At 39.0% G+C, this 288358-nt stretch overlaps 8 protein-coding genes across 15 annotated transcripts; 6 read left to right on the forward strand and 2 right to left on the reverse strand.

Annotated features, from left to right (window-relative positions):
* Positions 1-53439: 53439 nt before the first annotated feature.
* On the forward strand, positions 53440-56632 carry pou3f3b (POU class 3 homeobox 3b). 2 transcript variants are annotated; one of them, XM_084427002.1, is made up of 2 exons: positions 53440-55279; positions 55593-56632. In XM_084427002.1, exons 1-2 carry the CDS (start codon positions 54059-54061, stop codon positions 55704-55706), a joined length of 1335 nt encoding a protein of 444 aa, XP_084283128.1. In that variant the 5' UTR covers positions 53440-54058; the 3' UTR covers positions 55707-56632. The 2 variants fall into 2 exon arrangements, with proteins under 2 accessions (XP_084283128.1, XP_084283129.1); XM_084427003.1 differs by having other exon boundaries at positions 53442-55270; positions 55593-56628.
* A 17444-nt stretch (positions 56633-74076) lies between these two features.
* mrps9 (mitochondrial ribosomal protein S9) lies at positions 74077-100119 on the forward strand. The gene is made up of 11 exons (XM_084425580.1): positions 74077-74235; positions 75487-75669; positions 87882-87944; positions 88042-88072; positions 88165-88244; positions 95976-96061; positions 96251-96326; positions 96413-96581; positions 97966-98074; positions 98665-98834; positions 99735-100119. The coding sequence occupies exons 1-11, from the start codon at positions 74137-74139 to the stop codon at positions 99824-99826; spliced, it is 1158 nt and encodes a 385-aa protein (XP_084281706.1). The 5' UTR covers positions 74077-74136; the 3' UTR covers positions 99827-100119.
* Positions 100120-103174: 3055 nt separating this feature from the next.
* tgfbrap1 (transforming growth factor, beta receptor associated protein 1) lies at positions 103175-124763 on the reverse strand. 3 transcript variants are annotated; one of them, XM_084426699.1, is made up of 13 exons: positions 124618-124725; positions 124274-124338; positions 122675-123376; positions 119826-120020; positions 113387-113541; positions 113209-113291; positions 111433-111774; positions 111074-111131; positions 108738-108881; positions 108469-108615; positions 107800-107959; positions 106529-106965; positions 103175-105175 (listed from the first exon to the last, which is right to left on the reverse strand). In XM_084426699.1, exons 3-13 carry the CDS (start codon positions 123360-123362, stop codon positions 104984-104986), a joined length of 2601 nt encoding a protein of 866 aa, XP_084282825.1. In that variant the 5' UTR covers positions 123363-123376; positions 124274-124338; positions 124618-124725; the 3' UTR covers positions 103175-104983. The 3 variants fall into 3 exon arrangements, with proteins under 3 accessions (XP_084282825.1, XP_084282826.1, XP_084282824.1); XM_084426700.1 differs by having other exon boundaries at positions 124453-124720; XM_084426698.1 differs by lacking the exon at positions 124274-124338 and having other exon boundaries at positions 124618-124763.
* A 536-nt stretch (positions 124764-125299) lies between these two features.
* Positions 125300-137040, reverse strand: fhl2b (four and a half LIM domains 2b). Of its 2 annotated transcripts, none has more exons than XM_084426582.1 (7): positions 136863-137040; positions 135362-135453; positions 132705-132878; positions 130066-130240; positions 128350-128519; positions 128079-128265; positions 125300-126025 (listed from the first exon to the last, which is right to left on the reverse strand). In XM_084426582.1, exons 3-7 carry the CDS (start codon positions 132858-132860, stop codon positions 125874-125876), a joined length of 840 nt encoding a protein of 279 aa, XP_084282708.1. In that variant the 5' UTR covers positions 132861-132878; positions 135362-135453; positions 136863-137040; the 3' UTR covers positions 125300-125873. The 2 variants fall into 2 exon arrangements, with proteins under 2 accessions (XP_084282708.1, XP_084282707.1); XM_084426581.1 differs by having other exon boundaries at positions 135362-135475; positions 136863-136996.
* Positions 137041-145921: 8881 nt separating this feature from the next.
* On the forward strand, positions 145922-152101 carry dph3 (diphthamide biosynthesis 3). The gene is made up of 3 exons (XM_084426963.1): positions 145922-146155; positions 146488-146562; positions 150281-152101. Exons 1-3 carry the CDS (start codon positions 146048-146050, stop codon positions 150353-150355), a joined length of 258 nt encoding a protein of 85 aa, XP_084283089.1. The 5' UTR covers positions 145922-146047; the 3' UTR covers positions 150356-152101.
* Positions 152102-161257: 9156 nt separating this feature from the next.
* nck2b (NCK adaptor protein 2b) lies at positions 161258-209347 on the forward strand. Of its 3 annotated transcripts, none has more exons than XM_084425772.1 (4): positions 161258-161561; positions 191136-191377; positions 205172-205896; positions 208170-209347. In XM_084425772.1, the coding sequence occupies exons 2-4, from the start codon at positions 191152-191154 to the stop codon at positions 208362-208364; spliced, it is 1146 nt and encodes a 381-aa protein (XP_084281898.1). In that variant the 5' UTR covers positions 161258-161561; positions 191136-191151; the 3' UTR covers positions 208365-209347. The 3 variants fall into 3 exon arrangements, with proteins under 3 accessions (XP_084281898.1, XP_084281900.1, XP_084281899.1); XM_084425774.1 differs by lacking the exon at positions 161258-161561 and adding an exon at positions 185494-185655; XM_084425773.1 differs by lacking the exon at positions 161258-161561 and having other exon boundaries at positions 190757-191377.
* Positions 209348-210808: 1461 nt separating this feature from the next.
* Positions 210809-214230, forward strand: otos2 (otospiralin 2). 2 transcript variants are annotated; one of them, XM_084425445.1, is made up of 4 exons: positions 210809-210862; positions 211002-211071; positions 213143-213160; positions 213931-214230. In XM_084425445.1, exons 1-4 carry the CDS (start codon positions 210827-210829, stop codon positions 214113-214115), a joined length of 309 nt encoding a protein of 102 aa, XP_084281571.1. In that variant the 5' UTR covers positions 210809-210826; the 3' UTR covers positions 214116-214230. The 2 variants fall into 2 exon arrangements, with proteins under 2 accessions (XP_084281571.1, XP_084281572.1); XM_084425446.1 differs by having other exon boundaries at positions 210840-210888.
* A 4194-nt stretch (positions 214231-218424) lies between these two features.
* ecrg4b (ECRG4 augurin precursor b) lies at positions 218425-224317 on the forward strand. Its single transcript, XM_084426706.1, has 4 exons — positions 218425-218577; positions 220061-220108; positions 223336-223502; positions 223828-224317. Exons 1-4 carry the CDS (start codon positions 218508-218510, stop codon positions 223975-223977), a joined length of 435 nt encoding a protein of 144 aa, XP_084282832.1. The 5' UTR covers positions 218425-218507; the 3' UTR covers positions 223978-224317.
* Positions 224318-288358: the final 64041 nt, after the last annotated feature.

Below are 288358 nucleotides of genomic sequence, written 5' to 3' on the forward strand. Positions count from 1 at the left end.
GCTCTAATCTCTTTCTCTCTCTCTCTCTCTCTCTCTCTTTCGTTCCCTCTCTCTCCCTTCTCTCTTTCCCAGTGTGATATGTAATTCCTACAGCCAGCCTCAGATTGTACAAGTGTGTGTGTGTGTGTGTGTGTGTGTGTGTGTGTGTGTGTGTGTGTGTGTGTGTGTGTGTGTGTGTGTGTGTTTGTTGGTGTAAGGGTAATAGAACACAATAGGACTCCATGGGGGGAAGGGGCTCTGTGTGTGTGTGTGTGTGTGTGTGTGTGTGTGTGTGTGTGTGTGTGTGTGTGTGTGTGTGTGTGTGTGTGCCACGGTGGAGGTCTTCTCCATTCATTGTCTAGCTGTACAATGATTTGCTTCACAAGTGAACAGCCATTAATAAGGCAGCGATATGTGTAATAGCACTCTCCAGTAATTGTTCTACGCAGAGAAAAGGAACGAGAGAGAGACAGGCCTCATCCCCACACCCCCATGCCCCCCACTGGGACTCCCTCGTCATATCTCTGACACTAGGAACATGTTAACTAATAGCTAATTAAAACACATTATTAATGAATAGCCAGTGCAATGAGATATGGGAAGCAGGCTGAATTAAAACATATCCTGCCGTCCTTGACAACAGCAACCTGAGGAATTCATCAGGGCCCACTGAGCCAGGCGTACCTTCAGTCCGAGTAGGCCCAAATTATTCGATGGTTGTCGGTTAAAGCCCAAGGCAGTGCACCGATAGAGGTTGAATTGGGTTTGGAGGATTGGTGGTCCCTGTGTTCATGTTCTCCATCGCTTAATACTGGCATTGTGCTTTTGTTGAGCTATGGTTTCCATGTCACAACTTTCTTAAAATGAATAAGCATTAAAGGTTTTACACTGTTTTTCTGTTGTTTTGACTTATTTATATTCGAAAGATTTGTCAGTCACATATACTGTTCAAAAGTTTTTGGCCATTTTTTTTTTTTTATTCAGTAAGGAAACATTAAATTGATCAAAAGTGACAGAAAACACTTTTTATTTTGTTACAAAAAGCTTTTTATTTCAAATAAATGCTGTTCTTTTGAACAGTTTCATTTAAATAATCCACCAAATCTATCATAGTTTCCACAAAAAAATAAATAAAACAATGTATAAATAAGAATTACAACTGTTTTCAACAAGAATAATATTAATGTTACTTGAGCACGAAATCAGCATTAGAATCATTTCTGAAGTTTAATAGGATCATGTGATTAAATCATATGAATAAATTCTGAAGTAATCAGAATAAATTACATTTTAAAATACATTACAATAGAACAGTTATTTTTATTTAAATGATAAAAATATGTCACAAAGTACTGATTGTAAAAAAAAAAAAAATCTTATTGACCACAAACAGCCTGTGTTTGTGTGTGTGTGTGTGTGTGTTTGTAGTTGACCATTGAAGCCTGTCTGTGATGAAGTACCGGCCTGTGGCACTGAGACGTGTTAGAGTCAGGGTAGAGAGGAAGATGAGGTCAAGACTGGGGGTCAGGATCAGCCATTAAAATCCAACTTTAAAGTCAGACATAGAGTCCAGGAAATAGAATTACAGGCTGCTTCCTGTGAGTTAGTGTGTGCACCTCTGAGTATTGGGGGTCAGTGCAGGTCATTCACGCCCTACTGAATGCCCACTGAGGCCTGTCTGTTTTAAAATGCTCCTGTGGTCTAACAGTTTGGTACATTCACACAGGCATGTTTCACTTTTCATTTCACAGCTCGAGTCCTGCTCATGATGTTTAATACATAGTAATAGCACAGTAATAACATTGTAATAACTACATTTGTGCTTTGATTTGCAGACTTTTTTGTAAGTTAATGGAAGTAAAGCCTCTCTCTGCTAAAGTGTCTGTTATTTTACTCTCCTTGTTGATACAATGCTCTTTTTTTGCTTCGAATAGGATACCAGTAAGTATTTGAATTACCAACTGTTAACCAGGGGTGCGTTTCCCGAACAACGACCTAACTCGCTGCTTAACTACCATAGTATGATGCATCGTTAAAGAAATCAACAAGCTAGTCACAACTGTTTTCCCGAAACCGTATTGTCGCAAAGTGGTTGTTCAACCACGTTGGTTGATGACGTCACGCCTGTGGTGGAGTAATAACTTCTTTTAATGAAACTGTTTGAGATCGAATTAACGCTAGATGTTTTGCTATAAATTACAGACATGGCATCTGAGGACTATTTCTCATTTTTCTCAGTTATTTTGCTTTATTTCCAGATTCAATCATAAGCTCGTTCTTACATAGTCGAGCACGTTCGCACATGTGCACAACTAAAAGACGTAAATGACATTTGTATGTATTCTAAATAAAAGACAGGTTGTACTGAATGTCAGCTTGCTTATTTTGCTCAAGATAAGGATTTATTAAGTCTTCATGTCATGCAAATTAGAAACTATGCTTCTAACCACAGGTCGAGAGCTGTAAATCCAACCACACAACTTTGCGATGCTGTTTGCGAATGTTCATTAGAACAATGGTTTTGTGAAACACTGACTCGTTGAACTATGCTGATAACGACGGAACTTGCGAACATAGTTAGCTAACGATGCTTTTGGGAAACGCACCAAAAAGTTTGGGGTCAGTGATTTTTTGAAAGAAATTATTACTTTAATTCAGCAACAATGCATTAAATTCATCAAAAGTCACAGTAAAGATTTTTGCATTGCTTTAAAAAAAAAAAAAATCAAAGAAATGCTGCCTTTTCAACTTTATTTTCATCAAATAATCCTTTAAAGAAATTATTCAGCACAACCATTTTCAATTGTGATATTAATAAGAAATGTTACTTGAGCACCAAATCAGCATATTAGAATGATTTCTGAGTGATTTGACACTGAAGACTGGAGTAATGATACTGAAAATGATGTTTTTTACTGCATTTTTGATCAAATAAATATCCTTAGTAAGCATAAGAGACTCTTTCAAAAACATTTAAAAGAAAAGGTACTGTTCCCAAACTTTTGAACCGTATACAGACAGGATTTGATTTCTCAGAGTTATTCACCTTAAGTTATCTAAAAACAATAGGAAATGTACACTGTAATTTTTACTGAGCTTGTTTGAGAAAAACACTTACTTGTTCAAATCGGATGTGAAACACAAATTTAACAGGGGAACAGAAACAATTCAATTCAGTTTTCTATTGTTTGGGAGCTGAATAATTCATTCAGGTATCCAGCATTTCTTCAGAATTTGGCTGCAGAGTAGAAGAACTTGTTTTTTAATATGTTTGGTCAATCAGACTTTTTCCAGAAGAGGCTGTAAGATTTCTTTAGCATAAACATTTCGTCCATAGCGCTTCTGACTTACAGACCTTTATGCTCTTTTTGGTTGCGAATAACATGTAAGCCCTTCTAACCAGATCTGTTCAGCAGGTTGTCAGGGTGAAAACATGGCAAAGTGCTTTAAGAAGACATTCAGGTTAATGTCAGGAGAAAAAAAAAAATACAGGACACAGCAGAAGGAGAGCAAACGTTCAGTGACTGCTTTAACACTGCCACTCTGACCTGCTCTGTGCATATATTACAGACCGTCTTTAATGATGGGGTTAAAAGCATGACAGCCGAGAGATGCCGCATAATGACGACTCAGCACTTCCAGAGGACACCTCTGCAATCCTTCTTAGCCTGCCTGTCCCATGCCAAAACCACACACACGTACACACACCGCTAAACAAGCACAGATATTTATCATTCTTGGATGGTGTTAGATTATAGAGATGTTCATGTAGAGACAGACTGGCAAAGTGAGAGGAAGAAAGATGGAAGGGGCAAGGGAGAGAGAAAGTAAATGATGGATGTCTCAAAGTCCTGGAAAATCCATCTTGGAAATACTGTGCAACAACAAGGACATAAGCAATAAGGTAAAAATCGTTTGGACACAGGTTAAGCTGAGCTGTTGACTTTAAGACGATGTGATTAAACTTCTTGGCCTGTTTACAAATGGTTTTAACAGGCGTCTTAAATGCATCTCTGGTGACCACTGATCAGTCTCAGATTTCATGACTACATTCATCACTTAAGGGAGAGCAGGGATACTTATGACTCTCAATAAATGAAATTTGTTCCAAAAATAGCAGTCAGTTTGAGAAACAATCGACACAGTTATTATTAAAAATCCTGTTTTGATTAAAACAAGATTGGATCTCATTTCGCTACTTCTGGAGTTGATTCTGAAATGGAGTATTTAATATTCTTTGCCTGTTCTGTTATAAATAATATAACAATAAAAATGTGTAAATGTGTAAAGCAGCCTATACCTGTTCAGGCAGGTCTGTTGGCTTGTTTTAGTGTTTTTTGGAAACTTTTCAATTTATATAATATACTTTTCAATATATATATATATAATGTTAGTAGCAGCTACTAGCGTAAAGGCTACGGTGATCGTTTGTAGTTATTAAAAGTAGTAGATAGGGCCGTAGTACTCGAGTCCGGTCTTGGACTCGAGACCGTTTTTCTATGGTCTCGGACTTGTCTCGGACTCGCTGGCATTCGGACTCGGACTTGTCCCGGTCTCAGCCACTGGTCTTGCCAAATATGGCTTTTGGTCTCGACCGAGTCCAGGTGTCTTTATTATGTTCCCAGTAAGCACACATACATCGCCGCGATATTAAAATAAAATATTATTGGAGGGGAAAGTGAAACAATAACTTACGTTGCGATGGGCATTTCGGCTCTTTTTCGTGAGCCGGTGTTTCGACGATTTGTGCTGCGTTGTCGAAAAATGCTACCGTAGCGCGAATCGATCACAGAGATTGTCATTTATTCTTTATTGTTTCCATAATGGTGTAAATCTCACAATATTATGACATCGTTATTTCATTTAAAACAGGGTAAGTGTATGGGGTGCATATTTTGATATTTTAAACAAACTAGCAATTATCACATTTGATATAACAAGTAAAAATGTAATTATTTTATATTATATGAAATACAATTATAATAAAATTCTAAGTTATGACTCGAGTATACTGTATACTGTATTTTTAAAATGATGTGAAAAGTAAACATTTCGGCTCGTTTGACTCAGCTCACTGAAAAGAGTCGGTTCTTTTGACTCACAAATTGCTCTTTAAAAAATAAATCTTTAAATAAATTCACTGAAAGTCCACCGCTAGTGCAACGTGAATATTCACATTTTTAATTGTCCATAACAACCCGAAAACTTGCCTGCTTGCCTTGCACATCTAATTAATGGGCAAAGTTTTCCGACTTTTTTTCTTATGCTTCAGTTTTAACGCAGCTAAGTTAACCACTCTAAACGTTTACTTTATTGAATGTATCTGGGGGGGTGGTGGTGGCGCAATGGATAAGACACATGCCTTTGGTGTGAGAGACCCGGGTTCGAATCCACTGTGAGACACCAATGTGTCCCTGAGCAAGACACTTAACCCCTAGTTGCTCCAGAGGCGTGCGACCTCTGACATATATAGCAATTGTAAGTCGCTTTGGATAAAAGCGTCAGCTAAATGAAAAAAATGTAAATGTAAATGATATGGAACCGGACATGGGCATTATCTCCTTCTTATCTTATGCTCAAAACACTCAGTTTCTAAAAAGTTTGAAATCTTTTTTGAATTGTTAAAACAACCAACAACAGCACATGAGGAGCTTGAACTCATTCTCTCGCTGCTAGTACAGGTCAAGCGCTACGAACCGGAAGTAGGCAACCGGAGTCGTCGTTATGGCAGCGCGCATTGTTTAGAGCAGAATAAGGTGGATAGGATAACACACCGTTGCCATAAAAAACAGAGCGTTGCTATGGACGCAGGATTCTAACGTAGAGACAGAACGGACTATTTTCTTTAGCGGAAGCAATACAATCGTTTTTACATCAATAAACTCCTCTTTAAAATCAATATTTTGTGTCAAATTATTGATTTATTTGGTAGGTAGCCATGTAATAAGCGGGATAATGTAGAGCGAGGCGGTGGTTATAGCGAATACAAACCCTTCAGGCTTATTCAAGTCCCCCCCTGATCAGCCTGTAGGGGTTGTATTCGCTATAACAACCGCCTCGCTCTACATTATCCCTTACATAGCCTATATACTGTCACTGTAAAATAAAGTGGCTGCCTTCAATTTATAAGTACAATCAACTTGGATGTTTATGTCATTTCAACTTAAATTGCATTAAAAAATGAGCTGAAAATTGCTTAACTTATTTTGATGAGTTAAAGCAATGTAGAAACATATGTTTTCATAACTTATTGATCATATAATTTTTTTACAGAATGGGCAGAGGGCAACATTTCATCTAAAACTTAGGTTATGAAACTTAATTTCAAATTATGTTGGAGTCAGTCATACTGAAAATGTTGTGGTCTTGTTTATTTATTTATTTAAATCTTTTGTTTTTGACAGTGATTTCATGTTTTGTAAGTAGGAGGACTTAAGATGAATGGGTGACAGGATGAATCGAGACACGCTGAACATTTACACTGCAAATAGATATGGCCACATGTATCCTTTACCACCTCCAGTAATTCAGTGCGTCTCGAGCACTTTGTACCTCATTAACAGTTGTATTTAGTGCAGTCCACTTGTTATCGGATCAGACAGATGTTAGTTCCAGGTGTAAATGAGGTCCTAGGGTCTGACATCATCACACACAGACACACAAAAAACACCCAGAAATCAGGCATTAGATTTCACATCCATGAACAAGCAGACAAGAACACCACACTTGTCTCACACATACACCAACACATGCAGACTGTAGGCAGATTGATGTGGGTGTTGATCAGTAAATCCATTCCTCCCTCACTTGGATCCATACAGCTCTGCTCAGCACTATACACGGTAATGCCTGCTCCATGGGGTCAAAAGTCACGCTGTCTGTCCGCCGTCCTCATGGTAATCTCTCCCTCCCCGGGCGCTGCCGCCACAACTATATTAAATCACATCTGACACACCTGAAGCTCCATCTCTTCATCCATATTTCATCTCTCTCCATTTTAATAGCACAGCACTTTTATCTTGATGTATTTATTAACTGCTCCCTGGGAAAAAAAGGAACTTTGGTGTGCAGAAGAGAGGGTGGAATGAGGAAGGTTTGACAAGTTTATGGAGTAAGAACAATGCCCATTCATTTCATAGTGTGTGTGTGTGTGTGCGGCACTTGGCAGGGTTTTTTGGATTGGTGTCGGTGTTGGTGTGGACCTCTTCTAGTCGATAAGCTCTTGAGCACCTATAACTTCAGCTCTGGACAGTGACAGACTGCAAAGTGGGAAATGTAGGTAATGGAAAGCTAAATAATTTGAATGTACGGGTCAATGACAAATAACTCTGTCCATGATAGAGAAAAGGAAAAATCTTTTACAATGTAATAAAATGTTTTCTGTACACATTGAATGAATGTAAATTTACTCAATCATCTTAATATTAAAAAATGTTTTATTTATTTTTCAAGGTAATTTTATATATAAATTATTCATTCATAAATATTTGGGTAGTTGGACCACATTCTACAATTTGAAATCTTGCATTTAAATAAAAACAAAGTGTTCAGTTCACTTACTTAAAATGATTTAATAAACCGTTGCCTTAAAATTATTAAGTAAATAAAAGTAATGCTTAACTGAGAAAAATAAGTTATGTGAACTTGACAATTCTACATTACTTAATTTTTTCGATTAAGCATGACGTTTATTTACTTAATAGTTATAAGGCAAGGGGTTTCCTTTTTTAAGTTAAGTCAACGGATCACTTTTTTTTACAGTGAATGTATGATTCTTTTTTTAATGTCTCTGCTTGTTGCACCACAAGACTTAGAATCTTTTCTTTTTTTTTTTTTTTATCAAATGGAAGGAAACAGTGAAGCGAAAAATAATTAATAAAAAAGGTATTTCATAAATTTTCTGGTAAGGAATTCCATTCTTTCAATGAGGCTTTTTCTTAACATAAAGATAGTGAAATGATTACGTTCGTTCTATCTGAACCTGTTCTTGTTTGTCCTAATTAGTTTAATCTTCCTCCACCTGTGCCTGTGCCTGAATGTCATGCTTGTCTGCATGTTTTTCACCAGTAAACTCTTTGTGAACTATATTCAGTCTTCAGTATCTTCCTTCGTCGGCGATCGAAGTGACAGATAGTTCCATCATATATATATATATATTTTTATGTAGTTTTAATTCTAGTCTTAATTAATAGAGGTACACCACCATTTGAGGTCACCAAGACTGCATTTATCGAAAAAAAAAAAAAAAAACTGTAATATTGTGAAATATCATTACACTTTAAAATAACTGTTTTCTATTGTAATATTTTAAAATGTTATTTATTCCTGTGATGCAAAGCTGAATTATCAGCAGCTAGTCTTCACTCCATCGTTCAGTCTTCAGTGTCACATGATCCTTCAGAAATCATTCTGATTCAATTCAATCATTATAATGTGCTTATTTGGTGCTTAAGAAACATTTCTTATTATTATTATAAATGTTGAATACAGTTGTGCTGCTTCATATAAAAATAATATATATAAAAAAAACTACTGACTCCAAACTTTTGAATGGTAGAGTATATTCAAGTAATTGTTGGTGTGAATTGGATTTTTAATGGATTTTAATAAATTATTAGGTATAAAAAAAATAAAATAAAAAAAAAAGCCATGTCATTGACCCATGTACTAGATGAGGTTTCCTGTCATAATTTTTGGAGACATATTTTGCTGCTTGACTCGGATGTTGACATTATTGTATTTTGGTTACCTGAGAATAACTGTGCTATTGTTTTGGCATTCCATTCATGAAAGGTTATTTACTCGATTGTAAAGTAAAACCGATGTATAAACTGAATGGCTTTGCAAAATTTGCAACAAATAATTTCCAAGATTTTAAACAAAACCAGTTAATTGTCTAGTAAGAGACTGCACTATAGTTCTACCTAATTCATAATTGACATGCATGAAAGTGCCTGATTTTTTTGACAGCTATCCCCCAAAAAAAAAAAAAAAAAAAAATGAAACCTGAATATTTTGTTAGGATCAACAGAGCTGACTTGTCCTTCTCGGCATAACTCTATTCATCTGCCTTCCTCTCTTTATTTTTAGATTTCTTTCTTTTTCCTGCCAGCAGTATTCTATTCAGGAGTTATGACTGAAGATGTGTGTGTTTTGAAAGAGAGTAACAGGGAGTCAGAGTGATTTTTTTCAGTGACTGAGCGAGTACATCAGCAATAGAACAGCATTGAATGGATCTTTGTATCTTGTCTTTAACAGGAACCCATAAATTGGTCTATAAATTAAAAGTTGTCCAGCAGTGTAGCAAAGCCAAGGTCTAAACCAAGCAGTATTATCCAGTACCATGGACCAAAACACAAATCCAGACAGTGAAGTCTGACACGTCTTCATTATGTTGTTTTAAAGACAGCTTCATCTATTTCTTATCAGAGCCTTATATGTTTTTATAGCTTAGAGCATTTTAAAATATGGTCATGATAAACATTGTGTTTTACTGGAGATGTATGATGGTGGCAGCACAGACCTGTGAAGTGAGCGTTACAGTTGGAGACAGATCGCCAGATCTTCTGTGACATTCCAGTCGGTACTGATTGATTGATTGGATTAAGCGCTAAGGATTTTAATCACTGATCAATTTCCATTTGCCACAATCAAAGGCCTAATAGAATCCTAATGGAATGCATTCGATGTACGTAATCTGTAAGAAATCCATGTGATCGAGAGTGTGTAGGTGTGTATATGTAATGACTGGTGAAAAAAAAAAAAAAAAACGAGGGGAAGCTGGGTCCATATGCAGTTATTTTATTAACAAAACATAATCAAATCAAACACAAAAACCAGTGAACCAGGAACAGAATGTTGGGTTTTAAATACACAAGGGGTAATTGGCAAACAAGACATGTCTGGGAAAAATCAAAGAACTAATCAACAAGGTACAGAACAGGAAATAACATAAAAGTCCACACAAGACCAGTGGAGCACAGGCTGACAGTATATTTGTACTTTTTTTGTTGTTGTTGTTAATGAGGCTGCAGTAGTAGTCGTTTTATTATTATTATTAGCATTAATGTAATTAGCATTATTGTTGTTGTGCGATGAGTCCTGAGTTTATATTGAGTTCCATGAAAACAAAAATAGCATTGGTAGATGATGGCAGAATATTTAGTTTAAAACAATTCCTTTAATGCAGTACCATTCATCTCTGAAATTTGAATGTGAAATTAAAGAAACATTTCCATAAAAGGATAAACCAGACTTTTTGAAATATATCAACCCAATCTCACGGCAATTCGTATGTATTTTGCGAGGTGGCCAATTCGTACGAATTCATCAGGGAACTATATAGGATTACAGTCGCAACATGAGACGTTTCGTGCGGTTGCATTACAAAAGTCTAACAGGAAGTAAATGCAATCGAGGACATAGGAAACTCCTTTAAAATAATAATTGCAGATTAAAACAATATTACTAAAACAACATTTAATTTGAAACATTTTGATTAGAGAAAGGAATTACAGAATAAAACAACAACAACAAACACAACATTTCTTAACAAACTGACAGTTTTTCATGTCAGAGGTTGAGTGGCATGGCACCATCTGCTCAAAGTGGTAAATTCAGCCATATTGTGGCAAAAGAAGACAAAAATGAATATGTCCAGTATGTTAAGACACACACTGTATGATAGGTACATAAATATGAACTGTGGAATGACCCAAACGACTCAGTTAGACTGAACAAAATTTAAACTTGTAGATTATACTGGATTATCCAGTCATTATACTGGATGTTTGGAAGTTTCATTCAAAATCCACATGGCTCAGCAGTCTGAGTGGGCATGTGTCAGTTTGTGACGACATGATGCTGCATATGTTTGTGCTAGCGTGCATTATACTTTTGGTCTGCATCACAGTCGCGCACCCTATTGCTCTCGTTACCTCTTTTCATCAACTCTGACAGACAGTTCTGTCCGCTGTGCTATTTTCTCACTCTCCTCTCATCCTGTCATCTTCCCGCTTTCTCTCTCTTCCTCGCCCGCTCTGTCTCTATGATCACTCTGTTGCTCTCTGCTGTTGTCAAAAACAGTCAGCAGGGGGTTCTGGGAAGAAGCAGGCTCCTGCTGGCTCTGTGACTCACCGGTGAAGAGAGGTCGTCCAGACAAGTCGTGTATGGATATGTGGAATGGATATGAATGTGTGCAGTGGAGATGATCAGAGGAAAAGAGTGGGCCGACCCACTGTGGCTAATACTCAAAAACAATCATCATAACGCTGCCCAAAATGGGCACACACAGGCACATATTTGTTTTTCTTCCAAAGTGGGGACTTTCCATTGACTTCTATTCTTTTTCTACTGAGCTAAATACATTTTCTATTGTTTGGTCCTTAGCGTGACAGTGTAACATCTCAAGGGGTTCCAATGAAGAAGACAAAGGTAAGCGAAGTACAAAATAACAAAGGTTTAATTTCCAACAAGCATTACAATCCAACATACGAAACAGTGTGCTAGTGCACAAACAATAACCATAGACAAGTGAACAGGGAAACTTAAATACACAGAAGATAATGACAAGACAACAGGTGAAGGAGATGATGATGAGTGAACACAGGTGCTGAGGATGATGATGACGATGTGCAGGTGAAGGTGATGATGACGGAGGATTCTGGGAAGTGTAGTGCTGAGAATACAGACGAAGACAGACGGAGAATGTGACAGACAGTGTATCTTTTTTTTTTTTTAAGTCTGAGCTGAAGGAATAATAAAATTCACAGCGTAATGGTCATCACCCGTTTTTTTTTTTTTTTTTAAGTCTAATTTAGTTTAGTGAAATGGTTAATTTAGATGGTTAATGCCAATAAAAAGATAAAATAATTATATTTTTATTTAATATAACTGATATAATAACTGATTTGAGTCCATGTAGTCTACTGAGTACAACATCTTTAACTAGGTGTTTTAGATGTTTTTAGTAAAAAAAAAAAATAATAATCCTGTTTAGGTTTGATACTGTAACCCTAATTGAGTTTTTTTTTATTATTATTATTCAGAACCCCAGCGCTTTTATATCTATTATTAAATTATAACAGCCTGTATATTTGGCTAGTTTTATTTATATATATATAAAAAAAAAATTATAATTATAAAACTGACATTGCACAGACAGATATAGCACAGATATAACACAGAAAAAATGAAAAATCAACTAATACTAATACTAATATTTTATAAGTGTCTCTTTCTTGGATATTAATGTGATACAGATCCTCAGTTGTTCACCCCTGTCCTTGCCATAGACTCAGCGTCTCTCATCAACCATTTCTCTACATGAAATCAGAAAGACATTTCTTCTATTACTGAAGATTTCAATTTTCTAACACTTTGGTAAAAGTAAATAAATCTATCTTGACACTTAGTAAACAAGGCATTGATACATAAATTTGTCTGATTAATGTAAATGTAAGTAGAAAAGAAGCACCCTGCTGTATGTGTGTGTGCATACATGTCATTCCCTCATTCTGTGCATCTCACGCTGTGAGGGTTTGTGGAATGCAGCCATATTTATCTTCATACAGTCATCAAGGCTTGATGAACTTTTTTAGAAGAATGGAAAATGTATGGGAAAAAAATCATAGTTAAAAATTAAATGACAGTTGGAGAGAAAAACATTCATATTTCATAACGCATTGTCTCTAAATATACAAATAATCTCACTCTATTGTATTTCGTTATGTGATGATCGTTTAACTCAGTCAAATGCATGCACTGCTTATTTTGTAATATCATGTTCTGGTTTAAGAAGTATGGAAGTCCATTTCCACCGCAAAAAAAAGTCATGCTTTGGTAAATGATAATTACATAATTATATGTGTGTGTGTGTGTGTGTCTGTCTGTCTGTCTTTTTTTTGGGGCAAAGATGGCCTAGATTAATCAATAAAGTAATCTCACTAAATAAACAAGTGAAGAATAATAGTAGTAAAACAGATGCTTTAAGTAACTTCCAAAACATGAAAGGTTAATGTGGTGAAGTAAAAAGTGAATAGAGTGAATATAATGCCTAAGTAAAATGAACTGCAGTATTGGCTCACATAAGAAAAGCAGACCTGTGAAGTACGACTCATGTTTTACGAGGCAGTTAATCATACGTTAGGCTTCCCCTTCATTGCTCATTACAGTTGGTTGCAAATCATCAGCTTTGTAAAGGCTTATTATTCTAATTATGGCCTTATATACCCTGTTATTGAATACCTATATTACAGAAGACACGCTGAGCTTTTATAGATGACTCTTTATTTGTGCTACAGTGTCCTCAGTATGTCAGGCAGCACTGCTCTACATTCCAGCTGCCAAACACAGTGGTACAGTGCTACTAATCTTTCCCGGAGCAAGCCATGAAATATAATCTGGTGTGTAGCACTGGACTGGACCACTCAGTCGTTTGCTGCTTGGAAGGGTGTGTGTGTGTGTGTGTGTACAGGGGTTTCCTCGAAGACTCTGACAGCAGAGAGCATTACAGTCAGACTGAATGAGGTCTCTGTGTTCAGTAGGGGCTGTTGAAATAGAGGAGGTAGAGCTGGAATGGAACAAGAGCGAAAGTGTGTGCACACAAATACTCATTTACGGTCTTCACGCAAACACTTAAAACACACATATATGCGGTCGATATGGTATGAGTCAATGGCTTTGGTCATTAGCTAATTGGAATTTTACTACTTACAATATTCAGGCACAGCGGGGCATATCCCAAAGGAGAAGAATGTTTATTTTCCAAACACAAGGGAGAGAGAGAGAGAGAGAAAGTAAGACATAAAAAAAAGTGTCTGAAATATTTTGGCTTTAAATGCGACTGAGGGGCTTGGAAAGTTTCTCTGCACTGATAAAACAGGCCTGCATAGATAAAATGCCTGCACGCAAGTGCACTTTGTACTGTTTCCTCTTCGAACGCCGGGGGCTCGGACCCTTAGCCCCTCATTCTCCAGCCTTTATGTCTCAGGACACCCCCCTCCACCAAAGGCATCTCTCTCTTTCACTCATCTTTTCTCTCCCTCTCTTCTTCTGTGGCGAGTCTCATGAAAGCGAAGTGGTGTGTTGTCGGTGTGGTCGGCTCCCCCGGTGAGCAGGAGGAATGGCTGCGGTATTGATCGGCCGGCTCCCTGGAGCTCCCCTTTGGGGGGTGGAGGGGTGGGGGGACAAAAGGCACTGCCACACGCGGCCACCCCTCAACACAAACAGCATCCCCACGGTGACGCATACAGAGGGCCATCTTTGTTCCACGCGTCAAGCGTTGGCTTTTATTTACCTTCATCTTCTCTCTCACAGGCTCTTCTCATGGATTTCCAAAGATTGTTTTCATTCCATTGTCTCTTTGAATTGCTGATGCAGAAGTGCAGTGCTGATAGCCCGGCGGCGAAGGGGAGATTGGGGGGGTGGGGGTGGGGGGGGTGGGGGGGTGACACAGAGACAGGGAGAGAGAAAGATGGAGTTTTTTGGAGAGGGAAAAGTCAGGGCTTGCCCTTTCATTCCTCCCTAGACCTGAAGGAGACCATCTGGGTCACCTAACTTCTCTGAGCCCCTCTCAGTGGGGCAGCACTCGACCAATCGCACAACATGGGCATGGGACCTGCGACCGGTCGGGTCAGCAGAAGCTCTCAGACAGCTCCGTGCCCGCAGGCAGGCTGAGCTTCTTACGCCCCGCCGCCAGAGCTGTTAAAACAACCCGAGTGATTTACATGCCGGCTTGGATGTGAGCAGCACTTTCATTGATTTCCATCTGCCTGCGCCCCAGTGTGGAGATCATGGCAGCAGGCGTGATGTCATGCAGATGAAGCTCAGATAAACAGCAGCTGAAGGTCACGCTCTCGCTTTTCTCGGGAAACCTGTGAGTGTCCGCTAGACTGGGTGAGCTTTTATCTCTGCAGGGAAGCCGTGGAATCAAGCAGGGAGTTGGCTCACATGGGTTGGTGTCAGGACTATAGTATTTGTAGGGTCAGTTGATGTATTTGAGTCCACTAAAGGAATCTTCATATGAGTACTTGGTTCCAAAATCTAATGAATTGCCCATCGATGTAGCATTTCAAGGCATTACATGCCACTGTTGGGGAGTAACTAACTAAAATCAGCAACACTACAAACTTTACTACATTAGCATCACAGTTCAGCTGTTTTCTATTAACTACTTTATTGAGTAGCGGTGTTGTGCAACCAAATGCTGCATCGGCACATTGTAAAAAAGATACGTAAAATAGATTCAGTTGAAAATACACCTCTGACCATCATTGGTTCAGTTATATTCATTAAATTTCATGCAAGATGCCTGACGAAGCAATAGAATATTAATTTATAAATATATTAATATTGAGATATTGAAAATCGACAATAAATAGCTTAATTAAAAATACTTTTTATTATATTGTTAGCTTAACAACATGCTAACATAAACTCTGTCTGTGCAAAGAGCTACAGAGTAGTTCAAGCTTAGATGACAAAAAGTTTTCAGTGTAAGATACTTTACATTTCAGCGTGGAAACATCATTACATGACATCAGAATTCAGTTGGCTTGCCAACTTTGGCCTAAAGAAGAACTCATGCTGTGTTCCTGTCCGGTCACCGTGATTTTGCCAAGTAAGACGTATTTTGTTGATCCTGGAACAACATTCCTGTCCGAAACTTTTATCCTAACCCTAACCCTAACCCTACCCATAACATCCTTAAAATCAAAGGGAAATGATAGTGTAGAAGCACCTAACCCTGGTTGTAAGCCTAAACTTGACATAAGCTGTAAACTTGTATGTCAAATCTGATTGGTTGATTGGAATGTTGTACAGGACAAAGTTCAGATTATTTCAGATGGTGAAATAACCTTCATCGTTCCAGTCCACAGAATGCTTTCACTCCTCAATTTGGATCAGAAGTGTCACAGGCTGTTGTGACTGGCTTCAGATTTTGGTGTATCCTACAAAAAATAACATTTTGTAACCCAGCCCATTTTACAGGCGCACATCCCCTCCCTAGTACATTGAGTATGTCTGTATTAACAAAACTGGCAGTAAAATCTCACAGTTCTCTTCCATCCAGCCAGGGGGGTCAATCCCCTCTGCATACACAAGAGCAAAAGAAACCAGGGCAAATGAATTAATGAAAGCACTAACCCTGTTTTTTCTTTCCTTCTATCTCTCCTCCCAGCAGCACAGGGAAGCTGGGAAAATTTTAAAAGACCAGAGATGAATTGTTTGTGTTGAGGGGGCAAGATATTGAGCGAGAAGGTTGAGGAGGTGAGGGCAAAGGACTATGCGAGTGGAGAAAATTGAAAGACTGCTGGAAATGCAAGGATGCAAATAGCCACAAAACCTGAGAGAGCACTTCCACCTTTGCGTATATATATACAGGGACCTTCAGAAGGAAAGGGGGGGATGGGTGGCGTGTTTGCGAGCTAGAGGGTAAGACAGTAAAGGCTGTGAGGATGTTGAAGGGGGGAGGTTATTAATTTTCAGTGTGCAGTAGAATCCAGCTGGTAGCTGCGACTTGCTTTCTGGTGTAATGAAAATGGCCAGAGTGGAAGATAAATGGCTCGTAAAGAGGGACCATTTAAATGCAGTGGGGCCCAATCTGGATGGTGACTAATCTCAGTAACCCCCCTCTTTTTTTTCTCTCCAACTCGTTTATGCATTGCCCCACCAATGGACTCTCTCTCTCTTCTCCCTCTCTCCTTTCTTTTCTTCCTATCCTCATTCCCTCTTTTCCTCCCTTCTGCCACGGCTGCTGCTGCTGACGTCCCCATGAATTGTGGTAAGGTCAGAGTTCAAGGCTTGCAGAGAATTATCTTGATTTATGCGGGCGCAGGGCCGGTAGCAGAGCGAGCGTGCCATCCGCCGCCGGGGCTGGGCGCCTGTTTTACGGCTCCCCAGCGGCAGGGCTGCGGCAGCTCCGTGCACGGCTGAAGAAATGGGCTGCCGCTGCACCTGCCGTTTTTCATCCTTTGCGGGTCGAAGGTGTATGAAATATCTCTAAAGCGCCTAATAAGTTTCTGAAAAACGTGTTTTTAAAACAAATTGATTTTGATGCTTTATGAGGCCCAGGACCTGCTGCAGTTCTGTGAGAGTGACCGAGCGTGTCCATGCGTGTGAAGGAAAGAGAAAGTAAGATATGGATTTTCTCCACAGTGTATTGGGTCATGTGACAGCAAAGAACACTACAGTTTATCACCTGTGGAATGACAGCTATTCACAAGCTGTGATATTTCAAACCATTTTAGCCCTACTTATTCATGTACAGTATATTACTACTCATACAAATAATACCACATCCCACAGTGCCGTCATGCTGGTCTGAGGGGCCATTGGCGTATACTGTTCATCAGGGTTGTGCTCCAATCAGAAATTAATTGGGACTTCATGAATTTCTATCTTTAATATCACTTTTGATCAGTTGAATGCATCCTAGATGAAAAAAGGTATTATATTTTTTTTCATAGAAAAAAACTTTGCCTGTATTGATTTTTGTTTTTGTTTTTAGCAAACATTTGGTATGCACTGATCTGCCTGGTATAACACTGGGTCCAAACAGAATGCGTATGTTCGAGTGGGTAATGGAGAATGGGGGTTGGGGTTACAAAGTCTTACGCAAGCAGGTGTCAGCTGTCACTCTGAGTCTTTCCAGGAGGTTGGAACCCGCAGGATCAGATCATCATGATGAATTCAGATGAAATCACAGCAGAGAGGAGGCCAAAACCCATCTCAACAGCCACTTTATAACGCTACGATGTGCTTTGAGCCTCAACTCCCACTGTGATCCTCCATTACATTTCCCCTCGTGGCCATGTATGACTGTGTTTATGTCGCATGTAAAGATGAGAGTTCTCATGTCAGATTTATCATTCATAGAGTGCTCGGTGAGAGGCCCATTGCCGTTTATGAGTCCTGCAGCAATGTGCTGTCAGGGACATCCAGCCACAGATGTGTGTTTTGGCCAATGTGGTGACAGCATGACATGAAAATGGATTTGTTCTGTGCTGTAGAGGTACAGGGGAGGGGGCTCAGTCAGCCAGCTTTGGTGTAAATGCTCCCAGAATGGGGTGCCTTCCCAGCATGCCCCACCTGGCCCTGTGCACCTTTGGTGTCTGTTCTGCCTCTAACTCTCCAGCCCACATAGCCAACCAGACGGTGGAGGGGTCAGAGGTCACGTTGAGCGGTGCGCTTCTTATTTTTCCTCGCTCACTAGTCTTGACAGGAATCTGTTTACCTATCCCTACGGCAGCACTTCCTGTCTGACACGTTTGGGAGGAAAGGAGCTGAAGAAAAGGGGAAAATAAAGACAGAGACAGGTGGGGGGAGAAAGACAGAGAGCTCCCTGCTTCTATTTAGAAGTGTGTTCGAACCGAAGACTTCTGAGGACCTTATGAAGTGCGCTGTCTCTGTGCGAGAGCAATAACAGGCAAAGTGAATCACGCTGACTCAGCTCCTGCGTTTGGATTTTCATTTCTTCTTCCTACTCGGCAAACACGTCAGCGCCTCCCCTCTTCTGGCCGATACCAGCCCACCCGCCTGAACGAGCACAAGCCCCTGCCGAAATGAAGTTGCCTCTACGCAAACCTAATTTTCCCTCCAGAAATTTATGAAAAGCATTACATTTTCCTCGCTGCATAAAATCCATGGGATAGGGTCTCTAAAGGAATCAGAGCCGGGAAACAAAAGACAAATTGGATTTGCGTATGTGGACTCTGACCTGGGGACGGGAGGGAGAAAAAAAAAACCTTCCATGCCTTCTAGTCCTCCTGCATCCTATTGCCAGTGTTCTTTGGGGAGTGTTTGATACAATTGTACAAAGCTTGGTGGTCTGTCTCTTTCTCTCTCTCTCTTCCCTCTGTCTCCATGATCTACAGGACACAAAGGCAATGGATGGCCATGAGTGGTCCACTAGTAGTGCAGCCTGAGACTTCAGACCAATTACTCAGTCCCGAAACAAGCTATTCATATCCAGGCTAAAACTGTGCGATAAGGCATTGTGTGATACAGTAGTTGGAGGCCAGTGATTGAATTACGGGGCATCCCCTGTGACTAAGCGGCTGTAATTAAACTGTAATTTAAGATTACATTATTAAACGGAGGCTTTATTACCACGCATCCCCTGTAACCTCACCTCTACTGCTATATCCTTATCAAAACCAAAATGATTAAGAAAGTGAAAGCGTTCTCATTGTCCGGCTGTAACAGTCTGCTGGAATACGATCCGGACTAATGAGACATAATCTAATTGAGCTTTTATCTATTGTAACAGACCGACAGAGGTGGTTATCGACGCCGATCATTCCCAGCGGCAGGTGGAATTCCGTTGGACTCGAACTGAGATTCCACAATACACTACATTATAATGCAGTTTGGCTCGGTTTTGAACTTTTGAGCTCTAAAGTGGTCATGTGTTAAAGGGATAGTTCACCCTAAAATATCAATTCTCTCAGCACCCTCATGTCGTTCCAAATCCCTTTGACTTTCTTTTTTTCAGCGGGACAGAAAACAAGAGGTTTTGAAAATGTGTTGGTTGTTCATTTCCAATTACAGTTAATGGGGACCGGAGCTCTAAAGGTAGGCGTATTCACCCAATAATGAAAATTCTTTTATCATTAACTCACTCTAATCTCGTTCCAAACCCATAAGACTTTGGTTAATCAGCAAAACACAAGTGAGATTTTTTTGTCCTTCCATTGAAAGCCCAGGTAACCAAAACTTCTAAGACCCCCCCCCCCCAAAAAAAGGTCATTAAGACATTGTAAAATGAAATAATATGAATCCAATGGTTTAATCCTAGTTTAGTTTAATCATATTTAGTTTATGCTTTTATAAATAATCGCACATACATAAGAGTCTATCACATGGTAAATGTGGAAGCTTGTGCGTCAGGCGCTAGAACAAGCCGCAATAGGTCTCTCGATACATTTATGACCTTTTTGGATCTTATAAGTTTTGGATATCTGAGCTTTCAAGGGAGGGACAGAAACCTCTTTGGTTTCATTAAAAATATCTTAATTTGTGTTAGAAGATTAACCAAACTTATGGTGAGTATATGACAGAGTTTTCGTTTCGTTTTTACATGTACCATATGCATACAGTGCACTTGCCATACATTTTGGGTTCAGTAGTTCGCATGTACCCCGATTTACTCTGTACACTTTGGTCACACATGCGCCTTGAATTTTATTGATTAATTAAGGTAAAAGTATACTTCGAATTTCATCACCAGATGAGTAGGCGTCGGTTTTTTGTAACCGCGTGTGCTTTGTACGCTCAGGTCGCACATGCACATTAAATTGCAATAATTAGTTTATCCACAATGTGGCAACCGTGCCCTGGGGGCATCAATTCACAAGGTAGTCGAAGAAAAATTGCATAAACAGAACAGACCGGAACGCATTCAAGCTACAGCTACAATGGAGGTCTAGATGAGAGATTGTGCGAAGAGGTTAGAAAGTACCCTCATTTGTACATGGCATGTAAGAATACAAAGATATTTACATGGGTTGTAAGTAACCAGTGGGGATAGATTGCTCAAAACTGCGCATGCGTCGAACACATGTGTACGCGTACCAGTCAAAAGAAGTATACAAAAGAACTGTTCGACTGTGCAAAGTATACTTTCAGCTTTAGTTGGTGCGCAAGGTGGACACACTGGCCTATCTTTTTGTTTCACAGACGAAAAAGAAACCGAAGAGACGGATTAACAATAATTGATGCCCATGTTGACAAGCTTTTGTGTGAAGGGGTTATGCTCTATCCATCTACATAGACATGACAGTGACAAAGTTTATAGTGTGCATGTGTCAAACAGCTGTTTTCACACACACTATCAAATGGAGTATACTTTGAAAGGATTTTCATTCTGCGCTACACATGTGCGCTAAGCTTTCAAGCCAAAACTTGAGTGTGCTTTGGGCTTTACACCTCAAAAAGAAAGCAAAAGCTCAATATAATAACTTTTGACTCATTCTCTGTATTCCATTCCATGATAGCTTTGTGTGGTAAACGAACCAAAATTTAAGTCATTATTCACTGATAAGTGCTAACTGTAGCAGCGAGTTGATTTCAGATCATTTTTGTGATAGATCAACCAATTCATTGAAAAGATCCAACTCAGAGCAATTCATTACAACTTAGACATCATTCCTTCCTCATTAACACTTAAATGAGAGCTAGGGTGGATATCAAAATTTCAGTGCAGAACAACTTTCGGTGTGGCACTTTTATCATTTTAGACATTGACAGCACCAGTCCTCATTCACTTTCATTATATTCACTTTCAAAATCGTGGCCATGGCATTCTTCAAAAATACACTTTTGGTGTTCCACATACAAAAGAGAGTGATATGAGTTTGGAACTAACTGTTCCTTTAGAGATGTTCCAGCCACAATCTCAGAAGTTGTGTAGTATACGTCTGTGTATACTGTTTGTGCAGTGACTCTTTGGCACCGTGGGTAGTTGGTGCTAGCTCATAAATGGCTCTGTTGAACCTATTTAAGCATCTCCAGTGAAACAAGGAGGAAGACTCAGTGCACTGTTATGCAATTAGCAATTACACGTCCACACGTTATTGTTTTTTCGCCATATGGTTTTATTTATAAATGCCAGCCTTTCCTCCCACAGTCCCCTGCTGGGAGAGAGGGAGAGAGGGAGAGAGGGAGAGAGGCAGTGGCACATGGCCAGAGGAGGATGTTTGCGGTATCGCTCTCTATATCTCTTAGTTTGTCTGTCTCGATCTCTCTTCCTTTCTACCTTCCCTCTCTCCTTTCTCCATCTTTACTGTTTCTCTCTTTTTTTCTCCCAGATAAAACTTTGATAAATTGGCAAAACATTTATGCTTGCAGCACGGCTCAGAGGAAGCAGTAAGAAAAAAAAAAAAATCAATATTGCTCCACCGAGCATGTGTAATACCTCAAATGAAAGAATTCCTGAATTCTCTTTCATAGATGGAGCACAGTCACTGCCCCGGGCCTGGGTTATCATCAACTGCAGGACTGTGCCCAGCTGTCTCTACGCTCCACAGTTGCGGGTCAGTATTTGGCGAGAGAGCACAGCCTCTTTCAGGGCAGATAGGCTAAAGATCAAATCTGTGACCTTTGCCATTAGCCTCTCAAATCATCGTTCTGACCTAAACCTCTGAAACAAGAAAGGAGGAAGAAGATGCGTGTTAGAAAAACATCGGGAGAGGACGAGAGGCGGTCACCCGTGTTATGTCAATAGCGCTCTGGTGGCAGAGTTGTGTAAATTGATCTTTTACAGTTTGTGGAGGTGACGGTGCCTGTAGGAAGGCAGATAAATCAGGCAACCTGGGGCTTAGAACATTGATCGCCAGGACCTGGGACAGAGCGAAGGAGAAAGAGAGAGACGGAGAGAAAAAGAGGCTTCCAGCTCAGGCCCTGTGGGACGGTTGGGCTTGAACAGGAGCTTACATGTTACACCACAGAGGGGGAGAGATGAACTCATGGGGCTACTCGAGCGTTAAACAGAAGACAGTCCTGGTTTATTTTTGTGTATGTTCATTTGTTTTGTGTGTGTGTGTGCTGAAAAGGCATGGATATATTTTCTGAAGTATGATTGTACTGCTTTGGTGTTTTCAAGAATAAACGAGGAGGAGCTGGAAGCATCAAATTCAACATGACATCAAAATATACCCTTTTGTACCCTTGTAAAGCCTACTGAAGCATATTTGATATTTGATGGCCTCTGAATTATCAACATCAAAACATATCTGATAAACCTGTTGCACACAATCTTCTACATACCTTCTGTTATCTTATTGATAGTTTATACTTTTTAGCAAGTAAAAGGCCTATTAGTATTGTAGAAATGTCCACCTTCAGGTCATAGTGCACATGTCTTTTTGCTTTTTTTTATCTTTAATGATTTCTACTAAGTAAACGTAAGAATAACTTTTATTTTTTTAGGAATATTTCAAGACGAACATGCACTTACTGGACTGAATTATGATACATCAGGCTTTTGAGGAATGTTTATCTCTCGATATTATTGTATCGCATAATACTTTTCGCACAATAAATACTAGAGATCTTTGGTCATAAAACTAAGCATTTCAATATCATCTTACTGGGAGATATATTGGGAGATATAAAGTGCCAACTGATATTTAAGGATCTCATTTATTTACATTGCAAGCTATCAGAATTTTATCAAATCCCTCCCTATACATAGTGAACATTGCTTTATTTTTATTTTTTATATATATTTTTTTTTATGCATCAAATTTGTGTTTTATAGAGAATTTTAAATGTCACAATTTGTCTTTTTTTATCTTCAACAAGTATTTACATCAATAGTTTTATTGACAAGATTATTGACCAATTCACATGGGGTCACATTGCGGAAGTCAAACAGGTTGCGAATGCAGTCCATGTTGACTGTGACGTGTGTGTGCGAGCACTGCGAGTGAACATAATCAGATGAGTATGTTCATCTGCTTCCGAGTCTCATAAAAATACACACACACACAATTACAGTCTGTAAAATCCCAGTGAAAGCATCAGAGCTTCAGGCATCAACACCTTAAAAATATGAATGATATTTTTAGTATTAAAACGATAATGGTTCAAATTCCTCTCCTTGCATTCCTTCCTCTCAATCTCTCTCTCTTTCCATTACTGTCCTCTCCTCGCTATGAAGAACAGACTCTCTCTCTCTTTCCTCCACTCTTCTGTGTTTGTGTGTGTTGAAGTGTGTGTGTGGGTGGGTGTATATCTTATATATTCAGTTTTACAGTTATCCGCCGGTGCAGAAAGAGCGTGCCTGCGTGTGATAACAGTGTGGTTGTCTAAGGCTTTGTTTGTGTCTGTTTGTTTGCCTGTCCGTGCAAGTTTCATTTCAGCTGAAAACTAACTCATTTACGAGGTTGCGGTAACACCACAGCAAAATGCCTAATTGTTACTCAAATTGTCTTTACAACAATTTGTAAGGATTGTACATCCCCTACACGGTGACTCACACACACACACACACACACACACACACACTACATCTCTCGCTCTCTCAGGGCCTGGCTCTGTAAACATTACCTCATAGCTCCCCGGCGCTCCTGTGGGAACCAAGCCCTCATCTAATAGAGAAATAAAGGGACATCCACCCCGGCCCTGCCCTCAGCCAACCACCATACAATCCACAACAAAGGGGTCGGGGGGTCCTAATTCCCTGGCAACGATATAAATTGTGCCACTTCTGGGAGCCGTGAAGGAAACGAATAGCACCCCCCCTCCCCCCCACCTCCCCCCCATACCCCAATCCACCCCCACGAAAGAGAAAAAAAATCAAATAATCGAATAGGAGAAAAATGGCAAAAAAGTCATGAAAGGGCCGGCTGGGTGCAGAGCGTGGAAGGGCCAGAGGTCTTTTGTTTGCGCAAGCCGAGGGAAAAGGGTGAGAGAACACAAAGGCCAGGTCAGACTCTGAGTTTGGGGTCAGCTTATCCTGAATTGGAGGCTGCACTTGGGCCGCACTCTTTCAGAAGGGAAACTCACTCAAGTCAGAGCTGTCAGACAGATGGGTGCTTTCACACTCGCTCTGAATCTACCCCTGAGTGCTCTCGTGTGAAGGTGCGAACACAGTTGTTTAGATGCGGATGTGGACGCCACTCCATTATTCTTTTTATAAATACGGTTTGCGCGTTAAGCTTGTGCTATTGTGGACTGGAGGTGAACTGTCGCAGTCGAAGCTTTGCAGATAATTTGATTGAGAGAGCCAGCAGTCCTCGATTGCTGATCTTAAACTGTGTGTGTGTGTGTGTGTGCGTGTGTGTGTGTGTGTGTGTGTGTGTGTGTATGTGTGTGTGTGTGTGTCGGGACAGAGAAAGGGAGAGTGTGCGGATAATTGGACTGCTGTCTTATCTAGTGGCTCTGACACAGTGGAGAGAGGGTCACTAGCAGGGGAGCGAGGGAGAGAACAGTGGCTCAACAGTTACCAATCATTTCAAACCCCACTAAAAGAGAAGCGCAGAAGAAAAGCATTGTGGGCCGGCTTTCTCTAAAGGTTCAGCCCTGCCGAGGTTCAAAGGGCCGATGGCCCCACAGGCATGACCTGCTGCCATAGGATGGAATAATAGAGCTCAGAGGCCATGGCCCAGCACAATTAGAGCTATTTCACTCTCCCACACACACACGCACACGTTCACACATGCAACATAACGTCATGCCCCACGATAACCGCTTTACAAACTATGCGAGAATGTCACGCACTGAAGATTTGAGAGTGTTTTGGGGCTTTTACATTGTTTTTGCATTCAAACTTACATTGATTTAATCCTCATTAACATGTCTTCAACAAGTATTTTCGTCAATAATTGTATTCCCCCATGACGTTATTTTTTCACCCTTTGCTCACATTTTAATATATATATATATATATATTTTTTTTTTTTTACTTCTCTCTAACTGGCACGTCCTGATTTCGCCAAGTTAGATGCGTTCCTGGGTCAACATATTTTGTTTATCCTGGAACAACATTCCTGTCCGAGAATTTAATCCTAACCATGTCCCATAAGTTATCCCTAAAATCAGAGGGAAATGATAGGTGAAATAACACTGATGTAGAAGCACTTAACCCTGGTTGTAAGACTAAACTGTAAACTTGTCCCTCAAATCTGATTGGTTGATTGGAATGTTGCTCCAGGATCAACAAAGATGCTGATCCAGGAACATGTTGCAGTTGGTGAAATCAGGTTCTGCCTCTAACTGTCTGACTCCTTCAAGTTCCGACCACCATATTTTTCTCATTGAAAACGTTTCATTCACTTTGCATCACATTGCGGATGCAATCCATGTTGACTTTCACATATGTTTGCGAGAGCTGTGTGAATGAACGTGATCAGAGGAGTATGTTCATTCGCTATTTTAGAACATTCACACGTGAAATTCTTGCATAATTTTAAGCGTGCTTTGTATTAAACATATCTTTACTCCAGCCTCGCAGTGTCACGCTGCCCTTTTTTCTCTTCCCTCAGTAAAAAGGATGTTTCCCTCTCAGCAGCAGTTGTGGTCCCAGATTCTGTGGAATGCAATTAGGAAGCTTAAATGAACTGGTAATGGAGAACCTGGTCTCCAAATCACGGTTGCTGTGGCAACAGCTGCACACAACACCGCCTCCAGTAGTTTTGTCACTTTATCTGCAAAATGCACAATTGAGCCCTAAACCAGCACTCTGCTGGGAAGAAACAGCTGTGTCTCTCTCTCTCTCTCTTTTCTCTGTCTCTCACACTCGCTCGCTCTCTTTTATTGAAGACAATCATCAAACACATCTACGCTCCCCCTCAGTTATGCCGGGATGAGTGGGGGTCGCACGTGATGCCTTTAAACCTAGTATAAGATTATCTGTATGTGTATATCGCTTTGGTCGGATTTGAACCTTCAGTCTGGGAGAAAAGGATTCATCGGAGTTGGTAGCCCCTGTGCTCTTAGAACACGATTGGTGCTGCTACTACACAGAAGTTCTGGTAAAAAATATGGAACGTGCATATGGTGACGTGATATGCATTTTTGGAAAAATGTTATTCTTAAAAAGATAGCCTTTGGTATAGTACTGGTATAATATTAATAACACAGAACCTGATTTCAAAAAGTGCAACATGTTCCTAGATCAACATCTTTGTTGATCCTGAAACAACATTCCAATCAACCAATCAGATTTGAGGGACAAGTTTACAGTTTATATCAAGTTTAGGCTTACAAACAGGCTCATGTGCTTCTACATCAGTCACCTATTATTTCCCTATGATTTTAGGGATAACTTATGGGTAGGGATATGTTTAGGGTAAAGATATTGTTAGCATAAAATTTTCGGACAGGAATGTTGTTCCAGGATCAACAAAATAAGGACGTGCCCTGCAGACCCTCATGACTGTGTACCTATGTCAAGAACTCTTTTAAATTAGATACTTTGACCTTTTTATGACACGGCACAGCTGTGGTATGACTCAAAAACAAATAATTAACAAAATCTTGATTTTGAAAACTTTATAGAATTCTATTTATGAATTAATAATTCATGTTAATTAATAATCATATATAAAATAAAATCATTTTACCCTAATATAACATATATATTTCAATATAATTCTTTAGTAACGCTTTAGGTTAGGGTCCAATTCTCATGATTAACTAGTTGCTTATTGGCATGCATATTAGGATATTGGTTGTTTATTAGTACTTATATTGTTAATGCCTTATTCTGCATGACCGTTTTCTACATCCCTTAACAATACCTAAACTTAACTACTACCTTACTAACTATTAATAAGCAGTAATTAGGAGTTTATTGAGGCAAAATTCATAGTTAATTGTTAGTCAATAATGAAAATTGGAACCTAATCTAAAGTGTGACCAATTCATTTTGTACATTTATTTCTTTTTCACATGTATTTGAGATGTAAGGAAAATACGTTATGGATCCTTTTCGCATTTCCAGTGTCCTCAGAAGTGGAAGTCGTCATAGTTGGGTAAACTTCAATAGTGGTAAATTTAATTTAATTGCATTCTCATGTTGGTCAGAATAGAGAAAAATGTCACATGTGCTGTCAGTCTCTCAGCAGTTGTGTTAAAAACACTCATGCATCCGTAGTATCTTGATTTCAAGTAATGGTTAGTCGGAACAACCTCAGTATCCTAGGATTTCCAATTTAAAGCAGCTTGCCCAACACAAAGTTACAGTCATGACCTCACACACTAGATCACACTGCTGGAACTAGTCTCCGAAGAGCTTAGACCATATAACGCCACCTTGGCTTCAGCATGTTACAGATGATTCTGTAAAACATTGTTTGGAGCTTAATCAGAGAGCAGTAAAGTAAAACATATCTGCATTTCCTGTTCTGGAGTAATGTGCTCACTGAATTGTGGTATATTGTGGGTTGAATGGGGCCTCTTGGCAGGCACCACTTTTGAATCTGGCTGTTGCCGTGGTAATGAAGCAGTTCAATGCACACTCTCTCTCTCTCTCTCTCTCTCTCTCTCTAAACCAGCTCAGTCTGACAGAATACCTTGGCAGGCAACCCTGGCTCCACCAGAGCCTGCCGTGAGAACCTGTTTTCTGTCTCTTTTTTTCTGCAGGCAGGTAGGCAGCCACCTGCTGCAGGAGCTAGCTCCAGTCTTAGAGCCAGGGACCCCGGCCAAGTCTCAGGCACCAGCCTGGCTGCCTTATCCCTCCTCTGGGTGTGCTTACCGCTCTCTCTTCCCGTTAAACGAGCCCCCGTGCAGACGACCTGTGTTGGACGCCATTAGGGGGGTTAGTCCAAGCACCGACTGGTAGGAGTAAAAGATTTAGTGAGGATCGAATTCAGGAACGTGGTTGCTGCGAGCAGGACTGAAATCAAGCACGTTTCTTTTCTCCAGCTCTGGCAGCTTCTGTCAGTCAACAGGAACTTGGCGCTCAACTCGCTCTCGCACCAATAACAGGTGTTGTTTTCACATCATATGTTTTTTCCTCTGCTTTAACTATTTGAGAGCTCAGCCCAGTTAAGAGCGTGAAATGTTGCACATTCTCTACCCCCACCCCTTCTCTCCTGTCCTCTCTTGCCAGACATGGACAGAAATCTGTTAGCTGACACCTGAGGAGGTCCAGGTGATAGCGGGGAGATGTATTTGTCTCATTGTGTGCCATATAAAAGCTTCATATACAGTAGGATCTTTGTGAGTGTCAAACAGATGTATCTTTCCCCACCTGAGGTGCGTTTCCCAAAAGCATTGTTAGTCAAATATGGTCACAAGTTCTGATGTTCTGTCAAGTTCAACGATTCTGAGTCAAGTCAAGTCATCTTTATTTATATAGCGCTTTTTACAATACAGATTGTTTCAAAGTAGCTTTACAATGATAACAGGAAAATAAGACAGCAAAGTTTGTTTCTGCTGCACAGCAGATCTAGAAGAAAATATCGTCATAGTCCAGCTTAAGTAAGTTCAGTGATGGTTCATTTTTGTTGTAAAAAAAAGTTATTAATTTAGTTAATTTATATATAGAGGCTCTGGAGAAAACAGTGATGTCATCATCCAGCTCAGTTCAGTTCTCATATAATGGTGTCAATGCAGGCAGATCAATAATATTGTTGAATATTAAGTGTCGATGAGGCCTAGTTGACACTATCTCTGCTGACACTTCAGGGATGCCTTGTGGTCGTGTCTAGGTGCAGACATGACCACAGGTCCGTTATCTGATCTGGATACGGCCTGGATCCGGCTGTGGATCTGGGTCCTGGACTACACCATGCATTGTGGTCTTGTCTAGTCGCAGGTCCACCATCTGATCTGGATACGGACTGGATCCGGCTGAATACAGTAAACCTCCGAATAAACAGAAAGACTAACATTAGCGTAGATGCATCATTAGCATATGATGTAACGAGTATATCGGGTGTTATAGGAAGTGTTTCCGGGTGACCTAGTTTATGCAGCCTAACAATGTCAGTGTCTTTCATAGTTCAAATGAACATTTGTAAACACTAAACAGCATCGCAAACTTGCGTAGTTGGAACTACGACTTTGTGAGTGTTAAACACATGTATTTTTCCCCACCTGGGGTGCGTTTCCCAAAAGTATCATTAGCTAACTATGGTCTCAAATTCCGATGTAACCAACACAGTTCAGCGATTCTGTGTTTTCTGAAACCATAGTGTGGCAAGCAGGGTGGGGCATAGACCCGTGGGAATGGAGTGAGGCCGATGGCGCGAGTGCTAATGAGCATCACCTGCGCACCACAACGGTTTCGAGTCTCACGGAGGTGCTCCGGGAGGATAACATCATGAGTGACGACAGTGCAAGAAGAGAGAGGACCAGGCCTGGACTTTTCGTTGTGTTCTGTTTCTGTTTGTACAGCAGTCCTCTGTGAGAGGCTGCCGCTTTACTTTCGCTTTTGTTGATTGTTTATTTTATGGTGGTCACCGGTTCCCGCTTTTTTATTCCCCGAACCTTGCTACACATACTTAAAATGAACATTCGCAAACAGCATTGTAAACTTGGGTAGTTGGAACTAAAGCTCTCGATCGGTGGCTAGAAGCATTGTTTCTTGCTAGTATGACATGTGGACTTAAATATATTCTGCTCTTGGGAACAATAAGGGAACTCAGGAGTATGACGTAAGAGGGAACAAAATACTGTAGTAATCAGGCGCCATGTTCGTTACAGCATCATCTCAGAGAGATTATGTTGTGGAGAAAACTGCTGATTGAATAAACACATATGTTAGTAAAGTGTGCACCAATTACATACTGCATAATGAATGGTTTTCTTTTGTTCATGTAAATGAACTATAATTTCTGACATTAATTGTCAATGTACTCTACCACCTGCGCGTGACGTCATTACAACAATCCCATACTGCTGAACCAACGTGGTTCAAACGACAGAGGTGCGACTATGTTAATACAATTTCGGGAAACTGACGTGACCAGTTGGTTAGTTCCTGGTTAGTTACGTAATTGTACGACAAACGCACCCCAGATTGTTCTCTATAGTCCTGCATGCCATGTTTTTTTCCTCTCTCGATCTCTTTTCTTAAGCAATTTACAAAAGAATCATTTCAGTCTCACATGTGCATTGTATTAGGTATACTTAACTCTTTTCCCTGTAGTCAAAGGGCATTTTTAGAGGAAAGCTGTTCTGTCCCTGAGTCACGCAGGGCTTCTATTAAATAGCAAATCTGAGCAAACATATGTGGACCATACGCACATATGCTGGATACCTGATCATATCTTGGCAGTGATACAGTTTTGGGTTCACTCGCCACCTGCGTTCAAAACTGATTCTTGCGTGTGTGCATTTGCGATGTCGTACGTGTGTGAGCGGCTGTAAATGTGTGTGTTTGTTTACGCGAATATATATGCGGCCATACATAGTGCACCTGGATGAAACAGACGGTGCTCACGCAGCTGCAGGTCAGCGGTGAGGCCCGTGTGGGCTCTCCTGACAGTGGAAAGAGGGGATAAGTGCTCGGCCCACACAGAGCCGCCAATACCTGCACGCAGCATGTCAGCAGGTCAAACCAATCCCGCCTGCTTGCAGCCTACAGCTATCTGTCTCTATTCTGTTCATTTACACCTCATGTGATTGTGTGTGTGTGTGTGTGTGTGTCGAAGAAGGAGGTGGTATGTTGAAGATTGTTTGTACATCATAAACTGCTTGGAGCAGAGGCACAGCTGATGCTGTTTAAATGCAATGAGCTGGCAGATATAAATAAAATTAAACATCAAATTCACGGTTTCAGTGCTACTGCAGTGATTTGAAATTATATTGGAGGGTTCAGGATCTTTGAGATATTTCTTCTGAAGGAGTTAGAGTTTGAATTTGTGCTGTTAACATTCCAACTGGCAAATGAGTCAATGACACACATTCCATAATAAAGAAAAGGGAAAAAGTCTAGTGCCGAATCACATTGTTCAAGTTCTTAGAAATGTATTCTTTGTATATGTTGGTTTCATATGGTTTTGAAAAACATTTATAAAATGTTTAAGACAAGTTTCAATGACATGAACATGTCATATCTTGTGATGTATCATGACCCCTTCACAGACTTTAATGTGTTTCCATTGTTCTTAACATTGTAAATCTAGCAAATATATATATATATAACTCAAAAGGACAAAGTACTTATTAACCATTACTTGGAATGTCAGTGTTTGGATTCATAATTGCATTAATTGAACTTCTTTGGCTTGAAAATCCAAAAACAACATGATTAGAGGCGAATAATACCCAAAATTCCCTTGCGCTTGAATTTAATTGCATGCTTGGTCAAAACATAGGAATTTATGGAGGCATTTAAATAGTTAGATTTCATAGATGTTTTAGCTTTTTTGAATTATTGATGCTGTTTTGTTGTAAATAGTTGCTTCGTGTGATTTGTTTTCCCTTTGGTGATCTTGGACCGTTTTCAAAGCATTCCATTTCTTTTGCCAAATGAAGGTGCATAACACTTCTGCCTTTAATTTCTATTTTTATAATCTTTTTATGCTTTATGATTGTTTTAGAAATTTGGAACAAATACATTTAAAATTGGTTAGTAGAAAAACATTTTAATTGCAAAGCAGAGTTACGGGTTCTTACAACTAGTTAACATAAATGGTTGAGTTCACTTAGATTTTAGGGAACACGTTAGCACAGCTGAGTAGAACACGTACTTTATAGTTGTTATCTTTATTTTTAGTACGTTTACAGAGAAGCTATTTAAATATAATTTGAAGGAGTTTAAGGAGGTGAGGTGATATTCTAATGGAGTTCAGACAAAATGCTCCCTTGTCTGTGCTTCTATTTGCTCTATTAATGAGTCATACGACTGAAAAATATCTGGATATATGAAAAAAATATGGGTATCCATATTATCCCTGAAGATGTACTCCAATGATCCACCATTCATATTTAGATAGTCCCACAAGTTTTTTTTGTTTGTTTTTTTATAGCATTACCGAGTTTGATGTCACCTTTGTCACATTCAAGAACATTTTGTACTGTAAATAGCTGACAAATTAACATCACTACAAACACACAGTGTCTTGGCCTCATCAAAATGTGAAATATAGATGTTCGTCACTCCTACATTCTAACACAAACCCAGTGACAGTATAAACAGACAGCTGCCCACCACACTATCTCTGTCTATATCATACTCTTTTTTTAATTTATCCAGACTTCACACTTATAGCTTCATATCAAGGTTGCTGGGCCATTCCTGTAATGCAGAAATGAAACATTTCAATGTTTTTTTTTATATATATATATATATATTTTATATGAGTTTGCCTACGAAATAAAGAGCTTAAGGTAGCCATTAAATCAACAAGGAATTGAAATTTAGCTTACATGAGTGTCAACTTCATTCAAATATGTGTACATGTATCTAAGAGGGTGGCATGTTTAAAGTGAGACAAAACAAATAATACCACAAAACATCACAGAATTAATCAAATCCCATTCCATTTTGTACTGATGTTTGTGTTGTCGTTTTCATGATAAAAAAAAAAAAAAAAAGGATTTCCTGAAAGATTATGTCAAACTGGTCGTTGTCAAAGGAAAATTACAAAATGGTATTTATGAAAGGGGATCTTACATGATAGACAATGGAATTAAGGACAACCTTTATTAGTTAAAAAATATTCCCAATATTCCCAAGGAAACATGTTTTGTTTAAAACGTTTTGATTAGAGAAAGAATGAAGAAACAACTCTGTATTATCTCTTAAAACAATTTTATTTATTTATTTATTTATTTATTTATTTAGATGTTGGTGTATAGCAGAGAGGCAAAATGGCAAAACTGTTAATACATTATTTAAAATTCCCTCATCTGTTAATTTAATTGTGTTAATAGAAAACAAATCAATTACATTTCCATCTTTAAAAATGTGAGTTTATTAGGCCTATTATATCAAGACATATTTCCAGACAAGTTGTGTCCATATCCGTAAACGTTCTTCTCTGTTTTTTTCCCCTCCAAGTTAATGAGAGTGATTGGAATGATTTGGCCATGCTGAGAGCCATAATTACCTTGTACTCATAACTTTCACCATCCACGATGTAAAGCGGGAAGTGGAGATGGGAGAGAAGAGGGTAGGAGTCACAGGGAGACAGAAACAGAGAGAGAGGGAGAGAGTGAGAGATCAGGCACTCTCCACCGTGGCCAGGGGCTGGTAAATAATGAATGTGTGGCAGACACAGTGCCAGTTTGAAATGTAAATGTGACGTGTGTGTGTGTGTGTGTGTGTGTGTGTGTGTGTGTGTGTGTGTGTGTGTGTGTGTGTGTGTGTGTGTGTGTGTGTGTGTGTGTGTGTGTGTGTGTGTGTGTGCCACGGTTGTAACTGAAATGAAGATGGCTGTAGGGTCAAGAGACTATTTGGAGGAGATATGAAAAGTGTAAGACCAGAGATACGGAGAGTGGGAGAGAGAAATGGGAAAATAGAGGTATGGATGAGAAAGAGCAAAGAAAATGTTCACCTTTGCTTCAACATAGCATTTATATATGGTATGCCACCCTAACTTATAAATTGCAGTCTCTTCAAGCCAAATAGTTCCTCTGTGTGTCTATGAGGTCCAGATTAATGATGCCCCCATGGAGATGTTTCTGAAGGACAGTGTGTGTGAGGGGACGTCTGATCTTCTCTGCACCCTCACCATGAGACCAGGTCCAACGGATCTACTGGCCCGCAGGGTGGACCAGACAGCCACAGCGACAGCGTTCCCACTCTGTATCCAGGATAATTTCATAAAAGACAGAATATATTCCCACAGAAAGCACTGTAGGTCACACTGATCAAGGACACAAAAGAGTCTTATTATAGAGAGTGTAAGAATGATAGAATTAGGAGGGAGAAACAGGAGAGAGTATTCAGAAGAGACTTAAGAAACAAGACAGTGGTTGGTTCAAATATAAAACCTTTTTATCTTTTTATGTTTGGGCACAGTAGTTTGTCCCATGTTTTTACAAATAAAATGTACACATGAGTAGCTAATGTACCATATGAAGTGAATATCCATTTTTATTTTTATTTAAAATAGTTTTTTTTTATGGATTGATAGATAAAGTTGTACAGTGATACTCCCACATAAACAACTTGGTGGTTCAACAAACATCAATCAATTAAAAACAATTTTTAAAAAAAGTTTAAATATCATGCTTTAACTATTCCTCTTCCATGATGAACACGCTAATTTCTGTAGGCTATTAAAATTCATTTTGGTATTTTTATAAAGAGCAAACGGTCAGGGTGATACAAGTGTTTTGATATATTGAAGAAAAAGTCTCATTAAAACAATACTTACAATTATTTTATTATTATTTCTTAGAAAATAATGTATGAACAAAACTTTATTGCTTATTACTGGTATTATTCATTTGGGAGTCACACTGCTGTTGTTTCCTTAAAATCAATGTAATATATTTTTGTTCAATAATAATTTTTATTTTATATTTTGAGAGAATTTTATATTACTTTATGCTTTTTTGCTGCATTTACAGATTGTACCCGCAAAAAAAATTGCTCTCTTTTTTCATATTTTTTGTATTTCCCATTCATTTCCCACAACGGTCATTTTTTGACGCCGAACAAAAAAAAAATGGACTATTTTTTAACAACTATTTAGCCTTTTAGAATCAAATCAAATCATTTTTTTTTTTTTTTTTTTTACATAGGGATGGCTCCAAAAGTCACCATAAAGTGGCCAAACAACACCAGAGGGGTTATTATTTGAAAAGCTACTTTTCAACAAATCAAGTAGTGGTCCAACCAACATACAGGGGGAAAAACTTTAAAACATTAAATACATAAAAAAATAAAATAAAATGCTTGGTTGTATCGTGTACAAAAAAAAAACAAAAATTCTAACCCAACTGAGCAAACATTCGACTGGTAATTACTATAGCTAGTGCCTTATCAAACAAATAATTTTCTAGGCAAATGTAAGGTCACGTAATTAATATTCATGTCATGAGCAAAGCTGATATATTTAATTTTGTGGTCCTCCTTTTTCAGAACATTAATGCCCCTGATTTTAAAGAACTAGGTATGTCCTGAAATCACCCAGAATTAGTTTAAAAAAAACTAATGAGAATGCTAAATTTGAGCAAATTATTAAATAATTATCATAAAAGACATTTTTGGTGCTTCCGCTTTTGATTCATTTTAAGAGATAACTGTGACAGCCCAGTTTCAGTTGGCTTGTTCACACTGAAAGAAATACTTTAAAACCATACCATGTTTTCATGCCTATTCCAAGTGTGTGTGTGTGTGTGTGCCCGGTCTCAAAGCCAATCCCTGAGTAGGGCAAAGGGGTGGGGGGTTAACAGGTGACAGTGGGGGGCAGAAGGCGGGCCAGGAGAGAACATGCTGGCAGCACAGTTTGAGCTCCAGAGAAATTTTGTCACTCTTGTCACTCTCTCCAAAAACCCTTGAATCAAGTTTACCCCCCTCCCTGCGTCCATCTGGACCCCTGCAGGAGACCAGCCGCGCCCTGAGCTGCGCCTGTATCCCTTCGTGCACGCACACACATGCACACTTGCTGACCACACCCACACACCAGTCATACACGCAGCTGTCTTCCCCTTCCTCCTGGCAGGTTACCCCCTAGCAGAGTGTCAGTCCACTGTGTTCTCTTCCCCAGCCAGCTGGCAGCTCGTCAGGGGCAGGGCGGCTCTCCGCTCCCTGCTCTCATCACTCGGCAGTGGGGAGGACAGGCTGACTGGCTGGCATATGCTGGATTCGACCTCCACATGCCACTGTGGTGCTCTCCGTCTCTCAGCCCGGCTCAGTGTCCATCAGTCTTCGCAGAGATCACACAATTTACCTCCGCTGCGATTGTGAAACTAGGGTAGCTGTCGATCAAAACACCCTTTTTAAAAGTTGACGACGGAGTGTAAAAAGGTAGTTGTTTCTGATCTTGCAATGCTTTCTTATGATTTTAGAAATGGATGTTTTACATTAGCACTGGCAGGCATCCAGATGTCAAACAGAATGCTTCGTATTACCCCCTTTTCCTGGATAAGAGTCAGAAGTCAAAAGGATTGATTCCCCCCTCCCCGCGAGTGTTGGTATTTGTAGGGCAGAGTTGTGTACGTATTGCAATGCTATAGACTTCCAGAGGGCAGAGTTGTGTACGTAATGCAATGCTATGGACAGTCCAGGTGTGTGGTATTAGAGCAGATTATCACCCCACGCTTGGCGCTGTTTGCACAGCATACCCACCATGTAAAAGCCAGTTTCGGCATGGTCACGGTAGACCTTTCATCTGCATGACTGGCAGCCATATTCCACCACAGTTGGGCCTGAGTGAGATATCCAGGTGTAGCCAGGGGAGACTTTCCCTAAATGAAGCCCACAGTGGGGGGATCCCTCGCAGGTGTCTCCCTGGTTAGTAGAAGGCCTGTTTGGCGATGCTGAATGCCCCAAGCACTGCCAGGCTATTTACATCCTCTGTGCATGTCCAATCGGTCTGGGATTCCAGGGAAACACGTTTTGCATCCAGCCTGGTGCTCAGTAGGCAATGCTCTCTGACTGATGTAATTCTCCCAGAGCTTTGCCAGCGAGGAACACACACAAACACTATCAGTGCAAGTACTACCAGTGCAATTAAACATAATCATTTCATTTGGAAGGTTTCCAGTCACTGTTATCTGTCTTTATAAACTATAAGCAGTTGATAAACAGGAAAGAGTTGCTTAAAGGAATAGTTCAACCTAACACTGTTATGTAGCTCTGACAAGGCTGCTGTTTTCATATAAAGAAAGTGGACAGTGATTTATACTGCAGAGATCCAAAAAAAAGACAAAAAAATAAAGCACCAGAAAAGTGTTCTGAATGGTTCATAATATATATGATAGCTTTGTGTGAGAAACAGACAAAAAATAAACCCCTTTTTTACTGATAATCTCCTTCATCCTTTGTATGAAATTCTAGAATGGCTCCTTTTAGATATAGCATACCAGGTTTGACGTCATAAATGACAAACAGCGTTGTTGTTTTTGTGTGTTTCACATGAACAAGCTCTGAATATATGTGACCCCAATGAGTTTTTGTTTCTACAGAACATTTTATATTATTGCCTGATTTAAGAACTTAAAGTTATGTTCCTCGCACAGACCTATCATATATATCGTTATATTCATAAGACAGCACACAATTCATATGGACTACCTTCATGGTGCTTTTTTTTAGAACTCACCATCTATTTGCCCTCAATGGAAAACAGCAACTTGGACATTGTACCTAACATCATCTTTTGTGATTCATGCAAGAAAGAAATGACTACATTGTTAGAATGACTTGAAGGTGAGTATATGATAACATGAAGTTGTTCATTTTGGGGTAAAATATTACTTTAAGAGAACTTCACAAAAACGAAAACACACACAAACATTGTCATGGCAAACACTATGTACAATCTCTCCTGTGCAGCCGTGGTCGACAGGCTTCTAACACTCAAAGGATTAGGTCTGCTTTTACTGTTCAGTGTGGCATAGTAATTATCCCTTCTGTATTTGTGTCTCTCAGAACAGAACACTGATCTAAGAACCCATGCTGTTGCTCCACCACTGCAGGACCCTACTGATCCAGAAGAGGAAGGAAAGAAAGAGAGAGAGAGGTGGATTGAGCCTCAGCCGCCTTGTCAGGATGGATTAAAGGAAAGACTTTGAGGATTTTTTCAGAAATGCTGAAACTGAGCTTCCTGCTCTCCACAGTTCTTTCACTCCTGGCTCTCGCTTTTATCCTTCATTTTATCTCAAGCCATTCATTAATAGTCCCTGAAATTAACGAGCACGTCATACATCCATGAACACCTTCAATAAACCATCAGGGAGGCCTCAGAATGACAGATGACATCCGTCCGTCTTTGTACGGGGAAGCTCGGCCTGACAGGCTGAAAAAAAGATGTCACTCATATAATGAAATGCTTTAGCCCCGCCCACTTCAGTGAGCAATAAACAAGTAAACGTGCAAAGAAACCTTCTGGGCCTCTGAGTTTAAGACCTGACCATCTCGCTCACACACACTCCCAAAACACAGCCATGGGTAATTAAGTTCTCCATTGTGAAGGCAGGGTTTGATAACACACTTCTCTTTATTCAGCAATATTTATGTCTCATCTCTGCATAGCGCAGGGTGTATAGTGCACTTGAAAAGAGTCATCAAGAGCTTCAATCACACACATGACACACACACGCATGCAAACACAACCCGCAAACGCAATCACACTCATCTCCTCAAGAGGACATTATTGGAAACACCCTGCAGAAAACATTACTTCAGGCCTGAGGAATAAGTGAGGATGGTTTGGCAGATGGCTGCTGGTAACCTGCACGACTTATTTTTACCCCCTCATTACAACAACCTTTGGTCCTTGTTTCCAGGCAATAAAAACATATTTTACTGAGTGCTACCTGTCCAAAAAAATTTAATAAAATGAAAACAAGAAACTCGTTCAGAGGTTCTCCTAATCCCCTCTCTCTCCCAGTCTGATTGATGTTCTGAGGAGGCATTAACACTTCTCTCCATGCCTGTACTGAAGTTAATGCATGGGAAAGATGGATTACGCTATGTAATGGCGATGGCTTCCAGAAAGATGGCTCAGGAATCAATAATGAGTTTGTCCTCCCCTCTTTCTTCTCCGTGCTCGTTGCTTGCTTCGCTGCAATTAAATAAAACCACATTTGCATATGGAAAAATAATTAAAACAAACAAACCGCTAGGACTGCACCCTCTCTCCCACAGGAGAGAACGCCAGAGATGAGGAGGACCCAAAAATGAAAAATGCCCCTCACTGAAGGGTGTAATTGCACTGCTCAGCTCCTCGTCCATTAATCCTGTCAATTCAGCTCTTCACCAGTTATTCCTGCTCTCCTTTACAGCTTCAGCACCGTCATGAAGCATGAATGCACAGATGATCTGGGTCTTGATGAACAAGTTTAACGAGTGAAACTACAGACCAACTTTACTTTACTCATTAGGACAAATGTGAGTGATCCATTAAGTCTTGTTTGTAATATGCGCTAATGTTGAAGCATATATGTGGAAGGCTATTGAGGACTTCAATCATAAAGACACTAACTTGTGCGCACACACATAATCTCCCTCAGAGAACTCGGGAGTAAACTTTCTCTTTTCCCAAATGTGCATGAAAGTTATTCGTAGAGTGTCGTCTGCCTGCAGACTCCTGTGTGTCTAGGAGCTAAAAAGAGTGTGTGTGTGTGTGTGTGTGTGTGTGTGTGTGTGTGTGTGTGTGTGTGTGTGTGTGTGTGTGTGTGTGTGTGTGTGTCTTTTTGCATACATGCGTTCTTGCATTTGCAGTGTTGGAGTCTTTGAAAGGACTCCCTGCTGATGCTGCAGGCAAGGAGCCATTGCTCGAGAGTCATGCAAGCAAGAGAGAGAAACCGGCTAAAAACTCAATTTCAACTTCATTTGAAGCCTGGGGATAAAAGATAGACAATCTCCCAGCATTCCCGCAGCCTCACTGAGGCCCTATCAGTGCACAGACGCATGATCCCTGGCACGGTCTGCGCGGTATTGGGCAGGGTACCAGCCACAGAAACACATGTTTGTCCAGAGAGAATACCACCTCCTGGAGAGCCTCTGCCGTGCCGTGAAAGAGCTGGCCAGGTTGGCAGCTCATGGCAAAGGCACACAGTCCAAAGCGGGCAACTTGGTTGTAATCCTCCATAGTCATGGTATGCCGCGCCATGCCTCGCTCCTCGAGTGCTGACTGTGCAGATGCCAATGGTTCTTTTGGAACCTCTGAATAGGAAAATGTGTACCTAAGTTCAGGTTAAGTTCATAAATTAATGAATAAATTAGCATGATTAAATTTTCAATTTAAAGGTGAGGGAAAACATCATCTAGGTTATTTTAAAAGCTCTTCGATTATATTTTCCCTCAAACGAGAGTAAAAGTAACACTTCATGTCCGAGCTTGTATATTATGTAGAGGTTCCCACATCAGACACCCGCTCCTAAAGGGGCAACTGTGCTTCCAAGCCCCATCAAGATGTCTGCGAGATACACAAGGTACATTTGCATTCATCGAGGCCTGCCATGTTTTCTCTTCCTCCCCTGAAAGAGCTCAACATGATCCAGTGGGCTGTAGCCCCAGGCTAGAACAACACTGCTTAAAAACGCATGCTTTCTGACGAGGAAACGCTACCAGGATTGCAAAGCTTGCTCTGATCTGCCCATCCTCTGTGCTGTCTGTAGACACTGCCTCATCTCCAATGTTTGAAGACTCTCTCAGCTTTCAAAGAAGAAGGCTGTAGGTTGAGTTGTAACACTGAGTAGGATTGCAATATAACAGATTTTCACTTTTACATTTTTGTGACAATCAAAGTTTATTGTGCATCAGGCATGTTTGGAAACATTGTTTAATTAAATTACCAGAAATTAGACAAGCGTTCCTGTAGCTCAAACAGCCATGGTCATGGGTTCAATGCTCAGGGAATGCATAACTGGTGGAATGTATGTTTTGAATGCAATGCAAGTTGCATACTGATAAAAGCGTCTACATGTAAATTAATTGAAAATGTTCAATTAAAAAAAAAAATCTAATTAGGAAAGAAAACTGATCCCACAAGAACTGTTCAGTGTCTCAGAATAACTGTCAGATCAGCTTAAGTTGTGCTTGCTGTGTTTCACATCTTGAGCATCTGTGGTTAAATTAACTGAAACTCAGCACTTGGTTCTAATATGAATGTTTAAAGTGGATGAGACCTTAAGCATAGAAGACATTGACCAGTGGCTCCCCTGATGCCCATGCCCACTTGGTACAAAAAGCATAAGCACAGAAAAGTTATGCATGCACATCAGACCTTTGTCATAAGAAAAAGAAAAAAAAATGATCGCGTTACATAATGGGTGGATTCGGACTCATCTTTGAAAGCAGATGGGGTGTGTGAGGCATAGCGGCTCCCCTGCAGTAAATAACTTGTTGACTGCTTTGACCTCCCTTTGTGATGTTCTGGATGAGTGGACCTGCGGTGAACATGTGCTTGGGAGAGTAAAAGAACAGCGAAGGAGGGGGAAGAGGTTGTTGAGAGGGCATATGGCAGAAGCCTCTTCTTCAGAACTCAACGTAGTCTGCTCTGACACCCCCATCTTCCCCCCACCACTCCTCGACCAAGGCTGTCCTCGTCCCGGGCTGCAGATTGCTTATGACAGCCGCACTATTTCAAGTGTAGATTTGAGCTAAATTGAAATGAGCAGTACCACCTGTGCCGGTGGGGGCCTGTGCTGGAGTCTCCAGCAGTGGTGCAGGGAAAAACCTGCTACCTACAACCTTCAAAGCCACCGCCTTCTCCTGCAATCTGCTTCCGCTCCCCCCCCTCCCCCCCACCCCCCACCCCCCATTCCTTCAGCTGCCCCACAAGGATCCTTTCCCTGGAGCTCAACTCTCGAGCAGCCGGCTTTCAGATATTTCTCACGCTGCTAGACTCATATGGTGTTCGTTAGCATGTATCAGACCCATATTCTTTAGGAAACTACGGATGAAACCTGAAGGAAAGAAAACAAAACTGGCGAAATCGTAATATGACACTTCAAACGCAGAATCCGTCGCCCGTTTATAGTCAGACGTACTATTGTTGAAGGCGAGGTAATGACAGACGGGAAGTGACTCGTTGCGGGCAGGATGTAGCCGTGTCAGTCAGCCATGAGAGTGGTGAGGGTGGTGTGAGGACAGACATGGGGTCAAACACTCACCGCCTCATCGAGTTCATTTCCACACTGTCCTCTGCAGGGTGCTTCCCCTCTGAGAGACTCACCAGAGAAACGCTTCATTCACTCACTGATCAGTGGCCTTTTTCTCCTCCTCCTCCTCCAACCCTCTCCCTGCCTCCCCCTCCTTTCTCACTGTCTCTTTCTCACACACACACATACTGGGGTGGTGCGAGGCTCTGAACTGGAAGCCGTGCTTTCTAATAGCGCAACAGGAGGTGAGCAGTGTCACTCGCAGACTTTCAGCAGTGGGTGTCGGACTAGTGTAAACTGTATCATCAGCGAGATTGTACTGGCAGACACACCTGCCAACTGTTCTGCATACGGACATCTGCTAAACCATCAGATATGAGTTACATTTCCTCATAAAAAATCCATGTCAGACCCTTTCCGCAATTGCACAAGCCCAGCGGATCCATAGCAGTCGATGAAACAGCTCACAGCTGGGTGTAGTTTTCTTAACGCTGCTGGCCTGCAGTGACTATTATGGGTCAATGAGAAGGTCTGGTCACTCGATGGCTGTTCGTTAGAGGGGTCAGATGTTTCACGTTGGAGTTAACAGTGTTTGCGGCTATGTTGCCACTCAGCTGGTCACTCCTAATGATTAGACAATCGATAGGGCCTGCAGTTCTCTGTGACCAAGCTGTCAAAAGAACAAACACACACCACACACACACTTAGCGTGAGGCGGTATGGAGCAGTCAAGCACAGTGATCTCAGATGATTATCTGTGAGAGACTAGTCGGTGGGAGTTAATGCTACTGTTGAAAAAGACATTGGAAATCTTGTCTGGAACAATTAGGCATAAACGGCTGACAAAATATTAAAAAGTAGATGAGGCAATATGCTTAGATTTTTAACTCCCTATGCGAGATATGAAAGGAATTAAGAAATGTTAGCATGTAATTTTGATTAAAAACAACAGTCTTCAAAAACATGTATAGCTTGGCACTGTCACTGTCTTTGATCATAATGCCTAAATAATGTTGATTCTGATCATTCTTCAGAAATTTAATTTTTAGCTTAATTCTCTTGTAGCCTATCAGAATTTTGTCTATTCCACCCAGAGAATGATTGAAGAAACAGACTTTGTGTTTGTAGCCAAACCCAGAGATTCGGATTTGTCCTTCCATGGTTAGGGAATGGCAATGCTCAGTACCTGTCTGGCATCATTCTCAGTATGTGTGTGTGCTGTCTCATGGTTAAGTGCACAGGAAGGCTCATTGTAGTCCACTGGGCTGGCAGATAAAAGCGGATTCATTCTCTGTGTCTGGCGACACAAGAAGTTCCTCCGAGTGGCTGGCTGGCCCGCCCCATCTGCTGTCCACACTGAAAGGCCCGTTTGTTGGCTGCTCTTCAGAGACTGGGCCACTCGGAACCCAAGGGTTCTGGAAGTGATCCAGAGAAGACTGTACCAAGCGGTTAGTCTGCGAGAGGCGCTGAGTGGCACCGTAAACAGGAGGCAGAGAGGGGACTTGCTGTCACACACACTTTATTGTTTCACATCAGCACCAGTGCGGTACCACAAAAAAGTAAATACACTGACAAAAGCAAAACTTTCAATTAAATGACCATACAACATGAAAGGAATGGGTGGAGAACAGGTTCAAGATGGCAGCCTGTTAACATAGGCTATTTACACATGTTGACATGCTAACAGTGTGTGCATATGTGCATGACAAAATATATATTTTAAATTCTATGGTATAACTTGGATACTTACATAATAAAATGACTAATAATACTGTTGTTGTTTTCTTCTGAGCTATTGTGTTTTCTTATAGTGTTAGCAAAACACTGAGCTAAATGTAAATGGCCGTCTGTCTTCAGGGCTAATGGAGCCAATGATGGACATTTGTTACAATGCTGTCTAGCAGTTACGCACAGCAGAGCACATAATTATATAAAAATATAAGAGTTTGTTGACTTCAACAAAGCACTTTCTGCTCGCTCTCCTTCGCATCCTTTCTTTTTCCCCTGCTTCTTATGGTTTCTTTGTAAAGGATTTAGAAGATCATGGCAGTTAATGTAATACATTTCACATGTTGAATACAATTGAAAATATTAAATATAATATTATTCTATGGCTATCCGCTTTTTAAAACATATTGCAAGGAGTTTTTAATTCGCAATTTTTTCCTTCATCTCCCTGATGCCGATAATTAATATCTACCTGTACATTTTTCGCTAATCTCCTCGGTTATATCGGTGTGGTTAAGTCTGAAAACTCTAATCCCATATTTACTTTCCAGCCGTTTTCTGTCCCCTGATAATCTGTTTATGCGTGAGTGTGGCGTTGCGTTCTGCCGGGTGCTTGAGGGGTGTGAGCTGTGTTGTACGGAGGGCTCTGTGCGATTACAGGGGCTCAGTCTTGGCGGGCACTCAGAGTTGTCAAAGCCTTTGATCTGAACTGTCTTCATAATCACTTCAAAAAGTGTTTGCTGCACCGTGAGGGGTTTACAAATTCGCCCTGTACTTTTTCTGCACTCTTAAAGCGGTTGATGCTCTGCGTTTAAGGCCTGTCCGCCATGATGAGAGGTAGGCCTAGAGATAATGAAGGAGAGCATTTTAAATTCACTCTCTCTCTCTGCAGCAACATATAACTGGCATGAGTAAAGCAGGATTTTATATATATATATATATATATATATTTGCCTATCTATGTGGTCATTTCAAACATGTCTATGGTGTGTCTGTCACTGTCGCACTCCTTTAATTCTTTCTGCCTTTCTATAAACAAAGTGAGGGACAAAAGTGAAATCCTTCCGCCTTTTGCTCTGCAGACTCACAAGGGCGCAAACAGGGAAAAAAAACCTTGACTGTTCTCTTTAACAACAGCATTTGCATATTTTTATAGTCTCTCAAAGAAAAATAGCCGGCAGGCTAACAGCTCCAGCAGCAGTGTATGCTGAAAACGGAAGCAATGAGATCTCTGTGTGTGTGTGTGTGCGTGTGTGTGTGTGTGTGTGTGTGTGTGTGTGCGCGCGCTCACAGCGTGTCCACTCTGTCCCTCTGCAGCAGATTGAGTCTGGGTCCAACGTGGAAAAAGGCCCCATTCCCGAGAAGGGAGGGAAGGTTGGAGAGTCGAAGCTCTTCTTCTACAAGAGAAATAACATAACATTAGAATCCGTTAGAACTGCATCTTGAACATTCTTTCTATGGCACGTAATACACATTTTGTCTCCAGGCGTCTTTTTTTTTTCTCCAGGTGTCCAGATGTTAACCATCTTTGCTGCTAAAGTTTGTGTTGATTTCTGATCACATCCTTTTCAACTTATTTATTGAGGGCAGTGACTACATCCTTTTCAACTTATTTATTGAGGGCAGTGACTGATCCTTGAATTGAGAGGAAATGTACTTTTCTGTGTAGTCTAGCCAATAGATAGATAGATAGATAGATATATAGATAGATAGATAGATAGATAGATAGATAGATAGATAGATAGATAGATAGATAGATAGATAGATAGATAGATAGATAGATAGATAGATAGATAGATAGATAGATAGATAGATAGATAGACTGTAAAAGTGTTCAGTTCACTTACTTAAAATTTAGTAAACCCTTTGCCTTAAAATTATTAAGTAAATAAACGTAATACTTAATTGAAAAAAAATTAAGTCATGTGAACCTGACAATTCCACATTGCTTAATTTTAAGGTGACGGGTTTCCTCAATTTTTTAAGTTAAGTCAGCTAATCACTATTTACAGTGTAGATAGATAGATAGATAGATAGATAGATAGATAGATAGATAGATAGATAGATAGATAGATAGATAGATAGATAGATAGATAGATAGATAGATAGATAGATAGATAGAATAAGATTACTGAGCCTATTTTAGTGAAGTTTTGACACCTTACGACCCACTATATGTGTATGCAAACACTACAATAACAGTCCGTAATTGTTAACACACGTGGTTTACTGTGTGTCCTCTCGCATGGCTATATGTCCACCATTATAAATTGTTATACTTCAGAATTTCTTCAGCGTACGCTATAGCAGCTCATTCGCATGTATAACATGAGGTTTGGATAAAAATATCCAGCTCTATCACTGTATAGGCATTATCGTGCATACCAGAAATTAGACTCATTGACCTTTCCACCTTAAACATGAGACACATATGTTTCCTTAGCTTAACCATTATTCAGCCTCTAAGCAGTGCAGTGCACCATTAGCAAGCAGATTCTAGTAAAAGTGAGTGAGAGCAAACTGGAGGAGTTTAGAATGATACATTGCATGTTGCCTGAGTTAAGGGCAGCATTTTAGCTGTGGGGCTGTCCGTGTGCCCGGCCTGAGTAATGAGTAATGTGTGGTAGGCAGTTTGGCAGAAGGTCAAGCCACTTCTAGCAAGCTGGTGAACGTTGCTTTTTTGACCCTGCGGGATGTATGCGTGAGTGGACCAAGAGGGAGAGAATTAGAGGAGGAGACAAAGAGAGGTAGAAATGGTTGAGACAGAGAGTGAGGAAAGGCCCGGAGGTTTGAGAGAACATATAGGATGCAAAAATAAGGATGCAGATGTATGTAAACCCATTTTTCCTGCTGTGGGTGGGAACGTAATTAAGATGACACACACAAACGATTTTCTGACAACCAAGTGTGCCCACACATTTAAAAACAGAAGATTTTATGTAGCTGCTAACACGTTTACACTGTCATTTGTCAGTCATACATCCAGTTGAGCCACAGATTTCTCTCAATTTTACAGCTCAAAATAGAGACTTTTTATACCACCTTTTAAAACTGCGGCTTATATAGGCTACTATGACTTGTATACTTCAAAAACAAAAGTATCTACAGCAAAAATGCTGCTGTTTCCATCACCTCTTCAGCAGAGTTAACGTTCCCGTCTGGTAACCCTCTCCAGGACAGGCTCCATCATTTATCCCTGATCGGGCTGAAAGCAGCAGAGCTAAATTTGTGTTTCGACGTGCTGCACTGCCATAAACAGCCTCACATGTTCTTCCCATTTTCACCATGAATCTCAAACGGCGCACGCCAGTTATATTAAAACAACGTATGAGGAAAATCACAGCTGTATTATTTTATTTGCAATACCTGTAATAGGCCTCGTATTGCAAGCAGTATTTATTGAGCTGCACGGCTTTGCCGTGGATTTATGGTGTTGACAGTTTTGCACTCTGTCGTTTTGCATAACTTGAGTATGAAAAAACATCATTTCATCTGCATATTATATTCTTTTTTAATACTAAGGGGCGAGACAGTTCTCAAGCAGTGGGTTTGTTTAACCTAACAGACTGCTCTTTCTGCAACCAACAGCAAATCCTTAAATCCGTAGATATACTCTGATATAAGATTTCCATGTGCTATGGTTCTCACAGCCATCATAACACCCTCAACTATCGAAACTCTTCTGTGTCGCAAAGACAGACACTTTTGCTTTTGTGATTGAAGCTGAAATATCAGGAGACCTGTTTTCACACAAAACAAGCAACAGAAAAAAGAAGAGAGGTCACTTCCAATGCGTGGTTCCTCTGTTATTCAATTTGATTGGGATTTTGGGTGATTTGTGTTGTGCATCTCTGGGGAAATAAATGCTTTGATTAATGTAATCCTGAGCAGGGAGGTACCACAAACCGCACTCCTCAGGGAACGGTGCTGTTTGACAAACAAAAACACGCAGGGCACCACTTCAGTCCGCACACAATGGATACATTTTAAATGGTAGAGGGCACGTCACAGAGCTCGTGCAACTTTTTCATCAGATTAATATGTTGATGTATAATTACGATGGAATATCAGATAATCCTAGCATGTATATATAAGCAAGTGTTTCATGAAAGTGCCCCTGACCCGTAATGGGACAGTAGGAGTTAGATTATTGCTGTGGCCTGCAGCAGTAATCAGTGCAGTGTCTGTTATAGGATGTCCAAGAGATGTTGTTAGTCCACATGGGACAGTTAAGAGGGAACTGTCAGTTACACACACACACACATACACACAGAGAGCGAAAACTAGCATCCATCTCACGAAACAGACAGCTGCGTGTCACATCACACATATCTTGAGATGGATGAAATTTGAGGCTGGGGTCCTGACTGATTTCTAAGGGGATAACATGTCTGATGTGATTTATGTATTTACTAGTGATTATTTTGTATTTTAATGATTTGAGTTTGTATTTTAATGAGTTGAGTTTATTTACGTGTGTGTTTATTCTACATATATATATATAATGTTGCATCCACATATCATTTAAAGCACATTATGATATTTGCATTGATTTCCAATGGGAGAGAGCACAATCAATAAGGGGCTGGCTGGAATGTTTCCGAATAATGAAGCTCGGATAATCTTCGTGTAAGACACAGAGCTCTGAAACATTTTTTCGCCATTTCGGTCATGAGCTGCGCGCCTCCTGGGCCGGTGCTACGGGAAATGATGCACTGGGGAGCAGTGGAATAAACAAGGCGGAACGACGTGACGCACTCTATGGGCTTTCATGTATAGAACAAGGATATAAAATAATGTCATTCCTAGTCACAAATTATGAAATAACATCGGCCAGTCGATTAGTCTACTCTTCTTCTCTGAACGACTATCACTAAAGATTTTAGATTGATCTTATATATAGTTTTATTCCTTTTTTTTTTTTTTTTTTTTTTTTTTTTTGGTGGAAAGAAAAATAATTATATAAATGCAATACTGTGTTTTGTTGTCATTTCGATTATTATAATTATTCACAATAACTGTAGATTGTTTTCAAATTATTTCGCATTTCAAACTGTATATTAAAATTTGGCAACTGAAAGCCCAAAACGGTCTGCATTGGAGGATTACAGCTATAGTGACATATGTCCAATCCCTTCTTTTCCTTTCGATAAAGAAAGTGATACTTTCATGACAGCAGTTAAACGAATAAAAAAATAAAAATAAAAATAAAAAACCTTTAAAAATAAAATAAATATAGCCTATTATTCTAAAATAATAATTAGCCTATAATTAGTCTATAATGTTTTATTTCTTATTTTAGCAATAACATAATACACATGTACCATTTAGTTATGACATTTTATCTTCCAGAATTAAGAGAAAATAAGGCACATCGCTTTTTTCCCCTTTTTTTGGGAAGAAGCCAGAGCTCTGGCCTGCAATTTCACGCTGTCAGACATGAGCTTAGCGCTTTGAATGTTTGTTTCTCTAATTAATGACAATTCAGCAGTATGTGTCTGTTACATATATTCAATATAGGCTATTATATTGTCTTTCTTCAAAATGAGCAGATATTTCATTTCATCATAATACATAATTTTTTTCTATGAAATAATTTCTCTTTTAATATTCACAATTCTCATTAATTTTATTCAATTAAATTATATCGTATTCTGTGTTTTATTTTTTCGTGATGTTAAAATCCCCGAATTATTCAAATATTTAACTGGGTGATCAAACATGCGCGCACTTTTTTTTTTCTTTTTTTTTTATAATGATGTATCAGTTAGAAATGTCATTTTGTTTTATTTTTTTGTTGAATACAATTCTCCTTAATGATAACGTGTTGAGTCATAATGATAAGGTTTTGAATATTTAAATAGGCTACTGTCGTTATATCAGCATTATTACACAACAACATTAACTGCCAAGTATAATTATAAATTATCTGTTTAAAACGTTTTGCGTTTTATTTTTAAACTTCCTTTAACGAAACCTTTTAATAAACTAAATAAAGCTGCAACTTACGTCTACGTTGTAAGTCAGAATTGGGAGGGCTTACAAAGTAGGGTGAAAATCAGTTTGAAGACTAGCCTACACTGAATCTTTTTAAGCATGTATCGTTAATAGCAGGGTCTACATTGTTTATTTCAGCAAAAAAAAATTTAATTAATGTTTTGTGAATAAATTAATTGTACGGAGGTGATTTTTCGCATTATAATTTCAACAGGTATCAGGTTACGATATCAGTACCCTATGCTTCTCCTAAAAAAAATAAGAATAAATCAATAATCAAGGACAATAGCCCAATTACTCACCATTAGCCCTTTTACCATACTGACTAAGCGCGACACCTGCTGGTGACAAAACACTCCCCCATACGTCACTGTCAAGCGTGTAAGTGTGGGATCTAATCTTTATGGTTGTGCTGATTCCAGTTATTTTATGTATAGCCTACATATTTTGTAGACGCTTGTATTTCTATACACATATACGAATTTGAGATGTGCGTTTGGCGCAATGGTAGATGTTCTTGGCTTGACTGTGGCTCTTTCATCTCGACTCCAGTGCACAAACATATAGCTTAATGCGACCAGTGTTCCCTCTTTTATTCCACTCACCATAGCAACCGAGAGGAAGGCTTCAGAAATGCTTTGCCCATGAATGAAACAAACGGTCTTAGTGGGGCTGCGAGAAAGAGAGATGGCATCTTCGACCGGGAGGGCACGCAAAGTTAACCCAAGAAATATCGCGGGGAGAGGTTTTCGTTTTGTTACATATTTTAATATATTAATCTTAAGCATTTTACAATTTAATTCTAATTCGATCTGAATTTAGTTTTTGTAACTGCCTGCGCATTTTAGTCTCCTCAGATGTTTATAATTTAATCTGCTCCAGTCTCGTTTAATTTAGCCTATAATCATACCTTGTGCCGATCATTTATTTTCGCATATTTTCATTGCCATTGGTCACGATCAGCTAGTGTCTGCTCAGTTGCCACTCGTGTGTTGTGTTGTCCTTTCACAGTCGTTCGGTAACAACTAAAATCGTTTGCTTTGCATTCATTCACACGCCGTCTCGCGTTAAGCATCGCGCGCTCCAAAACAAGGCAGTGCTGCTGACCAAGTTTCATCAAACTTTGGCACAGAAGTAAAAGATCGATTTATGTAAACGACCTGATATCCACTTGTACCCGACTCCACCGAGAATTCCACCGAGGGTCTCCTGTTTGAATTTGATTGATTGCACATTCTCCACTGGACATTCACTACAAAACAGCAGCTTAACCGTCTGCTCGCTATTTATAAAGCTAAACAGTCTTATTGATTTTTACACGAAAAAAAAAAGGTCTTCGCAACCACACAGACGTAGGCTACATATATATATATATATATATATATATATATATATATATATATATATATATATATATATATATATATATATATATAGCCTATATATATATATGGGGTAGGAATAAGTTGCCTAGATATTGTTCAGGTAGTATGCCTTGTAATAGGCTACAGTTTTATAATCTCGCCGAATACTGATTTATTTTCACTTACCGTAAGATTCCATGATAACTGGAAAAAATGTCTCAAATACTGCATTGTTCGTCCATCACTGACCGACTCTCTCCCTCCGTGTTTGGTCCTTCCTAAGATTTTCTTCCCTCTGACTCAACTGAGCGGAGCTCTCCTCTGCACCGCTATTATTTTCACTAAAATATATGAAAATTTATGCAAATGAAAATCAGCACTAACTGTTCGTCTCTTGTTATACTTGGGGATTTTTCCCTCTCTACTTGCACGGAAAACAAATGATCTCCCCAGCAGGGAACACTGGGACCTTGTTACATAAACAAATAAATAATAAACAGCCTACTTCTTAGATAAAAAAAAACATTAAACTTCAAAAAAGTTGAAGGCTTGAACATTTGAAATTGCTTTGACTCCTTAGAATGAGTGAATCTCTTTCCTTAGACTGGCTATCACGTTTCTTATGGCCGCACGAGACGTCCTTTGAAAGCGAGCAGTATGAAATGCATAACAGTAATTTAGACCAAAATCTGCTGGAAATTAATGAATAGACAGTCCCGTGGCGGTGGCCCTACTTTGCCATTCAATGTAAACAAATCCACGAGGTTCTCGGTTTTTGAGCCTGATCCAAATGAAATCTTCTGGGAAGGGGAGTGCGTAGTCCTCTCTTGGGTTTTCTACAAAACCCGATTCAGTGTTATTCTAGCCAATACAACAATACTTAATGAAATAAGATTAGCTTTTCTGTCAAAGTTGTTGTAAAATGGTGCATTGGTTTACATGTGTTTACATGTGACTTTTTATGCACCTGATACTTATTATTCTAGCTGTAGTTCATAAACAAGTAGATCCAGTTTGACACCCAGTGTCACATCTCTCTTGTTTACTGAAGCTGGGGGGGGGGGGGGGGCATATACGTCAATCACTCTAAATTTTCTTTGGACTTGCACTTTTATTTATAGGCTACCATTGGGTGAATCCATATGTTGTAGGGGTCTGATGGTAGCCTATGTCTAAACGATTCAGCGCGAGATTTGAAAAGGAATGTTGTATTTGGCCTATCGCTAGTTGATCTTGGTAGTTAAATTAGAAGACATTTCTTGCAGATCCCTCCAAAGGATTGCTCAGTTTGCATTCGTTTTGGTTGCCACTTTCTCCCCATGCCTTTCTTGTGTTTAGCTGCATTGCACTCTCTGTTTCCGCGTGGAAGCATCGCATAGTCATCTCGTTAACTCTTGAGAGGCCGAGGTCTCAGAAAAATGTAGTCAATGTGATGCAATTAGGTTATTACGTCGATATATTTATTTTATCGTGCTTGGTTGAGTTCAAAAATTGTAACAGACAAGCTGGAAGAGAAATTATATTTTAGGACTCATATTGTCAATAAGAGTGAGATCTTCGCGAACAGAGATTCCATGGAGCCAGTGTTTTCAGAGCATTTCAAAATACCTATTTCGAATTTTTTCGAAAAAGAAAAGAAAAAAAAGATCAATTGTATTTGTTAGATTTGTTCATCACTCTTAACTAAATTCAACATACGGCTAATAGAACGGTTTTTGTGTTTGTTTTGTTTTTGTTTTGTTTTTTATTTATTACCCTGAAAAATAGCCCAGTCACGCTGTCTTGTCAATAATTCACCTAAATAATTCACCAAAACTATGGGAAACTTAAATTAGGATTTATTAATATATTCCCGCATTCTTTTGAGTTTTCAGTCATTTATCTTGATTTATTTATTTAAATTCAAAGGCAACCAATTGGAATAGCCGGAAGGGGGGTCTAAGTGCCTGAAGCGAGTTCTCTAGACCTGTCAATCTTGCCAGTACTATCCAATCAACGAGAGCCGTACACCCGACTTCCTTGCATTTGGGGAAAAGACGTGGACGATGTACGCAGCACAGGGTAAACACTCGTGTGTCCTAGAGCTCTGAGGGAGGGACGGAGCTAACTGTCAGAGAGAGAGAGAGAGAGAGAGAGAGGGGAGAGAACAAGCGAATGAGAAAGAAGGCATGCAACACTGCTTTGCACTGTAATACTGGATTGTACTTCAACTGGAGCGGTTTGGCAGGTTTAAACACATCAAAACAGAACAAAGAGACAGACTTTACAGCACCATAAAAGAATCTGCAAAAGAAAAGAAATAAAGGAACGGAGCAAGTGAAATCGCTGCGGCTAAATAACAAAAGAATTGAGGAAGAACCACGTTTAATATTTTCCACTCGGAAACGGAACATACGATTGGACTTATTATTTTTAAGGGTACATTACAACTTCTTCAAGCGCCAGAACTTTTTTTTTTTTTTTTTTGGGACAAAGTTTTTGAAACAATTTTTCATTTTTTTTCTTTGTTTTTAAATAGAAAATACTACAGATTGAAGGGACTGTTTGACTTCCGAGGGGGTTTTCAACGCTGACATACAACTGGAATGTATCGTTTTAATCATTCATATGTTCGAAATATATGAATGCGCAAAATATCCAAGAGACGGATTTCGTCTTTCTTTTTGCTTTTTGTTGATGGTGTTTGCCAAAACACAAGCCAGACTTTTAAAGTTTGAATAATTCATGAGATATAATTTGCCTGCATTAAAAAAGTTTCTGCAAAAAGGGAGGGGGTGATCGGCAAACATATTCATAAGGTTAGCGGAATGGCCACAGCGGCATCCAACCCTTATCTAGCCAGCAGTAGTTTATTATCGTCCGGCTCGATCGTGCACTCGGACTCCGGGGGTGGGATGCAGCAGGGCAGTGCTGCGGTAACCTCAGTGTCCGGTGGGTACAGAGGAGACCCAACGGTGAAAATGGTACAAAGTGATTTTATGCAGGGCGCAATGGCAGCGAGCAACGGGGGACATATGCTAAGCCACGCTCACCAGTGGGTGACGTCCTTGCCTCACGCGGCAGCGGCGGCTGCGGCTGCCGCAGTTGCCGCAGCTGAAGCCGGATCGCCATGGTCGTCTAGTCCCGTTGGAATGACAGGCAGCCCGCAACAGCAGCAGGACGTGAAAAATAACTCGGGGAGAGACGATTTGCACTCTGGGACTGCGCTGCATCACAGGCCCCCACATTTAGGTCCCCACCAGACTCACGCGGGTGCCTGGGGTAGCACAACCGCTGCCCACATCCCGTCTCTAACCGGGAGCCAGCAGCAGCAGCAGTCCCTCATATACTCGCAGCCTGGTGGTTTCACGGTAAACGGCATGCTCAGTCCGCCGGGCAGCCAAAGCCTAGTACACCCGGGTCTGGTGCGTGGCGACACCCCGGAGCTCGATCACAACAGCCACCACCACCACCATCACCACCAGCATCAACATCACCAGCAAGCACACCACGGAGTGAACAGCCACGACCCGCACTCCGACGAGGACACGCCGACGTCGGACGACTTAGAGCACTTTGCCAAGCAGTTCAAACAACGCCGGATCAAACTGGGCTTCACGCAAGCGGACGTGGGCTTGGCGTTGGGCACTCTGTACGGGAACGTCTTCTCGCAGACCACAATCTGTCGCTTCGAAGCTCTCCAGCTCAGCTTTAAGAACATGTGCAAGCTGAAGCCGTTGCTGAACAAATGGCTGGAGGAAGCAGACTCTTCCACGGGCAGTCCCACCAGCATCGACAAGATAGCGGCTCAGGGCAGGAAGCGCAAGAAGCGGACCTCCATCGAAGTGAGCGTCAAAGGTGCGTTGGAAAGCCACTTCTTGAAATGCCCCAAGCCTTCGGCCCAAGAGATAACCAGTCTAGCGGACAACCTTCAGCTGGAGAAAGAGGTGGTGAGAGTTTGGTTTTGCAATCGGAGACAGAAGGAGAAAAGGATGACGCCCCCGGGAGTGCCGCAGACGCCGGAGGATGTATATTCTCAGGTCGGCAATGTGAGTGCAGATACACCGCCCCCCTCCATGGACTGCAAACGAATGTTCAGTGAGACATAGAACAGCATACAAGACAAAAAAAATATTTTATATAAATGACTAATCTGATAAAACACAGACTATCATGAAGATAGCAAAGCATTTTGATACTGTGATTGTGAGGGAATATTGAGACTGCAGATGTGTTATATATTTTTTTCACAAGAAAAAAAAAATCACCCCTCTTCCTTCCCAAACCCTAAACCGCCCGCTAATCTTCTTCCAGGCCCTTAAATGTCTTTACCTAAAAGGTTGTGTCTGCTCTTTCTTTCAGGGACATTTTTTAGTAGATTACTTAAAAGATGCAAGTTTAACTGGGCCGAGCGAACCGGGCGACCAGAGGGTGACAACTACAAGTTCTTTCCACCAGGTAATTTTGGCGCATTAACTTCAACTGAAAAATATGAGAGATTAGAAATGAACATCAAAAATCTTTGCCCCCCCCCCCCACCCTGTTACACCAATGTCTTGTTTGAGAGGCAAAAGACGCAGGCAATTGTGTATGTTGTTATGGGACATTAAACCTCAAACAAAGGGATGAAATTCAACTGAAACAATGCGAAGAACAGTGGCATCCACGAAGCTTCCATCCAACTTGGCAGAGAAGACTGCATGGTTTTGTTATTATCCAAAAATATGGAATGGAATTTTTTTCTGGCCTTCCAATCCTTACAAAAACAACAAAAGACTGCCCTCAGTTTTTGATCTGCAAGATCACGTCTTTTTTGATTTTTTTTTTTTTTTTTTTTTATGTAAAGAACTGAATCTTACGTGGATTTTTGAGGACAAAATGAAATCAAAGATGACTTTTGAAAAGACTGATTATTCCGCAGCTGCACCTCTTTGAAAATCTTCTTTGCGAACATCCGTTGCCAAGTGGGCCAGAGCTGGTGCTGTGGATGTTTTCATGTGCTGCCATTTCCAAGCAGTATTCTTTGGTAGGTTTTAATAAACAAGACTATGTAAATCCGGCAATATAGATTCATTAGATCAGATGCTGATCGGAATTATTTACTTAATATTTTTCATTAAAATGCTTTGTTTTAATATTTTATTCGGGATACATACGAACTATTCCAAACAGTTATTTATTTCCCCCAGACTTGTGTAAAATGTTTTTTCCCCCTGTTTTCGTTGTTGACCTTATTTGTTTTGTTTAATTTTGTATTCTCATTTTTAAAAGAGCACAAATCTACACGAGCTGACTTTGACAGTAGGAAATAAGGGTATATTTTGATGTGATGATTTGATTGTAATTTAATTTCAGTAGTGATTCCGTAAGAGATGATCGAGAACAATAAATTTGTTAGAATGAAACAAGATTGTGTGTTGTGCCTAAAATCGTAGTTGTTTGTATTTTTTTAGGATGCTCTCAGAGCAGTATTTAGCCAAATGCATTTTAAAATGATGACTGCTGAATATGAATAGCCTTATGTTCTGACCTACAGACTAGAAATAACAAAACAAAACCTTTTTATTTGTATTGCAACAAAATAGAGATGTTTGCTTAAAATACAACCGTCCTATATATATTTTACATTTAAAAAAAAAAAAAAAAAGAAAGAAAGAAAAAAAACACAGGTCAGTGTAACGTATAGTTTAGGCCTCGATGGGAAGCATTACGCATGAACTTTTAGCATTTCTATGTAACATTCTCCTCTTTGACAAACCAGCAAAAGTGTAACCGCTGGTGAATTATACTTCAGTGTAGGCTGCAACCATTTTGTTAGCAGGATGAAATGTGTCGCTGTGGCAAGTAGAGATAGCAACGTTCTGTAAATCTCACGAGAGAAAGCCCAGAAAAGTTGACCGCTTTTGGAGGTGGAGTGTTTACATGTCACGCGCTTTTTTTGTGTACCTGCTTATCAACCCTATCATCGTGGTTTTTTGGGGGTTTTTTTTGTTGACATTTTTATTAAGTGTTACATGGTCTGCTTTTTGCATCTATCTATCTATCTATCTATCTATCTATCTATCTATCTATCTATCTATCTATCTATCTATCTATCTATCTATCTATCTATCTATCTATCTTAGGCCTATATATTACTAAAACAAATCTAATATTACACTGTATCCCCGTATATATCCTTGTAAGCTAAAACACGTGTTTACAGACATCCACAGCTATGCATATCTTTTTTTATCGTAGGCCTATTTTTAGCATTCGATCAGTCGCTGTGTTTAGGAATAGCTGAATTGTATAACATTTATTTTATAAAGTTCTCAGCAATTGAATTTATAATCAATTCCGCGTTTGCTGCATGCATTGTGTGATGACCTATATGGAATTTTATTAGGCTATTATTTTTATTATTATTATTATTTCCCGATTGTCGCAAACACCATCTTATATGCTACAGATTCTCTGTTTTGCTTGTTAAAATAAACCAGAATAGGCCTACCTAATTTCAGATTGATATAAAACAGATTGCATATGCCCTCCAGACTTACAAATAGGCCTGTAATATAAGTCATGTCGTAAACTTTAGCCGGTATAAACTTGTCATAAACTGACTTCATGTTATATACCAAACATTATTCATGTAAGCCAAATATTGGAGATGAAATTATCCTGAGCTAGGCCTCATAAATAAAACGGACAAAGTGTATCGTAAGCGGGCGAAAACGACAGTGTGATCGCTTCAACTTTTTCTTAGGATGTCTATTCAGCAAAACTCGCAATTCCCTCTCTCTCTCTCCAAGATTTAAATTTCGCGGATGAATTCCCATACACTAGTTGCTTAGCAACTAAATTCAATCAATGTTATAGAAGTATGCATCCCTTCTCTTTGTCCCCAAATAATAAGGGTGCTAGTCTGACATTCAGACTGATTTTTTATGACCCGAGTTAAAGAAATGCTGTCATTGAGAAGTATAGGTTAAATTTAATCATAATTAAAATTTAGAGGGGAAAATGTTGTGGGGGGAAATCAGCTCATGTGTATGATTGGTGTGTAAAGATTGAAATATCGAGTTGTTTCCAGTATTGTTAATTAAACAGATTTGGAAGGAATAGGCCTATGTCAAAAAAAAAAAAAAAAAAAAAATTCTTTGTTTTTTTTTTATGTCCGATGACCCTGTTTTTAGTGAGCAGCATGGCATAGTATTTTAGCCTAACTAATATATATATATCATTATACATTTTAAGAAACAACAGATATTTCTGTAGTATAGGCTATAGGGAGGCCTGGAATATGTTCAGCAAGCAGATGACAAACTGCACTAAACTCCAAAGTCTATATGTCACATGACTTACGACCCACGTGCTCAGATCTCTCCCTTGCTGATAAAATACTAGCAAGAACTGCTATGAATATGTATTTTATTTTATTTTTTTACTTAAAGTATTTGGATTTTAATTGCAGCTCAATTTATTGTCAGCCTTTTAGTTTTGTAGCAATAATGGTGGCCCTTCATAAATAATCGATCAGTGCTCGTACACGTGCAGGCTGCAGCCACATTTTAAATATTTTCTACCCCCACGTTTTAGCCCAAATAACATTTATTTTATTGCATTTATTCTTTCTTTCCAAACCTTGTAGAAAAACTACAATGTGTCACTGCCTACACCAATAGGTAACCAATAACTCTTAAATTGAATTAAGTAGCCTAAAACTAATATAGTTTTTTTGTATTTGTAACAGTAATATAGCCTATAACTTTTGATAAGAAGCTTCATGCGTTAACTTGACCAGTGTCTAAAAAAAGTCTTGAGAAATTCAGAATATAGTGGCCTACCTCGATAATACCAAACGCTAACGTGTCACACGCCATAAACTTTTCAAGAACTCACAACGAAAACAGCTACATCAGTGAGTTAATAAATAAATAATAGTCTATATATAATCTATTAATAATAATAGTGGATGGCATAGCACAGGGAATTATGTTTGCAGTGTACTATCATAAAGAATTGCTATAGTTTTCTAAATAGGCTACTAGCTATTCATAAATGTAGGCTAATTTAGGGCCATTATAACTTGTCAATTGATTTTTAACGCTAAGTCATTTTTAACAGGATATCGAAATTCCAGTTTGAACATCGCAAAGAATATCCCAGCCAACAGGATAAATATGAACAACGTGGCCAACCGAACGAACGAACACACACACTTATTTTGATTAGTGTTCAAAAAGTGAATGTCCATGTAATCGATGAGGTTTTCGCACTTGATAGTTTACAATCTATCTTTATGCGAACATATCAGACTTTTCGAGTTTAATTGTGTGTTGTTGTTAATTGTCGGTTTAAGGTTTTTTTTTTTTTTTTTTTTTTTACCCCCTTAACCCCTCGTGCTGTGCGCATGCATAATGCTCTTACATGGGACATTTCTCAGTGGGGAGACGTCCTCCACACCGCCTTTGTTAGTCCATGTTCTATTGTCATATTGCTAATAAGCAGCATTGTTGTATCTTTTAAACATCTGTATTGCTCTAATCCAAAATCACAGCATTTTGCTCATCTTGGTATAATTCTTTGTTTTTAAATAAGTAATTTGTAATTTGCTACAAATTGTATCGAATTACAAAATTATTCTTTCTCTGTGAAATGTTTTTGCTCCTTGAGGCGTATATTGATTATCTTATTTGGACTATTATTAGTGGTTAAAAAAAGAAGTACTTTTCTAAATAGCCGGTCACTTAACTTTGAACGAGGAAAAGTTAGGAGCGCGCATGTGGTCTTTCACGGATTTAGGAATTCTGCGTAGTAAAGTATTTCTTATTGTTGTAATTTACATATATCTATTTAGCACACTGCTTACACAGGGGAAGTTGTATTAAGGCAGAACATTTTAACGATAATAATGATGATAATAATAATAATAATAATAATAATAATAATTATTATTATTATTATAAGCCAGCTTGGTTATTCCAAGGTAACAGCTGTATTTGCTTAAACTGTCTTCGAATTAAAACGTATAAATAGTTTATTTAAAATGGTTATCAGAGCACACAGGCTCAACTCAGCCACCGTACAGTAATGCAGTTTAGACTAACTCAGAACTCTATGGAAGTCCCCAGTTGTGCTGTCTGGAGGACCAGCACTCCCAGTCACTCTCTCCCTCTGGAGACGCACTGTAAACGCCGTTCATGTTCAGCGGGCGCAGGTGCTACTCCCCGCAAACCAGTGGTTACATTTCCATCAAATGCCTCCTGAAGTCATGTGAAACAATATCCAGACAAATTTACTCAATGCTCAAGCCACACTAGGCCACGCATGTAGTGTCTTTAGTGTTAAGTTGCTGAAAAGATATGTGTTTAGTTTACTATATATTTTAAGTACACATAATATATATATATATACACTTAATTTTATTATCAGTGCATTTTATTCTATTGGCGTTATTCTGTGTATTAGATCAATTTAATATTATTAAGAAGCAGTAGGCCCTATTTTCCCCTCCTTGCTGTATAGTAACGATTTGCATTAGGCTTACTTGTATGACGTCTCATTGAGATCCCAGTCTGTTTAGACAGAGAATATTGTGCAGACTTAGCTGCTGTCACTTGGGTCCCTGGTGGTGTCTAATGAGTTCTTACGTGCTGAGTGCTATGCCGTAAATTAATGATAATCCAACACAAATACGTAAATAATGATGTATATGCTCTATTCATAAATAGCACTGAGGGCAACATTCAAAAATCGTGGTAAGACTGGACCATCCGGACCACTGGTGAAACTGATCGCTCCGGATCATATGCCCAAGCGGTATGCAGTGCGCGCTGGGCACCGCGTGCCCAAGAGCGCGAGAATAGAGCTTAATGAAATATGTATGCAGAGTGACGTGACGTGTGGGGTTTCCTTTCTATAGAATGAGAAGTTCAAGGCGCTGTGCTTTGAGGGACAGACAAGAAGACGGACAGGTGAGGGAAAGGGCCACTGAACTAGGGTTGAGTGTAGGCTAGTTGAATTACTTAAAATAACCTCCAACCAGTTCATAAATTGTTTGGCGACAACTAACAGGAAGACCCTAAAAGGTTTCTAATACATAGTACATACGAATATATTTAATAACAACAAAGCACCTTTAATAATAATAATAATAATAATGTAAATAATAATAATAATAATGTAATCTAGATACATTTATTTGCAAATAAACAATAATAATTATTATTTTATTATTATTATTATTTATTTGCAAATAAATGTAGCCTATCTAGATTACATTAATATATATATATATATATATATATATATATATATATATATATATATATATATATATATATATATATATATATATATATATATATATATATATATATAGGCTATATATATATATATATATATATAGGCTATATATATATATATATATATATATATATATATATATATATATATATATAGGCTATATATATATATAGGCTATATATATAGTTAGCCTTCTAACATTTAATGTAATTAGGCTAGCATTGGCCAGAATGAGCTATAGGCTTCTATAGCCTATACGTTTGGTTTATAGGTCTACTCGACTATTCTAAAAAGACTACATCGTTTTTTTCACATCAAATGTCAATAAAATTTATAAAATCATTAGTAGTAGGCCTAGTAGTTTTAATAATAATAATAATAATAATAATTAATAATAAAATAATAATAATAATATGTGCCATACAGAATATAGCCTATTGATTGATAAAACTTGTTGTCCGTCCTATAGGCCTGCTTATATTTTTTTACACTAAAACCAGAGTGGGCAAGGAAATATCTATGATGTTGGGAAAATAATTTTGTGGGTTGACTACTAAAAAACACGAAGGAATTCCCGTGTTTTTCTGTGTGAATCTTTTTTTGTTTTTTTTTTGTTTTTTTAAGTCACCGCATCCTTGTGAGCTCAACAACCCGCATATAGCTCTACTGCGCAGCTGGGCGGAACACTTCCACGGCCCAACAGCGCCATCTGCTGTTTCGCACAGAGGCTTTATATCACAGTCAGTTACTCCCAAAAAAAATGTTCCAGGAGATGTTTTCTCTTTCACACATGAATTGGATACTAAAGGATTACTATAGGATACTTTCAGAAGTAAAATGGCACTTGTAGGCTACGATAATAGGCGGATAAGACAGATAGGCCAGACTGATAGTCTAGCTATATTTTCATATTAGGCCTAGTTTTTCGAACCAAAAGATTCTCAAGTTCAAATCTTCAGAGCGAGAGACCCCTAAACAATAATAAATAAATAAATAAAAATAAATAAATAAAAATTCCCGTTTTACTGCGCGACAACCTATCGAAAATCCAACTGATCATGGCTGGTTAACCGAAGCATTAGGGCGTTATAGCACTTAAATGGTGCAGCAAGTATCTTAAAATTACAGTTATTTTAGTTATTTTACAGTTGGTAAACACTCGTGAAAATATTTCATAAAGCCCACAAAATATCTGTGAGACACAAACAAAATCGCATAAAATGAAATGTAGCCTACATTTCTGTGAGCAATTTTTTGTTGGATTTTGTGAAAGTTATTTATCGTTTATTTGAATTATCTACCAATAAATGTTTAATACTGACAAATCAACGAAATATCCACTTTGAATTACTACAAGAATATTACAACAAGCAAACCTTAATTTTAATTAGGCGATATGTGATATCATTCAGTATGACCATGTGATTGATTGTTCTGGGGAAATGTTGTCAATGTCATTTTGGTTTGTTGTTAGAAGCTATATTATTTGGTTGTAATTGTTTTTTAGTTTTTTTGCCATTTAACAAGTTTTGCAAGGAGCATTCATCCCCACACCACCATCAGCTTGTTCTGTCAAAAATATTAATCTAATAATAATTTACAAACATAAACAATATTGTAACTAATATATAAAAAAATATATATAGTGTTTATGGTTTATTCCCATTTTCAGTGGTAAAGTAATTTCCAATTCCACAGTGTAACTTTGTATTTGTCCCAGAGTCTCTGGTTTTGAGGATCTCTGTGCTTTGCAGCCCCCTACCAGACAGAGGATAATTGGAATTCCATTAATCACTCAAATCCATGGCTTCCACATGCCGTCTGATCACAAATGTTAAGTTGCCACACTCTTGTTTGAGAGGAATAAATTTAGCCTGGATAAGGATGGATGGTGGTGATGTTCGGGCGGGGTGGGGGTGGGGGGGATCAATGGTCCTCAGGGGTCTGGTGACATCTCCAGCCACACGCCTGCCTTTGCATCATGGCGGTCCGCCAACCGAGGTCAGCTATCCCAGCAGGCCATTCACTTTAGCAGCAGTTACCAAGGTGACAGCATGTCAGAGCTTTGGCTGCTTGGTGCGGGCTTGTAGGGAGCTGATGCATCACCTTCTTGATGGATTTGTCAATAGTGCTTAGACCAGGTGGGGGCAGCAGCCCGAATGACACCCACTGTCCCAAAACACACTCATGCGAGCGGCATCCCGTCCAGAGACCATCCCTTGGTTTGGATAGACATGTGCTTTCCTATATACATCCATTGATTAAGCAATGTATTTGCAGCTCTTGGACAAGAAGGAAGATGGAATTACAGTATCCTCAGAGGCCCTGGGAGGGGGGGCAGAGGAGCCGGAAGAGGGGCTGTTGGGTTCAATGTCTCATTAACCAGGTAGGGATTTAGAGCATAGAGCATAGAGCATCTGAGCCGTCTTTAGCTCAGAGGGTTGCAGTGTAACCATTTATAGGTTTCAGGGTTTAATAGATTACTAATAATTGGACCCACATATCCTAGGTTAGGTATTAGTGCCTAAAGCCAATAATTAGATCACTGTAAACGGATGCCACAGCTCTTTTGCTTAAACAGAGATCAGTAATGGAGCACTGGAAAATCTTTTCCAGATAAGAAAAGTAAGTGTGAGAGAGCAAGTGAAAGTTTGGTTCAGTGGGGTTTCTACATGGTACATAGCCAATAAAACAGAAAACGCTATACTTGATTGCTTTGATCTTGAAACAAAACAGTCTTGGTGAAATAAAGTTGTCCATACCCTAAATGGCTTCTGTAACTCTTTTGAGAAGGGGAGATGAGGATAAAAGGCTCAAAGGTGCTCTACAGCAGCCCTCATTAGGACAACTCCAGGTGTTGGAGAGTTAACTCCTGGTCACTCATTCACCACCCCCAGACGGCAGAGGTTCAGCTAATCCACTCAACATTGGTCAGACCCAGACGGACAGCGTAAACTCACTCACCGAGGGTTTGGTACGAGAGTGATTAACCTAACATCAAAGGTGACCTGCCAGAAACACATGAAGACGAAGAGAAGAAATGGAGAAAACTTGGTTAGACATCTGTAGTGCACTCGCAAGCATTGTATGTGCAAATTCTCAAGTCATTAAAGGCTTTACTCTCAGAAATAATAGTAATTAATTGGTGTAATACACAAAGGACATAATTATCTTTTTTTTTTCTGTACTGGCACATATTTAATTACCCGTAATTGTTCCCCAAGCCTCGTTCAAAAGGGGTGTAGACTAGACAATCATAATGCATTATGCTCTAATCCTATATTTGGTTTTACACAGAAGATATCACTATATCAAAGAATATATACAGCGACTACTTCACAATGCTCAAACAAAAACATCTCGGAACTCATTTTCAGGTCAGGTTTACATCATCAGCAGATTGTCTTATGTAGAGAGCATTATATATGTTAATAACTGCCAGATTTATCCCTTTTCTCTCACAGACCAAAGAACAAAACTACTGATTAACGTGAATTCTTGTGAAGTGTGGCGATATCTGAGAGTGTTGGGAGCTAAATTTGCCCCCTGTGCCGAGGGCTGAGGGCAGATTCGCGGCTCCTTGAACACAAGATGGAGTTTAATAAGTAAACAGAACAGTGAGAGGACAGACACTCTGATCATGGGCCCGTTCGCCCACCCCGGCCCCCTGCAAGCCAGGCGAGCTGATTAGCTCTGCCGATTGTACCTAGTAATTGCAGTGCCTTGACCCCCTCCAGGCAAATATTAGATTTTAGTGGTTTAACCTTTGCAGTCTACAGTGGGTTTAAATTGCCTGTGCAGATGTTGGCGAGCCCAGCGGTAGCCGGAGAGCCAGTGTCCTCTCATCAGCGGATGGAGATGTCTCAAGACTCCCGGTCCTTATTATCCCTGTCTCATTTAGAGCAACTCTTTATGTCTGATTGGTAGCGTCATTTCGCCGATATCATCGCTGGAATCAACTTTGTTGTTTAAAGTGTTTGTAATTGTGTGCACCAAAGCTGCTGTGCACTAGCAATTAATACATGGTGCGCAAACATTATGAACAAATCCCCCAAAGTTAAATTGTTGGTTCAAAAAGGGATACTATGCTGGGAATGTAGTTAAAGGTATAGCAGAACGAGGGGGTGCCCCTTGCAGGGCAAGTCCATTAGCAGGAAATGTTCATGAGATGAAGCAGTAGGAAGTTTTTCTAAGGTTAGTCTCAGCTACTCCAGAGGGTTCGGATTACTCCCGTCCTGTCTGGGGTCTTGAACCTCTTCCTCCCATGTGACGGGCAGCTGCATCCCACGGCCCCTTTCTCTGCAATGTGTAGTAATGGTTTCCTTCCTGCACTCGCCACCGGGACCCTACCTCAGACGCTTACCTGGGGGAAAAAAAGACAGACACAAGTTGAGGGAGGGGGGAAAAGACACTGGTCTTTTCATCCATGGGAAGCAGGGAAGGAACCCTTCAACTTGTCTGAGGCTGGAAACCCAATACAGCCTCTCCACTGGTGTGTGTGTTAGGGGGGCTGAATGGGCCTACAAAGTGGTTCCATCTGAGAGCGAGAGAGGCTCACACAGGATACTGCCTACACCAATAACGCAAAGCTGACAGATCCATGTTCTGATCTATCATTACTGCCCTTGTAAAAAATATCGTGTCGATGAACAGAGGTGCACAACATGAGATGGATGAGATAGAAATACACAGAGAAAAAACGGTGCAAGTTCTGGCTGTAGCCCCATGACCACATAAGCCTGCAAAGGAGGCATTAGCAGAGCTGGCAGAGGCAAAGCACTTCACTGATCTAAATCGCCCCCATTCTTTCTTATCAGCAGTGTGTGGGGAGCAATACTCAGGTAGCCCCCCACAGGCCCATCGCTAAAAGCTCTAATATCTGTGGACGTCCGTGGCCACAGCCCAATCTGCCACGGCGGTCGATTTGTTTCACGCACTGCCAGAAGTGCTTTGTAATTAGGCTGATATTGATGAGGCCTGATTCCAGCAGGTAATCACTGGCAGTTCAGCTTCTCTCCGCTCCTCAGCAAAACGTCTCTATTTATTACAGAGCTTTTGCTATCAATTAAAGGCCACTCAAAGCACGGCTCTTTGATAATCAGCCGGATGATTTCCGTGGCTGTCGGAGGGCAGATATGAAATCTGGACAAGTATTCTCCACGGATGCCTTAGGAGCATTACGTTTAAACAATACTGGAGAATTTTGGCATTGGAAAGGCCTCGCTTGAAGGACTGTTTCATTAAAAGTCCATTTCCTAAATAAGCCTGTTTTGAGAAAACAATGTAAACAAAACAGTGATTTCCTAAGAGCAGGCTCTGCCAGGGTTACGCTTTCGTGCCTTGCTTTCGCTTCTGCATACTTATTATTTAGGCTTAGTTGATTGTGTGTGCGCTACATGTGTGCGCATCGTACCGCTCCGTCTGCGTCCCTGGGCCGCGCGTGTTCTGTGTGGATTACGACTCCCCTGGATTCTGTCTGTGTCTCTGAGGAGAGGACACCATTTGGGCCCCACTCGTATCCTCCGGCTGCCTTTTCCAATCACTGCCTCTCTACCTCTTCTTTCTCCCTACAGATAAGCAGCCAATCAGTGCAGGTGCTAGTTCATGAAGGGTAGGGGCATAAGGGCGGGTTCCATGGCCCCGGGGCATGAAAGGCGCACTGGCACCCATGACAAAGACACAAACACACAGATACTCACACATTTGCACCCGAACGCATGCGTGTATTCAAGGGGGAAAAGAGAAATCTGTTGTTTTTCTTTCACTCTTTCACCACCCTCACTCCCCTCCAGCTGTTGTTCCTTAGTATCGATCAATGGTGCTCCCTGCATCGGAAAACTATTCATTTTTTTATTCATTATTGTAATGTCAGCCTGTGCTGTGCCTTCCTAAATTGTGGTTATAAGCAAACGGGTTATGAGTACGAGTGAAAAAGTAACTTTTATGCTAGACGGTTAAATAATAGCCTTGCTACTGTATATTCATTGCTATTGAAATAGCCACTTTGCATTTCATTATGCAAACTCACTAGAACACATTTGTAGTGTTTGTTGCAATATTTTCTTTCTTTCTTTTTTTTTTAATAAAGGCTTCATTTCAAAAATCTCTGGACAGTTGCCATTTACTTTGGCACTGGCCCCGAGTAAACAAAATCATTAGACCAAGTCTTAACAGAAAGCATGTGCTGTTTGTCACCACTAAGATGTTTTCACATAAATCCCTCGTGAATGGAATGAGAGATACAGCGTGCAAAATACTAGAGGAAAAGCAGTTTTAAGCAGACTGCCCCTATGGCTGATTGTGTCAGCCACAATGGACGCTGTAAGCAGTGTGAAAGCTTTAAGGTGAAAACGACACACGCTGTGAGATGTGCTTATCCCATCACGAGCCAGTAAGGATATTAGGAAAAGCATGATGGAAATTATGACTGGAATAAGCCTACATCTTACCACTAAAGCTTAAAGAATCCAGGCCCATCTCTCTCTCTCTCGCTTTTCCCATTTTCTTCGCCCTCTCATGCCCTGCCACTACTAACCCTTTTTTTTATTTTTCTGCAGTTTAAAACTGTATTTCTCAAAAAGGCACTATTCCCACGTTTCAGCCTGTGGCATTTGCTATTCCTTTCTCCTTCTCTAAAACCACATAGCTCTTTTAACTTTCAAGGAATTTTCTTTCTGGACTACAGCCACTTTCCAAAATTCCAGGAAAGGAAGAGGACATTTATTAAACTTTTGAAAGGACAACAAAACCATCTTCATGAGAGAGTGGTGAAGTCATGCTGTGCAGTTAAAGACAATAAAGCAGTCACACTTTGTTGGTCTTCCAATAATAATTATGACATATTGCATATTGCATCATAATTTGAATTACAATTATTTCTTAAAAGAAAAGAGGTTACAGAGAGACGATTCCACTTGGAATTAAATCGGGACAATTTTTTATATACTCACATGAAATCTTATTTGAGCTGTTTTTGTCATTTAAACATAATTTAAAATGATGAAAAATAAAAATATGATTAAATAATAAAATATATATATATTCAGACCTCTCCACTTCAAAAACTTCTAGTGACTGGTCACATACATTTTTTTTTTTCAATTAGCCTAACTGAATTTCTCTTATTGAATTTTATCAATTGTGGCAACAGTCTGTTAACATGGGCTCAGTCAGAATGTTGAGCCAATGAAACAAATTAGTTTACAAAACAGCGGTGTTGGTCCAATTGAATACTTTAAATTGTAGTAGCAATTTTATTTCTCACTGTCCCAAAAGAAAAATGTATGAAAAACATAAATACATTAAGCAAAATACAGAACACAGACAACAGGGTTGACATTTTATCACATCAATTTATTAACAAATCAATTCCAACACAGGACATTTGGTGAAAATACCTTATTTAAAATATGGAAAAACAATGAATTCAAGAAGACTTCTGCATAACTTCTGAATGATGTCTTGATATGGTAAAAAAAAAAAAAAAACCTTCAAAATCAACACTGCATAGGTTAAAAACCTGCAAATAAAAAGGTCCTCCTTAAAGGTGAAAAGGAAGATCTTGACAGAGAAAAAGGAGGCAAAGAAAAAAGAAAAGAAAACCACAGAAGACTAGTGTGCAACGAGTGGTTTTCAATGTCATTTTGTAAAAGTGTATTACATTTGCAATAAGGTAAGCCAGCTTTAGAGCATTAAGAATGGGTGTCTCAACTGTACCATGGTCCTGTTTCAACAATATGTTGAGACAAAAATGCACCTTATTTTTATGAGCTAATTGTGGAAAATATAAACTACTCATGAATATGATTGATTTATGATATTTTAGTACACAAGCTAAGGACATATGTGAAAAATCACTTCGTTTCATCGGCATCTAGTTTTTGTGTAGTGATGAAAAAATTATATAACTATACTATTGGAACAGTAATGTTTACAGATTCACTGCATTGTAAGTTTTGTTAAGAGTTGTAGCTGTTGAATGTCCTTTAATTTAATGAAATTACCATTTTGACACTTCATGTAACTGATTTGAAATGTGATTACGACGTGTAAAAAAAAAGTCAAAGAGAATGTTAAAAGTGTTTACATCTTAAAAATTCTCCAGTCTTAAGCTGTAGACCTTTGTGACGTTTGACATTTTTCATATTTGCGAGGGTGGCTCACAGAAACACCTCCAGCAGGAGCGTTAGCCCTGAGTTAGCTGAGTAAGGCCAGAGCTAGCATGTGATTAATGTGATGCTCACTAACCCCCATGGTGAATTGGAGACCAGGGGTCGAGTCTATTTTTCTTTGTGAACGCTTGTGGCTAAACCTGAGCACAAACGTTGTTCATCATTGCACCACATTAGCTCGCCAGAGCATTGACTGGCACAAACCAGAAGCGTGTGTCCCTTCACTTTGATTAATGTTCAAAAACACTCACTCCAACTCTATCATGAGTGAAGACATGGCATCCATTAGAAACAGTGCACACATACATATAACCCCTGGAATAAATATTGGCCTGTGGCTTTGCCCTCTCCTCTCTTTTTCATAGAAAATTGTGATGGAGATGTTTTTTTTATTCATTAGGCAGTCTCACCCCGAACATGCCTACTTCCAGACAATGTAGTATGTGAAAAGTAGTATGTCAAATGAGATGTGCAGGTTTCATAAAACAGTATGTGAAAAATACCCGGATGACCTGCTAGTTCTGCTAATATTCTGATTCTGAAATGCACCTCTGACAGACATTTTACTATCCAATTGTCACAATTATGTTTAGTTAGTTTCGTTTTCATGGACTTTTATTTTGTATTCACTGTTGCCTGTTTCCTTTGTTCAATTTCCCGCCACTCATCAGTTTCCATGGACACTCATTAATTATAACAGCTGTTTGTGTTGTACATGCTGTCTTGTTGCTGTTTCTGCACTTTGGATAATCTGAGTCTACTTTTTATTTAAATAAAAGAACTTATATTATCTTCTCTGCCTTTCGTCTTCATCATCAGACTGACAACGTTACAGAATACCAGACAAATAAAAGTATTTAATAATGGATCTTGCTTCCATTAATGTCACCCCAATAGGGTGCCCCTACAAACCCAACGGGGCAATGATTTTTATGTTTCAGGGAGGTAGAGACTTGGAGGAGTATGTGGAGGATTTCGTCGACGTCAGCCACCTCGCCCAGTGCAACGACTTTGTGCTTATGAAGGGTTTTTTGGATCGGACTGGACGACTGGTTGAGTAGATTAACTTCGGCCTCTGGGTCAGCAGATCATTTACGGTAGGTGAGATAGAAGAGGATCCTACCGCCAGTGTCCAGTCTTACTCACCATCCGTCACCACGCCAGAGCCAGACCCAGTGACCACGCCCACTGCGGATACGGAGCTAGAGCCCACCGCAGAACGAGAGACCCAGCCATTCCATGCCACAGACATCATGCCTGAGCCTAAGCTCGCTACAGAGCCAGAGCCAGCAGCCTTGTCTGTCCTGGAAAAGAAGCATGAGGTCCCGTCTGTCCAGGTGTGTGAGCTGGCCAGTACATACCTGTGGAAATTTTAGTGGAGCTGGAAGAGGAAGAATGGCTTATAGACTGGAATACAGAGACAGCGCTTCCCACCCACAAACCTTCTGTCACTGGTCCCCTCCTGCACAAACATCCCTTTATCACCACTGGTCCAATCCAGCAAAGATTTGACTTCGTCATCGCTGCAAATTCTGTCCAGCAAAGTGTTGTCACCACCATCCCTTTCTATCAAAGCTGTCAACGCACCCAATCTTCCTCTCCTGTTCACTCCACCAAAGCCAGCCATTCAATTGGCCCCGCCTCCGCTGGATTCCTTCAGCCTTTCGGCTTCGCCATGCAACCCGGATTCGCCTTGGGACTCTCAGTCACCAGCTTCGCCATGGAATGGGGATTCCCTGGCTCCGCCTCATCCCTCTGAGTCCTCAGCTCCATCTCAAACCGTCGACCAGTAGGCTCCACCCTGGCTCCTCGCTCCCTCAGCTTTGCCCAGGACCTTCGTCCCTTCAGCTCCACCGGACTCCCTCGTCCAACCGGCTCTACCTGGGTCAGTCGTTGCCACACCATTGCCACGGACATTCGGTCTGTCTTCTGCGCTCCAGCCCTCCACCCCTACGGCTCCGTCGGACTCCTCCATCCCTCAGTCTTCACCGGGGTACTTGCTCACACCAGCGTCACCTTGGTCCACCGGCCCCCAGGCTCCACTTCGGCTGCTCGTCGCCGGGATTCCGCCTTGTTCTCCAGGTCCAGCGAAGTCGCCGGGTCTCTCAGTCCATCAGGCGTCGTCTGGGTCTCACCATCTCCCTGCATCACCAATGTCAGTCGGGCTCAAATAACCACCTTGGCTCCTCCCATCACTGCCGCAGTGGATTGCCTCCATCATGGTTGTCTCCTGGGTCACTCTGAAATCTCGTCGGCTGCCTGTACCACCCTGGATCCAACCACCATCCACTCATCCATGGTTGCTTCCATCATCTCCACCATGGCTGCTACCACCATCAGCTCCTCCCTGGTCTTCTTCGTCTGTCTACCTTCCCCTTTCACCAGCCCTTTGCCCTCACATCTCTTCGCCCACCTCCAAAGCCCCCACCATCCCTCCCTCATTCCTTCTGTTACGGTGCAAGGTCGCGCCTTCCAGGAGGGGTGTTATGTCACAATTATGTTTAGCCTAGTTAGTTTTGTTTTCATGGACTTTTAGTTTGTATTCATCTGTTGCCTGTTTCCTTTGTTCAAGTTTCCTGCCACTCATTAATTATCACAGCTGTTTATCATTGTCTCATTATCACTGTGTATTTAAGTTCCTCTGTGTGCTCACTTCAGTTGTCCGGTATTGTTGGTGTATTGTGTGCTACACGCTGTCTTGTTGCTGTTTCTGCTCTTTGGATAATCTGAGTCTACTTTGAAGGACTTTTATTTGATCTTCTCTGCTTTCTGTGTTCATCATCGGACTGACAACGCTACACCAATGAGGCCATGGGAGAGGATTTATTTTTATTAAAGGTTGATGTTTTAGGTCACATTACAATTACTTGGCATACAGATATTAATACTCAACATACAGCATGCAATACTTTTTTAACAGTTTAAAAGTATATAGGCTACTTTAATACAGAACATACTTTGACAGATGCTTTCAGATGCAGTTTCAGTTGTAGTGAACATTAATAAGTTAAGTTTAACTGGTTCACATTGATCACAATAGCACCACCAATGATTCTGGACTTTATATTAACTCCCATCAGCCTTGATTGTAACAGCTATAGACCTTTAGTCCAGTCATTTTATGAAAAAAGGTTGAACAAATTGCAACAGGAGCAAACTCAACTGATTTTGTATCCTCAATATGTCCAATAAGTAAGGAAAAAAAAATCCCGAAGAATCCCATTAGGGGAAAATTTAGAAAAAGACCCAAATATAGCCTATTCATACGCCTATTCATTCTTTTTCTTACGTGAATAGGGTAAACATTTTAACCTTTAGATATCACCATGAAAATTACTGAGTTGATTACTTACATCAAGAAAAAAACAAATTGTATTACACATTTTTTAAAATAGTTTGTTAACATGGACAAACGGTGCATCTAATTATGTATGTGCTAATTTGCATAAATACCACAACAGATCTAAACATTGGGTATAGCCAGATGAAAATGTCGTTAAATCTTGTTGACACATAACAGTAAAATACTTAATGTTAAGGTCTGAATGGAACCCATTACGGCTACCCATGAACATTAATACATAGAGGCAGGAAGAAGTACTTTAAATCAGCCTTTATTAATTATTATTGCAGAGACGGGGTTTGGGGCTGGGTCCGTGGGACTGTTTCTGGAGATTCACTTTTTATTTTACTTACCCTTTGTCTTCTGCATTCTCCTTACCATTGTCTCCTGTTCTTCTCTCAGACTCGTCCCCCAGAAACAGTCCCACTTTCGACTTTGTAGAACATTTACATTAACAAACAGCTATACACACAGCTCACACATGCATGAAAGGGAATATATATAAAAAAAAAAAAAACATAATAGGGGCACTTTAATGTTCTTAATCTCAATTATATGTGCTGAAAATTTGAAAGTAAATGTGTTTACTGCATTAAATAAAATGTAGATAATTTAAAAAGAGAGATTATAATTAAAATGGCTAGAAACACCAGCATGAACTAAAAAACACAAAGTTAATAACATTTTATGCAATGTTGTTTTAGATAGGCCTAAGTGTCCCCCAAATACATATACACAAATACATATAAATGCATAAAAAATGCACACATAGATACATAACACTCTTTCCTAAGAGTTATTTTTCTATTAATCTTTTAACTGGTGAAGATTCTGAAAACATTCTCAAAATTGTAGGCCTAACTGAAGTTTCAAGTTCTGTTTTTGCTCTATATTGAGATATTATTACTTTAATTACAGATAGATATATAGATTTTTTACTTATTTTAGATAATAAGTTACCAACGTGGTTATGTTAAGCTCTAAAAGGTACCATTACAATGTGGAAAATGTATTTTTGTGTGTGATGAACGACTTTGCCTGCTTCCCGGATGTGATGTAGACATCACTTCCTGTCTAAGCAAGCGCGAGTCGGCGAGCAAACATGGCTGCCTCCAGTTGCAGAGGCGTGAGATCGATTTTGTGGAAGTATGGGAGCTGCGGGAAGAGTTTATGTGTGTCCCGTTCAAAGACGGCTCCGCAGGTGAAGTGCATTCTTATGTTTGTTCCGTCACAGAGCTGGTTTTGCGACAAATTAGTCGTAATTGGTAGTGATGCTGTAGAGAGCAGTATGTCCTTGTGGCTGAATACTAACAGTCGAGTGCTTATTGAGTCTGTATAAAACGTGCAGATTGGCAGAAGTGTACTACTGTTCTTTCATTGAAGTGCATATCATACGTATTGAGTTAATAACCTGAACTATTTAAAATATATATTTTTTGTGTTTACAACATCATGGCAATATTATAAAAAAAATATTATAATAACGTTTTAGTACTCTGCATTTAATATTGATGTTTCGTCATTTCATATGAACGTGATCACCAAGGCTTTGTAGCCTGGTTCAAAGTCACCATGAAATCAAAATCAGTTTTTGTTTTGTTTTGTTTTTATGGAATATTGCTGTTTATTATAAACGATTTATCCGTGAACATATAGGCATTTTTTTTTATTATTGTGTCCTCGTAATCTTTAATCAATAACTCTCTTGCTACTACATCTCTTCTCTAATGACATGTTTTGTAGCGTGAGGGCGGGGTCACCTGTCACGAGATCGCAGCAATAGCAATCCACAATGATCCAACATTCTAATCAATTCCCCATGGACAAAATCAAGTCCCTTCCTGTATTTTTTCAATAAGTGAACTGTTTCACTTGGATTAAACTCGTGTTGCCAGATCTTCAGACTAGCGGCAGAAGGTCTGGACTACATAGCAGCTTTCATTGGCCAAGGACCGCTCAGTGGCTGTCAGATTGACATGTAAAGCAAACAGTTAGCCTACAGTTCGTTTTGTTCAGCATCATGTTTAGTGGCATGGAAATGTAAAAGATGTCCCTACAATAATAACAGACCGGTGTTTAAAACTATTGGACATATTTAAAGAGCCTGTTTAACAGTGTTGTGAACTTAACAAATGTTTGAAAATCCAGAGTTTAGTTGATCCTGACAAGCGCTTTTTGTGAACATGAGGCTCACAAAAGAGGGGTTTGCCGCCACAGATGGTTTGTGTTGGACAGACAGTTAAAGAAAGTGACAAACACATCTTCCGGAGACTCTGGACAATTCAACCAATCAGATGACAACTTCGAGAATCCTGAAGCGTTTCCAATTTTGTGTACCATATGCATCAGATTAAGCTATTCAGCCTACAGTCCGATGGCGTTTCATGATGTCTTTAACAACAGCATTTGACTAAAATTTGTTCTTATGTGTTCTTTTCTTGATTAATTCCAGCTGCCGGTCAGGCAGATTTGTTTGTCATCCTCTTTGTGGAAGAAGAATCTGGCAGCGGCAGGCCCACAGAAATTCACACAGGAGTTCATCAATAAACAGGTGGAGGAGTTTGAAGTTGGTAAACGTCACCTGGCCAACATGATGGGGGAGGACCCAGAGACATTTACACAGGAGGATATTGATGTGAGTTACTTCATCACCACCACACTATTCTATATCCATGTTCAGTCTTATTCTGTTCCATTTACTGTGTTGTTAAAAAAAAATTTACTCTGATGCACAAGTTATTTAATAAAAAAAAAAAAAATCTAAAATAGTTTTGGGATGTTAACAGATTTGTATGTATTGCACATTATTGATATATAACATTGCACAATATTTTGGGAAATATGGTTCATTCTTCTGGGGGGGGTTTCTGGTTCAATGCTTCTGGTTAAAAAAAACTTACATTCAGGCAAAGTCATACAAGTAAATTGTAAAATTCTGAGCACATGTCCACATTATTCTTAATCTTGAGAGGGAACACCCTCTGATTCATTGCCATCCAGTTGCTTTATGGCAATGATGATACAGCAGTGTGAATCATCCGTACATTGTTTACCAAAAAATCTACCGGGAAATTTCGTAAAAAAATAAATTAAAAAAATTGCTAAAAAATATAGCGGTGAATGAGAGAATATTTTATATATATATATATATATATAATTTTTTTTTTTTTTTTTTTTTTTTTTTGCTCAAATAGCAAAAGAAAAACTCCTCTATAGTTTTTTTCACAACTTTCAAAAAGAGGAAAAAAATTGCGAGAGATGGATAATGGCAGTCAGAACTCAGAAGAGAGTAATAATATGTCAATTTGTCATCACTCCCACAGACGCTGTATTAGAAACCCTCACAGCAGCATTAACTAGTTTTTTGTAATTTTATAAAAAGGTAATATAATATAAAGTATAGTGTTATAAATGTAAATACATATTTTTTTCAAATTGAAAATATAAAAAACTTTCCAGGATTTATGCTGATGATGACCATTAAAATGCGTCATCATCACCCTGTTGAAAAGGGTCAATTTTCACGGTGACACGACACCTTGCTCGTTAGCTATATAATTGCTTCCAGAAATTATTTTTGGGGGTGCTATCGGGGTGCTTTGATCTTTCATGGGGGTGCTGAAGCACCTGCTAGCCCCTCCCTAGCGCCGCCCATGCTCAGTTTTCAGTTTTCTTTTTTGCCTTTCCATCATTTAACTCACTCACACGGACGTTAGACTTCCAAAACGTGACGAGGAAAAAGAGGTGTTCGGCGGCTTTTTACATCAAAGGCCGGCCCGACAGGCTATGCCATTTGGGGAGGGGCCGCTCACTGATCCCCCTATGTTTTTGAAAATCCTAGACATGGTTGGACCTGCCGAACGGGTTGAGCACTTTTATATACTGTGTTGAGCAGAGAGGCTGCACAGTTTGACCAGCAGGAAGCGGCCGCACATCAGGCCGCCAGATGGTGTTGCTAATATACAGTGAGGAAAATAAGTATTTGAACACCCTGCTATTTTGCAAGTTCTCCCACTTGGAAATCATGGAGGGGTCTGAAATTGTCATCGTAGGTGCATGTCCATTGTGAGAGACATAATCTAAAAAAAAAATCCAGAAATCACAATATATGATTTTTTAACTATTTATTTGTATGATACAGCTGCAAATAAGTATTTGAACACCTGTCTATCAGCTAGAATTCTGACCCTCAAAGACCTGTTAGTCTGCCTTTAAAATGTCCACCTCCACTCCATTTATTATCCTAAATTAGATGCACCTGTTTGAGGTCGTTAGCTGCATAGGGTTGGGAATCGTAATAAATTTTCCGGTTCCGGTTCCGCCAAACGATTCCGGTTCCGGTTCCGGTTCACATTCAATAAAAAATATTAAAACAACTAATAAAAAATAGTAGTAAGGGAAAAATCCACAATCCTTTTTGTGTTTATGTCTTATACTTGTCAAATGAGTTTAACAGACTGGTAATGTCAACAAATTCAACATATTGTTAAGCAATTTTTGCAAAAAAAAATAATTCTCTAGAATAATTTGGGACCTCTCCTAGCTTATTGTATCTCCAGCAGTGGAGAATACCCTCTCAGAAGGGGTAGAATATGCTTGAATGTAAGATGTGTGTAGAACAGATTATTTTTTAAATCGTTTTGAATGATTGATTCATAAAGACTTGTTTAATTACTGGATGAATCAGCGCTCTAGCGGTTAATAAACAGAACTGCATGCGTCTTGCGGAAGAACATTGTTGCCGGAGCTACTTCTCTCTATTTATGTCTATGACGAGTCACGCAGGTACTGGGCTACTCCGCAGCGGCTGCGATCCGCCAGTCTAAAGTATAGTCCGAGCAAAAACGCTTATTGCAGGCTTAACGTAGTAATTCTGGATAAGACAAAAAAATGGTTTAAAAAAAAGGCATTCATGATGCACTCGCTCATTGTATACATTTTGTAAGTTCTGAACACAAAAAAGTTACGGACTGTGTCTTTATGAATGTTTTGAAGCATCAGATGTAATCGATGCACTCGTTATTTGAAGGCAGCGACTTTCAAAAGGTGATTTACTCTATTTTGGTTGCTACCGTAGACATCAGTTTATACTCGAATTATAAACTTTTAGTACTTCTGTGATCATTTGAATATTTGTAACAGAAATATCGATACTGTGTGATTGTAAAGCTGTTTCATATTGACAACTGCTCGTGCGCAAACAGATTTGAATGTTCAGGGAGGTTTTTGTAATTTAGGAATAAGATCGCGTGGGTCTTTGAATCGAGATCTTTTAAAGATTAACTTAATCGGGCAGCACCTCTCTCTCTCTCTCTCTCTCTCTGCGTTGATATCTGACGCAAAACGTATTTGAGTAGCGCGAGGGCTTTTCAGTGCATTCATTACTATTTTAATATGAGGTGAGACGTCGCTATTAAAGGATAAGCTCACAGCACTTCGCCCACACAGCGCACCAGAACCGTTTTCGGAACCGAAACATAGGAATTTAGCACGGTTCCGGTATTTTTTCAAAAACACTACCGGTTCTGGATAAGAACCGGTTCTCGGTTCCCAACCCTAATAAAGACACCTGTCCACCCCATACAATCAGTAAGAATCCAACTACTAACATGGCCAAGACCAAAGAGCTGTCCAAAGACACTAGAGACAAAATTGTACACCTCCACAAGGCTGGAAAGGGCTACAGGGAAATTGCCAAGCAGCTTGGTGAAAAAAGGTCCACTGTCGGAGCAATCATTAGAAAATGGAAGAAGCTAACATGACTGTCAATCTCCCTCGGACTGGGGCTCCATGCAAGATCTCACCTCGTGGGGTCTCAATGATCCTAAGAAAGGTGAGAAATCAGCCCAGAACTACACGGGAGGAGCTGGTCAATGACCTGAAAAGAGCTGGGACCACCATTTCCAAGGTTACTGTTGGTAATACACTAAGACGTCATGGTTTGAAATCATGCATGGCACGGAAGGTTCCCCTGCTTAAACCAGCACGTCAAGGCCCGTCTTAAGTTTGCCAATGACCATTTGGATGATCCAGAGGAGTCATGGGAGAAAGTCATGTGGTCAGATGAGACCAAAATAGAACTTTTTGGTCATAATTCCACTAAACGTGTTTGGAGGAAGAAGAATGATGAGTACCATCCCAAGAACACCATCCCTACTGTGAAGCATGGGGGTGGTAGCATCATGCTTTGGGGGTGTTTTTCTGCACATGGGACAGGGCGACTGCACTGTATTAAGGAGAGGATGACCGGGGCCATGTATTGCGAGATTTTGGGGAACAACCTCCTTCCCTCAGTTAGAGCATTGAAGATGGGTCGAGGCTGGGTCTTCCAACATGACAATGACCCGAAGCGCACAGCCAGGATAACCAAGGAGTGGCTCTGTAAGAAGCATATCAAGGTTCTGGCGTGGCCTAGCCAGTCTCCAGACCTAAACCCAATAGAGAATCTTTGGAGGGAGCTCAAACTCCGTGTTTCTCAGCGACAGCCCAGAAACCTGACTGATCTAGAGAAGATCTGTGTGGAGGAGTAGGCCAAAATCCCTCCTGCAGTGTGTGCAAACCTGGTGAAAAACTACAGGAAACGTTTGACCTCTGTAATTGCAAATAAAGGCTACTGTACCAAATATTAACATTGATTTTCTCAGGTGTTCAAATACTTATTTGCAGCTGTATCATACAAATAAATAGTTAAAAAATCATACATTGTGATTTCTGGATTTTTTTTTTTTAGATTATGTCTCTCACAGTGGACATGCACCTACGATGACAATTTCAGACCCCTCCATGATTTCTAAGTGGGATAACTTGCAAAATAGCAGGGTGTTCAAATACTTATTTTCCTCACTGTAACTGGAAATGTATAACTATTATCAGACCGGCCCTCGCGGCCTCAAAACACTACCGGCCCACCGGGAAAAGTCCAGACTCTCCCGATTGCCACTTCGCCACTGCGTACATCTGATCTTGAATCTATGGCTTATTTGAAAAATCAAAACAAATAATGGACAAAGTCTATTCATTTCTTAGGTCTCGCTCACACAGAACTTTGCTTTGAAAAGTGCAAGACGCGATTAGTGGAAACTTTATGAGTTTTTTTAACATTAATATGAGTTCCCCTAGCCTCATATCCCCTAGCCTCAAACTGTGCAGCCAGAGAGGCTTCCCCTTATGTCGTCATAAGGGGAATGGTTACCTCCCGTTTCTCTGCTTTTCCTGCAAAGAGAATTTGGCCCGCCCATGAGAAAATGAGCTACGCAAGTGCGAAATAGTTTTTTCCTTGAGAGACATCATGGCTTGCAAACGAGCAAAGCATGGCAGTTGCTCAGTGTTTGGATGTACAAATTATATGCATTATATAAATTATATTGATAGCTGTAATAGTAAAAACGTGTAATAGTAAAAGTTTTCGAGAGAGTTCCACATGTAATGCTAGCTATTTCATATGCAAGCATGTCAGCCAGTCACAGCAGTGGGCGTTTACACTGAAGTCTCACAGCAGACACGCCCCTTCAAACAGAGCGTTCAAATCAGAGGCTAAAATCAGCCTAGGAAAAATGCCTTTTATTTCTAAATTATGACAATTTTTTAACTAAAAAACATACTAACAATATTATATGGGCACCCCAGGAAACATTATAAAATAATAAAATAATCCATGCCATGGGACCGTTAAAAGTTGGACTTATTTTAACTCGAGCGCCGCGTTTTTAGAACAGCGCGGCATGTGTAACGCTGCAAAAGACTCAAAACACGAGGTAACGGTCAAAGTCCATCTAGCGCGTGTTTACATAGAAAAATAATTAAGCAATAAGCCCCGTGAAGCCGTGTTTTACAGTGGATTCAGAACAGGGGTGTTGTTAGGCACGACGCGGAGCGGAGTTAACACCGGAACATTAAAATCAGTTTGCGCTGTCATTGAGAGAGCAGTTGTCAGTATATATGAAATTGCTTTACTTTAACACGATATTTCTGTGTTACAAATATTCAAATGTTTGTCAAATGTCAAATATTCATATACTTCTGTGATAGAAGTACTGAGATAAGTTTATAGTTCGAGTATAAACACTGATGTCTACGGTAGCAACCAAAACAGAGTAAATCACCTTTTGAAAGTCGCTTCAAATAACGAGTGTATCGATTTCATCGGATGTTTTAAAACATTCATAAGACGACTATTATAGCTGCAGTCTGTAACCTTTTTAGAATAGAAGAAGAAGAATAGAATCGGGCATTTATATAGCGCTTTCATATGTACTACTGTACACCCAAAGCGCTTTACAATCATATCAGGGGATCTCTCCTCAACCCCCACCAGTGTGCAGCATCCACTTGGATGATGCGACGGCAGCCACAGTACAACGGCGCCAGTGCGCTCACCACACACCGGATATAGGTGGAGAGAGGAGAGAGAGTGATAGAGCCAATTCAATGTAAGGGGATTATTAGGAGGCCATGATTGGTAAGGGCCAATGGTGGAATGTGGCCAGGACACCGGGGTTACACCCCTACTCTTTACGAGAAATGCCATGGGATTTTTAATGACCACAGAGAGTCAGGACCTCGGTTTAACGTCTCATCCGAAGGACGGACGGAAGGAAGGTTCTTTTTATATTCAGAATTGACCAAATTTATATAATGAGCGAGAACATCATGAATTCCTTTGTTCAAACTGTGTTTTTGTCTTATCCTGAATCACTACGGTAAGCCTGTAATAGACGTTTAGACTCGGACTACTTTACAGCGGTCGGGTCGCCACCGCTGCGGAGTAGCCCAGTGCCTGCGTGACTCACCCGTGCCATAGATATAAACATAGAGAAGTAGCTCTGGCTACAATGTTCTTCCGCAAGACGCATGCAGTTCTGTTTATTAAAGGGTTAGTTCACCCAAAAATGAAAATTCTCTCAGTAATTACTCACCCTCATGTTGTTTCAACCCCGTAACACTTTTGTTTATCTTCGGAACACAAATTAAGATATTTTTGATGAAATCTGATGGCTGTCTCACTTCTCCATAGGCTTCTATGTTATTGAAACTTGCCGGCCCAGAAAGTTAGTAAAGACAATGTTTAAAATAGTCCAAGTGATTACAGTGGCTCAAAACCATAAGTTTATCAAGCGACGAGAATACTTTTTGTGCGCAAAAAAACGTAGGCTCACTATTGGCCTGCATCACACACGACCAGTGTCGGCCAATAGTGAGCCTATGTTCTGACGTACAACCCCAGAAGCGCTGCTCTGTTTTTCTCAGTTTTCCGAAATATAAAATTTAGAATTCAAGCAGTTTTTTTCATGGCAAAAGTTTAGTGATTGTTTACTAGTGATTGTCAAACATAAATAAATTCAAGGTGCACATTTTCATTATGCAAAACTATTGTCTTTACCATAAGCGACTCTCTTTTGAACTCTTTTGCCACTCATACCAGCAGCAGAGAAAGGAGCAAACTATCATCTAAATTAGACTGTACTTTGTGGTTGGATGTTGCACGATCACCAAACAGCATTTACAGTATCAAACTCGTGTCAGACTTAAATATTTGCAGGTTATAAAGTGTTTTAGGTTTCTTCTCATCATGTAAGCACATGTTGCTTTGAGAAAATGAATGAACAAATAAATAAATTATAAAATGAAACAAAAATATTCACAGATGACTGTACTAGGCCTGTATACCAAAAATAATGTTAAAAATGCCCGATAAAGTAAAATTCTCCCCAGCTTTTCAGTTCTAACAAGTAAATAACATCATGAGCAATTTCTAAATAAAAATATTCCTTAAGATTGTATTCTATTTTTTTGAACCTGTCTGGATTGTCTTTAATAAAATATAAATTGATATTCTAGAACAGTGGTTAACCATTTTGACTTTAAGGCCCCCTTTACTCCACAACAATATGTAAAGACTAAAGGCGGGCGTACACTGTGCGAATTCGGACACTCAGGAGGTCATGAGCCATTGCACACCTTTTACGAGTCAGTTAACCTGATAATCGTGTCAAAGCAGGTGGTACACGGCACGACTGCACGGCGAGCCGGCGGCAATCGCATGAGCTTTCGCACTAAACACGGAGACTGGTGCTTTCAATGTTGCTGCTTTAGCTTTATATAGAAAAAAAGGAAATAAAAAGACGAGTGTGCAACTGATTTGGTGAAAAGAAGAGAACTGCACAGCCATTCCTTCCAACAAAAAGAACTAGAGAGTGTATTTGTGTGTGTGTACCTACCTACTTAACTATATTTTGGGGACAAATTTGTACCCAGAAGTGACCAAAACATGACAATCTCCAAAAACCTCCCTTTAGGGACGTCCTCATTTGTAAATCTGGTATAAAAATATAGTTGCCTAATTAAAAGGTTGTTTTTTTTTAAATGTAAAAATGCAGAAAGTTTTCTTTGATGGGTATGTTTAGGGGTAAACGTGTGTGTGTGTGTGTGTGTGTGTGTGTGTGTGTGTGCACAAGCTGTAGGGTTGCTGCTATTGGGCTATAACAATATTCATAGATCTAGCCTATGTGACATGGTTATGTGATTTGGCAATAGGGGACAGCCTATACACTGTTCAAAATTGGGCCGACTTGGAACTGTCAACTCGCTGTCAGAGAGAAGAGAGAGTGAGAAGGCGCAGCAGGTATTGGTGTATCGATACTGCGGAAAATGATATGTATTGAAAAATCTATATTTTTGACAACACTAGAGGCCAGTCATATAAAATTGGCACACTATGGACACAATGCATCAGAGGGGTAATGTGGCCAATCTGGCCATATACTTTCTTAGCAATCTAACCTAGTTTATTGCATTTTGCATTATGAATTTGTATTGGAACATAAGAAAACTAGAAATGTGAAGTCTGATACAATCATTGTGGTACTCCTAAAGCTTAAAGTTAAGTTATCAACTTTCTGCAGGTGTCACATAGAACTTCTGGGACACTTCTGGGACCCGCTTAGAAATTGGCATACATTAACAAACAGTATTTATGTCTGATATTTTATTCTGTGCCAGAAAGAAATGGCCGTAATTGATTTATCTCACTAATTTGGTCCAATTTCTCGATTCTTAACATTATTCCGCAATCTCTGTCACCATTAATGAATTGAGTCCTCAGAGTAAGTGTGGCTAAAAGAAGCTGACACGTACCGTCCCTCTGCCAGCTGATCGGTGGGTAAGGGGTGGAAAATGGCTGCGACTGCAGGGCACAGAGCAAGTACAGGATGGGGCGTCTGTGCCTGAGCTGGCACTGGTGTGTGTGCCAAGCGCTTCAGCCGACATGACGTTCCCGTGAATGCGCTGAAGGTGTGAAACAGCTGCACAGCAAGCGCTGCCAGGAGGAAGTAATTAATAAAGACTGCAAGCCTCACCTGCTTTCTCCCGCTGTCTTTCGTCTACTCGCACACACATTGCGTTTGCACCCGTCAGGTGGGCTCTGACGTTCACAGAGACCATGCCACTGAAATTGGGAAGAAATTTGCTGAGTTTTTGACAATTCCAACTTGAGTCAAAGTTTTAAAAGAGAGTGTAATTGAGGCTTAAGAAGTTTTGGAAAATAGTGCAAGTTATATGATCTGCGTTTATGTTGTGTATTTTTGGAGCTTGGCAGTGTGACACCATTTCTTTCTATTGTATGAATAAAATAAGCTTGGGCATTCTGCAAAATATCGAATTTTTTGTTCCACAAATAATAATACTGATATCAAACATTAGTTTGTAGAAAGTAGATTATTTTGGTAACACTTTACAATAAGGTTCGTTAGTTAACATTAGTTAACTACATTAGTTAATATGAACTAATAATGAACTGCACATATATAGCATTTATTAATATTTGTTAATGTTAATTTCAACATTTACTAATACTTTATTAAAATCTTGTCAACATTAGTTAATGCACTGTGAACTAACATGTCAGAATCAGAATCAGAATCAGAAAGAGCTTTATTGCCAAGTGTGCTTGCACCCACAAGGAATTTTTCTTGGTACTGAAGCTTCCAGTGCACATATACAAATACAAATACAACAAGAACATAGTAATACAAATTCTAAGAATGAAAATATATAAAAAATAAATAAAAATAGTATAAAAGTAAAAAAGTAGGGTCACAGTTGGGTTTAGTCTGAATAAACATTTACAGATTATGAACATATTTACAGTATTTTGAGTAGTATGAATAATATAAATATCACCTGAATTAGAGAATATTACACTAGACAGTGGGAGTCTAGCGCATGTTACAGATTATAAACATATTTACAGTATTTTGAGTAGTATGAATAATATAGATATAAATACCACCTGAGTTTATTGCACTAGACAGTGGGAGTATTGCACTTACAGGCATATGCTTTGGGGGGCATGTTAAGTGTTCAGAAGGGAAATGGCCTGTGGAAAGCCTGTGTACTAACATGAACAGCTGTATTTGTATTAACTAATGTTAACAAAGATTGACAAATACTGTAACGAATGGATTGCTTATGGTTCGTTCATGTTAGTTAGTACATTAACTAATGTTAACTAATGAACCTTATTGTAAAGTGTTACCATTATTTTTAAGTGTACTATTCATTTAACACATGGGTTAATGACAAATAAGGAAAAAAGGAAATCTTAACAAATAAAAAAATAAATTGGCAAGTTTTTAGAAATGTCTTCATGTTGGTTTCATACCATTTAAAAATAATAATGAAACTACTTGTTAATATTTGAAAACCTTTTGTTGAACTAAAATTAATTTTAGTCCGTAATTCTATTTATGTACACTTCTCTTTAAAAGTTTGAGACCTCTAAGATATTTAATTTTAATTTATTTTATAATTATTATTATTATAATGTAATGTCTCTAATGCTCACAAAGGCTGCATTTATTTGACCAAAAATACAGTAAAAACAGTAATATTACTATTTTTGTAAAATGTTTTCTATTTTAATGTATTTTAATATATAATTTCTTCCTGTGATGGCAAATCCATTTGTCCATTACTCCATTTATATATTTACACTTTACATTTATACATTTAGCAGACACTTTTATCCAAAGCAATTTACAAAAGAGGAACAAAAGCAATTTGTCAAAGAGCCAACAATATTCATAATATACAATGTCATGTTTGTTAGACAAATAAACAAATAGACAAGCAGCATTTACTTGGAATAAGCCTTTTGTAGCATTATGAATGTCTTTACTGTAAAATTTGATCAATTTAATTTGTCCCTGCTGAATAAAAGTAAATAACTTACTGACGACAACACAGTCCTGAATATAGCTATACATACATACATACATGCATATATACATACATATTTTTTCCTCAAGGCTTGCACCTTGGAACCTATTTTAAGGTTTGCGTCCTCAAGCCACCAGGTACTGTTGTTGTGGGAATGAGAACGGTAGAACGGTGTCGTGTAAGCGGCCCCTAAGTTAATAACTAATGATCTTTGCAATGGAAGTGAATCAATCAAAACTAACTTTAGCTGGACAATAACTTTATTCTAGAGCTGCTGTAAAGCCAAAACAATCTCTGTTACGGTAATTTCCTATTATCACTTTAAAGCTGCTTTGAAACAGTCCATATTGTTAAAAGCGCTATATAAATGAAGGCGACTTGACTTCACTTGACCCCAAACTTTTGAACAGTAGTGTATTTTTGAATAAATGAATGGATCAGGATAGATGTCTGAAGAGATGTCATTTAATTGAGCCATATGATCTCTTGGATTTCAACAACTATTCAGTATTTTGCATCATGGCCCTTCCTGACAAGCAGAATTTCCTTTAAATGTGTGGTATGTAAGGGTCAGCGAGAGGGCACAAATGTCATGTAAAATTAAATTACACCTTGGTGAAGGAAACCTTGACTAACTACAGGGAACAAAAATTATGCTACAAAAAAAAGATGGGATGGCAGGTATGGCATAAACATGTATGCCCTTGTCACCTGGGAAGGTCAGGCACTTTTAGGTTTTTGATGCTGTGTTTTCCATGGCACATGAAATGAGTGGTCAGATGTCTAAAAAAAAATCTGTTTTGAGGGAGTGCGTGTAACAAGGTTGCTTTCCCAGATTGGGCTCGTGTGAAGTGTAGGCAGCAGAGGTTTCTAGAACACTATGACGAGGCTAAACCTCCCTGAGGGAGTTGGGCCATATTGCTTTTCAAGGTATGAACAGGTGCTGCCTTCATCTGTCACTGCATCCTGCACCGTTTGTCTGTTCTTCCCTTTGTGTTGCTTTATTCCACTCAGTTTCCCTCACCCTTTGGTTTTGATGGCCCAATACATGGATATCTGTTCTCTTGGAGTGCATCTGCCATCACCTTACTTTTTTCTTTCATCTTTTCTGTCTCTTTATCCTGGAAAACGGGGTCAACGACCCAAAAGGTTGCCATTCTGAATGTCTCATGTTATGCAAATGAAAGTTTTATGCCCCGTTCAATGACATCACTGGAATCTGTTAACCTGTTTGGCTGATGTTTAATGTCCCCAACAACATCTGTAGCCCCATTTAGCAACTTGTTAGCAACCATGTTTTCAAGACATATGTAAAAGCTTAAAAAATATGGGGGTAGGAGTGAGGTATTACTGGTGTGTTTTTATGTCAGAGCCTGTGTTCACCACCACAAACCTTATTTCAGGCTTTTGACCAAAATCCCATTCAGAAAAGCCCATAGACTTTGGGACGATGGAACTGAAGTACTAAAATGCTTACTTGTTTCTGAGTTTTGGCCTACAGAAATACATCATCCCTGCACCACTCTATAGATATAATAGATTAGTGTAAGAGTTATAATTAAATGACATTAAATTTGCCATAAAACAAGTGTGTATTTTTATGTATGTTTGTTTGTTTGTTTGTTTGTTTAGAGGAGTATTGCATACCTCTTCCCCTCTGGACTCTTTGACAAGCGAGCAAGACCTATAATGAAGGTGAGATTTGGTCCAACTGTTTTTAATTTTTTTTTTATTTTTAATTTATAATTAACACAGTCAATATGTTTCTTATGCACCTTTCTTTTTGTTTTAGCACCCAGAGCAAATATTCCCAAAACAGACAGGTATGGAAGAGCTGTGTTTTAACTTTTTGACACAAAATATAAGCATGCTGATATGTAGTAATAAAATACTTGTGCCCTGTTCTCTCTTTTAGCTGTCCAGTGGGATGCAGAAGGACGGCCTTTTCACTTTCTATTCTACACAGGGAAACAGTCCTACTATTCTCTCTTGCATGTGAGTTCCTGCTCTTAATATGTGTATGTTAAATGCTTGCATAAAACATGCAAAGCCAAAGGGCCCTATTTTAACGATCTAAGCACATGGTCTAAAGTGCACTTAGGGCATGTCCGAATCCACTTTTGCTAGTTTAACAATGGGAAAAATGGTCGGCGCGCATGGTCTAAAAGGGTTGTCCCTATTCTCTTAATGAGTAATGGGTGTGTTTTGGGCGTAACGTGAAATAAACCAACCAGAGTCTCATCTCCCATTCCCTTTCCGTGCCATGGCGGATTGCTATTTACATGACGGAATTTGCAAGCAGAAAGACTGAACGCGTCTCCAGAGCGCAAACGGATCTGCTCGTGTACGAGGTTAAAGCACGCAAACAGACCAACTACAGTACAAGCCGGATTCCACCATATCTTTATGTACACAATATTAATCTTTTACATTATAATCTTTTTATTTTTTATATTTGGCTAGTTTGTGTGCTGCTGCGAGTCCCTGTGTGTGTAATAAGCAGAGTGTATGCGCGTTGTGACCTGCCTATAGGTGCACATTACTAAAACGCTCTTTAAATAACAAAAAAAATATTGTGCTATTGACTTGAGTTTCAGTTGATCAATGGCGCTGTCTATTTTAGTTGCCTCAAAATAGCAATGCACCAACAATGTGCCTGAACACACCTCGTTTTCAGATCAGCACACCCATGAGCGCATGCATTTGCTATTTAAACAACGTGGCGCAGGACGTGAAAATGATGCGTCGGGCTGAAACTAGCAAAACACACTTGCGTCGCGCTTGGCGCTCCATTGCGCCGGGTGTATGATAGGGCCCAAAGTGTTCTAGGTGATATTTGAATAATAGCTGTAGAGATAATCAGTGTAGGTCCCATATCTGTTGTTGACCAATAAAATAATTTGGTAACAGTTTATATTTAATTGAAATGCACTAATTTCCCCTACATTTCTTAATTTCGCCATCATTTTACTCTCACGTTAAAAACAAAAATAATTTCACTGTTAAATGTAAATTTTTTAGCAAAGTTCAATATTTTTCCATTGTGTACACTATAATATTGGGATGGTGACATTTTCCACAATAGCTGATTTTAGTGGGGTTCTTTTCTAATTGTTTTCTAATTGTTTCATTTAGACCGAATAGTTACATTCAGGGATTAAAGTTCTCCGTCGCTACGATGGATTTCCATCAATTGCAGCGAGTCTACGACGGATTTCCGTCAATTGCAGGGTTCCCGCCTGTCCTTATGTCTTAAATTCACTTTTCAGAATTTTAAGGCAGTAAATATGCTTACATTTCTCAAATAGTATAATAAATGTCTTAATTTCAGTTTGAATAGGTCTTAAATTAAGGAAAGTAGGCTGTACGGTGCGATGTACCTGTAAGGTGTAGGCTATTCAACCCTGCTGAGGGGGATGTGATCAAAGCCTGGAGTGGAGCGAAAGCACGTTCCTCTCTGCACTATAAGCGTTCTGCAATCACTCCGCTCTGAGTTCACTCCGGGTTTTCCATTCCCGCTAGCGGAAAAACTGCTCCGAGGTCACTCCATTTTAAAAGTTATTCTGATATGTTTTTTTTTTTTTTATATACCATGAACGTCTGAATTTATAATACTATATGTAACATTTATAATACTAAATGTAATGGTTTGGAAAGTATTCTATGTTGAATAAATATAATTACACAAAAATGTCCAAATGTAGTGAATGCGCCTATAGAAAGAATGCACATTTTATACGGATTAGAGAGTAGTCTGTTTCTATTCGTTTTGAATTGTTTTGCTTAAAAGTAGACATTTCAAGCTCTATCTATTTATCTATCTATTTATCTATCTATCTATCTAGATAGATAGATAGATAGATAGATAGATAGATAGATATATAGATAAATAGATAGATATCTCCATATATATATATATATCTATATATCTATATATATATATATATATATATATATATATATATATATATATATATATATATATATGTCCATAGATATCGGCGTCAGTTCATACTGCTTTTAACACTTTTCTAAATAGCGGATGCGATGAGACCAGTGTTCCGGTTTAGTCATGCTACGTTCGACATGTTGATGGAAATGTACGGCTTTCTGTGCTTAGGGGGCGCTATTACGCATCTTCTAAAAGTGTACTCCATCTCCTGTTCAAAACACAGACGAAGAAACATCAGAAACAAGCGATAACATATGCAAATGTAAAATAACACGATCATCAACATTAAACGGCATATAAATCAAAACTGCCTAATGTTACCAAATGAAATGTCGACCTAGGATGAGGTATAGGACTGTGCAAGCTTTGGGGGTGTTGATGGACTCCATCTATGTTTTGATGATCGTTCTGAATTCGATCGGTCTTTGAATTTCTCCGCTTTTTGCTCAAAATGTTGCTATTTTTATGAAACTTACCCACATTCAAGTGTTGATAAAGGAATGCATGAAGCTAGAATATTTTTTTTCATATATTTTTTAAGCTGTGAGTCTGTTCTTTTTTTAAATATTGCATGTTCAGATATTCATACAACAAAATATTTTTGGGGCAATGAAACTTTTGTGAAAATGATCAAAAATGCTGGCACTGGCTGGCAACTTTTTTCGAAAACGCTGGCGGGGAAAGAGACTTTATTTTCAGTTTTTTTTTTTTTTTTTTTTTTTTTTACTTCTTGCTTTGGGCATTTCTGAAGAAAAAAAAGTTCATCACTAAATTTATTGGTATCGGGCAAAATTGAAATTTTGTTGTCTTGAAATGGTTTTGGAAGAGTTTCTGCTTTGTCTGGTCTATGACTGAAGGGAGTGGCACAGACGGGGTGTGGGGGTGGGGCACATCACAGAGAGGTGGGATAGAAGGAGGGGCACAGACAGAGAGAGGTGATCCCCTAAAAAGGGCCTGGATGGGGTGATGGGGGAACAGCCCCTCTGCAGAAAGAGCGAGGCTTTGTTTGACATTTTACTCTTAGTGTTCAAAATCAAATGAAATAGAATGGTTGTTGTTAAAACAAACCAGTAGACATCAGAGATTGGAACGATTAAGAAAATGCAAGTGGCAGGTTTGGATTTGTAAGAAGAGGAATGAGAGTTAGGAAGATGAGTGTGACGGAGCTCTTTCTCCTTCCTAAATCCCATTTACAACAGGGAGCATCACACACTTCACTAGGCACGCCAGGGCTTTGTGATATTAGGTGTGCTTGCAAGTGTGTATGTGTGCACATGTGCTGTTCTTTGTGTGTAGGTGTGTGTGCACATCAGCCTCAGGGGTTTTACTGCGATGGGAAGAGCCCCAGAGAGCCTCCTGCGTTAACCGGCTCTTTGTCACCACGGCTAATTCCTTTTCAAAGTTTGTTTGTTTTAGCTTATTTTTCCCTTCTCTACCATTCATCTCTGGACTCGACCTTGGGCTACGACGCCTCTCAGTAGCAGTAAGGAGTTTGTGTGTGTGTGTGCGAGTTGACTAATGCGCCATTGTCCTCGGTGCGCCCAAGCCCCTCATCCTCCCCTTTGCCCTGCAGTGGCTGGGACCCCTGCTGCTAATTTAAATAGGTATGTCAAATCTCTCTCTCATTCAGCTTCGAATCGCGCAGAGGTGCTCTGCGTTCAGAAACCCTGCAGTGTGCAGAAAATAATGTACAACTCCCCTTCCTGCAGACAGCAATATTTTTATAGCCTGAGAAAAAGGAAGCAAAACACATCCAAACTCTACAGATAGTACACAGATGGTAAATGTGGACATTTACCAAGGAGACCTATATTCTGTGCCTAATATATCAGGAGAATTTACAGCTATCAAAGTAAGTCACTTGCACAATCGATTCAAGTAACTAAGTACTCTAGTACGGCAGTGGTCATTTATTAAAATCCATTAAATGCGTGACCCTTTTTATTGCATAAAATGAATGATTCCATGTTTAAAGTTCTTAAGCTAAGATAGGGCCTTTTTTTTTTTTTTTTGGTTTGGGAGGTGTGAAGTTTTACTGGGATTTTTACTTGCTTGCCCACGTTTTTTTTTCTGTCCCCATTCACATATATTTGAATTTTAGTTATGTTTTGTGTCATAATAAATCAATTAAAAATGTATTTAATAATAAAATAATTTTAATTTAAAGTAAATGTATTTAAAAATGTTGTTTGTTTATGTATTTTACTTTTATTTAAAATGTTGACTGGAAGTAGCTACAATGGAAAGTTATTATTTTTAATTAATACCCTATTATTACGGATATATTAAATTGATCTAAAGTGACTGTAAAGACTAGGGCAGGATATTGACACAAATTTCATAATTCGATTAGATTTTAATTCAGTTCTGATTCATTTCGATATTGATTAATTGGGGTATGTATCAGGTACAGTTCAATGCAAATTTACAAAAAAAAAATCTCTCAACCAATGCTGTAATATACAGTGAAACCCAGTTGGTACATGACTATAAAATGAAAGCTTAAAATTAACTGATTTGTGTAGGCTATACTTACATTTAAATTACACACACGTATATAATAACAATGTTAAAATTTAATGACAATTATATTTCTACTACTTTCTTGAAATGGCTTTAAACATTTAGATGGTGGCTGTCATAAAAACATGACGGATTTATTCAAACATTAAATATTGAAAAACAGAAAAACAAACAAGACAATTACTGACCGCTGTAACTTGTAGTAAAGCGGAAGAGATGATCGGTTCACGTGTGCTTGAACTGAGGCGCTACAGCGATCTGTCACGACTCACACCACATTAAAGGTATTGCGGAGGATTTTCTTTTTCCGGGTGGATCATCAAGACTATTGGTCCTCCTAGTTGTCAATCATTCTGGTGATATGTTTACGTAAGGCCGTCGTACGTGCTCGTCCCTAGGTAGTTTTCGCTTTCTGCGCATGCGCACTTTCAGGTGTATGTGTGTGGTGAGCTACGGTTTCAGCCATTCATTGAAGCTCGCCGTTCTCACCGGGTTTTTTCAAAGTGTCTACGAATTGTATGACAAGAAGAGAAAGGCCTCTGAAGAAAGAAACAAGACCAGAGTGTTTTTGGGAGAATATTTCACACGCTGGCGTGCGCTAAAAGCACAGGTTGGGCTTCCCACTGATGCCTCAGTCGCGAAGTTTCTACTCGACAGGTAAAGGAAAGTAGGCTTGTATGAGCCATGCCAACAGCAACTTGTAAACAGAGCATGCACGAGGAGAACTAGGCTCGTGCATGCTCTCTCGTGCACACGTTTAATAGGCGTTCCCTCTCGGGAGCAGGTAGAGTCTTGCGCATGTGCATTTTTTCAAAAAGTGGAGAGGGCGGTTCTTTTCTAAAATTCGGGAAAATCCTCCGCTATACCTTTAAATAGTAACAAAACGGTATTTATTGTTTCAATTTCGCTTATTGTGATTTATCGGTATGGGAGGAATGCTACAATGTGTTGTTCATTCATCAATGTAAAACAGCATAGACTATAAAAGCTCTATTTTTGGGTTTAAGAATCGGATCAGTTCATCAAATTGAGAATCTTTATAACTTGCTATTCATAAAATAATCCTGGAAATGTTTCACAGTTTCCACAACAATATTGAGCAGTTTTCAGCTGTAATAAAAAGAAATTTAACTTGAACACCAAAGCAGCATATTAAAAATTATAAATGAAGGATTGTGTGACTAATAACCGGTATAAAATATATTAAAATAGAAAAGTAATGTTAAAGCTGCAGTCCATAACTTGAATGAACAGAACTGCATGCGTCTTGCAGAAGAACATTTTAGCCAGAGCTACTTCTCTCTGTTTATGTCTATGACGAGTCAGGTACTGGGCTAACTCCGCAGTGGTACGACCCGAACCAGTCTAAAATAGTCCCAATATAAACTTATTATAGGTGTAACGTAGTGATTCAGGATAAGACAAAAACACGGTTTGGAAAATGGATTCATGATGTACTAAATTGTAATAATATTTCTCTATAATACTGTCAACTAATTGCAGTCTTATTGAGCAAAGGACTTTTTCAAAAACATAAAAAATCTTACCGACCCCAAGAGGTACATTTATAGAATAGATATTTTCTGGTGGCTCCAAAACAGATTAGTCATTCTCACAATTTGAAGAAAAAAGTTTGTTAGTCAGCTATCGTTACTTTGGTGAGTTTAACTCCGCATTGAATTAACAATTCAATGCATCACAGAAAACCAAGTGTTTAAGTTGGCAAAGCATGAACATATCAGTAAAAGATCAATAAGTTTAATATGTAGTGACAATTTAGACTCTGACAGTTTTCCTTGCGTTTATCGACTGGCCTAAAAATCCCTCGCACACATCCCGGGCCTACAGTTCTTATTTTCTTTACAGAAAGCCACCTTTTCATAGAGGCATTGCCTGTGTGTTTATTCTTAAATGTGCATGTGCATTAGCTGGACTAGCCTAAACATTATTTTATTATTGCCTAATTTAAGATAAAGAATCACCAGTTTTGACTCAAAACTGTGTCATATTTATAAATGAAATATATTATTTAAACTTAATTTCAGGCATCAGCAATGGCTTCCCATGTGCTTTACCAAGATGGCTGTAGAGTGGACTGACTGGCAATGGCAAAGACATCCATCTGACACATTTATGCCAAAAATTATTCACACAAAAAACACAAGCAAGGTCATAAAACACAGGCTCATGATGTTAGTACTTCCTGCTTTTAACCGCAGGCCCTTCAACTTTGATCTTGTGCTCATTATACTGTATTTTCGACTTAACCTTCAACAAAAAATCCCATGTGCGCTTTGGGAGGAGCAAGTCTGTACAATTTAACCATGATTTGTTGAATACAAGGAGCCCCGGCCAACCAAAAGGCAACAGTGAAAGTTCATATTAAAAGCTGAGACCAAGGAGCCTCTCTCCCCTCCTAAAGGCATTTGAATTTCTCTGGATTCGTTATGGCGCTGTGATCACGAACGTGTAACGCGCATTCCCCCAGCTTTTTTCCTCCCTCCCCCCTTTCTTTTCTATTACTCCTCCTTTTTTGTGCTGAAAATTGGTTTTTGCCCGATGTTTGCTTTTTTGGCGAGTAGCGGTGGATTATACGCACTCTATCAGGACCGAATTAAACAAACAGCTGTGGGATAATTGAGGGGGAAATGAATTCTCGCACAGGCGTGAGGAAGGTGGCGACGTGAGCTGCATGCCAGCGCCGGGCCCCGCGTCAGACCCCTGCTCCAGCACCACCACGCCTGACGGGCACTCCAGGCTCACGGGCGCGATGCCAATTTAGACAAGTGTGCCCGAGGATGCCATCCTGCTCCGCATGGCAGATTCTCCTGTCAAGAGTGTGTGTGTGTGTTAGAAAGGAGAGAGAAAGTGTGGGGGGTTACGGCCCAAGTGCTCCCCAATTCAATTTTCCCTCCACACACACACACAATTAAATTCAGCCAGAGCCGGAGAGAGAGATGAGATCTGCCTTCATAATAGAGACTGTGTGTGTGTGTATCTGTGTGAGCGTGTGTGTCAGGGGGGATTTTCAAATCCCTGCTTTTGCTTCACTGCATCTTTTCTTTTGAGGGATTCCTGAATATCTATGAAGAATACCTCGTCCTTCATTCGGTGTATTCATTGACTTATTAGTCAACAGAGACCACGCTCAGGATTCTTGCATCTTTTTTTTTTTTGTGTGTGTGTGTTATTTCTGCTCTTACAGAAATAGCTTTAAAACTGACCACTTTCCATTTCTCTTGCCATTCTAGGATCTGTATGAGAAGATTCTGGCCATTGAGAGACATCAGGACAAGATGAGAAACAAAGGTCTATTTACGTCAGACACCAAACAAATGTGAGAACTTCAAAACTTCCTGCAAGAAAAACATTTACTTTTACGCGTTTAGCAGATGTTTTATCAAAAGCCAACAATATTTGTAACATACAATGCCAGTACGTCTAGATCCGAAAGTAAGCTAGAGAATTTTCGTTCTTTCCTCAAAATGATGATTTGAATGGCTAAACTGTGTTTGTTTCCTCTCAGAATGCTGACTGGGAGCAGGTGGCTGTTAAAAGAGGAAATGGAGGAGCATCTGGTTGAGAACGTTTCAGATCAAGACGTAAGAATTGATAAAGTGTGTATTTCAGGATGAAAACACAAGAGGGCGCTGTTGGCGAACTAAGTGAATTCTGTTATTTTGTGTAGTACACGCGGTTGATCCAGCTGATGGAGAAGTTGTTGTCTATGCCCTACTGCTCTCTGGAGGAGGAGTTCGTGCTGAAGTTTCGCAGACAGCTGGAGGTTCAGTCCAGTAAACAGGAGATTCCTGTGATACAGTACGACCCGCAGGGAGTCGCTTTCAGCGTCGCTGATGGTACGACGTAATACCCACAGGTCGATCAAATATGTTGTGGTTAAAATATTAGGTTTTTAGATTATTCGATTTTGCGAACACCATAAAAGCCTTTTTCCAATGTGCACGGCCTGATAATAATTCTGAATCTGATTGTGATTATTTGCATTTATTCTGCACTTTCAATAGCAATGATAGCCATTTATATACGGGAATTTATGAGAATGTTGATTGGAAATGCCGTTTTTATGTCTCTCTGGTGCAATAGTGCATTATATGAGTTCTCCAAATAAATTGAGACGCATGAAAAATGTGTGAGCGTGAAGAGTTTAGGACAAAAATATATTACTATCGCACAATATTATTCACAGGACAAATATGAATCAATTACTATATATTGTGGTGGGCTGGGTGGGTTCTGAACCATGGTGAATTGAAAGTTTAATATTTAAATATTAAATTGTCATTCAACCCATGTGCATTATTAGTTTGCAAATCCTTAAATAATCCATTATATTGTAATTTGTAATTAATTTTCAGAGTTTTTTTTCTTTTTAATTATTTTCAGTTTTAGTTATTTTATGTGCTTTTGCCATTTTTATATATATTTTTAATTTATTTTCATTTTAGATTTTGTCATTTAATACTTTATTTTATATTGTTTTATTATTTTAGCTTTACTTCAATGGTGTGTTAAGATACATTGCCAGGTTTGACATCATTCAAACACCATTTGTTTCTGTGTATTGTGACCGTGTATGATTATACTATTTTATTATCAATGAGGTAATATAATAGGTTTTAATAATATTTAAATTTTTGTTTTTATATTGTCCATTTTATTTTTAATATTGTCAATTTAATTATTAATTTTAAGTCATTTTATATTTCTCATTTTTAGTAGTTCTCTATGTAGATTTATTAATTTTTAATTTCAGTTGTAGTTGTTATTTTAGTACATCAAGTTAAACTAAATTAAAATAAGAAATGTTGCCTTGGCAAATAGCTGAAATTAATTTAAAAAAGGTTTTCATATTTTCTTTAACCAGTTAACATTTATTTTATTTCATGTAACGTTTTTTTTTTTTTCTTTAGTTTACCTATAATAAAAATGAGATTTGAGAGCTACAGCAGAGCTGTTGATTCTTATCTGTTCCTCACAACATGAGCGACAGTAAATTATGACAGAATTTTCATTTTTGGAAGAGCTATTCCTTCAAGTCTTGTGATCCTGCGAGTAAAATCAGAGAGATAAAGAATTTCTATTCTGCAAGGTTTCCGCTTGTCTCAGTTAATTCTCGCATAAAACTCGCTCCGTTTCTTCTGTACACACTCACTTAATTCCCACATCACTCCAGCTAAGTCTTTCTCTCTCTCTCTCTCTCTCTCTCTCTCCTTCCCACAGGCAGAAGGAAGTCAGCCAAAGCCAGTATCACCCTCAGAGACAGCGGCTCTGGGAACGTCACAATCAACGGCAAGAACTACCTCCGCCACTTTCCCATACTACAAGACAGGTGTGTGTGTGCCTCAGTTATGCATCGCATCTTTATGAAAAGATCCTTTTAGCATATCAAGAGCTTGAATATTTGTTTTTACTCTAGTTAGTATGCCATAAATGAGACCCGTGCCAAAAATGCTCAAATCCAGCATTTGTGGTCCAGGGTGCGTGGTGAGTGTGTTGAGTTTTTTTTTTAATGTGGTTGAAAAGTTAATTACACAGATGAGTGAGCCGGAGACCGGCTGCCCGCCCTTATCACTCCGTCCGCTTCACACAGACCTAATTGGAGCGGGAGGGGAGTGTTGCTCTGTGTCAGCACTGTGGGCCGTCCTGCAGGCGAGCGCACACGCTTGCGTCGCGTCCTCTCAATAGTTCTTAGGGTGGCGGGATTATCGCTTTGTCTAAATATGAGGATACGGTCCTCAATGGGGGATTTGCAGGAGTGTCATTCATACAGATGTTGAAAGCTTGAGTTGTCTAAATATGAGGATACGGTCCTCAATGGGGGATTTGCAGGAGTGTCATTCATACAGATGTTGAAAGCTTGAGTAGTCCAGTTGAGAGAGACGTTCTTAATTCTGCCTTTTACTCGTCTCTTTCTCTCAGGGAGCAGCTGTTGTTTCCTCTGCACTTTGTGGGCATGCTGGGCCGGTTTGACATCGAGGGCAGTGTGGAGGGCAGTGGTCACTCCGCTCAGGCTGGAGCTCTACGATTGGCCATCTCACGGGCGCTGCTCAGCTTTGTGTCTGAGGGACAAGTGGAAAAGATGAGGCAAGGTGTGTGACAAGAAGCCCGTAACATCACAGTGTGGGAAACCATAGAAAAGGGCTGAACATATACAGTACAGGCCAAACGTTTGGAAACATTACTATTTTTAATGTTTTTGAAAGAAGTTTCTTCTGCTCATCAAGCCTGCATTTATTTGATCAAAAATACAGATTTTTTTTTTTAATATTGTGATATATTACAATTTAAAATAATTGGTTTTCAATTTATTATACTTTAAATTATCATTTATTTCTGTATTTCTGTTTAAAACATTTGTTTCTTTTTTTACTTTTTATTCATCAAAGTATCCTAAAAAAGTATCACAGGTTATGAAAAAATATTAAGCAGCATTCTTGTTAATATTTAGTTTAGTTTAATATTAATGACATTGTCAGGTATATTAAAGGGATAGTTCACTCAAAAAAAATAAAATAAATTGTCATTACTTACCCTCAAGTTGTTTGAAACCTGTATGAGTTTCTTCTGTTGAATACAACAGAAGATATTTTAAAGAATTTTGGTAATCAAACAGTTGACGGTAGCCATTGACTTCCATAGTATTTTTCCAATACTATGGAAGTCAATGGCTACCTGTCTAGTTACCGACATTCTTCAAAATATCTTTTTTTTTGTTTAACAGAAGAAAGAAACTAATACAGGATTGGAACAACGTGAAGGTGAGCAAATGATGACAGAATTTTCATTTTTAGGGGAACTATCCCTTTAACTGCACTTGCTCTGCAAGGCCTAAAGCACAGGTCCAATATTTTCCGATAGTGAAAAATAATAACTTGCCATCTTTACATCTAATATCTCTTTTCTCTGGTAGTCATGTCACAGATGCTGTTAGTAGACTTGAAGTAGTAGAAAACTTTGTCATCATCTGTTTTCTCTGATTACCCAAACAGCTGGCCTGCTGACCGCTGATCCCAGGATCAAGGAGAGGAAGAAACCAGGGCAGGAAGGAGCCCGGAGAAAGTTCACATGGAAAAAGCGCTGAACAGGAAAGGGGCAAGTTGCGCAGGGCTGGAAACCTGAGAGAGGACACAACTTCTCTTTCACTGGATCATTGGGTTTTTCTGTGGACAAATATACCCTGCTGATCACAGATATAAACCAGCCCTATTGCTTTCATTAGTTAAAATTGACTCAACGTTTCACTGTAACTGTGAGCATCTGTGAGCTGAAAGGAAACCTTTCTGTTGCTGACATTCAGTTGTTCTTTTCTGTTTGTTATTGTGTATATTAATGTTGGTAATATAAACATCTTTCAATAAACTATTTTTTTTCATATGTGAATATTCCCAGGTTCTTTTTTCAAAAATGAACCCAGCTGCCAGATTAGGTAGAATAGTTAGATTGTAATGCTTCTAATTACCACAAGAGGGCAGCCAAAATCTGCTTTTGAAATTAATTCACTTTAGACAGGGTCGTTAAAGTTATGCATCTTGCTTTATTTTGAGAAAAAAAATAATTTACAACAAGGGTTAAGGGCTTCTACAATTCTTATTCATCTAGCATTTCCCTCTGATTTTAGGGGTAGAGATGGGATTAGTACTACATTTTCTGACAGGAATGCTGTTCCAAAATCAACAAAATGTTGATACATGTCTGTCTTGGCAAAATTGGGTTGAATCATGGAAGTTAACTGCCAGAATATTTGCACAGTTTCACTGTATATAATGATTCACATAATAGAGCTTTTTAATTTCCTCCATATAAATTCCTTGCATATTAATGTAACTATATTGTACTAATGTAGCTATTTGGGCTTTTATTACAGTAGCTACAGTGTGTTCGCTATAGACATTAAGTATTTTCAGAGTTAGTTTTATCGATTTAGTTTTGTAATCAAAAAACACATTACCCATTTAAAACCAGTCACCTTTAGAGAAAATATAGATACATGACGGCTACTGGTCACTGTCTGCCGAAGCTTTAAACTGATAGTCCTAGAACAGAATATTATAAAATATGTCAAATAATAAAAGAGATTCATCCCATTTCAAATACCTGGGGCACATCATTGAAAATGGTTTTGTCCTCCATCACATTATTCTGCATTCTAGAGCAGTGTCCTGGACTGGAGGATGAAACATGCTAGTGTACAAATATTGAGAAATATGAACCACTGCCCTCATCTGTAACCTTGACAGCAGTAAGAAGTACTGTTAGTGCGTACTTAAATCGCAAAGTTTGGTTCTCTGACTCCAGTGGTGTTTTTGGTTGAGAGAAGACAGAAATGTGTGATCATGGATGAAAATACTTTGTGGCGTTTCTGTGGGAATTTTTGCCCATTCATCCAGTAAAACATTTGTGAGGTCAGGCATCGATGTTGGATAAGGCGGCCTGGGTCACATTTACCATTTCAGTTTATCCCAAAGGTTTATTTGAAGTTGAGTTCAGGGCTCTGCGTGGGCCAGTCAAGTTCTTTCACACCAAACTCATCCAATCATGTCTCTATGGACCTTGTTTTTACACTGAGGCACAGACATGCTGGAATAGAAAAGGGCCCTCCCCAAACTGTTCCCACAAAGCTGGAAGCATTGTGTCCAAAATTATCTTGGTATGCTGAAGCATAAAGATTTCCCCTCATTGGAAATATGCCAAATGTAAAGTTTGTACACAATGGAATGGGGTTGTTTATCAGGGGTTGGGTTGGGCTGGGCCACTACCCCTGATAAACAACTTCATAGCTACCATTACAAACTTTACAGTTGTAACAATGTAGTCAGGCAGGCAACGTTCTTCAGGCATCCGCCAAACCCAGACTCACCCATCAAACTGCCAAGCAGAGGAACGTGATTCGTCACTCCACAGAACACATTTCCAGAGTCCAGTGGTGGCATGCTTTACGCTTGGCATTGTACTTGGTTAAGTGAGGTTTGCATGCAGCTGCTCAGCCATGGAAACCCATTCCATGAAGACCGCCACAGTTTTTGTGCTGATATTAATGCCAGTGGAAGTTTGGAACTCTTCAGCTATGGAATTAGTGTTGATTTTATACACCTTATTTCAAGAATTAAAGGTGCTGTATGTAACTTTTCTACTAAAATGAATCCTTTTTTTATTGCCTGTGTGTGTGAAGGGGTTGTAATCTCACATTAAAATGACCCACTTTGCGGGTTTTGCTATTACCTCGGAAAGCAAGTATTCTTATTTTTATGTGAAGGTGCCGGGTCGGATTTACCGCGAAATCCAGTGACGTGACCTGCACGCGCGCTCCCGAGCCTCTGGCCTAGTCTAGCCTACTGACTTTGCACTCAACAGCGACGACACTGCAACTTATGACATGGACTTATGACTTATGCAACTTATGACATGTCTGATAACACTAAGAAACGACCTGCTCCCAGCACAACACAGACTCCAACACAAATTCCACATATTGATAAAAAAATAAAAGTTTTTTTCTGCTGAAGCTCGTAAGGCCAGACGTGAATCGCATGAACTTTGGATGAAAAAACACGGCTCAACATCGGCAGGGCATTTGAATCATGGAGAAACCTTATCTACAAACCTAGAATGTACATTTCCTTAAGAAAATGTGAAGTGGTGCTTGCAGTGGCAAAATTCGGCACGGTTGATAGGGTTCCATACTTATCATGGTACGAGCATGGAGCATTAGTTCAACGTGAAGCTGATAAAAGTAGCCTATTATTGCAGTGGGAGTTTACCTTAGTTTCCAGCATGTTGTGTGATGCTTTCTTCGGTGTGTTGCGTCTCAGTCTGAAGGTACCACAGTGCTCGCTCATAAATTGGAGCACGCGCAAGAGCACGCGATTGTAAACTTATTGGTTGCAATCTGAAACATCACCGCTAGAGGTCGCTGAAAACTACATACAGCACCTTTAAGGGGCATGTCCCAATACTTTTGTCCATATTTAGCCTATATATACATATATAGTAACATTTTAGTTTAGGGTCCAATTCTCACTATAAACTAGTTGCTTATTAGCATGCATGTAGTAAGATACTGGCTGTTTAATAGTACTTATTAAAGCACATATTCGACATCCCTTAATCCTACCCAATACCTAAACTTAACATCTAACTTACTGACTAATAATACGCAGTAATTAGAGATTTATGAGGCAAACGTCGTAGTTAATAGTGAGAATTGGACCCTAATCGAACCATACTTGATGAACTTGTGAAATTGATGCATTGATTTTTCCTTTTTTCCCCATTCCTCAGGCTGCAGCATCTGTTAGTCATACAATGCTTCTGCAAAGATGTTGGATTGTTAAACACAAGAAAACAAATGGAACAGGTCCAGCCATTTGGCTCTTTTGTCTTTCTGTTAGTCTCTTTACATGAAGTACATCATCCTAAACAGTGTGCTCTATTCATGTAGGCATAATCGTTTATTAAAATGGACGTCTTTACATTTTGTACATTCCACCCACACCGGCATTGATTTACAAAGCAACAAACAGTTATTAATACAGTATGTACACACCAGTATCCATGTATCCATAAAATACTTAAAGTGGACGTAAAGAGATGTAGAGGATTTCCATTGTTGCTCAAGCTGAAAAGTTTACAGTCTCACTTCAGACAGAAGGAAAAATTTGGTTGCACGTTTGACGAATGGAACTTTTTCTGGGAGAAACGCATCAGCAAAGCAAAGGCTAAATAGCACACATAAACTTTCCTACACCGGCATTTCAAGTGTGGAACTTGTGCTGGATCCACCGCCCAAGATTGTGTACAATAGCATTTCAATAATTTAATTGTGTGACAAATTTGTTTGGATACAATTTACCATTATCCTTGCAGCCAATGATCACTATAATAAATGTTATACGTTCACTTGCTAAACCGTTTCTGTAAAAAAAACAAGGCAACCAGTCATCCTACCGTTCCCTGGTTATAGCAGAGGACATTTTTAGTAATTAAGTAGTAAGCAGTGTTTCTTCTGTGCTTTTTTCCCCATTCACTTATTCCGCCTTTAAAAGCCCACTATTTTCACTATTACAGAGAAAATATTTCAGATACTTATTCAAATATGAGTTTACAGATTATTCTCAGGCAAAACCCTCTGCAGCCATTGCTACTACTGTGCTTCACCAAAAAACACAAATGTAATTGATCATGTTAAAATATGTTTTGATCTTTAAAATCACAGCTTAGCATTAAGACATGAGGACTCACATCCACATCACCACATGCATATGAGAAACAAATATTTTGGATGTTATAAGCAACTTTAGCATTTAGCTATAGCATGTACACAAACACAGCACAGCCTGAGTCCATTGGTTTGTTTGATATGGCAACCACTTTTTAACTAAATATCACTTTGTATCTTAAACTTGTCTTTAAAGGGAAATATCCAGCCAAATCAACCATGGGAAAGAGATGAGAGAGAGACAATAATATTTTTCTTGGGTTGTACTAATTAATCATAGACTTTCATTGCAGAATTTTACATAACACTGATGTAACTTTGAAGTTACTCAGATCGGACTGTAGCCAGAAGATGAACACGGAAATTCTAGAAAATCTTCCCTTTTTATCTCAGAAAATTACTATTAAATGGTTTAAAAGAGCGATGATGACCACAAACCATATTCATGATGACATTATGAAAATAATGTTTTCTTTTTAAGCATTTCTCCCTTATATTAAAATAATCATGATGCAATCACTTAAGGCTATAACCTGTCACTCTCTGAGAACAGAGCAAGTGACTTTGGTGTTTGTTTAATGAAAACTATTGATCGGCCGAATCGCATAAACCAATTTTTGATGAGTCTGCCCACAGGGAACAGACAGTCAAGACACTAGCATTTTGACCTCAAACAGTTTGCAAATAATAGTTAACATGGATACCACCCACTTAAAAGCTAAATATTTCAAGACAGCCACTGGACCAGTCATAAGGCAATGCTAAAAAGATCAACCAGTGGAGGGGGGGGGGGGTTAGTTTGACGTTGATTAAAAAGTTCATATTCATTGTCAGTGTTGTGTGTATGGAATAAATAGTATCTCAAACTCCCAAACACTTATTTGTTGACTGACTCCCTCAAACACAGGGAAAGCAGATCCTGCTCTTGCGAGGGCTCTGAACGGTTGCCCTATGCACTCAGCCTTCTCATGTGTGCAGTACAGGAGTACCGCCAGAATTTGTCGCCTGCCCCAAAGATCAGCTTCATGTGTGATTGCTGCGGTGGGCATTTTCATGTTGGCGCTTTGGCAAGTCCAGGGCTTTCTTGGCCACACAGTGAATGTGGACCGGCGTTCCGCCAGGCAAGCAGGCGCAGTCTGGCTCGCTGAAGGTGTTGTGGCACAGCTGGCATCCCTTCTTTTCAGACACTAATATTGGGCCGCCTCGATACTTCAGCTGTGCAACACAGAATGCAGTGGTTAGTGGGTCACTGACATGCACTGTAGTGGTCAATATATATACATGAACGTTATTCATGTTGGTTTCATTTGGTTTTGATAAACAAAATAAAATGTATACACTAAAATAAAGCAAAATAAATCTACTGTTCAAAAGTTTGAGATCGGCATTACATTTACCAAAAGTGACAGGAAAGACATTTACAGTGTTACAAAAGATTTCTATTTCAAATAAGTGCTGTTCTTTTGAACTTTCTATTCATCAAAAAGTCCTGAAAAACTCTCAAGCAATGTTTCTCAAGCATCAAATCAGCATATTAGAATGATTTCAGAAAGATCATGTGACACTGAAGACCCCTAACTTTTGAAAAGTAGTGTATAGAGTACACAGACCAATCATTTAAAAAAAGTTTTACAAATATTTAAATATTTACTTATTTCATACAAATATCATGAATTATTAAATTCACACTGCATAACATTTTTTTGCAACCTGAACTAATTTTGCCTCGATTAAAATATGAGATAATCTGACCTTTTTATGACAACTTATTGACCTTGACTTTACCATATGACTGAGTTGTCAAACAAATATTGTCTGAAATAGTCAAGTTTCATTTACGTTTCCCCCCCCCCAAAAAGATTAATAAAAGATTGTCAGACCACTATTTAGGTTGTATTTTCAATAATTCATTCTTTTTATGTTTTTTCACATGTTTATGTTTATGTTTATACATATATATATATATATACACACACACATAAATATGTGTGTGTGTGTGTGTGTGTGTGTGTGTGTGTGTATATTGACGGTAAATGACAAAGTATTTTAGCCTGATTGTTTGCCTTTTATGTTTCAAATAATATAAAAGGAAACGCTTCCAACACATCGGCCAATCAGAAAAACTTACCAGCGATGCCGATATTTAAAAAAAAATGCCAAATATCGGCCGTGGCGATATATTGGTCCACCACTAATCTAGACAGTTGTATCACCCTGACATTTTTTTACTTTATGCCAAGCAAAAATATCAAAATGAAATTTGACACAGAGACAGACAGACAGACATGCGATTGAGGTTACTCTACAGGTAAAAAAAAAATATAGAAGAGCACGGCTCACTGTTTTTGCCTTTATTGAGATGGGATAGTAGTATAGTATTGTATAGTATAGTACAGTATAGAGAACTGATAAGACATGAAGTGGGAGAGAGAGGGGGACAGGATCAAGAAAGGTCCCTAAGCCGGGACTTGAACTCGGGTCACCCCGAACCAAAGCTATGTCGAAGCACTGCCCACAAGACAGGCTACAATAGGCTCTGACATACAAACAAAATTCATGAGAACTCACCCTGTCATGCTGAAGCTGGAGGTTTTGTGCCCGGGCCAGCCCCACTGCAACCTGGGAAGTGCAGCGTGCATGTACACTAGCCCTCAGCGCCCCACACAGGAAAGGACGGAGTAACGGTAGAGACCACTCCTCTGGAAGGAGCTTTAACACATGCACTGCGTCAAAATCCTCAGCATGTCGGTTAAGCAGGTCGACTGCTGCTATTGTTCGTGCCCCTCCCGGTAAATCCGGGTCCAAGTAAACGCTCAAGAGTTGGTGGAAAAGCTTCTGACGGTAGGACCGGTCCTGAGATGCAGAGGCCCAAGAGCAGTATTCCTCAGCCGCAGGCGAGTCTTTGAGCTGGTGCACTAGAATGTGCAAGGCCTTGTCATGTTCTTCTAACTTTCCATGAAGTGTAGCTCGCTCAAGTAGCAGCAGCTCGGAGTCCTGAATTTTGCCTACAAGCACAAGCAGATCAAACCATATTTTAGCTCTTAACACTAGGCATACACATATATTGCGATTTCAATTTCAGCTGCGATATGATAAATACTGTTCTCTCATAAAAATCTCATATGGCACCAGTTAAAAAACAAAATCAGAATAGAAAAACAAAAATCACATTGAAATAGTATGGGGAAAACTAACAATCAATGCCTTTTGCCCACACTCTTCTGCCATATAGTTACTCTATAAGGGTGTTCACACTTGTAAAAGGACCAGTTGAGAAATATTGCAGTATATAATGAGTTCACTTTGCATTCACTCATCTTTTTTAAATTCAATTCAATTAATATTGTGTCAGTCCATTTTACATTCACCACTGTTTTTGGAACCCAATCAGCATAAATGTATTATTAGTATTATTATTATTTGTATTATCACCATTGCCTTTATTTTCATGCATTATTTTGCAGTAAAAACAGAGTTCCTTTAAGTTTCTGTGTATAATTGCCAATGGATTAAATATGTTTCTCATTACAAATCTCGTGAAATGCTGTAAACCTCTGTCAATAGTAATGTTTGAAATTAAACGAATGTAAAAAAGTGCTGTCTCAATGCACAGAGTTTGTGTTTAGCAGCATTATTGCAAAGCATTTATTGGTAACACAAAACCTGAAAAGAAATATCTGCAAACCCAAAGATCACTAGAGTTTTATACACAGATCAACACCTATCCGCTCAACTCTTACCTCTGCTGTCGGTGCCCTTTTCACAAAGGGACAATTACTTATACTGCAATCAAAGGATCAAAAGTCTTGTGTATATTGGAGAAGCTACTGGGTACCTACCTAGTAGTAACTGGACTCTGCAGAGATTGGACTCTTTCAGTAACCGTTGTAGTTTCTGGCGGGCAGCAGACAGTTGCTCCTCATTGGCTGATGGTCGTGATATCAAGCCCAGGACTTTGTCTGCATACAGCACGGCCAGATGTGTGTGATATTTCTCTTTCTGTAATAAAAGACACAACACACAAAATAGCTTTTTCATACTGCGCTTAACCCCAGGATATCATCGGTCTATACACCGAAACAAGATTAGCACTGCGTTGTGGTTTTTACCATGCATTGCAGTGCCAAACAAGTACAGCAAAGTTACAATGTTACACTAGTTGCTTAACAACAGACAACCAATCTTGTGCCACATTCACGTGCTTTGGACAGTCACAGAAACACGGCGCACTGTATAAACAGTAGTTTCAGCATTTGAAAGGAAAAATGTCAAATGATGACAAAAAACACATCAATTGGACTGAATCTTACATTTATGTGTAAACCCTGGGTTAATTATGAGCAATGTGAAACGAAGGAAGAGAATCCAGGACTCCGTTTACCCAGGGTTTAGAATGACCCAGGGTTAACTAGCATGAAAAGCCTTAAAGAGTTGGGCAACCTTTTAGCATATAGTAGGTACAGCACTTGACTAAAGAATCAATAATGCTTTGGCAGTGGTGCTATTACCTGCAATTTCTTCTCTAGCACCAGGTGTTCAAGGTAGAGCAGAAGGGCCTGACTGTGTTTCTCCAAATATGCAATCACATCATTTGGGTTTAACTGCCCCATCTTCTCCTCTGAGGTAGGCCTTTTGGTGAAGATTTGCACACCAATCTGTAGGTGATCCAAAATATAGAGACAGCTAGTCAATTAAACCCTCTAGAATATTCTGTAGATAACCGATAAAGCTCCCTCTCACCTAAAATAGTTAATTACAATGAGGATGAAGTACACACCTTTTGATCTTTCTGTAGTGCCCAGTCTGCATGCCGCCACACAAGGTCAAGGTTAGAGCAGAAACTAAGAAAATCCACGACATATTCAAACAGATCTGGTCGTGTTGAATCTTGGAGATCTCCATTGACAATCTTAACCCACATCTACAACAGGACAGGATAAAAAAAAAAAAAACTCTTAGTCTTAATCATCCATTACCTGAGAGCACATCCAATTGTAAGGTTCTTAAATAGAACTGCATCTTGCTTAACATGAATATTCCAGGTAAAACACACACACACACCCTTACCCTGTTACTATATACTACTGATTTATTACTGATACTTTTTAACTGGTCATGACACAAACTGAAACACTGTAATTACTGTACATTTAGACAGAGAAGTGCGTATTTACGCACATGAATGCCACCACAATGTCGTAAATGCAAGTGGGAAGTCTATGATTTTCTTTAAGCCCCAAATTTATCGAGTTGGGGGGGGTGTCAGTGAGAAACATTGCGTAATACCACAATATTTAATGGTATTTAGCAGTGATATTGTCAGGCTTTTCTATTTACAGTGAAGTAAGCTAATTGCCTGCACAGAATATGATGGCATTATAATATAACAGTGTAAAGTGTGCAGTGGTTCATAACTTAATTAAAAACATTAAAAAAACAAAGTACACCTGATGCACATTTCTTTGTTCTTAATTTTTTAGAACTAGAGTTTAAGAACCTTGCTGTATTTTTTTGTAATTAAGAGAAAGTACACCGCCATCTTACTCCGACGAAAGTGACTTGAACGCACCTGCTGTAAACTTCCCAGGAGAACCTGAACGCACCATTAACTTGGATAGACCGATACATCATCCAGGAAGATTAACTGGCCAATACATGGCCATTAGAATATCAGTCTCAGTCAACATCTGCATCAGACTTCCTGACTAACAGAAGTATTTACTCTGCAGAATGTCAGTTTGAAAATCTACAGAAAAAGTCTAATCAAATGGGTAGTGCATTTTCATGTGTCTGTGAATTTAAGTAAATATAGCATGAAAGTGTTAGCTGAAACTCTGCAAATGTGTTCATTTTATTTGCCACTTAAGTTGTATTTACATATATACATACACACTACCATTCAAAAGTCAGTAAGATTTAAAAATAAATAAATAATAATAATACTTTTATTCAGCAAGTATGAATTATCTATTAAAAGTAATACTACAAAAGATTTATATTTCAAATAAATGCCGTTCTTTTAAAAGGGATAGTCCACCCAAAAATAAATTCCATCCTCATTTACTCACCCTCAAGTTATTTCAAACCTGTATGAATTTGTTTCTTCTGCTGAACACAGAAGATATTTTGAAGAATTTAGAAGAGCAGTTGATGGGTCCCATTGACTTCCATAGTATACAAAAAAAAAAAAGACTTCATACTGGTTTGGAACAACTTAAGGATGAGTCAATTATGTCAGAATTGTCATTTTTGGGTGAATAATCCTTGAACTTCCTATTCTTAAAAGAATAATTTTTCATGTAGCTGCTTTTCCACCGTTGGGCCAAACCGATCTCGTTGCTTAACGGTTCAATTCCGTGCCGGTCCGGCCCAGCCAGTACGGATATGGTTTCATTTTCCACTGTAGGGTTGATAATGGAGCTCTTTGGAATGTAATTCAAATGCGTCAGTCGTTGCCTTGGTGATGTAAGAGTTTACACAAGGTATGAGATGCAAATAGCGACCGCATTATGGAGGAAGATCAGATATTTCTATTATTAACTTGTGTTTACTTGGTGACTACAGAGAAGCTGGTAGTCAGGCAACAGACAAGTGACCAATCCTAAGTGGTGATGTCACTACACGGATTCTACTAGCGCAGTTGAGATTTCCGGGCTGAGAACGCTTTGTAATCCATCCGTGCCGGACCGAGCTCCTTAGTTCCTTACCTTTCTTGGAACCTTTTAGTACGACGGTGGAAAAGTGGCTATGGTTTTCCACAAAAATATTTAGCAGCACAACCATTTTCAACATTGATTATAATAGATGTAAGATAAAAGAAATGTTTCTTAAACACCAAATCAGCATTTTAGAATGCTTTCTGAAGCATCATCAGACACTGAAGACTGGAGTAACAATGCTGAAAATTCAGCTTTTTCATCAATGAAATAAATTATATCTTAAAATATATATATATTGTTAATATTATGAACAATTGCCTGTTAGACTCAACAGAATGCCAAAGAGAATGTCAGCAGAGCTTAAATTGTATTTTAATTCGGAAAATGCTTTTAAAATTGGCAGCAAACTTTTCCTAGCTTGTCACCACAATGAGAATGTTCAATTAGATCCCACCTGTACAGCAGCAGGATCCTGACCGTTGTAGTGATATAGAAGTCCAAGAGCATAATACCTGAACAAACAGAAACACCATTAAGTCAAATCACACACATTAAGGAATGCTGCAAGTTATTTAAACACTGTCATTTATTTAAGTTTTAAAAAAGTAATGCACTGCCATGACAACTGCTGTGAATAAAAGGACAGGCATTGATGATTAATGCATCATAATGGTTTATAAGACAACATTCAAAATATTACAAACTGTGAAGCTTCACAAAGCATCATCTTTCGCACTCTTAGCTTTCTTGCAAAAATAAACCATCAAAACTTTATCAACGGCTACTCAAAGAAATACAAAAGCGAGTACCCACTTGTGATGCTTCTCCAGCCAGGGTGCGCTGTCTGCCAGAAGACAGGCGTTATCAGAGGCCAGCAAGTCCAGAAGACTCTCGTGGCCGGTCTCCGCGTACAGCTTTAACAACGCCGTATCTACGTCTTCACGGAAACCATTAGCGCTGTCGCTGCTGCGCACCTCGTGTAGGTAGCTGATGAGAAAACATTTGAAGCGCTGTACCTTCTCCTGGTCCCCCTGCGTCAGGTGGTTCAGGTCAGCAAATTCATGAAGTGGTGGATGGCAACGTGTGAAAGAAGAAGAAGCGGGCAGGAGCAGCGGATAAAGAGAGATCAGCTCCCGCACATCCAGCTGTCCCTTCCTGTGATGGGCATTAGATAAAGTAACATTATTATTATTATTATAATAACAAGGTTTTGATTTTGTTAAAGTTTATTTTGCTGTATTATAAAAAAAAAAAAAAAAAATTCCAGCCACATTAAAATAAAATGAACACTACAGTGGAATCCTGTGTTGTTACTGTTAATTAAAACAAAGTATTAAAATTGTTTTTGTTAATTGCAATAAAATAAAAATATTAGATGAAACACGTAAAACAAAAATTAGAAATGTTACCATAGCAATTACATGAAATAAAATAAGTTTAAGCTGAAGTACTACAATGTATGGAAGCTTGTTTCCACCATAGAATAAAAAATAAAAAAAGGTAAGAAAATGCACGATATCAGAATTGCACGCATTTGTAAGAATGTCAGACTTTTGTCAGGCTTTTTCCCCTTAGAATTCATTACTTGCAGTTATTTTTTTAAATGTTTTTATATCTCACAATTCTGAGAAAATAAGTCAAAATTGAGGGATATAAACTCTTAATTGTGAGAAAAGGTCATAATTGCAAGATATAAACTTGTAACTGCGAGAAAGTCAGAATTGCGAAATATAAGAATGAGAATTTGTTTCTTGGAATTGCAAGATGTAAACTCGCAATTATGAGGAAAAAAAGCCAGAATTGTGAGATAAAAAGTTGCAATTATCTTTTACATTTTTTTTTTCCATAACAATGACTACAACTAAAAATGTATATAAAAAAGAAAATAATAAAATTCACAAAAGCACATAACAAAATCACAAAAACAACCTTGTTAACAAATACTATATAGTAAAATAACACTGGTGGCAACTGTCCATTTGCTCAATTTTTGAAGATAAGGTTTTAAACATAAGGCTATGTTTTTACATAGTGAATTATTCCTTTCCCCTTTCCCCATTATTCCTTTCCCCTTTAAAACCTCACTTATCATGCTTATGCTACTCTGAATAATGCCTGAACTTCGTATTTTGAGCACTTCTTGCGTTGTTGTTTTTTGCCTCTTCATGATGACTCGCTTAATTTAGTCCTGATTTGTAAGTCGCTTTGGATAAAAGCGTCTGCTAAATGACTAAATGTAAATGTAAATTCCAGATGTACCTTCTTGTCATCTTAAATATTACAGTAGTACTTGCAATCTGTGATTCAAATGGGTTAATAGTTCATGCCGTATGACAGATGTAGTAACTTAAAATACATGCCGAATTCAACATGGTGAATCCACTGATATTTACGTCAGCTATTTATTCAGCTATTAGACAAGTTTCTGTTCTCCATCCATTAGCATACGGCGATTAGGGTCAGGTGCGCAGAGGGATAAGAAGCAATTAGCAAAGAAGTTAATTAACTCCATTCAGTCATCCTCTGAAACATCTGGGCCTGAGCAGCAATTAACAGTATTAATTGCATGACAAAAATGATGTACTTCACCTAAAATGCTCTTTCGCTTCTAAAAACTGAAGCTGGCCAAATTGGATGAATCCTGCTTGTTGGAGAATTCTTTTGTGCAATATCTACAACATAAAAAGAGAAAATCATCAATTAAAATCCTTTCTCCATTGAGAGAAATACTCTTGTATCTTACCATAGTCAGAACGGCTCGGCGTACCTGATATTTCTCTTTGGGAATGTTTCTCTGTGCGGCCTCGGTGAGGGTCAGGGCTTCCTCGACTCGATGGCTTGCCAACAGGTCTTGGATCTGACGCTCCAGAGGGAGAGGCACCAGCATATACACTGCTTTTGATGAGGCCAACACCACCTTACCTGAGAAATTAGAGGCTTTTTATAAAGTTGACAAAAAGACATTCATTGTGTGTTCTGGTCTTTAAACACCACACTACTTGAACGCTGTAAATGCTGCTTAAAGGGATAGTTCACCCAAAAATGAAAATTAGCCCATGATTTACTCACCCTCAAGTCATCTTAGGTGTATATGACATTCTTCTTTCAGACGAATACAATCGGAGTTATATAAAAAAAATGTCCTGGCTCTTCCAAGCTTTATAATGTTAGTGAATGGCCATTTATGTTTTGAAGTCCATCAAAGTGCATCCATTCATGATAAAAGTGCTCCACACGTCTCTGGGGTGTTAATAAAGGCCTTCTGAAGTGAAGCGATGCGTTCGTGTAAGAAAAATATTCATATTTAAAACTTTATCGAGACGGCCGTACGCATCGATTTACGACGAAAGAGTGACCCTTGACCTGACGCATTGACCAACGTGGGAGTGCAGAGGATAGAGCAAAACAAAACACCAGTCACGAATTAAAAGTCTAAAATGAGAATTTTAAAAAAGAAATGTCGGAGGAGCTTCAGTTCGTTTCCCAGCCCTGTTTGTTTGAACAGCGAGAGGCGTCAAAGCTTACGCTACTCGCACATCCTATGTCAAGTCGACTTGCGTAGGCCGTCTGCTAGTTATTTTAGTCTATAAAGTTTTAAATGTGGATATTTTTCTTACACAAACGCATCGCTTTACTTCAGACGGCCTTTATTAACACCCCAGAGCCGTGTGGAGCACTTTTATCATGAATGGATGCACTTTATGGACTTAATGGAAAAGAAACCGGCCATTCACTCGCATTATAAAGATTGGAAGAGCCAGGACATGTTTAAATATAACTCCGATTGTATTCGTCTGGAAGAAGAATGTCATATACACCTAGGATGTCTTGAGGGTGAGTAAATCATGGGCTAATTTTCATTTTTGGGTGAACTATCCCTTTAATTCCACAGAGTTGCAATGCAATGGGGAACGTTGAGGGATGTAAAATGGATAACATGTGTTTACATAAAACACCAATTTCACATCCATGGAAATAAAGCCACATTCATGGAAATAAATGCTTTGGCATAAAGAACAGCACATTCATAAGACATGAGAATGTAACGACTGATGGTGATTAAACTGCTGAAAAATAATCAAGCTTGTGATCTGCACAATAATGAGTTTTTGACACGGGACATATGGTGACTGACCTGATCCGAGCTTGTCATAACACATTATATCAGATGCTCTTAAATAAATTGCCTTCACTACATTCTCTGCACTGCTTGCTTTATTAAATGTGAATGTGTCTGGTTTTCGCCCTCCCGATTCAAGCACTATCAAGCTTTAGCAAGACTTGACAGGAGAAAATTTCCCTGCTGCTTTGTAGGGAAATTTACCTCAGCACTTCAGAGAAATCAATATTTGTAAATACTAGACTGCAGCACAAGCAATCTAAAGGAATACCAACTAAGACACTGGAGATCTTTATTTATATAGATTTTTCAGCTGCTTCTTTACTGTTTCTCCTACAGAATTTTGTTCTGGAACTATGTTGTGGATTTCTATCTTTAACTACATGTTCTTCTATAAACAATTAAATCAGTTGTACTGAATTAAGTTTTACTAACCTTACAAATTTACATCTTTAACATCGCTTTCAAAAATAAGTTCTCCGCTCACCGAGTGAATCAGATGCGAGCTGATTCAGTGTGGAAATGAGTTGTCTGACTGATTCAGTCTGATCACAACTGAGATTGAGAATGACAGTCTGATTTGCTAATCTGCTAATCAATATTGGATGAATGTGTATTTCAATGAATAAAAGGCTGTGGCACATATACATTTACATATATACATATTATATATATAGTTCTTATTGGTTTACATGTTTACTGCAAATTTATTTTTTAAATTATCATCATGAGGGATTATAAATATTGCTTGTTTTTGCATTATTTTTTTTATTTTTTTAAGCTAACTGAATAAACATTTACATCTATTCATTTGGCTAATTAGTGTGAATTAAAGGGCACCTATTATGCAAAATTTTATGTTTGAACATAAATCATAAGCACTGTCTCAGAACAACCCGTTCTCAGATTCGAGGCAATGTGACGTACTTTTGCACAAGCCCCGCCCACGACTGTTGACTGCCACTGCAGTTTTAGCATAGATCCACCCTGAGTGAGCTAAACACAGTCTGCCATTATTTCAACGCCGGAGCAGCTGTAGACAAGAATGTCTCCTTAGCGATTGAGGTGTTTTGTTGTTGGTTGTAAGAATCAGTGTTGGGGAAAGTTACTTTGAAAAGTAATGCATTACAATATTGCGTTACTCCCTTAAAAAGTAACTAATTGCGTTACTTAGTTACTTTTTTAGAAAAGTAAAGCGTTACGTTACTTTTACGCTACTTTTTTCACCTGGGCTGGGCTTGTTTTTTTATAACAAAAAAGTTATATTTTTTGGGCAAATGTGAAGACCCTTTCACACCACAAGTGAAATAATAAGCCTCAGGCTGAAGAAAATGCAGATTCACGCGTGTACAGTAGAGGACGCCGGTCAAACAAACCTTTCAGCTGTTCTGGATAACAGAAGAATAGATGCAGGAGAAAAAAAAAAAGTTTAACACTTTGCCAATAAAAAAGAAAATCTATAGTTATTTCTGCTTATGGTTTAACTGAATCATCAAAGGTCAGAAGCAGGTACATTGGTCAATAAAGTGAGATTAAATGCATAAAAAATTATGTTTTATTTAACATATTTAGTTAGGCTATTGCACGTTTGCGTAATATTCTGATTCTGCATTTCACTGATTTTATTCATTTTAAGGAATATTGAATCTTTGTTTTGTGCAAGTGAGATGAGTTAATGCCTTCTCACATTTAGTCTAGAACTACAATAACCATCATGTTTAGACACAACGCCTCAGCACTTCCATTTGTCTCAACATTGGGACAAGAGAGCTGTCAGTCAATAAATGGGAAAACAAAGTAACTTGTGTTACTTATTTGAAAAAACAAGATATTTTGTTGTAAATTTGAAAAGTAATGCGTTACTTTACTAGTTACTTGAAAAGTGGGGTGGTGTGGCGCAATGGATAAGACACATGCCTTTGGTGTGAGAGACCCGGGTTCGAATCCACTGTGAGACACCAATGTGTCCTAGAGCAAGACACTTAACCCCTAGTTGCTCCAGAGGCGTGCGACCTCTGACATATATAGCAATTGTAAGTCGCTTTGGATAAAAGCGTCAGCTAAATGAATAAATGTAAATGTAAATGTAATCTGATTACGTAATTCAAGTTACTTGTAATGAATTACCCCAACACTGGTAAGAATGAACATAGCAGTCGTCATTTACTCTCGTTTTGTGTTCGAGATCCAGCTTACAGTCTCCCAGAGCGATAGGCCTAACCTTACTGATCACGGCAGTAATGGAAGAGAGAAGGTGCACTTTATTACAGTTCGTCAGAGTTGTATTACGGATATAAAGTTGACCAGTTTTTTAAGCACCCACTGAAAAGGCAAAAAGTCTGTATATATTTGTTTACTGTTAGTTGTAACGATTATTTTTGTGTAATTCGCTGTGTATGTTGATGATAATGAAAGGGAGAGAGAGAGAGTTTATGGATAAGACTTTAATACGCATTTATACTGTGTTTATGCAGCTCTTACGGTGATTTTCTGGAGTAAAACTGACGCTTCATCTTTTGTGCGATGTATAATAAACTCATCATTCGGAGACGGTCTGCTACAACAGGCTTGTACTAATAGTGAATAAAAGCAAGATGAAAAAGAAGTTATAACCGTAATTAAACTAAACTATACCTGTTCTATCTCCATACAGCATATATTCTCTGGCTCTGTGGGCATTACTGTCCGACTCCGGGTCGAAATGAACACCGCTACTGAGGGTTTCTGTTTTGATATTATCAGATGAGATTGTCCTGAGCGCGAGCTCATGAGGCTCCACCCTCTGTGCGGCAGCAGCAGCTCATTTGCATTTAAAGGGACACACACTAAAACGGTGCATTTTTCTCAACCCCAAAAAGTGACAATTTAAACATGCTGTAAAAAATGATCTGTTGGGTATTTTGAACTAAAATTTCACATACACACTCTGGGGACATCAAATACTTATTTTACATCTTGTGAAAAGGGCTATAATAGGTGCCCTTTAATATTTTGTTTTGTAGAATCTACTTAAAAGATGCAGTACAGGAGGTGTGTTAGTTCTGACAGATTGTGGCCATAACTAATGAGCAACATTATGGAAAAAATTTTATGTGGCTCTGATTTTAAACTGAAATGGGTCATACCATTGATATTACCAGAGCACTGAGCAGTTGAAGTAAATAGAAAACTCGGCTCATACAAGGACGCAGTTATTGCATGGATGGAGCAAGAACAATCTAATGCAAGTTAAGTGACTAAAATGCACGCACACAATTCAGTTGAATGTTAAAGCTTGCCCTCTTTAATAATGCAGTTAAACTAAATGTACGAAGCAAACTTTGTACGAAGCTGAAATACACTCAACATAAGAAACAGCAGTGAAATAAGATAGCATGAATTATCTGTCAATCAGATGCACGTAAAAGTGTAGCTCGTTGCTATAGTCTGTTGCTGGGCTCTTTTCGGTAGAATGAAAACATATTTAACATATTAACCTGTACTCCACTTTATTTTTTTTTACTGGCACTTTTCTATTCATTCTGTTTTAATCCCTCAATTCTTTGATCAGACCTCTCACCCCTCTGTGTTTTTGCCCTTAAAAAAATTTTTAAAAAAAATAACGAGGACCTTACGAGGACTTTTCAAAATTAGTAATGAAACAATCGCTCTTAGCAACAGGGATAGCTGATATGTTTGCTTAGCATATTGTCAAACAACAATTTATGAGATTAATATAATGTTTTGCTCCAAAATCACTATATATACAAACACACGTCAGTCGTGTTTGAAATAACTTGCTTCATGTTGCTTCTTAAGAGTGAGACAGAAAATATTTAATTTTATACAAATGATATATACTCTGATACAGACATGTCGATTAGCATTGCATTATAGATATACATCATTCTTATGAGAACACCTGAGATGGCTTAAATAACACAGATCATTGCAATCGTGTTTATTGTCTTCATTTTTCATTAGTCAAAATGTCTGTCTGTATCTGCATGTTATTCAGCTGTAGGGATATCTGATGCTCATATAAGGGGTTTCCTGTAAGGATGCCCTCTTGCTTCCAGTGTGAATGAAACAGAAATTACATGAGTGTTTTGCGCTCCATATTGCTGACATCGCCTTATTTTAGATAAAAATAGAAAAATATACTTTGTACTTTGAAAAAGTACTTTGTAACTTAGTAACTTGAGTAGTTTTTCAGCAAACTACGCATTTACTCTTACTTGAGTCATATTATTTTCCAGTACTTCTACTTGTACTCAAGTAAATTATTTCTTAAGTAGCAATACTTTTACTTAAGTACAGTTTTTAGTACTCTTTCCACCACTACCTAAACGTCACCAGTACCAACAGTACAACATATTAAACAGACTGTACTTTTAGCCCTTCAATTAAAATATGTCATTACCATGGCTACGTTTTTCTGAGGTGATTTGAAGGAAGAAATCATTATCCCCTTAAAATAGGCAAGGTAAACGTACCTTAAAGGTTCATCACAAAAAAAAAAAAAAAGTTGTTACAAACCTGTATGAATTTCTCTCTTCTGCTGAACATACTGTAAAAGAAGATATTTTGAAGAATGTCAGTAACCAAACATTTGATGGGCCCCATTGACTTCCATAGTATTTTTTTTTCTCATACTATAGTTCAGCCAATGGGGCCCATCAACTGTTTGGTTACCCATATTCTTCCTTTTTTTTTTAGCAGAAGACAGAAATTCATACAGGTTTGGAACAACTTGAGGGTGAGTAAATGATGACAATTTTCATTTATGTCTGAACTATTGCTTTAATATTCCAAACAATGCTCTTCTTTAACCGTGAATACAGAGTAAGGGGCCACGTTTTTCCATTTCATGGCCCTACACTACTTTTCCATAGTTTTTCAATGTAACGTCATAACGCTAGATGGACGTCTTTAACCGTTTGAACTCGCATCTTTTGCAGTGTTTGGCACATGTAACAGAATTGTAAAAAAAAAAAACAAATTGTTCCACTCACCCAGGTCTTGTGTTTTTACCAGCAAAAATGCGGTCTGTGTGAACCGGCCCTAAGGGTGAAATAATGCTAAATGTATGGGAATACACTCTTACCTTCAAAATCCTGCAGAAGGTGTCCATCTCTGAATGACAGTGTCTGTTTGAGCTGCTGGTCCAACATGCTGTGAACGGTCACAAAGCTTTCATCCAGCGCGACCACATACGGGAAACACACAGCCGCCGCGATCACGCTCTCGGACCAGCTCACCGGAGCACGCTGAGATATGCCTTCTGCATTAGCAAACATCCCTGAGAGATAAAGATACAGAGAGATGCATGACTCATCACAAATGATCACCATGAGTACAGTCACAGCAGAGAAGACAGCTTCATATCTCAGGTGGGCTGTGGCTGAACTTATAATAAAAAACACAAACAAAAAAATACCAGAGATTTGTCATAGAAAATGTATGATATTCCTCAGGGTCACATGAGGAGTCATTTCCTCCAAAACATTTAGGTTTACAAAAAAGTGATTTTCATGTCTTATATAGAGTGCTGCAGGGATGACATTTTTGTAGACCAAAACCAGGAAACGAGTTCCATCATTCTGCAATCAATCAACCGTGTTGGGGGTAACGCATTACGAGTAACCAGAGTTATGTAAATCAAATTACTTTTTTCAAGTAACGAGTAAAGTAATGCGTTAATTTTAAATTTACAACAAAATATCTGAGTTACTTTTTCAAATAAGTAACGCAAGGTACTTTAATTTCCCATTTACTGATTAACACCTCTCGGAGGCGTCGTGTGCGCTGTGTAATGAATGGCGGTGGTTGTGGGTATTTGTAGTTCTATACTAAATGCGAGCAGGCATTTACTCATTTCACTTGCACAAAAACAGATTCATTATTCCTCAAAATGAATAAAAACAGTGAAATGCTATCTCAGAATACTATGCAAATCTGCAATAAGTAATATATATAATTTATGTATTTAATATCACTTTATTGACCAATATCTTTGCTGCTGACCTTCGATGATCTAATTAATAATAATAATAATAATAATAATGATTCATTACATTTATTTAGCGCTTTTCTCGTCACTCAAAACGCTTTACATAGAAGGGGGAATCTCCTCAACCACCACCAATGTGCAGCATCCACCTGGATGATTAAATCATACTAAGCAAAAATGACTTTAGAAAAACACATTTGTGTTTCATTACTTTATATTTTTATTGCTGAAGAAAGTGTGTTAAACTTTCTTTTCCTGCGTCCAGTTCTTTTGGGGCTTTTACATTTGCCAAAAATAGAACTTTGTTATTAATTAACAAACAACCAAGCCCAGGTGAATAAACCTAATGCATTACTTACCATAAAACAGGCATGTGAACGCAGCTAAAGATAAAAAGAAGGTAAAATCTGACCAATACAATACTAACATTTATGGTTGTCCTAATTTCTTTGCTTTCAAACTTTAAACCATTGAGCTTTCATTTTGGCGGACAACCACAGGGAGCCCTTAACGCTTCTCTTTGCTGATAACAGATTTATAAACGATTCTCATTATGAATTCGGTAAGATGGTTGGCAATGGCACATGTTGCGTTCCCTAATGCAAATTATAAGTGACTCAAACACACATAGCACTTGCAGAGTGGCATTTACTGTGAATCTAAACAGAAAATGAACACAGTGTTGTTCTTTACTCTGAAACATGCAGCGCATCAGACTACATATTTATATAATTACATCACAACAGTTGCAATCTGATGATTGCATTAAGCCATATCACATTCTCACAACAATGCATTGTCAAAATTCATTATAAAAAAGTTACCGGGCAACTGGCGAGTAACACCGTTTCACCGGTGCACCGATTTTTACTTGCATTTGGCACCTCGAACCATGGCAAACCACGGCTCGTGCAGCGCTGTCAAGAAGCAATCCGTGCATGAAATAAATGTATTAGAAAACGTAACATTTTGCAGTTTATTTAGTGATTGTTTAAGGCCATTTCGTGATTTTAATCATCATACAGTAACCAACCACACACCCCCCCAAACATTTTTTCTTGGATTTACGCATGGAATTCGCGTTGGTTAACTTTTTAGGTCGGAGAATACGGAAAAATCATATCAGTTACACATGATAAAAAGTAACACAATTTTCTACTTTTTTAGGGAGTAACGTAATATTGTAACGCATTACTTTTAGAAGTAACTTTCACTAACACTATCAATCACTACTAGTCCACCTTTACACCTCCTCAACTAACTTCTAACAGGGCAAATGTTTTTTTAATAAAGAATGAAAGAGTTATGGGATGCTTAATTGCAGTGCCGTGGTTTAGTTTGTTAATAACGTTCATTCAGCTTTTTACTTGATTTATGAAGATTATCATGATGGAAAAAACGTGTAAGAATCATAAACTTTTGCTTGTCGCAGAGCTTATTTTCTGCAAAAATCAGAGCTTCTCCAAAAGTCAATGGAAAAAATGTTTTGGGGTTATTGTTGAGGAAACCAGGGTGATGCTAACTTCTGGGTTGTTCTACAAAAACACACCATCACTGCAGCACTCTATTGGTAGCAAAATCAATTAATTTTTTACTAAAACCAAATTATAGAATGAGAGTAATATTATCAAGATTTTCTATAGACATACATTTAAAATTGATATTACTATCTCCTGAACCATTAAACTGATGACGGCAAAGAAAGAAAATCAGTGGGGAAAAAGGTATAACGTTTATTTTTTTCAATTAAATTCACTTCTAAAAATTCACCACAGATCTGATTCTGTGTAGTGTAGATCCTCAATGTCACTGATGACTAATATGCTTCAATAGGGCAAATAAAAACCTAATGCTGGTGCTAGCTTTTAATGAAATGGGACTAAAATTAGTGGAAGAAATGAACACGTGTACTGATCAGTGTTGTGTTCGGTCATGTAACTCACCAAGCCCGCCTGGGCCAGCCAGAAGAAACTCTTCCCGGCCGATCCTCTTAACAATGGGTTTCCTTTCTTCACAATCATAAGGGAACAGATCCTGAGAGGCTCCTGTGCTGTAGTTCAGAATCATATACTGTGTGGACAGGGCAAGACAGATATTGTACCCGTCCAGGCTGAGGGCACAGGGCTGTTCTGGTGTGGTCACTTCCTTTAACATTTGCACTCTGTCCTCATGGACCGTACATATCTGGACTGCCCGTCTGCGTGCCAAAACCACCGCCATTTCCACACAGAACGCATCCCCTGTCACAGGATTCTCGTTGATACAAAACGCAGTCACACCTTTGAGCTTAGTGCCACCAAAAGGGACAAGCTCCAGGGTAACCATGTCCACAACAGTGATGGTTGAATCACAGAGGACGATTAGACGTTCCAAAGCAGAGGCGGCCTTCAGTTCTGCTACTGGTTTCTTCAGGCCCAGGTATTTGTGGAGGAGTTTCTGGGCTTTGTAGGCCAGCTTACCTTTGGCTGTCGTTTGCTCCTCTAGTATGAAGTGATGGATGAAGCAGTCATTGGTGCCCAGGTACAGATGTTGGCCACAGCACTCAATGCATTCAATGTTTATCCGCACTTTTTCGCCCATCAACTGCTCCCGCTCCACAGCGGGAACCAGCTCAAAAGCTTTCACGCTCATGGTGCCACCCACATCTACCGTGGGAGAGAAAACAGAAACAAAACCTGAGTTTAATCTTACACTGGCAACAACTTTGAGCAATATTATAAGGAATATTGGTAACACTTTACAAAAAGGTTCATTAGTTAACACCTTAGTTAACATGAACAATACTTCTACAGCATTTACAACAGTTAACATTAGTTAACGCACTGTGAACTAACATGAATAAACAGCTGTAGGCCTATTAAATAACATTAACAAATATTTATAAATACTGCAACAAATGTATTGCTCATTGTTAGTTAATACATTAAGTAATGTTAACAAATGAACCTAATTGTAAAAGTGTTACCAGAATATTATATAATAATATTGCTGTACAAGCCTAAACTAAAGCTTTTGTTCTCTTGTCCACATCTTCAGTAAGAGAGGAAACAAACAAAATCTTCAGTTACTTTAGACTTGCACTGACAACAAATATGAGCAATAGTATGAAGCATTTTATGAAGACATTAGATTAATAATACAAATAATACAAAGAATTGTAAAAAGATGAAGTAGACAAAGATACACTTAATTCGAATAATGGGATATACACCTTTGGGTGCCTCCATGTAAACAGAAACGCAAAAATGGTTTCTTAATGCCACTTATTGGTATAATTCATCATAATAGAATATTCTAAAGCAAGAAATCACAGTTCTGACAGTCAAGCACAAAACCAGGTGCCTATTATTAACCTGTGGTTTGTATTACACACAGGTGCATTAGTACTAAGTTACTTATAGACCTACACTATCATCTTCCTTTAAAACAAATAAGACACTTCATTTCAGTATTAGAAAGTTATTTACAAGATAATTGTCTGTTCAACCTGCCAAAGGCCACGCTAGCAAAACATAACAAAATTCATCAACACAAACACTTACTCGATTCCTCTTTCAAGCCCCAACACCTGCTTCACAACCACGCAAACAGCCCAGTATGAGCATTTCTATGAACGACAGACAGTGCTTTGATTACGGGTGATCATGGGAGTGTGTTTCAAAACCTAGTGAGATGCCTATCTAGACAGCATTATTGGGGGGAGTTTTCCAAACGTACGCACCTATTATGCCATATTAAAAGCTGTGCTGGAAGACAGCTCGCTAGGTTTTAAAACACAGCCTTCGTGTTTGGTCGTGTGAGTGTGTGTGTGTCTGTGTGTTGCGGCATGCAGACAGCGCAGGTGACGCGACAGGTGATGTGAAAGAAAGCCGAGCGCATATCGTACCCCAGCCTTGGCCAGTGCGGTCCTGATTTGAGAGATGGCAGCGTTTTCACGGCCTGCCAGTTTCATTCACACTCCACCTCCCTCTCTCTTTCTCTCTCCTCCTGCTGTAGCGCTTCCTGTTTCTCCGCCGAAATACATCCGGCCACGTGATGAGGGTGGGTTCTGGCTTTTTGATTGGAAAGCGTTTATGAAAATTAATTCTGAAAGCGAAATGTGTTACAATTTAGCTTTTCCACTAATGTCGTTAAAAGAGTTTATTTTTTTATTTTTTTTTATATAAGCTAATTATTCTTGATTTGTGGCGCTTGGTTAGAAAATGTTAGATTTGACAATAGACTGACACGTTTGTAGTCCTGAAACCCTAAAGATCACAGTTTCGAGTTATGGCCTCCCTCTGCAAGTTCTAATGGCTTTTCAAACAAAATCATATTCATTATTTTGTATTTCTGCATTTAGCAGATGAAAATGTAATTTAACATTTTACCACAAGGTGGAGCCATAGGACAGTGTCTTTTAGGCCAACATCTGACGACATCCATGGTGTTACTGCAGCTATTTATTCATTCATTCATTCGCGTTATCTTTTGTGTTGTCACACCATGCTCAATGTTTGCTGTGTGTACTTGAGATGTTAATCTATGAAATCCTTTCCATATAATAAATTGAACCTTAGGTAAGAATAGATTTGAATAAACGTACATTGCTTTTAATAAGCTACAGAGACAGATGTATGACGAATAAGAGACCTTTGGGTTCTGTTTTAGGTTTCACTGAAAGATAAGAAAGAACAGCTGAGGCATATTTAGAGTAAATTCGATGAATGTCAGTCACTTTTTTATTGTAGTGATCTCTTGTAAGCAGTACTGAGGCTTTCATTGATGCCTTTTCAAGAAGTTTATTATGAGCTACAGCAAATTCTTTACAGTCTATAAATGACAAATATTGATTGATGAGTCAAAAGAAAATGTTAGTCACAAAAAAAGTATATAGGCAATAACACTTATGTGCTTTATGTCTTTATATCTTAAAACAAAGACATTTAACAATTTTCACTCTGCATAATGTTTCTTTTGTTTGGCAACATTTTAAACCCTGACCACAAGGATGTGACACAATATTATATAATAGGCCTTGGCACACACAGGCTCCTTTAAACTTTTATTAGACAAATATATTAGCTATGATAAAAGCTTGTATTGCTATTTAACTTTGATGAAATAATAAAATGTTAGGAATTGCTGTGCTATGCTGTGTGATCAGATGTCTTTGCCACAGTCAGGACACAGGATGTCATCCCTCTCAGTTAGGAAGCCACGGCCCACCAGAGACACCAAGCACTTCTTGCAGTTGAAGCAGTCGTTGTGCCACTGTCTCTCTTCAAAGGATATGTATTTGCTTCCTCCTAGACCTGCAAAGGATGTGACAGTAACAAATAATAATAAAAAAAACCTCCTGATCAAATAGCAATAATGTCATGGGAAATATGGATTTTATAAAGTGTGGACAAGAAGATTGCTGGGAGATTCATACAGAAAGGTCAGAAAGGTTGTTCAAAACCTGTATGTTATTTTTCCCTTTGTGTTTAAAGGTGTGTTTTTTTTTGTGTGTGTGCGTGTGTTTTTTTCATGGATGCTTTTTTCAATATAATCAAGATGAATTAGAAAAGGACTTTCAAAATCTCCAAAATGACAAATATCACAACAAAAATATCATAAAAGTGATAGAAGTAATCTATTTTTGGTCTGTTTCTCACATAATTACCATTGTATGGTTTTAGAATACCAGTAATATAGCACATTCCTCATATGGACTTCTTTTAATATACCTTCATGGAGCTTTTCTGTCAAGTTGAGCTTTATAGCTTCAATCCTGAATCACTTTTACTAAAAAAGTGGCCAGGATGTTCTTCAAAACCTTTTAGATTTCTCTCTGGTGACATGCTGGACTTTAGTCCACTTAAACCCCACCCCTTTCTAATTTTTTTTCTTTTTCAGTAATCCGTTTCATTCGGATATACAGTTGCAAGAAAAAGTATGTGAACCCCTTGCAGAATCTGTAAAAATGTGAATAATTTTAACAAAATAAGAGAGATCAGACAAAATGCATGTTATTTTTTTTAGTACTGTCCTGAATAAGATATTTTTCTCTACATTTCATTTCGACTTTTTTTTCTCGAAACACAACTATTTTATTCTCGAAATGTAATGAGTTTATTCTCAAGATTGTATTTCGAGTTCTTTATTCTCGAAATTTAATGATTTTATTCTCAAGATTGTATTTCGAGTTTTTTTTTCTCGAAATTTAACAAGTTTTTTCTCGAAACACAACGACTTTATTCTCGATATTTAATGAGTTTATTCTCAAGATTGTATTTCGACTATTTTCTCGAAATTTAACGAGTTTTTTCTCGAAACGCAACGACTTTATTCTCGATATTTAATGAGTTTATTCTCAAGATTGTATTTCGACTTTTTTTCTCGCAATTTAATGATTTTTTTCTCGAAACACAACGACTTTATTCACGAAATGTAATGAGTTTATTCTCAAGATTGTATTTCGACTTTTTTCTCGAAATTTAACGAGTTTTTTCTCGAAACACAACGACTTTATTCTCGATATTTAATGAGTTTATTCTCAAGATTGTATTTCGACTTTTTTTCTCACAATTTAACGATTTTTTTCTCGAAACACAACGACTTTATTCACGAAATGTAATGAGTTTATTCTCAAGATTGTATTTCGACTTTTTTTCTCGAAATGTAAAAAAAAAATTCTCGAAACACAACGACTTTATTCTCGAAATGTAGCGAGTTTATTCTCAAGATTGTATTTCAACTTTTTTCTCGAAATTTAACGAGTTTTTTCTCGAAACACAAAGACTTTATTCTCGATATTTAATGAGTTTATTCTCAAGATTGTATTTCGACTTTTTTTCTCGAAATTTAACGAGTTTAATCTCGCATTATAATGACTTTAATCTCGAGATGGTTTTATTTTTTTATTATTGCTTGGCCCTAATCCTCTTCCGTAACATGTAATCCACAAAAAAAAAAAAAAAAGTAATGACCAAGTAAGGACACACAGTATTAAGAATCAATGGTTCATAAACTTTTGAACGGGATCAATTTAATAAATTCAGCTATTTGTTTGTCTTGTGGACAATGTAAAACATTTTTATTATTTAGGACAGTACTAAATAAAAAATAACATGCATTTTGTATGATCTCTCATATTTTGTTAAAATTATTCACATTTTCACAGATTCTGCAAGGGGTCCGCATACTTTTTCTTGCAACTGTACATGATAAAATAGATAAGAAAAGATCTGTCGCTACTTCTGTTTCATTGCAACTTTCAGTGCAAATATGTTAATTGTGTTTGTACTGATTTATAAGCTTGCGTTCGGTTCTGATAAGCACCTTCCAAACATAAGGAGATGTAAATGTGTTGAACGCTCATACCGCTAATAGGGGTGGTGCAGGCAGCACACTTCTTGGCATACAGATTGCAGAAGCAATTGAGGCAATAGGCAAAGTCATCTCGAGAGGTGAAGCGTTGGCCAGACAGCTGCAGCTTACAGCCTGTACACAAGAAGCAGTCCTTATGCCATGGCTGGTCATGGTAGGTCACGCCCCCAGTGGTGATTGGCTGAGAGGAAACAAAAAAAGGTGTGATATCATTTAATACTTTTCATATATTCAAAGCCACATGTTGCATTCCAGCTGTTCTTACCTTCTTGCAGTGCACACACTGCAGTGCAAACTGCTTCTCGTAGCAGGGCACGCAGTAGTTACTGTTGTCTTTAGGAATAAAGCTCTTGGTTCCAATGGGCTGCTGACAGCGCTGGCAGGAAAAGCAGGTCTCGTGCCAGCTGTTCCCCTTATGCTCCATCTTCCTAGAGCCTGAGAGACATAGAGACAAATGCAGATAGACAAACAAATATCCCATGACTTGGCAGGATAATAGTGAGGATGGATTATAGCCTATTAAAGGGATAGTTCACCCAAAAATTCTGTCATCATTTACTCGCCTTCATGTTGTTCCAAACCCGTGAGATTTTCGTTCATCTTCGGAACACAAATGAAGATCTTTTTAATGAAATATTACAGCGTTCTGTCCCTCCATAGACAGCTATGCAACTACCACAGCGCAGCGGTTTAGTCCAAATTTTCGAAAGAGACTCGATCGCTTTTTATGACAAACAGGTTGAATTTAGGCTAGTATTCACATTTAAACACTGATCAGCGAACATAAACAGAAGCTTAACTTAACCTGCTTGGAGCGAAAGAACAAACCTCATTGGTTCTGAAGCTCAAACGTGCTGTGTAACACATGAGAATGAACCTCATTGGCTCTCACACGTTTTTGTAGTAGAGTGGTAGGAGGGACAGAAAGCTCTCAGATTTCATCAAAAATCTTAATTTGTGTTCTGAAGATGAATTAAAGTCTTGCAGGTTTGGAACGACATGAGGGTGAGTAATTAATGACAGAATAATTATTTTTGGGTGAACTAACCCTTTAAACGGTTAGTTCACCCCAAAATGAAAATCATCAAAAAGTTAGTATTTATGAGTTGGGAAGTCGTAATTAAGATTTTTTTTTTAACTCTACATCTACAAAATTATAAATAAAATGTAAAATAAGATGTAACAACAACAAAAAATATAAAATATAAATGTTACTATTAATACAAATGATGCATCCATTGCGTCCGACATGTTTTCTTACTGACAGGCCCTCAACTGAACTGCGTTCAAATCGTAAGTAGGCTACAGTATGATCTTTCCAACTTGACTGGAACGCACCATCACCCTCATGTCATTCCAAAGACTTTCGTTCATCTTCGAAACACATAGAAGACATTTTAAATGAAACCTGAGAGATTTCTGTCCTTCCATTGAAAGTCCATTCCATTGACACTTAAAAGAGTTGATAAAGACATTGTAAAAGAAACCCAACGAGTTTTGTTCTTGTGTGTAATGCAAACATATTTGATATTCCGCAAGAACCAGTGAGGTTTGTTTTAGCCAATATTTGATGTGATCGATGTATGTGTGTTGATCAATGTTTATATGTGAATAAAAGTAATCTGGTCATCATATAAAGCAATATTGTCTTTACAGAAGAATTTAAACCGCTCTGGAATATGGATTCATTTTTCAATGTCTTAATGAACTTTTTGAAGCATCAAAGTCTTGTGGAACGTACTTTCAAAAGAGGAACAGAAATATCACCATTTGTGTTTTGAACATGACAGAGTAATTGATAGCAGAATTTTCATTTTTGGGTCAACTATCCCTTTAAATTGATTCATATGTCGCACAGTTAATAATGTCAAAAGATACTGTCAAATGCCTCATTGTGATGAGTCTTGATGCATCAGTCAGGTTTCTAAATGACTAAGAACATGTGTGAGGAGCATTACAAGCAAGCTAATGTTTCACTTACCTGGCATGATTGTCTTCTTGCACTCATAACATTTAGAGGAATACTCATTGGAATAACACTCAGTACACAGTAATTGCTCGTCCTTGGTGGAGAATGGCTTGTCCACCAGAGAACGTTGGCATTTGAAGCAGTGGAAGCAGTCATCATGCCAGTGACGGTCCTTATAAGACAGATCCTGAGGACAAAAGCAACCAAGTAAGGACGATTTGAACCTCCATTGTCTCACCTGCATCAAACTAGGGTTAAGGGAGAATGTGCTTGGCCTCAGTGGTCTTTTTCAGCCTTTGAACTGATAATTAGGGAGAGAGGGAGGGTAAAGGGTTCCTCAATGTCAGCTTCACAGCGGGTCACTCTCCAATGAGAGCCGCAGGTGCTGGCGTCTGCGACCAATCGCAGTGTGATCTACCAATTGTTGTGCGTTAGTGAGAGTCTGTCCTGGGCTGTGTACGCACATCGCCTCAGGATGCATGTATGACACCACTGCTTTAATTATCCACCAATTTGGAGAGAGAGAGAGAGTGTTTTGTGCTCGTTAAATCGCTGGCCCAAGGTGTTATGAGGTCATGCTGATTGGCTGCTTCTAGAGGGGGTAGTTGGATAGCTAACTGGGCCAAGGACACGCCACACAGATGTGGCCCCACCCCAGGCCTGTCCTCAAAACAAGTGACAACCTCCTCATCAAGACTAATGACCATGTAATGTGACACTAACGACAGAAACTCACAGGAGCCTGTAGAGAGAGCACCACACGTCTATATATATTTCTATTACTTCTTCCTTTTTTTTTTTTTTCTTACAAGAAACACGTTTTTTAGGGCATTGCTGCTGTGGTTAAAGTGTTTTGAGTGGCTTTTAGCACTGTTGCTATTGTAGTCCCTAGTTATAGCTCAGGTCCCTTATTTAATGCAAGTGGATGGGATTTTTTCACCAGTTTTATCATCTGCAATAAAAAAAAAAAAACTATGTTTAATCGCTTTGACATGTAAGAGTACACTTCTTCTCAACATAGCTGCATGACTTGAGGTATGATTCATCTCTGTAGCACAAGTCTGTAGCATAGAGCTTAAATGAATAGTTCACCCAAACATGACATGTGTCACCCTCATGTTGTTCCAAACCCATAAGACTTTCACACACATCATTTTTTACCATAAAGTCCAAAAAATGTTACACTTCAAAAAGCACAAAAAGACATTGTAGAATGAATCCATGTAAATATAACAGTTTAATCACTAAGTCTTCTGAAGAGACCTGAAACAGATTTAATTTAGGTTTTTATTCACATATGAATACTGATCAATGCATATACAATGTCCTTTTGTACTTTTTAATAGCGTGACAATTTGGGATGCGTGGACTTTCAATGGACGGACAAAAATAGCTATTAAATATAGGCTACCTTCATTTGTGTTCCGAAGATGATCTGAAATCTTATGGGTTTGGAAAATCATAATGGTGAGTAAATGAAAGAATTATATTTTTGGGGTGAACTGTCCTTTTAATATGTTCACAGAGTTCAAGGGTAAAAGTGATGCTCTGTGTTTCTGTCTCCAAGGTAAATGAGTACTGGTAATTCCACAAAAGCTCATCTGGTCTCTTTGTTTGGTTTTGGACTCACTCCCCAGCACTGATGTCCTGCTGGGATCAGTCCAGTGTGCATGAGCTGGCATTCATACTATTCCCCACTGCTATCCTGGTGATCTCTCAGCTTTCAGAGGGTCACACAGAGCTCCAAATCATTGTGTACAGTGTTACTAAATAAAAATGCTCAAATCTTGTTCTGCAGAACATACTGAGCTCTGATATGGTGCACAGTCTGCTAGAACTGTCATTCTAATGGAATAAGAAAAGTGCATATTTCTGGATAATTCCTGCTATTTAAGCTGGAGCACTCTTGAATAAGTAGTACTTGATTGCACTTATTATTATTTTTTAACTGTACTTGCAGATAATAAAATATGAATGAAATAAAAGCCATTTAAGTGTACTTTTATGACTGTTTCTTAACACACTTAAGTAAGTATACTTTTAAAAGGTGCACTTTGTAATAATCCTTTAAAGTACAGTTTAAATCATTAACTAACACTAAAGCTCATTTAAAGTACTTGATATATTTGTAATTGTAGTGTGTTACTTGAAATTACATTTTAAGTTAATATATTTTAAATGTACTATATTATTATTAAGTATAGTATAATATTAGTACTATTCTTCACCTTTACAATAATTACAAATATATTTAAATACATGACATACAAGTTTTAACAGAAACTACATTAAAGTATATTTTAGTTTACTAAATGCTTGTCAGTACTTTTGATAGTACACTTTAGACAATATCAGTTATTATGAAATTACATATAAAGATGTACTTAAGTCCTACTTAGGTATAGGTCAAAAAACACTCTAAAGTCAGCTAATTGCATTTAATATAAATTTAAACAATAGCTAATACATTTTCATTCAGTTTTAATTAAGTGTCTGCAAACATTCACTTCACACTTAAATATTATTTTAAATCACGTTATTTCCGTCATAATTAAAGTATGCTAAAGTGTACCAGGGCAGCTCCAGCTATTTTGGATTGTGTCTTTTAGTAAAAACATTTAGTAAGGTAGAAATTGTGAAGATTAACATACTCTGCTGTTGCAGCCAATGGGTTTCTTGCACTCCTCGCAGGTGTTGGAGTACAGGCTCTCATAGCACTTCACACAGTATGGATTTTCATCACGCAGAACATACTTCTTCCCAAACAGAGACTCCTTGCAGTAGTGGCAGTCATAGCGCTCCGCCATCTTGGGTTTAAACAGTTCCTAAATAATAAAAGTGTTTTAAATGGTGCAGAAAGGTTGAGGGGGACATTGAGAATGCCGTTCAGATAATAGTTTGGAATCATGTTAGGCATGAAACTTAACTAGTAGGCCTATAATACCAGTGCTTAACCTCTTCTTGATAAAGGCTAACTATATGACGCAAACTTTCTAAAGCAAGAGTGGAATGCATGCCATTGTATTAGTCCCAGCTGTTGTGTCTTCCTCAGAAAAGCCCTGCTAATATTCCTGTGTTATCCCTCAGAACTGTCCAGACTAGCATTTGTGCACTCAAAGCTTACCCGCTCTGAGCTCCACACCAATCCTATGGCTTATTTTCTCAGAGAGTCTCATTCTAACACAACAAAAGTCTCTGTAAAGCTTGTCTAGCTGAGTCACTTCAGTAGACTTGGTAAAGTGTACCAAGTTCACTACAAGTTCAACTACAGTCCCATACACAAAATAAATATATTTTCTGGATATGTTTTGGAATATATGCACATATTTGAAATTGGCCCAATAAATATATTTCATACTTATATTTCATATATTTTTGTTATATTTCAGAATATATTTCAATGTATTTTTTTCTGTACGGGTCCCCAAAAGTGTCAAAAATATATGTGGCATATATTCCAAATACATTGAAATATATTCTGAAATATAACAAAAATATATGAAATATAAGTATGACATATATTTATTGGGCCAATTTCAAATATTTGCATATATTCCAAAACATATCCAGAAAATATATTTCAAATACAATTCTTTTGTGTATGGGGTTGATGGTAGCCAAGAAGGAAAAAAAATACTATGGAAGTCAATAGCTACCGTCAAATGTCTGGTTACCGACATTCTTCAAAATATCTTCTTTTGTGTTCAACAGAAGAAAGAAACTCTTGAAAACTTGAGGGTGGATAAATGATGACAAAATTTTCAACTATCCCTTCAATATCTGCTAACACTTTACTTACTTGATGGTCCCCCAACAGGCATTCTACTGACTATAAGTAACTTTGCAAGTAAATGTCAACTTATTCTACTAATCCTAACCTTATCTCTAACAGCCTACTAACATTCAACTACTACTCTAATGAGAGTTAGTTGACATGTAGGTGCAACATTGCTTATATCAACAGAATGTATAAAGGGGACCATCAAAATAAAGTGTATCTGCCTTCTGTTGACTAAACCTAAGCTATAGCCACTATGCCACATGAGAGTGATATCATGATCTCATTGTGTTTTTGTGACCTTCATTATAACTTCATAGACTCCTTTATGTTCTGTGCGTCTCCCACAGAGAGGCAGTGGAGTCAGCTAAATCTGCACTGTGAACACTTGTCAGATCACACTGTTGTTTCTGAATGGATTCTTTGATCTGTCCTCAGCCTGGCAGGCTGGCACCAACACTGGGCACCAGATCAAGAGAAGTCTCTGAGGTTCCAGCTGTCCCCAGTGTGTCCCTTACTATCAGTAAAGAGGCATATCTTCCTCAGTCGCCTCAGTCTCAAACAGACATGCACATACAGTACCCAGGGATTAAATAAGACTGACACAAGAGCTTAGCTGGGGAATCTTTTGAGTCATGTGAATTACCTTAATGAGTCATGTGAATTACCTCAATGAAGCCCCAAACCAACCCACTCATTTACGATTAAACCATGAGTGATGCAGTGAAACGTGCAGCTAATTAAAGACAAGAGGGCCTCGGTTTGTGGAACCTTTCAGCCATAACTATGAAGGACTGACAGGTGGCTGTGGAGATGCCTGACACATTTATTTATCCCCATACCAACAAGGAACCCCCAAAAAAGAGGGCAAAACATTTAATACCAGTACTATAGCACTATTTCAGGTATAAATCTCAAACCTAGAAGATTTATTAAAAACCACATCCATTAGAAAATACAGACAGGCTCATCTTGGCATGTCCACAAATGCTTTTACATTTCAGTAATCATGTCAGTTTTAAAATGCAGCCTACTTTCCACTGTAAATCCTTAGTCTGAAGCACACATTCCATCTCTACTGTGTTTTAATTTAATTAATAAACCACCTTGAGCTTTTAAAATATGGTTCAGTGAAAACTACAAGACAGACAATAGAAAGAAAAGGGAGAATGTGAAACAGCTATTTATGCATAGGAAGAATTTACATCAAATACAGTATATCGATTGATAATGATAAGATCAGATGTTTTCTGAAAAAAATCGGAAGTTTCAGTGAAGATTGAAAAGTTGAAGTTTATTAGATGCAAATAAAAAAGCAATAGGATAAAGTGGGTGGCATTAATGTCAAAAACATGAGAAGAGAAGAGAAGAGAAGAGAAGAGAAGAGAAGAGAAGAGAAGAGAAGAGAAGAGAAGAGAAGAGAAGAGAAGAGAAGAGAAGAGAAGAGAAGAGAAGAGAAGAGAAGAGAAGAGAAGAGAAGAGAAGAGAAGAGAAGAGAAGAGAAGAGAATTTTCTTGATGCTCAACTTGCCTGTCCTGTGCCGTGATGTGCTGTGCCTCTTTGGTTCTTGAAAGAGAGATGGAGGAGCGACTCCTGTGCTCCTCTTTATTGGATTACTCCCCCTGTGGAAGGGCAATGGGGGGACTGAAATGGGTTGGACACTTTATCAGGAACTATAAATACAGACACCACTAAGCCACAAAATCTACTGCATGCACCCCATACTTGACCATACATGCTCTTCTGTAACAATTCCGTAAACGTATTTCCACTGAATCCATATAGGCATTGTGAGTAAAAGAATGTTTAGATTCATAAAATATATGCATAGTGTATGCCATGCATATATTTTCTACTATATTAACTGCATAATAATAATTTATAGTCTAATAATTCTGCATAACCTTAAAGGGACAGTTCACCCAAAAATGAATTAATTACTCACCCTTGTGTCGTTCCAAACACGTTTAGACTTTTGTTCATCTTCAGAACATAAATGAAGATCTTTTTGATGAAATCTGAGACCTTTCTGTCCCTCCGTTGACAGCTAAGCAACTAAAACAACGGTTTATTTTAAATTTTCTGAAGAGACTCGATCGCTTTATATAATGAACAGATTGAATTTTGGGTTTTATTCAAATATAAACATTCAGTTGAGCTTCTGTTTATGTTCGCTGATCAATGTTTAAGCGTGAATAAAAGCCTAAATCAAATCCATTCATCATATAAAATGATCGATTCGCTTCAGAAAATGTCGACTAAACTGCTCAATTAATATGGATTCGTTTTACGATCTCTTTATGAACTTTTTGAAGCATGAAAGTGGTAGTTGCGTAGCTGTCAGTGAAGAGTACTCTCAGATTTCATTAAAAAGATCTTCAGAATTTACATTTTTGGGTGAACTATCCCTTTAAGAGTGATATATATATTACATATATTACAAAAGTGGACTTTTCAAGCTGAAAAGACCATCTTAGACTATAACGATTTTCCATTGGTATTTCAACCAACAAGACTTCCTTTGTCAAACTGCTCCACCCAAAATACCATACTGGATGATAAAGAAAGTCTTGCTGGTTCCCATGCACACACTAGCTTCCCATCCAAAACACAACATATGCTGATGACCAGCATTACTGGTGTTTACACTGCAAAGGTCAACGTGAACATACAGAAAATATATATGTTCTGAATGTTTTTGTCACCTAATATTGAACCAATTTGGTAGAATTTTATATTTTTATGAATCATCACTTCAAATTGCAATTGTACATTACATGCAAGCTGCAGTAAGGCGATGATTAGGTAGTCTTAAAAGTATGAGAACCACTTGAGAAAAAGTTTTACCCATGCTTCTCTAGATTAATCCATCCAACCCACATATGGCATTCAGTTCATGCATTCCCTGGAATCAAATCCATGACCTTGGTTTTACATAACTGTTTGAGCTACAAGAATAAAAATGTTTATAGAATACTACACAGAACTCTATATTTGAGTTTTACCTGAATACTTGCAAATAAATAAGTACCTTTTGTAGGTTTTGGCTTTCAATCATGTCCTTAATAGGATTTCCTTGCCCCACCCTGGCTCGTCTCCATCGCTCTGGCCACAGTATGAGCAAAGGCCTGTGTGTGATACTGTAAAGTTGCTTAGTGACAGAGTAGAGGAATAGAAGGGAACTCTGGGAAGCTTTCGTCACTGTGGCTGATGGTTCACAGTGAGATGGTGAGACCCAACACCTGTTTGCTCCAAACTTTCCCTCTCTCATCTGTCACTCCCATGGGTCCTACGATTTACTTATGGCTAGAGCCAAAATCTTTGCCAGTCACCAATTAACACTTGAATTTCCACGATCAGATTGCAAATGGAGGTGTTATTTATCCCTGGCTGTCACTATTATTTCTAGGGGATATAATTAGGCTATTACCATTCTATATTGCTAATGATAATGATTTATTTATGTGGCACATTTCCTTCATGTATACTTTCTGACACGATTAATGGTTTTTACACAATCTAAATGATGCATCTCTATCTAATAAAAAGCACCACTGACAGAACAAGCAGCAGACAGTTATTTTGAAGAGAAGTGCAAATACCTTTCCAAAACAATCCATATACAGAAGTGGTTTTGCAGAAGAAAATTAAAGTCATCCAAAGTACATTACGATGTATTGATGCATTTTACAATCCGATTTAAACTTGGACTCAAGACAATGTTAATACCAGCCTTTACGATACGCTGGTCAAATATAGCCTTAATGTCATAAAGCAATCAGAGAGATATTAGTTTCAGTGATACACTAACCATTCGAGCATTTATAGTTGATTGTTCCCACTGCGGGCCAGAGGGAAACACAACTTCTTGAGCTTCATGGTGTTGATATGCCATCAATACAACACGAGAATGTGAAGACAGAACGGATGCCACCAAAAGTGCACAGGCCAGGCTGATTAGCACACGTACACAGGGCTGGCAGTGCGACACACCTTAGCCTCTCTGCCCAGTGATAAGGCCTTGGATAAATCCAGCAATGGTCTAGATTACAGTACAAGAGGTAACAGCTCAATCTCTGTAAGGTCAGCAGTGATCCTCCTGGGCTATCACACTGGCTGTAAATCACCAAGCTCTGCCAGATCTGACCAGTCCAACAACAGTGTACATAGCTAGAAAAGATGTGTTAATGTCAGGATGTGATGTACTTTATAGTGCAGTGTTATTTAGTCCAAAACACATCTCTATACAATGTAACTCTGTGTGTGCCTGCCCATTGTTTAATCCTGGTTCCCAAAACAAGATGAGCTCTTCCAAGAACATTCATCTTTTATGGTATAGTAGAACAAAAAAATGTGCAGCCCACATAGGGTAGGCTACTTTATGGTAACACCGTGTCCTCCTAACAGTGTTTCTATTTTAGAAACAGTGTTTCTATTTTAGAAACGGTTTCTCTGCGACATCGAGGCTGTAACAACAACAGAAGTGTAATCTCAGGTACTGTTTGTGTGTGTTATTTAATATTAAAAGTATTATATAGTATTTTATAGCCGTGAAAGCAACAATTAACCTCAGATCTAGTTCAAAAGAAATAAAAGTGAACAAGAACGTTCAAACTGTCAACTCATTGCTAACAGAGTTCATTCTATGACAACGATTGTTTCAGTAACTAAGTACTTTTAATCATGTTAAAATGGTGTAATATTCATGAATTTGATTATGTACTTATCCATTTCGTTGCGCCGGGAACGTGCGAGCCCGCCGGCGCCCAAGCGCTCTTCTAATTGGCTGTGATTTTTATCGTGTCCAATAGTCGCGTCACAGTGAGGACAGACAAATGATTTGTCGCTGGAATCTTATCGCTTCGCGTCTGGTTACAAAACGATGTAACATAGTGTCCTTGTTACATTATGTTACATTAGACTACAGTAGCAATAACAGTAGCCTAAATGATGCATAATTTCATGCAGCTAACCCTTCTCCTAACCCTATATTAAGTATTCCTAATTAATTAGTATTCCTAATTAATAATTAAATATAGGCTACTTAAATGTACAAGACTGTAACAAGGAAACCTTAAAATCAAGGTCTTTTTACATGTTACATCATATTTACTAGGGGTGGGAATCTTTTACCATCTCACGATTCGATTCGATTCCGATTCTTGAGGCCACGATTCGATTCAAAATCGATTTTCGATTCAAAAAGATTTTCGATTCAAAACAATTCGATTTTATTCATAATGATTTCTAATCAGGTTTCTGATCATGATCTACTCTCATCTGCTTTGCAATACAGAATGACAAACGGAGACATTAAAGTGTCTTTTTCACATTTATTAAGTTCAATTCTCAGGGAAGTGCCTTTTATCAAAAACATTGAAAAAATATTTTTACTTGGTACTTTTAAAGCAAAGTATTTATGATGACCCATAACGAACTTACTTCCAATACTTCCTATATTAATTGTATTAATAAAACAAATGGAAGTGATTTGGCAAGTCAACTGTAAGGTTACATTTGCCAGCATATGTCCCAACATTGCTGAGAACCAACAGGAAAATAAATGTGTGCCTGTACTAGCAGCATACTTGTAGTAAATTAATACAAACTTCAGCATATTCTGAATCTCTAGCATTTAATAATAGACTTCTAACCAAGATCCTCTTGTAATTTCCAATGAGCAATATAATCCTTCAGACAAAAAAAAAAAAACATTTTGCTGTAGCAAATTCACAAACAGTTTTCGTTCAAAAATATAGAATTATGTACCAGAAGCTATCATAACGTATAATGCTTGTGGACTTATGCATATTCTGAATAATTAGTAACATACAAAGTCGCTCTTGACTTATACACAACTAAATAATAAAGAGTTATGACTTGAAATGTTTGCTGTATACCACAATCAAAAATAGCAAAAAAAAGTGAATGAACATCTGCAGAGAGTAACTTACAGTCAAAATGTAACTTTTTATGACTGGCATTGCACATATTGCATACAGATCAGATCGGTTTACACAGCATATTGATGTGAAAACTAAACAATACAGAAATTAGCTCTCATACAAAAAAATACTAAATAGATCACAATGAAATTGCCAATGTTCCATACGTTAGCTTTTAACGAAGACATTCTCTGGTGCCGTTCGGATTTGGCGCTCAGCCATCATGCGTCTGTTATGTGCGCGTCTCTGTTATGTGCACGCCACAGACTGTCCGCGCACTGCACGTCCGCTTCAGAGTTCCGCCTTTTGCGTTCCTTCAATGTTACGTTATTAGAATTTTTTTTTTTTTTTTTTTTTTTTTTTAGAAAATCGATTTTTGACATTTGTGAATCGATTCAGAATCGTCCACGTCCCGAATCGCGATTCATCTAAGAATCGATTTTTTTCCCACCCCTAGTATTTACTAAAAACAGTAAATTAATAACACTATACCAATCATTAAACCCATTTATTATAGGCTACACTGTAAAAAGGTCATAAACTGCGATCACACTAACTATTTTGTCCTTTTTCTGACCTGCATGTATAGCCTATATTTCTATTCTACACTCTTCTGTGCTAAGGAATGTCACATGCATCGGACAGGAAGTTTCTTTTTAAGGCTTTTAAAGGTTACTATGGACCATCAAATGGAAAAAAACATCTAAAACCACCTGAAAGCAATCAACTCAGATGTCCAACCACCATTGTGCAACCACCAACCAATAGTGCAGACTTCGTCCAGTTCCATTTAAATGATTTATACATGCATGAAAATCGTTTTATCCGATTGTGCTGCCGATTTTTGTGAAAATTCTCATTTAATTAATTAATTAATTTATGATAACTAATGTTTTAAATTCATGAAACCATCATGCAATATGTGTTCTGAACTATCTGTTGTTGGAGCAACTCGGGTCTGCATCTTTGGCAACTGTATTATCTTTGAGTTGATTGAAATTAAAAAATGTAGTTAATGCAATGAAGGAGATTGGTTTAATCAATAGAAACTCAAAATATTATGCAATCGGAACCACATTAATTATCTAAATTGATTTGACAATTTATTTTGGAACATAATGTTGCTGCTCATGAAGCAGCACAGGCAAGAGGTCTCTAACACATTAAATGGACCCCCATATGGTGTCGAGCAACAATATATAAATCTCTCAGTGACTGTACAAAATTCCACAGCTTACAACTCCCTAACAGGAGACCTTGATACTAGATTTGACGTATGCATTAGAGTCGTAATTTTTCCCATTGACCTCTGGGTCCTGAAAACCCTAAACACTGTCTGGAGTCAATGCAAATTAAGTTAGGAAAAGTTTAGTTGCTCATGACATTCCCTTTTTTTTCCCTGAAACTTTATAGTGTCATGAGACTTTGAAAGAAACACATTTAGGCTTATGCATATTTGCATGCTCAGTGCTGTTATTTGCAATAACTTAAAAATAGCAAAGGTATCGGCAGATGATTTACCATGTAACTTCATAATAGTGATTTTGATAAGATATAGGATTTCTTTTGTAACAAACTAAACTAATATCACCCCGAGAACCATTGGTTACTCATTAAAAACTAATTAAAAAGGTCAACCGAACTCTGTGTTTTCCCATGCAAGCCTAGTTTTCAATCCCCAGTATATGTGACCCTGGATCACAAAACCAGTCACAAAGTGCACAGGTATTTGTGGCAATAGCCAACAAAACATTGTATGGGTCAAAATTATCGATTTTTCTTTTATGCCAAAAATCATTAGGATATTAAATAAAGATCATGTTCCATGAAGATATTTTGTAAATTTCCTATACCGCAAATATATCAAATTTATTTTTGTGAGTGAATGCAGCAAACATAAATGGACAACTTTAAAGGCTTTAAATTTTCTCAATGTTTCGATTTTTTTGCACCCTCAGATTCCAGATTTTCAAATAGTTGTATCTCTGCCAAATATTGTCCTATCCTAACAAACCATACATCAATGGAAAGCTTATTTATTCAGCTTTCAGATGCAGATGATGTATACATCTCAATAAAAAATAAATTAAAAAAACGGACCATTTGACTGGTTTTGTGGTACATATTTGGATTTATTTGCCTGGCAGATGCATTCTTACAAAATAATGTGTTTAATTTTTCTTGGAAAAATCTTGTCCTCCTCTCTTCTCTCCTCAAATAGCCCAAATCTGTTTGATCAATTGATCCCATTTGCATTGCAAGAATGAATGCTTGTCTCTGAGCATTAACTCAGTGCATAAATCGAATTCAATACTAAATTCTGGATTGGATTTTCACAGAATTTGGGATGATTTTTTTTTTTAAACATGGGAGAAGTGAAAACCTGTTGCCAAGTGTTTGATGCCAAAAATGCTGTCTAGGTCCTTGAGTCTTGTGCTGGGTACATGTGATTCAAGTGTGAAAAAAAATATTGTTGGTTTAACTTAAAAAAGTAAGTTACCTAGTTGCCTTAAAATGTTGAGTTGATTGAAATAAAAAAATGTAGTTAATGCAATGAAGGAGATTGGTTTAATCAATAGAAACTCAAAATATTATGTAATCTGAACCACATTAATTATCTAAATTGATTTGACAAATAATGAATATATATACATATTTTTTTTACAGATAAATACTAGCTTTAGTAGCCTCTTACTGATAGGCTATGCAATGCAGTAGGCCTATAATGATTACATTTTAAGATAATAAATAAATAATGTTAATAATACACAAAAAGGTGTTAAAAGACTGTGTCTGATATAAAGTTAATTTGTAACACTTCAAATGCAGATTGAATGTGCAAGTATTATTGCGCAGGACTGTAAAAATAATGTGGTAGCTGCTATTTCAACATAATCTCTAACTCATAACTTATTTTATGTAATTTCATTGTCATAGAGTATAAATCTACATGAAGAGTTTTAAAACAGGAACCCCGGGGAAGGAGGGTGCTTGGAGCTTTATACATTACTGTAATTCTGAAACATATTTAATAAGACTGAGAATGAATAACATAATGAGATATAAAATATAATGTTATTAATTTGCTTTTGGCTTAAGTATAATGACAATACAAAAGCCAATTATTTAATTTTAGAACAGTGCTGTTTTTCTCTCATAGTTTAAACGGGTCTTTATGAACATATCTAGCTACCTACTGTATATTTTAGAAAGGGGGTCCCTCACAAGGATCATGATGTTTTTAGGTCCTTGGCATCAAAATGTTTCAAAACACTCTCATAAGAAGACATTTGTGAATAAATGTGAATTTCCATCTAAGTTGCATGTGCTTGATATTCACTGACCTGAGATCTTCTTACCCGTGATGTAATTAGGAAGCACACGTTCTATCCCTTAAAATACCATATGGATGTTTACCACAAAGATGTTAACTTACTAATAAAATTACATTATTGAATTATTTGGTGATGGACTTCCATACTGACATCATGGATTACTTGGAAACGATTGTGCTAACTTAAGACTGTGGCTTAATTATTAACAAGGGCACATGACTGGAAACTTAGTTTAGGTGACTTCTTTAAGATAAAAAGGTCAAAATAACATGAGCCACGTGGAAGAAAAAAAAATATCAAGAAGGCTTGTTGACTGAAAGGTCAATACCGGAAAACTTTAATTTGAACTGAAACTAATTTGTTGTTGTGTTAAGGGTATTAGCCGAAGCATTAACCAATTTTGCTCAAACAAATTCAGAATTCAAATTTAAGAGACCCCAAATGATCCTCTACTTTAGCATCTGTGCCCATGACTTGCTAGATCTTTTGCTAAGTTGATGTACAAAGACATCTTGTGTTTCTAATTTAAAAATATATCCATTCAAGTTACTCAAGGATTGCTTTTGTAGTTAAAGCATTTAAATGCATCTAGTTTCCGAAGTTCACTCATGTCTTAATACCCAAACAAATCCCTGCTGACACCCATTATACAATTACGCCACCTGAGCGTCTTCTCACTCTTTCCACCTTAAACAACACTCCTCTGTGTTTGTGTTCTGTGCACACATGCAAGCTCTGTGACTTATTAAGCACTTGCAGTCTTTCGAGGATCTGTGTCTCTTCTTGTTGCCTCAGAATAGATGATCCAGTGTTCTGTATAAGTTATATAGTAAAATGAAGTAAACTGGAACAACTTATAATGCTGTGAATAAAAAATAAATCAATCAACCAAATAATGTTTGTAGAGCACATTTAAACACAACCGAGGTTGACCAAAGTGCCGTACAATGAATAAAAGAACCATAAATAGGGAACAAGATAGAGAAATAAAAGCAAACAAACAAGCAATAGACAATCAACAATATAAGAGAATAAAATCATAAAATATGTATTTACAACAAAGGTCTTACAGTGTAGTACAATGAAGCACAGTGATTTTGGGGATGTTTGCTTTACTTTTGGAACATGGCGACTTGTTATTATTAATGGAAGCATGAGTTCTGATAATATACCAGACACATTTGAAAGAGAATGTCCTTTCATCAGTACAGGAGCTGTATTTGGGTGATGCAGCAGAACAGTGATCCAAAACACAGAAGCAATTCCACAGCTGAATGGCTTAAAAGTAACAAAAAATATTTTTTTATTTTTTTGGAGTGGCCTATATAGGCCTGGATACCAAGATTCCGAAAGAGCAGTTCAGATTCATCACAATCTATTCGGTAGTTCGGCAAAGAATAATGGACAAAAATTACTTCAGAGACAGCAAAGCACATTTTAAATGACAGGTAGTGTTTAGTTGCTTTTATTGCTGCTGTCCAACTGGTTTAAGGGGACATTTACTTGTTCACATGCAGGGGTGATGTGAGCCACTGTTAATGATTTGCACATTTTTACTGAAAGAAGAAAATAAAACAAAAAATGCTGCATTGTGTCATTATTAAGGTTCCCTTAATGCAATATAACCTTTTGCTTGATAATAGCGAAATAGCTTTTCATGTCACTGTAATTTTTGCCTGTGGTCTCATGAAACCCTAGTTCTTGGGAAAATCTTGTCCTCCTCTCTTCTCTCCTCAAATAGGCCAAATCTATTTGACCAATTAATCCCATTTGCATTGCAAGAATGAATGCTTGTCTCTGAGCCTTAACTCGTGTCATGGTTCTCTTTTCAACTTGAAAATCACAAAATCGAATTCAATACTAAATTCTTCAGAATTTGGGATGATTTTTTTAAAAAGAACGTGGGAGAAGTGAAAACCTGTTGCCAAGTATGTAAGTGTTTGATGCCAAAAATGCTGTCTAGGTCCTTGAGTCATGTGTTGTGTACATGTGATTCAAGTGTGAAAGGATATATTCAGATAAATACTAGCTTTAGTAGCCTACCTCTTATGTGCAATGCAGTATAATGATTACATTTTAAGATAATAAATAATGTTACTAATACACAAAAAGGTGTTAGACTGTGTCTGATATTACTTAAATTTCATTTGTAACACTTCAAATGCAGATTTAATGTGCAAGTATTATTGCGCAGTAGGCTATAGGCTACTCTACATAGCCTACACTGTAAAAATAGTGTGGTAGCTGCTATTTCAACATAATCTAACTCAGTGACTTTAATGAATGTTACTTAATTTCTGTAATTTCATGAGTATACATCTACATGAAGAGATTTAAAACAGGAACACCAGGGAAGGAGGGTGCTTGGAGCTTTATACATTACTGTAATTCTGAAACATATTTAATAAGACTGAGAATGAATAACATAATGACTGTCTGAACATGTGTCTGATATTATTAAGTTCATTTGTAACAAATTCAGATTGAATGTGCATTATTGCGTATTGTGCAGTAGGCTACTCTACATAGGCCTACTAGAAATACTAAGTGTGGTAGCTGCTATTCCAACATAATCTCTAACTCAGTGACTTGAATGGAAGCGAATTTGCGCTGGTAAAGTTAGATAGGTCTGCATGCACACATGACTGGATAACATCGATTGCAGGGTAGATATCCCACAGTGGGATTCCGACTGCATACTAAAAACCCCAGTCGTAGTCAGCTGTAATGTTTACAGAAAACTATTTACTGTACTAAGACTTGTGCAGCATCGGCTGGATAGAAATGTGTCTCCTCCTGGTGGCTAAATCGTGAACAGCTGTTTTTGTAATTCGCTGCTGGCCACGTCAAATTTGTGCGCCACTTATGTCACAGATGCTGCATGTTGAATCAGCACCGGCGACTGGCGAGGGCTTTTAACTAGTAATTTATATAAAATGACGGTGTTTCACGACGAGGTTGAGATAGAAGATTTTGAGTATGATGAAGAAACAGAAACATATTATTTTCCTTGTCCATGTGGTGACAGATTTGCGATAACGAAGGCAAGTTGTTGAATCTATAACGTTACAGTCATTACTTGACTAATCATTTCCAGATTAATATTTTTTCACACTGATATATGTGTGTCCATGTCTATATTATTTATATGAAGAAATGTATTTGAATCTGTAATCGGTGTTCCTTCCTGTTATGTTAGCGGATAAAGTAGGCTATTGGCTTATAGATTCAACTTGAAGAACTACGAGACATTAACCAAAAGACCATTAACGATTAACCGAAACTCAAGAGTGTGAGAGTTTAACTAGGGGCAAATATATATAGGTGAACTGAAAAATACCTACTGTTTTGTTAAGATGAAACTTATGTTTTTCAGGAGGATCTTGAGAATGGTGAAGAAGTGGCCACCTGTCCGAGCTGCTCATTAATAGTAAAAGTAATCTATGATAAGGTAAGCTGTTTAGTATGTTCTGATATTTGTGTATAACCAACTTGGCTTGGTCATTGATTTGTTGTTCTGCACTATAAATAATAAATAAGTAGATAGATAGTTTGTTGACGTTTTTAAAAGGATAGATTAGATTAGATTAGATTCAACTTTATTGTCATTACACAAGTACAGGTACAAGGCAACGAAATGCAGTTTAGGTCTAACCAGAAGTGCAATAGCAGCAAGTGCAGGATATACAGTGGTTCTTAAGTGCAGAACATGGATATGTACTGAATAAATATAGAGTTGAATACTATTATAAACAAAAATTTACAGATAGATTGTCCTATGAATATAATATACAGATAACTATTACTGTGAACAGAATTTACAGCTAGATATGTACTGAATATAATAATATACAGATGGCTATTACTATAAACAGAATGTTTACAGATAGATATGTACTGAATATAATATACAGATGGCTGTTACTATAAACATAATTTTACAGATAGATATGTACTATGAATATATATACAGATGGCTGTTACTATAAACAGAATGTGAGCATAATATACAGATGGATATTACTATAAACAGAATTTTACAAATAGATATATGTATAAGTTAGGCTAATGAGCAGTATAACAATGGATTTAAAGTAGTGCAAATAAAGTTTGGACAGAAGCTATCCGAGTGAGTGCAGTGGAAAGTAATTGCATATTACAGTTAAGGTACGATATTGCAATGTATATATAACAGAAAATGAAAAAAAAGTTCACCCAAAATGAAAATTCGTACTCATCCTCATGTTGTTCCAAACCCGAAATATTTTGGTTAATCTTTGGAACACAATTGAAGATCTTTCAGATTAAATCTGAGAGCTTTCTTTCCCTCCCTAGACAGCTACGCAACTACCACTTTGACGCTTCAAAAAGTTCATAAAGAGATCATAAAACTAATCCACGAGTTGATTGGTTTATTCCAAAATTTTCTGAAGAGACTCGATCACTTTATATGATGAACAGAATGAATTTAGGCTTTTATTCACGTTTAAAGATTAATCAGCGAACATGAAAAGAAGCTCAACCGAACCTGCTTGACATGCGAACAAACCTCATTGGTTCTTGCGGAAGCTCAAACATGCTGCGTAACACATGAGAATGAACCTCATTAATTCTCGCATGGCAAGCGAACATGCTTGAGCTTCTGTTTATCATAACTGATGTGTGAGTTGATGAATGTTTATATGTGAATAAAAGCCTAAATTCAGTATGTTCATCATATAAAGCGATCGTGTCTCTTCAGAAAATTTGGAATAAACCGCTCAATTCATATGGAATAGTTTTGTGATCTCTTTATGAACTTTCTGAAGTGTCAAAGTGGTAGTTGAGGAACTGTCAACGGAGGGACAGAAAAGTCTCAGATTTCATTAAAAAGATCTTCGTTTGTGTTCCGAAAATGAACGAAAGTCTTACGGTTTTGGAACAACATGAGGGTGAACTATCCTTTTAATGGGACAAGGGCACGATTCAACGATCAATCAATTCCAAATGTACAAAATCAAGTCCTGTTCTACATTTTTTTTTTCACAACTTCCATTTCATGCCGACTTTAAAAAAAGGCTTTCATATAGTATCTGTTCAACAACTATTTTGAGTTTCAAATTTAAGCAACCACTTAAAGGGTCATTCCACCCATTTGAACATTGTTTTTTATTTAAAGTGGGTCATATATGTAGTCGAAATGTAAAATAAATTTTGAATTTGGTGCCTTCGTGACCGAGGAAAGACAAAAAATACCTTCAGGACGCATTTGTATGAAAGACAACAACTCCCACAATGCACCACATTGCACAGCTCCGCAAGCCACTCCCACTTATCCAGAAAGCGAAATCACTCTTCTGTCTACAAGGCTAGCTAGCTACCACCAGAGCTTGAAATTCATTTCACACAAAATGTCTAGTTAGTTGGCGAACTCATTAGTGCATTACTCCTCGTTTGTATTTCTTTCGAAAAGGTGAATTATTGCATGGTACCTGGATGTTCAGTCAGAACATATGCGGTGCGAAACTAGGATAGTTCACAACACAACGTCCGTGTCCTCGTCTGATTCAGAGATTTCGTCCAGGAGAAATTGTCATCGTTGAAATTCTTTGCCGCAGACGGACTCTATCTCTGTGTTCGTAGCGGTTCGTAGTTACATAGTGAGATCACCGGCGCCACCAGTCCGCCCTAACTCGAGCCAGTCCGGGCTCCTCGTCCGCGGCAGGCAGGTCTTCTGCCTCGGCTGCTCTTCGCTATAATGCGGCTTGTAAAGGTAGCCACAAACACCTGACATCCTCTTCTTCTATATCATACTGAGTACTCTCCTCCGCTATTGTCATAACTTTACATCTGTCTCCACAGCGCCTGTTAGCTTAGCTTCACACAAGATGGAGGATATTGCTTTCAGTTTCAGAGAGTAAAGTCCCACCCACTGATCTGTAATAGGTCTAGCGTGAGTGGTTCCCGCCCCCTGGGAAAGATGAGGAACGAGTGTCTGTAGTCTAAACAGAAATCCCCCCCTCTTACACTTCCTCCTACAATGACGCAAAATAACGATTTTTGCGTCATTGTAGGAGGAAGTGTAAGAGGTAAATAACGGATTTCTCCCGTCTCAGGGGAAAATGAGAGAGTGTTGCACGACCATTCAATAGTATGACTGGGTTTCTAACAATGCAAAGCTTAATGCAAATGGGTGGAGTGTCCCTTTAATGCCATCTGATAACATTTGACCTCAACTGTTTTAAAGTCATCATGAAGGGAAAGTTGCAATAGTCTAGGCTGCGTACGAAAGCATAAAAATGCTGCCTTCAAAGGATGTATTCTAAGGTAGGACGGCATTAAGACACGTCCAAATCCAATGTTAGCTTCACTACCTGTCTCCTGAGATACCTTCATCTGATCGATTTTTGAAGTTGACATAAGGCCAGTTCACATAGCACAGACAGACGGCAACAAACACGTTTGTTGGGTTTTGTCGGATCAGTGTGTTACCCTGTCGGGGTTTGTGTTCACCCGACTGCATAATTCAATTAGCGTTTGTCTGTGTCTGTTGGGGCAGTGTGAACATGACAGTTACTCTTCATAAAATTCTAAATCCAACGGCCAGCTGGTTTGTTGGTGTTTGTTGGCGCTTGTCTGTGCAGCGTGAATTGGCCAATGGATGTATCCTTCACTGCCTTTGATATCCCACTGTCCTGTGCTTTCCATTCTGTGACAGTTGAGCTAAAAAATAAAGATGGCGTCCAAAATTTGCGGTTTCTGGTCAGTTTGTGTGTAAATGTACGTTTTCGACGTGCTAAGTCATTGCTTGATAAGGCTGTGAGGAAACAAGTCAGCTGCCTAAGTTTTCGGATGCAGTCTTAGTCTTTTCTCCCCTATTGTGACGTATATCTGAGTAATGCTTTTCAAACAAGAAAAAGTATAGAGCGGGACTTGATTTTGTCCATTGGGAATTAATTGGATGGTTGTGGTTTTCTGTTGCTGTGATCTCGTGTGAGAGTGACAGGTTTCCCCGCCCTCATGCCAGTAAAAAAAAAAAGTTATTAAGATTAATATAACAATAATGATGTATGCACGAATAAATAATTTATAATAAATACTGCAATATTCCATAATTTTTTTTAATTTAGCGTGATTTTAATGTGATTTTTGAATAACATTTCATATAAAAGCTTATATTTTTGTTGTAGGAGCAGTTCATGTGTGAAGAAGTAATTGAAGCCCCAAAAACGTCAGAAAACAAACTAGAGCTGGCCCAGAGCTGAGACATCGACACGACGACTCCACCTGATTCTTTGCTCTGAGAATGGACATGGTCATCTGTCTTTTCACAGTTACTCACTACATATGCAGATCTTTTGTGTGGAAACTGACTGGATCTCATTGACTGATTCTGCGCCAAGATTTTGCACATGAAGTACTTTTCAGTTAAAGCTATTTATTTTTTTAAAACCTTTTTAAAAGATGCTCTATTCTCCTTTGAAAATAAAATTCTCAGAAATTGAGAACATATTGTAATACTGAATTAATTTAATTCAATTAGCGCTTTTTTACAATACACATCATTTCAAAGCAGCTTTACAGAAGGTGCATGAGTCCATATTACAATTTAGAGAGATCTGTTATCAGAGGTAACTGTCTGAGTTATGTATTTCAGAAATGTATATACAAAAATCACAGTTAGCTAAAAATGTATTCATTTAAACAATGTAATAATTTAATGCAGAAACAATGAGCTCATTGAATTAATAAATACTTGTTTGTTAACAAATGGTTATGACATTTAGAAAAATGTAACATTGGTACATATAGATTCAGAGTTTGTCATCTGAAGTCATCGCTGGAGTTGGCGCCGTCTCTTCACAGGTGTTGGGCATATGAAGTCTTCATAATAGGATGGATCCAAACTGGAGCTGACATACTCTCTAGTTACTTCAGGATGGGCATCCCAAGATAAAACAGAGATAGAAAATAATTAGCGTAGCTGCTGTTGCAAATGGTGCAAATACTGCTAGTAATTTCCTCTAGTTGATTTGTGTGTTTGGGTACACTGAGAAGGAGCAGGCAGGTTTTTTGTGAACATATCGATAGTATTTGGGAGAATTGTTCTACCTGGCCGATAACGCGGTGTGACATGGCAAATTTCAACAGTATGCAGTATGCACGTTACAATTAATGAATTTATCTTTTCATGGTCAACAGGCTCATGGTCTTTTGGTTCTACTATATGTAATTTGGTGCTCTTCCTGAAATCCCACCTGCTGCCCCTTTTTCAGCTCACTCATAATATTTTGCATCATTTTATAGGCCAATGTGTTTGCCAAGTCTGTCCTTTTAGCATTTTCAGAACTGAGAATGAGTATTTTATTCAAATTGTATGCTCATAAACACTTCTTTTTTTTTTTTTTTTACAAAGCCTTGTTAAACCTGAAATTTGTATGCAGTCATATAAGACATTTCTCCTATTGGCAAAAGGGGTTCTTTAAAATTGAGTCAAGAACCCTAGCCCACTGAACGTTATTTATTTATTTCTTTGTAAGTGTGTAATGTTAAAATATAAATCTACTATGTCATGCTGAGCTGTATGACCTCTGAAGCAAATTTTACAATGTGTGCTTCTTAGTATTATCTTTGGACACCAGAGGGTGCTGTATGTTCAACAACAAAGATCAAATGTACAGAAGAATTCCATTTTTAACTTTATGGTAAGACATCAATGTTTAGGAATTTGTTTGTAATTTAACACTGGGTGGCTTAATAGCATAAGACAGGTCGGATGTCAGATGTCAGTCAAAATTAAATTCTATTTAACAACTGTGCAAACCAGCCTGAAGGAATGGGCTGATGTCAACCAACAGTAAGCAAAACTTAAATACATGTATTTCCTAAAACCTTAAAGCTGACATTGCTGTAAAAGGTGGCTTTAAAGATGTAAATATTCTTCGGCAGTGCATTTCAATTTTTACTGAGTAATTTCTAAAATAATGTTAGATTTTGATTCTCATTTGCATAAAACAAAAACAAAAAAACATCCATAGTATATTTGCATCTATATTTGATTATTTTAAAAATGCATTATTTTAGTTTCACCCACAACTGCTTACCTGAGCATGGCTCAAACTCCATAATCAAGTTTGCAGACGACATCACGGTGGTCTGACAGTGTGGTGTGCAAACAACAATCTTACACCCGATACCCAGAAGACCAAGAGCTGGTTGTGGACTACCGGCGGACTAAGAAAGGCTACACACACACTCCCATTTACATTGATGGGACTGAAGTGAAACGTGTGACTAGCTTCAAATTCCTGGGTGTCTATATCTCTGAGGATTTCTCCTTGACCATCAACACTGCTACTCTGATCAAAAAGGCGCAACAGCGCCTTTACTTCCTTAGGAAGCTAAAGAAAGCTCTCCTGTCCCCCCATATTCTGCTGAACTTCTACAGATGCATAATTGAAAGCATCCTAACAAACTGCATCACAATGTGGTATGGCAACTGCACTGTCTCAGACCAGAATGCCCTCCAACGGGTGGTGAAAAATGCCAAAAACATCATTGGTGCTCAACTACCCTCGATCAAAGATATACCACAAACAATGCCTATGAAGGGTGAGAAGCATTATTGAAGACCCCTCTCATCCAAGCCATTGGCTGTTTGTTTATTCTTCTTCCATCTGGGAGACGTTATAGAAACTTTCGCTGTCGCACCAGCATGACTCAGGAACAGTTTACGGTCAACCTATTGAACTCTAAATTAAAATGATGAACACTACATCCAACCTGAACCTCCTTATAAATAAAAAAAGGGAAAAGTTTGCACTGTACATTAACATGCTTCCATACTGCACACTTACAAATGTGACCCTGGATCACGAAACCAGTCACAAGTAGTACAGGTACATTTGTGGCAATAGCCAACAATACATTGTATCGGTCAAAATTATAGATTTTTCTTTTATGCCAAAATCATTAGGATATTAAGTAAAGATCATGTTCCATGAAGATATTTTGTACATTTCCTACCAAAACATTTATTTTTGTGAGTGAATGCAGCACAATCGTGAACATAAATGGACAACTCTGCGATTTTCTCAATGTTTCGATTTTTCTGCACCCTCAGATTCCAGATTTTCAAATAGTTGTATCTCTTATTTATTCAGCTTTCAGATGATATATAAATCTCAATGTTTAAAAATTGACCCATGTGACTGGTTTTGTGGTCCAGGGTCACAAATGTTTCCTATAATGCCTCTTACTTTTGCACTTTCCTTTTTAACATTCTACCTCATGATGCCATTTTGTACTGATGTGATCACTGGCCATTTACATAAACATACCTCAATCTCAATAATGCACTTTCTGTGTTTATACTTTACATTTGCACCTCGTACTGCATTATGTAATATATTGCACTTGGTATCATATTTTTAGACAACTGCATTGAGCTGGTCTTTGCACCTGTACCCTATATTTTGCTCTGCTGTAATATGTTATTATATACAGTATATACAGTGCTGGTCAGAATTATTTGCCCCCTTGGTATTATGATCAAAGATTTTTTTAATGCAAAAAAATAACCTTTTATTGAAGTAAAAGAATTGAAAGTGGGGGGAAAAATCACATTATGAAATAAATGTTTTTTCTCCAAAACACATTGGGAACAATTATTTGCTGCCTTTTATTAAGTACTTTTTGCAACCTCCTTTTTCCAAGAATACAGCTCTGAGTCTTCTCCTATAATGCCTGATGAGTTTAGAGAACAACTGACAAGAGATCAGAGACCATTCCTCCATACAGAATCTCTCCAGATCCTTCAGATTCCCAGATCCATGTTGGCGCTTCTTCTCTTCAGTTCAGCCCACTCATTTTCTATAGGGTTCAGGTCAGGGACTGGGATGGCCATTGCAGATGCTTGGTTTTGTGCTCAGTGACCCATTTTTGTTTTGATTTTGATGTTTGTTTTTGGATCACTGTCCTGTTGGAAGATCCAAACATGGCCCGTTATAAGATTTCTAGCACAGGCTGTCAGGTTTTGATTTTTTCTCTGTTGGTATTTGATCAAATCCATGTACATCTGAACAAGATGTCCAGGACCTCTGGCAGAAAATTAGGCCCACAGCATTAAAGATACAGCAGAGTATTTAATTTTACGCATGGGGTACTTTTTTATCCCTGTATGAACCAAACCCATATTAAGTGTTATTAAGAGCCATGAAGGCCTCTTTTGTCATCTGCATTCCAGGTATCCCATGCTGTCTTCTTGCCCCTGGTTGCAAATGCAGAGACTGTATCACAGCCAGTGAAGGCATGGAACACAGGAAGGGCCTTGGATTTGTCAGGACCCAGAGACTTGGCAATCTCATGGGCAGGTATGTATCTGAATTTCTTCCCAGTCCCAAATGCCACCCACAACTCCTCAATGTCCAGCTCTTACACATGTGCAATGGCTAGAACCACAACATCAGTGTCCACAGTGCGCAGGGTGATCTTTTTTAATCCTTTTCTTGCAGCATCCGCCGCATGGAGTAGAATCCTTGTATCTGCCTCTTCATGTGTGCAAGGGGTAATCTGATCTGATTCTTGAGGGTGAGATGATTGGGTCCGCATGTGTAAACAACTTGTTTGGTAGTCAACATTTTCACAAGGTTCCTGGCCAGAAAGTAAAAGAGCTCTGTTTTGTTTTTATCCACTCTAGGAAGCCTTTCCAGTTGGTTTGCTCATTTGTTTTTTTTCCATCCACTCTTGTTCTTGTCCACTTTCCCCGCTTCTTGGATTTTAAGCTGTTAACTTCATAGTCGTCCCATACAACATCCACTCGGCTGATGGTTTCATCATGTTGATGACTGCTGACCCATCTAATATTTAGACTTCACTGTCTGAGGCACTGTTTCGTGAGGCACTTTCTGGGGCACTGCTTACGCTGCTTATCTAGGCAGATCAGCCTTGTTTCCCTAGCGTAGTCCACCATGAAGTGAGAGTAATGAAGAAGTTTTCTAGGATCCCATCAATGGTCTGACAGGGAATGTAGAGTCTGGAAAATAGTGCACAGTCATTTTTCAGCGAGTTTTGTCTGGCTGTTTTAAAAAGAGGGAGCTTCTTCTTTAAAGTGGCAGTCGTGCGTTCTGTGCCCTGCATCCTCTCTGCAACCAAGAGTTTGTACTGCTCTTGGTCCTTCCTCTCTGCAACTCGAACAGCATCCACAATAGCTTGGTCTGCTAATTCTCTTGAGTTCAGAAGTTGTTGCTGTCCTCTGTAAAGGAGTTTCCCATTTCCTCAATCATGTCAACCAACTCACGTCTTTTGAATTTCAGCTGGACACTTTTGGCCTGTTCATGATGTCTGTTTTCAGAGACGCCCTTATCGCTGAACTCCATGGCATTCTCAAACTCATCACTTATGCTGGGTATACACTACGGGATGATTTTGGACCAATTTCTTCCCTTCCGACAATGCCAGATAAAGTCCCTGTTATCTTGATGGTTCGACAGATTATCTTATCAGATTTTCCTGTGGTGTGAAGTGTGATAAGAGTGATTGAATCTGCTCGGAAGAACGTTGGAACCGCCCCGATCTCAAATCAAATCAGAAATCCTGTTGTGTGGGGGGAACCCAGAGGACAAACGCGCGCACGCTCTGGAGATTATCACGTGAAACGAAACAATACCCAATCAGAAAGCGAGCTGACGGAAGATTAATCTCCAGCTCATGCTGTAACATGTAAAGTTCATGTTCTCTACGATTTCATCTGAACACTTTTCTTCGCAAATTTTCTGTAGGGAAACACCCAACCGATGCCAAAGAATGAGCACTGATGAAAGCCGACTATGGTGACTAAAGCCAACGGTGCGGAATACACCGAAAAAACTAAGCCGGCCGACATGTTTTTTTTTTTTTTTTTTAAGTCACGCGAGAGAATTTGGGAGATTTCCTGTGTTCACAGACGGGACTCTGAATGCTTTTTCCTGGTCACATCGCGGCACTCCACACTAGAGCAACAAAATGGATAAATCTATGATTTTTTTATCGTCATGTTTGTGGTCTCTCACATTTTGAAAATATTATAAGATTTAAAAAATCTTTTAGTGTGGCCCCAGCTTCAGATGACATTCTCAGATACTGCAATTTCATTCTAATCCTTCTCACAACGTCAGCGAATTCACCATTAAATACTCACCTGAACAATTTATGAAGTTGTATATGGTATCATTGTAATCCTTGGCCATCAAAACTAATTTTCACATATCACCTGGACTATATGACTGAGCCAACCCTGGAACACTGCCATGAATTAATAATTTTAGTGTTTCCATTTGGTATATTCACAAATCATAATTCGGCTTTCAATGATTTTGTGTCATCTAAATTTTCTTATTTGGCTTGTCAGCAGCCAGCTTTGGTGTGTGTGTGTGTGTGTGCACGCGCGTGTGTGAGATAGAGAGACAGACAGCAGTTTTCTGTCCTTCAGATGATATTGAAAGGCCCATCTCTCTGATGACTGTGGCATCCCTCATGAGCCAGCTGCAGGAACACTGCACTCAGTCAATAGCATTTCAAATCACTCTCTCACTGAGCTGATCAGAGATTGAATTTGGGCTGCCAGCCACACACAAACACACACACCCCTCAGAGAGAATATGTGCATAAAACGAGTCAAAGTCAAGGATGATCAGTGTTCACACAAACGCCAACAACATGACATAAAAGCACATGATTATGGAGAAGCAAACACTATTTCCATTAATCATGTAGCCTCTTTCACACAATTTTTTTAAATATATTTCTGTTCCCTCCAGAAGCTTGCGTTCAGCAATGCACCTTGTGGTGCCATCCTAAAGAAGCACAAAATCACCTTGATTGAACTTTACCTTGACTGTTCCATGCTGGTGGAATGACCTGTCTAACTCAACCCGAGCAGCTAAGTCTTTAGTCATTCCCAAGAAACGAAAGTGTTTTTGTAAGTCTTTGATCTTTTCGTCAACACTTGACCCATTAATACTATCATGTACTATTCTATATTCCTGTTCAATCTATTTTTTTGTTTAATAAAAAAGAACTTGCTACTTGTCAGTCACAGCACTTACATTGTTGCCCTATTGTTAGTTTGATTGCTTCTATTGTTCTCCTCATTTGTAAGTCACCAGACGTTGTTATCAAATGCACACAGAAGCACTGAATCATTACACACTTTGAGATTAAAACCAATAGATCCTTACCTTTTACTGCAATAAATCAGTTTTATAGAATGTCTAAGTATTTTGAATGTTGTGACATAATACTTTTGTAATGTACATAGACTGCAGAAAGTATGAAGGTAAAAGAATAATGCAATTTTAAACAAATCCTGAAACAGCTTTGGTTTTGTGTTTACAATATTAGTTTAAGAAAATGAAGCCTCATTTGTGTTTTGCCATTTAAAAAGAAAAAGTAAATTTGTATGTGAACAAACATCATCAAATGTCAAGAAAAATACTGTAATGTACTATAATGTAAACTGAATTAAATGGGAAAATTTAAATATACCGTGGTGAGCATTTTGGGAGTGTGTAAACCTGAATGTAGTGACTTACTGATTATTTGATGCTTAAGGAAAAAAAGCTCAACAAAGTGCAAATGTCTTGTTTACAGGATTGCTGGATTACCGCCCACCTGAAGTCTTAACAGAACCTAGATTCCACGCCGTCCCAGCAAATGTCTGGGCTCTAGGAGTGCTGTTGTATGAGATGGTGAACTCATCATGTCCTCCTTTTCGCAATGGAACGGAAATCAAACAAGCCAAAGTATCCAAAGGTGAGTGAATAATATTGATAACATTGCTAAACATACACATAAAGCAAAGGATCTGTACAGAACAGTTAAAGGTGAAGTATGTAAGATTTTTAATATATAGTTCAACGTATAGTGAGAGTTTGGGGCGTGGCTACTGTAGCAGGCGGAGCCATGGGGAAAGAAATTCAGCTTTAGTTAGCAGTGAAAGCCAAAATTCGCTGCATTTATGCCTTCTTAGATTAAACGGGTCATTAACACGTCAAAGGAAACCGAGCATTATGATTCTACGCGCTACAAAGTATGCTTCAGTATCATACAGCATCATCATGCACCCTTTCAGAAAGACACATTTTCATAAAGAGACCAATGCAACACAGCTAAAAGTATTCCTAATATGTTGGACCTGAAACATGCCTTCACAAAAACCAGTAAGAGCTGCGACACACGAAAGTGTTTTTGAAAAAATGTGTAATTCCGCTAGGTGCCACTAGTGTCGCTGAAACTACATACTTCACTTTTAAAGTAAAGTTAAGGAACATTTTACATTTATATTAATCATGTTTTAGATGCTGTTTTAGATGCCAAGTCACATGGTCATGACTAACCAGCTCTCTCCTTATTAAAATCGGTAATTATATTCTCCTTAAATTCACGGTAATAAACAGGAAAATAACAGAATCAGTGATGCAAACAGAATTCAGTTCTGTTGTAAATCAGCTCTAAAGAACATTCATGAGTTTACTTGTTCATATACTCTTTGTATTGGATAGGAAATAACATATTTGCTGTCCTTGGTGCTGGGCTTGAGCTGGAGACTTGACAGCTGAAGTCCAACCTGACAGGGAACTCAAGCCGCCACACGGAGCCTGTCCACGTCTGAGCAAAGAACACGAGAGACGCCAAGACTGGAAAGAAGTCATCAAATCACCACAGCCACATTTGCTTTGTTTTAAAAGTAATTTTTGCTTTGTTTTTCACAGTCAAGACAAGTCATCTTAATTTAAATAGCGCTTTATATATGGCCAATCTGTATATATATATTGATTACTGTAATTCTTTATATATAGGTATCTCACAGGGTCTACAATTAGTGCAAAATGCTGCGTATATAATTTAATTACTGTATATAATTGCTTTTGTTGTATTACTTATGCTGGTAAGCACTTTGGCGTGAAAAGGCCTATCTTTGTGCTTCCGGAAATAAAACTGTTTAATATCTTTACCTACATGGTTGCAAACTTCAGTTCATTGCAGAGCCAGTCAAAAACATAACCCTACAATAAATGAGAATACAGTCTGAGGACAATAATAATAAGTGGTGCATGTATTATTAGAAATATTTAGGTCAATCTTGAAGCTTATAGGAATAGTTACCCAAAAACAAATTAAAAGTTCTGTCATGAAACTGTAGATGGCGCAGGCTGATAGGTCCTTTACTCAGTCAGCTTGCAATTACATTGTTCTCTTTTGGGCACAGCTGATTGGTTCCTGCTGTATCAGTAGCCAATGAGCTTATGTGCTCAACCTTCAAATACTTTGTAAGCATTTGCTCTTGCAGTGCGCTTTTTAGAAACCCTTCACCTTCCGAAGGTGAATGAAACCTTTATTGCCCCGAGGGGAATTTGTTTTGCACTCAAGGGAGCCACATTGAACATTAACATAGAGGATACAGTAAAAACAAAACAAACAACAACAACAACACAGCAATGGTGGTGACATGCAATCATCAATCCAATCACATTATATACAACCTGAATAGGTCAACCTGTATAGATCTGCTACAGGTAATTCATGCTATATTGTACAGCAGCAGCATGTCTTACTTGCTCTCATCAGCATGTTTGTGTATGTATTGGCAATAGCAAATCCCATTCTTGCTCTGTAGCAGCAGCAACGTAGCAGATTCTGCCAAGACCAAACATATCAACATTGTCATATCCATAACCATGCCAAAGACTCCGAGAGTTGTCATGAAAAATTCTATCATCTAAAAAAGATACATCTATCATTGTCACAACTTGATTCTTTAAAAAAAAAAAAAAAAAAAAAAAAAACACCTTTTATTTTGTAGATGCACCATTACTTGAAAATAAGTTTCAGTACTAGCACTTAGAATTGATTGATTAAATTTGATTTCCGCACTTATTATTTTGGTAACACTTTACAATAAACTCATATTAGTCCACGTAAGTATTAACTAACAGTGACCAATACATTCATTACAGTGTTTAATCATCTTTTTTTAAACATTAATAAAAATATAACTGTTCATTGTTTGTTCATGCAAGCTCTTGTGCAATCAAAAATATAAAAGTTTTGATTTTAATAATATATTTGGCTACATTAAGATTAACATAAACATTTCTCCCTGCTCCACTCCAGTCAACGACTTGGCGTGATCATTCCAAGTTCTTCAGTTACTGTTTGTGTTTAAGACACAAAACTGAAAATTATCCCATGATTTACTTACTCTGAAGCCATCCTAGGTGCATGTGACATTCTTCTTTCAGACAAATACAATCGGAGTTATATTAAAAATGTCCTGGCTCTTCCAAGCTTTATAATGGGAGTTAATTTATCGACTAAAATAAGTAGCTTCCGGCAGACGGCCGTACGCAAGTCGAGTTACGCCAAAAGAGTAACCCTTAAACTTGATGCACAACGTAATGAACACGCTTGCCCAGCCCTGTTTGTTTGAACTGCGAGAGGCGTCGAAGTTTACATTACTCCTACATCCTACGTCATACATTGTCAAGTGTTACTCTTTTGGCATAAGTCGACTTGCGTACGGCCGTCTGCCGGAAGCTACTTATTTTAGTCGATAAGTTTTAAATATTAATATTTTTTCTTACACAAACGCATCGCTTCACTTTAGAAGGCCTTTATTAACCCGCCAGAGCCGTGTCGAGCACTTTTATCATGGATGGATGCGCTTTGATGGACTTCCAAAAAAATATACCCATTGATTCCCATTATAAAGCTTAGAAGAGCCAGGACATTTTTTAATATAACTCATATGCACGGTTGCACCTAGGATGGCTTCAGGGTGAGTAAATCATGGGCTAATTTTCATTTTTGGGTGAACTATCCCTTTAAAAGCGAAGGGGAGGAAAAAAAGAGATTTAAAAAAAAAATGTACACACTTTTTGCACACTTGTTTGGAATTATTGCACTTAGGCTAATAATCAGTTATAACCCCATTAATATAAATCTAAAATAATTCCCTACATACCTAGTAGACTAGTGCCACCACCGCCCCGCCCTCAACAGTCGGATTTACCTCATGAATATTGTGACATTGAATGGGGGTTCCTTTGGTTGGTTTATTGAGAGTCTGGGTGAGATCTCACTTGGTTTTTAGTACACAGAAACACATGACAAACAATTAAGTTGACAATGCATATGAATCTTGTATATTGCCTTTCGGTTTTGATCACGAACTGTGCTCGCCCTGGGCAGTCCAGCCCTGGCAGCGGTGACGTCATCGAGAGCTGGGTTGAGCAGCCAGAAGAGAGAGAGAAAGCGCGAGAACGCAGCGGTGGAGTTCCTAGGGCCTGCGCTGCGAATGAAGGACTAGGAGGACAACGGCAAGCACTCTGAACGGGATTTCCATCGCCCTCTTCTGCATGCACCCACACCGAACAGCCGATTCCATCTACATCCCTTCGTTTCCCCCTATCTGTCCAGAGGCAACCTGTAAAGGTAAAGAACGACGAGCGCATAAAGTTGGTGCGTGAGCGTGTTTGGCAGCTTCACGGGAGGTGTATTCGGTGTTTCGTGGTTCACTGCAATAGAGGTTTCGAGAGGAAAAAGTCTTGCTGAAAAGCGAAAGCGTTATTTAATTCACTTATAACCCAACATAAGACTCTTAAAGTCATCACACACAGTGATTTTGTCTTCTGAATTTGCCGCTGGTTAAATACTGAATGAAGCTTTTGTGTGCTCACGCCAGTACAATAGCAGCGAGGTCAGTAAGAATCGAGTCTTCGAATCTTTCCTTGCGAATCAGAGCGCAAATGCTATGGTGATACCGCAACCAGTTGACGGTTTGCAATATTGTTTGTTTTTCTGTGACACTGTGCAACGTCTCAACGCAGAGCGCATGTTTTACTTGTCAGTGTAGACTTTCTTTTTGTCATCGTAATATGAGATAATCTTGCAAAGAAACACTGCAATCGTAGAATGGTGCACTAGGAGGCAATACCTGTGGGTCCTACAATTGTTAAAAAAGTGTATATTTCTTAGGATCTTCTAGGATCTTTTTGTTTTGTCTTTTTAATATGTATTTTTATTTTATTTTATAGAGAACACTTGATTTAACTTGAACAGATACTGATAGCAATTATTATTAAGTGGCCAATATTATGCAGAACTAATTTATTCAGTTTCTTGACTTCAGTTTCATACTATTTTGGGTTAACCTGTTTGGGTGTAAAGATGTTAACGTTACATACATTCCTGAGACTGTTATTTACGGTTTCTGCTCAGTACAAACTATTGCCCTGCAAATATTCTTAACAAACCAGTTTTTATCAAATGGTATGTCTCAAGCTCATCTAAAAATACTTATTGCTTAAAAAAAAAAAAAAAATGCTTAAAAGGATAGCCTATGTCATCAATGATACTCGCCCACATTCCAAACCTGTATTGCATTTTTTTTATTTTGCGATTACATTTTGATGATGAAACATTTTGAGGAACATTGGCACCCAAACAACTTTGACTTTGACTTAATGGATAAAAAAAATATTCTGTTGTGTTCAACAAAAGTAAGAAAGCAATACAGGTCTGAACAAAATGGTGGGCTTTAATAATTATCCATTGAATGGCAGTCATCCTAAAGTCAAACTTATGCAAACAACACAATCAAATATTAAATGACTTAAGTAAATGACCTAGCTTCCTGTTGAACATAAAATTGTGTAAATGTTGTTGCTTGGTGGTGTTGTTTTTCTGGGACCCACCAGATGGAATTGATTGGTAGACCTGACAGTTGAAGTAGAAAAGTTTGAATATCGAATTGCAATATCGGTCAATATCCTATGTCTGCCTGTCTCTTTAGCATCTGTTACTCAGCCTCTGCCCTCCTGTGAAAATTCTGTGGAAGGGAGCATCCTTGGCTCTCTCTGCTGTATTCTAGACTGTGTGCATGCCAGAGATAAAGGAATTGGACTCTAAATCCTGTAGTTCTCTCATTTGCTACGAACAGGGCAAGAATAATGAGCTGGCACCATTTCCCTTGGTATCTTCATTCGTGGGCTGCAGTCGATAGTGGAAATCCGGTTGGTCATACATGCATTACACCAATATCATAGGATGACTGTGCTAAATTGGTCAACTACAGCTTATTACGGGATGTGCGATTTTACCTTCTCTCACTCGGCATCAGGGTTGGATGCCGTTCAGCCCATTCATAGACTTCCCCTTCACAGATCAGATTGAAGCTCAATTTAAAATTGTTTGTAAATGTAAAAATGTCATATAAGTTTAATGTGCTAGTCATGTATTGGAGTAATACTATGCTGTATAATCCATCTCTTGTCAGTTTTGGATTTTAATAAAACACATTATCACTCCAAGCAAGTTTTAATTTAAATATGAATTAGCTGTGGCTCTTATCAGAATCTTTTACAATGGCACATTAACCCTGTAAAACCTGACATGTAATAAGTCAGAAGAATATATTTGGAACAGTTTTTTTGAACCCTTTGCGAAGAGTAATTAGTTGGTGAAGTGGATTTAGCTACCTATTGAGTTAATGAGAGTTATCATGAGCATTGTAATGTTTGAAGCGGATGTCATAAATGTCAGTAGACTGGGAAGATTTTAAAATGAGCGGTTCGTTCATAAATCCGTAAGATCTTACTTTCATGCTGTGGAAATACAATCCAGAAGACAAGACAGAACACAATGAGAGCAGCGCTGAAAGCGTAGTGGGGCTATTGAAACATTATAAAATACATTAAAATCAGTATTTTTTTCGAAGGTTAGAATTTGTAGTTGTTTGAGGTCTTTTGAATGATCTGTTTTTGCAATAATGCCACCAAAAAATTTGCAGAGATGCCATATAAGTTGCCACTGAAAGGCAAGACTTGATTGTAATCACATACTTAATTTCAATATAAAAAATCGATCCACGAATCACGATGCATCAATTTATTGTCCCAGCCCTAGTTTTAATTGTGGGGTGAAAAACATATAATGTGGCTAATGCAATGCAACGACGATTGAGAGATGTACAAATAAACATGCCTGATGTATCATTATTGATCTGTGCATTTTAACAAAATATATTTAACAAATATGATATAAATTAGGCTTTAAACTGAACTGGGTTATGTAAATAGAAGTTCTGTGCCATCACTGTCAGTATCCCCCTTTGGTCGAGGGAGTGTGTGAAAATAATTATGCTTTCACTCTCTCCTGATTGGCTTGTTGCGGTTTCTTGTCTCTGTTGGGGTCAGCTCTGCCAAAAATAACATCCTCTCTCCAGGTTTGAACTCTGGAATCATGCCCCATTGGGAGTTTAATTGCTGATCATGAAACAGCATTTTAAAGCCTTTCCTATCGATCTCAATGTAGGTAATGATGAAGCAGTCCACACGACTCAGCATTTGTGATGGCCCAACTCTCAACCCTAAGAATATTTTAATTTACACAGTGCAGTTTCAAGGCATTTAGCATTTATGTATATATACATGACATTTTTGTTGGTTAATGACATGACACTCTTTTTTTTTTTTTGTCATAAGCTATTAATTCATTCAAAAATACTTAGTTAAAAATATAGTTTTTACATACATTAAAGCTACAATATGTACGATTTTTGTAATAAAATATCCAAAAATCACTTTCACGGTGTGATATATTTCCTGCAATTGTGTACTTACAATATCCCAAAACTTCCCAAAGATTTTTAATTTCAGAGAAATTCCAATTTTAAATAATGGCTCGTCCCTGTTGCCCTGTCCCACTTGTCGCCTGTCGATGACGTAATATCCGCGTTATCCCTGGTTTCCACTCGTACTGCCATAGTAACCATGGCGACAGATGTGGACAACTGCGTTACGTCTAGCGGCACACTCACGCTGTTGTTGTTTCGTTCAAACATTATGGACCATGGCAAGCAGACTGCGACATAAGGAGAACTAAAATGAGGATCAATATCAGCGTTGCGTTTTCGAGATGCCGAGAGCTCCACGTCCGTGACAAACTTCGACTTGACAGAGACACGCAAATGTAGAGGTGAGCAAATGTATATAAAACTAATCAATGTTATACAGCTCAGATGAAATGTTAGAATATGATCAGTATGTTATTCTAATGTTGATCTAGCTTACCGCTAGTCTCATACAGACAAACTAACACATAGAATAACATTATAACTTTCAACACACTCAAATGCAGTTTAGTGTGATAGTGTGTAGACCAAGTGAAACAGTGCTGCGTTACCTCATAAGTTTAATTCGTCTAATAAACTGACCTGTGTGAGTATTAATCAGCACTTGCGGGTAGTTCAGTAGAATGAAATCTCCTTATTCCTTTATATCTGCGGGACTCGCGTGTGGCGCTGATATCTGTCTCTCATTAGCAAGCGTGACTTGCTTCATACCACAGTCATGTTAAAAACATCAATGTATTCACTCATCCATAAACATTATTAGATCCATCAGCATGACGGCAAGTTCCATAATTCCACTTATGCGTCATCAACTTACACCTTTTTTATTGTAAGAGGTTAGCGACCCCTAGCGGTGAAAAAAATTACATATTGTAGCTTTAATCTAAATACATTCTTTTAAATGACTATCATGTTTTTAATTTGTGAATTAAAATTTATTTAGATTTTGTTTTATGCTTTACATTGAAAAATATTTTTAAAAATATTTTTTAAATAATTAATTAAATGTATAGACTCACATGTTTTATATTACTATCATATATTATATTACCTATTACTGTTACACCCTGATGAAGGCTTATTGGCCGCAACGCGTAGTTGTGCCGTTGCTTGTCACCTGTTTGTAAAATCTAAGCCATGAAAGAATAAAGGCTTTTTATATTTTTCTAAAAACTAATTACTCGAGTGCCTTGGATTGTTTTTTCTTACTAGACCATGCAGGAGTGAATTTTACACACACACACACACACACACACACACACACACACACACACACACACACACACACACACACACACACACACACACACACACACACACACACACACACACACACACACGAATCCATAGGTAGTGCAGGGCCAACAAGTACAAACTCAATAGCTTATTATAAGAAGAATTCACTAGAAAAGTTACCTGACATAAATCAGTGCATGACAAGTTATTGTTTGTTACCACCGTTTGCTCGTGCGCGTCTGGGTTTGAATGCGTTTCTTATGAAAATTACCCGTACACATGACAGGTAGCAACATCGCAAGAAATGCTTTACGTGTGCTGGCAAGTGGCAACTATACATGATTTAAGGGTATTCTATTCATTAGAATATTGATCTGTTGTTGTAAAGTAAGTTTAATTTTTTTAATGGTTCCCCTTTAAACTGGTATAAAATGATTAAATCAAGGCTATTTTCCCTCATAACCATAACCAGATTTAAAGTAAACAACTAGTATTTCCTTTGTTGACTAGCAGCACCAGTATTTAGATGACTAGTCTCACACATCCCTATTTTAAGCTGCTTTTTAAAAAGATAAAACATTTTCTTTAACATGAACACTCTTATTTGTCTTACTAGCAGTGTTGTGAGGTACGTAATCAGATTACCCTTTTTTCAAGTAACTAGTAAAGTAACGCATTACTTTTAAATTTTAAAGCAAAATATCCAAGTTACTTTTTCATACAAGTAATGCAAGTTACTTTGTTTTACCATTTGTTGACTGACAGCTCTCCTGTCCCATGTTGAGAAAAATTGGGAGTAAGGTACAGAGGTGTTGTGTGTAAACATGATGGATATTGTAGTTCTAGACTAAATGTGAGCATGCATTTACTCATCTCACTTGCACAAAACAGATCGAGTATTCCTCAGAATGAATAAAAACAGTGAAATGCAAAATCAGAATATTATGCAAACATGCAATTATTAAATATGTTTAAAACAAATATACTGTATTTAATCTCACTTTATTAACCATTGTCTTTTCTGCTGACCTTTTGATGATCCAATTCAACCATACGAATAAGCAAAAATGATTAGTTATACTTCACATTTTGTTTAATTTGTATTTTTTTTATTGCAAGTTATTAAGTTAAGTAAGAGTGTTTAACTTTCTTCTTCAACAATCCAGAATGGCAGGACAGCTGAAAGGTTTGTTTGAACTGCGTTCTAATACAGACCTGAATTTGCATTTCCTTCTGCCTGAGGCTTATTCATTTGACTTTTGGTGTGAAAAGGCCTTTACATTTGCCAATTTTTGTTTTGTTTTTAAAAAACACTTTTTTGAAAAAGTAAGGCAAAAGCATTACTTTCTTTACGTAAAAAGTAATCAACTTTTTTTTTGAGGGAGTAATGCAATATTGTAATGCATTACATTTAACACTGCTTACTAAAACATTAGATTCTCAGTTGCAGTTTATACAGAATTGTTGTAACTGTAAATAATAGCTTCATTAAGAATCTGTCTTTACAGTCTTATGCTCTCTCTCCCATGCAGCGCAGGAACAGAGCAATTTGCAGCTCAGCGTGGATGATGCATATTTTATTAACAGTCTGGGAAAATTTAGCATCTCAATATTTCATCAGTGCACAGCTTGTCGTCTGTGCCAGGAAAAAGTATGAAGCCCTCCAAAAATAGGCTCTGTTAAAAGTTACCATGAAGAGGACAAATTACTTGAGTTGCGACTCCTTGTTTCTGACAGGGCATTGTTAAAAATCTGGATCTCCAGAATGAACCCCTGCCGAGCAGTGATCTCAGAAAAGACCTTGAGAAAGTTACCTAACTTTGGGCACTGTTTGTGCTGCTAAAAATATTTGGAACAGAAAGATGGCGTCAAGGAAACGTCAGGGAAAGGATTGTTGTTGATTAACTTTGATCTGATTTTGAATGTCAGATTCAAAATCTCAGGTCATGCTAATGTAAAATTGACAGTGGCAGATTACACAATGTCCGTGTGTTTTGACTTTACGTGATGTGCATGAGAAGCATCATGACAGTTTCTCAATGCATACTTCTTTGTTCCAACATGACTGACAGTGCAAAGCATGTTATGAAACAGATAGTTCTGATCTTTGGCCATTGCGCTACATCTTCCACTATTTGAAAATATATATATATACAACCCTGCGTGGTGTGCCCAGTTGCCCATGTGATTAATTCTGATTAACACTATCTAATGTATGGGGCTTAAAAGGAATTTTCTGAGTTTAGTACAAGTTGAGCTCAGTCAACAACATTTGTGACATGTTGATTACCACAAAAATAATTTTGACTTACAAAAGAAAAGGTTATGGCAAGGCACTTAATTGGGTCCCATTTTTGGAGGATTTAACAGCACATGTAGTAGTTGTGCTGCAAAGTTGTTTAACCTTGTAAACCCTGTTTATGATATTAACTGAATTACTTAAAAACAGTATATACGGACACCGTTAGAAAATGGTTTGTGTTTCAGGGCTGAGAAAGAATATTAAGGCCCCTATATACTCACGGCAAAGTTCTTTCTTCATTTAGGGGTAGAACGAAGTTCATCCAAGAGTGATGCAGGTGACTATGTAAATATGTGATGTGCGTTTTTCTTAATAATAAAATAAGCATACAACAAAATTGAGAAAACAACAAGCATTTTTTTATATTTTATAAAGCACAAGAAAAGCATCTGATCATAGGAAAGTGGATATGTTTGCACAAGCTCTGCATTTCGGCACTCTAGTAAAGTCACGTTTATTTATATAGCACTTTATACAATAGATTGCTTAAAATCAAGCAGCTTTATATTAAACATGAGAAACAATGTCTGTCTCGTTTCATCAGAAGAACAACTTCGTTTTTTACTATAAAGCAGCTCTTGTGTGTTGATGTTTTCACTCACGGACGAATGAGCAATTGGATATATGCACCTAATAATAGTGAACATTTATCTAGGTTAATGTTAGAGTGATGGGGAGTGTAAAAATAGCTAACGTGTTTCAAATGATAATCATGATAATTTGGATTTCCTACCCGACTGTAATTACCCTATAGACCAGCTGTGTTAATGATTTGTCCTTTACGAACTGTGGGATTTCGGCTTTTTTTTTTTTCTCCGACCAATAAAAGATTGGTTGACTTAAGGGGCCATTTACACGACACCGGTTTTTGCTTTTTGGCCGTTCATTTGACAATGCTGTTTTGGGGGCCTGAAAACACAAACCTTTGAAAATGGGTTTCAAAGTTTAAAGGAATACTTCACCCAAAAATGAAAATGATCACATAATATTTCACCCTTTACTTTTACTTTCATTTAATTCACCTTCAAGCCATCCTGGGTGCATATGACTTTCTTCTTTCAGCCAAACACAATTGAAGTTATGAAAAAATATCCTGGCTCTTCCCAGCTTTGTAACAATAGTGCTGAGATTTTGAAGCTCTAAAAAGTGCATCCATCCATTATAAAAGTGATCCATACAACACCAGTGGGTTAATAAATGCCTTCTGAAGCGAAGCATTGGGTTTTGTTAGAAACACATCCATATTTGGAATTTTTATAAACTAAACTCACTGGCTTCCGGCAAACGGCCGTACACACGTTCATGAGAGAATCCATTTCCGGCGGAAGGGTGACCTCTGACCCGACTTATGACGACTTTTGAAATTCAGTGGTATAGTGGTTTGTTTCCATCATGGATTACCTTGACTTGTAAGCACATCTTTTGTGATCTAAGAAAAAAACAACAACATCACCCTTCTTCTATGGCATGTTGGAGACATCTTTAGCTTGGTCAACCCGTTACTTTTAATTGCACCTAGCTGAATGTTGCCAATTTAGAAATGTACGTTTGTGTGACCCCTCAGGCAGAGATGCTCCAGACCAGAATATGACCTTAGTTTGTATAGGGCCAGAGTTTCTTTCAGATATGAGGAGAGGTTGAAAAAGAAGTCATATCTGACCATAAATCAGCTTGTCAAAACAAAATTACTGCTTGTCTCCTTGACTCACACACTCTCTCTCTCTCTCTCTCTCTCTCTCTCTCTCTCTCTCTCTCTCTCTCTCTCTCTCTCTCTCTCTCTCTCTCTCTCTCTCTCTCTCTCTCGCTCTTTTCCCACTCCCTCTTGGGTGTTAAGTGTTGGCAGACTACTGATTCTTTAAATTACATAATTAAGTAAAATAACCTTTTTGCTGCTTTCATTGAGACGAGCGCAAACCTACTTTCAGCTGCAAAAGCACCTCATCCTCTTTTGAAGAAGCTTGATAATGTAGAAGCCCGATCTGTAAAAAAATGATGCTATTATGTTGACTGTCTTTTGATTTCTGACTTTCCTGGAACATTGAGAAAACAGGCTTCAAGAGATTTAAAGTTTTTGAAAATATTCCTTATATCTTTTTTTTTTTCTTGTCACCTGGTACATATGAACATGATTTTTTTAAATCAGTGCTGTGAGTGTTGATACTGCATAGGAGTAGTAGGGATGCACCGAAATGAAAATTCTGGGCCGAAACCGAAAATTCTGGATGTACTTGGCCCAAAACCAAAACCGAAAAGGCTTAAAAAAAAAAAAGTATTATTTTCAATTAGCTTTTATTGTATAATTGTGTTAATATTAGATTTTTTTTTTAATGAAATTCAATAAATTTAATGATTATGATAATTGATGATAATTTAATACTCTCATTCGAGTATTAGTAGACTGTCTGCTTAATATCTGCTGACTCTTTATTGTGATGGTCCTCCAACAGACATTCTACTGACTATAAGTAACTTTACAACTACATGTCAACTGATTCTAACCCTAACCCATCCAGTCTAATAACACTCTAATGAGTGTACTTATAGTCAACAGAATGTGTTAAAGGGACCATCAAAAATAAGTGAAACCAACATAATAATAATACATATCAATATATTATCCTTTATTCAGTTCTATGCAACAGAATCACATTTAACAGATTTATTTTTTGACCAATTGGATCAGTGAACGAGAGGGGAGAAGGTAACGTCCTTTTACCAGCGTTGCATTACACTTCAAATATTTTTTTTCCAAAGAAATACATGGTACGCTGATGTATTTTAGTTAGGTTAGTTATTTGATGCTTTAAAAAACGAGAGTGTGGACTTTTTTTCAGGAGGACACTTCCATAACTGTTTTCAGATCATTTAGTTTTTTTAGAATTAAATGAGTCAAATGCTTCCAGAACCAAGAATGCAGAACAAGTTTGCAGTCACTGTTATGTTCTGTGGTAATAGAATCTATATGGTTTCTGTCTCAAATGTCTAAACACTTGCTGGAATGTTAATTCCTCAAAGTAGAGAGAAAGATGATGTGGTAATGAAGCAGACGGGAACCTTGATGGATGAGTATTGTTCTGATCACTGCATCTGCAAGAGTTCCGGTAGTTCAGTTGTAGCTTTTAGCTGGCCCTATTGCTGAATGTTGATTTTCCCCTTCAGGCAGCGTCACTCTATTTTTACCGACTAGAGCGAGAAGAATCCTTACCCACTCTTGAATCATTGTGATGTTCCTCTTTCCAGCTTATTTTAGCCAGCTGATGTCTTCATTAGTTCACATTAAGAATTCACTAGATGTTAATTAGCAATCTTTTCATCCGTTTGTGCCGTTTTCTTCATGGGTCATACTCATACTTGCGTGACTCATGCTGTACGGTTTCCTAAATGTTTACAAATGTAGCTACATTTTAAGTCTTTGCTGTGTGATTTCAGACCATTTGTTTATTTTTATTTTCCCTGTTCTAAATTGGTTTATTTTCCAATGGCTTTCTTGGCCAGTATCTCATCACCGTTTGAAACATGATGCAATAACTTGTGCACGAACGTCAGTAAAAATATCCATTTCAGCTACAGAACGAACAAGCTTAAACCTGTGTTCAACTGTTTCTCCACTGCTTTCATGGCATGACTTGGTCTTCTCAATTGTTCTTTTATTAGCTTTCTGAATAATGAAACCGCATGTCATTTCTGATCACACAGGAAACAGAGGAGTGGGAGGAAGCCTGCAAACCATGTTTTGTCATTAGAATGTGTGTTAAGCACTAAAGATAAAATTAAGCGTGTGTGGAATCCTTAAGGACACCAAGCAGGCAATTAATGTAGAGTCTAATGCATTTTTAATGTTTTTGGTGACACTTTTCATGAATAGGATAGACGTTTTATAGGATTTTATAATGACATATTTATTGTCAAACTTAATATTATGAGCTGTTTTATTTTCAGTTCACTGGACACCAAAATATGCCATTAATGTGTCTTTGTCTTTGGATTAAATGTAGCTTTTCTTTGGGTCTGATTGAGAAAAATGTGTTAAACAACATAAAAAGGATTTGATTTTTGGTTGTTTGTTGCCCACCCGAGCCCTTTCAGTATCGGTTTGGATTATTTAAAAGCTCCAGAGTTTGAACTTGTTTTTTTTAGATGCAAATGTAGTGCGTTGGCACAACCACTAGTTTCAGCTCTCACATGTACAGTTCAAGAAAAGTGCACAAAGATTATTCAACGTACAGTATCAATTTAGTCTGATTACATTTTAGTCATTCACTGTTGCAAGCATCATCTCCTTGTTGGCCTGGCTTGTTGGGTGGTGACTGGTGAATTAAGAATTACTGCTCACAATATGAATATCTGGCTATTTGCCAGCGTTTATGGGAAAAACTTGTTGACGAAAGGTGGCATTGCCTACAATGGACAACCATGTGGTGCAGTGGCCCTCTGACAGGGCATAAAAATGATTGTTCTTATTAGTCATCCATCTGAGAGAGCGATGACGACAGCCACAACATCTCTGACTCACACACTTTGTGTCTTTACTCATACATGCAAATACTCAGTGTTTACGCACACATTCAAATTCATTCTGTGTTCAGAAAGCTATTGCTTTCTACAATGTTTTAGGGCTCTGGTGACCAGCAGTTAGAAGGGAACATGTTCTGCCTCAGGGTTATTGATCTGCTTTCGTCCCAGTCCGGGAGCAAAGAGGCATGCGGATTGGACTGCATTCATATGTCATATATGATCTTGAGTCATTTAACCATTTGATGCTTTTTGAGAGGAGACAGAAGAGAGGGCATTGTCTATCTATTTTGCTTTTATTGTTGGCTCCAGGCATTCCCAAGGAACAAGAAATTTTGCTAAAATGTACTGACTCAGTTCTATCATTATGATACCTTAATCCCCAAATGCATTTCAAATGTGATGTGGGAATGGACGTTCTTCAAAGAAAATGGTATCAGACAATTTTTTTAACCAAAATGTCAAACATGAAAAAAACAACATTTGACCAAAGACATGATTGCTCTTTCACACTGTTGCTGTAATGTTCACTTTAGCTTGTCTTTTATGCAAATTGCAAGGAGACTGCACATTAATTCCCTCCTAACGATACATCAGAATGGGTTGTGCGTTTTACTCTACAAGCTTTTGTCTAGGAAGCCACATTTGCCATAGACACAAGACAGTCAGTTCCAATGCATTCTGAAAACATTCCGTGGACACAGCAGACATAAAAAAAACCAAAGAACAGGTATCTAAAACCATTTTAAATTTTCATTCTTAATCACACTGCTAAATGGTAAAAAAAAAAAAAAAAAAAAACTTTAAAAATACCATTTTGTATTGTTTTGTAGCAAGTCAGTGTTTTGCATTCATCCCAGTGATCTGAATCAGTTCAACAAAAAGATTCATTCACTGATTCTGTTCATTTCTGCAGGTTGCATTATGTCAGCAGGTGTGACTGTGTTTTCATTGAATCCTTCAGTCAAACAACAGTCAAACAGATGACCGAAACAAGTCACATTATTGTTTATTAAAATGGGCATGTCGACAAATCTGCTAAGAAACTCAAAATAGACTGTTTACACAAATTAAAGCAGAATTATCATTTATTTTCAAATAAATAAATGCTATTTTTCTTTAATCCAGCTATAGAAAAAAAGTTTAATTTCACATTCGTCATTCTTCCACACCCTTTCCCTCCTTGTTATGACGGAAAATGATTTGCATGCCGAATTGAACAAACATTCAGTCATTCGGCAGATCCTCCTTTGCGACTGACTGAGATGTCACAATTTATTCAATTAGTTCAAGAATGACTATTGTGCTATTGCCATTCTTTAAAGGCAGAAAAGCAGTCGTGTTTCAAAGATGACCCTGCGCAAAGATGACAATGATTCGTTTACTTAAACGATTCATTCACAAAATTTCACTGGAAATGTAGATTTACTAAGACCTTCTTTTTCTATTTTGCTCTCTAGCGAGGCATTTCACTCGACGGTGTTTAAAGTTGGCATGAAACGGAAGTTGCGATGATTGTGACTTATATCAGAATGAAACTGCTTCTCGAACAAGAATAGTTGTAGGGCGGTATGATGTGGGAGGAAGTTATTTTGATTAAAGATTATGAGGGCACATGAAAATCATTTATATTCAATACTATATTATTGATAAAAAAATTAAATAAAAAATTGATGGTGACTTTAATGTGAATTTCCTTGCATTTAGTAGTTTTAATTTAAAAAACATTCCGTGACAAATACCTATTTGGTGGAACTTTTCCACTGTAATGATCAGCAAGTGAGTCAGAGAGAGAGAAGGTAAGGTTCTCAGCAGTGTCTTTTTTAACAAGACACCCCTGAGTAACTTCAAGCTGTGGAAATGAGTGGCTCGAAAAAAAAGACGGGTAAACCTGGCACTAAAGCCAAGAGCAGTCAATGTCTCTGCCGTCCTTTTACTTTTATGCCGTTATTTTTTTCTTTCTTTCTTGAAGTTAAAGGTTTCTCTCACACCATCTCTCCTTCGCCCTCACAGGAAATTCCCAATCGTGCGGATTCCTATCGAAATGACTGGATTTTGCCCGTGAAAATTTGGCGAACAACAGTAAATGTGTTTACACATTTAAGAGAATGTTCGCTTCTCATCAAAGCAAGTAAAGGATGTTGTAGCTAAGTTAGTACTTCATGGAGTATGGGAGAGAGTGTCTTCCATTTTAAAGTGTTTCATATTTCCATTCTTTCACTAATAAGATGCCAGTGCTCTCTTTTGTGATTAACAAAAAATAACATCACAATTACTGTTTTGCTGGAAGCAAATGATGCAGATCAACTAAAAAGTTTATTATAAATGTGCCATCTGTAAAAAGAGTGCAGGGCAGACTTACATTTTTATAGTGATTGACGAACCCGTTTTTCAACTCATCATAGATGAGGACAGGATTGTTCGTGGAGTGTGCCAAGACATGTTTTCGTCATATCTTTTTTTGGGTATTTTATTTTAGGCTATTATAAAAGGGAAGATCTCTTTCTTCACTAAAGTCACATGTATTATTGTAAAATTTATAGCACATTTCCATGTCTGGGAGGTTTTTAGACTCTCGCTATAAATGTGCATTTATCATTCCACATTCCTGTGTTTTGGTTATAGTTTTCCTAGAATGCACTGTGGAAAGATTTATTTATACACAGCAATAGAAGTGGAGATATGCTGCTTTCTCTTCAACATGGAAAATCAGAATTCTCTATTCCTAATTGGAAAAGTGGAAAAGAACACAAACAAACTTGAACACGAGCAAACTATGCAGAAATCCACAACTCTGATTTCACTGAGATAAGCAGGGACCTCCTTTATGAAATGAACGTGTGATCAGATATGATCCTAAGTTTCATGGATTTCATCCTACCGCAAAAGTGAGGAGCAAATCCGGATTTATAAAGGCAGTACCTGCAGTGAATTATTTTTTTTTTTTTTGCCAGTGATTAAAATAATCTGACATTGTTTATTAAAATGTAAAGATAAATAGACAACCAAAAATTGCTTAGCCTAAATATTATTATATGTGAAAATGAGCAACTGCTTTGTAATAATAATTACATAACTGAAATGTATTCATTTTATGTATATTCACCTTTTTTAATTTTGGATAAACTGCAATTTAGAAAGTGGGACGCATTTAGGAAACCTTTCTATGTATGGGCGTTTTTAAACCATTCATATGAAATTTTGGAAACTGTCGACTTTAGGTACATTCTATGCATGTCTTCATAAATGAGGGTACAGGACACCTTGTTGACAGCCAGGCAAACAACTCAAAGGGAACAGCAGTAGCCATTTTGCTTTCTTATACAAGCAAACCCTTCATATCAATTGTAAATATCCCATATACAACTATAAACGTAATGAAGCATTAGAGGCAGCAGACAAACAGAAAATTGATTCTTGACAGCTGTTTGTAATCTGAATGCCAAGTACAGTGTGGTCTTAAGTTATTTTTCCTCTGGTGCAGTTGCTGAGAGATTGTGAAAGATTTAAAGTGCTCTCTTTCTCGCTCCTTTAAGTGTTCTGGATGGTACTGTCGTGTCAGTCAAATTTGTCAGCTATTTAGTTTCCTGTTAGCACAACAGTGCTGCAAGGCTGTGTTGTGTGCACCTGCGTGATAGATCAGGATGTGAACGACACTGACGCCAAGACACTGCAGCTGGACCTTAAGGGATCTGCGGTTTGAACTACCAGATTGGGACGCAGTCAAGTATTAAACTGGGGAAGAAGATTTTACATCCCTCGTGCATTAAAACCGTGGGAATTTGGAAAGGGGACAGTGGTAGAGAGAGACGATACAGTGAAAAAGAGATGAGAAGGCAAAGGCAGGGTGAGACAGAGACTGAGATACTGTGAAAGATCAGTGATTTCTCGACTAAAATAAGTGTCAGGACTTTAAATGTCACAAAGGCTATTTTCACACAGCAGCAGAAGTTTGCAGTGTAGAGTTGTCAAAAAGTACAGACTTCGGTACCAAGTCAGTACTGAAATGTTTAAATTGTGGCCCTGTTGAGCGGAATCGTAAACACCTCTGATTGGCCATTGTGTTCACGCGCTCATCGGATAGGTCTGTGATTGGCTAGAATGATCAACGCACGGGAGCATTTGAGAGCACATGAAAGTGTTTTAAAAAACGGGAGCGGGAGCGTTTGAAAGCACTGTATCTCTGCCGCTCCTGTCTGTATCTGTGTAAGCGCTCGCTGAAGAGCGTCATTGATGTATATTTACAAAATGTTTTTGAAGCGCTGATCAATATAGCCAATCACAGACATATCCGATGACCGCGTGAGTACAAGGGCCAATCAGAGGTGTTTACGATTCAACTTAACAGTTCTCAAACCGTCACATTTTAAACCGACTGAAATGTAATAAAGTAACAGCCTGAAATTGAAGTAAGTCACATTGACATAGAGCTGGTAAGTCCCCGCCCCTTCCACTAACCCCACTGGACCTCTAGGTTGAAAAATCGTCAATGCAAGTGAATGGGAGAAAAAAATTATTTTCTGGTCCCGTTTGAATTGTGCCATGAATGTGAACATATGTTGTCTGTGAATTTTTTATATAATCCTGTAGATGTCAGCCACTCAGATTTAGACTTTTTTTCTTTTTCTTCGAAAAAGCATTTCCAGTTTAGTGTGCAATGCAGATCAGGTGGTTAGCGAATAACGGTGTGTGTGGGCGGTCTGTGGGCTTGATGTCTGAGAACCAAACCATGGCAAGAAATACTCACAAATGAAACTTGGTTTGAACACTAGATCACTCTCTGAAACCTCAGAGGTTGTGAGGGTGTTGTAATATTAGGCTTGAAATAGGAATAGGAAGTTTACAGCTCATTTGTCTCTTATAAAAATATGCTGTTGTAGTCTTGAAAGTCAATAATAAGCCTCATCTGTCTTTCTCCTCAGCTGCAATAATGTGTCAGGGCAAACCAAAGCACCCCAGCTTGTGTTTGTCAAAGATATGGATCTAGCCAGCAGTAATTTCTTCTGTCTAGCTGTTGTGTTTGTATAAATAGGCTGCACTTTATAGTTGAAATGATAGTGTTTTCAGTGAAAATTGGAGAGCAGAGAAAAGCTTCTTGATATCATCCTTTTCCATTCTACATGACTTAGTCAAATTTTCCTTTCTGCTAACAAGGAAAACTGCAGTGCTAAACCATACGAATATATGGGACACATATACTGAACATATACATATACTTTCCTAGGATAGTTCACCCAAAAATTTAAATTGTCATTGTAATTTTCTCGATGAATTTCTTTATTGCGTGGGACAAAAAAAAAAAAAAGTGAAGAATTTGATGAATGTTCATGTTGTTTTATATACAGCACAAGCTACACATAGGGTTGCGCGATATGCTCCATTTTCATATCGTCCTATCGTCAGCCTGTGAGATCGGCGATACACGATATTATCGTGAGGGGGGCGGGGCTTACTTATTTGATTATTAACTTGCTTATTTACTCATCAATTTGCTTGTTTTATTACTTCGTTTTAAATGAGAATCTTTTTCTATTTTGCTAGCAAAGGTGGAGTGTTTATTAATAGGCTAAATCAGGTTGTTTCCTGGTATAGTGAGGTAAAAATCATTCTTGTATCTGACCATTCTTGTATATTTCAACATGTCAGCGGGAAATTTACGGACACACATGATCCCCTCATGCCGTTACTGATGCAGCATTTTGACTGTAGGCTGCTTCTGCACGAGATCATGAGAACACGTTTTAATTTATTGGGTCAAGAAAGAGTCGGAGTCTGCGATATGTCCTCCTACCAGTGCTCTCTCTGTCTGGATGCACTTCACTTATGCGCACCGCACTTCAATAAACCGAAATAACGCGGGTTTTAAATGCCGGGAGAAATCAGAGGCAAAAATCTAAAAGTCGATCGGTACTTACTTATGACTTGACTCTGATAAAGGAAAATGGGTTAATCCGTTTACATGACCACATGCATTGTCAGTTTATTCAGCATAATCGAGTTAATAACGTGCATGTAAACGCGATCATTCCCTGAAAACGAAAGCAGAAACGGACTGCGCTTTCACTGCATTAACTGCGCGTTCTCTCAGAGACGACGGTGGATATAACGGTAGGCTACAGCATCTTAATTTACTGGCTTAATATTTCTCTTGTGGACTTACATTATTGACAGTGAAAAAAATAGAAGAATATTTCTTGTTAAACAAGTTTGAAGTTGCTTGTGATTTTCACAGGCAGAGTTTCACAGATGCTTCGTGTAGCCTACTAAAGACTTTATTAGGCATAGGCGGCCTATATAATTTTATTGATATTATTATTATAATTAATATTTTGTAATTGTAGCCTACTGTTTTTAGTGTTTTTACTGTCATTAAATATTTTGTTAATGTGCTATGGAAACAAAATACTGACGAACAACGATGCCGCGTCTTCATCTTGGCTCTGTATAAGAATATGCGTCTGTTAAAACAAGCACTCTTGGCAATTTGTGAATGGATCACCTTGCAATTCAATTTCGTTGTGGGATGTAATTTTTTTCTGTTTTAAAAATATTTTCTTTGAGGAGTCCTCATACGCGCGCGTCGGTGACGTTGCATGTGTGGTTATGTGATGTCGCAAGTGTGGTTATGTGGTGATGTCGTTATGAATTTAGGCAAGGCAAATATAATTGTAACTATACTAGCTTCATAATAATAATAATGATTTAATACATTAATAGGAAAACGAGCCAATTATCGTATTGATATCGTCAAAGGCATCTGCCATCGGCGATATCTCTGTCTATCGTCGATACACGATACTATCGTCTATCGGCACAACCCTAGCTACACAGCGACCTATCAAGCTCAAAAAATGACCATACACTACTGTTTAAAAGTTTGAGGTCAGTACTATTTTTATTTATTTTATAATTGAATACTTTAGTTTTATTTGGTGAGGATGCTTTAAATTGATTAGTGACAGTAGACATTTAGGAATATTTTTTTTATTTTTTTATATTTCAGGTAAATTGTTCCTTTTATCAAAGAATACAGAAAATGTTTTATCAGTTTTATGTTTTATAAGCAGCACATCTTGTTAATAAGAAATGTTTGTTTCTGGAGCACCATATCAACATAGAATGATTTCTGTCATGTGAAACTGAAGACTGGAGGAATTAATGCTTATAATTCAGCTTATATGCATACGTGTGTATATATGTGTATATATATTAGGGGTGGGAATCTTTTACCATCTCACGATTCGATTCGATTCCGATTCTTGAGGCCACGATTCGATTCAAAATCGATTTTCGATTCAAAAAGATTTTCGATTCAAAACAATTCGATTTTATTCATAATGATTTCTAATCAGGTTTCTGATCATGATCTACTCTCATCTGCTTTGCAATACAGAATGACAAACGGAGACATTAAAGTGTCTTTTTCACATTTATTAAGTTCAATTCTCAGGGAAGTGCCTTTTATCAAAAACATTGAAAAAATATTTTTACTTGGTACTTTTAAAGCAAAGTATTTATGATGACCCATAACGAACTTACTTCCAATACTTCCTATATTAATTGTATTAATAAAACAAATGGAAGTGATTTGGCAAGTCAACTGTAAGGTTACATTTGCCAGCATATGTCCCAACATTGCTGAGAACCAACAGGAAAATAAATGTGTGCCTGTACTAGCAGCATACTTGTAGTAAATTAATACAAACTTCAGCATAATACTGAATCTCTAGCATTTAATAATAGACTTCTAACCAATATCCTCTTGTTATTTCCAATGAGCAATATAATCCTTCAGACAAAAAAAACAAAACATTTTGCTGTAGCAAATTCACAAACAGTTTTCGTTCAAAAATATAGAATTATGTACCAGAAGCTATCATAACGTATAATGCTTGTGGACTTATGCATATTCTGAATAATTAGTAACATACAAAGTCGCTCTTGACTTATATACAACTAAATAATAAAGAGTTATGACTTGAAATGTTTGCTGTATACCACAATCAAAAATAGCAAAGAAAGTGAATGAACATCTGCAGAGAGTAACTTACAGTCAAAATGTAACTTTTTGTGACTGGCATTGCACATATTGCATACAGATCAGATCGGTTTACACAGCATATTGATGTGAAAACTAAACAATACAGAAATTAGCTCTCATACAAAAAAATACTAAATAGATCACAATGAAATTGCCAATGTTCCATACGTTAGCTTTTAACGAAGACATTCTCTGATGCCGTTCGGATTTGGCGCTCAGCCATCATGCGTCTGTTATGTGCGCGTCTCTGTTATGTGCACGCCACAGACTGTCCGCGCACTGCACGTCCGCTTCAGAGTTCCGCCTTTTGTGTTCCTTCAATGTTACGTTATTAGATTTTTTTTTTTTTAGAAAATCGATTTTTGACATTTGTGAATCGATTCAGAATCGTCCACGTCCCGAATCGCGATTCATCTAAGAATCGATTTTTTTCCCCACCCCTAATATATATATATATATATATATATATATATATATATATATATATATATATATATATATATATATATATATATATCTATATATCTTAAAATATAAAACAGTTATTTTGAATGGTTACAATATTTCACAATATTACTGATTTACTGCATTTTTGATCAAGTAAATGCAGCCTTGGTGAGCATAAGAAACTTTATTTATCTTACTGACCCCAAACTTTTGAACAGTAGTGTAAAATTGGCCCATATGATATATGCAATATATTCCAAGTATTTTAAAGCTATACAAAATTAAATCACTATTTGCTGAAAATCTTCACATGTGCACAAATGAGATTTTGAGAGGTAGCCCATTTCTTAAACAAAGGTGTTGTATGGTTTCAAATGGACTACTTTTTATGCATTTTATCTATAGCTTTTCTCCATTTCTGGGGCCTGAGGCTATTAAAGGGTTAGTTCACCCAAAAATGAAAATTATGTCATTAATGACTCACCCTCATGTCGTTCCAAGCCCGTAAGACCTCCGTTCATCTTCGGAACACATTTTGAAAATACATTTTGGTCCAAAAATAACAAAAACTACGACTTTATTCAGCATTGTATTCTCTTCCGGTTCTGTTGTCAATCCGCGTTCACGACTCCGCAGTGACGCTGCTGACGTAAGACGCTGCTGACATGCACACTTACGCACCTTTTTAAAAAATATAGCAATACCAAAGTACAAACAATGTAGAATAGCTTGAATACAGCGTGCGTCTCCCTCAGACTGTAAACGAAGCTCGGGCGCACCAGATAACACGTCAGCAGCGTCTTACGTCAGCAGCGTCACTGCGGAGTCGTGAACGCGAATTGACAACAGAACCGGAAGAGAATACAATGCTGAATAAAGTCGTAGTTTTTGTTATTTTTGGACCAAAATGTATTTTCGATGCTTCAAAAAATTCTAACTAACCCACTGATGTCACATGGACTACTTTGATGATATCTTTATTACCTTTCTGGACATGGACAGTATACCGTACATTCATTTTCAATGGAGGGACAGAAAGCTCTCGGACTAAATCTAAAATATCTTAAACTGTGTTCCGAAGATGAACGGAGGTCTTACGGGCTTGGAACGACATGAGGGTGAGTCATTAATGACATAATTTTCATTTTTGGGTGAACTAACCCTTTAAGTCCTCATTCCCGTTCATTAAAGGAACACTCCACCGTTTTTTTAAATAGGGCTTATTCACCTTCTTTCCTACATTTAGATAGGTGGGCAAATGCATTTTTGTCTCAGTGCATGCATTGTTTTAGTTTGACAGGGTCAGCGCTAGCTTAGCTTAGCATAATGAATGGAATCCTTTGTTGCCAGCTAGCATGTCCTGAGTAAAAGTGATATAATTTTTTTTTTAAAACCCACCTAATTACTTCTTGCGTATTCACAACAAGTACAAATAGCGATGCAGATTAACACTAGGCGATTTCCTATGCAGATATTGACTTGGGACTATATTAGGGGGAAGCACAGGCGAAGCACTGCTACTTGGGCGCAGAGATATCACACCCAAGTAGCAGTGCTTCGCCTGTGCTTCCCCCTAATATAGTCCTTAATATATAAGTCAATATCTGCCTGGGAAATCGCCTAGTGTTAATCTGCATCACTATTTGTACTTGTTGTGAATACGCAGGCCACAAGAAGTAATTAGGTGTTTTTTTTAGTTTTTTTTTTATCACTTTTACTCAGGACATGCTAGCTGGCAACAAAGGATTCCATTCATTATGCTAAGCTAAGCTAGCGCCGACCCTGTCAAACTAAAACAATGCATGCACTGAGACAAAAATGCATTTGCCCACCTATCTAAATGTAGGAAAGAAAGTGAATAAGCCCTATTTAAAAAAACGGTGGAGTGTTCCTTTAAGAGCATTTTTCAGAACAGCCCCTTTCACGTTTAATGGAAAAACAGGAAGTCATACGGATTGGCCGAAATGTACAGATGAGTAAATGATGACAGAATTTTCATTCTTGGCTGAACTATAACTTTAAGGTCACATTTCTGACTTCCTGTGTGTCACAGCTGGCCCATGTGGCCTCACTAGCCCCCTCCTCTCTCTTCATCCCTTCTTCACCTCAGGGTCAAGGCTTTCCCAGCAACTGGGTTACAAGAGTGCACAGTCACATGGTTCAACTTCACCGCCTGAGTGCTGAAAAAAATAATAATCCAGAGACACTAGTACTACTTATTAACTAAACACACACACACACACACACACACACACACACACACACACACACACACATACATATCGTAGACATCAGTGTTTATATCCGAAATGAATAAACTTTTATCACAGTACTTACAGTATGTGATAATTCAAATATTTGTAACAGAAATATTACTTTATGGTTTGTGAAGCCGTTTCATACCTACAGTCTACATAACTGCTTTCTCTGGGTCAGCGGTATAGCGTCAACGAAGATTTGAATGTTCACTGATTTTGTCAAAGGTTTAATAAACACGGCCAAATCATTGTCATTTAGGAATGAGATTGCGTGCGTGTTTGAATCGAGATTGCGATCTTTTAATGATTGATCGTGCAGCTCTATACCTACCAACATGTGCATATCCCTGAACACACAGCACGTCTAATTACCTCTCTCTTCTCGTAGCCTTGAGACACACTACACAGATTGAGAAACCTCATGATTCCTCACTCATTTTTTTAATCTTTATTTTTTATTCTGTTTAGTACTTAGTACTGCTACTTTTAGTGATCTCAGTCAGTCCTCAAGTGTTGTCTGAGTCGCAGGCAGCTATTTTCGAACACAGCAGCCATGTGTGCATGCATGAATGATCAAATGTGCTTCTTGATCAAAATGTCCCTTTGGGTGAGGTCAGATCTGTGCATAAGTCTTTGCGATGTAAATGCAGCATCTCTGCTACTGTCTATTATGTTGTTTAAAATTACTCCAAAAACATTGACGAAAAAAAAGAGGAAAAAGACAAAACCGCTTACTGCTCTGGTTCTTTATTACTGAATGTTTACTTGGAAAAACAGAAGCAGTGTTTATCTACTTGACACATGTGAAAGCTAAATTTTTCATTTAATATTTATTTAATGTAAGTATATATTATAATATGAGTAATAATAATATACTAGGGGTGTAACGTACACAGAAGTCACGGTTCGGTATGTACCTCGGTTTTGGGGTCCTGGTTTGATACGAGTTCGGTACAACAGGAAAAAGAAACATATTCCCCAATGGTAGTTTTCTTTTCATTTATTTTGAACAGACAGTTGTGCAAAATACAGTTTGTTCCAACTAGCGGCTTTTTGTCCCCCGAGGTAGTTTGTAGAGTACAGCCTCCTATAATGCACTCTTGCATAGTGAGTCATATTGCATTTTTTTTTTCAAGGGCTGAATTACGCCTAAACAAGAAATCACAGAAAGATGAGCGAGAAGGAGAAAAAGAGGCACCTGAGGCTTCCCATTTCCAGGACACGCATATTTCATCAGTGGACTTCCATAAGATACAACTTGAGCCGATTTAATGCTGTCAATCTCTTTATGGTAATGAAGAAGACAGACACTAAGAGCTGGTGTGAGTGTTATTAGTATTGTGTGTATGTTTTGTGTTTGTGTGAGAGTATTGCAGATGTACTGGGATCTGAGAGCATTGCCATCTAAAAAGTATCTTTCTGTGCCTGTATCAATCTCTCTCTCTCTCTCTCTCTCTCTCTCTCTCTCTCTCTCTCTCTCTCTCTCTCTCTCTCTCTCTCTCTCTCTCTCTCTCTCTCTCTCTCTCTCTCTCTCTCTCTCTCTCTCTCTCTCTCTCAAAGCAGAATTTGGCGGCTATTCAATACACGCTACACATGGTAATTTACTAAACAAATGGATGAGGACAGTGAAACTCTCCATCTCTTGTTGCTTAATCTTGTATCTTCTGAATCCATCTTTTAATGTGTTTTCAAATTATATAATTCACAGTTCAGTGCAAAGTGCTTTTTGTGTTCAGCAGTTACTCTATAAAGACATTTAAAGAGGAGGTATTTAGAGGGGAATGAGATGCCCAAGGTCCTTTGTTGGAGAGCTTCTTTGATTCCTGAAACTGTGAGACTGGCGCACGCTTCTGTTGGCGGAAATTCAAGTGCTCTTGAGTTGTTCGTCTGATTGCATCTTCCAGCTGTCGCTTTGAGAGACATTTGCTGAAAACTAGCGAAACCAAAGCTCTCATAGCATCTCTGGATCTGCTCCTGGATACATTAGGAAAATACTTACATGATGGTACAGTGAGGTAACCAAAAATATTCAACTGGAATAGCAAATGGTTTGACTGTCAGAGTCTATTTTGTGAACACAACGTGGATAATTACAACAGGTAAACAGCTGTGTGGATGCTATGGCTGGGTTGACAATTTAAATTTCTTGATTTTAATCTATCTTTATTTTGATGAACCTTTTAGTGTTATATTCACAATATGCTTTGTGCTTTGCTACCTTTGATATGAAACAAAGTCTCAGCTGTCAAAGTCTCAATTTTATCACAAATTCAAACAAATGTCATTGTGGAATTGTTTAACTGTTCAACTGTGGAAATATATCAGTAAAACAGCTTGTAAACAATGTTACATAATGTTACATTTACCTCAAAAATGACATTGTGTCCACAGCTCATTACTAAAAAAAACTAGAGTTATTTGCATTTTTTTGTAAATACATATTTATTTTATTTTCACTTAACCTGTTAGTAATGTCTTGATCATTTATTATTAAAGGAGAAGTTCACTTTTAAAATGAAAATTCTGTCATCATATACTCACCCTCATGTTGTTTCAAAGCTGTATGAATTTCTTTCTTCTGCTGAACAGAAAGGAAGATATTTAGAAGAATGTCAGTAACCAGACAGTTTCTGGTCTCATTGACTTCCATAGTATATATTTGTCCTACTATGACACCATTTTTAAAGGTTTAAATTTCAACAATTGGAGTAGAATAAAGGAGTTTGGTTTTTGGTTAAATGAAAGCTTAAATTTCAGTTTCAGTAAAAACAAGTTTTTTTAGAGCATCACTAGTCTGACTAATTTTGGCACACTGTAGCTAGAAGCGTTCTTCTTTTTTGGGGGGGCTTTTTCAACCCTTTTAGGAGTGAAATGAAATCAGGACATAGTTCCTTTGAACCCTCCTGCATAAATACCAAGGTTTGGGGTTAACACTGGTAGGAATTTCAAAAGGAGTCAAACTAGATACTGATGCTCTTGAGGTGCTTCTACAGGAACAAAACTGAATCACTACTGAGCTTTTACTTTGAGCATTTAAAACATACTGATGCACAAATAGACATAAATAATGGCCACTGTAAGCTGATTTAGAGAGGTGGGGAGCTGTATATCATGTAAAATTTAAAATGGCAAAGCATTTCATTTCTTCCGTCTGTTCTCCAAAAGGTAATCAAATGAATGTTTCTGCAGGGGCATGTAATCAACTGATAAAGATCTTTATCACTGGCAAACAATAGGATGCATTTGCTGATTTCTTAAATTTCCTGTTACGACTCAGAGTGAGAAACCACTTCAGACGATTCAGTGCATGCAGGAAACTGAACAAATAATTCAAAATGATTCGCAAACCAATTTAGACAGTTTTGCCAACCTGTTTGATGAAGTCTTTGAACATAATCGACTCCAAAGAGTGATTAATTTGTGAATGGGGCATCGGTCATGCAAACACGATGCAAGACTATTTAAATTATAGAGCTAGAGGGAGCATGCAGCTCATTGGCTACATGGAAAGGGCCATCAGTCTGCGCATGTATATATTTTTTTATTAGAAATAGTTTGTTTAAAATGACATCCGTATATACAACAACCTAACATTTTCAATAGTGTTACAATAAATGCATTTCTCTGTGTTTTTTTTTTTTTTTTTGCCTCATCTTCTCTAACTTGTTTATCTACTGTATAAGGTTAATGTAGTGTTCGACAAACTTTCTCACTTCTGTTTTTTTAGCCAGTTTTTATGATTGTATATATTAGCAGCTGATATTATATATTAGCTGCCAGTCTTTTGTGTAAAATAGAGCAGTGTAAAACTGATAAAGCATAAATGTGACTTTAAACATAAAGTTTAGTGTGTGTGTGTGTGGCATCTGGGATGGGTCGCATCGAGCATAAAAACGTGCATTGAGTGGTAGATGCTGAAAAGAAAGAAAACATGACCAATGCATTTGTAGTTTCACAGTTCACTGTGTCTGAAGCATGTGTGTAATTGATGTTTTTGACTTTGACATGCAAACTGATTTAAAATTAATGCTAAAAATAGTAGGTATGTAGTAACATCATTTAAAGTCATGTGCCTATTTGTAAAGTAGCCCTGCCCTTCCTAGTCAGTCCTTATAGTGCTGTCATTTAGTGGAAATGGAGATTGATTTTTATTGCCTCCACTTTAATGTGTATGCTTTTAAAAAAGTGGATTTTGGATCCATAATCATGTTGCATAACCAGATTATTATTTTAGACAATTTGGCTGTATGAGCTTAGCACCATGGGTAAGTAACGGGGATATAACGCTGCATTGTAAGCAATAAGTGTCCTCTGTTTACCCAGACCCCAGTTTGACAGGTGTCAGTAAAAAAAAAAAAAAAAAAAGGTAAAGTTTTCCACTCTGTGAGGGCAGGTTTCTCTTTCAACACCACACAAGGAATGGAAAGATCTAGGAGGCGACATGCTTGTTTAAGAGGAGATTTTATCCCTTGCTGTTTAAAATGCTGGCTGTCAGGCAGTCATTGTAATTGTATCGACCCGGTGTTGACACACATGACGGCTTTATCTGTGAGTTGACAGGTTTCCCTACTCCACTGGGAATGGGAGAGAGTGGAACATGAAGATCTGGCAGTGGTTTTGGAAGGTGACTGCTGTGCTTGTTAGCTCTTAAACTTCTAAAGTAGCAGTTTATAGTCATACCTGAGGTCTGCTGTCTTTTATAAGCTGTCATTTTATATCTGAGAGTAGTTAACAAGACCTGTAATTTGTGGCGTTACGGACGGCCCACTTTAACACACTTGCATTTCGTCATTTTTGTGCTGGCGTTATGGATGAGGTAGCCTGCTGTCACATTAGGCAGGCAGGGGGCTGTTCAATGATGAAGTGGCTAGTGTTTGTGTACAGGATCATGAAGTGTCCACTGTTCGCTGCTCAGCCTGCATCTGTGTTTGCGTGTGGCAGCTGTCAGAGTAATTGGACAACAACGTATTGAGTGTGTCCCTGGAGCAGGAAGCAGCGCTGTCACACAGTGCCATCATGGTCCTATAAAGCCTTTTTCACTGACACTCTCTCTCAAACACACACACGTACGAGGAAGTCTGAGGGAATGCCACTTATGAGTCCTTGTTTTTAAAGAAATAGCTTGACAAGGAAGCACAGGTTTATGTCATGTGTTAATGTATTTCTTATTGAAAGGGGTAGTTTGGGCCAATAGGCTATAGTTAAAGGGATAGTTCACCCAAAAATGAAAATTAGCCCATGATTTACAAGCCATCCTAGGTGTATATGACATTCTTCTTTCAGACGAATACAATCAGAGTTATATTAAAAAATGTGGTGGTGGGGGGGGGGGGGTTAATAAAGGTCTTCTGAAGTGAAGCGATGTGTTCGTGTAAGAAAAATATCGCCTAAAATAACTAGCTTCCGGCAGACGGCCGTACGCATCGATTTACGATGAAAGAGTGACCCTTGACCTGACGCATTACGTAATGACGAACGCGGAAGCGCAGAGGATAGAGCAAAACAAAACACCATTCACGAATTAAGTCTAAAACGAGAATTTTTAAAAAGAAATGTCGGAGGAGCTTGAGTTCGTTGTCCAGTCCTGTTTGTTTGACCTGCGAGAGGCGTCAAAGCTTACGCTACTCACACGTCCTACATCATACATTGCGTCAAGTGACACAATTGTGTGTATGTCTTAAAATTGCTCTTGGCGCAAGTCGACTTGCGTAGGCCGTCTGCCGGAAGATAGTTATTTTAGTCAAAGTTTTAAATATGGATATTTTTCTTACACAAACGCATCGCTTCACTTCACTTCAGAAGGACTTTATTAACCCAGATTCTGATACAGATATTTGTTACTTCAATTATTTAATTACCATTTTGATAATGTTTTAAATTATTAAAGCTCAAAAACATAAAGGTATTTATTCATTTTCACTGAACGTGGATTGGCTCCATTCAGCATTAAATTATAAGATAAAAAAAGATAAAAAGAACAAAAAACAAATAAGACAGCATTAACAACATTATTTTACCCTGAGAAAAACAGTATGCAGCACATCTCCATGCCTTCATGCAGTTAATTAATAAACTTGTTTGTTATATCTGCTTTTTTCATACTATAGCCGATATGCTGATAGTTTTAAATTGATAAAAAAAATTGGCAGATGCATCAGTGCATCTCTACTGGGAACTTAACATAGAAATGATATAGGCCCTGTTCCAGCTCCAGTCTGCAGGGAACAGCGGACACTTCATGAATAAAGAAGTTACACTTCTTAATACAATGTTTAGGCTTTTTTTTTCAGTATCGTATTTTATTTTCTCTTAAAGCACTTGTAGATTTTTATAAAGTATACTCAAAACGTGAAACAAATCTCCTAGTGTTGAAAAGTTATTAGGTAATTATATCATGTCCCTTAGTAAGTTAAGTTACAAACAACATTTTATGTAATCTGTGGTGGAATGTATTTTATGTATGAATGAATGTATGAATGTAGCAAATACAAATATGACTAAAAGCTACAAAACACTTATTTTGTGTTCTTGGGTTTATTTCTTTAAATGGATAGTTAACACAAAAATTCTGAATTTCAGTAAATTCTGCCATTTACTCTCAAACTTTTCACTTATTTACCTCACTAGTTCATGCTTGATGCACAAGAACCAATGAGGTTTTTCTTCCCGTGCTTTAAGCATGCATATTTGAGCTTCCATTTACCATATTTGATGTGCTCTGTGTATGTGCGTTCATTAATGTTTTGTATGTAAATAAACCTAAATTAAAATCTGTTCTTCATATAGATTCATATAGATGTAGTGTTTCTTCAGAAGATTTGTATAAACTACATACATGGATTATTTTTACATTTTTACTATATCTTTATGTACTTTTTGAAGATTGATAATGTTGACTTTCAATGGGAGAATATTAAAAATATCTACAAAAGTCTTTGGAACAACATGAGGGCAGAATTTTCATTTTTGGATGAACTAATGCTTAAAGCTATATTTCCTTGTCTTTTGTTTTCCCTTTCTTTTTCTTATAGTTATGTTGCTAGCTATTATCAAATGTTTTTTTTGTTTTTCTTTTCTTTATTCACCATGCTCATAATGTGGGTTGCTCAGTATGTTCACATGGATTTGTTTAATCATTTCCTTATAGCATTCTAAAATGATTATTCACTTTCTTCTTTTCTTTCAATATCCCTCTTTTTTTCTCTCCTTCATTGTATCTGCTGAATAATTTATGGTGTTTAAGATAGTTAGGTGAAAAGGGGAGGCTTTAAAAGCTGTTTGAGGACCAAGGCTGCTGTTCGTGGGGAGTGTGTGAGAGGAAGAGAGAGAGACTTGCACATTTAGAGCCGTTCATTTAGAAACAAGCTTTACCTCCAGGCTAGCAGGGCTCTTGATCCGTCCTGTCACTCCTGCGGTTGCTGCTCAGTGTCTAGGGAGGGATAGCAAGTACAGAGCAGAGCTGCACACTAGTTCCCAAAATCTGCATGGCTGTTCATGAGTCTAGGACACTCTCCATTAGTCTATTAAAAGTCATTTGGCTGGATGAGGATTCTAATTTCTTCTTTTATTTATATTTCAGAGGGACTCCATGAAAGATGTCAGAGGAGGCGATTGTTATTGCCAAGTGGGACTATACGGCACAACAAGACCAGGAACTTGACATTAGGAAAAATGAGCGCTTGTGGCTTCTCGATGACTCAAAAACGTGGTGGCGAGTGCGAAATGCATCCAACAGAACGGGCTTTGTTCCTTCCAATTACGTTGAACGCAAGAACAGTCTGAAGAAAGGTTCTCTGGTGAAAAATCTCAAAGATACACTTGGTAAGAGACTTATTTATTTAGACTTCTTTATCTATTTGTAAGATCCTGACACAATGGCAAATAAGAGTGTCTGATTTAAAGCACATGCTTAGAAATATTGTGTATGCATTAGAGCTGTGGAATATAATCATTTTTTACAAAAAAAATTATTTAAAAAAAATGTAATTAGGCCTATAATACACATTAATCTGCTGTGTTATTGTAAATAAAGTAGGCTACTCTTATTATATATTAATAAAGAAGTTGTGCGTGTCTTTAGGAAGCAAAGCACTTGCGTCTGATGTTTCGGTTTTGTTTTTTATGAAAAGATCATGCATAAATGTAAAAAAAAAAGTGCAGGAGGTGCACCGTGAGGCAAGTGAAGATGCTCACCTCTAATTCTTGTTAGCTTCATATGGGTTTGGAAAACTTTTATACTGTTTTCAAAAAAATAAATAAAAATGAATGACTAAAAATTTCAGTTGATTATTGAGTTGAAAATTACTTGAGTGTACTCATATTAATCATTATTTTCTAAAATATACTCTACCAGTACACTATACTCTATCTTTTTTTGTTTAGTAATTAATACCTTTATTTAGCAAGGATGTGTTACATTGATCAAAAGTGACAGTAAAGACATTTGCAATGTTACAAAAAAATCTAATTCAAGCTAAATTCTGTTCTTATGAACTTTCTATTCCTCAACGAATTCAGAAAAGTATCACTGTTTTGACTATTTTCAACACTGATAATAATAAGAAATGTTATCTGAGCACCAAATCAGCATATTAGAATGATTTCTGAAGGATCATGTGGCACTGAAAACTGGAGTAATGGTGCTAAAAATTAAGCTTTGCCATCAAATTAATAAATTACATTTTTAAAATATATTAATATAGAAAACATTCATTTTAAATTGTAATATTTCACAAAATTAGCTTTGAATGGTAGTGTATTTTTCCAGGTAACAATTAGTATAATGAATTATTAATATTATCATCATCATAAATATAATATAACCTTTTTATTTTATATTTTAAGTTATTTGATTTTTTTTTTTGAGATTGACATGTATTCATGAGGGCCTGCAGTGGTCCTCTCTATGATATTATGTCCTTTATGTTTTTGCATGTTGGTTGCACCACTTGATGTTTTCAGATATTAATAAGCAGTGTTTTTCTTTTTTTCCCTTAGAAATAAAAATACTGCCGGACTGCTTAATTAACATTTTCTTTTCTATGATTTTATTTTATTAATGAGACTTTTTTTTTTTCTTCATTATGATAGTTCCATCTCTCTGATATTTCTGAATTATTGCCTGTTTTCATGTGAGAAATTCAAAACCTTCAGAGATGCAGAAATAAAACCTTCAACATCAAGGGCGTGTAAGCAGGAAGCAGTAATTTAAAGGCTTTTGTTGTAAAACCTAATTAGTTTCCCATCTGTTAATCACACAGGGGAGAGAGGTGAACGATCGATCAGCTGTGTCTTGGGGCTTAGGCCTAATGTATGTGTTAGTTTAGAGGAGTCAGACTCAATTCTCCTGGCTGTGAAATGGAGACTAATGTGTCCCAGGATTTCCAGCGCTGATCATACAGTGTTGACTTCGTTTTGACCTTCGGTTTAATGGGTCTAAAGTTGGCGTCAAAGCTGTTATGCTGTTATTTGCAGAATCATGTGTTGATATCGGGGAGGTTCCAAGTACTGTCATAACCTCGCCTTTTGAAGCTTTGTTTCGCACAGTGGTTGTGTCTATTGTAGTGTACAGTTGCAGTTGTTGTTATTGTGGTGGAGTGTCTAATCGTCACACACCGTGTTGGGCAAAGGTACTTTTAAAAGTAATGCATGATTACAATATTGCATTACTCCCTAAAAAGTTACTAATTGCATCACGTAATTACTTTTTATGAAGGAGAGTAATGCTTTTAATTTGCTTTTTTTTTTTTTTTTTTCATTTGGGCTGGGCTTGCTTGCTCGTTTGTTTTTTTAATATAAAAAAAGTTAAATTTTTGGCAAATGTAAAGGCCCTTTCACTCCAAGAGTGGCATGAATAAGATTCAGGCTGAAGGAAATGCAAAATCATGCCTTTTAAGTTGAGGCTGCAGCTCAAACAAACCTTTCAGCTGTCCTGCCATTCTGGATTGCTGAAGAATAAGACGTTAAACACTCTTTATTCAGCAATACAAAATAAAAAAAGAGAAATAAATATTTTAAATTATTTTTGCTTATTGGCATGGCTGAATTGGATCATCGAAGGTCAGCAGCAAAGACATTGGTTAATAAAGTGAGATTAAATACATAAAGTATATTTGTGTGTTATTTAATATATTTAAATAATGCAGATTTGTGTAATATTTTGAGTTTACATTCACTGTTTTTATTCATTTTGAGGAAAACTGAATCTGTTTTTGTGCAAGTGAGATGAGTAAATGCATGCTCACAAGTAGTCTAGAACTACAATAGCCATCATGTTTAGACGGCGCAAACAACGCCTCTGATTTCACTCAACATGGGACGGGAGAGGTGTCAGTCAATAAATGGTAAAACAAAGTAACTTGTGTACTTATTTGAAAAAGTAACTCTGATATTTTGTTGTAAATTTAAAAGTAATGTGTTACTTTACTAGTTATTGAAAAAGGTAATCTGATTACGTACTTCACGTTCCTTGTCATGCATTACCCCAAAGACTTGGTTTAACCACCTGGGATGAACAAGCTAAAGACAGTTGATATGCAGATGGTAGTAAATGAGCCGTGCGAATGGCAGTTGCATCTTTTCCTCAACGTCCTGTTTAATCTTCACATCAACTACATGGTTTAAGCAAGCACATTTCATGGGTAAATTAAACTGAAATGGAGAGTCTTTTGATTTAATTAGTGTTTCAATCTCATCTACACTTATGGTCAAAAGTTTGGAATCATTTTAAGATTTTTTTCCCCAAAATACTGTAAAACATTGTGAAATATTAATATTATATTATTCTATTTTAATATATTTTAACATTTAATCCTGTAATGGCATGGCAGCCATCACTCCAGGCTTTAGTGTCACACGATCTTAATATGCTGATTTGGTGAAACATTTATTTATTGTTATCAATGTTGATGCTTTGAAAAAGTTAAAAAGAAAGCATTTATTTGAAATAGAAATCTCTTTGTGACATTATTTATAAATGTCTTTACTCTCACTTTTGATCATTTTAATGCATCTTTGCCCAATAAAACATTGTTTTCTTTCTTTTTTTAAATCCTACTTAACCTAAACTTTTGAATGGTAGTGTATCATGATTTCAACAAAAATATTAAGCAGCAAAAATTGCTAAAAATAGAACAAGAAAAATATTGACCACCAAATCAGCATATTAGAAAGATTTCTGAAGGATCGTGTGACATTGAAGACTGGAGTTATGGCTCCAGTAAAATATATTCAAATAGAAAATAGTTATTTTAAATTGTAATAATATTGAACAATATTACTGTTTTTACTGTATTTTGAACAAATAAATGCTGACCTAATGAGCATAAGAGATTTATAAATATTTGAAAATAATTGTTTCCAAACTTTTTTACTAATAGCGTACATGGTTTTGTACGTGCATGAAGAATGCAGATTTAGCAGCAATCAAGATATCTACACATATAAAAAGAGATGCTTGTTGAGTGCAAAATCATCACTTTCGGAGACAGACAGAGCAATTAAGGACATCCTCAACTCCATTTTGCTTTCCTGCTGACATCTATTTGTAAGATGTCCACTCACACACACAAACTGCACCACCCCTTTCTTGTCAGGGTAAATGGGCCCCAGCTCTATACCCTTTTGACCTTAACCTCTCTAGAACATCCTTTTCTCCCCTCCCTCACTTTCCTTATGAAGATTGTTACATGGTCCTCTTAATTACTGACACATGAATCTCTGCATGGAGTCCAAGACAGGAAATGGGAGGATGGAGGGCAAGAACCTCTGCAGTGAGACTATGCAGCATGTGTCACTGTTTCTTGTATATTTAAGATCATTATTAAATAGCTGTTTTGATGGCTCTTTGTTGGCTCTGGCTTATTTTGGTCATTGGCAGACCATCGCTGGACGAGAACATGAACTGTTCAAAAGTAGAGCTTGCCAGCTTAATAAAATGCCACCTAGGTCTTCATTGTTTGTAGCTTAAATCTAAAAACCAAACTGATATGTTTTTTTTTATTTTTTAATAAAGCTAACTGTAGCACGGTAGAGGTATAGTGGTGGAAGACCCACACGTGGTTCAGACCCACACGATATGAACACTGAGATCATCACCATTGTACCAGTGAGCAAGATGCCTAATCCCAGATAAAGGCCTGTTCACACCAAAAACGATAACTATAATGATAACTATATTAGCGTCCACTCCACACCATCGGACGGTAATGTTCTGTTTATTTTATGTGGTCTGCCTCATTAAATGCTTGAGCTCTTTAAACTTGATTGGATTTTGATTGTCAATATTTTTTTTATCATTCATCAGATCCAAAATACATTCTGAAAGTGGTTCCAATTTCCAACGATACTTTTCCTCTGACGTTATCGTTATAGCTGCAGTGTGAACTTCGCTATTCTCATAGAATTAGAACGATTAAAACTTTATAGTAATAGTTATCATTATAGTCATTGTCCTTGGTATAAATAGCTCTTTACTCCAGGGGGCTGTCCTTGTATTAAGAGTATTGTGAGCTACTTTAGGAATAAGCATCTGTTACATGATACTTGCACTGTAAAAAAATGAATTGCAGCACAGTCCATTAACAGAGCTATTACAGTTTATAGAGAATACAGCAGTTAAAGGGATAGTTCACCTGAAAATGAAAATTCTGTTATGATTTAATCACCCTCATGTTGTTCCAAATCTGTATGACTGACGTTCTTGTGTGGAAAATAAAAGAAGATACTTTTAGAAATGTCTTCTTTTTTATTTATTCTATCACTATTCCTCTAACAAAAATACACTGTACATTGAACCACCTCTAATGGCTCTTTTACTTGCCACTGAAAGCGAGTCAAAAGCTGTGTCATGACTGTACAGGCAGCCTCAATGCTTGGCCTTGGGTGTCATGTTTTAAAAGCACATCCTCTTTCCCAGTCTATTGGCCTATCGATCTTCTGTGGACAGAGTGAGGACAGCTCTCTCACAGGCTCTTTGTTCTTTCAGTGTGCTTTGATAAATGTGCTCATCCGCTGTCTGTGACTCTGACTCAGAGATTCTGTGTTTATGGGCTACATAAATGATGTGTGTGCGTGTGCTGGTGTATTTGTGTTTTTCACCCTCTGGCCTCATAATGTCATCTGTGTCTGAGGTCATTCAGGCAATGCTGCTCATGCATACGGCTCCTGCTTTCATCCCTGCACCTGATTTGCAGTTATCAAGGTTAACCTCCCCTCTCTGCTCATCCATTGTGACAAGGTTACCCTTTCTCTGACAGCTTTCATCTGTCTTTCTCTCTCTATTATTATTCTCTTTTCCTCAGTCTTTTCCAGGTCTTCTTTCATATCTGTGTATAAACGATTTTCTCTCAATGAGGAAAGTCTGTGAGCTGAGACTTGGAAAGAAACGGAAAATCAACAGGATAGTGAAAATATCTATGTGGTTCCAAACATGTATGACTGACTTTCTTTTGTGAAAAACAAAAGGAGAAATTTTGAAGAATGTTTGTGCAGCCCCTTTCCAATCCAATGACAGCGAAAGGGAATGGACAAAAGGAACAAAACATCACTACAACTATACAAGTTGTCCATTTGATTCATGCAACATATTCTGAAGCTGTATGATAGCGTTATGTGAGGACCAGACAGAAATTGTTTGTAAAGCCGGTCGCTGAAATTATTATTCATAAATTGTATTGTTGTTAATTTAAACGGCGTGGTGAAAACAAAGCTGTTTTTGACCAGGTTTTCTTACAATACTAATGAGAATTTTTAATTAAAGTATATTACAAACTTTTAATTTAGACCCTAAAGAATCACATTAGCTTGTACAAAAATGACATTATATGACCCCTTTAATGGATGGAGTTAGGTGTAGGGGAGGGCTTTAGTGGTAGGGACAAGTAATGTCCCAATAAGGCAGCATCCATTTATGATTAATAAATACAGTATAATCATATACACTGAATTTGTAATTGCATACTGTTTTATAATATACTACTATACACAGGTGCAAATAGTATCTGGCACTATTTGCGCTAAGTATAGATAGCATCTAACAACAATTTAAACTTGGTTAAAAAAAATATTTGCAATTAGTGCAAATAAAATACTTTCTGTTGCCATTTACACGTAACATTCAGCTGTTAAAAGTTCTGAAATGTAATTTATTTTAATTATTATTAATTATTTTATTCTCTTTTATATGGACATTCCTAGTATCTGAAAATTGCAAGTTAAGCAAAAAAAAAAAAGCTTTAAAAACTGTCATTACATCAGATAAACCAGTGGAACCCACTGCATTAGTCTACATTGTTGTGGACAATAGTGGCCTTGTGGTCAACATTTTATGTAAAAGAGATAATTAACATTCTGCTAAATAACTCTTTTGTTCATAATCATAAAAATGGGGGTAAATAAATAATAATTTTATTATTATTATTATTATTATTTAATTTGTTTTACTATTCCTCAACTGTCTGGCATTTTGTGTCCTACTGCAATTGACCATTTACTTTTATTCCTTGGTTTTAAAGTGTCGTGCATACTAGCTGAACACATGACAAATGGATTCATTTTAGTATGTTTAGATAAGCTCTAATGTTTCATGCATGTTCTTTATGAAATACTGTATAGTGCACATTGTCATAAATAACATCAAAGTTAAAAGTATTGTGAAAGCAGACTGCGGTTAATTGTTCCACCCATGTTCTCCTTTGTTGCAAGAGAGGTTTGTGCTTGTCTGCACCCGCATGATTGAACACGCATGATTGACAGATTGCCTCTTTCACTACACACTGTCTTAACATATGGTCCCAGCTTTGTAGAAAAATATTGAATAATTCATCAGCCACACCGATCAAAACGTCTTGTGTGATGAGTGTTAAATGTATCGGTGTGGCTAATTGTGAGTAAATAGGGTATATGTCGAACGTCGCATGACGAAACCGGAAACCTGGTCTCATCGCATCCGCTTGTCATAGAAAGTGTTAACAGCCGTATGAACTGATGCCAATATCTATGGAATTTTAAGGTAATCAGCTAACCTACCTATCTCACTTTGTTATTAGCTTTTTATTCTATTTAAATATCTAAACGTTAGTGTGAAGATTTTTTTTTTTTTTACTTTTAAATATCGATCTTCACATGCGAGGGACATTGGTTATGATCATCTTTGCTCGCTCCTTTTAAGTTATCTTGAGTAAAACAGTAAAAAAATGCATGAAGCACATACAAAAGACCTGAACCGGAAGCGATGCGTTCTGTTTTCCGGTTTCGTAATGCGGCGTTCGACATATACCCTATTCACTTGTTTGGAAAAATCTGCCGGGTGATGTGTGAGTTGAGAAAACAAGACATCCTGTTCTTTCGAATTTGAATGTATTGTAGCCAATGAAATCACAGAAGGGCCTATGAATGAAAGGCTTGATCATATTTTTGCCTATAAACAGCAGCAGAATGACTCAATCTCCCCAACCAACCCTAACAGACTAATGTTTGTTACCATGAGTGTTAGAGAACACGCTTGACACTTGGTGTAACTGAAACACCTTGCCTAATTTCCAACTTCAGACTAGATTAAGTATGTATTTGAGTTTTGTCTCACATAAATCAGTGAGACCATAGATGTTTCACACTGGCTTTAACAGTGCTCCAAACTGCAACCTTTTTTTCTTGCCGTTGCAACCAAAATTTCTGCCATTTCAGTTCCATATGAAAAACATCAAACGGCAAATGAAATGAAAACAGAATGAAACCGCTTCATGTTCGAGCTGCACTGCGCAGACAGTTTATCAGCTCTGATGTTAGACAGCGCAGCGCTAGTTCAGAACAGGTTTACTCTTGGCCAATCTTGACCGTGCATCACTGTTAGCTTGGGAGGTCCAGTGAGGAAGCATTTAAATTTGCCTGCATTATACACCGCTTTGAGATCTAGTGAGAAGATTTTAAATTTGAATTCTCTGTTACAAACCATATCAGATCAAACGTGGTTGACGTGGAAACGGGAAAAAATTATAGGATATATATATATATATATATATATATATATATATATATATATATATCCTATAATTGCGCAGCTCCCCTTGTCAATGATCTAACACCCCCTCAGCACACGAGTTAAAAATTATCTGGCGCCGCCCGTTTCCACGTCAGCCACGTTTGATCTGATATATGTGTGTGTGTGTGTGTGTATATGTATGTGTATATGTATATGTGTGTGTGTAAATATCTAAATATTTAATATTCAATTATTCACAATTAAAGTTGCGCAACATTCAGCATTCAATCAAATATTCTAAAATACTTATTATTAATAATAATGTTATTTCAACATAATATCTCGTTATTTCGACATATGTGTGCGTGCAACAAGCAAGATGTGCTTTTGTAAATCTGGTGACGCGTGCATTGATTTTTAGTAATAAACTAGTGTTTTCTGTGTCAGTGTCGGCTGCAAAGATAAAGTTGACGATCGCCATATTTGTAGTGAACGTGCCTATAGAGAGAAATGCACATAATGGATTACATAATCAGAGAGTAGCCTATTTGTTTTCGTTTAGAATTATTTCGTTTAAAGACATTTCAAGCTTTGTGTATTTGATGTATTTCTCATGTCTTTGAGGCATATGAGTTTCAGTTAAGTTAGGATGAGATGCGCTCCAGTTAACGTGCAATGCAAGTGACCGCGCGGGCGCCTCCATGATTATATTGTCTGCTATATTAATACTTCTTATTTATTCAATGCAGGCAATTGGTTGATGAAAAATTTATTAAAATTAAGATACAATTTATACATGAAATTCACTTTAAAGAAAGGCTTTCTACAAAACGAAACTTAATGAAGTGGTCAAAATCATGTCTGACCCACTCCATGTCTCTCGATATAATGCGCATCCTATCTTACTCGTGCTGTTCACTTTTCATAATCAACATTGATGGAAAAAAATAACATTATAATATTTTAACAGATATGAAACTAAATGTGCTTTTTTAATGGCTACAACAGCATAGTAGGTCACATTCATTTAATTCTGAATTTTGCACTCACAAGTTGAAAGGTATTTGTTCAAATCAAGTTCACGGATAATTGTGCATGCATTTCTTAATCATTATGATACTAAAATCATAAAGTAGGCTATGCTATGTACAAAAAATCAAATGAGCCCAGAATATGAACGCAACGTTTAATTACACGTTAAGCATTTTCCTCCCATAGAAAACCATTATAAGAACCTTTAATGTGGCTTAATACAGATTAGAATGTCCCCTTATTATGTCGAAATAACGACTTCTTGTGTCGAAATAACGCGATATGTTGAAATAACGACTTAATATCTCGAAATAACAAGATCATTTTTTTAATTTATTTTTTTTAATGCGGTTTCAGGGCTTCCATAGAATACAGCCTGAATATAATTGCTTCCAGAATTTTTTTTGGGGGGGGGGTGCTATCGGGGTGCTTTGGTCTTTCTTGGGGGTGCTGAAGCACCTGCTAGCCCCTCCCTAGCACCGCCCATGCGTGGAAACCAGGATAAATATTGTGCCATGAACGAACAAGTTGTAGAAGGCTTTTCAGTCAACAAATCACCAACATTCACCATGGATTTAATGTAGCAATGCTAACTGTAACCATGGTATTGTGGCAGAAATAGTCAAATGTTGTTCATACAACCTTTTGAGTGTGAAATTCAAGCACAGTTTCCAAGGACATTCTAATACTTCACACTTTTTCCACAACTTCAAAGCTCTAAATATTATCCAGTTTAAATGTAATTTTTAATGTGAAGAAAAAATGTTTTATGTTACTTTTGTTAATAAAAGTTCATTTTATCTGCATCTCAGCTCAAGCTCAGTGCTTTACTGTCAAATGTGCATTTCCAAGAAATAAGCATGTGATATTATTTGTTACTGCGCTTATTAATGCAAAATGTTAATAATTTATTTTTGGTAATTTTATAATTAAATTACCTTTATAATTTAAAATCCCCCTCACCCCCATTGCTACCAAATCAGGTACTGGTGCCACCAAATGTTAGTCTGGAGCCCTGCTTTAGTGTGACTTCAAAATCCAGCTGTTAGAGTTGCTTCCTGCTGTCCTGAGAAATTGTTTCCATGGAAAAAAATTGACCTTAAAGCCTCTGAACTTCTGTCTTTAGAGGATTCTTTTCTTTCTTCTTTTTTTAAGCCAGCACTTTCTCATGTCACAGTATGCTAATAGAGAACATCACTGCTTTAATGAAGCATTGGGATCATCATACCTGAGGGACAAAATGTTTGAGGTTTATCTTTATAAATGTGTCCTTTGAGAGATGTCTGCTTCCTTCTGGTTTTGTCCTACTTCTCTTCCTGCTTGGTAATGGTGATAAAAAAGGAAAAATTATGTAATATTTATTTAAGAGGCGTATTGACCTTGGCACACAGTCATGATGGACTTCAGGATTTTTTATATATGATCAAATTTGCTGTTTTAGATTTTTATAGCATATTATTGCACATTGCTTACCACCACACCACTGCTTTTTTATTTATTTAATTTTTTAAGAAATTATCATGAAAAATTGTCAAACTACTGTCATGTATTGAAAAATCACACTTATCTATTTTCTAAATGCATGTACCTTATCGGTAACACTTTATAATAACGTTCAGTTGTAAGTCATTTATAAGTGGTTAGTTAATGATGAACTAATCATTTATAAAACATTCATAAATGTGATATACTAACATTTCATGTATGTTTTGTAAAATTTGTTACAAGTCATTTACAAGTGATTGAAACATGAAACATGACTATGCGTTTCATAAATGTTTAATAAATGATGTTACTTTTTTTTTTATGTTTTGCTCACAGTGGTTAAAGACTCCATGTGTTTCAGAGAAGACAGCTGTCTATACCCTCACCAGACAGCACTTACACTGCAGTACACACTACAGTGTTCAACACCTGTTATAAATGTGTAAACGCATGAATAAATCATTTACAACACTTTCTGCACCCCCTAATCTAAAGTGTAAACTATTCATCACTTGTAAATGTCTTACACTTCATTCGTAGATTAACACTTCAAGAATCAAAAAGGCATAAGATCTACGAATGTTATCTATGAATGTATATGTAACACACTTACAAGTGATGAATAGTTTACACTTTAGATTAGGGGAAGCAGAAAGTGTTATAAATCATTTACAACACTTTCTGCATCCCCTAATCTAAAGTGTAAACTATTCATCACTTGTAAATGTGTTACACTTACTTGTTACAAATGATCTGTACGTGTATTCAAGGCATTTACAACACTTTCTGCACCCTCTAATTGCTACATACATACATACAAAAAATAAATAAAAATAACATTATTAAACATTTATGAAACGCATATTCATGTTTTGTAAATGATTAGTTAATAATTTACTAATCAATTGTAAATGACTTAAAACTTAATCTACAAAACGTACAAACAATAATTAACGTATAACTTATTAATCATTTATGAACGCATAGTCATGTTTCGTAAATAATTAGTTAATCATTTACTAATCACTTGTAAATAACTTGTAACATAATTTACAAACCATACATAAAATGTTAGTATATCACTTGCTAATCATTTATGAATGTTTTGTAAATGATTAGTTCATCATTAACTAACCACTTATAAATTACTTACAACTGAACGTTATTATAAAGTGTCACCCCTTTAAAAATGGAAAACATTTAATCAAAATGTCTTATCTTGAACTTCCATAAGTCTTATGGGCTTGGAACGACACGACAGAGTGATGCCAGAATTTGTATTTTTGGGTGAACAATCCCTTTAAGGGTTTCTTTTCAAGAATTTCATATTTCTATTTAGGCTTTTTATTCATTATGATATCAGGACATTTGTATCACCCTGTCATTTTTTTTTTTTTTTTTTTTTAAATATCAATATGATTTTTAATTCCTTGTCATTGATCCATATGTCTCCAAATGGAATATATAATTTCCTTTCCTATAAAGGGTTAAATTACATTTAATATCAGTTCTGAAGGAAAAAAAAAAAAACCTGACATACACAGTTGCTCCAGTCATTAGGAATACGCAATACCAGACACATTCCTCCTCATTTGAATAGAAATGCGCAATGTGTGAATGTAAACCATCATTCTTAGCATCCCTGTCTCACAACACACCCTTAAAATACACACATAGTATATCATGCTGCTTTTTGCTCATAAAAAGTAGGCCACCCCTCCCCCTCTCTCCTCAGTTGAGCGGACACATGAACACCTGCACTCTTTCTCTCTGTCTCTCCTCCTATTCTTTCGTAGTATAGAGAGGAAGTTATTGTCATTTTGTATTCTCTGCAGGTGTGTACTGAGAAAGAGGGAGGAGTTTAGGGTTGGAGGTTGAGTGCGTTTGTTTGTTGTTTACTGAGTAGGGAAAGCAATGGTAAAATGAGTGTGTGTGAAACCGGGTGCATGGATCATCTGCTACAGGAAGGAAACTGCTGGGTACTGATATTTGTGGTTATGTGTTAATGTGTAGCGCACATGTAAATGTGTCTTTCTTTACTATACACAACTGAGTCTATTTTAAGTGATGGGTCAACATGTCTCTTGTTTGGTTTGATCGTTATGTTTATACTCTGATAAGCAGCAACACTGAGATCTGTATCACATTGCACATTTATTTCACTGTCCATTTGCAGTATTCACAATGCCCACATAAGCATTTGTGCAAGCGTTTCATATTTGAAATTGTATTGCGAGGCTCTGGATCTTTAGAAAAGCATGCTTTAAAGGGATAGTTCACCCAAAAATGAAAATTAGCCCATGATTTACTCACCCTCAAGACATCCTAGGTGTATATGACATTCTTCTTTCAGACGAATACAATCAGAGTTATATAAAAAAATGTCCTGGCTCTTTCAACCTTTATAATGGCAGTGAATGGCTGTTTCTGTTTTTGAAGTCCATATAATATTGCAGTAAGTCGCATTACTCGCGTAATTTGCGCTTTAGACTTAAGCCGAATCCGTATGTTCATTTGGCCGGAAGCTAGATATTTTACTTTATAAAGTTTTAAATATGGATATTTGTCTTACACAAATGCATCACTTTGCTTCAGAAGGCCTTTATTAACCCCTTGGAGCCGTTTGGAGCACTTATATGATGGATAGATGCACTTTTATGGACTTCAAAATAGAAACAGACATTCACTGCCATTATAAAGCTTGGAATATCCAGGACAATATTTTTTTTTTTTTTTTTTTTTTTTTACTCCGATTATATTCGTCTGGTAGAAGAATGTCATATACACCTAGGATGACTTGAGGGTGAAGTATAAATCATGGGCTAATTTTCATTTTTGGGTGAACCATCCCTTTATGTTTGCCTGGTTGGGAGCAACAGAAAATGTGATGGATGAGGTTTAAGAATGTAGAAGACACTAAGAGGAAATGTGGCTGGCTGCAGTGATTAGCCTATATCACATGTATTCTTTCAGCAGGAAATGATTAGTATTGATGAATTTGCAGCGCTAATCAATTTCCCTGGCCTTTCTCTTCTACTTTCTAATTAGCAACGCTCAGAGGCTCGAGTTTTACATAATTACTGTGTCTGATGTCTAATACCCATCTCTCTCTTCCTCAGGCCTGGGGAAAACGAAACGCAAAACGAGCACACGGGAAGCCTCTCCAACTCCCAGCACGGATGAGTACTCCTCTAATGGGAGCGGGGCTGAACGAATATACGACTTGAACACTCCAGCCACGGTGAAGTTTGCCTACAATGCGGAACGGGAGGATGAGCTCAGCCTGGTGAAGGGGGTGCGGGTGATGGTGATGGAGAAATGCAGTGACGGCTGGTGGAGGGGCAGCTATAACGGTCAAATGGGCTGGTTCCCCTCCAACTACGTCCAAGTTGAGGAGGAGGTGGAGGACACTTCGGCCGACTTTCCCGCTGTCTTCTCCTCACAGCTGGGCCTCAGTAACGGTCAGAGTCCCAGAGTCCTTCACACTGTTCAGACGCTCTACCCCTTCAGTTCCATCACGGAGGAGGAGCTGAACTTTGAGAAGGGCGAGACAATGGAGGTGCTGGAGAAGCCAGAGAACGACCCAGAATGGTGGAGGTGTAAGAACTGCCGTGGGCAGGTGGGTCTGGTGCCAAAGAACTATGTGGTTGTGCTCAACGATGGTCCGTTATCGACGGCCTCGGGCTCCCATTCCCAGCAGAACAGCCACACGGGGCCCTCCCACACAGGGAAATTTGGCGGAATGGACTGGTACTATGGCAACGTGACACGGCACCAGGCCGAGTGTGCGCTGAACGAGAGGGGGGTGGAGGGAGACTTCCTCGTGCGAGACAGCGAGTCCTCTGTGAGTTGAGTTTTATCTGGATCTAATCAAAATGCAGTGACCAGATAACTGCTGTCAATAGCTGTGAATAGTCACTTGAGTGCTGTGCAGTTATTTGTGTCCATGGTGTCATTTGCAGGGTTATCATTATCTAACACTAAAACTATTAAAACATTTTCTTATGAATATAAATATTAGATGAAAACCCAAGAGCAGAGGTGGACAAAGTACACAACTTCCTCACTTGAGTGAAAGTACAGACACTACTGGTCAAATATTACTCCGTTACAAGTAAAAGTTGTAAAGACCGATCTTTACTTAAGTAAAAATACAGAAGTACTCGTTTTTAAAAGTACTTAACTATCAGAAGTAAAAAGTAAATGTCAGTGCATTGTTTTATTATTGTTGCATTGTTGTATGTAATACTTACAGTACCTTATGCCTTTGAATCTATGCCTGCCTACCTACCCTCATATCAATATCAAATTTATTTCTAGAACACAGTTCCAGTAGTGATATTGAATAAGTGCACTCAATAAAGTCCACAATGGTTTCGGACACCCAAATGGCTGTTCCCTCAAATAGTGCCCTATTTAAAGTTTTTGGGCTTTTAGTATAAATAAATATGTCAGCCTTACTGTTATCTATAAGCTAGTGTGCTCCAAAAAAAAAAAGACAGAATTCACATTTAGAAGACCAAACCCAGCATTGAAAATGAAAATCGGGTTGACGTCAGAATCCAACATCAGTCAGGTTCTGACGTCAATCTGACGTTGGGTTCTGACGTCAATACGACGTTGGATGTTGACGTCAACCCGACATTCACTTTCAACCAAAATGCAACCCCTGCAACCAAAATCATCCCCTGACAGACGTTACAACTTTCTACTCAAGGACCTTGACAGACATGTAGTACGATAATGTAGTGGTTAAAGTAAAAAGTTTCCAGAAAAAATAATACTCAAGTAAAGTACAGATACTCAAAAAGTGTACCTAAGTACAGTACTCAAGTAAATGTACTTTGTTACTGTCCACCTCTGCCCAAAAGCATTTATAACTTGTTTTGGGGATCTACTAGAATAAGTTTTCATGCTTGAATGTTCAAAAAACACTTTTCTTTCACATATTTTATATTGTTGCAGCACGTCTCTTCCCAGTCTGTCAGTAAAGCTGTGTTTAGTTCTGGTCTCTGTGAAGCCCCTCCTTCCGAAAAGCACAATGTGCTCTGATTGGTTGACTGGATCAGTGTGTTGTGATTGATCAACCGCTTCAAGAGTGTTTGGGAAATGGCATGCCAGATCTGGGGTGGAAAAAAAACCTTGTCTCTTGGACATGGCAACAATACACTACTAACACAACTCAATCAGGCCTCGTCCCCAATATTATGCGTATGCCTTGGTGGGGAATTATTTAAATGAGGAATATTGTGACATGTACGTTCCTGGAAGAAAACTGTGACGTACGTTTCTGGAAGACAACTGAAGACTACAATTGAGGGTTTTCAGGGAGTTCAGAAACAGTACTCATTAATATAGAGAATAACTGCCTTTTGGAAGTGCTTTGGAACTTTGCAGACATGCTCAAACAGCAATATTACATATATAAAGTTATTATATGTATTCTCTATGTATTCAACCTAGAAATGTAAATGTAATGTAAAAAAAGCATAACAGGTCCTTTTGAAGCACTAAAACTCGAAATTAATTGTATTGTGGTTTTGTCTTTTGGTTACTCAAATTACGCAGATTAATTTTGCTGTTAATAGTGTTGCCATAGAAATGTATAATTCTAAGTCAGAGGACATGAACAGCTCAGAGTAAAAACACCCAGGTTGTCATTTAGTAATTATGATAATTATAATATGTTGTGAAAGCATCATGTGTGTCAAGGTAAAAAAAAGTCTCTTAAAATATGAGATAATTTGACTTTATGACTAGGCGAGGTTAGTTCAGGTTGTAAAATGTCATGTGGTGCAAAAACCTTTAATTGGTATTTGTAAAAAACGGAAAAAAACTAACATTTTAGTTAAAATGAATGATTGTAGTGTGAACATTCACATGTCTTCAGTGTGTAAAGAAAATGTTATTTTTACATTAGTTTTACATAAGTTTATTAGCTCTAAAATGTCAAATTTTTCAAAACCAGCAGAGTACATTTTTAAAAGCTTGACATTTAAAGTAAATTTCTTTATCGTGGACAGAATGCTTGTCAATCCACAAACTCGAAATCTAGGTCTTATGGCGCCATCTATAGCCTGAAGCTCGCTAATGAATGTTCTGTTTCTTTCTCTCTAGCCAAGTGATTTCTCAGTGTCTCTGAAAGCAGTGGGGAAGAACAAACACTTCAAGGTGCAGTTGTCGAATGGAGTTTATTGTATCGGTCAACGCCGATTCAATTCTATGGATGAACTGTTAGAGCACTACAAGAAAGCTCCCATTTTCACTAGCGAACATGGAGAAAAGCTTTACCTGATCAAACCCCTCCAGTGACCTTCCACACACAAATGAGCCTTACAACCAGACCAGATCTGACCTCACACTGAGCCAAGTGATCTGCAACTCCTACCTAACGCTCATTTCTCACCAGCAAACGGGACTTGCCGAACACCAACCCACTGGAAAATCACAGGAATTAACTTTACTGTTGATTTAGAGTAATGATGCGACGTATCCTTTCTGTCCCTGTGTCTCCATGTTACTTTAACTGATGATCTTTTCACCTGGAGTGGTTCACGAAAACGAATATCGCCTTTTCCAAGTGATAATGTAAGCACTTGCCCATTGCCTTTTGACCGACAGCTCAAATTCTGTTCACACTACATGAAAGCCAACAGATGTGGCCTTCATCTGATACAGCCTGAGACTATATTGGCAGCACAATATTCAAGGTTGTCACAGGACAAGTGCAAGGATACAGACACAGAGGAATTACAGGAAACTGTATGTACATTAGAGTTGCCAAAGAGAGAGTTGGTGACGGGTACTAGTCGCCTCCTGCTGGATGAACTGAGAAATGCCAACAGGAGGGTCTTTATATGATGAATGTTTTGTAGATGCTTAACCAAATGTGCCACCTTCACATTCAAGCACCGCTAATTTGATATATATATATATATATATATATATATATAAGAGAACTATATCCACCTCATTCAGATTCACACATCTGTATCAATATTAAAGTGTTGGCATAGACCTTATTACAGCAAAACTGTTAGTTTCCATTTCGAAAGGGCACCATTCAACGTGAATGGTTTGGTCTATTTACAAATGAGTTCGTTCTTCATTTACTTTCCAAACTTTTATAAAAAATATGGTACGTCTGAATGTTACTGAGCATTGTTATTTAAACCATGTTTATTTAAGGAAAGAAAAAAGCTGCAGAGAAGGACAGTGTAGTCCGCTCCACATCCATGATAGCTGTGCAAAAAGTTGAAATACTGTTGTTTAATTAAACACTTTGCAAGAGTATTAACAAAGCTGTGTGATTTTTATGGTTTCTTGGTTGCATACACTACCATAGAACAGTTTGGGGTCAGTATAAGATCTTTTTTACTGTTTTAAAAGAAGTCTCATGCTCACCAAGGCTGCATTTATTTGATATAGTAAAAACAGAACAACTGCAAAATATTATATATGTACACACACACATACATACACACACTTGATGGAATAGAGACATTTTCAGCAGCCATTCCAGTCTTCAATGGTGCTCTTTTGGTGCTCAAGATAATTTCTTCTTATTAACAATGATGAAAACAGTGGTTCTGCTTAATATTTTCATGGAGACTCACTGATTTTTTTCTCACTGTGATTATTTGATTAATTTAAAGTTCAAACGAACAACATTTATTTGAAAATGAAATATTTTGTAACACACATTTTACTGTCCCTTTTGATACGGGTCGTACCACTGCGGAGTAGCCCAGTAATACCTGCGTGACTCAGACATAAACAGAGAGAATTAGCTCCGGCTATGTTCTTCCGCAAGATGCATGCAGTTCTGTTTATTAACCGCTAGAGCACCAAAAGTTACGGACTGCAGCTTTAAAAGAGCATGTGGAATAAAAGAAAGTTCTTGGGGTTCGTGACCATAGACATAGGCCTATGATGTCTATGTTTGTGACACTTGAATTTGAAAGTCAAGTCGAGAAAGTGCATTGCATTGTGGGAGACTGTGCAAAGAAGTCTTTGTGTTTAGACATACTGGTCACTGGAGGGCGCTGAAGTGTTATATCATTTCCATATAATATAACAGGTTTATCTTGGCAACTTTTTGGAATGTTCTGAATTCATTGTTTGCCAGCAAATTAGCCACATGTTGAAAACATGCAGAATATTTTCTTTACTTTATTTTTATTAAGTTGCCTAATTACTGTTTTATGTCAGTTATAACACACACTGCCACTTTCATTTACTTTGCGTATACCCAATGGTAGAGAACCTATAACTTATAAACTGCTTCGAAGTCCAGAGGTTTGTGGAAGCTTGTTTCCGCCACTGAATAAAAAATAAAAAAGGACACTGTGACTTTTTGCCTTACAATCCTGACTTTTTTCTCTCGACTGTGAGTTTATATCTCACAATTCAGTGAAAAAAAAGGGAGAATTACCAGTTAGAAAATTGCAATTGCATGAAATAAAATCAGAATTGTGAGATATAAACTCGCATTTGTTTCATAGTTCTTTTGAACTATGACATACAGACAACTGCAGTATTCTAAAAAGGAGAGGTGGAAACCCAGAGAAAAGCTTCTAGAATCTTTGGACCGTAAGGCCGCTACCTGAACAAGGGATTCTTTCAGCTATGGAGAAATGTGTGAGAATCCCCTGCAAACAAAGAGCTATAGAGTGACCGAGCAAAGAAATGAAGGGTATGACATATGAAAGGTCCGTGTGAAAGGTAAACAGTTCCAGCCCTGACTTGGAGTTCTACTTAAAGGTCTGGGCTCCATGACACACAGTTGGATCCAGGAACAGCTGCTGCAGGTAATCTTAGGCAGACACACACTGATGTAAGAATCCTTTCTGTGGTTCCTTTAATGCAATCATTTTTTTCTGTTTTATGTTAGAATATAGAAAATTGACTGTAGAGCCTTATATTGAGTGTTTACCATGCTACTTTCAGGTGACCATGTTTCGTCTGTATTTCTCATTCTTCCTTTGTGTGGTTTGGCTTGGACTGCTCTCTTTCACAGGTAGGAAAACCTGACACTGATTATGTACACTACCATTCAAAAGTTAGTCATTTATTTATTTTTGCTCACCAATACTGCATTTATTTGACAAAAACCCAGTGAAAACAGTACAATTGTGAAATATTTCAATTTAAATTATATTTTTTATTATAAAATATAATTTATTCCTGTGTTTGCAAAGCAGAAATTTCTGCATCATTAGTCTTCAGTTTCACATGATCCTTCAGAAATCAATCTAATATGGTGATTTGCTGCTCAAGAAACATTTCTGATAACCATCATGGTTAAAAACATCTGCTTGTGGTCTTAGTCTTGCTTTGGAAACCGTGACACCGTTTTTTTCCCCAGTATTCTTTGATGAATAGACCGCTCAAAAGGACATTCATTTGAAATAGAATAACAACGTTTTTCCTGTCACTTTTGAACAGTTTAATACATTCTTGCTGAATACAATTATTAAATGATTTTAAATCCTTTGAATAGTAGTGTATAGGAAAAAAGGTCTTCATAAATCTGAAATAAAACATGGCTCTTGTATGTCTGCAGTGTGCATTGAAATTCTGTAGAGAAATTTTAGCATCACTTTCTATGAAGCCTGTTTATAACGCACCAAAAGCATCGTACGCCTATTGGTCGTAGAACAATTGCCACCAATGGTCTCTACGATCAACTTAGGCTTGCAATGCTTTTGGGAAAAGTCAGTAATATTGCTAAATATTAGGTATCCCCAACTAAGCAAGCCAAAAGGCAACAGAGGCAAGGAACTCCATCGGAGACAGACATTTTTTCTTTTCTTTTTTTTTTAAAAACTGTATGTGCACTTGCAGTGTATTTACACAAGAAAGGACATAATATGGGTTAGGTTTAGGGTTACTACCTAGTTATTATAGTTGTTGCCCGATCTCACGGGAAAACGTACAAATTCTACGAGGTGGCTTATTCGTACGAATTCATACGACCTGACTCGTACGAATTAGTACGATTTTTTCAAAATCGTACATATTTTACGAATTGGCCAATTCGTATGAATTCATACGAATGACCTACCCCTGACCCCGCCCCTAAACCTACCCATAGACAAATCGTACAAATTCGTACGAGTGAGGTCGTACGAATTAGTACGAATTAGCCCACTTTTTATCATTCGTACGAATTCGTACGAATTGGTCGTGAGATAGCGTTGTGTTGTACACAGTGCATGCAGAACAGGACTGTAAAATAAAGTGCTGTAAGTATTATAATGTATTATAACTGTTGATACAATTGTTCATGAAATTATACGACATATAAGGCATTATGTTTGCATTATGCAAGAAGAATACTATTATAATGCATTAAAATATTTAATAGAAAGTGTTCCTGAAATTTTGTTTTAGCACTCAAGTTGGAGCCTTATACTTGTTTCAATATTTTTCTCATGTGAATCTGTTGTGAGCTAGACAAGAATGGCAAAATTGCGTAAATGACATAACAACAGCTAAAGGCTATCAGGTTTGACGTACTTGTTTAGCTGAAATATGCTGGCTTTGTCAAACATGCTGAAACCCCTGAAAGAACATTGGCAGAACATTGAGATTGAAAACAGACAAAAGCTCATCTGTTCCTCCCAAACATGGGTCTGCTTACCGAATCAGACAGCTCTGCTTCTTTTTACCTGAGAGTGAGTGTGTGCCCGAGTTTACCAGTCGGCTGCTGTGAACATTGAAGCTGTGACAGACAAGGATAACAGATGAATGGGAGCTTATAAATAATGTGACATTTTTGCCATTAAATCAAGACCTTGAGAAGCTCTCAAGGTATTTGCACCATATATGCATGAACTGAAATTTAGTCTGAACTTTTTTTGTTCTTTTCTTCAGATTTACTAAAAACGGGGCATCATTGGAATGATTAGTCTTAAATTAAGATCAGTGCAGACATTGCTGTCTGCTTTCCTACCAGATGTGTCAGCAGTCAGCCACATTCTATTATTGCTTCACAAATACACATTCCCCTCGGTTTCTTGCCTTAAAAAAGTTAATATTCTTTTATATATATATATTCAATGTCCCTCTGTTTGTTTGCCTTACAGGGGCAGAGGAAAACCAAGGTGAGTTTTAAATCACTTTATAAACTATTTCATTTGTAACCTGTACTGTGAGGTGCAATGGGTCCTAAAATATGACAATTTGGGGGAAAAGTATATATATATATTTTTTTTATAGAATTATAAAATAAGCCATATAATTTCTGCAAAAATAAATGTGAAATAGCTTGCTTATATTAAAAATAATATTTTTTTATGTAAAATAAAGGCAGCATGAGGGTCTGTTTAACAAATCCAGGGTCCATATTTCTTTTTTTAATAAATGACCTGTGTACATATTGGAGTAGAAATGGTAGTAGATGCATATTTCACAAATTAATCCCAGCGTGCATCACTTTGCACATCTTTCACAGCAAAGCCATTCCTTCCACTTATGAAGAGCAATTCATTGGTATTCTGAATCATCTTTTTCTGCCAACTAAACAGTGAATGTGGCTTTAAACCCAAGGTCTTTTTATTCCACAGCTACTGAAAATCTAGTGAACTTATTGAGTGATTTTTTTGCATGTGTGATAATTATAATTATAATTATTACAAATTAGATCCAATTAACTCAGAATAAGCCTTTTGTCATCGCACATTATAGCCTTGTGATTCAGGACCCATCACAGTGCATGCAAACAAACAGATATTTAGGAAAGTGCTGTGATGTTTTCTGAAAGTTGAAAGGCCTTTTACCCCGTGCACCCGATAGTAAACCATTGATGTTCTGTATAAGGATCTGTTCTTGTATCGCTCTTGGTGACCTCTTTGCCTTCTCTCTTGGCTCACAGCTGAATCAAGGGAAAAAAGGAATGTGCCTAACTGGGCAATGACTTCTTCAGACTTTTTCGGCTGGATTGAAGAGCTGCGTTCTCATGCTGGTTATGACAAGATGGAGGAATTGGCCAGAACTTTCTGGGCTCACTTTCCTTCTGCCAGCCGCCTGGGTTACGACCCTCCCGCTCCAGAAGAATAACGCCATCTGAATCTGAGTGTGTGTTATCGAGACCATTTGCCCCTTTCATTATGGCACGGCTCTTGGAAAAGGAGACAAACAGCCTTTATTATTCAGCTAGACTTGATTTGAGCCAGGGCAAGATACCCTTTTTTTTATATGTTGCATAAAACCTGTTATGTAACAGCATCCAAATCAAGTAAAAGTTTTCTGTTCACAAGCTGTTATTTATTTATTTATTTATTTATTATTGCATGGAAAAAATAGATATTTGTCCTGGTTCTTCTTTAAGGTGCCCCTGTTATGCTATTTAAAATCCTTGAACAACTGGTACAAGCAATCAAACCACTCCGAACCCAAACATCATCCACACTGTGGTATTTTCCCCTATTATGCTATTTTAAAGTGTCCTAATTTTGTTTTGGAGGACTCCTACAATAGGTTTACATGCATCCCAGGTCAAAAAACACAATTTCCTCATAATATACAGTATTGCAACATCACCTCTTTTCTAAATGTCTAAAACGGTTCAATAAAGGATCCGGTCTATCTAAACCCTTCCTTACCGATAGCTTTGCTCTGATTGATCAGATGGCCCAGTCTGTTGTGATTGGGTTACCGCTTACCCATGTGTAGGAAATGAAAGCCCATATCTGAATTTCAGCTCCAGAGGATTCCTCAGCACTTGTATACACAGTGATACAAATATAGTGTCGGTTCTCCCGTATCGATTAGACCCTGAGTCCTCGTCCTCTGGAAGTGCATGCAAAGTGGATTTTTCTTTTTGCAGCACAGAAAACAGCTTATTCTCAACATGTCAACACACACCAAACTCTTCCAGGCCTCAGCTACAACACTACAGTGCTTGAGGGCGGTTCAAAATAGACATATTTACCATATACCATAGGCTGTCATTGTGCAGATGTGTAGGTTCATGCAGGAATTAAGACTGGAATTACTGATGACTCATTTCAGGCAGTTCAGACTTGCTTTTTTCTTTTGGGAGACAATAACTCAATTTAAAAATACATTCACAAACATCTATATATACACATACTGTATATATACATCTATATTACACAATAGGCAATATCCAAAAAAGCATATACTGTAGGGGCACTTTAAAATACATGTACACTGCATTTGTTCTTGCTATGACTTAAATGTAAATGTGTGCTACACAGAGTAAAAGCAGCAGGGCAAATATCCATTATTCAGCAGCACAACAGAGCAGGCAGGTGTTCTGTTATCAGGTGGGAATGCAGTCCAGGTGTTAAGAGATGACCCTCTGAACAAGGGTCATCTCCCTCAGGACAAGTACACGCAGGAACATGTTCTTATAATAACTCCAGTATACTATGGATAGTATCAGTATAAGTGTAAGCTTTTACACAAATACAAGGAAATATAAACTCATATCATGAAACTCATTTTCTTTATAAGTTAAATTTTCTTTTAGCTCATTTGGATATTAATACTTAATATCAAAACATTTGACAGTAAGGTTCAATAGTTGGCAGCATTTAGTGCATTCAGCAGTTAGTGCATGATGAATAAACAATGTACAACATTTTATTACAGCATTTGGATCTAGACTAATGTTTTACAGCATTTATTAATCTAATGTTACATTTTTGAATTTATATTTCAAACATTTAATGTTAATTTATACATTTTAAATGCACGTAGTATATAAATTAAAATGAAATGTTTTGTTCCTCGTTATTTCGTTATTGTTAGACTTATTGTAAAGTGTTACCGGCTCTGATGCTTCTAAGTTGGGCGCATGTCTCTTCTGCTCACCAAGACTGTATTTATTTGGTTAAAAATACAGTAAAAACAGTAATATTGTGAAATATTATTACAATTTAAAAGAATGGTTTTCTGTTTGAATATATTTATATAAATGTAGTTCCTGTGATGGCAAATCTGAATTCTCAGCATCATTACTCCAGTATTCAGTGTCACATGATCCTTCGGAACTCATTTTATTATGCTGATTTGCTGCTCAAGAAACATTTGGGTCACACTTTATTTCGATGGTCCACTTTAGTCATTCTACTAACTATAAGTAACTTTGCAACTACCTAACTCTCATTAGAGTATCGATAGACTGTTATTAGACTGTTCGGTTAGGTGTTAGGGTTTGGGTAGTTGCATAGTTACTTGAATGTCTGTTAGAGGAGCATCAAAATAAAGTGTTAGCAGATAAGCAGACAGTCTACTAATACACTAATGGCTGCTAGTTGGCATGTAGTTGCAAAGTTACTTATAGTTAGTAGAAGTGGACCATCAAAAAAAAAAGTGTTACCAGCATTTCTTATTGTACTGTATGTGTATAAAAAAAAAATTCTAATTATTCCAAACTTTTGACCGGTAGAGTATATTTTGCACTAATTAAGATCAGAAAATCTGATTCATTAACTCACTTAGACATCATAATTTGATAAAGGATGAAAATCTACCGTGAGTTCCACTAACTTTATTAAATGGCTAACATTTGGTGTATTGTGCTACATGAGAACTCTGGTTCTGACTCTGTCAAGAGTTGGTTCTGCTTTGCAGGTTCCCACGCATAAACATATAACCAGGAAGCTACTGCGGTACATTTGTGAAATAGCCATAAGCCTGATGTCCTACAGCGTGCAGGGACTTCAAAGCTGTGGCAGGAAATTGAGTTAGAAAGAAAAAGATGATGTTTATTGCATCTGAAGAAACATCTGTCTCCCTCCCAAGTTGTCTTGATGCTTTTGCCCCTAAATGTACCCCCTAAAAAAAAAAAACACAGGAAAGTAAAATGAGCATAAAATAGGATTACTAGACTGACAGCATACAATAAATATTCAATAGCCGGTTTGCCGTAACTGGGCAATTTAGAAAACGTGGATTGCTGAATATTCCTGTTAGATATTAATAAATAATACTGTTTACTGCTCATGCTAATCATTCTTACAGCAAGAAGACTAACTTTATGATTAAAATCCTCAGTTACACTATGGTTAAACTTTATTTTAAGGTGTCATTGTTATAGTGTAATTATATATTTAAGTACTGAGTAATTCTAATTAACTACATTACTATAAGGTTAAGGTAGGATTAGGATTTGTTTGAGGGTTAGTTGCATGCAATTATGCATAATGTACTGTTATTACTATGGTAATGTAACACATGTAAGGACGCTGTAAAATAAAGTGTTACCCACTTCATTTGGTTACACTTTATTTTAAGGTGTCCTTGTTAAGGTGTAATTATATGTTTAAGTACTGAGTAATATTAAGCAACTATATGTACTTACTATAGGGTTAGGGTAGGATTAGGATAAGGTTGAGGGTTAGTTGCATGTAATTAAAGGTGGCCTTTTTACAGTGTAATTATTACATTTAAGTACTGAGTAATTCTAACTACATTACTATAAGGTTAAGGTAGGATTAGGATTTGTTTGAGGGTTAGTTGCATGCAATTATGCATAATGTACTGTTATTACTATGGTAAGTATGTAACACATGTAAGGACACTGTAAAATAAAGTGTTACCCTTTATTTGGTTACACTATTTTAAGGTGTCCTTGTTACAGTGTAATTATATATTTAAGTACTGAGTAATATTAAGCAACTATATGTACTTACTATAGGGTTAGGGTAGGATTAGGATAAGGTTGAGGGTTAGTTGCATGTAATTAAAGGTGGCCTTTTTACAGTGTAATTATTACATTTAAGTACTGAGTAATAGTAATTAACAACATGGGATTAGGGTTAATTGCTTTAATGTTTTTACATGTAACTATGACACTGTAAATGTATGTATGACATGATCACAAAGCTGATAAAAATGTAGGTAACACTTTACAATAAGGTTCATTAGTTGATATTAGTTAATTCAATAACTAATGAACTACAATGAGCAAAACGTTTGTTACAGTATTTACTAATCTTTGTTAATGTTAGTTATTAAAAATAAAGATGTTCATTGTTTGTTCATGTTAGTTCACAGTGCATTAACTAATGTTAACTAACCTTTGATTTTAATAACGTATTAGTAAATGTTGAAATTAATATTATCTAAGATTTATTAAATGCTGAAGAAGTGTTGTTCATTCTTAGTTCATGTTAACCAAGGTATAACTAATGTTAACTAATGAACCTTATTGTATAGTGTGTGACCAAAATTTTGTTTACTTAAAAACTTGAGACCTCGAATCAACCGGTACACGCAATAAAACATCATGCACACTGTGGTATTTGTAGAGGTAGGGGGCTTTCTGTTGGCTTCCTGCAGACATTCCTTCACAAGAGCTAACAGGTCACCTGTAGGAATGTCTGCCTGTTCGTCCAGGATGGCGCCTCGTCGTTCATCTCACCCCAGACCAAATCCTTCCACACCGCACAGTGCAGCCACAGCTGATAGAACAACAGCATGTCACTCCACAGCCTCGGTGTGCAAGCCGTCCTTCTCATGAGCATCCTGTCTGTCTGCTCACCCTCGGGTATGTCATTTAAGGCTTTCCATAGTGCGTTTGGGCTTTCAGACACCACATTTCAGAGGTGGCTTCTTTAATGAGGGTGTAGTGAACTTATAAGCATTGTAAACAGGTTTTGTGAAATGTGACAAAATGTAAAGGCATGGAAAATGTTAGACTTTGAATTCAACAGCGTTTTACAATGCATGATTAACCATGCCCCATTTGTTTAATTTAGCAAGAATATGGATCAATTGCATTACAATTTAGAACTTAACATATTTACAATTACTTTTACAACAACATTTCAATGAGCATAAAATAAAAATTTTTACAGTATGTTATAAAATTTTCAAAATTGAAAAATATTCCTTTTGTAACATGTCAACTCTACATTGTATAAAAAGGGAATCTGAAAACAAACATTAATATAGCGACAAGCTGCAATTATCAGGGTTCAAGCATGTGTGGAGAACCAAAATTGCTCAATTTGAAAAATCAGATGCTGTAAATGCTGGACATAGTTGATTGTTTGGTCATTTTAACTATCTAAATCAGAGTTGCACATCTTTGATATAGCACCCCTTGCACAACAAATGTATGAAATTTGGCGTGTTTCTGATTTCAGATTGTTTCAGTTGTTTATATAGACACAGCATCATATGCTGAGCTCATACCAAGTTTCATAGGCATTGGCCAATCAAAAATGAATGTATTGTCTGTTGAACTTTGATTGGCTAATTTTTCACCCTTTATTTTTGTTCCTTTGTCTGTTTGATAATATTAGGTAAAGTAACCACTTGAGCAAGAATATGCATGCTAAATTTCAGTGCCCCCTATAGGAAGAATTTGGCCTAGAATGTCCTGTTGTTTACAGCAATGGAGCTCAATCCTGTTCCTGGAGATCTACATACCCACAGAATTCAGATCCAGCTGAACTTTGCTGGAAGGTAGATTTCCAGGAACAGGATTGGGCACCACTGTTTTACAGATGTATTGATTGTTCTGAAGCTTGGACTTCGGAAGATATATATATGTTTATGAATTAGTCATTGTGGGCAACACCCCAAACTTTTGAGGCCTTTCGTTTGACAACTTGTATTCTTTGTAGGATTTGTGTGTTCACCTGAATAGTGGGGAGCATTTGAGACCATCCCACAAAGTTTGTTGACTTCCTCTAAAACTTACGGTCTCTGACACAGAGACAGTTTTAAAGCATAATTATAAAGAAAATCTGAAAAGAATGCAGTAAGGTTCAGTCAACTATGATTTCCATATGGTGTCACATTTTTAAGCTGACACAACTGATATTGATATTACAGATAACTCTACTGTTACTTTACGGTGGGTGTAAAGAATGTAAAGAGAGACAGACAGCTGTGGTATGTGGTATATAGGATGACACCATTTATGGAATTACTTACAATCTTATTAAATATCGGGCCTACATTTACTACATTTTAAATCAATCTATTTCAACATATTTAAACAACATTGTTTGCTTTTTTAGGTGGTTCATCCGAGAGAAGACTTCACAGGATCCTCATGAAACAAGATGGTATGATAATATCAGCATCCATTTTAAACATTTTACTGTTTAATGGTTTATTAACTCTCTCATTCTACCAGCATATTCCACCTAATCACCCACCCTGCCCATCATGCCAACAGTTTAGTCTTTTCACATACATTTTTAATTATAGCCTGATGCCCTCCTGATGCCTTTTTCTCCATCAATTTCTTCACACTTGTCCATAAATCAGCTTCTGACCTCCAAAACTGACAGAGATTGATGGCTGATATGTTCCAAGGGAAGATAACATGGATGATTATAAACTAAAGGCATCGCTGATATTTATAACATGGAGGTGCGGAAGCTTTGGGCTGTAGATCAGGTCAGAGTCTCTATGTGTCATCGTCAGAGCAAGATAATTGGGCAGGGGTGCTGTCGCTTTAGGCTGTTATCATCCTCTGTGCTTAAAACACACGTTTCTTTTTTAAACTGATCTGGGGTCTGCTCGTTTAAAAAAAAAGGAACCAAAAAAAAAAAAAAAACTACATGAATGCATAAAAGGGGTCAAAATGACCCGTATTGGAATTAATGGTTTTCTTGTAGGTAAATAGGTGTCCTATTATTAAGAATAATAAAAATAATCGATGATACACAAATGTTTTAATATATCAAACATGTTAATTTTTCCACTTTCCTTGTAGGCTATAATATGCATTACAAAATATATAATTTATTCTTTTTTCAAATTGTAGTTGTAATTTTTTCTTAAACTCTAAACTAATTTAAATCTCTGTAGATTATATTTAAGTCTGAACCTTCACTCTCCACATTTCTCACAGACTGTGAAAGTGGTCTTTACAGATAGAGACAGAACATTTCACATTAGATTTGTACCTTTCTATGCATACGTTTTAGGCAGTTTGCACATCTTCCTTTGTTTGCGCCTTCAGCTGTCCTTGTGACCTTTCTCTACTCATCTACTGCACCTGAAACCATATATATATATATATATAATATATTATCAAGCATGAATGTGTGTAGTATGAATGCAGTCACAATGTACTACATCTGTCACTGTGTTAGCTTTGTCATGTGAGCTATAGAGTGAGTTGTGTAATTTCTCTGCCATTCACGACTCCTCTCCCATGGTCAATGGATAGTAAAGTCTCCATTGGATATGACTCATGGCAGAAGTATAGGTCATTTATTTGCCTGCTGTGGAATACTGTGTATTCAGACGTACTATTCATTTTACATGCTGCGCACCTACTATATAGTAGTGAGATATACGTATTCAGACACAGGGTTGGTGTCTGAGGCAAATTCTTGGCTCGGAGCAAAAAAAAGAAGAGATTTTCACATAATCCTCAGAAAATAAATATTATTTTTGACAAAAAATGTATCCGAAAATACTGTGCTGACTCAAAATTCTATAGGAAATCAAAATGGATCAATCTGACCGCCTTATGCATCCTTGGGGTTGTGATACAAATATATATATATATATACCCCCATTCTATGACCAAGAAATCTGAAAATGACATTGATGAGGGTCAGAAACATGGGTCAAATAATGTTGTCGTTGATAAAATATTTTAAAGATCACAGCATGCTGGATCCGTCTGATCCCCTTTATACATTATAGGGTTAAAGGGATAGTTCACCCAACAATTCTGTCATCACTTACCCTCATGTCATTCCTTTTGTTCATCTTTGAAACACAGATGAATATACTTTAATTTAATCTGAGAGATTTCTAATTCCCCAATTGAAAGACAATTCACGCAAAACTCTGATGGTTCAAAGCGTTCATAAAGAGATTGTAAAATAAATCCATATGAATCAAGTGGTTTCTGAAGAGATGTGAATGCTGTATATGATAAACAGATTTAATTTGGCTTTTATTTATATATAAACACTGATCAGTGAACATACATAGAGTAGCCTACTCATATATGGTAAATGGAAGCTCAACTGTACTTGCTTGACATGTGAGAACCTCATTGATTTTTGCGGAAGAATCAGATAGCCTACTCTCCTGGGGACGCATTACAGAAAGATCCTAACTTCTGTTTGGTAACCATGGCAATTTCAGTTAGGACCTCATTTAGGACAAAAGCTATTACAAAATGATTTTTTTTTACGTGCATAATCTTATAACTACAGATAGGAAAACGCCGGTGGCGTGATTGATGATGAGCGACACCTGCCCTCACAGCCGACTGCCGCCTTTACTTTCGTTTTGTGTTTATTTATTTAATGATTATTAAAGTTGTTAAATGTTAGCCGGTTCCCGCCTCCTTCCCACAACAACATACATTCGTTACAACCACTTATTTTGTTTCTTCATTTTAATCTCTAGAGTTTTTCCGCTTTACTTCACAGCAGCTCGTTGTGTGTCATAAGTTGCTTGGTAACAGACCTGAGAGTTAATTACTGAACTCGATGGAGGGCTTTAAGATTTCCTAACTACAGATAAGATGAGATTTTGTAAGATCACACACATGACAAGCGTCGGCCAATAGTGAGCCTACGTGGTGACGTGCAACACAGACGCGCTGCGCTATTACACTACATGAACTCACTCGAGGCCCAGAGAGAAGGAAATGAATAGTGGAATAAAGTCGTTATTTTTGTTTTTTTTGCGCACAAAAAGTATTCTCGTCGCTTGATAAACTTAAGATTGAGCCACTGTAGTCACTTGGACTATATTAACGATCTCTTTAATAACTTTTCTGGGCCAGCAAGTTTCATTCCCTTAGAAGCCTATGGAGGAGTGAGACTGCTCTCAGATTTAATCAAAAATATCTTAATTTGTGTTCCGAAGATGAACTTCGGGGTTGAGTAATTACTGACAGAATTTTCATTTTTGGGTGAACTAACCCTTTAAGACTTAAGATAGAAATTTTTTGTAATACGCCCCCTGGTCTTTTTAAATAGTAAAACAAGACTCTGGCTCGCAGAACCTGATTTCACCAAGAGCAACATCTTCCTGGATCAGCATTTTTGTTGATCCTGGAACAACATTCCAATCAAGATTTAAAGGAAAGTTTACCTATCTTGTTATTCACCTATCATTTCCCTCTTATTTTAGGGATAACTTATGTCTAGGGTAAGGTTTAGGGGTAGGGATATAGTTATGATTAAATTTTCAGATCGGAATGTTGTTCCAGGATCAACAAAATATGTTGACCCAGGAACATGTCTACCTCAGCAAAATCAGAACGTGCCTATGTCTCTGGCCTTGAATGTTTCCTGTTCTCTTCACACAGCAAAGGAGCTGGAAGCCAGGGCTAAAGCACAGATCGCAGTGTCGCAGTCCAAGGCTAAACAGTTTCTGTCAGCTCTTCACAGGACTAAGAGAAATGTGTGGGACCGAAGCCGCCCCGACGTCCAGCAGTGGATCCAGCAATTTATGAACATGGGCTATGATGAGGCAGTGAGTAAAACAATAATCACACAAATGATGTCAAATAGCCTATGTCAATTGTCATAACGCTATCAAATGTAGTCTGCCTCGTCATTTTATTTCGAAGATAATCGAAGTACATTAAATATTCACAATGAATATGTTTTTGATATAACCTCTGGATGTCAGGTAATTATCAGCAAATTTCAAAAGAAACTGAGCCTAAATATTCATTACTCATTCATTTGCTGTCTATCTCTGTTGTGTCTGCGCAAAAAACGAAACCCAAATGTAACCTAAATCTTTTCCCATACAGTGTAATATCCGCTCTCATTCAACATTTATGTATTTCCAGAGACTTGAGACTGATCTTTCCTATTGGATGGACCAGGCCAGATCAAATGACCAGGGCCGGCAGCATCATCATGATGAGAATGCACCTATGAGCCAACAGGACCCTGGTTCCTACAGACACGGGGCCAATGTCAATTACGATTACTATTAAACCACCTTACAAACTATCTTGAACCTAACATTTGCTGTGAGAATTGGAGACTATTGGTAGACTGTTGCTCTAGTCTAAGGCAATGTACATACAGTACCACACAACGTAATTTTTATTTTTTTTATTTTATTTTTTTAAATCAAGTGAGTGGGAAGATGCAATTGCGTGAGAGGAAGCAAATCAAGATTGAATAATAGAGTGGAATTAATGCACGTTGAATAAAAAATACAGGTTTTTCTTGTTTGCATGCTATGATTGCATTACATCCTGACTGTATTGTAAATATAATGGAAGTTTGAAGTGGCTACATCTTGAATAAAACTTCAATGAGGTGACAGCCATTATGACTCTGACACACTTGAACGGACAAACAGACTTGTGTAAGCATGTACAAAAAAAGGATATCAGTTGAATATAGAAAACATGACTCATTTAACTGCAAAATGAATGGACTCAGATTTGCAGACATAATGATTTCATAATTCGATTCATACAAAGGCCACACAATCTGAGGCTGAGGGCAATATAAACCTCCTTTACAAACTACTAATGAATAGAGGACAATAGACTCCTGGATTCAGTTAGTCAAAAGAGGTTTTCAGAATTCTTATAGCATGTTCTTACATTTTTAAACCAGACAAAAAAAAAAATGCATTTTAAATATTACATGAGAAGAGTGGTGTTCCAAATATTATCACTGTGGTAATTCATAGCCATGCTAATACTGGGACCAGCAGCACAATTGTGAGTGTGATTATTATTATTTTATTTTTTTATGCTAAAGTTAAATAAACAAATAGTTAGTACAGATGGTGGACAACCAGAATGAGACTTTTACCGCCGCCGTTCCCGCGGCGGCAAAATTGGGATGTGTATTTGCTGCCTTTTACCGCTGAGTGGCGCTGTAATCACAGACTTTGAAAAGTGTCAGTTTATTCTCTTTATGACGTAATCTGCCGCGGCAGTAATCTGAGCTGAGAGGCCACAGATAAATTCAAGATAAATATTGTGGTTAAACGAATTCAACTTCATTAAATTTAAACAAAGTACACACGTTAACATTGTGTGCCCAGTTTTTCTATCATTTAGAAAGGCTATGTCAATAGGTTACTTGTCATTTACTTCGTGTTATTTTAATGTGTATGTAGATTTATTAACTGAAACATAACAGTGAAATAAATTAAAATAATTTACCGTAAAATTAAAACATTTTCAGGACTTGCAGTACTAACCGATGTTAGTCGGTTTAAGCATTCTTTGTTATATTCAGAATTAAATAGGCTTACATGTTGTTATGATTATCAATTGAATTAATTAATAAATAAATAATCAACCACAATGCCTATTAGCCTACTGCCGCGGCAAAAATAAACCAGTCGAATTTCAAAGTCGTTCGCGAAATGACTAGGCTATACTGGGTGGCGCAAGTGACAGGGCAAAACAGCAGCAACTGCGGCATTTTAAAAGGTAAGTTACCTATCTGTTTATTTAAAAAAAAAAAAAAAAAAAAAAACATTTTTTTAAAAACCATTATTTGAACAAAAATGAGACTGATTGAATATGTAAAAATATAAACAAACAAAGCAGAGAATAAAACAAACTTTTAGGGAAAAAATATAGGCCTATTATGCTACAACAGAATTGGTTAACATTAACGAAAAGCAAAATATGTAAAAATACATTAGTGTTTCGCGGACGACACTGATGAATCTGATGAAGGAAGACTGTAAGCCAATTGCACCAGAAAATGAAGATGATGAAGCTCGTCTTTAATCTGCTAAATTATTTTTTTGTGTGTGTGTGAATCATTCACGAGATTGAGATGACTGACAGTGATACCCGGCTATAGCAACGGAAGACATTTTTCAAAACAGATCGAACAAATCAGAAAAATACTTTCAATACAGTATTGCTTTCAATTAAAAAATAAACAATGAAAAATGTAAAAGAAAAAGAAAATTCATTAAGTTTGAAAACCCATCGCACATTTCAAGGTATGAATAAAGTGTCGGGACAGTTTATTTATTTAAACAGGGTTGCATCGATAGAGTTTATTCCCTTTGTGATGCAAAATAAGAAACACAGAATCTTATTCTTGCAACATTTTAAATTTCTATTGTCAAAGAAATTGCAGCTAAATTATAAAATTAAAACGGTACAAAACGAAAAAAGTTCAAAGCAACAAATTAAGAACAGGCGTTTTTCTTTGCCTCTCTCGCGCTGGATATTTTTTTACTAAGTTTGGTCTCCCTCACTGCGCGCGGCAGGTCATTCTCGAAATTAAGCATTTCAGCGTAAAAAACACCATACAGCTGATAATACTGTATATGTCGCTGTGTGTCATCCACACAAATCACGAAAGAAAAAACTGTAACAAATAGCTTTTGTTCCTTCAAAGATACAACATGCCTTGCTGAATTCACCTTACAATAAAACGAGGTGGGTCGCGAATTAAAGAGCTCTGTATCTGCTAAATTGAAATTGTGTGTGGAAAACCTTTAAATACAACCAATAAAACTACAATATATAATTTAATAAGATATAGGGCCTACTGTACATAGGCTATGGACTTTTGGAGATTTTGAGATTAATTAATCCTTTAAAGAATGTTGCCTTTGCCTGCTCATCAGGCTGGCTCCGACACTCTCCATATGAAAGACGGACATTAACACCTCTGTCCTGCACCCCCACGATAAAGCAACTATTGCCTTCTCCAAACCCCCCACAGGCTAGCTGAGTTTGCAAAACAAAACAAAGAGTTTGCCACTCGTCGTGGTGTGCCAAAACACTTCATTATAAACTTCAATATTTCATACAAAACAATCTCAAAACGCTTTGTGACATTTTGAAAAGCCGTGGATGCATTCCTGCCACTGGAACCATGAACGCAACAGAATACTGGTTCTGATTTTATTGTTTGTCGTTTAAACGTCATATATATATATATATATATATATATATAGGCTATATATAGGCCTATAATATATATATATTTTTTTTTTAACAGAACTGCTTTTGAAATTACGATTGGAATTATTATAGGCTACAGAAGTAAAGTCATTAATATTTGTTCCTTAGTGTAAAATGGAAATGCATGGTGATTTTATTTTGTAAATAGGCTATAAGCAAAAAAAAACTATGTTTTAGAACTAGACAAATCTCTCTGCATCAACAATAGACTATAAAATGCATTAATATAAAAATATCAGTAGTCCAAGTTAGTTCGGGATTCGAACCCGTGTCATCTAAATGATCGTAACGTATGTTCAACCACTCGGCCACGATTCACTCGTTGCGACATGGCCGTTCCAGTGTGTGTTCGCTCACACGAGCGAGAAGCGCTCTTCATTCAAATGAACGCGCCGCCGCGTTTGTCCAACACTAATTCAACATGCCAGAATAAAACCTGGCTTTAGAACAATGCATAGCGCCACTCGTCGTGGTGTGCCAACATTTTTTACAATAATTTAGTTTCATTTATTTCAGTGTTAATGTTTGAGTTAAAAAAATCCTTTACAAATTAAATTAACACAAAGTCGGCTGTAAGAGTCCTTTATAGGCTAAGTAAAAAAGCAAAGGGCTTACAGTCTTAACATTTAGGCTACTTTGCTTAAATTCGATACATTTATTTTCAGTAGGGCCTAATACATTTGTAGGGATGTAATTTCAGTATGCTTTACCAACGCTATGTATTCAATTAAAGTTCCAAGAGGTCTAGTCTCTATATTTCCTTCCCAGCTGACACTAATATGCAAGTGCACAGCAAAAATCACAACTTGTGCTTGCTGCGAACGCAAGTTATTTAAGGTGTCTCAACTGTACACAGTCTACCCTACAATGTGAATTCGTTACAAGGTTTCATTTAATTAAATTAATGTGCAGCAATTTGTACAAATAGAGTCTATAGGCCTACTATACTGTTGTAGCCATTAAATAATCTCATTTAGTATCATATTTGTTAAAATATTATAATGCTATTTTTTTCCATCTATGTTGAATATGAAAAGTGAACAGCACGAGTAAGATAGGATGCATTATATCGAGAGATGGATATGGAGTGGGTCAGACATGATTTTGACCACTTCATTAAGTTTTGTTTAGTAGAAAACCTTTCTTTAAAGTGAATTTCGTTTTCTATAAATTGTATCTTAATTTTAATAAATTTTTCATCAAAATTGCCTGGATTTAATAAGTAAGAGAAGCAAATATAACAGACACTAATCATGGAGGCGCCCGCGCGGTCACTTGCATTGCACGTCAGCTGGAGCGCATCTCATCCTCCTAACTTAACGAAACTCAGCGTATGCCTCACACAGACATGATAAATACATCAAATACACAAAGCTTGAAATGTCTTCAAACGAAATAATTCAAAACGAAAAGAAAAAGGCTACTCTCTGATTATGTCTTTATGTGCATTTCTCTCTAGGTGCGTTCACTACAAATATGGCGATCGTCAACTTCATCTTTGCAGTCGACACTGTCAGAAAACACTAGTTTATTGATAAAAATCAATGCACGCATCACCGGATTTACAAATAGGCTACACATCTTGCTTGTTGCAGGCACTTATGTCGAAAAAACGAAATATTATGTTGAAATAACATTATTATTAATAATACATCTTTTAGAATATTTGATTAAATGCTGATTGTTGCGCTTGTTCAATTTAATAAAATTAAAACTTAATTGTGATAATTAAAATAATTGAAAATTAAATATTTAGTGGCCAAGTTTTGCTAATTTATTATATAGGCTATTATATGCCTATTGCTTATATTAAGTAGGTCATATTAAGACAAGGCATATATTAGTTATTTTAGCTATTTTAGTTATGAGAAAAAAAAATCTAACGAAATCTAAAATCTAAATCTAATAAATCCCAAAAAAAAAAAAAAAAAAAATCTAACGCCAATTCAACATGCCAGAATAAAACCTGATTTTTGAACAATGCGTAACGCCACTCGGCCTGGTGTGCCAAAACACTACATTTTAAACTTCAATGTTTAATTCAAAACAATCTCAAAACGCGTTGTGACATTTTTTTAAAGCAGTAGCCTAGCCTATATACATTAAGGGCATTGAAACCAGGATCTTAACTAAAACGCGTTCTGCGTAATCTCTCAAAAATTATGCCACACTACTCCATGTATTTTTTTTTTTTTTTTTAAGGACTGCTTTTGAAATCACTATAAATTACTATGTAATTGTATCGCTCACGAGAGCTCTTCATTTATCTAATTCCTCAATAGAATAGTAAAAATATTCATCGTCATTGCTCCTAATATCGTCTCTATTTTTAACTTTTGATTCTATTTTTTCAGTTCTAAAATTGATTCTATCTTTGGTTCTATTCTGTTGTAGCCTAATAGGCCTATTTATATATGAAAAATATGCCTATTAGGCTTAGGGTTTTATATTTAACCCACTTACATTTTAAAATACGGCAATTGCTGCTGTTTTGCACAATGTCCCTTTGCGCCACCTGGCGGTCATTTCGGGAACGACTTTGAAATGCGGCTGGTTTATTTTTGCCGCGGTGATTTCGCCGCGGCGGCTGGCGCGGCGGTAATAGGCATTTTGGTTGTCCACCATCTGTATTGAGTAAATAAGATTTTTTACAAAATACCAATTACTTTGTCAGTTTTTGCTCCATCAGCAAAAATATTTTCCAAACGATGTCAAAGCAGAATCTACATTGAGCAACACAATTGTAGTGAGGTTTTTCCATCTGTTTTCAAGGGGAATAACCAAGAAAATACCATATTTATTTAGTTTTGTAAGCCGAAAAGCTTACAGGGCTTTTGAAAGTTATTGTTGTTCAGATTTGTTGATGTCTGGTTGGTATGTAACTCGAGGGTAAAAATCAAGGCCCATGGTTTAGGTCTATCAGGGCAGAGACACAGAAACAAACAGGGTTCCTTCTGGGGGTTATGCCAAAATCTGAAAAAAAAATCTGGATTTTTACCTTTACCACAAAAGAGCACATTAAACAGGGGAAATGCTGTACAGATGTTTCAAGCAAGAGAATGCTTTATTTACGATTGCATTTTCCATGTGGCAGATGGTGACTCTGCATTGTTTCTCACAGATTATATTTATTACACCAGAGCAAAGAGCAGACATGACCATTGATAAATAGCAGACTAAATTAATTTGTAGCATAATACTGAATGTTCTCGCCTTTTATGTAAACATGTTATCTGTGAGCGGTCACGTATGTCATTGCAGTAATTTTCCTGGTAAATGCATATAGCCTACAACATAGTATAATGAGAGAGTGATTAGGTCTTTCAGTGATTTATCAGTGTGTACATATGAACAATAAACAGTGTTTGTGTGGTGAAAGCACATGTCTGTGTGAGCGTGCAGGGGTGAAGTGCAAGACTACAGTGGATCAGAGCTGTGGTTTAGCCATCATCCTGATGTTATTGCTTCACAATCCATCATTTATGTCCAGCTCTGTAAACTAATACTGTAGGTTTCTATCTTTAGCACTGAGAGATTTGTTATATAATACCAGTACGTTTGAAGATCAAACACACCTGTGGAAAACCTTTTCTAATGCTATAGACAACATTTCAAACAAAAATACTGCTTAGGCGGTATTTATTATATCCAGAAGTGAAGCATTACTCTGTTATGTACTCTTTTTTTTTATTATTATTATGTTTAATATTCATCTTTCCCTTATTGTATATCTTCATTTCACTTGGTATTCTTCTCAATTGGCTTTTAATGCTGTTCTTCAATAAAAAACCCAGCTTACTGCTGTTCTAAACCCCAAAAGGTAAAGGAACGTTTCACAAGGGCCTTTTTACACTGCACATAACGCTGGGTTATTGTTCTAAAGCCCACTTTTAACCCAAAGGAATGTTTTCATACTTGTAATTTAGAAGTGGGGTTAGCACCGCTAAAATGTGACAATTGAGTAAAGAAGAGACCATTTCATTCTTACCTTTATAGTCCGACAGTATGATAGAACTGTAGTCTTTTGCATGGCGTAGGTCAGGCTTTGCTAACCTTCGACAGTGTAACAATGATCGCTGACAATAGATAACAGCTTAAGAGCAGTGAAAGCCAACATGGCTCATTAGTGTTCTCTGCATTGTGCTGGAAACAATTACAGTCGACTCACACCCACGGCATGTCTGATCTGCTCAAATGCACCTGAAGACATTACTGAAACTGAGAGCTTCATTAATGAAACTGAGACAACAGCTTGCAATCTCCTACAGCTGTCTTAACTGCATCACAGTATTCTCTGCAGAATGCACATCCAACTGGGCAAAGTGAGAGATCCTGTGGTCTGGTTTAATTTTAAAGCACTTCTTGCTTTTTCTCACATCCTGAGATCAGAGGAATATCTAACACCCAGGCTGAGAGGAGTCTCTGGAGCCAGGAAAAAGTTGTGTATGACATTGACAAAGAAATGCATTAAACTGCAATATGCTTGAATGAATTCCCCCTGTGTTTTTTGCCTTTATGTTGACATAATTTTGGTATTTAAAAAAAAGAACATTGTCTTAATTGCACTTACAGTAGGTTTAAAAAGTCTGCCTTTTCACTCAATAAAATAAAAAAACCCTGGAATGATTACCTGCATAATTGTGCAAAATCCTGAACTAATACTTGTTGAATAGTTGAAGCAACCTTTGATTTTATTTCAGGAATCTTTCTGTTTTGACATGTGTCTTATCAGCTTGGCATATCTTGACTTGGGAATATTTTTCCATTCTCCTTTGCAAAAACAATTGTGAGGGTAGCTGAACGATTTTGAGAGAAAGATAATCTATCTGAACTTGAATAATTACACATCAGAAATCACTGACCACAGATCAGGCATTAGAATAAACATGATTACTTACATGTTTGTGGCGTTGCTGACAGATCCATATCGTAAAAGTCTGTTTGCAAAGCCTGCATCAAAATTGCAACTACCAAATAGTCCACAGTGAAATGCACCGAATACAAACAAATAATGCACTGCTGAGACATTCATATTGTTGATAGGATTGTTTGGAAAGTAATGGTATTGATCCTGTGTCGATCTTTACTCGTTCTCATGTCACAATTCACTAATGCTCCAGTGGGCAGTGCCAACGACGCGGTGATGTAGGCGTTGATATTCTTCTGCAAAGGCGGTCTTTCGCTGCCCAATGATGTCATAAGTAACCACTTTTGAGATCATGTCGTTTTCTAGCCAAGCATAACAAGGAAGTATTTAGTTTAGAAACTTACAGGATATTCTTATAGTATAACTAGGCCTACCTCTTAAAGGGACACCAGGAAACGTTTTCGTGTTAATTAATCATCTTCGTAAGTCGGTATATTAAATGACTCATTACAGGGCGAATGAAGACTCTCTCGCCCGCCCCTACTGCCTGTAGGAAGAATATCCCGCTTGCAAGTTCGGTGTATCCTACCCGCGTTCTTCAGTCTCACAAAGTCTCAGACATCGCGAGAAGCAGGATCAGTTTACGGCAAGCATCCCCAGCACAGAAGCAGGCTAACGAAACCCGGCTAGCGATTGTTGCAAACGTGTGTATAATGGCAGAGCCGGTGAAGAAGCAGCGAAAACCCTTGACGGAAGATGCAAAGAAAAGGAAAAGAGCTTCAGACCGAGCGAGGGCAAAAACAAAACACGAAAGCAGTAGTTCGCCTCGTTCATATTGTTCGTTCCCGGTAAAAATACTAGTATGCATGACAACACAATACAAAATAATAAAAACTCGCCATCAGTTGGAAAGAAAATATTACTTTACTTAGCTCGGTAGACATAACTGGTTTTGAAATAGCCGGTTCCTCTGCTCAGCTGGGTTGACAGCTGATCAGCTGCATTGCTCATGGCTAGGGGGGAGGGACAACAGTTCGTTTTTACCACAGTGTGTTTGAAAGCATTTACTACCAGACACTAGGGGGAGCTAGGGGGAGCTTTGTAGAGAAAAAACACTCAGGCTTGCCTGGTGTCCCTTTAAAGGTGGAATCAGTAGTTTTTGAAATATGCTGTTTGGATGTTAGTCAGTCTGACACTAACAACAAATGTGTCAGCCAATCAGCATTAGGGGGCGTATGACAGTGGAGGAGAGAGAACGATCAAGAGGGAGATTTGAACTTAAAGGGCATGTTGCAGGTTTTTTTCTTTTTTCAAAATTAATATAACCTTGTGTGAAAATGCCATATGAAAAGTAAATGCAGGATTAAAAATTGTTTTGCAAGACATAAGGGCACAAATTTAATAGAAAACGTGACAGTTTCCTTGACCGTGTTGAAAACCACTTTTTTTTCACCATCGCGTCATATGACATCACCAGAGGGAGTCGTTCGCCGGCTCTGCGTTCGCTCAGTGCGGAGTAGGTTGGTATTCAGTTGGAGCAGTCGTGATTCAGAGTGTTTTCGGTGCTTATTGGTAAATGATTGTGAATTATGGCCTGTCAGGACACAGAGTCCACAGGTTTCTGAATAAGAAAAAGGACGGTGCGATCTTCCGGGCCTGTAATGAACTGCGTTTTGTGCTGGGTAAGAGACGGGACTTCTCTTCTCACTTCTGCTTCTGCTTTGAATAACGCGGTAGTGTAGTAGTGTAGCATTCACTATAGACCGGATGATTATAATCCCGGCGATATGTGCACACTGTCCCGGCTCCTTCATCGGGTCGCCCGATATATTGATTATATATCAATAATATGAATTATATATATCATACGAGTAAACATTTAGGCTACAATTCCCCCAGCTTTCCGAGCTGTCATTGAGATCCATTGCTTTCCTATTGTTTACTTTGACCGCTCTCCCCCACGTTACGTCACTTCCGGTTCGGCGGTTTTCAAATGCGGAAGTAAAATTTTCTCACAAAAACGGCTCCAGAAGCCTAAATAGCGTTTTATAAGTATATGTTTATATTTAAATCTAGTTCCTACATTATTTTTCTATACATTGGCTTACTGGGTACTCTAACCTGCAACATGCCCTTTAAGAAAGACTGCAGAAATAGAGATGAGACACAATACAAAAGAGAAATTCTCTTCTCAGAAGAAATTACTGGAAAATAAAGGTTTATGTCTGGGCAAGAGCTTTAGGACCCGTGTTAATATTAGAAAAGATGTCCAGCTTGGAGAGAGTGAAGCGTGAAGTGCCTGAAAACAGACGCGGATGTTGCTTTGATTCCGCTTCACACGTGAGTAACACTGGGTTTGAGTGTCAATGTGTGTCTGGAGCTGCTGTGCTGTTGGCAACTAACAACCAACTCTTGTTTGTAATTGTGTAGGCCTAGTGTACGTAAATGTTTTGTGCTTCCTTGTCATTCGTTCATCATCTGCGCTTTATTTTTTTCGTGAAGCATTATTTTGTTGCGCTTCTGTATAAACAGACATCCGAGCCATTCTACGAAACGGGTGCCATTTTTCACTTTGCAATTTTCCAAATTTTCATTAGGAATAAACTTATTTTTGAAAAACGTACAACTTTAAAAGGTATGTTAATCCTCCAAAAAAAAAAAATATATATATTTTTTTTTTCCCACCTCAGGCACAAAATCCTTAATAATATTATATGTTTTATTCAGGCAAGGGAGTCTTTCTTGTACCACCCCGTCACGGACAATGTATGCCATTAGAGTAGTAAAACAAGAAATATATTTTTTAAATCTAATGTTTTCCTAATAGTAAAATGTCCCTTTTTTGGAAACCATCAATAGAAAGTCTGTAATTTAATAATTATATTTATTCTTAGTTTTTTAATCTTGAAATATGAATTCGAGATTTCAATGGCTTCATTGTTTGTACTGAAAAAAACTAATTCACTTAAAAAAATACAAATAAAGTTAAATTTATCTGATTAGTCCACACAACAAGAACATCATTCAACAATAATTTCCTTTCCATCAAATTTTAACAAAATACCATGTGACGGGGTGGTAACTGATGTCACGGATTGGTTCACTGTGACAGGGTGGTATGGACAAAGTGTTTCTCTATATGATCTGCTTGTTTTAAACTTTATAAAAGTGGGGGAGGGGAAACATTATAATTGGAGATTTAATGGAAAACTTTGGTCATGCTCTGAAAAACTCAAAAGAGCATCATAACAGTGACTGGGAGAGTCGCATCCACACATTCCTCTGGATTTCTATGTGGAGGGATGTGCTGTGGTGCTTGAATGATTTCGAGCACATCTTCAAAGAGATACCACAGAAAGTCATCTCTTGGAGGCCAGAAGAACCTGGCACCAACACGGTGCATACATTTTACAAGGGCATTTGTTTCATCTGTATCCATGATGATCCCAGGATATAGGTCATTGTCGTATTTAAGCACGCACCACTTTCCAATGAGATCTCTACTTTCTCGAGCAATTGCTTCTGTTGGCACCTTTTGGGCTGTCTTGTTAAAAGTGAGATAAAAAGTGATAAAGAGATAGTGAGTGAGTGAGTGAGTGAGTGAAAGAGAGAGTAAGTGAGTGAGTGAGATAGTGAGTGAGTGAAAGAGTGAGTGAGTGTGTGAGTGAAAGAGATAGTGAGTGAGTGAGTGTGTGAGTGAAAGAGATAGTGAGTGAGTGAAAGAGATAGTGAGTGATAGTGTGTGAGTGAGATAGTGTGTGAGTGAAAGAGATAGTGAGTGAGTGAATGAGATAGTGGCTTAGCAAGGCTTAAATTATGTCACTTCCGATTTGTGATGTCATTTAAAGCAACAGTGCATGATTTATAGATTAAACAAGTTAGTGTGACGGGGTGGTAAGTCAAACTGAGGGACGCACACAAATCATAAAATATTTTCAAAAAAATAAGGTTTATTTTGAATAAATATACCTTATGTAAAAAGGGACTCATACAATCCTGAAAATAATAAATGTTAAAATATATATATATATATATATATATTTAAACATTTATTATTTTCAGGATTGTATGAGTCCCTTTTTACATAAGGTATATTTATTCATAAGTATATTTGGTGACATTTTAGATGCAAATGTCATGTTGGTCGTGAAATTGGCTATGTACTAATGAAAAATTATAAATAGTATTAGTAGAATAGTATTTTTATCATATATCATGTTAAAAAGAACACTTGAATTAATAACTTTAAGCTTTGGAAACACATTTTGGGACATTTTTGTGCCTTATGCATCTCATCAAACGTTGCGGACTCAAATGGCATCCGATTCGTTGAATGACTCATCCACTCTTGGATTGCATGTGTATGGGAGGCCAGTTAGTGAAAGTCGCGCTGACGACTGCTAGTGAATGCGGTGTTTAGTGTCATTGTTAGTGCACTCAACTCGCTTATAGGGGGATCAGGGTTCGAGGTTCGAGACCGACTCGGAGCAGGGCCGTTAGGATTGGATAGTGAGTTTTGGAGGCGGAGCAATGAAGAAGGGGTGTGTTTGTTTGGATTGATTTCAAATATCAACATTGGCCAACAGCATATTTCAAAAACTACCGATCCCACCTTTAACTGTCAAAAGATTGAATTCTCAGTTCATGACCCCTTTAACTATGAATTAACTAATTAACTAACAGAAGGCAAATTATTTCTAAGTAGGCTACTTTATTAATGTACACTTATTATAAAGTGTTACCAATTAATTCCAACTGTTTTTAATGAAAAGTCACAGAAAGTTTTCCTCAGTTTAATCAATTTTATTGAACGTTTCTATTTTTTAAGTGCAGTAAGCTAGGAAATACTCACACTAGAAATACCCCCAAATTCTTGTGTGAAGAATAACAGCTACTCTCAGTAATGCACAAGCCATGTTCTAGATTCCCCACTGATACTAAACATGATGACAGCATGCCGTCATTTCTGGCCTTTAGATGGGAGAGAGACTCGTGGAAAGGAAACAGTTGATAAAAAGACACTGGCATTTCCCTCAGCAAGCTTGGCATAGGTGAACATGCAATAAACTCCAACTGTCGCATCTCTCATGCACTGATAATGTCAGTGACAGTGTGAATCAAGCACTTCACATTTCCTCAAGAAAATAACTTTGCCTCTTTTGTAAAAAAAAAAGAGCCTTAAACTGGGTAAAGTATAGTTTTATTTATTTTTCTCTCACAGCATAGATAAAAGATACACTGTATCACTATACAATGAATTTCCAACATAGAAGTTATAACAGAAACATGTTTCTGTGCACAGTAGTTCATGAGCTCTTCATAAAAGACTTCGCCCATAATGTATGTGCTTGTTGAACATTTCATTTGCAAATCCACAGGCATTACAGAGTAATTAATACTGATTTTGCTCCTCGATTTGCTGCTTCAACTCTTCTGGGAAGTATAAATATTTTTTGGAACATAGCTTTAGGGATTTGTGCCCATTTAAAGGCCCATAGGAGTATTTTGATTAAGTAAGCAGTGATCTGATATTTATCAATGTGCATATTGACAATGTTGGAAATGTCAGAATGTCATTATGATATTGATAAAACATGTAAGAGCTGTTTCTTAAACATATAGGCTATTGATGTTGCTCTTCTCACAGGTAATAGAAGATCAGGGTTAAGCTACACTCTAAGAAAAGTCTGTATACAAATATGACCCAATGTACCGTGTTGTGTATTGAATTTTCAGATGTTTCACATTAACTGTGTTGATGTTGGGCCTTATGTGAATAAGAAGGCCCCAAAACCTCTTATGTAGTGCATTTATTTAGCAAAATACTCTCTATAGTTAATTTTTCTAGCTATGGCCATTAAATGCCTTCCCTGGGGTAAATTTTGCATTAAGTGACATTATTGGTCTCCAGCTGTTTTATTGACGTCTTTCCGCAGTTGAAACACTGATTGATCGATTAAAGAGACATGATTGATTTCAGTAAGTTGTTATGTATCTTTCAACATTCCTTCTGATGGCATAAGCTAAACTTTCTTAAAATGTAGTTTAAGATTGTGAAGGACATGTGCATAAACTTGACAGAAAAAGTACTGGTAATTTTCTGGCAGGATATAGGACACATTTTTGTGTGTGTATATATATATATATAAATATATACTCACCTAAAGGATTATTAGGAACACCATACTAATACTGTGTTTGACCCCCTTTCGCCTTCAGAACTGCCTTAATTCTACGTGGCATTGATTCAACGTGCTGAAAGCATTCTTTAGAAATGTTGGCCCATATTGATAGGATAGCATCTTGCAGTTGATGGAGATTTGTGGGATGCACATCCAGGGCGCGAAGCTCCCGTTCCACCACATCCCAAAGATGCTCTATTGGGTTGAGATCTGGTGACTGTGGGGGCCATTTTAGTACAGTGAACTCATTGTCATGTTCAAGAAACCAATTTGAAATGATTCGAGCTTTGTGACATGGTGTATTATCCTGCTGGAAGTAGCCATCAGAGGATGGGTACATGGTGGTCATAAAGGGATGGACATGGTCAGAAACAATGCTCAGGTAGGCCGTGGCATTTAAACGATGCCCAATTGGCACTAAGGGGCCTAAAGTGTGCCAAGAAAACATCCCCCACACCATTACACCACCACCACCAGCCTGCACAGTGGTAACAAGGCATGATGGATCCATGTTCTCATTCTGTTTACGCCAAATTCTGACTCTACCATCTGAATGTCTCAACAGAAATCGAGACTCATCAGACCAGGCAACATTTTTCCAGTCTGCAACTGTCCAATTTTGGTGATCTCGTGCAAATTGTAGCCTCTTTTTCCTATTTGTAGTGGAGATGAGTGGTAACCGGTGGGGTCTTCTGCTGTTGTAGCCCATCCGCCTCAAGGTTGTGCGTGTTGTGGCTTCACAAATGCTTTGCTGCATACCTCGGTTGTAATGAGTGGTTATTTCAGTCAAAGTTGCTCTTCTATCAGCTTGAATCAGTCGGCCCATTCTCCTCTGACCTCTAGCATCAACAAGGCATTTTCGCCCACAGGACTGCCGCATACTGGATGTTTTTCCCTTTTCACACCATTCTTTGTAAACCCTAGAAATGGTTGGGCATGAAAATCCCAGTAACTGAGCAGATTGTGAAATACTCAGACTGGCCCGTCTGGCACCAACAACCATGCCACGCTCAAAATGGCTTAAATCACCTTTCTTTCCCATTCTGACATTCAGTTTTGAGTTCAGGAGATTGTCTTGACCAGGACCACACCCCTTAATGCATTGAAGCAACTGCCATGTGATTGGGTGATTAGATAATTGCATTAATGAGAAATTGAACAGGTGTTCCTAATAATCCTTTAGGTGAGTGTGTATATATATATATATATATATATATATATATATATAAAATTTAAAATACAGACGCAGCCAGATTCTTTTTCATAATGACCAACGTAATCTACCAAAAGCAATACAAATTAGCGTCTGGTTTAAGACATGCTTTTTTTGGGGCGGTAAATAATGGTGCAAATACCAGTAAATTGACTAGTACAAAGCTTAGTAAATCACCTTGCGTGATTCATTTAAATACTCTCCTCCCATACATTTTTCCTCTGAAAGGGAAACTCCAACAAATGCATATGCAATAAGGTCCACACCTTGAGTAAGTCCTGACAATAGTTTTTTAATGCCAAAAGACAGTCGTTTTTTAATGCCAAATTATTGGTCAGGAAATTAGCAAAATACCCATTGCTGTCTCAGAAAAGGTCAGAATGAAGATTGGCAGATTATGGGAAGTTGTGTGTGGAGTGATGAATCACAATGAAACACGAGTTGCATGGTGATGCTCTAGATTGGTCTCTTCAAAAAATCTGGTGAGAAATATAAAAATAAATGCATCTCTACCACAGTAAAGCATGAAGAAAGAGGTGTCATTCTGTGGGGAGCCTTTTCAGCTGCTGGTATTGTTGAGCTACTTCACTGTGAAAAATCATTTAATGCTTTGGAGTACAGGAGACTATTGCAGAATGGCTTGCTTCTCACAAATGAAAAGCTGTTATTTAAAGAGGAATGATCAGATGCTATTTTTCAACACAAGGCCCCTGCTCAAATTGCAAAGACAAACAAGAAGCGTTTTGAGAAAAAGTCCATCAGGCTCATGTTTTGGCCTGGTCAGAGTCCAGATTTGAACCCTATAGTGTATATTTGCTCTCACATTAAATTCAAACTAACTGGGAGTATTTTTCAACTGCTCATGAACTTTTCGAAGCCATTAACATTGAGTGGAACAACACTGACTCTTCTTCCTGTAAAAAGCTGTCTGCATGTTGGGGAAGGCAATTCTGTATTACTTTATCTACAGTATTCATGCAATTCTTCATAATTTCCTGACCAGTGATTTGTGATTAAAATGGTTAAGACCATTAAAAGACCACGGGCCCTATTTTAACGATCTGAAACGCAAGTATCAAGCGCGAAACGCAAGTAACTTTGTGGGCGGGTCTTGGGCGCTGTTGCTATTATACCAGCGGGATAAATGACTCGTGCGCCCGACGCAAATCTAAAATGGGTTGGTCTGAAGTAGCTTCATTATTCATAGGTGTGGTTTGGGCGTAACGTGAAATAAACCAATCAGAGCGACATCTCACATTCCCTTTAAGAGCAGGCGCGCTTGTTCCATGGCAGATTTCTATTATACGGCGGATTTGCCAGGCACACGCCAGGAGCGGTTCACAGCCGAGGAGACCGACGTTCTCGTCTGGGCCGTAAAACACAGAGAAGTGACATTGTATGGGGATGGGAGAAACCCACCCAAATTAGCTTTGGTTAAACAGGCGTACAATAATTTGGGTAAATGTGTAAGCTAGATTTATGCCTATTTTTTTCACATCTTCATGGACACAACAATGATTTTCCTCGTGTTAATATTTTTCCTTGTAATAATGTATGATTTGCAAAAATGAAAACTGCTGCTTCTGTGTAGATGAGAGAATCAAAGTGTATGCGCGTTGTGCACATGCTACATTGATTATGGCCAAGCATGCGCCCTTAAAATAGCATATGAATAACATTAGCAACGCGCCACTGACTTTAGACTAGGTTTTTCCTGGTCAGTGGCGGAATTGTTTTCTAGACCTGCAAAATAGCACCAGGGAACGTTTGCGCTGAAACACGCCTCCTCTTTTCACTACACCGCCCCCTGGAGCGCAAGTTCATTCCCTAGTTTACCGGCGTGCGTCTGTGGAGGAAAAAGTCCGCTGTGCACGGGTGCAAAATATGAATGATACATGCGTCGGTGTACAAAGTATATTGTGCTGGGTGCAAGATAGGGCCCCACAAATGTTTTTGTTTTGTTTTGTTGTTTTTTGTGCCATTTTTGCCATGGCCCATTTTTTTTGCCCAGGAGTTTGTGTGTATATATATATTGAGACATATACATCATTTGAGGGCACTTTTGAGTCGCGATATATCTGCTTTGTCAACATCATCATGCATACAGGCCTACTGATGTATCAAGTCTGAAAAGTATCCTCAAATGTAAAGGTGAATTTCTGTATATTTTTCAAGGTACTTTTATAATTATATTTAATTTTTTTATTTAGAGCACCTTACAAAAAGTGCTTTAGCTTCACCTTCATGACACTGTTGTGATTCGCATGTATGCAATTCAGGGATTTATCTGCTGAAGAAGGCCTTCCTTTACAAAAACAAAGAAGTAGGGGAGAGCGGGGTATGTTGTCACACTTTTCACACTGTCTAACATTTACTGAGCACCATACATCAAAATGGTATAAATCTCATACCAAATGAAAGAAGGAAGTCTTGGGCACATATGTTGTATTCATAACTTCTTCATATCTTATCTCATTACGGAGTTGTAGACTGTTGAATAGCGAGTGTGCACTTGTGACAATTTGCCCCATCGGCGGGTAAGTTGTCACACTAGGGCGGGTAAGTTGTCACACTAGATTATCTAAAAATAAGAACACAACTACTTAATTGTGAATATTGATTTTGTTTTTTAAACTCAAAACAGAAATGGAAATATAAATATCTGTGCCTGGAGAATCTGGAAAAACAATTATTTCAATCCAAATAATGCACATTTCAATTAAGTGGCAAAACCACTTTACTTTGAACTTTAAACTCAAACGTTCTATGGCTTGCACATATATCCTGATAACTGAATGGAATGCTGCAGATAACCTGCTTAACTTAACCTCTGAACAAAACAGATGCCCTGTATCTGACTAATCGGACTCATCTCCAGAGTCACAATTTTGACACACATAAATTGCCTGGCCTGAGGTGCAAGCATCATGGGCCCAATTGTTGCATTTTACACATTTTACGCATATGCTACTCTGAACAATGCCTGAACTTCGTATTTTGAGCACTTCTTCACAATGACTCACTTAATTTAGTCCTAATTTGTAAGTCACTTTGGACAAAAGCATCTGCTAAATGACTAAATGTAAATGTAGCTGCCTTGTTTTTCATAGGTCCAGATTTCTGCTTCCCTTTCTTTTGAAACCGCTTTTTGCTAGATTGAGACTTATTATTTTCTATTTCTAGTTGCTGCTTCACTGGCGTGTCAGTAAGTATTGCTGATTTGCGTCGTTTTCTTCCTTTGCTGGCTGGTTTTCGGGGGCCATCTTTTGGATATGGCCGGATGTCCACTGGAGTTGGTAGCCCACTGTCAGCAATAGCATTGCTGGGTAAGGGTGAGCTGGTGATAGCAGAAGCATAACTGGGCGTGCTAGGCAGGACAGGGTTGGTGCTGGGGCACATGTGACGACTTGCCCCAAAGTCATTGAGACAACTTGCCCCATATTGACATGTGAGCTAATGTTGGCTAAATCTCAAGTTTAACTCAACATATCACTTTAGCTAAAGTACCAAAAGACACGTTACTGTCTCCTCTATTTTGTGCAAAATAATAATTTTAAACATTCATACCTAACAAAGTTGTATTGCATAAAATGTAAAGTGAGATTTTTTTACTTTTTAAGCAGAAAAATAAGAAAATTGTGCTAACCTCAGATTACAGTGATCTTGACCACATGTGAACAGGAAGTTGACTATAGAAGAAGAAGTCACATAAAGTGGCTATTTGATTTTTGAGATAGAGCCTCTAGTGTTGGAGTTATGGACAGTGTGACAACTTACCCGTGTGACAACTTACCCCGCTCTCCCCTACTTTATAATTCAAATAAACAAGCTGCCAAAACACATTTCTACATTTGTGTAAAACATATTTGTGCTTTACATTACAGAATTAAACTGCAGGAACAAAATGATGCGCATTTGTGCTACAATGGATGGGGGTCTACTGAATATGTGAATTGACACATGCATTTGTTATGTTACGGTAAATGCACCATATGAAAATTTGCAATAGTTGCCATTGATTTGTGCATTTTATTGTTTTGTGCATTTTATTGTTTTCCTCTCATTCCTTTTTGACTAGAGTAGTAATTGGATAGAGAGAGAAACACCACAATGGCTTATTATTTCAATTAAAGAATTGTGTATAGGGTGAATTCAGGTTTGATTATTAATAATAATAATGCATTTTATTTAAGGCGCCTTTCAAATCCCTAAAAGGTCCACATACATCAAGAACAAGAGGCTGATAGGGACACTGAATTCACAATTCACTCGTGTATATTATATATAAAAAACTTTATTGGGGAGTGTAGATTAGTTGTACTGTAAATTGTTTGAGATTTAAAGAGATTAAAAGTGTCAGTACGAAGGTAATGAAGTAGGCTATATGCGTAAAATATATTTAAGCACATATTCAGATGCAAGCTATAAGTGACAGCTGTTCACTGTGGGACCATTTATTACATTCACACCAACTCTGCATTTAAAATGCATGAGCCAATAATAATAATGTGATGGAACCATTAGGCTTACAAAATCAAAAATTACAGATGCAGAAAATATTTCTATATTGTTTTGTATAATTGCATGTCATCATTTATGCATGCAACAGGGAACATACATTATTAATATGCACTTGAATTGTTTGAGTGGGTGTCAGGTTTGATTAATGGTTAGTGCAATAAATGTACAAATAGTGAAGTGAACCTCTACCCAGATTTACAATTACGCTGCACTACAGGGTGACTTTTTAAATGATATACAGTGAGGAAAATAATTATTTGAACACCCTGCTATTTTGCATGTTCTCCCACTTAGAAATCATGGAGGGGTCTGAAATTGTCATCGTAGGTGCATGTCCACTGTGAGAGACATAATCTAAAAAAAAAAAAATCCAGAAATCACAATGTATGATTTTTTAACTATTTATTTGTATGATACAGCTGCAAATAAGTATTTGAACACCTGAGAAAATCAATGTTAATATTTGGTACAGTAGCCTTTGTTTGCAATTACAGAGGTCAAACGTTTCCTGTAGTTTTTCACCAGGTTTGCACACACTGCAGGAGGAATTTTGGCCCGCTCCTCCACACAGATCTTCTCTAGATCAGTCAGGTTTCTGGGCTGTCGCTGAGAAACACGGAGTTTGAGCTCCCTCCAAAGATTCTCTATTGGGTTTAGGTCTGGAGACTGACTAGGCCACGCCAGAACCTTGATATGCTTCTTACAGAGCCACTCCTTGGTTATCCTGGCTGTGTGCTTCGGGTCATTGTCATGTTGGAAGACCCAGCCTCGACCCATCTTCAATGCTCTAACTGAGGGAATACATGCAATACTCGCAATACATGGCCCCGGTCATCCTCTCCTTAATACAGTGCAGTCGCCCTGTCCCATGTGCAGAAAAACACCCCCAAAGCATGATGCTATACCCCCATGCTTCACAGTAGGTATGGTGTTCTTGGGATGGTACTCATCATTCTTCTTCCTCCAAACACGTTTAGTGGAATTATGACCAAAAAGTTCTATTTTGGTCTCATCTGACCACATGACTTTCTCCCATGACTCCTCTGGATCATCCAAATGGTCAATGGCAAACTTAAGACGGGCCTTGACATGTGCTGGTTTAAGCAGGGGAACCTTCCGTGCCATGCATGATTTCAAACCATGACGTCTTAGTGTATTACCAACAGTAACCTTGGAAACGGTGCTCCCAGCTCTTTTCAGGTCATTGACTAGCTCCTCCCGTGTAGTTCTGGGCTGATTTCTCACCTTTCTTAGGATCATTGAGACCCCACGAGGTGAGATCTTGCATGGAGCCCCAGTCCGAGGGAGATTGACAGTCATGTTTAGCTTCTTCCATTTTCTAATGATTGCTCCAACAGTGGACCTTTTTTCACCAAGCTGCTTGGCAATTTCTCCGTAGCCCTTTCCAGCCTTGTGGAGGTGTACAGTTTTGTCTCTAGTGTCTTTGGACAGCTCTTTGGTCTTGGCCATGTTAGTAGTTGGATTCTTACTGATTGTATGGGGTGGACAGGTGTCTTTATGCAGCTAACGACCTCAAACAGGTGCATCTAATTTAGGATAATAAATGGAGTGGAGGTGGACATTTTAAAGGCAGACTAACAGGTCTTTGAGGGTCAGAATTCTAGCTGATAGACAGGTGTTCAAATACTTATTTGCAGCTGTATCATACAAATAAATAGTTAAAAAATCATATATTGTGATTTCTGGATTTTTTTTTTTTTTAGATTATGTCTCTCACAGTGGACATGCACCTACGATGACAATTTCAGACCCCTCCATGATTTCCAAGTGGGAGAACTTGCAAAATAGCAGGGTGTTCAAATACTTATTTTCCTCACTGTATATATAAGCTTAATTTGGACACTAGTGGTTGTCAACCAGGAAGCGGGGCCCACAAGGGGGCCTAAACAAGGCCCTTGAAGTAAAAAAGGTTGAGATCCACTGTACTACAGAGAATGTTGAAGAAGGAATTTTGTTATAGCAATCATTAATACCAAAAAGTTTTTTTTTTTTTGAGTTTTCAACACACTTTATTTATATCATTACAACGTCAGCAAAACATCCAATCACATTATCCAAAAAAACAAAAAAGAGGTACAAAAATCAAGACTTATTGTAACATGGTAGTAAAAATCAACATTTCTTCTTCAACCGTACAAATAGCTCCATTAAAACACCATTTGTGCAAAAAACTTTCTAAATCATTCATCAGTTTATAGACCTTGAAATCAAACATAACCCTTGCATTTACTATATTTTTAAATACAATAACCACATTTTGTCCTTTTCTACCTTCTATTTTGTTTTTCCTGGTTATGTAAACAGCAAGTTTGGCTTGCCCAATTAAAAAATTCAACAATTGACTTTTTATTCTTTGCGCCACACTATATTTGGGTCCAAGAATCCAAATCTTAGAAGAAAAAAATCACCCCAAAATTCATGAAAACAACATCAAGAATACAAAACATATCATACAGTCTTGAACATTCTAAAAAAACAATGAAAAATTGTCTCCCTCATTTTACAAAATGTACAATCACTTGATATAATGGGATTAATAAGCTCACAAATCCATTTACAGCAACTGCGCCATGTAAAACTCTCCATTGAATATCACCTGTGCATTTTTCAATTGGTGGTTTGTATAAAACTCTCCAAACAGGTTTATTTTCATCATCTATTCCCAAGTTCTCTCTCCACACTGTATCACTGCGTTCTTTTAAATTTGCTTCATTTAAAACTTTTACAAGACATTTATACAAAACTTTACTCTGAACATCCTGCAAACTTAACCCTTCTAGCCCCCTCAGGTTCAGAAAAGGTCCAGACAGTCCTTTGAGATTGGGACTAAGATAAATACTTGGAAAGGGATCAGTATTATTAGGAACCAGTTTCCCATTATAAAAAATCAATTAACAGATTATTTTCTTCCTCTTTGAGTTTGTTTAAAAATGTCCAGATTTTTTTCTACATGCCGTACCGACCGCACACCTAGATATGAGGCCATGGACTGAGCATTATTTAAACCAGAACCAGCAACATCCAACAAATGATGCAGTTTCAATGTCTTAGTGGTAATTAAACAATGAAGTAGTCCAGGTGTAACTTCACAAGTAACATCAAGCCGAGCTTCATGTACAAGAGGTTCCTCCAAAAGCCAGTACAATGAAGAAGTCGCCTCCAACCTTCGATTTTCAAATAAGTCCCAAACTTTAAAAAGTCCCTAAAAAGGAGTCAGTCCATTGCACTGCAGCTTGCTCGAATCCATCAAAAACAAAACAGAGTTCAATCCCATTCTGCCAGCTTGATTAAAAAATAACATCAGCCACTTTTCTCCAGACTAGATCCTTAGGTCCTGTGAGGTACCTTTGAATAAACAGTCGAAAGGCTGCCCCCCTGCAGAGCAAATGGATAAATCCTTGTCCTCCTTCATCTCTGGGTAAAAAAAGTATGCTCTGCGGTATCCAATGAAAAGTGCTCCAAAAAAAAGTCCACCATACTGGCTTGCATTTTACTCAAAAGTCCATTTGGAGGATCGATGCAGGCCAAACGATGCCACAAAACTGAAGCCACCAGGTAATTCATTATTATAACCCTCCCTCTAAAAGACATTTTTGGCAAAAGCCATTTCCATTTTTCCAATCGCCCCTTTAATTTTTCTAAAACTGCTTCCCAATTTTTTTCTAACATTGAATCGTTGCCAACATATACTCCTAAATATTTTAACCCATCTCTTTTACAGGACAAACCACCTGGTAGTTTAGGAAGACCATGGGACCATTTACCACTTACTATGGCTTCACTTTTGGACCAATTAACTTTGGCAGAGGAAATTATACCAAATTTGTCAAAAATGTCCTTGAGAAGATAAACATAATTTTGCCCTTTAACCAAACCAATAATATCATCTGCATATGTAGACAACTTAAAATTGGCTCCAGAGCAAGGTATGGTCCAACCTTCAATGCTTTCTCTGATCTTAACCAATAAAGGTTCAATGGCAAGAGCATACAACATTCCTGAAAGTGCATAACCTTGTCTAATACCCCTGTTAATTTTAAAAGGAGCACTACGACCACCATTAATTTTCAGTACACTCTCAACATCCTTGTACAAAACCCTAATCATGGCGATAAAACCAGAGCTGAACCCGAACTCCTCTATCGTGCGCCAGAGATAGCTGTGTTCAACCCGGTCAAATGCTTTTTCCGATCAAAAGAATGAGACCAGTGTCTATGGTCTGTGTTTATCATCAGTGTCTATCATAGCCTAGAGACGTCCAAAATATCCAGAATTAGATAAACATTATTAAAAATAGACCTGTTAGGCATACAGTAAATTTGATCATGATGAATGACCTGCCCAACTACCTCCCTCAACCTAATGGCCAAAGCTTTAGAAAAGAGCTTTAAATCAGAGCCCAAAAGTGAAACAGGCCGCCCGTTCTTTATTTCTTTTAAATCACCTTTTTTGGGTAACAGGGTAATGACTGCCCTCCTGCAGCTCAAAGGTAGCAACCCTCCGGCCAGACTATCATTGAGCACACACAGCAAATCACCCCCCAGCACTGACCAAAATGTTTTATAAAACTCAATTGGTAGACCATCAATTCCCGGGGCCTTACCGCAATCCATGCTCCGCAGAGCAACATGCAGTTCAGATGCTGAAACCGCCCTCTCAAGCCAAGAATTGGTCTCATCTGGAGCTTTAGGCAAACCCATATAAAAAGAGCTGGCCAGCTCATTTTCCTCTGTATGTTCACTTTTATAAAGCTCAGAATAAAATAATACAGCTCTTTTTCTAATTTCATTCGGCTCCACCATTTCTATACCCTCCAATGAGTATAAAGAATGTATAAGTCTGCTTTGACCATTTTTTTTTTTTCAAAACTGAAGAAGAATTTAGTTGGGCCATCCATCTCTACTGCACTCTGAAAACGTGAGCGGATCAAAGCTCCCTGTGCTCTGATGCCTAACAGGTTATCCAGAGTCCTTTTTTTTTTTACTTTGAGGAGCTCAATATGTCCTTGATTTCCTGTGGACTCTACCAAATTCTGAAGTTCCACTATTTCAATCTCTAAGGTTTTCATTGATTGGGAAATGCCCTTGGATACGTTGAGAGTGTACTGACGACGCAGTTGCTGAATCTTTTCAATGATCCCACCATTGTTGTAGGGAAGAATTTTTGTTTTTTTCCTGGAACTGAACTGTTTCCAAAAATAAAAATAAACATCCTTTAAGAAATTGTCTTGTAGCAAAGAAGTATTAAAGTGCCAGTAGGCACTCTTAGAATTTATATTAGTAATGAAGACACTACAGATTAGTAGATTGTGATCAGACAACCCACTAGGCAAAATCTAAGATTTCTTAATAACATTAAAATGGTATTTAAAACAATAGAACCTATCCAATCTAGCCATAGAAATATAATTTTCTCTTGTTTGTGCCCATGTGTACTGCCTTTGTTCTTTATATAAAGTTATCCATATATCACACAAATCATGTTCTTCTATAAGCTTTCTTATAGCATGTTGAGAAGCTAGATGTGGCTCTTTATGGTTCCTATCCATTACATAATTTGCCGTACAATTAAAATCCCCTCCAGCAAATATGAACTCTTCCTCTTTACAGTTTGACAAAATATTACTTAATTTATCAAAAAGAACAACCCTTTCAGGACCAACAACAGGAGCATACACATTTATAAAAACTAAAAACTTTTTTTCCAATTTTGCTGTTATTTTCATTAGATGTCCCTCAACAACATGTTCTATCTCATATGAAATTGGTTTAAAGTTTTTCTTAAAAAGTACAGCCAAGCCACCACTACAGTGATTTTTGTGGCTAAAAATAATTGACCCATTCCATTCCATTAGCCATTCATTCTCATTAAAAACATCACTATGAGTTTCCTGGACCAACATTACATCGACTTTCTTTTGCTTAATCAGTTCATAAAGCATTGCTCTTTTCTTGCCGTCTCGTGCACCATTTAAATTAAGTGTTCCCAATTGTATCCTACTCATAAAAAGGTAATATGAGCACACCAGTAACAAACACTTGTAAGAAGCTAGACTGATTCAAATTCAGCGTTCAATAAATTTAGTTTTAACTTCTGGACAATTTTCTTCAGCCTAAAGACTTCTTGTTCAGTGAAAGCTCCACCCTCCTTCACTAAAGCCCTGGTTGAATCTATAAACAACTCACGACCTGGGAAGTAATCCTCTACATTTACACCTTTCATGCCTTTCGCTGTCTGAAGAAACGTTTTAATTTTGTCCGATGTGTAAGCGCTGCGGACAGATTGCTTCTGTGAAGCTGAGCTCACAGAGTCTGATGATTCACAATCACTATCCACAGCAGACTCCTCAACATTACTCGACTCTGAGTCCACCTCCCTTGCATCACCAACAGCTGTTCCAGTAGCTTTTTTACCAGCCCTTTTTTCTTTTCCTTTGGTCTTAGTTTTCCTTTTGAATGTCGGTGTTTTAAAAATACTCTGATCTTCTTTCATGTCAGCATACAAAGCATCTTCTAATATGGCCTGCTCACTGACCTCAGAAACACCACCTTCATGCACATTTTCGTTTGTGGCCACACTCTCATTTTTATTACTTTCACGATCGTCAATTCCATTTTTGTCAACACAAGATACTGTATCACTCGTTTGCGGATGATCTGTATTACAAAGCGTTTCGCCTGTATTGTGATTCTGATCTGCACTCTTCGCAGGGCACACGCGTATCATGTGACCCTCTGTCACGGTTCATGAATCGGCTGTCTCATTACTGATGTGTGTGTGTGTGTTGTGTGTGTGGGTGTGGTTACTCATTGTGGTGATTATTGTTGCCAGCTGTGTTCAATCCCCGTTCCCTTTATATGTGCAGTAATTCCCATCTCATGTTGTCAGATCGTTGTGGCTTCCCCGGTGTCGTGTCCTGTTCCCGTGTGTGGCTCTCATCTCCTCGTGTGGATTCCTGTCTTCGTGGATTTGCTTCGTTGTGTGTTCACGCGTCTGGATTGTTTATTGTTCCTGGTTCCTGAGCACGCCGTTCACCGCACACCATCACCGGGTTGCCCATTGAAGTCCCTGCGTCATTCCTTCATCTGAGTGTTGTTCCCGACCTGTGTATTCTGACCTTTAAATAAACATTCTTTTACTTGCGATTGTATCCGTCTCTGTACTGTTACAGAACGATCTGACCTACTATGGATACAGCAAGTGCTGCCAGATTGAATGAGTTCATCACGCATAGCGTCACAAGAATGGATCAACAAGGAGAAGAGATCGCGAACACAGGTCGCGCGGTTCAGACACTCGTGACGCAGGTGTCCGAGCTCACCCAACAGCTACAACTTCTCCGTGTTCCCACTGCGCCGCCCACACCGCCCGTTCAACCCCCCCCGCCTCTGCAAGAGAATCAGCCGGAGCCTCGTCTGCCCACGCCAGAGAAATACTCAGGTGAGCCCGAGTATTGTAGGGCTTTTCTCACTGCTTGTTCTTTGCACTTTGCACTGCAGCCACGGACCTTTTGCACCGAACAGTCTAAAGTGGCGTTCGTGTTGACACTACTGTCGGGGAAGGCGGCTCTCTGGGGAACGGCGGTGTGGGAGAACCAAAACATCTGCTGCGCCTCGTTCCAGGCACTCTCCTCGGAGATGAGAAGAGTATTCGATCGAGCGGTGGCGGGTAAGGAGGCAGCCAGATTACTCGCGGATCTACGCCAAGGAAATGGCTCGGTGTCGGACTACTCCATCCAGTTCCGCACCCTGGCTGCAGAGTGCCAATGGAACGAGGAGGCGCAGTGGGACATGTTCCTGCATGGGTTGGCTGACCGCGTTCAGAAAGAGATTTACATCCTGGACCTTCCCAAGACCCTGGATGGCCTGGTGGATCTTGCGCTGAGGGTTGATGCTCGTCTTGATCGTGTGACTTCTCGTGCACAGCAGAGTCGACTCCAGCACCATCCTGAGGATCCACGGGCCAGCGGCGGGAACGCGGTCAGCCCAGTTCCAGATCATGAACCCATGCAGGTAGGGAGAGCTCGGCTTTCCCGGGAGGAGAGGGAAAGGCGGAGGTCCCAGGGACTCTGCCTTTACTGTGGCAAGGCTGGCCATTTCCTTTTTTGCTGCCCGGTAAAAGAGCAAGCCCGATAGTAAGTATGAGGCTACTATCGGGTGGGATCTCCGTCGAGAAGACCTCATCACCATCATCGACCCTCCTCCCGGTAAGACTGAAATGGGCAACCTCCACGCATCGCACTCAAGCACTGCTGGATTCGGGAGCAGAGGGTAATTTTATGGACTTCGGACTTGCACTCAGACTCCAGATCCCTATCACTCCCCTTTCCCACAAGATCTCCGTCAACGCACTCAATGGACAAGAACTTCCTGAAATCTCCCACACTACTGAACCACTTAAACTTATCACTTCTGGCAATCACACCGAGAACATTTCCTTTTTACTCATGGATTCACCACTAGCACCAGTGGTTTTAGGGCACCCGTGGCTCACTCAACACAACCCCCATATCGACTGGCACAATAATTCTGTTTCCTCTTGGAGTAACCATTGTCATGAGTCTTGTTTGTTGTCTGCCTGTTCGTCTGTGTCTGGTTCTGTGTTTCAGAGTGAGGCAGCGGATTTGTCTAACGTGCCCGCGGAGTACCTCGACCTGAAGGAGGTGTTCAGTAAGTCTCGTGCTGCTTCTCTTCCTCCGCATCGTTCCTATGACTGTGCGATAGATCTACTGCCAGGTAAATCTCCGCCTAAAGGCAAACTCTACTCTCTTTCTGTTCCCGAGAGGGAGGCCATGGAGAAATATATTTCTGATTCTTTAGCCTCTGGGTTCATCCAGCCTTCCTCTTCTCCTGCGGGGGCGGGGTTCTTTTTCGTTGGGAAGAAGGATGGCTCTCTGCGACCTTGTATTGATTACCGAGAGCTGAACAACATCACGGTAAAGAATTCTTATCCTTTGCCGTTGATGTCTTCGGCTTTCGAGAGGTTGCAGGGAGCATCCATTTTCACGAAACTGGACTTGCGTAATGCATATCATTTGGTTCGCATCAGGAAGGGGGATGAATGGAAAACCGCTTTTAATACCCCTAGGGGGCACTTTGAATACTTGGTTATGCCCTTCGGGCTTTCCAACTCCCCAGCGGTTTTCCAAGCACTCGTCAATGATGTGTTGAGAGACATGGTCGATCAGTTCATATATGTTTACCTGGATGACATATTGATTTTTTCTTCGTCTCTCCAGGAACACGTTCAACACGTCAGACGAGTGCTCCAGAGACTGTTAGAGAATGGGCTTTTTGTCAAGGCGGAGAAATGCGCGTTTCATGCACAGTCTGTTCCTTTTCTAGGGTACATCATCTCTTCTGAGGGAGTGCGCATGGATCCTGACAAGATTAAGGCTGTGGTAGATTGGCCAAAGCCAGATTCCCGTAAGGCCCTACAGCGGTTTCTGGGGTTCGCCAATTTTTATCGGCGTTTCATTCGCAATTACAGCCAACTAGTCGCACCTCTGACTGCCTTGACCTCCCCCCGAACGACGTTCAGGTGGTCGAACACTGCCGAGACAGTGTTCGTCAAACTCAAAGGTCGTTTTGTTTCGGCCCCCATTCTCATCACCCCTGATCCCACACGTCAGTTCGTGGTGGAGGTCGACGCGTCAGAGGTGGGAGTAGGAGCAGTGCTTTCTCAACGCGCTTCCTCAGACGACAAGATGCATCCCTGCGCGTTTTATTCTCATCGACTATCGCCTGCCGAACGCAATTATGACATTGGTAACAGAGAGTTGTTGGCAGTCAAGTTAGCGTTGGAGGAGTGGCGTCATTGGTTAGAGGGGTCAGGGGTCCCCTTTATCGTTTGGACCGATCACAAGAACCTTGAATATATTAGATCTGCTAAAAGACTTAACTCCAGGCAGGCTCGGTGGGCTCTTTTTTTCGGACGTTTTGACTTTGTTCTCTCGTACCGCCCGGGTTCCAAGAACATCAAACCCGACTCTTTATCTCGTATTTTTGATCCTTCCGAACGCCCGGTGACTCCCGAGTGTATTTTACCTCGTATGGGAGGTCGAGTCGAAGGTCAAGACGGCCTTAGAAGGGGTAACGCCTCCGCCCGGCTGCCCACCGAATCGTTTGTTTGTTCCGGAGGGGTTACGGTCCGACGTTATTCAGTGGGGTCATTGCTCCAACGTGGCTTGTCATCCAGGAGTGACTCGCACCAGTTTTTTAGTTAAGCAACGATTCTGGTGGCCATTAATGGCTCGCGACGTTCACGATTTTGTTTTGGCTTGTTCTATCTGTGCCACTGGTAAGACATCCAACCGACCTCCGGATGGGTTACTTCGACCGCTGTCTGTCCCTTCGAGACCCTGGTCCCACATCGCACTAGATTTTGTTACCGCCCTCCCGCCCTCCAAGGGCATGACGGTTGTTTTAACCGTAGTGGACCGGTTCTCGAAGGCGGCACATTTCATCCCCTTGCCCAAATTACCTTCAGCCAAGGAGACAGCGGTCACGGTCATTGATCATGTCTTTCGGTTACATGGCCTCCCGACGGACGTGGTCTCTGACAGGGGTTCCCAATTTGTGTCCAAATTCTGGAAGGAGTTCTGTAAATTATTGGGGGCTACGGTCAGTTTGTCTTCAGGTTATCATCCCCAGACCAATGGCCAGTCTGAACGGGCCAACCAGGATCTGGAGAGAACGTTGCGATGTTTGGTAACCAAGAATCCTTCGTCCTGGAGCCAACAACTTTCTATGGTGGAGTACGCCCATAACTCGTTACCAGTGTCATCTACGGGCCTCTCTCCGTTTAAGTGTAGTTTAGGTTACCAGCCACCAATTTTTCCGAGTCTGGAATCCGAAGTCGCGGTCCCCTCTGCTCACGCCTTCGTCCAGAGGTGTCGCCGCACTTGGACTAGAGCCCGTGAGACTCTTCTCCAAGCGGGGGGGCGCATGAAGGCCAAGGCCGATCGCCACCGGTCAAAGCCTCCCGTATACGTCGTGGGTCAAAAAGTGTGGCTTTCTACCAGAAATATTCCTCTCCGCTCCGTTTCTAACAAGTTAGCTCCCAAATTTATCGGCCCGTTTCCTGTCACCAAGATTATTAGTCCGGTGACAGTCCGACTCAAACTTCCTCCAGCGTACAGGAGAATTCACCCCGCCTTTCATGTGTCTAGAATTAAGCCTGTGTTTTATTCTCACATTAATCCGCCAGTCCCAGTTCCCCCCCCCGCCGCGACTCGTAGATGGGGAGCTTACTTATTCGGTACGTCGTATTCTGGACTCGAGACGGAGGGGACGCGGATTTCAGTACTTGGTGGACTGGGAGGGTTACGGTCCGGAGGAGAGAAGTTGGGTACCTGCTAGAGACATCCTGGATCACTCCCTTATCGATGATTACAATCGACAGGTAGGGTTATCGGGGAACGCCAGGAGGCGTTCCTAAGGGAGGGGGTACTGTCACGGTTCATGAATCGGCTGTCTCATTACTGATGTGTGTGTGTGTGTTGTGTGTGTGGGTGTGGTTACTCATTGTGGTGATTATTGTTGCCAGCTGTGTTCAATCCCCGTTCCCTTTATATGTGCAGTAATTCCCATCTCATGTTGTCAGATCGTTGTGGCTTCCCCGGTGTCGTGTCCTGTTCCCGTGTGTGGCTCTCATCTCCTCGTGTGGATTCCTGTCTTCGTGGATTTGCTTCGTTGTGTGTTCACGCGTCTGGATTGTTTATTGTTCCTGGTTCCTGAGCACGCCGTTCACCGCACACCATCACCGGGTTGCCCATTGAAGTCCCTGCGTCATTCCTTCATCTGAGTGTTGTTCCCGACCTGTGTATTCTGACCTTTAAATAAACATTCTTTTACTTGCGATTGTATCCGTCTCTGTACTGTTACACCCTCTTGCCCACAACCAAAATACTTCATTGGATCCGAGGTAGCAAAAAAAAAACATAATGAAAAATCCTCAATCTTAAACTTAATTGCTAAATTAAGCTCTTCATTAAGATCATGTGCACCTGCCTCCTAAATTAACATGTTTCGGTAACACTTTAGAATACTGTTCCTTCATTAATGAATAACTACACAGGAACAAATGAGTAATGCACTATTAATATTGTAGTAACTACTATTAACTAACAAGAAACTCTGATTAACGAATTAGTAAGTCATAGCGTTCAGATGAATGTGGTAGTTCACTATTAGCTAATCAGTAACTACTATTTTTCATACCTCACTGAAGACTACTAAGAACTACTATATACAGGTTCATAATTAATATTAATAATGCATAATATATAATAAGGTAATGGTAACTCATTAGTAATTAATCAAGTGTTACTACATCCTTCTAAAGGAACTAATAATAATTTGGATCAGTATTCTAAAGTGAAAAACATGATAAATACCTAATATTGACTAAAGTCATTGTAAGTTTTAAGGCTTTTTGTAAGGTTTTTGATAGTAATGACTCGTGTTACTACATCTTTCTAAAGGAACTACTAATTATTTGGATCAGTATTCTAAAGTGAAGATCATGGGAACACAATAGTAATGACTAAAGTGTTACCAAATCCATTGGAAGGAATTGACCCTTCGCTAAGCCCCGCCCTCCTTAGTTACTGTTGCTACGCCTGTCAAGCTTTTGCGCCTGGCACGTCTATTACAGTATGTATGCACCGGTTTCAGACATTCCCAAGAAGATAATTAGTCATTTTTGGCGAACAGGTGAAAATCTGAGAGAGCAAGACAAAAGGGACTGCAGTATGCATTCGAGGGATATATCCACGACATAATATGCAAACGATTCGAGAATAATTTCATCAAAATTGAAGCTAAAGCCTAGATCGTTAGGTCCCAGCGCAAGCAGCAGCGCCTCATACGCTGACCATTCAAATGGGAAACACACAAATTGAGGAACAGCTATGTGCATGCACAGCAGGGTGAGTGAAATTTGAAAATCTAATATTTATAAATCAAACAGCTTATCCATAAGTATTGTGGAATAAACACAAGACATTAGCCTGACCACTTTGCAATGATAACATTCTCCCGCTTATATTTTTAGTGCGCCAGGCTACTGCTCACACGTCGTGGGTCACATAAGTGACTAACGTTACTGTTATGAACTGATTAAGTTTGCATACCAACCTTTTCCTTGGAGATCTCCGGCAAGCCCCCTGGTGTTCCCTCCTTTTACTAACTACCTTTTACTTATACTAGAACTAACACCGGGAGAGTCGCGATCGGATTGGGGTACTAGTTTAGCCGTCGATTAACAAAATGCTGAAATATATTTTTAAGTAACGTTAAGTTATGTCAGTGAGCCTCCGTCTTGCCTTTAATCACACTGCTTGATCCACGAGCTGGACAATAACTTTATTCTAGAGCTGCTATAAAGCCAAAACACTTTACTTTTAATTTCCTATTATCAATGTAAAGCTGCTTTGGAACAATCTACATTGTTAAAAACGCTATATAAATAAAGATGACGCCCGGCATTTCTCCCCTTGGGTTTTAGGTTTCGGGAAGGGAACAAAATCCACCACCCCGTCCAAACTTTTAGGATACCGGGTATCAGATGATTTGCACAATCCATACGCATAACGCATGGGCATGTTTCCCTCGCTCGAAAGCTTGCCAGACCTCCCGCGCCTAGTTACGGTTGCTAAGCCACGATTGGCCAGTGGCGGTTTTCGGGCGTGGCTTAGCGAAGGGTCAATTACTATTCAAAATCTTACAAAAATCTCAAAAGCTTACAATGACTTCAGTCAATATTAGGTGGTTATGTTTTTCACTTTAGAATACTGATCCAAATAATTAGTAGTTCCTTTAGAATGATGTAGTAATACTTGAGTCATTACTAGTGGGTTACCATTACCTTTTATTATAAATTATGCATTATTCATGTTAATTATGAACCTGTAGATAGTAGTTCTCTGGGAGGTATGAACAAAATTGTAGTTATTGATTAGCTAATAATGAACTACTACATTCATCTGAGCGCTATTACTTACTAATTTGTTAATCAGAGTTTCTTGTTAGTTAATAGTAGTTACTAGAATGTTAATAATGCGTTACTCTATTGTTCCTGTGTAATTATTCATTAATGAAGGAACAGTATTCTAAAGTGTTACCCATGTTTCAACTGTGGCGATATGCAACCGAGTGAGATTTTATTAATTTTTGACACAAACTTTCCGTGTCTGGACAATTCCCTTTCAATCACTTCATTTTTAATAAACGGCGGGACATTTGACAATATTACTCTTTTCGCTGGTTGTACTAAGGGCATGACTGGAGTAAGGGAATCATTCACAACAATCCCGGTTTCTACAACTTTATTCACTTTGTCAACATTGTTCAAAAACATCACTATTGCTCTATTCATTCTTGAAGCAGATAGAATGCAATCATGACACGCGACAAAAGTTGAGAAATTTCAACTTTATGCAAATGAGAAGCGATTTTCGCGAGCGACAACCAGCGAAGTCAGTGGAGTGCACGTGATCCGTCTGCTGTACTGCTACTGCGGTGTCGTGTCAAGATGGAGGAGAAGTTGATTTTAACTGTTAGCAATTTCCCTGTTCTTTACAATATGTCTCTGTGTACATACAGAGACACATTTAAAAAAAATTATGCATGGAAAAACGTGTCTGGGATTGTGGGGATATCAAGTAAGTTTTGACTAAACTGCATGCAATATGGTCTACCTATTACAGGACAGTGTGTATGTATTCTAATAACTTACAGTGTTCTGCAAAACACTAGTAATAAAAGCCCGCATGGTTCCGTGAACCCAGACAGACCGGCGTTTGCGCTTTCGCCGCAGATATGTAGCCGCAATGGCAAAAAGCAGGCGTTGTTCCTCGTTCATTGTTCACATATTAAACACTTAATGCACTGATTCCATTTATATTAAGTCATTTCCCTCCAAAATGTTTGTTTTTAGCGGCAAGAAAAATTATTCAATGTCAATAATGTAGGAGGGTGATCTGCTAATGATGTTTATAGGCAACCTGTAGTGGGAACGCCCAGTAGCGACATGAATCTCTGTTGCTGGCGACATGCAGCGACAAAACCGCTGGCGGTGTGAACGGAGGAAATGGATAAGAAAACCTGAATCAATCAAACAACAGAGCTATTTTTTTTATTAAAAAATATATTAACACTGCATACCTTGCTCCGCTTGCCAAAGGGGTACTAAGCAAAATGAAACGGCATATCTTCACGCCATGAGAAGAAACACAAGTTGCTCTTCCCTCCGCCGCAACGCCTGACTACCATACGCTACTTCCTTTTAGGTACACAATGTTATGTGAAATTTTTTTGTGACCCACATATTTAGGTGGTCATTTACAACATAGGTGTATATCTATAGTCTTTTATACCTGTTCTCCGTGAGATAACATGTCAGGACTATTTTGGGATTCATAGACATATTTTGTCCTGCAAAGCAAGCAGCAGCATCATAATTCATCATCATCATCATCAGTGTTCTTGTCTTTATTTGTATCCTGAGTTCTATCAATCCATTCTACAACAACATATATATATATATATATATATATATATACACACTCACCTAAAGGATTATTAGGAACACCTGTTCAATTTCTCATTAATGCAATTATCTAATCAACCAATCACATGGCAGTTGCTTCAATGCATTTAGGGGTGTGGTCCTGGTCAAGACAATCTCCTGAACTCCAAACTGAATGTCAGAATGGGAAAGAAAGGTGATATAAGCAATTTTGAGCGTGGCATGGTTGTTGGTGCCAGACGGGCCGGTCTGAGTATTTCACAATCTGCTCAGTTACTGGGATTTTCACGCACAACCATTTCTAGGGTTTACAAAGAATGGTGTGAAAAGGGAAAAACATCCAGTATGCGGCAGTCCTGTGGGCGAAAATGCCTTGTTGATGCTAGAGGTCAGAGGAGAATGGGCCGACTGATTCAAGCTGATAGAAGAGCAACTTTGACTGAAATAACCACTCGTTACAACCGAGGTATGCAGCAAAGCATTTGGAAAGCCACAACACGCACAACCTTGAGGCGGATGGGCTACAACAGCAGAAGACCCCACCGGGTACCACTCATCTCCACTACAAATAGGAAAAAGAGGCTACAATTTGCACGAGCTCACCAAAATTGGACAGTTGAAGACTGGAAAAATGTTGCCTGGTCTCGATTTCTGTTGAGACATTCAGATGGTAGAGTCAGAATTTGGCGTAAACAGAATGAGAACATGGATCCATCATACCTTGTTACCACTGTGCAGGCTGGTGGTGGTGGTGTAATGGTGTGGGGGATGTTTTCTTGGCACACTTTAGGCCCCTTAGTGCCAATTGGGCATCGTTTAAATGCCACGGCCTACCTGAGCATTGTTTCAGACCATGTCCATCCCTTTATGACCACCATGTACCCATCCTCTGATGGCTACTTCCAGCAGGATAATGCACCATGTCACAAAGCTCGAATCATTTCAAATTGGTTTCTTGAACATGACAATGAGTTCACTGTACTAAAATGGCCCCCACAGTCACCAGATCTCAACCCAATAGAGCATCTTTGGGATGTGGTGGAACGGGAGCTTCGTGCCCTGGATGTGCATCCCACAAATCTCCATCAACTGCAAGATGCTATCCTATCAATATGGGCCAACATTTCTAAAGAATGCTTTCAGCACCTTGTTGAATCAATGCCACGTAGAATTAAGGCAGTTCTGAAGGCGAAAGGGGGTCAAACACAGTATTAGTATGGTGTTCCTAATAATCCTTTAGGTGAGTGTGTATATGTATGTATATATATATATATATAGAACTTAACTAGACACACCTGAACTGAGGACTCACATCAATCTGTAACCATGGAAACAAATAGGCAGGGAACAGAGGAGAACAGAATCTATGGCTGCGTTCAAACCGCATACTTCCTTACTATATAGTATGCAAAAAGCAGTAGGCGAATGAATAGTATGTACGAATCCTCAATTTTCATAAAAGAGTAGGCGAGAAATCCCTCTGTGGTGTACTCATTCTCTTATGATTTGGACATGCATATTCTGTTCTTGCGTCCGAATATGCCTACTTACCTACTATATAGGAGAAAACAGTATGTGAAAAGAGTAGTATGTCCGAAACCTCAGTATTCATAATACAGTAGACGAGAAATCCCTGGATGGCCTACTGCTTCCGGACAGATTCTGAAGCACTCATCGATGGATACTTTTCTATCCCAGCCTTCCCAGGAGGCAACAGGAGAGGATACGTCATAATCGAACATCGCGGAGGACAGCGATGCGGGTGTTTTAAAATGTGATTATTAAAAACCAAAAACAAGGTTCCCTTTCGTGGTCACTCCGAGTTACGTCGGATGACGACGATTGGGGTTTCGCTTAGAAGCCTATCACCTTCGAGTATATAAAACGAGCCAATGGCAATGAAATGCCATGGGTCTGCGGAATTTGCATAGCGTATCTCCGCCCACCGCAGGGGGTATAAAGGAAGTACGCTGGCATAATGCAGATATGTTTTCGCTTCGGAGCCAAGAGTTTTCTTCACTCCTACAAGCCATTCTGTATCATCTTCACTCTACGAGACGAGCGGCTCTTCAGTGTGTTTGTGTGATGGCGTATTCCAGCGAGATCGCATTGCCTGCTGCTGATCTGTGCAGTGATCTGCCGACAGTGAGTGTGTTTCTCCCTGGGCGCTTCAGCACATTGCTGAGCTTTTCCTTTCTCTAAAAGAGCTGCACGCGGCACGTCTTTTTCAAGACGGTTCGCCCGTGTATTACTGGATGTGGGCGCGTGACTCATCTGTTTAACGGTCGCGAGCGCTGTTTTGCGTGTTGGGCTTAATCGCGCTCGGCAGCGCTCGTGGATGAGTTATGTTTTCATTACGGGAACATGACCATCGCGATGTTTATAGATCGAGACTCAATGATCTTTGTGTGAGAGTCCCCTCTGCCACACCCCAATCTATCTCTTCCTAAAACGTGAAGGATACTTTGGCTGGTGGCCAGGGTGATCTGAGGGTTATAGTGTGGCATAATTCCGACGAGCTTTCCTCGGGCCACGCCCCCCTCCACATCGCAAACTGTGGAGCTTCCGTGTGTGCCTGGTTCCTCTCAGGGACCCAGTGTTTTCATTCGGGACTCCAGCAGATGGTGTCATGTCACTCACAGCATCATAAGGCGGGCTTGATTCCTCTGGAAATGAGGATTCGACTGCGCTGCCTCCCTCGGGAGTGTCAGCGTTAGTCGAGTCAGATCCAGAGCTGATGGCCATGCTTTCCCGGGCAGCTGAAATTATCGGTTGGAGTGGCATCCTCCCCCCGAGCGCTGTAGGCTTCCCGGATGTGCATCAGGACGCTTCCGGCCTGCGGGAGTCCACGTGACTTTTGCGGCCCGCGGGCGTCCTCCGCCTTCGCTGCCCTTGATCGTGGGGCGATCCTGGTCTGTATGTTCTCTGTCACTATTATGACACAGGCATGCAGTCCTGTGTGTCGCCTTCGCCTTCGAGGCAGTGCTGACTCTGGAGTTCTGTCAGAACCGCCCGCAGTGGAACGCTGGTCCTTCCCTGGCCAACACTGACAGAATGCGGAAACTCGACCACGCCCCCTTGCTGGGACGCTATGCCTCCCATGCCTGGCCTGGTCATTCCGCCACGCACACTACTGACCTCGCTCTCGGGCGACATCGGTACCTGCGTGTTCCTGGGTCAGGTGGTGTCCACAAGAGTGGTCCAGTTATGGGCTTAGCCAGGTTGATGTGAGGGGGTCTGGGAGTTCACTTTCTCAGCTCCCCCATGTCCCAGGCTGGGCTCTTCGGCGGGGTGGCTTCGGCCACCAGAAGCAGACTGAGGCGAGCACATTCTGCCCCGACGCTTCGCTGCTCAGCCGTCGGCACAGATTCCTCAGCCTGCCCACCGCCGAGGGAGCCCTCCCGCGGCTCCCGCTCCTCCCGCACGGCCCCAGTAGCAGCCTTCATCTGGGCCGCGTCGTGGAGGAAGCCGCAGGAAGGCGCCACAGCCCTCTCCAGCCCCGCCGCCCGCTAAACGCCAGGCCAAGCGGCGCTCCTGAGACGGGCTGCTCAGGGTTGGCTTCAATTCTGTCCCAGGAGCTGGTAGCAGGGCCACTCCTTCCCCCGGTGGAGGGCCGGGGGAGAATCTTTTGTTCTCCACTCCCCGCTGCTCGTCCAACGACAAGCAGTACTCCGATGTGGTTGAAGACAGAATTGAATTCCCCAATCCTGAGCCGACAGAGTCCGAGGGCCGCAGTGCGCGCCACCCTCGGGTCCCGCCACTGCCGCCCTCCTCTGTCCCAGAGGTGCGGGATGACAGCACGCGCCGCCCACGGGCCACGCTCCTCTCATCCCCCTCTGTCGCCAGACCCCTGCCAGAGCACGCCCCCGTGGGACGCGCGCCCTCCCCTGGCCTCCTCTGGCAGGCCGCTATGCCACCCTCGCCGGTGCCGGTCATTCCGCCTCGCTGCCCCACCGACGGTACGTCTGTGGTTCGTATGACCCCGCTGGTGCACTTTCTGGAGGCCTGGCTAGAGCTTCCCAGACTGTCCCGCTGGGTCGCGAGAACCATCAGGCTCGGCTACGCGATTCAGTTCGCGAGATCTCCTCCCCGCTTCAGGGGAGTCCGCTTCACTATGGTCGGTGGCAATGCCCCTGTCATGAGAGCGGAGGTCGCCACCCTACTGGCGAAGGGTGCGATCGAGATTGTCCCTCCAGCCGAGATGAAGTCCGGCTTCTACAGCCCTTACTTCATTGTACCCAAGAAGTCCGGTGGGTTACGGCCAATCCTCAACCTGCGCGTCTTGAACCGCTCCCTTCACAGGCTGCCGTTCAAGATGCTAACGGCCAAACACATCCTCCAGTGTGTGCGGCCGCAGGATTGGTTTGCAGCGATCGACCTGAAGGACGCCTACTTCCATGTCTCCATTTTACCTCTACACAGACCGTTTCTACGGTTTGCTTTCGAGGGGCAGGCATACCAGTACGCGGTTCTCCCTTTCGGGCTAACCCTGTCTCCTCGCGTCTTTACGAAGGTCGTCGAGGCAGCCCTTGTTCCCCTCCGGGAACACGGGGTTCGCATCCTGAACTATCTCGACGACTGGCTGATCCTAGCTCACTCTCGAGACCAGGTTTGCGAACACAGGAACCTAGTGCTCCGGCACCTAGCTCGTCTGGGCCTTCGGGTCAACTGGGAGAAGAGCAAACTCTGCCCCGTGCAGAGGATCTCTTTTCTCGGTATGGAGGTCGACTCGGTCGCCATGTGTGCGCAGCTTACGAGCGAGCGCGCGCAGTCACTGCTGACTTGTCTTCGTCAGTTCGAGGGCAAGAGTGCGGTTCCACTGAAACTTTTCAGAGGCTCCTGGGGCATATGGCATCCGCAGCCGCAGTAACGCCGCTGGGATTGCTTCATATGAGACCGCTTCAGCTTTGGCTTCGCGATCGAGTCCCGAGGTGGGCATGGCAACACGGCACGCTCCGAGTTCCAGTGACTCCAGCCTGCCGTCAGACCTTCACCCCGTGGACGAACCTCAATTTTCTACGGGCCGGAGTGCCCTTAGAACGAGTTTCCCGGCATGTTGTTGTATCAACAGATGCCTCCACCACGGGCTGGGGCGCCATGTGCAATGGTCATGCTGCCGCGGGCTCCTGGACAGGACCCCAGCGCCTTTGGCATGTCTATTGCCTCGAGTTGCTGGCTGTATGTCTCGCCCTGCACTGCTTCCATGCGCTGCTCAGGGGTCAGCACGTACTAGTCCGATCAGACAATACCGCAACAGTAGCGTACATCAACCATCAGGGTGGTCTACGCTCCCGCCGTATGTCGCAACTCGCTCGCCACCTCCTCATATGGAGTCAGAAGCATCTGAGGTCGCTTCGAGCCATTTATATCCCGGGACACCTGAACCAGGCGGCCGACGAGCTGTCTCGAGTTCGGCCTCTCGCTGGAGAATGGCGACTCCATCCCCAGACGGTCCAGCTGATTTGGGATCAGTTCGGCGACGCACAGGTAGACCTGTTTGCCTCCCACGACTCGTCCCATTGCGACCTGTTTTATTCCCTGACCGAGGGCACGCTCGGCACGGATGCACTGGCGCACAGCTGGCCGCGGGGCCTTCGCAAGTATGCGTTTCCCCCAGTGAGCCTTCTTGCGCAGACCTTGCGCAAGATCAGGGAGGACGAGGAGCAGGTCATTTTGGTTGCCCCGTATTGGCACAACCGGACCTGGTTCTCCGAACTAGTACTCCTCGCGACAGCACCTCCCTGGCCAATTCCTCTGAGGAAGGACCTCCTTTCTCAGGGACGGGGCACCCTTTGGCACCCTCGTCCCGATCTTTGGAACCTCCACGTGTGGCTCCTGGACGGGACGAGGCAGGTTTGAGTACCCTACCACCTGCGGTGGTGGCTACCATCACTTCCGCTAGAGCATCGTCCACGAGACATGCCTATGCGTTGAAGTGGAACCTCTTTGTCAACTGGTGTTCTTCTAAACATCAAGAACCCACAAAATGCCCCATCAGTGTCGTGCTTTCCTTCCTGCAAGAAGGGTTGGAGCGAAGGCTGTCTCCCTCCACCCTGAAAGTGTATGTTGCCGCCATTGCCGCACATCACAAAGCAGTTGATGGTAAGTCTTTGGGGAAGCACGACCTGATCGTCAGGTTCCTGAGGGGAGCGAGGAGACTAAATCCTCCTCGTCCTCCCCTCGTACCCTCTTGGGACCTCTCAGTGGTTCTAACTGCCCTGCAGAGTGCTCCATTGAGCCTTTACAATCAGTGGAGCTTAAGTTCCTGTCAATGAAGACAGCGCTCCTGGTTGCATTGGCCTCCATCAAGAGGGTAGGGGACCTGCAGGCATTTTCGGTTGACGAAGCGTGCCTGGAATTCGGGCCGGCTAACTCTCACGTGATCCTGAGACCCCGGCTTGGATACGTGCCCATGGTTCCTACCACACCCTTTCGAGCAGGTAGTGAACCTGCAAGCGCTGCCCTTGGAGGAGGCAGACCCAGCCTTGGCACTGCTCTGTCCAGTACGCGCCCTTCGTGCTTACGTAGACAGTGTTTCAGGACCTCAGACCAGCTCTTTGTCTGTTATGGTGGGAAGCTGAAGGGAAAGGCTCTCTCAAAGCAAAAGTTATCACTCTGGTTAGTGGATACCATTGCTTTGGCATACCAGCAGCAAGGCCGTCAATGCCCCCTTGGTGTGAAAGCCCACTCCACTCGTAGTGTGGCTTCCTCTTGGGCTCTAGCGCATGGCGCCTCGCTAACAGACATTTGTAGAGCTGCAGGCTGGGTGACACCCAACACATTCGCGAGATTCTATAATCTCCGCGTAGAGCCAGTTTCTTCTCATGTACTCGCTTCAACCAGCCGGTGCTAGATTCTGCTCAGGTGTCTTCGCTTGCTCGCCATTCCTCTCCACGGACGGGATACGTGCGATTTTCTTCTCAGGTGAGTCTGATAAGCTCTGAGTTTCCTCCAGCACTGGTGACGTCAACGCCTGACTTATGCCATTCTGCCATAACGCAGCTTTTGCGCTTGACTAGGTGCCTCCATGTGCATGGTTCCCCCTCTGGGCGACCCCCACATGTGTATTCCACTGTAAGTCTCCTTGTGAGCGTGTGTCTTTCCCTTGGCAAGCCACCTTGCCACCCCTGGGGTTTAAAATTCCACCTGCGGCTGGACACCCCAGTGATTTTCCATATGCATCCCTCTGGGTCATATGTGTATTCTAAGTCCCCCCCATCAATGGCTGGGCATAATTGCATATTTCTCTCTGGAGATATGCTTCCCAGTGTACCTTGGTATCCCTGTGTTAAGTAGGACTCCTTCGTTCGTGCTAGTCTCACAACAGGGAGCTCAGACTTACGCAGGGCACTGGAAGACAGCCGAGGTGGCGTGATTAGACTGGAACCCCAATCGTCGTCATCCGACGTAACTCGGAGTGACCACGAAAGGGAACGTCTCGGTTACGGATGTAACCCTCGTTCCCTGAGTGGGAACGGAGACGTTACGTCTTCCTGCCACTTCCGCTGTACCGCTGAAAAACGCCTGAGTTCAGTCTCGGCTCCTCAGCGAAGACATATCTGCATTATGCCAGCGTACTTCCTTTATACCCCCTGCGGTGGGCGGAGATACGCTATGCAAATTCCGCAGACCCATGGCATTTCATTGCCATTGGCTCGTTTTATATACTCGAAGGTGATAGGCTTCTAAGCGAAACCCCAATCGTCGTCATCCGACGTAACGTCTCCGTTCCCACTCAGGGAACGAGGGTTACATCCGTAACCGAGACGTTCCTTGTGTTAAAATCGCATTTGTAGAACTACTGTAAACTGTTGAATTGTTGAAGGTGTACTAGATAGTATAATATAGTATATTTGTGATTTTGCTTTATTATGTACAGGGAGCGTGAGCAGACATAGCCTAGGGGAGAGTGGGGCACAACCTAACACATTTTGGTTTTGGCTCAATTATAAAAAAAAAAAAATTAAGGTCTATTAATCTTTTTCTTTCTTTTTTTTTTACACAAGCAACATACACATCTCTGCTACAAATGAACACTTAAAGTTTTTCTCTAGGACCTACCATTTTCGTACAGTTGCACTGAAAGTGACAGAAGTGCAAATGTTACAACTTACCCCATGCGGGGTTAATTGTAACAGACAGAGGGGTTAGTTGTAACACTTGTGTGTAACACATATAATTCAGTACTATTTTATCTGTATAGTTTGATATTGTCTGTACATCTGTATAGATAGATATCCATACATCCATCCCTCATCCAATCGTCCTTCTATTATGGATCAATATAATGGATAGAGATATAGGAAAGGGCTACACAGTTTTGCAATAAATAAATAAACAAAATAAAATTATTATTATTAATAATAATAACAGTAATAATAATAAAAACAAGCTTTAAAATCACATTTTAAAGGGTTCATTGCATGAAAAACAGGCTATATTTTTAATAAATAAACAAGTTCAATGCATAGTAAACTAATGTGAAAAAATCATACTTTGACATTTAAATTCCAACATTGTTTGTGAAAGTCCAACTCAAACCTGAAAAGTTGTGTGGCTCCCTGTTTTCATTTCATTATCGTTGTACACTTGGCGGCTTAGTTGTAACACTGTGCTACAACTAACCCCGCTGTGTAAAACATATTTTAAGCCTAGCTAACAGTTGCTAGGAGTTGCTGATATGTTTCAAAATGGTACTATGTTTTAGCCAACGCTGGACGATGTCGATGACATCACGGTTTTTGCCAGAGCTCATTATGGTGTCAATGCAGTCAGATCAATAGTATTGTTAGATGTTAAATGTCCCCAACTAAACAAGCCAAAAGCCAAAGGCGACAGAGGCAAGGAACCAAAACTCCATCAGGAGACAGAATGGAGAAAAAACCTTGGGAGAAACCAGGCTCAGTCGGGGGGCCAATATTCCTCTGGCCAACGAACGAACAGTGTATAAGGCAGCATTACAGGTCAGAAATCAGATTGGATCAGAACATTCAGAATATTTATCCAGTTCCATCTTGTAATGCCTCACTCAATTTGGTACAGACACAAAGTCTGTGTATGGACCAGTTAGATCAGAAGACTAAATTCGCCTGCAGAGAATAAGGACTTCACAACAATAATGAGCCACTTACACAAGGTATTAGGTTTAACTGAATGTAGTGATTTGCTTGCGTTGAATACAAAACTTGAACTCAATAACTGGAATGTATAACAGAAAATAAATAAATAAATAAAAGAAAATACAGGAAAGAAAAATAAAATACTATGTGTACTTCCCAAACAAAGAATATAAATTCATACCTATTTTTTCTTATAGGTTTCAATGACTTCAAATACGCTAAAAGGACTAAAAAAGTAAGTATAATCACTTGTCTTTTAAGATCGGAGTCATCACGCGTCACAGAGATGGGTTTGTTGAGGATCAGTGCCGATGGCTGTCGTGTCAATGAGGCCTTCACAGGGGAGAGTCTAGTTGACAAAATCTCTGATGACACTTCAGGGATGCGTTGTGGTCGTGTCTAGGCGCAGGTCCTCCATCTGATTTGGATACGGCCCAGATACGGCTGACCACAATAAACCTCGGAATAAACAGAAAGACTAACATTAAGCTAAAATTAAACATGAGCTTTAACAAAAATTTGAATGAAAGTAATTGTAAAAATATTATATGAAATATGGCAAGAAACTGAATGCTGACATGAATTTTAAAACGTTTTAACCTGTTTAAATGTTTGCAGGTAGAGCGGTTACATGAATGTTAGGAGCAGACACAGCAGATTGTCCTGCACATGTTCTCCCACTTTTGCTTCAAGGTTGTGGGGTTCAGGGGGGCCATCATCATGGTCTTCCTCATCCTCTGGTTCAACGATGTCCCCATTGAGAAGAGCGAGATTGTGAAGCACAGTGCAGCACGCAACAGCCTCAGGAAACAAAGGCCGTGAAGAAAATAGTGCACCAGTGTGTTTTCAGCATGCCAAAGGCTCGCTCTACTATGCTTTGTGCACCGGAGTGCTTGCTGTACAGGGTTCTGTTCTGGCTCCCTGTATGGGGTGATGAGGCAGATGGGTTCTCTCAGGCAAGGATAGCCTTGTTGTCCCTTTCCTATCCATGATCAGATTCCAGTCTGACTGCAGCAATGAGGACGGCAAAGACAGGTGAAGGAGGGCCCGTTAGTCAGGTGATTCATCAAAATAAAGCCGCAGAATTGGCACAGCTGTGTTGAGATGGCAGTAGGATGTGGGGTTTACTGCCTGTAAATACGTGATTGTTTGAACAATAAGTTTGAATAAAGCTTTGTTTCATGTGTTGTTGACTTGTATATGTATTTATTTATTGTGATGGCTACTTTTATTCATTATTTTACTCATTTATTCATGTTTCCTATTGTTGTCAGTAAATAAAATATAATTTGTTTAGCCTAATTTATGCATGTATTCACCTTGAGACTGCATTTGTCTAGTATGTATTAATGCATAGCTCCATATAACTAAACAAATTACATTTAGCTTTGCTTTACTAAAACATAATTTTCAGTAAAAAAAATAAAGAAAAGTAATATAATTAAGTATTGGTCAGCATTTATCATTATTATTGTGCATAAGTGTTGGGGTGGGCTAGCACTGCAATTCATTCTGAGGTCATTTTAATTTTTTAGGTAGTGATACATTTTTCGAGTATAAAATCAACAGTCTTCAAAGGCGAGATCTTCGAGCAGCTGCACGACGTCTCCTTTGTGCAAACGCTGAGGAAAACCGTACTAGGTAGGGTTGTCGAGTAACTGATGTTGAGAGGTGTTTCTGCCGCTCATATCTTTTTTATTATTATTGCAGAACTTTTAAATACATACTAGATCAGGGAAAGGTTGTATCTTTAAAAGTGAACAATCATAATGAAAAAAAAAAAAAAAAACCTTGGGTTTGCATACATCATAGTATGAGATTATATACACAGAGTAAAAGTTTTTTTTGTATTTTGAATAATTATAGTATTCAAATAGTATCCTTTTTTGTTATTTATAAGCCTGAGGGATGAAACGAGAGTTAAATTCAACAAGAAAAAGAGGAAAACATACATAGATTTAAGCCGCTTCTGCTTGTGGATGAACATTTTTGCATGTAAAATAAAGAAATTAACAACATATTCAAGAGATAACGATTTTGGATTTTCATGATAAAAATACTATTTTTAAGGATAAAACTGGCGGTCACATTAGTAGGGTTTAAAATACAATCAAATAAAACAAAACTTAAATCAACCCAAAATGTATTGGTTATACTACAATCACAAAATCAATGGGCAGCTGTTTTTTCAACAAGAAGTTTCAAGCTTCATCAATATCAAGATATTTACAGATAGATAAATTAAACCTGTCGCTTATACAGTATCTTTTAAGTTGTTGCACTTGTGATAACGTTGTAGGTCACATGATAACGTCAACATGGCGGAGGATGTCCAGATTGCATTCATACTTTATGCTTTCAGGCTATATAATTTACCACAAAAACTGTAAAAACCACAAAAAATTCCTTGTGTGTTTGTGCACACTTGGCGAATAAAGCTCATTCTGATTCTGATTCTGATTCTGATTCTGATATAGTACATATTGTTTTAGCGCTTGTTAAAGGGATAGTTCACCCAAAAATGAAAATTCTGTCATCATTTACTCACCCTCAAGTTGTTTCAAACCTGTAAGCATTTCTTTTTTCTGCTGAACACAAAAGAAGATATTTTGAAAAATGTCTGTAACCAAACAGTTGATGGACCCCACTGACTTCCCTAGTAGGAAAAAAAAAATACTATGGAAGTCAATGGGGTCCATCAACTGTCTGGTTACAGACATTTTTCAAAATATCTTCTTTTGTGTTCAGCAGAAAAAAGAAATTCTTACAGGTTTGAAACAACTTGAGGGTGAGTAAATGATGACAGAATTTTCATTTTTGGGTGAACTATCCCTTTAAGTAAGTACTCATTGAAATGAAGTACCTACTGAGTATGCAGTTTCAAATGCAGCCAATTACTTTTTTCCCCAGAATCCAGGATCAGGAAGCATATTTGTGAACTGAAGTGCACTACAGCCAGAGTCAACCTCCTATCAAACTTTACCTTGTATATCCAAATGACTTTATTTTCTAAATGGCACATTTCAACCAGCAATTTCCCTGAATTGCATCAACATCTATGCCATGTGTTACAACCCACATTATAATAAAGTAACTCACAGGTGTTCCATCTTTGACAACATTACAACATGCAACAGCCACATTGTACAGTAGGCCTACATGCTTACAATGCAAATGAAATTGCATGATCTGCTTCTTCTTTTGGTGTAGTAAAAGAAGCAGAAAATCTTCTGTGCAATACTGTTTAAAATTAAGCAACACCGGGGATAAAAAATGGGATATTTTTGGTTTCTCAGTTGAGATTTGATTTATAGTTTCAAATATGGACACTGGAATTACAGAAGCCTGTAAATTATGCAAATAATTTATCACGCAGTCACTGAAAACTAATATTTTATTAACAAACCAATATTTGCCTGAGGAGATATAGCAGATGTGGGAGAGGCACATTCACTTCAGGCCACGTTACACCATATGATGCACATGTTCGTTACAGCAGTGCTAAAAATTTATCATCAGAAACAACCCCGTGATGAAATGGAAGAAGTTGCCAAAGTAACCCGTTATAATTGTCAATGTGGATTCCTGTCAGATGATCACAGTGAGACTTGCCAAAGTCACCCTGTCAAAACAAGAGTGAAAACCCATAAATATCTTCTCCAAGCTAGATGCAGCTTGGCAGTGTTTTGAGGAAAATAAGAGGCACAAGATGACACAAAGCTCAATTAAAGCTCATCCTACTCCCTGTTGGATGGCTCTGAAAGTGCCAGCGTGGGGGAAGGAGGAATAGAGGTGGATGTGGGAGCGGGAGATTGGCTCTATGGATCACTGTGTTGTATAATATCTCTCAGACTCAGCAAGCAGCCACAAAATTGCTTTCCAGCATGCCATCACCTCACACCTCCATCCACCATTGTGTACCAATAAGGGCTACTGTTACTTGAATTGATTTATTAAGAACAGCTTGATCTATGTTGCACTGCATTTCAATATCTATTGATGTTCACTGATTCCTTGTGGAAAGATTTCAACTGACCTCTTCTATAACAGCAAACTACTAATAACAATTTTTATTTATTTTTTTTACATAGTTTACAATAGTGTTTAAACTATGTAAACTGTCAGGGAAAGTTACTGCTTCCTCTATCTGGAAATCTGCTGGAAGAGCACTCAAACAGTATCTCTTTAAGTGCATTGTGCAATATCTGTGTACCAGCAAATCATTTTCCCCACTTCAGAATTTTTCTGATAACGGGAAATGATGTTCCCAGAAGTTACAGAGGGCAGAGTGCACGGGAGCTTAGAGAACTTTTGGCTTATCTGCTGGTTTGAAGCACCAGGAGGGACCGTGTGTGTGTTCAGTCCAACTGAGCGTAACATTCTGTGGCGGCACCCAGCTGCATCCCCCAAGCAGTTGAATTAGCCAACATATTTCTGCCCTGGCTTTTTTTCCGTAGCAGATCATGAACTCAACCATGAAAAAGAAGAGTGAAAAAGATGAAAAATGTCATGTGTCATTTTACCCCAAAACAATGCGCTTAGTTATTGCTTATTTAAAAAGGAATATATATATATATAGGAATAAAATCCTCAAATTCAAAAGTCTGGAAAATCTGTTCTCATAAAAGCATGTTTTCTTTAAGAAAAAACTGTTTCGGGTGGTTTTTCCTAAGGCACCTGTTACACATTAATGTAACCCTGTATAATTTAACAAATTAATTATAAAAAATAATTAATTAAGTAGTCTATTAAAACAAGTGAAATGCATTTCAATGTGATGATTGACATCTTAATGATTGTCCAATTACGTGAGATTTACGTTGAAGTCCCGCCCCACCACGTTAGCTGTATGGGGGTCGAGGGAAGCCATTTCATTTTCTCTGCGTGACTGGTGAGACGAGCATAACTTTGTGTAAAAGTTAAACACTTTTTCATCATCTCGTGTTCGAGATCCACCTATGGGAAGGGCATCCGTACCTGACCTCTGCAGAAGCATCCAATTGCACCAAGTCTGGCTAGACAGACAGAAGCGCGCAGCCATGCCAGGTAAGGTTCCTCCCCCTTACCTGAGGGCATATAACGCCTGCAAGCGCTGCTATTCTCCAGTTGACATTTGCTTCTCGCAATCTCTGCACTTACACAGTTCTGTTGGATTTACACTGCACATTTGCATGTCTTCAGGAGGACATATCGCCTGATCAGCCACCGCCAGACGTGACAGTTGTTTATTCAACCTGATTAGCTGTGTTCTGCATCCGGAGCCGCCCGCACTCTTGCTTTTCACGCCTGCTCCCCCCTTCCACAGCTGCCCGCCACAGAGTTTTTCTCCGGTATGTCGCTGTCTAAATCTGTCGCTTCTCTGGGGAACAGCCTATCACGGGCCTGCCCGGCCTCGTGCGGGGTGCTGATCGCTGCTAAGGACCTTCACTCTTTCTGCGTGGTTTGCTTGGGCTTCAAATACACTCAAGTAGCCTTGGAGAACCCGGAGAATTGCAGTCAGTGCCTTATGCTGCCCAAGAAGCTTTTGCGATGCCGTCTTAAAGTCGCAGCGACCCAGTGCGTCGAGCTCGGCTTTCTGTCTCGGATGGGAGACACGGTGACGACGACGTGCTACCGGGGGCCTCCCAGGGTGCTACTTCACTTAATTGGGCTGACCAGCCCAATCCTGCATTCCCCGAAGAGAACATCTTTGCGGGCAACCTCCCGCTCGTCGACAAACCGGCCGGTTCCAGCGACGAGGATGCCCTTCTTGGGGTCTCAGAGGACGAGGAGGCCATCCCGCCTTCTGGCGTTCCCCAGGCCTATGCCCCTGCGGCCTTGCCCCAGTCCATCCTCCTGGAAGTGTGTGAGCGAGCGGCCGCTCGCCTCAACATTGAGTGGCCGGCTCCACAGAGCGCCACCGACCAGGAAAGGGACATTTACGACGGAAAAGTGCTGGGAACCCCCTCCCGGTCCGAGGAAACAACTCTTCCCCGTCCTTCCAGCATGCGCGAAGCACATGAGGCACAACTGGAGCGACCCGCTCGATCTCAAGCACGGTCTCACGGGCCTTGAGGTAAAGGATATGGCGGCTCTTGGCATGGGTGACCCCTCCACCATTGAGCCATCCATCGCCAGGCACCTTAACACCTTTGCTCCCCCTAAGCCAGTCTTGCCCAACAAGATGGACTATTTTTCTGCCTCAGTTCACCAGGCCGCTTACAAGTCCTCGGCCTTGCCTGTCAGAGCCCTGAACGTCTCTTCCCTCTTCTCCGCTTACCAGGCAAAGATCTTGGACGAAACCGCAACAGCTGGAAAAGGGAACCCCTTCTCTACCATTGTGGAAGGAGATCCTTACAGTTAACAACCTCGTCCTCGGTAACGCTCGTCAGGCCGTCCAAGCCTGCTGGCGCTCTATGGTGCTTTCTGTGGTGGAAGATCGCGCACTCTGGCTTAACCTGTCGAGCTTTCCTGACAGTGAGAAGAGGCGCATCGCGGGCGCTCCATTAGAGCCCGGCCGGGCCCTCTTTGGCCCCGTCAACGCATTGATGCAGCAATGATGTGACGACAAAAAGAAGGAGGATGAGGCCTTCAAGTCAGGCCTTTCTAGGAAGGCGACCCCACGCCAGGTGCCCCCTGTGCGTTTGCCTAACCATCTCAAGAGAGAGAAGATCTCTTTGAACCCCTGCATGTTGCCGCTAGTTACTCCACAAGGTGGCGCCATTACATCACAAATGAGCCAGCTGGGCCTACACAGTGCCGCTCCTGCTCGGGTGGGAACACTCGCGAGTCACGAATTGGCTTGGCAAACTGTTTTGGCTCCCGAGTGAGTGACGTATACAATGATGCAGGGCTACAGACTGCAGTTTGCAAAAAAAACCTCCGCTTTTCAACGGCATTCTCTCTTCACACACGGAAGAGAGCGCCGTGCAAATTCTGAAAGAGGAAATATCTTCCCTCCTAAACAAGGGATCGATTCAGGTGGTGCCCCCCAATCTGATGAATCAGGGATTTTATTCACGTTATTTCCTGGTCCCAAAGAAGGACGGATCTTGGACCTCTGTGTGTTGAACAAACAATTTCAGAATGTTAACTCATGGCTCGCTCGCCCGCACCATAAAACGGAACGACTGGTTCACATCGGTCGAGCTGAAAGATGCTTTCTTCCACCTAAGTATTTATCCACCACACAGGAAGTTTCTTCGTTTAGCCTACCAAGGCACATGTTATGAATTCACAGTTCTGCCATTCGGGCTCTCGTTAAGCCCTCGGACCTTCTGTCTGTGTGCGGAGGCGGGCTTAACACCCATGAGAATATCAGGTCTGAGGATTTAGACATACATAGACGATTGGCTCATTATAGCCGAATCGAAGGAGAAAGTGTTGCAGGACACCTGCCGTGTGCTTGCGCACATCACATCTCTCGGGTTCAGGGTGAATGTGAACAAGAGCAATTTTACACCCAGTCAAAATGTGATTTTCCTGGGCTTGGAGTTGAACTCAGTCTCCATGCGAGCGCGTCTCTCTCAAGAGCGCGTTCTCTCTCTAATGAACTGTCTGTCGCAGTTCAGAGAGGGGGTGAAAGTACAATATCGCACATGTCTCAGACTGCAGGGCCTTATGGCTTAATTTATCCAGGTTTTGCCGCTGGGACTCCTGAGAATGAGAGCGTTCAGGAAATGGGTTTTGTCACTAATACATGTTTCAGCCCAATACACGATCTTTGCCGCTCTGTAACAGTAACGCCTGCTCGGCAGCTTTGCACCACTGGTAGAGCGCAGACTTCAATGCACAGGGAACCTCTCTGGGGATTGTTATGATGCGGAAAGTTGTGACGACAGATGCGTCCTTAACAGGCTGGGGTGCCACCCAGGAGGGCAGAACGGTGAACGTTTTGTGGCCGAGCAGACTACGTTCAGCACACATCAATTATTTAGAGCTTATGACCATATGGAAAGCTCTGAATCATTTTCTGCCTCGCCTGCAGGGACATCATGTGCTCGTACGCTGCGACAATACCACGGCAGTGGCTTACATCAACCGCCAGGGCGGCATGCGCTTGACGAAACTCCACTCTCTAGCTTACAAGCTTTTGGTGTGGAGCAGACAGGTTTTCCTGTCGTTACGCACAACGCATGTTCCAGGCATTCTGAACAGAGGCGTGGACCTTCTATCCAGGGGAAACCCAATCTACGGAGATTGGCGCCTTCACCCTCAGATAGTGGACATGTTATGGATGAGATTCGGACAGGCAACCGTAGAACTATTCACCTCTCGCAAAAACTACCATTGTCCTATGTTCTTATTGCTAAAGGACGTGGATGCGCCCCCGTCGGGGGAGATGCACTGGCCCACAAATTGCCCAAAGTACTGCTGTATGCTTTTCCTCCCCTGTGCCTGATAATTCCCACACTGGCCAGGGTGAGAGAGCAGGGCCTGTCTCTCATTCTGATAGCACCCAGGTGGCCCAAAGCACCATGGCTGGCGGAGATAATCTCTCTATTATATGCCGAGCTGTGGCGCCTCCCCCTCCATACAGACCTATTGTCCCAAGCGAACGGGGAGATTTATCACCTACAACCGGACAGGGTGGCTCTCTGGGCCTGGCCTGTGAGAGGACGAACCTAAGCGCACTGGGGCTTTCGTCGCGTGTGATTGCTACTATACAGAATGCCAGGGCCGTTTCTACACATATGGTTGTAAGTGGCAAGTGTTTGAAGGGTGGTGTGATGGGCTTGGTCTCACATCAGTGCTCAGTTCCTGATATTTTGTGTTTCCTTCAAGACCTCATGGAAAAAGGGAGGTCTTTTTCCACAATTAAGGTCTACCATTAAGGTCTACCTGGCTGCGATTTCTGCCTGTCATGTGGGTTTTGAGGGCTCAACAGTCGGGCAGCATCCTCTAATCCGCAGATTTATGAAGGGTGCCCGTTGCTCTTTGCCAGTTGTCAGGAGAATTGTTCCTGAGTGGGGCCTCTCCATGGTGCTGGAGGCTCTGTCTCAATATCCTTTTAAGCCTCTGGGAAGTATTTCCCTAAAGCTGCTGTCTTTCAAGACGGCGTTGCTCTTTGACTTGGCGTCAGCTAAACGTGTCAGTGAGTTACATGCACTCTCGGTTTATTCCTCGTGCACTAAATTCTCTCTTAGTGGAGATAAGGTTTCCCTTAAGCCTAATCCATCCTTCATGCCGAAATGCTTCCCTGAGTTCACATCGGAGGTGTCATAGCTGTCCGCTTTTCATCCTCCACCTTTTTCCTCTGAATGCTCTGCTGAGGCTAAATGCTCTGTGTCCTGTCCGTGCCTTACAGACATATATGACCAGGACCAGTGCTTTCTGGAAGAGCGACCAGCTCTTTTTTTTCATGGGTGCCCCCTCACAGAGGGAGTCCCATAACTAAGCAACGCCTCTCACATTGGCTTGTGGATGCTATAGTTTTGGCATATGAATCAAAGGGAGTGCAGCCCCCAGGGGACATCAGAGCACATTCCACGAGGGGCTTAGCCGCCTCTTGGGCTTTGTTTAGGGGAGTGTCACTGCAGAACATCTGCTCTGCTGCCAGTTGGGCTTCTCCTCATACCTTTGTGCGTTACTACCGGCTGGATGTCACCAGAATCTCGGTAGCACATTCTGTTTTAGGGGTGGGGTCTTCTTAGCCCCTCCCTTAACCCCATTGGAAGTAAAATAATAGGGGGTGAATGGGCCGGCAGGCCATGCACATTCCTGTCACCAAGCATGCATTTAAATCCCTTCCTGGGTGTATATACACATATATGTGTTGCTGGGGTTGTTATTGTGTATGTGCCATATACATGTTTCATGTCCTGCATGTGCACAGCAGGTATGTGTGTGCGTTAGGATTGCAGGTTCATGATTATGGGACATGTCAGGCACCACCTCCCTGGGGTGACCGTCCTTCTCTGGCTTACAGAACCTCACTGTGAGTGTATTGGGCAATCGTGGAGCTGTCCATGTCTCTCCCATAGGTGGATCTCGAACACGAGATGATGAAAGAGAACAATAGGTTCCACCAGCTTTGCCCCACTTGCCGCACGAGAAGCAAATATACTTACTGGAGAATAGCAGCGCTTGCAGGTGTTATATGCCCTCAGGTAAGGGGGAGGGAGAAAAACTCTGTGGCGGGCAGCTGTGGAAGGGGGGAGCAGGCGAGAAAAGCAAGAGCGCGGGCGGCTCCGGATGCAGAACACAGCTAATCAGGTTGAATAAACGACTGTCACGTCTGGCGGCGGCTGATCAGGCGATATGTCCTCCTGAAGACATGCAATTGTGCAGTGTAAATCCAACAGAACTATGTAAGTGCAGAGATCGCGAGAAGCAAATGTCAACTTGAGAATAGCAGCGCTTGCAGGCGTTATATGCCCTCAGGTAAGGGGGAGGAACCTTACCTGGCATTGGCTGCACGCTTCTGTCTGTCTAGCCAGACTTGGTGCAATTGGATGCTTCTGCAGAGGTCAGGTATGGATGCCCTTCCCATAAGTGGATCTCTACACTCGATGTTTCAGAGAACCGGGGTTACGATAGTAATCTATTGTTTTATTTTCTTTGGATTTGGTGAGTACACATTTTGAAATGTGTACTGATGTATTAAATAGAGAGAGTGAATACGTATTTTCTTTGTTATAATGAAATGCTGATGAGATCTATATGTTTACAAGGAAAAATAGATATAATGGTTGCGTAATGTTTACTAAGCTGCCGAATTACGATGGCAATGTAGCTTTTAAATGTTCAACAGAGTAACGAGTGCTACTATGTACTGTTGTTTAACTAGAAGCAGTGAAATGAATGTGTGTTGTGAACTAAATACTGTCTGTTAAATATGCAGGTCAGGTTTTTTGCTCTACGCTGGAACTGTGTAATTTCAGCGTGATGATCCAAGATGGCGAGCCTTCCCAGCGAGATGAATGTTGATTGATGTGAGATTTGAGTTTCAAACCAACACCTGAGGAGTTTGGTAGGAAAGATCCGATTGCTGCTAGTTTTTGTTATAAACTGAACTGAGCTTTGTTTCTGAGTGACTGCTCAAATAGTATTTTCCTTTGGAACTGTTAAACCAAATCATTTTTTTCCACGATTCCAAGGATTTTTCGGGTTGCTTGAACTGAACTTAATCATTTGAATCGAGTCTGAGTCAAATCTTTTGAACTGAATTTTTCAACTGAACTTTCCAAACTGAATCTTTTGAACTGAGTTTTTGAACTGTTGAACTGTTTATTTTGCCTTGTGTTTAACTTTTCTTTAATTTCTGAATGTGATTGAGTGAACTTTCCACTCCAATTTTGGAAATTAGCATAGCTAACAAACAGTCTTATTGACAATTGAACTGAAAATCAAGCGTAGCGTTAGTTCTGGCAGGTCACGTTAGTCAAGCTCGCATCAGCTGATCCACATCTTCCTATAGGAATATGACGCCTATCACCGTATACATACATAAGCTCCTTCAGTGTTATCAGCAGCTATTGCTATGTTCTCAGGAGCTAATTACCCTCCTCCATCCCCAGCTCCTCCTCTCGTCCAGTCAGGATTTGACATTCTGATTCCCCTTGAATCAGAATAATTATCGAATATGTTGTACGTTTAAAATCTTGAATTAAATATATTTGCAAATTTTCATGTTGGTTCTGTTCTGTTTACCCCAAGGGGGATTATTGCTGCTCTCCCTGCTCTTATCCATGCTAGGCTGCATGGATGCGCAGGGAGTTCTCGCCCAGAACGGATCCATACCACCAATCCAAACTGTATGCTAATTGTCAATCATATTTGACGGTAGTGGTCCTGACAGAAATTAATTTAACTGTGAGTCAATACTGAACAAAACTTGTGACTGTGAACTGTTTGATTTATCATTTTATTATCAATTCAATACAAGAATTTACTTTAGAATTCAGATAGTGTTGTTGTTTTTACGCCTCTATAGCCGAACCTACTGGCCTATTGTTGATATTAGCAACGAGTCCAATAATATTAGAGTCCAAGGTGTTCGGCAGGGAAGAGCAGATGTGGTTTTTGACAAGTCGCTCAAAGCACTTCATAATGGTAGAGGTCAGCTCTACGGGGCGTAGTCATTCAGGCAGTTGACAACAGGCTTCCCAGTGACAGGGACAACAGTGGTCTTCTTAAAACATGAAGGGATCACAGACAGTTTAAGAGAGAGAATAACAATATCTGTAAAAACCTTAGCTACCTTGGCTGGCACAGGCTTTGAGGACACGGCCCTGAACCCCATCAGGGCCTGGTGCTTTTCGTGGGTTGACCGCCCTGAACGATTCAAACACGTCAGGTAAAGAGATTGTTAGAGCACCTTTGTTCTCGTCTGCTGTAAGTTTCACTGCAGGGAAGGTATTGCTATTTTCAAACCTAGCAAAGAATGTGTTCAGCTCATCAGGTAGAGAGGCAGATAGACCCACATCACAGGTTTTTTTGCCCTTTCTGTCCCTGTAGTCTGTGATTAAGTGCAGATTCCATATGAGCTTGAGGTCAGATCCTTGATAGTTTGCTACCATCTTGTCTCTGTATTCTCTCTTTGCATTTTTGATGGCCCTATGAAGTTCATATCTGGACTTCCTCTATGCTACCGTGTCACCGGAGTTGTAGGCTGAAGTGCGTGCTTTAAGTTTGATCCTGACATCAGCATTTATCCAGGGTTTTTGGTTTGGGAATGATTTAATGCAGATTTTTTGGAACAATGTTTTCAGTACACATAATCAGTGACAGTGTCAATGTATATGTGGCAGGTGGAATATATATAGCTGGGCTTAGACCCAGACAAATAGCAGACTACGCCACGATGGGACTTACACCCAAAGACTTAATGGTTTTTCGCTAACAAGGCACTCAGGTTCGTGAAGGGATCAGCCAGAGACAGTGGTCAAATACAAAAATATAATTTTATTATTATTAATTTCTCTTCTTTTACTTTTTATAAAAATGTACAACCAATGGAGCCATACACACCAGAGTCACTCCAAAAATTCAAGATTTCACAACAAACATAATACAAATTTCACAGCAAATAGAATGTAATTGACACCAAATCAAATCACAAACACACAATATACTCTAATCACAATATACACACACACACACACACACACACACACACACACACACACACGAAGTGAAACTAGGGCTGAAACTTACCAGTGGGAGACTAGTGGCCCGAGCAATGAACATCCATAACACAACACCCCACTCACACGTGATCAATTTCACACACACGCACCACAAGGGAAATGATCACATTTGGTGAACGCACCGCCACTGCACACACCAAGGGACCCACCACCACAAGGGGCACTGCTCCCACTGGCGGTCTTCAGCACCTAGACAAAAGACAAACACGTGAAAATCAACCAAAACTACACACAACAATTGCAAAACACTGTTAAACCCAAGATGGTACTAGAGTTAAAGATATAGGTAGCAATTAAATCACAAATCAAAATACAAATTAAACAAACAAAATATCATAGCCCATCCAGCACAATGGGGCAAAAATGCCCTCTGGCTTAACGATCTTTGGTCGGGGTAGACAAAGCAAAACAAATAAATAATCAACCCATATAAATCAGAATAATGCTCTTGTATATCAGCAGCAGACAAAAGCCTCCATACAAGAGTTTAAATAAACAAACAAAACAACACTGAGCCTATAAAATATAGACCAAAATAATTACAGTTAGTGGTGTCAGTCCATCCAACACTCCACACTTAAACCATGAAACTGGCCATATGATGCTGAATGAAACCAATTCACGGTATAACAGGAGGAACGAGATCACCAGGAAGCTGCCGATTAACGTGAGCCAACCCCGGTTCCACTTATTCTAGGTCCCGGGTGAAAAGGCAGCCGCAGTTGTTGACATGAGCATATTATATCCGCAAACAAATCGTGACATTAAAACGTAAGCAAAGCAGCAGGCGTTCGGTGCTGATGTCGCCCACTGGCCGCTACACCCCGGCTATAAAGCCTTCCCTGAAATACAAAAAGTGTCTACTTATAAACGCATCTCACCGTAACATTCATCTATTAATTATCGTAGTCACATACCTTTGCTAAACAGCATCCAGTCACGGCCCCAGGCTCTGATCACCAATAACCGGGCACAACTTTAGCTGCTAACAGGGCTACTACAGCAACGGGGATTCTAAAATTAAAACATTCCCTATAAGCCCCAGTCTTAAAGTTAAAAGAGTGGAAACAAAGAACCAGAGCTTTTCCTACCTGTAACGCTAGGATAGAATAGATGACCAAGGCAGACCAAGGCAGACCAAGACAGACATCAGACGGATAGGCCGGCAGGTAGACAGGACAACAGTCGCATGTCAATGACGTAGCTTGTCAAACGAAAGGTCCCGATTTATATAGGGACTCGACCATCGCGGTTGGCTCACTGTTCACTGCCCAGCGCCACTCACAGCACTGCAAATGAATTGCCATTTGGCCAGACAGCTGTAGCCTGCTACAATCTGCCCCCCCTTTCTAAATCGTTGACCCAACGATTAAAAGAAAACCCCATTACAACACTAAACGACGCTAGGTGGTGGATTCAGCATTTAGAGCCGAAAATACACACCGATTCACAGGCCTGGAAGACCTCTGTAGCCGGAACTCGTACATGTTATGGCAAATGATGGATATTAGAGTGTTTTCCAGCCGTGGACCGGGATGTTTTCCGTCTGGTCACCTCACCAGTATCCAAGCACCCCGAAGGAAGAACTGCCAAAGAGGTGGTTAAATCATCCGTCAATTCAGGATGAAGTGACTGTGCTAAAGAACTAGGTTCTGGCAGGGATATACCTGGAGGTGAATACTGAAGGTGCAATTCTGGACTAGCTATGACAACCGGTCTGCTAATGTCTGGCAAGCCAAGCACGGCAGGTTCTTCATATCTCCAAGCCATCAGGTCAGAGTCGCAATAAGAATCATCATCAGTAGGCCGGGGCGAAAAAGAGGGATTAGCGGAAATAGGTTCACCTAGGCTGACTGGGGCAGAGGAAGGATTCTGTACCACAGCCTTCAGGAGAGAGCGGTGCACATGACGAGCCCTGTTAAGGTCGGCTACGGGTGCCACCGTATAAACCGACCCACCACCCTTAGGTGCCCTCAAGATTTGATGCACCACTGGGCTCCACAGGTCGCAAATCTTATGGCGTCCACGGATGTTAAAGTCACGCAAAAACACCTGCTGACCCTCCACCAGTGGAGCATCTCGAACATGTCGATCATAGTTCCTTTTCCGGCGTAGGGCCGCTATGTCCAACCGCTCTCTGGCCCCCTGAAATGCAACCTGTAGTCGGGACTGGTGTTCCTGCACCCACTCATGAACCGTACCACCAACCGGATCCTGAACCCTACCCAAAAGAAAATCAACTGGTGATCTAGGCTCCTGCCCGAACAAGAGGAAGAATGGGGACTCTCCAGTGGACTGGTGGGGGGTAGTGTTATAGCAATAAAGTACCTGTGGTAAACAGGACGGCCAGTCCCTCTTCCTCGAAACAGGCAGGGTCCGCAACAAGTTGTGAAGGGTCCTATTAAATCTCTCGCATTGACCATTGCCAGACGGATGATATGGGGTTGTTCGAGTCTTTTTAATGCCGTAAAAACCACATAGCTGCTGGATCAGGGCACTTTCAAAGCTGCGGCCCTGATCAGAATGAATCCGAGAAGGAACCCCGAACTTAGAAAACCATTCGGTCACCAATACACGAGCCACAGTGGGGGCACGCTGGTCATGGGTGGGAACTGCCAAAGTGTACTTACTGAAAACATCAGTCATCACTAAGACGTTTTCCACACCTGTCCTACCAGGCTCCAGGGTGGTGTAATCAATGGCCAAAATCTCATTCGGCTGCGAGGCCAACAAATGCCCCATGAAGCTTTGGGCCACAGGTTGAGAGTTCTTGGCGAGCTGACATCGCTCACATGCCTGACACCACTGTGCCACTTCCGTGGACATACCCGGCCAAAAACACCGTTGGCGCAGCAACTCCAGTGTTCTCTCCACCCCCTGATGGCCGTGCTCCTGGTGAACTTGAGTCAGCACATCCTGTTTTAATGAGGCGGGCAGCAATAATTGAAGCACTGCCTCTTTTCCATCAGGGCGCAGTACTTGGCGATATAAGACCTCACCAGTTTCCAGTAACCGATCCCACTGGCGAAGCCAAGCCAACACAGTTGGGCACACCTGCTTCCGTTCCTCGGAGTTAGGCCGCTGTTTACGTCGCCAAAACCGCCAGAGTTCTCTAATAGCAGGGTCATCTTGTTGGAGGAGTGAAACCTCAGCTGGCCAACGGCAGGGCAAGGCAGTGATGGTCGCCTGTGCTGCCTCCACATCTCCCAGGGACAATACCTGCTGGAGTGGTTTAGGCAAAGGTGTGCCAGAGAGCATCGCTTGCATTTCCAAAGGGCCTGTGGGATGTTGGCGAGACAAAGCGTCTGCATTCCTATTATTCCTACCAGAACGGTATTTTAACTCGAAGTCAAAGGCAGCAAGCTGGGCTGCCCAACGCTGTTCGGTGGCACCCAGCTTTGCCGATGTTAGATGACTAAGTGGGTTATTGTCAGTGAAGACAATACATTTGTGACCCAACAAATATTCACGAAATTTCTCTGTCATGGCCCACTTAAGGGCCAGAAACTCCAGTTTCATGGAGCTGTAATTTTGCATATTACGCTCTGTAGGCTTCAACCCCCGACTGGCATATGCTATTGGCCGCACCTTGCCTTGTTGCTCTTGGGAGAGCACCGCTCCCAGACCACCATAACTTGCGTCAACCTCCAAAATAAATGGAAGGGAAAAGTCAGCGTACGCCAGCACTGGTGTTGTGGTCAGCTTACGTTTTAGAGCTTCAAAGCTATCCCTACACTCGTCGCTCCACCTACCAATATTTTCCCGCTCAGACTTCCGTTTTGACTTGATGTTCCCTTGAGCAGCCACCAAACGATGTAACGGGGCGGCCAACTTTGCGAACCCTTGCACAAAACGGCGATAATAGCTCGCAAACCCCAAAAAAGAACGGAGCTCTGAGATGGTAGTGGGGGCCTGCCAACCAGCGACCACCTCAATCTTTCCTGGGTCAGTGGCTACACCCTGGTCAGAGATCACATGGCCCAAATATTGAACCCGTTGCTGGAAAAAGGCGCATTTGGAGAGCTTCGCCTTCAGCCCCTCTCGCTGCAGCCGCCCCATCACCACTTCCAGCCTCTCCAGATGCTGTTTTACTGTAGAGGAGAAGATCACAATATCGTCAAGATATAAAAGCAACGATTGACATTGTTGATCTCCAAATAAACGCTGCATTAACCTCTGAAAGGTGCTGGGGGCATTGCAGAGCCCGAAGGGCATCCGGTTCCACTCAAACAGCCCAAAGGGCGTACAAAAAGCCGTCTTAGGCTTATCCACTTCTGCCACTGGGACCTGGTTGTACCCACTGGCCAGGTCCAAAGTGGAGAACCAACGAGCACCGGTCAATGCATCGAGTGATTCCTCAATACGAGGAAGAGGGAATGCGTCCTTCCTAGTGTTGTTATTTAGCTGGCGGTAGTCTACGCACATGCGCAGGCTACCATCCTTCTTTTTAACTAGGACAATCGGGGACGCATAAGGACTACAACTCTCTCGTATGATGTTTGCCTCAAGCAGTTGATTAATGTGTTCTTTCACTACCTCGTAATCTGAAGGAGGTATCCGACGATAGCGTTGACGGATCGGAGTATCCTCCACAAGAGGGATATCATGAGCAAGCAAATTGGTGCAGCCCAAATCCATGTCATAGGCCGAAAAGACATCCTTATATCTGTACAACAACTCCCTCACTGGTCCTTGATCATCAGTGGGCAGTGAGGACAAATCTAAGACCTCTATCTGGTCCGGCACAGAGGGGCTAACAAGCTGGGATGACACCGTAGCAGTAACGGGGGGTATTTCAGTGACCCCTGCTGGCAGGCTAACAATGCGAGCATGATCAATCGTGCCTACAATAGTACGTGGAAAAAGCAAGACGTCAGTAGAATTTACATTGACTATGGGTATGTAGGCTGTACCCCGATTAACCTGGACCAGAGCGGGAGAGGCCAACAAGCCAACAGGTAGGCCAGAGGCCAAAGGCTCAAAGAGCACCATGGACCCTGAAAACTGTTCGGAACAGGTGGCTGCCACCAACTTTATTACTCCACCTGGAATACGACAAGCCTTCCTACCTCTGACCCTAACCATGCCAGGGGCAGAACTAGGTACCTGGATGCTGCAACTATAGCATTGTTGTAGCGCCTGCAACACGGGTGATGGAGCCTCCAGCACTAAGGGTAAGTCAAGGAAAGCTGTGCCATGCGCCCCAAACAGCTCTTGATAACATTTGCGGATCACATTCATCCCTAACACACCAGGGACCGGATGGGGCTGGCTGTTTGGAGGATCACGAACTACCAATACTCCACAATTGGGCATTGATTTCCCACAAAGTTCGACATCTAACTCCAAATAGCCAAGATAAGGGATGGCCAGTCCATTGGCAGCCCTAAGCTGCAACCAATGACAAGAGTGGAGCCGCTCTTGACCCCATGGTTCATAGTTCTGACGAAAGAAACTTTCAGTGACAGTTGACACCATAGACCCAGTGTCAAGCAGGCAAGGTACCTTAACTCCCCCAAATAGCACATCAAGATGAGGGCAAGACGACATCAATTTTGAGGCACCCTTCGACTCTTGTGACCCAAACCCTGAGCCAATAGTAGCCCCACCCAAACTGTGGCTCTGCAGTTCGGTGGGCACTAGTTTTCCGACATCGGATTGGCACGAGATTGGTTACTAAAGTCCCGCGGGGCCTGAGCAGGGAGTGGAAAGCGAGCAGGGACACGAACCCCATCACACTCCCAAGCCAAGTGGCCAGGCTGCTGGCAACGCCTGCATGTCTTAACGGCATCACGAGGGAAGCGATTGCGTTGGGGAGGGTTTTGTAAGAGGGACAGACTCTGGGTAAGCTTCTGTAATTGATCTTGTTGGTTTTTCAGCTGCTCTTGTTGACACTTCAACAAATCCCTGATCTCACTCAGTTCAGAAGCAGCCGGCACCAGAGCCACCGGCTGGGAACTGCCTTGAACCTGATACTGAATCCCCAATGCTGATGGAACAGAGTAGCTACGACCTCTCATACCTCTCGGTAAGCCCTCCCGCTCCCATCTAATAGCCTCACTCCTTACTTCTAAAATAGTAGCGGTCGGCTGCCGGCGTACCATCTGCTTGAGTTCACGACGCAGAGCCCCATCGAGGACATGCTCCACAAACTGATCCCTTAACAGTGCCTCCGCGTTGGACATACTCTCAGGCGCACTCTCCTTAACTTTCGCCATAAGGCTCAGCAAGGCAAGGGAGAACTCCTGCAGGGATTCCCCTTCCTGTTGCCTTCTTAAGAAAAAGGATTCCTGCAGGGCTACATATGAAGCAGTGCAGCCATACACCTCACGCAACACAGCAAATATCCTATCTGGGTCTGCTCGATCTGCACTAGGACGGTATTTTAATTCATCCCGAGCCTCCCCCTCTAGATGATCATAAAGAAAGAATGCCTGATCAGCACGAGTCAAATGTCGTGCTCTCATGCAAGCTTCCGCTTCCTCAATCCACTCCCCCAACTTAGGGCTTGCCCTACCACTAAACAGAGGGCATTTTCTATCACGTGGGACAAAAACTAACCTTTCTGGTACCGGGATAGGAGCAGGAATAAGGACAGGGCCCGGAACAGGGGCAGGGCCTGGGGTCTGACGTAGACGCTCATTATCAGCTTTCAGGTGAGCTATCAAGTCCCTCAACTCCTGTAACTCATTCCCTTCAGCCACCCCCTGTTGCATATTTTTGGTAATACACAGTCCAATTGGCAGAAAGAAAAACAAATAAATAATCAACCCAAATAAATCAGAATAATGCTCTTGTATATCAGCAGCAGACAAAAGCCTCCATAC

The sequence above is a fragment of the Rutilus rutilus genome, assembly GCF_951802725.1.
Source record: "Rutilus rutilus genome assembly, chromosome: 12".
Lineage (NCBI taxonomy): Eukaryota > Metazoa > Chordata > Actinopteri > Cypriniformes > Leuciscidae > Rutilus > Rutilus rutilus.

Excerpts from the sequence above, each read along its gene's own strand:
- tgfbrap1 (XM_084426698.1), bottom strand. The coding sequence starts at position 123,362 with ATGAGCGTGAAAGCTTTTGAGCTGGTTCCCGCTGTGGAGCGGGAGCAG. Across the intron at positions 107,960-108,468 it reads TGCTAGAGAAGAAATTGCAG|AAAGAGAAATATCACACACA; the intron begins GTAATAGCACCA and ends CTTTTATTACAG. Across the intron at positions 105,176-106,528 it reads TCCAGCTTCAGCATGACAGG|CTGAAGTATCGAGGCGGCCC; the intron begins GTGAGTTCTCAT and ends TGTGTTGCACAG.
- ecrg4b (XM_084426706.1), top strand. The coding sequence starts at position 218,508 with ATGTCACTCCACAGCCTCGGTGTGCAAGCCGTCCTTCTCATGAGCATC. Across the intron at positions 220,109-223,335 it reads GATCCTCATGAAACAAGATG|CAAAGGAGCTGGAAGCCAGG; the intron begins GTATGATAATAT and ends CTCTTCACACAG. Across the intron at positions 223,503-223,827 it reads ACATGGGCTATGATGAGGCA|AGACTTGAGACTGATCTTTC; the intron begins GTGAGTAAAACA and ends ATGTATTTCCAG.
- otos2 (XM_084425445.1), top strand. The coding sequence starts at position 210,827 with ATGACACACAGTTGGATCCAGGAACAGCTGCTGCAG. Across the intron at positions 210,863-211,001 it reads TCCAGGAACAGCTGCTGCAG|GTGACCATGTTTCGTCTGTA; the intron begins GTAATCTTAGGC and ends TGCTACTTTCAG.
- pou3f3b (XM_084427002.1), top strand. The coding sequence starts at position 54,059 with ATGGCCACAGCGGCATCCAACCCTTATCTAGCCAGCAGTAGTTTATTA. Across the intron at positions 55,280-55,592 it reads TATATTCTCAGGTCGGCAAT|GGACATTTTTTAGTAGATTA; the intron begins GTGAGTGCAGAT and ends TCTTTCTTTCAG.
- mrps9 (XM_084425580.1), top strand. The coding sequence starts at position 74,137 with ATGGCTGCCTCCAGTTGCAGAGGCGTGAGATCGATTTTGTGGAAGTAT. Across the intron at positions 96,062-96,250 it reads ACGTCAGACACCAAACAAAT|AATGCTGACTGGGAGCAGGT; the intron begins GTGAGAACTTCA and ends GTTTCCTCTCAG. Across the intron at positions 96,582-97,965 it reads CGCTTTCAGCGTCGCTGATG|GCAGAAGGAAGTCAGCCAAA; the intron begins GTACGACGTAAT and ends TCCTTCCCACAG.
- nck2b (XM_084425772.1), top strand. The coding sequence starts at position 191,152 with ATGTCAGAGGAGGCGATTGTTATTGCCAAGTGGGACTATACGGCACAA. Across the intron at positions 191,378-205,171 it reads AAATCTCAAAGATACACTTG|GCCTGGGGAAAACGAAACGC; the intron begins GTAAGAGACTTA and ends TCTCTTCCTCAG. Across the intron at positions 205,897-208,169 it reads TGCGAGACAGCGAGTCCTCT|CCAAGTGATTTCTCAGTGTC; the intron begins GTGAGTTGAGTT and ends CTTTCTCTCTAG.
- dph3 (XM_084426963.1), top strand. The coding sequence starts at position 146,048 with ATGACGGTGTTTCACGACGAGGTTGAGATAGAAGATTTTGAGTATGAT. Across the intron at positions 146,156-146,487 it reads ACAGATTTGCGATAACGAAG|GAGGATCTTGAGAATGGTGA; the intron begins GCAAGTTGTTGA and ends TATGTTTTTCAG. Across the intron at positions 146,563-150,280 it reads TAAAAGTAATCTATGATAAG|GAGCAGTTCATGTGTGAAGA; the intron begins GTAAGCTGTTTA and ends TTTTTGTTGTAG.
- fhl2b (XM_084426582.1), bottom strand. The coding sequence starts at position 132,860 with ATGGCGGAGCGCTATGACTGCCACTACTGCAAGGAGTCTCTGTTTGGG. Across the intron at positions 130,241-132,704 it reads CCATTGGCTGCAACAGCAGA|GATCTGTCTTATAAGGACCG; the intron begins GTATGTTAATCT and ends TTTTGTCCTCAG. Across the intron at positions 128,520-130,065 it reads CAAGAAGACAATCATGCCAG|GCTCTAGGAAGATGGAGCAT; the intron begins GTAAGTGAAACA and ends TATGTCTCTCAG.